Source organism: Arvicola amphibius, chromosome 10 (genome assembly GCF_903992535.2).
Source record: "Arvicola amphibius chromosome 10, mArvAmp1.2, whole genome shotgun sequence".
NCBI classification, from domain to species: domain Eukaryota; kingdom Metazoa; phylum Chordata; class Mammalia; order Rodentia; family Cricetidae; genus Arvicola; species Arvicola amphibius.
Genome location: NC_052056.1, coordinates 207,502 through 495,859, shown reverse-complemented (window position 1 = coordinate 495,859; position 288,358 = coordinate 207,502). Strand labels below are relative to the sequence as shown.

General features: G+C 46.7%; 5 protein-coding genes and 1 non-coding gene across 16 annotated transcripts in view; 2 read left to right on the top strand and 4 right to left on the bottom strand.

Moving 5' to 3' along the window:
- Positions 1 to 84,156: 84,156 nt before the first annotated feature.
- On the bottom strand, positions 84,157 to 107,463 carry Ripk4 (receptor interacting serine/threonine kinase 4). Its single transcript, XM_038346687.1, has 8 exons — positions 107,246 to 107,463; positions 98,705 to 98,996; positions 93,817 to 93,965; positions 91,961 to 92,010; positions 89,711 to 89,869; positions 88,917 to 89,020; positions 87,521 to 87,785; positions 84,157 to 85,893 (listed from the first exon to the last, which is right to left on the bottom strand). Exons 1-8 carry the CDS (start codon positions 107,425 to 107,427, stop codon positions 84,734 to 84,736), a joined length of 2,361 nt encoding a protein of 786 aa, XP_038202615.1. The 5' UTR covers positions 107,428 to 107,463; the 3' UTR covers positions 84,157 to 84,733.
- A 20,652-nt stretch (positions 107,464 to 128,115) lies between these two features.
- Prdm15 (PR/SET domain 15) lies at positions 128,116 to 190,171 on the bottom strand. Of its 6 annotated transcripts, none has more exons than XM_038346152.2 (24): positions 190,075 to 190,171; positions 177,154 to 177,199; positions 176,468 to 176,561; positions 174,774 to 174,927; positions 172,469 to 172,721; positions 167,323 to 167,424; positions 158,340 to 158,582; positions 154,521 to 154,650; positions 153,178 to 153,374; positions 152,864 to 152,958; positions 152,232 to 152,319; positions 148,095 to 148,262; positions 146,781 to 146,875; positions 143,750 to 143,881; positions 142,871 to 143,005; positions 142,245 to 142,408; positions 141,417 to 141,496; positions 141,008 to 141,127; positions 138,791 to 138,922; positions 134,850 to 134,933; positions 134,340 to 134,515; positions 132,650 to 132,730; positions 131,290 to 131,499; positions 128,116 to 130,465 (listed from the first exon to the last, which is right to left on the bottom strand). In XM_038346152.2, exons 2-24 carry the CDS (start codon positions 177,188 to 177,190, stop codon positions 129,989 to 129,991), a joined length of 3,447 nt encoding a protein of 1,148 aa, XP_038202080.1. In that variant the 5' UTR covers positions 177,191 to 177,199; positions 190,075 to 190,171; the 3' UTR covers positions 128,116 to 129,988. The 6 variants fall into 6 exon arrangements, with proteins under 6 accessions (XP_038202080.1, XP_038202085.1, XP_038202086.1 ...); XM_038346157.2 differs by having other exon boundaries at positions 153,193 to 153,374; positions 190,075 to 190,148; XM_038346158.2 differs by having other exon boundaries at positions 153,280 to 153,374; positions 190,075 to 190,148.
- Positions 178,834 to 183,091, top strand: LOC119824971 (phospholipase D2-like). The gene is made up of 3 exons (XM_042055901.1): positions 178,834 to 178,888; positions 179,085 to 179,379; positions 181,908 to 183,091. The coding sequence occupies exons 1-3, from the start codon at positions 178,834 to 178,836 to the stop codon at positions 182,584 to 182,586; spliced, it is 1,029 nt and encodes a 342-aa protein (XP_041911835.1). The 3' UTR covers positions 182,587 to 183,091.
- Positions 181,735 to 181,841, top strand: LOC119825867. Its single transcript, XR_005287324.1, has one exon. It is a non-coding gene; the product is annotated as a U6 spliceosomal RNA (small nuclear RNA).
- Positions 190,172 to 200,504: 10,333 nt separating the features above from the next.
- C2cd2 (C2 calcium dependent domain containing 2) lies at positions 200,505 to 261,612 on the bottom strand. Its single transcript, XM_038345481.1, has 14 exons — positions 261,108 to 261,612; positions 250,537 to 250,635; positions 236,470 to 236,589; positions 233,180 to 233,284; positions 230,466 to 230,588; positions 227,378 to 227,501; positions 225,660 to 225,768; positions 223,682 to 223,746; positions 222,614 to 222,738; positions 221,702 to 221,870; positions 220,536 to 220,649; positions 213,941 to 214,068; positions 211,944 to 212,265; positions 200,505 to 201,758 (listed from the first exon to the last, which is right to left on the bottom strand). Exons 1-14 carry the CDS (start codon positions 261,366 to 261,368, stop codon positions 201,538 to 201,540), a joined length of 2,085 nt encoding a protein of 694 aa, XP_038201409.1. The 5' UTR covers positions 261,369 to 261,612; the 3' UTR covers positions 200,505 to 201,537.
- A 20,374-nt stretch (positions 261,613 to 281,986) lies between these two features.
- The window catches only part of Zbtb21 (zinc finger and BTB domain containing 21), a 14,646-nt gene continuing 8,274 nt past the window's right edge, over positions 281,987 to 288,358 (bottom strand). For 4 of the 6 annotated variants that reach the window (XM_038345758.1, XM_038345756.1, XM_038345757.1 and 1 more), the window contains one exon: positions 281,987 to 287,594. In XM_038345758.1, the coding sequence (XP_038201686.1) occupies positions 284,415 to 287,582 (3,168 nt within the window). In that variant the 5' untranslated portion in view covers positions 287,583 to 287,594 and the 3' untranslated portion in view covers positions 281,987 to 284,414. The remainder of the gene's footprint in view (positions 287,595 to 288,358) is intronic. The other 2 variants (XM_038345759.1, XM_038345760.1) reach the window with 2 other exon arrangements.

Sequence of the window (288,358 nt, the reverse complement as noted above, 5' to 3'; positions counted from 1 at the left end):
TGATAACCATCTCACTCCCAGGGTAACTAACTCATTCTGATGATAACTAATCCATTCCCTCAATAATCAAGTCTAACCCATTATAACTAACCCACTCCCATTATAGCCAACCCATTCCCAAGATTACCAATACCTCCCATGATAACTAACCCAGTGAGAGCATTAATCCATGAAGTCTCTTTAAAGCATCACCTTTAGTACTGTGTGATGCTAATTTAAGTTTCACCCTGAGTTGGGGAGGGACATTCATGAAAACAGCCCTGGTAACAGGATTTCATGGCCTCGAGAGCTGAGAGCAGACACTTGTGCTGTCTTAAGTCTTGCTGGGGTTAGGGTCTGGACTGTACTCTATAGGCTTGCACTCAGATTTGACCTTCATCTTGGAGCGGTCAGGAGGTGGTGGAACCTTCAGAAGGTAGGGTCTCGAGGGAGGGAATTGTGGGACTCCATCCTCTCATTTTGTACGTTCTCGCCATGAGATGAGCAATTTCCTGACGTATGCTTCCATGATGCCCTGCCTCACCCTAGGCCCAAGAACATGAGGGCTTGGTGTTGGCAGCTAGGTCATAGGTTTGGTATTTCGTCTTGTCCAGCTGGTATGAGACCAGGCAAGCATCTGAGGCATCTGAGGAGTAGCTACCTGAATATTTGACAAACAATCAGAAAATAAGCATAAGGAGTGTTTCCTAGTTTGCACCTCAGCTCTGCCTTAGACATTCACTGGACATCTTGTGAAAGTCCCAAAACCTGAGCAGAGTGTAAACCACTGTGCAAAGCAGACCAACAATCGCACTCAGCATCTCTGGTCCTGTGCTGCCTCCTCAAGGTTTAAAATGTCACAAAGATTTCTATCTCACTCTCAGAGACCATGGAATTTGGAGGAATGTTATATATTTGCTTTAAAATAGAAAGAACACTGTGGTCCTTAAAATAGATCCATGTAAGAGGGCTTGTCTTAGGGATACTATTGCTCTGATGAAACACCGTGACCAAAGAAACTCTAGGAGGAAAAGATTTATTCAGTTTACACTTCCCATATCACAGTTCATCATCAAAGAAAGTCAGGAAATGAACACACGCAGGGCAGAAGCCTGGGGGTCGGAGCTGATGCAGAGGCCATGGAGGGGTGCTGTTTTTTGGCTTGCTCCTCATGGCTTGCTCAGCCTGCTTTCCTAGAACCACCAGCCAAAGAATGGCATCAACCATAATGAGCTGGGCCCTCCCCCATCAATCACTAATTACGAAAATACCCTACAGGGTTGCCTACAACCTGATCTTATGGAGGCAATTTTCCAATTGAAGCTTCTTCCTGTGCATGTCAGGTTGGCATAAAAGTAGCCAGTAGAGGACCACTGTTTTCCTCAGCTGGTCTACACTCTAGCCTGGCTCTCCCAAACACTCTCTCTCTCTCTCTCTCTCTCTCTCTCTCTCTCTCTCTCTCTCTCTCTCTCTCTCTCTCTCTCTCAGTATGGGGTGGAAAGAGCAAGCTCCAATCTGAAGCAAATGTTCCACCTTTCCCACTGTAACTTAAGAGTCAGGGGGATGACTCTTTAGGTTCAAATCTCAGCTCTGTCATTGCTGGCTGTGTGGCCTCAAGATGCTCACTTCATGCTTGAGTGCCTTTTCCTCCCAAAAAAGCAGGAATAAGGATAATGTGCAAGCATGAGGTTGTGCCAGGCCAGGAACCAACGTTAAACAGCTAGGCTGCGTATTTCAATCTATCTCCCCTCAACAGTCTATCCCTCCATCCTCAGAATTCCATGATGTTATTATTGTACTTTCTCTGCCTTTCTTCTGTCCTTATTCCCCTACCTGTCTTTTTCATACTAAAATGTCCCCATGCTTGGGACTTGATACATAAAGTATTCAAGTCATGTGGTCATAACCATTGGGCCTCAAGCACAGGCCTGCATCTGTCTTGTGTCCAGAGAACATTGAGCCCTGCCTGGTGTGAGGCACATGGCAGTGAGAGAGGAGAAGACCACACAAAAGCACCATTGGCAGGAGATACAAGTACTCTGCCAGGCTGTGGCACCACGAAGGAGTCACTAACCCTTTCTACATGGCGGTTGCATAATAGCACAGAGGTACACCTCCAATAATAACTCAGAGCCCACAAGATAAAATATTGTGGAAACAGCCCAAGCCAGCACATTGTCGTAGAGGTTTGGGATGGGAGCATTCGCCTTTCCTTAGAGCAGCCGACCAGGGTCCCAGCCCCTGGCACGGAGCTTTCAGACCCTCTATGGGGACTGGAGTGTCGGAGGAGGTGAAAGCCTGGCCAAGAATCCACAGCAGAGGACCTGCTAAAAGGAGCAGCTGTCTCTGGAAGGAGGAACTATGGGTGGGATGAGCCTCCTTCCCTTATACTGTGAGGAATGTTGAAGTAAATGCACATATACTTGTGTCAAAGTCTGGAACCCACAAAGCCCTCACAGCAGTGACTTCAGTAGTTCACATTTCCAAGTTAAATGAGTCTTCATGATGCACCAGCTAGAGAGATGGCTCAGTGGTTAAGAGCACTAACAGCTCTTCCAGAGGTCCTGTGTTCAAGTCCTAGCACCCACATAGCAGCTCACAACTGTCTATAACTCCAGTTCCAGGGGATCTGACACCCTCACATAGATGCACATGCAGGAAAAACACCACTGCACATAAAATAAGTCATAAAAAAGATGCACCTAGCACAGTGAGATTTGACAGCTATCAAAATAGCCATATTTTGCCAATAAGAAGTATATGGACAGTATTACAGAGCAACTTCTGTTGGGACTCTACTCCCTTTCTTGTAAAGTAAAAAAACTATAATATTCTTATTTGTCAAGAGTCTAGCTTTCATCCCTACCTTTGTTACTAGAAATATTTGCTTCATGAAGAAAAGACAATTTTGTTAGTCAGAAACTAATAATAATAACTTGTAAATCTTATTTCTTCTGTAATGTGGCTGTCCATTTACTCTCCTGAACTGCACTGTCATCATAGGACAGATGAAATTATTAGCTTCAAGACTCTTAATAATTTGGATGTTTAAAAAATCTTCTTTAACATTAGAATTTAGATAACTCCATGTGTGGTATGTAATTATAATTCAATTATAATTATAGAATTGAACTGGCCTTTTATTGGCTAGAGTTTAAATAAATTACTTTTAGTATTAAAAAAACCAGGGTATTTCTGTATAAGTACCGCACGCTAACCGATTGCACTACTGGAGCATCCAAAACCAGGGTATTTCTAAGGGTGTAAATTGCTGTAGTCTACAAAGCAAGTTCCAAGACAGCCAGAGCTGCTACACAGAGAAAACTTGTCTTGGAAAAACAAACAAACAACAACAAAAACAATCAAAAAATTATTTTGGGCTATCTCTAGTCCATTCCATAGTCACTTATCACCAACCTCTGTGTCTGATCTTTGAACCATCAGTTAAACCTTTGGGATATATTAAGGACGTCATCAGATAATATCTGAGACCCATAACAGAGATTTCCTTCCTTTCTGTACCCCATTTCCTGATGTCCCCACCAATGCATTTGCTGAATATGCTGATTTATGATTATCTTTTGTTCTGTGACAATGAAAGTCCACTTAACCATGTCATTCAGGGCCTGAACCCAAGGTTACTGGCTTTGGTCACTCACATTTGGCTCTTGTTTTGGAAATAGGGCTGTTTTGTTTCAACAGACCCCATTCAGAAGACTATGAGATGGGTTGTTTGTTTGTTGATAGTAGCATTTGCTGCATAGTCCTGGGTATCTTCAGACTTGTAATCCTCCTGCCTCTGCCTCTTAACCCAAGCTACAGTGGGCAGGACTCCTGGGGTGACAGAATTAGAGGGGGAGAAACTCACCTCCTTTAAGGTCTCAGTAGTGAGGCTGAAGCAGGCACCCCTACAAGCACCGTTCCAGCTCCAGCCTGGGCCTTGTCATGTTTATTCCAATCTCCCTCCAGGCTGTAGGTTCAAATATGGCCTCTCCTCACGCCTCCCATGCAGAATCTGGCAAGGTGGTTCAGGATTTCCACCTTCCCCAAGCTACCTAACCAGACACCCTAGGCCATCTTTCCCCTTACTCTCTTCCTTCCATGATCCTGATGTCTGAAAGGAAAGTTTTAGAATCTTTTGATGGCAATGCAATGACATATCAGTTTTATACTCAAAAATATTGATGACAGTCATCCATTGAACCCAGTAGGGGTGATTGTGCACTGTCCAAACCCTGATTGGAATGCCCACCTTGGAGTTCACCCTGAGCCTTGGGGACTAAGGTGCTCCCCAGGGGTACAGGCAAACTCTATCTCTTGGTTTAGAGAGGCTGCATAAATGTTTGGGCAGGTGACAAATAGCTTCAAAGACCTGAAAGGGATCCCAAAGGTATTGCTTACTCAAGCTGCAAATGAGCAGAGCCAAGCCAAGAACAACACAAAGTTATGTGTTTGTTTTTGAGAACCAGACCATTGTCACTTAACCCTCCACAACCCTTGAGGGGCGTGCCATGTGACCCCTTCTTAGAGATGGGGCTGGCTGCCTGCTGTGGGGTCCCAGAGAGTCATAGTTGAACTGGTGATCCCCTTCAGAGACCACACCTCTCCTTGTGCACCTAGCTCAGCCCCTCCCCAGTGTGGATTGGTGGCCCCAGGCAAGATGGCAGCTGGCTCCTTGGTGAGCTAGCAGTGCTGAGCCAGAGCCTGCAGCCTGGGTCCCACCAGAGTAGGCATCAAGAGACGTGGAGTTTCTTGCTGTCTGCAGTTAAGGTCAACAGAGACTCTGAGGTTTCACAGTTCACCCCCTCACCATCTCAGGGACAGCTTGCCTTTCTCCAAGGAAACTTTCTTGATTCTGAAAATGGCTACACAGGTACAGAGAGGTACGTGCTGCTCCTGCCTCACCATGAAGGTTTGTGTCCTAACCCCTGTGCCTGTGGAGGTGACCTCATTTGGAAATAGGATGGGGTCGATACTAGATGAGGTCAGACAGAAAGCACGCAGAGAAGCTGTGTACAAATGGAAGCAAAGACTAAAGTGATATTGCTCCCAGCCAGGGACACTGAGAGCAACATAGCGGTGAGAGAGGAACAAGAACCAAATCCACCGTGGTCTCAGATTTCCCATATCCACAACTGTATTGGAAGCTGCCTGTCTACAGCCTTATTTGGCTAACATTGGCATTGCAGGCCCCTGCAGAAGCAGAGGAAAGAGGCAAAGTGAACTTGAAGTTACCTTGGGTGGTATATTTAGGAGGGGCTGGCATCAAGGAGTTGGAGGCTGGGAGTAAAGGCCACTCAGCCTCCTGGAAGGGACTCGCAGGCTTTCCACCCACTCCATCAATCCCTGTTCTAGGTCTCACTCCTGAGCCATCTCCCATGTCTACTGAAGACTTCCTGTGAGGGTCCAGGCAGCATCTCACATCGCATAGCAGGAGCTGAGCCCGCCCCCTGTGGCTGCTCCTGGCCCTCTTCTTACTACAGGTGACCATGAAACTCTTGGAATAGGCCTGGCCCCTACCCAGCTATGGTTTCATTCCCAGGCCACCTCCATGGCCAGACAGACAGGAGCTTTGTCAAGTTTCAAAGGCTGCTTCCTTTAGACCCACAGTCCAGTGAAGCCAGGCCTTCCTTGTTACCATTTCAGGATGCTACCTACCTGCCCATATGCCCTGACCATGACTATAGAGAAAGTTCATATTCATATAGGAGTCTAACTCCACCCACTTTGGTTCCAGACAAATCCCCAGTGGGTGTCCATTCTAGCCATACTGAGGGTTCATCTCTCTTTTATCTATTTCCTGTCGCTATCTGGAATACCTGTCCAGATATTCCAGATATCTGGAATATATTCAGATATCTGGTTTGCTGGCAAACCCTCATGAACTCTCCCCCTCTGACCCATATTTTATTCTCTGTCACTGTGGCCTCCTTCAAGAAGTCTCCTGAAGCCTGGGGTATGTGGGAGGTACCCTTCCGCAGGCATTTTCCTGAAGTGCTCATGAGTTGTCCTTGTATAAGTCATTGCCATTGGACTCAGGTTCCCTGCAGGCAAGGACGGCAGCTGTGCATATCCAAACTCATGGAGGGTACTGGGGTGACCCTAAACACCATGAAAGCCGGTGAACAGAGAGACCAGGAAAGGCATGATGTAGCAGGATGAAGACTTTCTCCCAATCTAGCAGCTCATTTCTTCCCCCGATGCTATCAGTGCTGTATGTGGGTGATGGCATGAGGTGACATGATCTCTTGCTCAGATACTGAAGTAGGCTGAGGCAGTCAGCTCTCACCTGCACACTGGAGATGTCTCCATCTGCAGGAGGAGATCCTTGAAGGTAGTGACTGGGGGGGGGGGGGCTTTGGTTTTCTATTGCAAAGTGCAGCTGAGCAGCATCTTGTGGTGCATGCTGGAGCCTGTGGTCTCGGCTACTCAGGAGCTGGAGGCAAGAAGACTGATAGTTTAGATTCTGGGAACCACAGGGTCAGTTCAAGGTTGGGCCTGATGATTTGGAGAGATGCTATCTCAAAAACAGAAAGTAAAAAGGAGAGCCAGGGGTGTGAATCCGTGGTAGAGCAGTTGTCTCCCATGCCAATTGCAGTGCAGAAATAAGAAGCTGACACCTTCTGGCCAGCAGGGAACATGCATGTGTCTCCTTTCCTAGGGGTGTGGCCTGAGTAATGACAAATTGGCAGCTCTCGCTAATCATAGCACCAAGACCAAAGAGCATTGAGGAATCTCTGGTGGTGTTTGGAAGGTAGAAGTTTGTGGCCATTTCTTTGGAGATCATTATAGGTGATGATGGGGCTGCAAGATGCGAGGTGATTTAAATCCCATGTTTCCTAAAGGGGTTGATGCCCTATGTGGAAATGAACAGAGCTGTACCCCTGTGGTAGGTCTGGGGTGTTCCCAGAGGTGGGTACCAGCTTGAATGGTGGAGTCATTGCTGGCAAAAAGAGACAGGGTGTGTCAGGAGCCTCAAGTAAACAGTGGGGCTTGTGCTTAGAGGAGGGATCCACGGTAAAACACACAATGACGGTATGCTGTTCCGAAGCCCTTCTCGAAAAGGACTCTAAGAATAGTCCTATTGGTCAGAATGGGCTTGTGGGAAAGAAATGGCTCACACTTCTTGTGTTGGAATGGATTTCAGCTGGGACTTGTAGAAATATCTCTGAAGTCCAACAATAGACTCTGGATAAACTCTGTAGCTGCACTTGCTTTTATTTCTTAAGTTTTTTTTTTAGTTGCGTATATATCAAGTGTATACATGGGAGTGCAGGTGCCTATGGAGGCCAGAGGGGTTGAGTCCCCTTCAGCTGGAGTTACAGGCAGTTGTGAGTCAACTGGCATGGGTGCTGGGAACTAAACTCAGGCCCTCTGTACTCCTAACCACTGCTCCGTCTCTCCGGCCCCTACACTGGCTTTTAATCACTTGTTTCCATGGTCCTGGGGATTGAACCCACAGCTTCTCACATGCTAGGCAACACTCTCCCACCCAGCTACCACCCCAACCCTTGTTGTTTTTCTTTTGGTTAATCTTAAAAATCCCCAGCTTTGGATGTCGCGTAGGTAGTGGCCTGCCATTAGTCTCCCACAGATCTGCTGTGGGTGACGCCTCTGTCCTACTGATCAAGACAATAAAATGGCTGGGTTACCTGGGTTACTTCTCAATAGTTGAAGGCCACTTTTCTTGAAACCACCAACCCTTTCCTTGGGCCTGGAAGGTGTCTGATGATAGTGACCTCTTCGACATCAAGAGCTGATGTTGTTAAATATATTCCTCCCACTGAGATCACAGTGCCACCGCCCATGTTCTGAGTGTGAATCTTATGAAGAACCATGAGGACAGCTGATTTGCGCTCAGAACACCACAGACATCACTTCCCTATCTTCGGGAACCCACTTCTTTTCTCTATTAATCTTTGGGGCGGGGGGTGGCGTTGAAATGCAGCTCCTGCTTGCATGCTCATCAGCCTTCTGAATAAACACTGAAATGCAATAGCTGTTGTTTGAGCAATTCAAACTCCGCACACAGGTGAAATAGGTCAGCCACGGCAGGAGCATTTCAGCGATATATCTGATTCTACGTTTATCTCATCAGTATTGCAAGTGTGCTTTGAAAATAATGGCTCCCTTCCCTTCCCAGCCTGTCTTTCTGCAGGGTGTGAAGTAGACTCAGGCTCTACCAGCTACAAGAGGAAGCAGCTCCCATTTCCTGAACAGACTGTTCCAAAGCAAGACACACATCAGTTTCACACAGTTTCAAAAATGTAGTCGCTAATTCTTACTCATCCTCAGGTACAAGTCTCTCAAGTGAGATCTCTTATTTTTCCATCACCTGTGGCTGTTTCTCCCAAACAGTAGCACTGGTACTGAAACACAGCGTTGAGCCATCCGGTGATGATACCAGATGGCTTCTTCTTCCTAGGGACGGCCACATTTGTCCCATGTGAGTTAAGCTTTAGTCCTTGGTTTTTATTACATTGTCTTTTATAGCACCTTAATTTTTAAATGACCTCCAGTTTTTGTTAGAAATGAGGGAAGTGCAATAAAACACTTTCCGCTACAGAAGCACAGATACAAAGACGGCACAGACTCGCAGTAAGCTGCTGGCTATGGGAGTGTAGGTACTGGATGGTAGAGATAAGACTGAATTCTGTGTCCAAGAGATATTGTAGGCTTGTGGGCCTTGATCCTAGGCAGGAAGGTCAGCAACACGTGGAGACACAAGCCCTCCCAGGCAGCAAACGTAAGCTCTGGAGACAAACAGATGCAGCCTAGCAACTGGGCTTCATCACATACATGTTATGGGTTAGAAAGATGTAGCAGCAATGCCACACCCCAAGTGGAAGGACAGGGTCACTGTTCTGATTGCTGGGTGGAATCTGGTTGAACTTGAGCAGGAATAGCCACCTTGGTTCAGATCCACAGCTTCCAGCGGAGGGAGCCCTACCCTCATCTTAGCTAGTTAGCCACATCTTCAACATCAGGAAGAGTTGTTAGGAAGACAGCCATATATGGCCACAAGTGTAGCAGGATAGGCAATGGACTTCTCTTGCTCATTTGTAAACATATACATAGAATCCCTGCCCATCCAGAAAGTTGACATCATCATTTCTCATTGTGGGCTTTGCAACAACACAGGGCATTTTCTTTTGCTTTAGCAAAAGCAGTCCTAAAGTACAATTTTGAGTTGTGCTGCTCTAATCTGCTTTCCAGAACTTCCCAAATAGTGACAAAAGTTCAGCCAAACATGTCTTGAAGGTATTCTCTAGAGATGGGTTGAGGAGGGCAGGTGGGAAGTATACACCTCATTGCTCAGAAGTAGTGCCAATAGACACTGACCGCCAAAGCTAGCAGTATCCACAGCCCTGCACACAGGTTCAGAATGCATCTTGCAGCCTTCAGACTCCTCACCTGCACTCTGTAGAACACCTCTCTGCCAAGACCCACAGGAATGTGTGGCCACCTCCAGCAACTTTAGCCCCGGGGGCTAGACAGAGCTTTGATGCAGCTGCCAGGATGGGATCCTGGAGCCAGTGTGGGAAGATTGTTGCCTGGCCTGGAAACAAGCCCAGGCAACCCAGCAGGGCTTCATGCTGCCTAACATCCTGGGATGAGAGGCAGGAGGCCCTGTGAGACATGGGTTCCAGAAAAGGAAGAGGCAGGCCTCTTCTACTGCACACATGCCTGCTTCTGGCACGGGCATGCTGGAAGACTTTATGGGTGTCCATGGTGCTGCAGAATGGATGCTTCCTTGGCTTTCCTTTCACTTGGCATGAATCAACCAGTGGCTTTTATTCGTTCATTCATTTAATCGATCGATCAACAACACATCTTGTATCCATCCTTCATGCCTAGCTCGGGACTAGGTTCTCATGAGACGGATGGATTATTAAGTTCTGTATTGATAGCACTTGAAACCCATGCTCATGTGACAAGATAAATCAACGGTAGGAAGAGATGCATGGAGCTTGTCCAAAGGCATAGCCATCCCACACAGTATGTGATAAGTGTGGGTGGAGCCTCCCGGCCTCTATAATCGGGCATGTGGTCTCTTGATTCCTTATACTGGCAGAGCTAAAATGTGCCATCAAAATGTAGCATGCAGGGCTGGTGATGTAAGCTTAGTTGATAGTATCCTTTGTAGCATATGCAAAGCCCTGGGTTCAACCCACAGCACAGTGTTTAAATGAATACAATTTGTGTGTTGTTATTTTGGGTATAGGCTAGCCAGGCAGGACAGAACAAAGGGGCCCCATGCTCTTTACAGCACCCTTCTGCTCTCTCCCGTGACCCCCATGCTCCCAATTTACTCAGATCTTGTCTTTCTCTCCTTCCTATGTAGATCCATGTATATCTTAGGGTCATCTTTGTTGTCTAGGTTGCCTGGGGCTTGCCCGGGGTTATGGACTAGAAGTTGTTGGGTTTTTTTTTTTTCCTTTGCTTTATGTCTAAAAGCCACTTATGACATATTTGTCTTTCTGGGTCTGGGTTACCTCACTCGATATGGTTTTTTTCTAGATCCATCCATTTGCCTGCAAATTTCAAGATGTCATTATTTTTTCTGCTGTGTAGTACTCCATTATGTAAATGTATCACATTTTCTTTATTCATTCTTTGGTTGAGGGGCAACTAAGCTGTTTCTAGGTTTTGGCTACTACAAATAATACTGCTTTGAACATAGTTAAGCACATGCTCTTGTGGTATAATTGAGCATCCTTTGGGTATATACCCACAGCAATATTGCTGGGTCTTAAAGTAGATTGTTTCCTAATTTTCTGAGAAATCACAAATCCAAATGGGTTGAAGACCTCAACATAAAACCAACCACACTGAACCTCACAGAAGAGAAAGTGGGAAATATACTTGAACACATTGGCACAGGAGACCACTTCCTAAATATAACCCCAGTAGCACAGACACTGAGAGAAACAATTAATAAATGGGACCTCCTGAATCAGAGAGGCTTCTGTTTAGCAAAGGACACAGTCAACAAGACAAAATGACAGCCTACAAAATGGGAAAAGATCTTCACTAACCCCACATCAGACAGAGGATCTCCAAAATATGCAAAGAACTCATGAAGCTTGACATCTAAAGAACTAATAATCCAATTTAAAAAAGAGGTACAGACTTAAACAGAGAATTCTCAACAGACAAATCTCAAATGTTTGAAAGACACTTTAGGAAATGCTCACCATCCTTAGCCATCAGAGAAATACAAATCAAAACAACTCTGAGATTTCATTTCATGCCTCTCAGAATGGCCAAGATCAAAAACATTGATAACAACTTATGCTGGAGAGGATGTGGAGTAAGGGGAACACTGTCTGTTGCTGGTGGGAGTGCAAACTTGCACAGCCACTTTGGAAATCGATATGGAGATTCCAGTGATTTTTAGCCTAAAATAGAATGAGACTTCAGAAACAAGAGCAGAGGACAGCAGCTGGGCTCACCTTTAATCCCAGCACTTGGGAGATAGACATGGACTCTGTGGGTTCGAGGCCAGTGTGGTCTACTGAGTGAGTTCCAGGATAGCCAAGGCTACACAGAGAAATCCTGTCTAAGAAACAAAACAGTACAAAAACAAAAATCCAACCAGGGGACAGCAAGAGCTCAGCAGGTAAAGGCACTTGCGACCAAGCCTAACAACCTGAATTCCATCTCATGACTCAGATGGTAGAATGGGACTCCACGGATTTTCCTCTGGCCTCCACATTTCCCATGGAATGCATGTATCCCCAATGCAATAAACAAACAAGTAAATAAGTGAATGACAAATTAGTAAATGTTTTTGGCTTTTGAATTTGTTTTTTTGTTTGTTTGTTTCTTTCTTTCTTTTTTATTTTTTGAGACAGAATTTCTCTGTTTAACAGCCCTGGCTGTCCTGGAACTCACTCTATAGACCAGGCTGGTCTTGAACCACAGAAATCCACCTGCCTCTGCCCCAAGTGCTGGGATTAAAAGCATGCACCACCATCACCCAAATAAATAAAAAATATAATAACAATTTTTTGCAAGTAAAATGGCAGCAGAAACTATATAGACAACACCAAGTACATAACAGTTATTTCTAATACACTTTAGTGAGAACAAGGAAACATCAGCCACTTAGCTGGAGGCCAGTTTTGCACATGTGTGTCCAGTAAAGAGAATAACACGGGTCAGTGACCAGGTGAGAAGCAGCTGTTGCCATTGTCATGAGCACAGAAGAGCCTGGACAAGCTCACGAGAACTCAGCCTGCCTGTGGCAATGACTGCAGAGTCCTAAGAGGCTTGAATCAGCTTAGGCCCTGGGACACATCCCTCAGGAGCCCATAGTTCTTCCCTCTGCAATGGACATGACCTTCTGAGTCACTGAATCAGATATTTCTTCCTCACTGTGACCAAATATTTGACAAGAGATGACATTAGGAAGGAGAGGCTAATTCTGACTCACAGTTTGAGGGTGTAGTCAGTCACAGCAACAGGAGAGTGAGACATCTAGTCAGAACAGTAAGCAGAACAGGCAGGAAACAGGGCCAGGCTACACATAAATAAGCCTCATCGTCTTTCCCTAAGTGCCTCCTTTCTCCAACTAAGCCCCATAGCCTCCCCAAACAGAATTATCAAATATGCACCCGTGGGGAACACTTCACACTCAAGCTGTAACAACCTAGAGACGGTAAGTGTTGAAACACTACTCTGTGTAGATAAAAACAACCAGTGGCAAAATGACCACATTACCATCCGGCTTCAGGGCTGCTACTTCCGCCAGGAGGGCAGCCATCAGGTTTCCAGGGTGGAGACATCACCCACCCTTTCCTGGGCCATGTTCTATGCTTGAAAACTGTCTATAGCAGCAACACACGGGGACGTCTGAGAAGGCAGAATAGGAAGAGGAAGAGAGCGCCAGGCAGAGAACTCAGGTGATACCAGGGAGGATGAATGGAAGCCACGGAGGACAAAGGGCCGTACACCACATACCACACACATCACACACCATATATACTGTGTGCATGCACACTATGTATATACATATACACATCTCACAGTTCTCACATGTTATGGAGCTATATTCTGCACACTACACGCACTGCACACTACACACACACACTCTGTATACTTCACACCACACGCTTCACATACCTCACACCACATATACCTAACATACCTCATACCACATATACACTACAGCCCTCACAACTCACACATGTGGTGGAGCGATATGCCACGTACTACACATACCCGCAGTCTGTACACTTCACACCACACATGCTTCACACCTCACACCTGACAAACCACACCACACACCTCATTCTTCACACACTCCATACCTCACACCATGTACCTCACATGCCACACACACATTTCACACCTCATGTAACTCATACCTCATACATACCACACAGCTCACACGCACACTACACTCGCACCACACACATACCTCATACATCATATGTACTACACATCTCTCTACATACCACACAGACCACACACACACTTCACACCTCACACTCACACATTGTATGGCACTACACACACTGCATGCACCACACACAATATATATGCTATGTACCATGTATATGTACATAAACATATATACCTTGCCTGCCTCACAAATCAAGCACATGTATCACACATACACACTGCACACTTCATACTTCACAGCCACACCCACTACATACCACATACTACATGTTTCACAAGCCCATACCCTGATGTAGGAGTGTTTCTATCTATCTGATGATTTCATTGGTTAATTAATAAAGAAACTGCTTGGCCTGATAGGTTAGAACATAGGTGGGTGGAGTAGACAGAACAGGATGCTGGGAAGAAGGGAAGTGAGGCAGATGCAATGAAGCTCCGACCCAAAATGGACATAGGCTAGAATCTTCCCAGTAAGCCACCACTTGTGGTGCTACACAGATTATTAGAAATGGGTTAATCAAGATGTGAGAATTAGACAATAAGAGGCTGGAACTAATGGGCCAGGCAGTGTTTAAATGAAAACAATTTGTGTGTTGTTATTTCGGGGCATAAGCTAGCCAGGCAGCCAGGAGCCAGGCGGCAGGAACACAGCCCGTCCGCTCCTCACTACCATACCCTGTGGTTCATCCCCCTACACACAGATACCTGGGACTGGTCAAGACTTCCCAGTGTGGTGGCCCAGCTGTGACATCTAGTTGTGCACACTGGAGTTCTTCAACTTCCTTAGTCCTTGCGACACATGGGCCTGTGGATTCAAGACAGGCAGTGAGTCTCTGTCATGTGAGGTTACCATGGTTTCTTCCATGCCTCCCCCCAACACACACACACACACACACACACACACACACACACACACACACTTGGTCACCTCCTGCAGTTCTGGGCCCTAAGGAAGCCTGAATTCTGTGCTGTGTGACATTACTGTGCTACAAACTGTGAGACTTAAGCCAACAAAGATTTATTTTCTCACAGCTCTTGGAACCGGACTCCAAAATGAAGTTGTCAACAGGGCCTTGCCCCCTCTGAAGGGTTCTTCCTCATCCTTCCAGCAGGTGTCCTTTGCTGCAGTTATAGCCTGACTGCTCTGGTGTGGCTCTTGTGTGTGTGTGTGTGTGCATGTGTATTATGTGTGTGTGCATGTGTGTTATGTATTTGTGTGTGTGCATGTGTGTTATGTATTTGTGTGTGCGCACGTGCATGCGCATGTATGTTATGTGTGTGCTTGCGTGTGCATAACTGTGTGCATGCGTGCGTGTGAGTGTGTGTGCACATGTGTGTTATGTGTGTGCGTGTGCGTGCACGTGTGTGTAGGTGTGCATGCGTGTGTGTGTGTGTGATGTTTTACTATGTAAGGAAGCAGACATTAGATTCGGACATGTCATCCTAATGCATCATGATCTCACTTTAATCATATCTGTAAAGACTCCATTTTCAGTTAAGTTATAGGTAACCCTGAATTTGGGGAGACACTATTGAGCTGATGTGCATACTAGGGAATAAAGACAGGAGGCACACATGTCCCAGAAACGCTGATCTCATTATCAGTGTGTGCTGAGTTCCCACTGTGTAAGAGGCTCTGTGGGGGGGCTGGAGAGATGGCTCCGAGGTTAAGAGCATTGCCTGCTCTTCCAAAGGTCCTGAGTTCAACTCCCAGCAACCACATGGTGGCTCACAACCATCTGTAATGGGGTCTGGTGCCCTCTTCTGGCCTGCAGGCATACACACAGACAGAATATTGTATACATAATAAATAAATAAATAAATAAATAAATAAATAAATAAATATAAATGAATAAATAAATAAATAGGCTCTGTGGGGGCCTCTTGTCCATCCTGGCTTGACAGGATCAGTGGTGCCTCCAAGGCCGAAGTGTTCAGTGTGTAGATTTGCTCTGCCTGGACTCTGAGTCTGTCTGATGTATGATGCCTCTTCCCTTAGCCCATCCCTAGTGTCTCAGCTGACTCAGAATTAGGGAAACTCCCTCTGACATCCGAATGCAGTTCAGCCCAGGGTGTCTCTCTGTGGGGCTGAGTCAGCAGACACACACACATACATTCCCATCAGTGGGTCATGCACAAAGACACAAACATTTGGCAACAACTTTAAAAGCAAAGATAGACCCCACACTGCCCTCACATCGCTCAGTAATCCTAACAAAGCCACCATGCCAGAGCATCACCTGAAACATGACTGGTTCACATTATTGTTCCTGGCCATGGTAAAATGAGAAACCAATGTCCCCATAACAAGGCACATGTGCTGGCTGGTTTCTGCCAACTTGGCACAAGCTAGAGTCACCGAGGGCACCTCAATTGAGGAATCACCTCCATCGTATTGACCTATGGGCATATCTAGTGGGGCATTTTTAAACTGCTAATTAAAGTAGGAGGGATGGCCCACGTGGGCAGCCCCATGCCTAGGCAAGTGAGCTTGGGTTATACAAGAAAGGAAGCTGGGCAAGCCAAAGGGAAGCAGTAAGCAGCATTCCTCCATGATCCCATGCTCCAGGTTCCTGTTCTGACTTTCAGTGGACTGTGCTCTGGAAGTACAGGCCACAGATACTCCTTCCCCCAGCAAGTCGTATGGTCAGTGATGCACACAGTCACAGAATTCACATAGGACAGCATTCCGATAACAGCACATATCTTAGACATAACGGTCAGCGGCTGGGCTGTACAATCCTAACACTATGGATTTTCAGAACACCATACTTGATCTTCATTTTTTTCTGTGAAAAGCTGGGCAATGCCCAAGCACAGCCTGACACGGTGCATGATCCATGAATGAATCTTTACCTCCACAGGCCCTTCCAGTCCCTACCCTCCTGGATCACTCAGAAAAGGAAAGTTCACCGAGGGGCTAACTTTTCTCTTCTCTCCCTCAAGATCTGGCATCTAGTAAATTTCTCCTTTCTGTCCTGGTGGCCTCATGTTCTCTAAGATCATGTCTGCATTGCTTCTTCTGCTCATCTTCCAGGTGAAATGAAAGATGAGGTTTTCCTCAGCTGACCTTCTCAACACCACCATGGGTTCCCCAGACAGAAGACTTACAAGCTACCTGAAGAATTCATAGTGGACAATGCCTGTGTTCTCTACCAGGGAAAGCAGCACAATTTCCCTGGTGATTGGGGCCAGCATATTTCAAAGAAGCTTTTTTTTTTTTGGAGACTGGAGAGATGGTCCAGCCATTAAGAGCACTGACTGCTTTGGCAGATGATCTGGTTCACTTCCCGGTACCTACATGGCAGTTCGCAACTCTCTAGTGCCAGGGTATCCGATGCCTTCTTCTGACCTCTGTAAACACTGTGCTCACACAGTAAGTAGATATGCATGCAGGTAGAACATGCAGACACACAAAAATGTTTTAAAAGTTTTTTTAAAAAAAAAAAACTCCGAGACCCTCTAGCTTATGTATCAGCCCTGATCCGTCTCAATCTTCAGCTGTTGGTGACCCTCAGATGAGAGACTACTGCTGTGTTTCTTCTCTAGCTGATCCGAAAGTCAGCCAGTCCTTCCAACCTTTCACACGAGGGACTAGCAAGTCCTGTCCCCACTGCCTATTCTTATACATAAAGTTTCATTGAAATTTGTTTGCTTGCTACCCATAGTATTCCTGCACAACCATGGTAATATGAGTCACCAGGCAGAGACCCCAGAGAGGGAGGAAAAGAGGCAGGAGTTAGCTTTTGGACAATCCCAGTCAGATAAATACAGCATGCTCATAGCAACTCATTAATAACCACTCAAACCTGCAAATGATCAAGGAATGTGCTAGCAACTGGACAGAGACATCGTATACATTCACACCATAGAGCGAATGCAGGCCTGGTGCACAGACTCCAGGCAGGTATTGAATGCAAGGGGAGGTCTGGGTCCAGCAGGATGCTGGCTGCCTCCAACTCCATCTTTGTTCATATTTTTCAAATAGATGACTTCTTTCCTTCCCATTAGTGCTGCCACCAAAGCATCTCCCTCAGTGGAGGCTGAGTTTTCTTCCCACAGCCCACTGGCTCTTTAGGATATGTGGAAGGAGCCCTCCAAGGAGTGTCTCTGAGGACTCATAAGGCTCCTTTGTGGTTGTTCTGTGCCTGCCTTGTTTTGTGTATTCTCTTCCAAGCCTGTCCCAGTTCACAATATAGAAGGGCTTCCACCTTTAGAGATTTTAAAGATTGTCATGAACAATGTGTTACATGTCCATGACATTAAGTCATTAGAAAGTGGAGACATGAAGCTTGGATTTCAAGGTCATCCTGGGCTGCACAGTGAGTTTGAAACCAACCTGAGTTACATGAGACCCTCCTTTAAAAAAAAAAAAAACTAAAAGAAGAAATGTCTGTTTGGGCTCACTGTTGTGTGATTTAGAAGGCACCATGGCTAAAAAGTGCCTGGTCTTTGGAGGTGGAAGGTTGAAGCGTGACTGTTTCCAATCACAGCTCACACTTCTTAAATTTTACTTACCTGGAAAATCATTACCATGTGGTCAACACCATGTTCTGCCGCCAGCTCGAGATATAGTCTGACAATCCCTGGGCCAAAGTGCAGCAGCCTCTGGATGCCTGGTGCCTGGGCAAATGAAACATGAGAAACATTCCCTAGTCCGTGCCCAGCCATAGGGTGTTGTGTTTGAGCAAGGTGCCCTTTGGGCTCTATCTTCTTAGTAACCTCCCTTTGAACTTATTTTGTGTTTTTATACCCTGGAGTCTTCAGTAAGCGAGATCTTGCTCTAAAGATACCTTTGATACTGTCCTGGTGTGAAGTGAAGACCTCTCTTTGGTGACACTTACCTCTTTTACATTGGCAGTCACCTTGCTTAATCCAAACTTTAAACACTCTTCTGCTCCTTTTTTTGCTAAACTGCACATTCTTCATATCATTCTGTCTTATTTTTGATCAGACTTTTCATTGTAAACTTTGCTGCAGGTAGCTAGCAGTAACCATGCAGTAGCCTGGAGGCTGTGCTGTCTTGAAATGTCTTTCACCAAATAAATTAGCCCATTGTTTTTAAATTCAGCCTCTTTCTGTTTTCAAGGCTCGGACAAAGCATAACCAAGTTCTTTGCCAGCATGTCAAATAGTTGGCTTGCAACCCAATTGGCAGTACAGTCTGTGAAAGTCAATACTGATTGACAACCTGAGAGGATCGAGCATCACTAGGGAGATAAGCCTCCGGGCACATCTGTGAGGGAGTTTCTAGAAAGTGTGATTGGAATGGGAAGAGCCACCTTAACTGTGGGTGACTCCATTCTCTGGGCTTTAGTCCTGGACTGAATAAGAAGGAGAAAGTGAGCTGAGCATCAGGATTGACCTTCTCTGCTTCCCCACCGCGGATGCAATATGAGCTGCTACCTCATACTCCTGCTACTGTGCCTTCCCCGCCTCAGTAGTCTGTGTCCTCTAACTGTGAGCCAGAATAAAACTTTCCTTAGGCTGCTTCTCATTGGATGCTTAGTCACAGAAAAGTCACTAATCAAATCCGAGTTCACCTCTGAAACCTCACAAGCCTGATATCCACGGTCTGTCTCTTTCCCAGCATTCAGATTCCAGGCTTCCCTATCCTAGTTCCTCAGCCTCCTGAAACACATGAATAGTTGGGAATCAGTGTTCAAACAGGAGTTGGTAGCAGGCATTTCATATTCAACCCATAACAGAATGTATCAGATATACTTGTTTATATAACATCTACGCACAACACAAAGAAATAACACGGTGAAGAAACCGTCCAACATGAGTGGCCATGTGTCCGTGGAGGAAGTCACATCTGCAATCCTGTGTCATCTGTGTATCTTGCCACCACACCCTAGCCCACCTGAGTCAGCTTCAGCCAAGCCTGGCAAGTGGGCCGTGACTTGTCTCTAATCTTCCTGAGAAGCAGGCTCACCATTCATTCATCTTTAAAAGCCCTAGGGTGACTCACGAGGCTCTGCACAAGGGAACTGATGAGGCAACATATTTGCCTTCTACAGACTGTTGAAGCAGAGATGAGCAACTCAGGCTGCAATTAAAGGGATAAACCAGGACTCCATAGCACAATGCCAGAGCTGCCACAAGACAACGGGTTTTGGGTCATGTTACACAGATCTCTGCCAGCCCCTTTCTAGAAATTTCAGCCATTGTCCAGTCAGTGACCAGAAGTTATTCTTTCTGATCACAGTTAGTCAGTTCCCACATGTGCGTTGTTGAAGATAGAAATCATTGTCCCCCTCTGTCTCTGTCTCTGTCTCTCTCTCTCTCTGTGTGTGTCTCTTCCTCATGTATATGTGAGTGTGTGTGTGTGAGAGAGAGAGGGGCTGTCAAAGGGCATCTTGTTGGGTTCAGTTCTCTCCTCTATCATGTAGGTCCTGGGGATCAAATTCAGGTTATTGGGCTTGGCGATGCCTTTACCCACTGTGCCACCTTATTGGTTTGTTGTTGCTGTTCTGTTCTGTTTTTGAGATGGGCTCTTTCACTAGGACCCAGGGCTCACGGATTTGATTAGGCTGGCTGGCCAATGACCCATCTGTCTCCTCTCCAGAGTAAAGGTGTTGGGGATAGAACTTAGGTCCTCTTACTTACACGGCAAGCACTCTGCTGAGTGAGCTACCTACCCAGCCCTAAAGTCATTTCTTTATTTCTGCTTGTGGCTCTCTCTCTTGCCATGCCAGGTCATGGCTGTAGTTGAGGTGAGTCTCCCCTTCAGATGGTGAATGCACTTTGGACACCTCCTTCTCTAGGCAGATGGTATGCCCCCACACGGCTTCCCCTCCCCTTCTTCTTATCCCATTTGTAACCCTATCCTCAAAAGAAGCGGCTTATGAGGTAGGAAAGAAAAAAAGAGATAAGGCTTGGCTACCACTGGCTGGTGGGCACTGCTGTTCCTGTCTATCTGGATATATCCCTGATCTTAGCTTGTCAGAGCTCCTGTCTCAACAGACCTCAAACTGGGTGACTTCAGATGGCAGCATTTCATTGACTCACCAAATAATAGAATTTTAGGGACTTCTAGGAGCGCTTTGCTTTTGTTCTTACTCCCAGCTTCTGAAACACCAACACCCCATGGCATTTTGTAGCCCATGGCTATATCATTCCTATCTCCGGCTTATTCTTCACATGGTCTAATCCTCTCTGGACCTCCAGATCTCTATGTGACCTTCTCTGATCTTAAAAGGACATTCTCCTTGAAAGTAAGATTCATCAGGTTCAGAGCAACCTCATCGGACTTTGATTATATCTATAAAGACTTGGCTTGCAGATATCCACTGCCTGGAACTAGGCTTATGACCTGAACATGACTTTGGGGGACACAATTCAACCATTGCACAAAAGGAAGGCAGAGTGGAAACAGGCTGACAGGTCTGCATGGGATCCTGGGGGGGGCAGAGGGAGAACACCCACCCCTGAAACAACTTGCTCACTTTGGGCACAAGCGCTGCACATCAGACCCTGGGATGATGTCTCTGAGAGGGACGGTGTTTGTATTCCTGGCACTCTGCGACCTCTTGAAGGGAATGTGGATTATGTTCTCTCTTGAGAGTAGCTGGGTATGGAGTTGGCATCACCTTGGTGACAGGAGATACAGAAGATGGGTAGCAAGTGGGCTCCTCTCCAGTGTGCCGTGGGGGTCCAGGACTGGTACAATGAGGTGTGATGCTCTGCTCCTGAGCAGGCCTTGCTAGAGAGCGGGTGTGAGTGTGTAGTGTGTTTCTGCTGTGCAGCAAGCCTGTGAACCAGGACACAGAGCAACCACCCCTGAGGATTGGGGCAGGAACTTTTCTAAGCTCACTGGTAGAAGCCTACTGAGGCCACCTAGGCCTGCAGTCCACTTTGGGAATCTGCACAGTCAGAGCCCAGGTGAAAAACCTGACCCTGAGGAGCTCCAGTTATGAAGGGATAGGCCCAAACACTTGGCTGGGTTTTCCTTCCAGTTTGTGTATTTTCTATCCAGGTGTAAGCATACTAGGAATCAAGATTAAAGTCCCAATTAAGGATTCTCTTTTTAAAGGAAAAGGGTTAACTTAAATTAAGACCCAGATGTCAGTTCCCACTTACGCACCTAAGGTAATCAGACATTGGGAATTCAGGTCCTCCCTCTGTGCTGTGGATGGCAATCTGGCCTCCTAATTGTGGCAGAATATCAATGCCCTGTGCACCTGAAACACTCTACAGCTTCCAGAAGCTCCATGGACTTCCAGATTCCAAGCCAATGGGGGCTCCAAGCTTCTGTTCATTCTCTTGTAAGCAGAGGCCTCTCCAACTTCTAACAGGGAGTGTCACTGCAGCCCCTGAGGGTGTCAGAAACCACATGGGAAGACTTGGAGGCCTGGCTGACAGGGTGCACTGAGCGCCTTCTCTTCAGCCTTTACTGGCTGCCCACTCCAGAGAACCAGTGACAGAGCTGGGACCCTTCCAGCCCCTCCTATCCTGGCCCAAAACCTTTCCTGGCAGCTCATGAAGTCAGCGCAGTTTGAAAGGCCCGGTCCTGGAAGCCTTGGTTTTATATCACTTGTAAGATGGGAGTGTAATCATAGCCCTCTGCATTGGATGAAGGGTACCAGGTGTAACTGGGCCACCTGAAACCCCTGTCAACGTAGCAGGGCTGTGGCCCAGGTTAGACTCCAGGAATGCCAGTCTGGCTGGTGATGCTGGCATGAGAAGCAGGCAGAGCCAGGGAGCCAAAGGCCACACTGCCCTGCTTTCAGCCTGCCCATCCTTCTGAGTACCCTTCTTCCCTTGGCCACCTATGTCACCTGCTCTGTTGTCTGCCCTTCCACACCCAGGTGCTGGGTAGACGGCTGAGCAGAAAGAAGAATGTGCTATCCCCTATACATTTCATACTAAAGCTTGACCTTTTTAAACACGTCTTCAAACTACTGCTACAAAGGAGAATTTGGTAAAATCCCAAATCTCGTCTTTATGACCCAGGATCTTGTTACTCTGTACATCCTTTTCTCCGTCTGATCATCAGCTCATCAGCCATCTATCACCCACCCACCCCTCTTCCATGAGTCAGTCTTTAACCTACTCCCTGTAGGTCTCATAGACAAGCACCAAGCCCTGCAGTGCTCACTTCTAGAGCCTGGGGTCTTTCCATGGGGCTCCAGGCGACTGCTGAAGCAAGAAAGAGCAAAGTACCTCATGGGGTCCACACAACACCTCACCCTCTGCTTACAGTTTGCCTGTCAGTAGTCTGTGCTCAGCAGCAGAGCCTGGGAACACTCAGCACGGAGACCTCAGAGACTCCTGCCCGAGGCACAGATGATCAGCTGCCTTGTTCCAGTCTACACAAGACTTCCCTGCAGCCACCGAAGATCAATAACACTCTACATTTTTCTCATTTCAATAAAGATACAAAGAGTGCTTCTGGAGAGGAAGCCAAGAAACAACACCCTTAAGCTGGCCCTTCAGGAACATTCTTGGCTTCCTGGCTCTGGTTGTTTTTCACAGGGAGGGGGAGGGAGCAGGGCAGCCCTGGGTGGTGCTGCCTTGACAGTTTACCTGTGACTCAGGCCCCAGGAATGCCAACCTGCTACCTCTGTCCTCCTGTAGAACCCACAGCCCCTGACCTGGTGACTAGGGGACTGTGGTTAAGAGCTTGCAGAGAAGAGAGATAATGGAGAGCAGACTGGGAAGGGGTGGGTCCTGTGGAAGAGTGGAGCCCACTCATCAGAGGGAGGGACAAGATGAGAAACTGAGATCAGAGGAGCCAAGCTTCTTGAAACAAGCCCCGTGTAACTGCAGGAAATGAAGGGAATCCCGTAGGCTCCTAGGAGCCTTATTAGGCTTCGTGGACACTGGCTACATCCCAAAAATTAACCTTGGCCTCCGAACTCCAAATTCACCCTCAGACTGTTCCAGCCTTGCTGCAACCAATGGCTTGGGAAGAGTCACTTGGCTTGTCCCGTCAAGACGTCTTTGGTGTGAAAAACCCTGTCATATCTGCGAACCCGTCATGGGAATCTGATCCTCTCATAGGCCCTGGGAAAGCTCAGAGAAGGCAAGTAGACAACCCAGAAGGTCTGGCAGTGTTCAGGATGTAGGAAGATGTGCTCTTCCTGCCTAGTCCCTTCCCTGACCCAGAAGCCTGTAACTCTGGGCAAGGCCCTCTACCTCACTGGATCTCATTTATTTAGTATTAAGCAGTGACGATAATAACACACCTTCTCCTCCCTCTCTGAGGAATGTCAGTGAAGGCTTTCGCTCCAGGAGAAAGGCGCCAAGCTGTTGCAAGCTGTTATTAGATGTAATTGGGCTTGCAGCGGGGAAATCTTCAAAGCGACTGGACTCAGTTTACTTCAGCCGCTTTCCTTCTCCCGTGTCTTGTCCCTCTCTACCATGCTTCTTTTGTTCCCTCTTCCCACCCCTCACGTCCACTTTCCCTCACACTAAGTCCTCCCATCTAACACTCTTCTTTAAAACTTATTTATGTATTATGTATACAATATTCTGTCTGTGTGTATGTCCGCAGGCCAGAAGAGGGCATCAGACCTCATTACAGATGGTTGTGAGCCACCATGTGGTTGCTGGGAATTGAACTCAGGACCTTTGGAAGAGCAGGCAATGGTCTTAACCTCTGAGCCATCTCTCCACCCCCCCATCTAACACTCTTCACCAGGCATTCCACCACCATAGTGAGGGACCGGCAGGATGTGAGCATTGAATACAGCCACCCATCCACAACCTACTCCCCATTTTCCATCCGCCTATTCACTCATCAATCCCTCCATGTTCCATTCATCACCCAACTATCCGTCCGTCTGATTAGCATCTGCCCATGTATCTACTCACTCTATCCTCTATCTCCTCTTCCATCCTTCCATTAAACCACTAGCCATCCACCTAGCCACTCATCCATCTACCGGGTCACCCAGGGCGGGCTCTGCCATGCCTCTGTTAGCTCTAGAGACACCTAGAAGCGAATCCTAGCCCTGCCAACAGTTATCAGCCAAGGATTTACCTAGCAGGACAAATGTAGTCTGGCATAAGGCTCTTCACAGGATCCCTTGCCCTGCTCTATGAAACTCTGTGAGTCCTCCTTCACTCTTCTTACCCCAACCCTATACACTGTGCTCCTCTTTGGGGGCAAAGGTAGGAGGCAGGAGCAGGAAGAGACCCTATAGACCCTGCCATGCACTCTGACCTCATGAATCCTGGGCGTCGTTGTCTAGGGGATCATGAAGCACACAATACATGTGGGAAAAGAGACCAAGGAGGGCAGCATCCTGAAAATGAACTCACTGACTGACTCCCAGGGCATCCCCTTTCATCATCTTTGACAAGCACAGAGTCTGAGAACGGACAGGTTCCCGGAAAGCAGAATACACAGGGTGGTCCTGGAACCACCTGTATTAGACTTGAAAGGGCCAGCTGACATACGCATGTTTCCACCGGGTGCTTTGAGTCTGATTAAGACTGGGCCTGAATCTGGGTATGAACCAATTCCCAGTGTTCTCCAGCACCAGCACCTTGTGTGAGAAACTCAGCTAAAAAATAAATAAACAGTGTGATGTGAGTTTCCTCCTAGGATGCTCTCAAGGCCTGAACCCAGCAGTGCCATAGCCTTGATGTAGTATTCTTGCTAGGATGGAGAGAAGCAGGGCTTCTCTTCTTGTTCACATCCTGGACCATGGAAAAACAGAAGAGACTTTGGGATGTCAAAAGGTCATCTTCCCTTTCTCTTGTAAGAACACCTCAGATTAGAGCCAGGCCAGCCCGTGCAAGACAAAATCCCAAGTGGGTGGATCCATCTGCCCCTTCACCTCTTTTTCTCACACACCAGCCTTGCTCACCACAAGGGCATTTATGGAATGTGAACTTTATCTTATGGGTCTTCTGTGATGTGTTGCGCAGCTTGCCAAGTGTTTGGTTGGTTGTTGTTGTCTGTGGTGCTGAAGATAAAACCCAAAGCCTCCTTCAAGCCAGGGAAGTGCTCTGCACTGAGCTCCAGCCCAGCCATTTACAGATGCCTTATATAACAGCCAGCTTCCAGTATCTCTCCCTGACTGTTTTATTCCTCACTCCCTTATCCCTCCTTCCTAAGACCTTTTCCCCAGTGTCTATAGCATTGCCCCTGTCCTCCAGACACTGAGAAAGGTCCCACTTGTGAATCACATACAGTTTGAGCAGCAACGAGAGGCCAGCAGGGCAGAATGAAGGACTACAGAGAACAGTATTTGACAGTACATCAGAGAGAAAGCACAGGTGACAGCCACCCTAAAACCTCACAGGGAAAACAGCCATTACGCATATTTCCTCATGAGCTGCGAGTCTGGGCTGGGCTCGGTCAGGTAACTCTCTGTGGCCATCCTGGTGTCCTTCATATTACGTGTAAACAGCATGGCCACTTGGGGTAGCCTGGTTCTCCCTGTAATTCTCTCTCAGGACCTTGCTCCCCACAGCAGTTTCTCTAGAGTTCTGTTGTGACACTTTTGGAGCGAGCTGGCCCTGTGGAGAACCCCAGAGTTCTCAAGAGTACAAACGTAAATGTTGACCACCTCTGATACTCAATCCTATAAACTGCACAGCAGAGCCCCTGCCACATTCCTGAGATCCAGGATATCTGACATGTGACTCCTATGAAGGGGTCGTTTGATTCCCGATGGAGTCACAACCCACAGTTTGAGAACAGCTGCATTAGGAGGTGGAACTTTGCCGGGAGAAGTTGAATAATGGGGGTGGGGCTTGGAGGAATTTAACTCACCTGTGGCTCTGGTCCTGCTCTCCCTTTTTCCTGAGATTGCCACGCTTTCCCTCCATGGTGGATTGCGTAACAAATTGTGATCCAAAATAAAACTCCCCTCCTTCAAGTCAATAACTTGCTCACAAAGAGGACAGGAAAATAAAAGGGAAGAAGTTCCGTGGGTTCCCCTGATAAGGGAGAGGCTAAGATGAAATGGCCAGGCAGGATTTTCTTGAATCTTCTTTTCAGGAAAGTAATAAAGACACATAAAGAAAATGAAGAGTCCCAGAGGCCCTGTAAGAGTGGGTAGGAGAAGGGCCAGAGACACAGACGAGGACAAGAGGGTCCTACCCTGTCAGTTTCCTGGGAGAGCCAGGGTTTAACACCCCAGGGCTTTAAAAACAAGGAATCCTTTGGTTCAGTCCCCTGGGAATGCTCAGGTGGTACCCATGAGTCACATGCTACTTCTGGCATGGAGGTCACATTTGTTCCACTTTCTTTTTTTACATATTCACATACAGGTCCCAAGTACTAAACATTGCCCATGAGAAGGGGGACACGTTCCGTGAGAAATACTTAAGGTTTAGGGCTAAGCTTCCCTGCTTGCAGATCACTACATGGGCTTCAACATCAACAATGATTATGCAGTCACAAATCCCTTTGGGAGTTGCAGATAAGCTTCAAGAATCCACTCTCCTGACCTGAGATACATGTCAGCACAAAGCAACAGAGCTGCCGGATGCTTCCGCAACTGGCTAGACTTTCTGAAGGAAACATATTTGGTAGATGCAGCTCCACCAAGATGAAAAAGGTTAAGAGCTGCAGAGCTGTCTTACATAGGTGGGCAGCCCCACTGCACAGGGTATCTCTGGTGCAGGGGAATGGGAGGAATGGGAGAATGGGAGACAGCAGAAAGGGCATGATTAGGATGGGTCCTTTTGTGGGTTGAGGCAGGAGAGCAGGAGAGAGTAAACGTGAGATTTTCGGTGGCCTTGAAAGCAGCTTTTATCACACAAAGACTGAAGTTTCTTTGTTGTAGATTATCATGGAGTATATTACATTTCACAGTATAACATCTCATTCCATTTAGGTTCTAAATTTGCTCTACAAATTGAGTCATTCTTTTCAGAATGCTAGGAATTTTTGTATCGTTGCCAGAGGAGCTTTAACTTGATTACTGTTGGAACTAAAGGGTTTGAGCTACTGAATTTTGTAGCAGTCACATTCATAAGCCAGATCCATCAGCTCCCCTCAAAATTCTAGACTGCCTTTGTAAATCAAAGTCATCACCCTTTAAAAAACAGAGCTACTCCCGTACTTAAGTTAGATCACTGACTCTAGCAAATGGAGTATAAACCAGCTGAGTATCTCATGTCCCTGACTGCCCCTCTCTATGCAGTCAGAAACCTACCCCTGCACATTGATGGCAGGAACCAAGGTTTAAAAACAATGTCTTAGTAACAGCACCAGACTGCAGGGCTGACCTGTCAGGCCCTTCCTGTAATGTGCCCTGTTTTCTCTGTAGTTCAAACTCCAAGTACCTCCCAAACCAGGTATATTCAACCTAACTTAATCCCATGATATGAATGCTTGTCAATAGAGTTGCTACAGCATTTGGTATTTAATTCCAAGCTCTCCTAGGTTTGGAAAACTCTGGCCAATGGAAGGAGAGACATCCCTCTGAGTCATGCTCGCTGGGTCCCTAGGGAACAGAGGTATCATATTAGCTGAATGGTTTTAAAGTAGATACCAGACTTGACTCTCTGATGTGCAGGCAGCTGAGATGTGTTACTCTAGGGGTCAGAGTGATCATAGGCCCAGGATCCCCTACATTCCTCTTGTTTCAGGTGTGACATTTTTTTAATTTTTTAAATTCTGTTGCATGTGTGTATAAGTGTTTGCCACATACATGTATGTATGTACACCACATATATTGATGACTAAAGAGATCATAAGAGTATGCTGGATCTCCTGGAAATGAACTACTAGCAAGAATCAAAGAGCAGGCCATCTTCATTCCCTTCTGTCCAACGGGGCCATCATACTGCCCATGCTTGCCTACAGTTCCCCTGCCCTGGGTCCTGCACAACTCAGAGTTATATTAAGCTCCACTCTTCCAAAAACAATGTCAAGATAACAACAAAGGCACAAGTACATGTAACAGGAGTGGGCTGCTTATCATCCCTGCTATCTTACACCTGAAATAACCACATAGAAACTTATTGGCTAACTCTTACATCTTAATTTAACTCATTTCTGTTAATCTGTGTGTCGCCACGTGACTGTGGCTTACTGCCAAGATTCTAACCAGGCAGGAGATCCATGGCGGCTCCCACTCTGCCCTTTTTCCCAGCATTCAGTTCTGTCTACTCTGCCTGCCTAAGTTCTGCCCTATCAACTAGGCCAAGGCAGTTTCTTTATTCATTAACCAATGAAAGCAACACACAAACAGAAGGACCTCCTACACCAGGTACGCTGATTCCAAAGGCAAGGCTGGGACCACTGTGAGTGTGCAGCGCCCTGAGATCAGGAACTTCAGCAATGAAGGCCTAGCAAGAAGACTGCTGAAGTACAGAGAGGAAAAAGCCCCCCATTCCGGAAGGTGAAGGAACTCAGAGGGGAGGCCCAGAACTGAAAAGTAAAGCATCCAGGACTAAGCCTTTTCTGTCCGTCCTGTGACCCAGTGTCCCCAGGTGTGACTGGAAACTCAGAAAAGTCTGCAAGACCAGACCTGCCCTGTAAGCATCAGATGTTAGTCACACAGCCACATGCATGGCTTGGGCACTATTTAATCACATCTCCAGTTCACTGCAAACACAGATGCTTTTCCCCAAAAGTCTTTTTTTTTTTCAAAAGCTCCAAGTTAAAGACCTCATTCAAGAATGGCATAAGTAAGTGATTTCACAACTTTAAAAATTGTATGGAGGAACTGGCAGGCGGTGGCGCATACCTTTAATCCCAGCACTCGGGAGGCAGAGGCAGGTGGATCTCTGTGAGTTCGAAGCCAGCCTGGTCTACAAGAGCTAGCTCCAGGATAGGCTCCAAAACTACAGAGAAACCCTGTCTCAAAAAACTAAAAAAAAAAAAAAAAAAAAAATTACTGTCTAGTTTCTTGAGTTCTTTATATATTTTGGAGATCAGACCTTTGTCTGATGTGGGGTTGATGAAGATTTTCTCCCATTCAGTAGGTTGCCTTTTTGTCTTAATGACAGTGTCCTTTGCTTTACAGAAGCTTCTCAGTTTCAGGAGGTCCCATTTATTCATTGTTGCTCTTATTGTCTGTGCTACTTGGGTTATATGTAGGAAGTGGTCTCCTGAGCAGAAAGAAGGAGAAGATGAACAAGGAAGTCAGGACCGCGAGGGGTTGGTCCACCCACTGAGACAGTGTGCCTGATCTAATGGGAGCTCACCAAATCCAGCTGGACTGGGACTGAATGAGCATGTGATCAAACCGGACTCTCTGAATGTTGCTGACCAATGGGGGCTGACTGAGAAGCCATTAATAATGGCACCGGGACTTGTTCCTACTGTATGTACTGGCTTTTTGTTATCCTAGTCTATTTGGATGTACACCTTCCTAGGTCAGGATGGAGCGGGGAGGGCCTTGGACTTCGCACAGGGCAGGGTACCCTGCCATCTCTTAAGACTGGAGGGGGAGTTAGGAGGAGGAATGGGGGAACAGGAGGGGAATGGAAGGAGGAGAGGAAGTGGAAATTTTTGAATGGAAAAATAAAAATATAAAACAAAACTAAAAAAGTATATGTAGGTTGTAGTGGTGCACCAGTAGGAAATGCTGAAGAGGCGCAGGCAGAAGGATCATGAGTTTAAGACCGTCTGAGTTACATGTTGGACAAGCAAGATGGATCAGCAAGTGAAAGCAGCAGCTGCACAAGCCTGACAGCCTGAGTTGTACCCTAGAACCTGTGTGAAAAGTTGAAGGCAGCCGGGCGGTGGTGGCGCACGCCTTTAATCCCAGCACTCGGGAGGCAGAGGCAGACGGATCTCTGTGAGTTCGAGGCCAGCCTGGTCTACAAGAGCTAGTTCCAGGACAGGCTCCAAAGCCACAGAGAAACTCTGTCTCGAAAAACAAAAACAAAAACAACAACAACAAAAAAAGTTGAAGGCACTGGTGACATCTGTAATCCTGCTCTCCTGAGGAGAAGTGACAGACAGAGACAGAATTGACCAGAAACCCTTTTATGCAACAGAGCAGCAGAAACAAGAGAGATCCTGACTCAAAACAAGGTAGGAGAGAACCAACTCTCAAAAGTTACTCTCTCATCTCCACACCATGGTGTGCATGCTGTTAGGAATTTTTTTTTAACTCGAGCTCTTTGCCAACACAAAATCCCAGTCAAGCCAAATCAAAACAAGCCAAATTAAGAAATATCCAGGTTCAATGGGAGTCCTGCGTTCTTGGGTGGCCCCGAGGAGGAACCAGGAGGCTGCTAAGGAGACCTCCAAGAGGAAGGGAAAGAGACCATGTGATCCTCTTTTGTGAGTTCATTTAAATATTCTGTGGGAGTGATTCTGACGCCCCTCTCCCAGGGAGGGGTCAGGACCTGGCATGCTGGGATTTGGAGTCCAGACCAATATAACTCTCAGGCCTGGGGCTGGGATACATGCAAGGGGCTGGGGTCTACACTCCCAACTTAATAGATGCACCTACATGTATGCAGGCACACACACACACACACACACACACACACACACACACAAATAAACAAACAACTAAAAATACTAACCGGGCAAAGATTAAATAAATTACTATATGCCCATAAAATAGAATATTTCACAGCTACTAAAAACAATTGAGAGGAATATTGAACAAGTGAAAAATGCTGTGGCATACAAGAATGACACAATTTTATATACTATGTAAGAGAATTTGTATAAAATTCACTTGTAATTACTAAAACTTAAACTTAAGAAGTAAAAATGTACTGTTGGAAAATTAGTGTAAGGGGTTGGAGGGATAAAATAACAAAATGGTTCAGCAATTAGGAGCACTTGCTCTTGCAGAGGACAAGGTTTGGTTCCCAGCACCATCATAACAACCATTCATAATTCCAGTTGTAGGGGATCTGACTCCATCTTCTGCTCTGTGCGCACCAGATACATATGAGGCACACATATATTCATGGGGTGACATACTCATACATATTGAATAAAATAAATAAATCCATTCACTCCATGGAGCCCTTGCAGGAAGGTCTTCAGTTCTATTTATTCCTTACTTTGTTTTGTTTTTGTTTATTTATTTGTTTTAAAAAGGAAACAAACTATCTTTTTTCATTTTACATACGAATCCCAGTTCTCACTCCCTCCCCTCCTCCCATTTCCTCCATCCATTCCTCAGAGAGGGTAAGGCACATTGCTTTGGGGAAGGTCCAAGGCTGAGCAAGGTATCCATTCAAAGAGAACAGGTTCCAAAAAAAAGCCAGTACAAAAAGTAGGGATAAATCCTGGTGCCACTGCCAGTGGCCCTGCAGTCTGCCCCAGCCATACAACTGTCACCCACATTCAGAGGGTCTAGTTTGGACGTATGCTGTTTCATTCCCCGTCTGGTTGGAGTTGGTGAGCTCCCATTAGCTCAGGTAAACTGTTTCAGTGGGTGTCCCCATCACGGTCTTTGCTCATATTCTCACTCCTCCCACTCTTCAACTGGACTTTAGGAGCTCAGTCCAGTGCTCCAATGCAGGACTCTGCCTCTGTTCCTATCAGTTGCTGGATGAAGGTACTTTGGTGATATTTAAGATATTCAGCAGTCTGACTACAGGGCAAGACCAGTTCGGGCACCTTCTCCTCTATTGCTTAAGGTCTTAGCTGTCATCAACCTTGTGATTCCTGAGAATTTCTCTAGTACCAGGTCTCTTGCTAACCCCATAATGGCTCCCTCAATCAAAATGTTTCCTTGCTCTCATCGCTGTCCTTCATCCATCTCTACTATTCCGTTCCCTCAATTTCTCCTCCCCATTCCCCTTTTCCCTCATCTTCCCCTTCCTCCCTCCTGACTCCCCTCACCCCCATGCACCCAATCTTGTCAGGCAATCTTGTCTATTTCCCCTTTCCAGGTGAATCTATGTATATTTTTCTTAGGATTCACCTTGTTTTAGTTTCTGTGGGATCGTGGACTATAGGCTCAATATCCTTTGCTTTATAGCTAGTATCCACTTATGAGTGAGTACATACCATGTGTATCTTTCTGGGTCTGGGTTACCTCACTCGGGATGCTCTTCTCTAGTTCCATCCACTTGCATGCAAATTTCAAGATGTCATTGATTTTCCACCACTGAGTAAATGTGTAAATGTGACACCTTTTCTTCATCCATTCTTCAGTTGAGGGGCCTCTAGGTTGTTTCCAGGTTCTGGCTATTACAAATAATGCTGCTATGAATATAGTTGAACAAATGTCCTTGTAGTATGACTGAGCATCTTTTGGGTATATTCCCAAGAGTGGTATTGCTGGGTCCTGAGGTAGGTTGAGTTCCAATTTTCTGAGAAAGCACCACACTGATTTCCAAAGTGGTTGTACAAGTTTGCATTTCCACCAGCAATAGAGGAGTGTTCCCCTTACTCTACAGCCTCTCCAGCATAAACTGTCATTGATGTTTTTGATCTTAGCCATTCTGACTGGTGTAAGAGGTATCACAGAGTTGTTTTGATTAGCATTTCCCTGATGGCTAAGGATGTTGAACATTTCCTTAAGTGTCTTTTGGTTATTTGAGATGCTTCTGTTGAGAATTCTCTGCTTAGTTCTGTACCCCATTTTTTAATTGGGTTATTTAGAATTTTAATGTCTAATTTCTTGAGTTCTTTGTATATTTTGGAGATCAGTCTTCTGTCTGATGTGGGGTTGGTGAAGATCTTTTCCCATTCAGTAGGCTGCCTTTTTGTCTTATTGACTGTGTCCTTTGACTTACAGAAGCCTCTCAGTTTCAGGAGGTCCCATTTATTTATTGTTGCTCTCAGTGTCTGTACTACTGATGCTATACTTAAGAAGTGTTCTCCTGTGCCCATGCACTGAAGGCTACTTCCCACTTTCTCTTCTACCAGGTTAAGTGTGGTCAAATTTATATTGAGGTCTTTAATCCATTTGGACTTGAGTTTTATGCATGAGGATAGATATGGATCTATTTTCATTCTTCTACATGTTGACATCCAGTTATGCCAGCACCATTTCTTGAAGATATTTCCTTTTTTCCATTGTATTTTTTGGCTTCTTTGTCAAAATTCAGGTGTCAAAATTCATAGATGTGTGGATAAATATCTGGGTCTTTGATTCGATTCCATTGGTCAACCTCTCTGTTTTTATGCCAATACCAGACTCTTTTCAGTACTGTAACTCTATAATAGAGCTCGATTTCAAGAACAGTAATACCTCTGGAAGTTCCCTTATTGTACAGGATTGTTTTGTCTATCCTGGGCTTTTTGCTTTTTTATATGAATTTGAGTATTCTTTCAAGGTCTGTGAAGAATTATGCTGGGATTTTGATGGGGACTGCATTGAATCTATAGATTGCTTTTGGTAGGATTGTCATTTTTATTATGTTGATCCTACCTATCCAAGAGCATGGGAGATCTTTCCATTTTCTGGTATCTCCTTCAAGTTCTTTCTTCAAAGACTTAAAGTTCTTGTTGAACAGATCTTTCACTTCTTTGGTTAGCGTTGCCCCCAAGATATTTTACATTATTTGTGGCTATTGTGAAGGGTGATATTTCTCTGATTTATTTCTTCACTTCTTTATCATTTGTATAAAGGAGGGCTACTGATTTTTTTGAGTTGATCTTGTATCCTGCCACATTACTTAAGGTATTTATCAGCTATAGAAGTTCCCTAGTAGAGTTTTTGGGGTCACTTATGTATACTATCATATCATTTGCAAGCAACAAAAGTTTGACTCCTTCCTTTCCAATTTGACTCCCCTTGATCTCCTTTTGTTGTCTTATTGATCTAGCCAGAACTTCAAGAATTAGAATAGATATGGAGAGAGTGGACAGCCTTGTCTTGTTCCTGATTTTAGTTGGATTGCTCTGAGTTTTTCTCCATTTAATTTGATGTTGGTTGTCGGCTTGGTGTATATTGTTTTTTTTATTATGTTTAGATATGCTCCTTGTATCCCTGATCTTTCCAAGATCTTTATCATAAAGGAGTGTTGGATTTTGTTGAATGCTTTTTCATCATCTAATGAGATGACTATATGGTTTTATCTTTCAGTTTATTTTTATGGTGGATTACATTGATAGATTTTCATATGTAGAACCATCCCTGCATCTCTGGGATGAAGCTGATTTGATTATGGTGGATGATTTTTTTGGATGTGTTCTTGGATTCAGTTTGCCAGTATTTTAATGAGTATTTTTGCATCCATGTTCATGACTGAGATTGGTCTGTAATTCTCTTTCTCGGTTGAGTCTTTGTGTGGTTTTGGTATCAGGGTAACTGTAGCCTCATAAAAAGGTTTGGCAATGCTCCTTCTGTTTCTATTATATGGAAAGCTTTGAGGAGTATAAATATTAGCTCTTCTTTGAAGTTCTGGTAGAATTCTGCACTGAAACCAACCAGCCCTGGGCCTTTTTTGGTTGGGGGGGCCTCACTGTTTTTCAGTTCTATCTAACCAATGTCGAGGAGGTGACCTCTGAGCACTGCCAGGTACTGGCACTCATTGGGAGTGCATGTCCAGTGGGTACTATGAGCCTGGTTGGGAAGAGTACATGGATCTAGCCACACCTCTCTGTAATATTTATCTGTGTATGGATACTCACAACATCACCTTGCAGCAGAGCATGTATAAACATGAGATAATAAAATAAAATTTAAGTAGTTGTTCTAAAGGTGAAGAGAAAGAGTTGCTATAATATTCACCTTATTTCCCAACAGACTAATGTTGGAAGTGTTAATCACCAGTCTTAGACCTAGAACTGACTCTTCCCCTCAGTGATGGATGAAGGAAGAGATGACAGGCCAGAGAGCTGGAATGCCTTGCCCAGATCACACAGGCAACAGAGCTGGCTTTTAAACCCAGACAGAGCCCGACTCCCCCCCCCCAGAGCTGGTGATTGGAGGATGAGACTTAGAGTAGATACTATGAGATCCAGGACCCACCAAGACCCCAGAGGCCATGAGGGCAAGACCCCTCATGGTGCACTGTGTCCTGGTCAGTGGAGGTGGGGAAGGGATGAGGCCACCAACAGAACTTGAGCTGAAGAAGGAGAAAGGTCAAGAACAGAAAGTCATCTGATTGGATCTGAGACTCACACTACCAGTCAGGGAGGGGGTCTAAGACATTCCTGGTGTAGAGTTTTTGTATTTATGCTGTACTTCTAGAGCCTCGTGCACACTAAGTGTGCACTCTGTCACTGAGCCACAACCTCAGCACCTTGGTGGCCTTTTGCACCTTAAAAAAAAAAAAAGCTGTATAGGCCGGTGAGAAGGCTCAGTGAGTAAAAGCGATTGCTACCAATCCTGAGGACAACCTGAGTTTGATCCCCGGGTCCCACATGTGAGAAGAGAAGCTGTCTTCTAATTTCCATCCCCACTGTCACACAAATAAAGAAATAAAAATATGTATTAACATAAAAGATGGCATTATATATAAAATATATAAAAGGTTTATATATATATATATGTGTGTGTGTGTGTGTGTGTATGTGTGTGTATGTATACACCCTACAGACTGTATAGTTCATTATCCTCAATGTGCTGGCTGGTTTTGTTTTTTTTATTTTATTTTTATTAGAATTTTTTTTTAAAAAAATGCTCATCCAAATTCCCACTCCTCCTCCTCCCCCCATTCCTTCCATACACCCTCACACCCCACCCCCCTCTAATCTTAAGAGAGGGTAAGGAGCATTGCTTTGTGAAAGGTCCAAGGTCCTCCCTACTACATCTAGGCTGAGCAAGGTATCCATCCAAAGAGAATAGGATCCCCAAAAGCCAGTACATGCAGTAGAGATAATCCCAGTGCCACTGCCAGTGGCCCCTCAGTCTGCTCCACGCTGGCTTGTTTTGTTTCAACTTGGACACAGGCTGTAGTTATCCGAAAAGAGGGAGCCTCACCTGAGAAAATGCCTCCATAAGATCCCACTTGTTTCCAGATTTTCTGAGAAATCGCCACACTGACATCCAAAGGGTTTGTACCAGTTTGCATTCCCACCAGCAATACAGAAGTGTTCCCTTTACCCCACAACCTCTCCAGTTATAAGTTGCCATCAGTGTTTTTGATCTTGGCCATTCTTACAGGTGTAAGATGGAATCTCAGAGTTGTTTTGATTTGCATTTCTCTGATGACTAAGGATGTTGAGCATTTCCTTAAGTATCTTTCAGCCATTTTAGATTCCTCTGTTGAGAGTTCTCTGTTTAGGTCTGTACTCCACTTTTTTATTGGGTTATTTGTTTTTTTGGTGACCAATTTCTTGAGTTCTTTGTATATTTTGGAGATCAGACCTCTGTCTGATGTGGGGTTAGTGAAGATCTTTTCCCATTCTGTAGGCCATCGTTTTGTCTTGTTGACCGTGTCCTTTGCTTTACAGAAGCTTTTCAGTTTTAGGAGCTCCCATTTATTAATTGTTTCAACCTTCCTCAAGACCCATAAATACCACTTTTGGGTATATATCCAAGGATGCTCAATTGTGCCACAAGGACATGTGCTCAACTATGTTCATAGCAGCATTGTTTGTCACAGCCAGAACCTGAAAACAACCTAAATGTCCCTTGACCAAAGAATGGGTAAGGAAAATCTGGTACATTTACACAATGGAGTACTACACAACAAAAAAAATGACATCTTGAAATTTACAGGCAAATGGATGGAACACCATTTTGAGTGAGGTAACCCAGACCCAGAAAGACAATTATCATATGCACTCACTCATAACTGTTTTTTAAACATAAAGCAAAGAAAACCAGACTACAAATCACAATCTCAGAGAACCTAGACAATAATGAGGACCCCCAGAGACACATACATAGATCTAATCAATATGGGAAGTAGAAAAAGACAAGATCTCCTGAGTAAATTGGGAGTATGGGGACCTTGGAGCAGGGTTGAAAGGGAGGGGAGAGACAGGGAAGGGAGCAGAGAAAAATGTAGAGCTAAATAAAATCATTTAAATTTTTTTTTTAAAGATCCCGCTTGTAAGGCATTTCTTAATTAGTGATTGATGGGGGACACTGGATGCTGGTCAGCTGGGGCTGAAGAATCAACTGTGTTTAAGAAGAGACCAGAATCATTTAGGTGGAATCTCCTGGGAAGTGTTTCTTCAGGGTCAGCATTCAGAAACTGTGGTGCAAAAGTGGCCAAGGTTGTACCTCGTACTGACTGCTGAACCTGGTGAGGTAAGAGACACCCAGGTGGTCCCGGTTGTTTGACTCTGTGTGGCAGGCCCAGAGTCCCTGAAAGAGCCTGGGAGAGACTATTGGTGAAAGTGCACCCAATTGCAGCAGGAGGTGTCAGCATTTTGGAGATGCCAGTGTCACCCAGAACAGCAGGGGCTGTGGAGAGGAGCCAACTGGAGCCTAGCCGAGAGCTGTGTGCTGCAGAGGGCGGAGCCAGAGAACAGACTCAAGCCCTTTGGAGGAGCTCAGGAGATTGGGAATCAATTCCAAATAATTTGGCATTAAGTTATTTATACTTCTGGAGTTTGATTTTGCTTTATTGAGATTGTGACTGTGCCCTTTTCTTCCCTCTTGTAGTAAGAAAGTATTTATTCTTTATTTTACAGGAGCCTAGAGTTGAGAGATTTTGGATTTTAAAAGAAGACTAATGTAGTGATGAGCTGCGGGCTGCATTCCTGCTGCCCGGCTCCTGGCCGTCCAGCTAGCTTTACCCGAAATAACAACACACAAATTGTATTCTTTTAAACACTGCCTGGCCCATTATTTTCATCCTCTTACTCACATCTTAATTAACCCATATCTAATAATCTGTGTAACACCACGAGTGGTGTCTTACCCAGAAAGATTCAGCATGTCTGACCTGGTGGCTGGCTTCATGGCATCTGGCTCCCTGGTGGCTGGCTTCATCGCATCTGGCATCTCTCTGAGGAGAGGCACCGCGGTCTGACTAACTTAGGAGATGCGTGGCATCTGACTGAGCCATCTACCTCACTTCCTTCTTCCTGTTCTGTCTACTCCGCCCACCTAAGGGCTGGCCAATCAAATGGGCCAGGCAGTTTCTTTATTAGCCAATGAGAATCCTCCATCAGACTAAATTTTTTCTTTTTTAAAAAATTTATTTTACATATCAACCACAGTTTCCCTTCCCTCCTCTCCTCCCATTTCCCCATCTCACTCCTACCCCTCATCCAGAGAGGGTAAGGCCTCCCATGGGGACTCAACTAAGCCTGGAATATCAAGTTGAGGCAGGACCAAGTCTTCCCTGCTGCATCAAGTCTCAGCAAGGTATCCCAGTATAGGGAATGGGCTCCAAAAAGCCAGCTCATGCACCAGGGATAAATCCTGGTCCCACTGCCAGGGATCCCACAAGCAAACCAAGTCACACACTGTCACCCACATTCAGAGGGCCTAATTTGGTCCCAAGCGGGCTCTCCAGCTGAGAAGACTGATTTTTTTAATTTTTCTGTTCCTCTCCTTTCCTCTCCCCTCCCCTTCTACCGTCTCCCATGGGCCCCATGCTCCCAATTTACTCAGGAGATCTTGTCTTTTTCTACTTCCCATGTCTGTATGGGGAAATGAGAACGACAGAAGAGAGAAGACACTTGTCCTGGTTTCCCTGTGGAGTGCAGACTTCGTGAGCAGGGATCAGTAAAGAGCTTGCAAAGGGACTGTCAGTGAGCATCCTGAGAGTTCTCAATGGAGGGCAGCTATTACTAGGATCCCACCACTCCGATGGGAAAGATGTCATATGCAGACTGGGCAGTAACCAGCCCAGATAACGGGGTTAATCAACTTCCATTGAGAACCTGGTGCAGGTGCTGGGGCAGGATGTGATGGAGAACTTGCCTTGCGGCCAGGGAGCTGAAGTGAATCACCTTGCAATCTGCTCTGCATCTTCAGAGACTGTGCTAAGAAAAGAGAGTGTTGTACTGCTGGGCACAGTTAAACAGCAACTAATCGTCAGCCTGCAGACTCTTGTACAGACACTCAGCCACTGGGACTTCACATCCTAACATTCAGCCAACTGCGTTGATATTCCCCATAAGCACAGCCCTGTCACAGTGGAAGCCCTCATCCCCTGCTCTCCCTTGCCTTTCCCTGGAGGGTTCCACCCCGTCATCCTTTGGAGCTGGGACAGCATAGTACTTACAGACAGCATACTTCCCTCTATATTAGAGAGCTATCCTGTGAGAAACACCATGCCAAGGACTTGTTAGAAGCTGACACATAGACAAAAGCTACCGGGTAGCTGCTGACACGGAACGATTGTCCCTACATGAGGTTAGCCCTGTTCATGAGCAGGCCCACCATGATTTCAGGGCAGAGCTCCCCACAAAGTGTGAGACAGAAGGGTTAATTGTCCCTAACTCTAGGAGTCTCTACCTGAACCCTGATAACCAGTGGTCACAGCCAAAGCTGTCCCCACAGCCAAGCCCCAGAAGGCAGGAAAAGGAGAGCTCAGCCTTATGTTTTCTGGGGCCCTTGGGTGGCAATGTCCCTCTCCACCTTCCTGCCAGGCTCAACTCAGAACTGAGGCAGGCCCATGCTGGGATGAGCATGAAGTGTGTACTCGTAACCCACAGAGCAGGGCCTCAGCCACATATCACGGTAGGGGAAAATGACACCTGAGATGTCAAGAAACGGGCTATTCTGGAGCTGGAGAGTGGAGAGCCACAGACACCAAAGCTTCTCCTGGAAAGACGTCATACCCACCTGTCTGGGAGCAGTAACAGGACACAAGGCACGTGGGGTTCCCCTCTCCCTCACAGATACATTGGGAGTTCTCCTCTAGGACTGGTTCTCAGAGGGAGGTACCCTGGCACTGTCCCCTCCACTGCCCCTAAGGTGGAGCTTTGTGTGGGTTGGGCCTGTGGACTCTGTCCAAATCCTAGGAAAAAGGATCTGATAAGAGAGCCCCTCCTGGAAGCTCCAGGGATGACCTCACCTCAACACCACCTGGGAGCCAAGAAAACAAGGGCCGGCCTCCTAGAAGGACATTTCGAGGAGAGAAATCGCAAACTACAGACCCTCTCAGGAAGCTTGCTTGGTGCAGTGTTCACTGTTGATGGCACTGTTATAGACCCTACACTGCCTGAGACAGACATCAGATCTGTGGGCTCGGGGTGGTCCTTGATTTGAGAGCTAAGGGAATCTTTGTAATGTGCAGGGTTCTGTGTGTGCCTTTGGCCAGTGTTGTGACCGGGTCAGGAAGCAGTGTACTGTCTAAGCTCTGGAGAAGGAGAATCCAGAGAGGACAAAAGGCAGCCACACGAAGGAGCATTCTCTGGGGCAGGAGACTGAGGTTACAGAACTTGTTACAGATCCAGCTTCTGTGCTTAACTTGTGCCACAGTGGGTGCTGCTCAGATTATTTGACAGTAACATAATTAGGATCCTGAAGGAAGGTCAAGGTGAGACATTGCAGAGTCCAGATGGCTCAGCAGAGCTTGTCACACAGTCCTGACCTGAGTTCAATTCCCAGAGACCAGGTAAGGGTGGAAGGAAAGAGCAGATTCCACAAACAGGTCCTCTGACCTTCACACTAGTGGCATGGCACATGGGCACACACACACACACACAATAATTGTTTTTTTTAACGTAATACTGTGATTCATTATAATAATAACAACAATAATAATGATAATGATGATGATAGAGATCTCAGAATGCTAAAAGACAGGTTGAATTTGGCTTCTGTGCATTCTTATTCATGAGAGTCTTCTTTGTTAATATAGGCATGGGGTCTGGTAACAGTCACCTACCCCCTTTAGCGAGCAGGAAGGGACTAAGTGTAGCACAGACAACAACTGGATGGCAGCTCAGACGTGTGTGACTTCATAGGGAGCAGGACTGATTGCTAATGCTGTGGGTGTTCTACATTCCAACAGAAGAAACTTCTAGTCTACCTCTACAAGTCAGAAAAATCAAGCTGTAGCTGCATTGCCCTGATATTTTTCTCACGATTTTATGGAGAGATGAAGTCAGAAGACCTTGAGAAGGCTTAAAGTCTGAGAAGTCGTGAGGGGACCTGGAACCGGGCCTGAGCGCTTTGACATGAAGCACGGTGGCCCTACCGAAACACAGGTGGACTGGGGGGAGGGTGTGCCCACCTATGTCCTCATAACCCCTATCCTTCAACACTGCATGTAGTACCCAAGGACCTCCAAAATATATCAAGGTGGCATGCTGGATCACTGGGACATGAGGGTGGAGAAGTGGGCCCCCGAGGTCCCACCCTCTACCCCCTTCCATCGTATCTGTAGGCCAACCAGACTCTAGGCTACAAAATCCCCTCGCTGCTCCTCTGGGTTTGCCTAAGCAAAGGACCCTGTGGTCTTAATGGCAACATTCCCACCTGTCTAGTCTAGCATTTACCTCACAAGGAAGGTAAGCAGATTAACGACCTCGCACAGCTGAGCTCCCACCAGGTGGGCCTGTGAAGAGCTGGTGGGCCTAGAATCACTCACTTATAGTGTATAACTCCAGTCACCAGCCTCACCTAGGCCTGGCCTGCCCTGATGCTATGTGTCTGTACTGAGGGTCTTCTCATCCAGTTCTGACTTCAAAGGACTTAAGGTGATGTCCTCTCTAGCTCCACAGAGAACAATGCAGTCCAGCCCACAGTGCAGTCCAGCCCAGGAGAAAGATGCTTGTGGCCCTCTGTGACTCCAGGGTCTGGAAGCCCTCTCCCTGGCCTGTCCAAGTGTTTTTCAAGCATTTCTCAGAGGAAAATAGGTGTCCTACGAGGGAAGTTCAAGTTCTTTGGAGGCCTTAAACATCCCCCCTCCCATCTGCCCCTCTGAACATGACCGTCTCCTAAGGCCTGAGACCCCTTCAGAACGAAAAGCCCATTCCTATGTGAGTATTCCTGGGGCAAAACACCACAGGCCAGCAGCTTAAAGGAGATTGGACTCCTCTCATTCTTGAAGGCTGGAAGTGCAAAGTCAAGATGCAGCCAGGCTGGGTCCCCTGGTGTATTTTCTCTTTGTCCTTACCAGGCTGTCTCTGTGTATGTCTATGTCATGATCGCCTTTTCTTACAAGGTGTCATTCACGTTGGATTAAGACTACTCTAGTGACCTGATTTAGCTTTAATTATCTGTATAAGAACCTGTTCCCCAAATCCACTCTTACAAGGATGCAGAGCCCATGTTGGGAGCTAGATCGCCATGGTAAAAAATTAAGGCCTCAGACTATAGGAACCCTCTATTTCCATCATGAAATGTTGTGATCTTGTCTTCCATTTGATTTTCCATTTTTCTCCCACATTTTGAGAGCCCTGAATTGTATTTTGAATGTCTCAGCCCCCATCCCCACCCCCAACCTGGCCAGCCAGCATGACTTTTGTAAGTTGGTTGCCTAGGTATTTCCCAGCACCAAGAAGGTGCAAGCCAAGCTGGTAATCTCCCACACCAAAGAACAACAGATGATAGGAAGGGAGGACAGGTATTGTAGGAGGCCGCTTGTTTGTTCCCAGCTGTTCAGCCTCGAAATAATCACACAAAAACCATATTATTTGCAATACTGTTTGGCCAATAGCTTAAGTGCATTTCTGGATAACTCATACCTTAAGTTAATCCATCTCCGTTAATCTGTGTATCACCACAAGGCTATGGCTTACCAGGTAAAATTCCGGCATCTATCTCCGGCAGGGCTATATGGTTCTCACTGACTCTGCCTTTTTTCTCCCAGCATTCAGTTTAGTTTTACCGCCTAGTTCTATTTCTGCTAAGCCAGTGGTTGAAACAGATTTATTCATTAACCAATAAAAGCAACACATATGTTGTTGTTTTAAAAAAATGCTATAAAGTCCCAGGCGGCAGCTGTAGGCAGGCAGCGGACTCTGGGAGCAGCCAGTCCCAAGGCAGAGAGAGACTCACGGGTCCCGAGCAGGTTGCCCAAGATCCCCAGGCAGGTCCCTGAGCAGCTAGCGGCTGGAAATGCTGGCGAGTCCCCGGTGCGGCTTGCGGCGGGGGCGGGCAGGCAGAAGACAGACATGGACAGACACAACATGTTGAATATTTATTCAGGGGGTTATGGAGGGGAAAGGGATAAGGGGGGCAGAGAGAGAGGGGGGAGGGAGGGAGGGAAGAAGGGAGAAGAGAAAGGAGAGAGACAGAGACAGAGACACACGTGCACACGCCAAGGGACAGGAAGGGAGAGATCCAAGATGGCGGCAAGAGGTCAGAGGTCCCCAGAAATGGGTGTGGCTTGCCCCTTAAAGAGCCAAAAGAATAACAACATAGACAGAAGGACTTCCCACACCAGACAGGAAATAAAAAAGGGAAGTGGCACATCCTTTGCATGTGCAGGTGACCAGGCCCTCTGTGGCATCAGAGCCCAACCTTGCTACAGCCAGTTGCCATGTTGGTAAAAGGATCTTGCACTGATGTCTCTTGAAGTTATATCTTCAAGGTCTGGTATATCTTTCTAGGACATTCATCATCCTTATGGAATGTTCTAACACATCCCAAGATATTCATACAAGGGCTGGTCTCCCTCCCCACTTCTGTTGAATGGGAGCAGAAGAGTCATAGATGAGCTCAATTGGGGATTGCTTTTGCCTCTTAAGGGATATTAGCAATGTCTGGGGACATTCTCAGCTGTCTTGTATAGGTGGTGGCAAGAGAGTTAGCTACTATAGCATGGGAAACTAGCAGACAGACATGGGTATAGACAGGTGTGAGGTGCTCAGTATGGCCTTAGCTATAAATGCCAGCAATATAGAGACTGCTCATCCCTCTCCTGAGGGCTAGTGGACAAGATGGAGCTAGGAGTTAAGAGGTCATGGTTTTTCCAACCTCTCCATCAAAATGGACAGTGAGCACGGTGACTGGAGCAGAACACTGTACCTGTAACTGTTCTTTGCTCTCAGAGTGGCTTCAGAATAGTCTTCAGTCCTCAGCCCAAGGCCAGTGCTGCTCAAATTGAACTAAGCCTGCAACCTAGAGAGGGAAGGAACTGCTGAAATTACAACTTTGTGGCAAGATTGGGACATCCTGGGGGTTGCACAGAGGCTCAGGGCAGTAGCAAGCCTGGAAAGGACCTTCCATCCTGCTGGATGAGGCCCGTGACACAGGGGCTAGGCTGGTTCTCAGATCAGAAGGGACATGTAGATACCTCATATCAGGACCACGAAGAAGAGAGGGAGAAAGAGAAGAAACGGGGCCATCGTCTAAGAACTGGGCCAGGAAACCCTCTGGCTAACCATTTTCCTGCATGGGTTTGGAGAGTCAAATGAGGTGGGTTTTCCTTGTGTTTTTTCCTTGATATGCAAAAAGGCAGTTCCCAGATCATGTGGCGCCTCCGTGTGTGTCTGTGAAGGGAACAGGCATCTATCGTAGTGGGGGTTTTGACTCAAATGTGTAAAAGGTAGCAATGGTGAGAGGTTCAGATGCCGGAGATGCTTGCTGCAGTGGGACAACAGGTTTCCTCAGTTGGGTTCAGGCAGTGTCAACTGGTACATGCTGCAGGGATGAAAGGTTTGGTTAAGCTCTACCATGACTAGATTTTGGGTAGATGGCCTTATTCCTTTTCCTTCCAGAAAAAAAAAAAAAAAAAAAAAAAAAAACTTTTCTTTGGGGTGGGACATTATCAAACCAAACCCCAAAGCAGTGGAGACAAAGGGATTCCACAGGTGCATGGGTATCCAGGCCTGCAGCCCATACACAAAGTGCCTCACAAAGGACTGCAAGCCCCAAGTCAAATCCAGGACCAACCTGGGCCAGGTAAGGAGCCAGCACCCATAGATAGTGACCCCCCTTTCCCAAGGTACACATCCCCTAATTTTTGTGGGGGGCCCTCTTCAACCTTCTGATGGGCCTATAATTAGGTTTATTGTAATGACAGCTTGGATTTATGGGATGTTCAACTCCCAGGAATGCTTAGTTCTCAAGCCAAATCCTGTTGAGGTTTGCAGAGGAGGCCGGAGATTAATTGGCTATTGGTGTTGAGGAAACTGAGGAACAAGTAGATTGCTCAGGGCATGAAGAGGTTAAAGCAGCACAATGCATCTCAGATTTCAGGGTCCCATCCTACATCAGGGTTCCATCATGCCTCCCGGGGCCTGGATATATCATTTACAGGAAAGAATTTGGGCAAAGGACAAGGAATGAGAAGTGTAGGCAGGGGCCCAGACACAGAAGCCTTGGAAACAGCAGCAGCCCATGCTCTATGGATGTCTGACAGCTCTTGGGCCAGCCCCACTCACCAGGAGTGAGGTCATGTGGTGGCTTGTCTGTCAGTCCTCAGCTTGTTCTCCTACTCTCTCCTCTGATCCAGAGCCTGCCATTGTCTAATTATATGGTCTTAAAGGCAGCCAACAGCATAAGGATGTGTAAGAGACTGGAGATGACAGTATACATCAGAGCCAGGCTCCACGAAGACAAAAGATAATGGTGATGAGCATCAGGGAACCATAGATGAAAGCCCCTCTCTACAACAAAAAAGAACAGGGATTTCTGCTATACTGACTCTGGTGTGATATGAGGCCCTGCTGCTCACCCAGGGTCCTGTCACTCTGCAGGGCAGGCAGAATGTGGGTCATGTCCCTGGTAGTGGGGGACACTGTGGGAAGACAGGCCTGGTCCAGATGACCTGAAAAATTGAGACAGTGGTACCCAGAGCAGCAGAAAGAAGGACATGTGCAAAAATCAGAGGCCAGAAAGACGTGTGCAAAGGGTGCAGAGGCCCCAGCATTATGAACTGGGGATAAAATGAGATAAAATGAGCTCTCCATGGGTCACCATCATTTATCCTAGATCAAAAGGACTCCCTGACACATGGGGGAAATGAGGACATCACAGAGCCGGCTATCCAGAAGCACAGAGACACACAAACCACACAAAAACATACACACACACCAGTGTGTTGTGGCCCTGTACCTTTATAAGATAGAGATATGACTAACAGACCTTCTAGGCTCAGCCTGGCAACCACTTCAGCATAGGCCTGTGGACAACCCCAGCCTTCACCCACCATAATTGGTCCTCCTCAGAGTCCTGCACCACAGCCCAATGCCCACAATGAGAACTTTTTATAAAGTCCAGTAGTTTGAAGAACTAATGGCCAGGGTTTCTGTCTTCCCACATTGCCATCATGACTGATGAGAATCAGTCATTCTTACAAGGACATCAAATTGATCAGTGTGGTAGGAATGGAAGAGAGTCCAGAGTGCTAACCACTACACAAAGGAAGTGACCACAAATTCTAACATGCACAAAATACTTGTGGAAATTCAGTTATCCACAGTTTGAGTCAATTTTCTGCTGTGGTGACAAACTACATTAGGCTAAGCATTTGAAAAGAAAATGGATGTATTTAGCTTTGCAGGCTGAATGTTAAGGCAGCATTACTGACCCTTGTGAGGAGCCCCCTAGCCCTGTCATGTCAAGGTGATGGCATCACGGTGAACATGTGTGAGAGAACATGATCACATGATGAGATGGGTCAGGAAGAGAGAGGTCACGCTTGTCCTCCTGAGAACTAACGCAGGGTCCCACAGAACTACATTAGCCCCACCCAAGGACACCCACCATGGTCTCTCAATCTACCTTATCCCTTAAAGGTTCCAGCACCATGGCTACATTGGGACAAGTCCCATCCAAAGCACAGCACATGTGCAATGATGTCATAGAGGCTTCAGAACTGCTGAGCAGCCAGGGGCATCTTCTTCAAAAGGAGCCATTTTGAGGCCAAACCTCACCCCCTCCACACTGGGTGTGGCTTTCTGGGGTGAGGTGCAACTTTGTGGGGTTCAAGAATCACTTCTAATTCAACATGCATTTTCAATTTTATTGTTTATTGTAAATTTGAGTGATGAAATAGCTTTCGGGATGCTCCTCCCAAGAGCCAAACCTTGCAGTTAAGAAAGTATGGCCAGTTTAATATGTCTGTTATCAGATGCTTCAAACAGAAAAGCCAATTAAGGTAATTTAAATAATGGCTTAGTTTTTATTCAAGTCACTAAGTGACAGCAAAGCTTTGAGCGCTCATTCGGTGAACCTCAGGTCATTTGTTGTTTTTGAAAATGCAAGGTGTGAATGTAAATTCAGTTAAATCTTCAGCAAGGCTGATACAATCTTTTGTTTTTCTAATGAGGACACAAAAATAAATGGTGGAGCCACGGGGAATTATGGAAAAATGTCCTATTATTGAGTTGATGCATGGGGCAACGTAACTTTAACTGAGGTAAAAAGCCGCTGATAGCAGAATTTACAAAAATGTTTTACGTCTACAACCCATGCACTTACTTAATGGGGCAGGGTGTGGCCCATCTCGAGTCAGACTTCAGATTTGTATAGTTTTGAGGACAGCAATTTGCTAAGTCCTCTAAATCGCTTGCAGTGATGCTGTGTGTGTGTGTTTGTGTGTGTGTGTGTGTGTACATGTTTGTACATGGGTATGCATGTGTATGTGTGCATCTACACGCACTGCAACTGAGTCCTCCAAATTGGAGTTGTATTTTGTTCCCAAGCAATTAGAAAATTTTCATCAGTCAACAAATAACCAAAACCTCTTCTTTTGAAGCTGTTAGCAAATTATCACAACTATTGAAAATGCAATTGCACACCATTAGATTTGTTGATGCCCAAAGGACAGAAGAGTAGCTCCCATGTCCCCCAGAAAAATGATGGACTTATCCTCTGCCTGGAGCATTACTCTAGGCTCAGCAGAGATGGAGTCTCCGAATCTGTCATCAGTCCTCCACCAGGCTAAGGAGCCTGAAGGCTGGAAGAGTCTCAGACAGCTGTGCTGGTGGGGCTGGACCCCTGTAGGGTGGCATAGAGGACGAGCCCACATGGGAGCGTTATGACTTCCAGTGGCCAGGCTGCCAGTTCATGCCCTTGTTGGCAGCAGAGGGTTGGGGCAGCATCGGGACCGATGACTTTCCTGACCTCATTTGAAGTAGGCCCTGGAGGAGTTAACTTTGGCTGTGCTCCAGCTGGATTGAGCCTTGTGGGCTTCCCTTCTTCCCATTGCGGGGGTGGAGGGGGGGTGGGAGGGTGCTGATGGCCTCAGGGAAGCTGCCCAGGTGTGAGCTTGGAGCATAGCCTTCTGTTGCAGAGGAGTCTGCTGGGAAGACTCAGCTGTCTCCTCTCAAGTTTTTAAAACCTAAAAAAAAAAAAAAAAATCCATGTTTACTAATTCCTGTATGGAGGTTGAGGGAACAGCCTTAGCCTGTTTTGTTTTGTTTCTTCCTTATGTCTGGAAATGACTGTGAAATGAAAGGATACCCAGGACCGTGACTCCAGCTGGGGAGGCTGGATCAAGGGGGTGGAGCCGGGACCGTGACTCCAGCTGGGGAGGCTGGATCAAGGGGTGGAGCCGGGATCGTGACTCCGGCTGGGGAGGCTGGATCAAGGGGGTGGAGCAAGCAGGCAGGATCCCAGCGTGTTAGGGTGGAAGAACAGAAACAAACAGGGAGATAGAAACGGTCGCAGGTGGAGTGGGTGGGCATGGCCAGACCAAACTCAAGGAGAGCCTAACCATTTTTAACACAACACAGACAACAGAGTTAGTGCAAGAGGCTTATTCCAGGATGGGGAGAGTGACAGAATGAAAGTCCGTCTCTGCTGGAAACCTGAGAGAGGCCGGCTGACAGATCAGGGAAGAACCAAGAGATAGAAGAGAGGTGGGGGGTGTCAGAGACTCGGGCAGCCTGACCTGGGTATAGGACTCAGGGTCAGTCCCTGTATAAAAAGACCCCTAGAGCCACCACAACCCCAGCCAAAATCTGGGCCCTTGAGCACTGGCTACAAAGGGAGAGGCAGGAGTGTAGAGCTCAAAAACACTGGATAAGGGAGCTTAAACCGTTTGTCTGCACACCGGCAAATTAGCAAAAGAAAACCAGGTGTTTGGGGCATATGGTGTAAGACAGTCTCAGTTTGGATAAATTTTGCAGCAGACACCCCAGGGGTGACTGAGGATTGGGGTTAGACTCAGCATTGCCCATTCCCAAGCCTGTACTGGAGACCTAAGACTAAGGCGAGGGTCTCCCACAAAAGCCTGGGGTCGAGCCCTGGGGGTGAGAATAGCCTTAGGGAAGGATGTCTCCAAACAAAACAGTCCCTGGGAGCAAAGACTGTCTTTGCTCCAGAAAAGAATGGGTCGGGCTTGCCCTGCAGTGGCCATGGCTTGGCAGAGGATCCTGGGGGACTTCCACCCAGAAGAGGTCTGGACCTGGAAGAGGTGTCAGGTACCTCTGTAAGACTGTGGTTCGGAAATGGGTAACTTACCCCAAGTTGAAAGTATATCACATCTGGTGGAGAGAAAGATAAAGGGAGAGGAGTGGCCCCTAAGTGGCTGGGGGACCTGGTTCACCCAGAGGGAAGGCTCAACTCCTCCTGGGGTTTTTGGCACCAAGATAATAGATTTTCTGTAACTTGATAATAAGTTTTTCCACCAGTGCAGTAAGCCGGAACAAGCCGAACTGAAAAAGCAAAAGAATAGGTTTATTTGAGCAAAGCAACTCCCAGGTGAGTCCTCCAGTCCAGAAATCGTGCCCGAGAAACAACCAAACTAAAGCAGGCCACTTATATACCCTGTAGGTGAGACGTGGTGTGTCCTTCACAATCTGGGTTTGTGCCCAAGGAAGGTCAAATGCTGACCGCTTTAGGTGGCTACTTCAGGGGTGGAACTGTCATAGCCACCAAGAATGCGGAGCAGGGCTTTTGGGCGCCTTTTCTTTTTTGGAGATTCTCTGAGAGAGTAGGGTTTGGAGAGAGAAGAGTGGTGTTTTCTGGATCAAGCAGGAGCGAGCTGGAGGTTCCAGCCCAACACATACACGCAGGCAAACATTCATACACAGAAGTTTTTTAAATTAAAATATAAACCTCAAGGTGGTGTGTCCTTCTGGGGAATACTATCCACATGCCACTACTAGTAAATAAAAGTAAAATATTAAAGAATATAAATACTGAAATTACTATTTAGTTTATACATGCTTCTTAATATCCAGACAATCAATGCAAATGCAGTATATTTGTGTTTCGTTTATTGATAGGAAATGTTATTTTTATTTTTTAGAAGGATTTCTGTTTTCCTGTCAATATATATTTTATTTTAGCTGGGGTTGGTGTCCAGTGAGTAAGAACAATTCTTCCAAAAACATGAAGACCCAAGTTCAAATCCCTCCCAACCACGTAAAGAACTAGGCATGGTTGAGCATACCTGTAACTATAGGGCTTTGAGGGACTGGAGAAAGGACACTGGCTGCTAGATTAGCTCCAGGTCCTATGAGAGACCCTGTCTCAAGGGAATAAGGTAGAAAGTGAGGGCAAAGCACACAAAGTCTTCCTCTGACTTTTGGGAGCATATGAGTGTGCATACCTACACACACACACACGTGTGCATACAAACTGCACAACACACACACACACACACACACACACACACACACACACACCACACCATTTCACTCTAGGGGCTATACAGATGGCTCAATGCTTAAAAGCACTGACTGTTCTTCCATAGGACCCAGGTTCGATTCCCAGCACCGATATGGCAGATCACAATTTTCTGTAACTCCAGTCCGGGGGGGGGGATCTTCTGACTTCTGTGGGCACTGCATGTACATGGTACATAGGACCTGCATAGAGATAAAACATCCATATAAAATGATAAAATTTAATAGCCAGGTAGTGATAGGACATACCTTTAACCCTAGTACTCAAGAGGAAGGGGCAGGCAGATCTCTGTGTTCTAGGACAGCCTGATCAGCCAGGGCTACACAGGGAAACCCCCACCTTGGAAATATAATATAATAATAATATGATAATTATAATAATATAATCATTTAAAAATGACATGCTGTATATCACAGTATGTCCCCTTTACTCCCATATGCCAAGACTTGTTAAAGAAAGTGAATTTTTTTTCTCCAACTTCACTGAATTCTTCATATCCAATAAAATGAATTAACTTCAAGCTCACAGCCTGATGAAAGGAGGGATTGCTCGGTTTTGTGATGGCCACCATCACCAGTTTTATCCCTTGCACAAGACATGCTTTCAGTGCTGCATCTGGGAAACCAGACTTACAGATAATTGTGAACCACCCTGTGGGGGCTGGGAATTGAACCAGGGTTTTTTTTTTTTTTTAAGGAGCAGCTGATGCTGTTAACCACTGAGCCATCTCTCCAGCTCCACTTTCCTGAAGTTTTGTGTTTTAAATATATACAACCCATTTTGAGTTCATGCTGTTCATAGTCCCAGGAGAAATTCTGAAGCAGAACTAAATACTTGTTGCTCTATTTCTGGATCTTTATTCTTTTCTATGCATCTTGTCTTTCTGTCTTCTGTCCAATGGGACTCACAAACAAGAAAAGCATTGAGAGTGGCTGTGGAAAGAGGTAGAAGGAAAATTTCAGTGTATGTCCATCCTGTATGTACATACATATATGTGTACACATAAATTCATTTTAAAGACCTGACCTGCATCCCCTCCCCTTTCACCACCTTTTCCTCCCCCGTCCCGCACCCTCCCTCCGCTCCTGTTCCCACCCCTCACTATCCTCTTGCCCTACAATATCAAGCAGTGTCAGACGAGATCATTGGCTGCACTACCCACTGACAGGCCTGGAGATTCAGTCCACAGCTTCAGCCCCAGGAAGTGGACCAGGCAGCCACCCTGGTGGACGCCAGTTCAGAACTACAATCCTGCTTTGGAGACAGGTGTCAAGGACAACACCCTGAGCCGAGAGACCAGCCACCAACAAGAGCAGCTGAATAGAAACTCGGAGTCTCAACCTTGCAGACATGAGCATGTGGGACCCTCCACAGGGTGATCCTATTGAGCCTCTCAGCCTTCCCTTGGAAGTCATAACATTTTCAGGTGCCATAGCCTGTCTCAGAACAAGAAGTTCAACGCTACAGTATTGTTCTCTCTACAGTATTGACGTTTGGTGCTGACTCGTTCTCTTTTCATCATGTATCCTTGGACAGAAGGCCCAGGACCCACATCACAAATTCTTCTAGAGAGATAAACTCTGAAGTCCTCTGCCTGTGAGAGGGGGTCTGTTATGTGGACTCTGTCACGTCACATGAGGCAGAGGGCCGTAGTGGGAGGGATCTGAGTGGGCTGTGCTCACCAGGTGGAATTTGACTGTGCTGTGGGGCTGCTGTTGGCCTTCAGTCAAGGATGAAGATGGGTCATCCCATATCCCCTGGGGGACAGGAGTCTACAATGAGGGCAGGTGATTTCCTGGCATCCAGAGGGTATTTTGTAGACACAGATATACTAGTGAATAAATGAATGGATGAACAATCAAAAGAGAAAGAGAAGAAGGGATCTGGCTGCCCAAAAAGAATTGTGTGCTGGGCAGGGGACTAAGTGTTGGAAGCTAGGCAAGCAGAAGAGCAAGTACAGGTAAGCTTTACATCAAAGAGGGTACAAGGGAAGACACAGAAGCAGGCTGGGTCACTGGCAAAGGAAATTCTCCAAGCACTTAGTGACACCATGCATGTGCTCCAGGGTCCTCCCAGCAGCCTATCAAGTAAGAACTCTACTCGCCTGCCTCCTCTTACTCGTCATTCCTGTCCACTTGCCTGGATTCACACTACAGTTTCCACACACACCACACACACCCTGAGCTCCTCACGGTGGGACAGTTCCTGGACCAATACACTCAGGCTGGGAGAACTTGTTACCTCTGCAAAGTAGACCCAGGCATCTACTGGAGGAGACAGGCTTTGAATAATACTAACAATTCCAAAAATCTTAACCTAAGTCTCAAAAGACACGGGGTAAGAACTACCAGTGTCTGGTGCAGTTATGGCTTTCAAGGAGATGCATCACTTGGCAGATCTGATTTCTTCATCTTTTCCCACTTTTCTCAAAGGCCATATGGGCCAATTGCAAGGAAATTGCTCTACTTCCAGATGGAAGGTTCTAGTAGCCTAGGAAATAAACTCAACAGAAAGCCATTAAGGCAGTTTCCAGAGGTTCTGGAAGGCAAATGTACATTAACCTAGTGCTTTGCTTTGTTGGAGTGAGGAGAAAAGACAGGTCAGGCTCCTGCCAGGAACTGTTATCTCTTGGGCAGACAAGACTGAAGTGGCTTGCCTCAGACAAGTAGGGACTGCCATTTTTCCTTTGCGAGAAACTCGGTGATGAGTCCCTGCTGGAAGCACTATAGTTATCAGAGCCAGCATCTCAGCAAGACCTGGCTCATTCCTTGAGGTCATGGGTGACTGCCGAGGTCTGACTGAGGTACCTCTCTCATAGCAGTAGAGACCAGGACAGATCTACGAAACTTCTCGCCCTCCAGAATAGGTAAGAACAGAGTGTTGGGATGGTGACCCCAACCGGGTTGGTCTCTGGTTGTCATACTGAGCCCCTCTGGACCAGCCTTGCAGCTTTTGCAAGACGGGTATGGTCGGAGTTCAGCTAGAATGGCAGGGAATAGCAAGAGAGCTGCCTGCAGAGCTGGCACCCTCTCCAAATTCTTGCTTCCTGCCTCTACCTGCAGCATCACTTACCTCCTTGCTCCAGCCTGCCCGGCTGGGAGCTCTGACTCTTAGCTGCCCCCCTGGATCCTTTCCAAGGTGAATTATTCATGAGTCTAACACACATGCTGGTGGAGTTCCCACGAAGGCCACTAAGGGAACAGCCTATATGTAACCTGATACTGGTGTGGGGCTGGGTGGTGGTGGTGGGGGGGGGGTGTTGGGATAAGGCCTCCAACTTCATTTCCAAGTCAAGCAGAAGGAAAAGCATTTTTTTCTCTGGATGGCTGAGGTGGCCAAATTGAATGCAAGTCAAGAGCTTTCCCCATCTGCCACCATTTCCAGGATCTGAGGATAAACATGACTACTGAGAATCGAGCACTGAGCCTGTGACTTAGAATCCCCATCTTGGGCCCTGATGACAGGCAAGGAGATGAGAATCTAGGCCTTGGTGAGAACAAGGATCTTCACCCCCCTGTGCCCAGGGTTCCATGACACTCGGGCTGCTGTGAGGATTAAATGCAACAATCCTCCTGCAATAGATGCAGGAGACTCACCATGCCCCTAGGTACATGGCCTTGCAGCTCTCTCCTCTAGAGGTCGAATCTGAGACATATCTGAAGTCTAGGCAGGCCTGTGGCTTTAGCAGCCAGTAAGAGGCTGTACACATAATGTCACTCAGCTTCTGAGACTTGGCGTGTCCTCCAGAAGAGGGTAAGAGAGCGGAATCTGAAGAATAAAATGTTATGTCCCCAGGGAGAGCTGGGAGCTTAGCCTAAAGGCCTGGTCTTGGCCCAAGGACTCTCATGCCCTTCTCACACAGAAGTTTCTAGAAAAGACCATGATCCTTTGGAGACATTGAGAGTGTCAGGAGCCTGTGTTCTGGGTCCATGGGAGGCCAGTTCTGACAGTGAGGGACACCCTGCTCCACAAGCATTCTGGGGTTACTCAGTATGACCACACAGTCGCTTTTTTTAAGGGGTTAATGACCCACTCCAGTTTGCAGGAACCCAGAACTTAAGAGTATCCAAGGTACACAGTGAGGGGTAAGGTGGTACAGGCAGGCTGGACTTGGTTTAATCTCTTCTGGGCAGCTTGTACATCTGGGAAGCTTGTTTATTTATCCTTAGATAATTTCCATGTGCTTTTTCTTAAGTGGCTCCACCTTCTTTTCTGTTTTATTTTATGTAGACCATAGGTGATGGTCTACATTTTGATTTGGGGCTTGTGTTATTTTGCCTAAGTTGTGAAGGAGAAGTAGCATCAGCCTAAAAATCCTGTGTTATCAACAAGTTATCACACTTGCCATCAGGAGGGCAGTACTGCTTTCCAGCCTCCTGCATATGTTGAAGTTTTCAGTCATTAGAGTTCAAGAACATCCTTCTAAACACCCATTAGTAGTTAGAAGGCTGAAACAAAGGCACAAGGCACAAATCTTTCAAAACTGTCACCATTAATCTCCTGAAACAAAAGCTCAAGGCACAAAATCTTCAAAATTGCCCCTGTTAGTCTCCAGTAGGTTTTTCTTTTGAAGGTAGATCTCACTGTAATATGTGGGCTGGTCTTCAACTCTAGCCTCAAGCAATGTTCCCATATCAACCTCCAGAGAAGAGCTCAGGACCACAGGCGTGTGCCCCTGGGACAACGCCCTGCCAATCTTCAAATCTGAGGAAGGTACTAGAAAACACAAACAAAAGTGTCTGCAGCCTTGCTCAGTTGGTTACAAGATTCCAACTAGAAAGACAACCTGTTTCTGTGAATCTTGTTCACTCCCTTTAACCACTGTTTCTGGAAGCTCTTTGTGGCTCTTTGTGGCTCCTTGGGCTCCACTCGAGAATGGGGATCACAGTTACAGAGTTCTTTCTCTGGAAACAGCCCAGAGACCAAAGGAGGCTTAGCTCCAGGCCCTCTGGAGACTCATTTCATGCTCAAAGAAGGTGGGGATATGACTGTTTTCCTGGTTCCCTGTGTCTGTAGCACCATCTTATATAGTGGCTTACATAGGAGAAAGGGGCCCAGCAAAGGAGGCTACTATTTGAAGGCCCTCCTGGGTCTGGGTTAGAGTCCTGATGTTGGCTCCTTACCATTCAGACAGCTGAGTCCACCCAAATTCCAAGGGTCTGGGAATAGCTTTCCCTCACGCTTCAGCCAAGTCACAGCTTCTTTGGGAAGCACCAACTTGGTGTCCAGTGTCTGATGGCCTTGTGTGGCCACATGCTGAGCATAAGACCATCTCAGCTTCCTCATATGCAAAACAGAATGAGCAAAGGTCATATCGACATTTAATATTGCGACTAAGCCTAGATCAGTTTTGCTTAAACCATAAGGAAGGGCCAGCAAAGAACAGAGTGAACCTCTCCCACTGCTCTGTGCCCCATGCTTCTCTTGTCCCCACCCACCAGGCTAAGTGTAGTTTGGCCTGGACCCTGCTCTAGGATCTCTCTGTGTGTCCCAAGCCCTGGCTCCTCAACACAAATGGATGTCAGGTCAAATTTAGACTCCTTACCTAGCTCAGGGGCCTGGACTCACAGAACCTGAAGAGCCAGTTCCTAGCTCATTTGAAAGGTTAGGAAAGCAGCTTAGGAGGTGCTCTGCTTCCAGAAGAGGCTGACACCCAACTCCTGTACCTTTCTGCATCACGGGTTCAAACCAGAGGCAGCCAGGAAAGGGCTGGACAAATCCTTCCTAGAAGTCTGAGTTCTCAGTTGGAAGTCCCTAGGAAGGACAGGGAAAGACAGAGAGTCCAGACTTTCCCTAGAAATATTTGCATCCTCCTGACATTGTGCATCCTTTGGAGATTCAAGGCCCTTCCTGACCCAGATGTATCTTGCCATCTGGTGCATGAGACTTTCCCATACATCTCCTTCAAAACACACCAGAGCAGCTGAAGAACTCTCTGGAACATGGACCATTCTCTGGGGAATTACCTCAAGGTGGGCTGTCCTCTGGTCTCAGAATGCACACTTATATGCACACAGGAACATGCATGAACATATACATACACATCAAAATAATAATGAATAATAATAATAAAATAAAGAAAATGTTCCTTCAGTAAGGACACTCATCAACAGACAGAAAGAGTGTCCAGGAAAGGTCATTCTAGCTTATTCTCCCTCTGCAAGGGGTGGAGCAATAGGAGAGGGGAGGGGATGTGGGAGAGAAGCCAGTCACAGTGAGTGGAGCCAGAGCCCTGAGTTGAGGAAACTGTAAATTGAGACTGCCCCAGTGTGAGGCTGCCCCAGGGAATCATTCTTTAGGAGACTTCAGAAGTCAGGCTTGAATCGGGATGAGAAGGTGCCCAGTGGCTCCATGTCCAATGGTGTCTACATGTTTCTTCAGACTTTTCTTCTCCCCTATACAATCCTATCCCTAGCTTGTCTCTAGCACCCCTCATTTCCCAGACTGGAACTCCTTGTTACCGGACCCTCTAAGGATGATCAGGGCTTTATAAAAGTTGTAACCTACCTCTGAGTTCCAGGTAGGTGTGTGCTCCCTTTAAGCGTCTCCAAGGCCCTGCTCCTTCAGGAGAGTTTCCTCCTTGCCTCCTATGGAGTCTTGCTTTGGTCTGTTACTAGCCTGGCCACAACACCTCTCTAGAACTGTCCTACTAACAAGGCTGTTCCTAGGCTTTTCTCTTCTGCATCAGGGTCTTTGGCACACACACCTGGCTTCCACAGTCTGACCATTTTCCTGGGAGAGGAGACAGCAATGGGGGCAGAGCTCGGCTCCTGTCCGTAGGGCACCTCTTTCTCTTTCCTCACAGGGGACCACCTTCCCTGTGCCGCACCATTAGCCCATGAAAGGTGCAACAGAGCCTAGGCTTGGCAGGTGTTAACCAGCTTCTCCCTGTCTGCCCATCAGTAATTAGAAGCTGGCAGGTGGGCGGTGAGGCAATGGTTTGGCATTGTTTTCACCAGCATGGAACTACTTTCTCTGGAAGCACAAACCTGTCTGAGCCAGCTGCCATGACTGTGTCCCCAAAGGGGAGGGAAAGAATGTTTGATGCCATCAGTAGAAGACAGGATTATGAGCCTTCAAACATCATCTTAAGGGCCAAGCTACAACCAGCTCTTGGGGCTGCACTGAGTATTCTATGCCCATCAGGGCAGGTTTGCTTATTAGATTTTCTGTATGCAATTTGCTGTGTGTCTGCTATGGGTCAGGTGGGCATGGAGAGGGGCATCAGAAAGGCAGAGAGTTGTCTTCCTGTGTCTGAGTCCCTAGAACTAGGGCCTAGAGCCTCACACAGTACGCAATACATGAGAAGCAAGGCAAGTTATAAGTTCCATATAACTTTAAAGCCCATTGCTGCAGTAGAGTGTCTAGGCCTCTATCTTCAAGGTATGCCTTAAATCCTAACACCTAAGGGGCTGGTGTTAAGGGTAGGGCCTTTTCAGAGGCAGAGGGTAGGATGATCGAGTCTTGAGGGGAGCCCTTAGGAATGGGCCTCATATCCTTGTTGGAACCTAGAGAGTTGAGATTTCTCCCTCTACCATGGTATAACAGAAGGTGCCATCTTTGAACCAGAAGCCCTCCCCAGACCCTGAACCTGCCAGTGCCTGGATCTCAGACTCCAGCCTCCAGAACGATAGAAGTTTCACCCAGATTCTGGTGGTCACCGAGTTTCCCATGGTCCTCCTCTTCTGTGACCTGAGAGTCTCCTGCTGTACATACAGTCACCGGGAGTGGAGAGTGGTTTTTGTTATTGATCAGGATGAACCAAGGTACTCACCAGAACCTTAACGCACACTTACTGCAAGAGTGGAGGAGGGAAAGCCATTCAACTCCACCATCCAATCCAGACGCAAATTAATCATCTTCCTGACTCCTGGAATGCACTGTCCAGGCTCAGCGTGCTCAGAACCCAGAGGGTAAAGCTGTGTCAGTGGTAGAACGATTACCATGTATGCATGCAGCCCTAGATTCGATCCCCAGCACCATCGATAAACACATTAACAGAGCCATGTTCTGCATGTGGACACCACCTTTCAACCTGGACCAGGCTCCAGAGCCCAGCAGTGCCCTGTGGAAGGCCAGACACTGGCAGCAAGCAGGTGCCTTGGGTGTGTGCTCTGAGTCCATGCCTGGCTTTGAGAAGATGGATCTAACGTTCAGAAAAGGTCATAGTTTCTCCAAAAGCAAAAATAGCACAGGAGGAGGACAGGATTAAGCTGAGGAGTGCATAAACAATATCCTTGGCTTTTTGTGTGAGTGGTTACTAAAGGACTTTGTGGTCATTTAACAGAGAGGACTCCGGGAACAGTTTGAACCCAATGACCTGGGGGATCAGATGTAGCCACAAAATCCAAAAGATGAAAATATCTCTCTGATCAGTGCCCTCTAGCTCAATTCTCCTCCTAGTCAACAATACAGGCTTTTACATCTTTTCTAAACTTGCTGGACGGAAAAGGGTGTGGAAGGGAAGGGAGGAGAAAGGAAGTGTGGGAGGTGTCAGATGTGTCTACCATCCTGGTAAGGGAAGGTTCCTGGGTGAAGCAACATTTAGGCTTGTTACTGGATGAGCTGATCCAGGACTGCAAACAGATCCCTTCAGGAAGGGTCAGACAGCACCTAGGCTGGGGCAGTGCCCCAGCTGAGACCAGGTCATGCTGCTTTAAGATCTCTGTCCTCAGGGATACTGTGCTGTGCCAAGCTAATGTCCACTCTTCCCGTGAGAAGCAGATGAGGAAGCTGAGGCTGGATCAAAGGAGTTATCTGCCAGGCTACACATCCCAATCTCCCTATTTGCAGTCACTACACAGTCATAGTACCTGTCTCTGCCCAGGGCACCTCTGAGCACCAAGGTCTGATCAACCTTTCTCTGAGCTCCAGTGACACCCTAAACCTTTCGGACTAGAATTGTAATGTATCTTTATGCTGAGACAGCCTGCACTAGCCTGTTAAGGTACCAGCCATGAAAGATGATGTTTTCAGAATGTAAATGAGAAGGAATGCGGGGAGGCAGGTCAGGCCGGCCCCGGCGTGAAGGTCCTATGACCTGGGGCTCAAAGAGAAGACAGCACCTCCTTAGACAAGGGCAAAGAGAGTGAGAGCTAAGAAACACTTTGTGTTAGCACTGTGGGGACACATTTGCCAAGAAGACCCACAGGAAACTTATTTGGGATAATAGTCACACGACACTTGATCCAATAACAGTGATAATCACTAGATACACGCCTCTCCACCCAAGATGGTGTCACGTTTCATATAAATCCTTGGTAGGTTGAACATAGTGTAGGTAAAAAGTGTTTAACTCACCTGACCCACCTAACACTGTGGCTTAGCCACACAGCACTGCATAGCTTTTCCTCATGATCTGGGACTGACTGGGGCTGCAGTCGCTGGCACTGCCCCATGACTCCAGCAAACCTGGCACCATCATCTATGGCTAGCCCAGGGACTGGGGCTGCAGTCGCTGCCACTGCCCCATGACTCCAGCAAACCTGGCACCATCATCTATGGCTAGCCCAGGGAAGCTGCAGAAGGAAAGTGCTAAGTTCAGTCTCTACCAACTGTGCATTGCTTTTTATCATGTGAGCTTAGGGAATCCCCCTTTGAGCCGTCATAGATCAGGCTACTTCTTTACTCAGGACCCCAGTATGTGTCCCCGAAGGGTCCTGTTGGAGAGAGATGGGAGACCTGCAGTGGTTGTCAAAGTACCACTGAGTTCCCAGGACTCAGTAAGGTCACCAGACCTGATGGGCCAGCCTGGGCTTTACAACTGATTTTTCTGGAGCTCCTCTAACTCTGCCTAGAATATTCCACCTGACCCTCATCTACAGTCCTCTTCCTCCCAGTGTCTTTGTCAGTCTCCAGATCTTCAATATGTATCTCATGGAGTTTGGTCAGAACCTCAGCAGGAGTCATGTGTCGCAAAAGCTTTTACTGCTTGGCTGGAGCCCCTGGAAAGCTGTCTTCAATGTGTAGGCAATGGTTGTCCATGCACCACAGGAGGAAGTGCCCAAGACCTAGCAACTCTTTAACATTGCAAAAACATAAAAGTTCACATTGAAGACCACACAATCAAGTTGCCAGAACAATTGGGCCAGGGGGAACCTCATATTTTAAGATTACAGCTTTGTGTTGAGTCATGTTTGTACCTATCCTGGATCACCCGAGGCCGCATACAGCCTACAGGGCATAGGCCAGACATATCTGTTAGGATCTTTGAGAGCAGGTGGCACAGCGGTGAAGCACAGGTACTCTGAAGTGGGAATGCTCTGTGCCCTGATTTGATTTCTGTTGCTGTGGTAAACACCATCCATGATCAAAAGCAACTTGGGGAGTATGGTGGTGTGAAAAAGAAGTCCCCATAAATTTTGGACATTTGCATACTTGTTCCCCAGTTGTTGGTGTTTTGAGGGAGGCTTAGGAAATATGGTCTTGCTGGAGGAAGTGTGCCACTGGGGACAAGCTTTGTGCCACTTAGGGCACCCTCGGATTCCTGCTTGTGGTTCAAGATGTGAGTGATCAGCTGTTCCTGCCACCACGCATCTGCTTGGTTATTACTGACCCTAGCCCTCTGGAATCTTAAGACTCACACCCTTCTTTCTGTAAGCTGCCTTGGTCATGGTGTTCCATCCAAGCAACAGAAAAGTAACCAAAAGTCACTAAGGGTTTATTTCTGTTCACAGTTTATGGTACATCATTCAGGGAAGCCAAGGCAGGAACCGAAGCAGAACCACAGAGGAACATGGCTTACTGGCTAACTTTCGACGCCTGCTCAGCCTGCTTTCTTATTCAGCCCATGACCACCTACTACAGGTGGCACTGCTCATATGTTCTGTGGCCCTCCCACATCAATCATCCATCAAGAACACACCCCGCGGATGTGTCCCCTCTTCTCCCATTACTTTAAGTGTGTCAAGCTGACAAAACTGTCACACCTAGGACCCACCCTGGCTGTGCCACATGTTGTTAACTTTGAACATCTCAGTGCCCTCCTTTAGCCTTGTGGGGGCAGTTGCTACTCATCTAGGGACCAGGTGAGGACAGAAAGGGCTCTCACCTCTTGGCTGAGATGACCTTTAGACAGTGAGAGCAGAACTCCTCTGTCAGCCTGGAACACATTTGTATTTGATCTTGGTTCATTCAGACCTGGACGATGCCAACATACATGAAGAGGGCATCCCCACCCCCACACACACACGTGTTGCCATGAGGCTGCCTGTTAAACTCTGAGGCTCCGGATCACATCACTCTTTTGTTTTTCCTGCTTGAAATGCTCTATCTGGTGTTATAGTGGAGCTGACCTCTTGTCCCCGGGCCTCTGATAACACGCCAAGGTATTTCAAGGTATTTGAATGTGGAAGGGTCACGGTGAGTTCAGCTCATTACTGCAACCCTGATTGTCACTCTCTTTCCTTTTCACGATTTCTTTCTCTTTCTTTTCTCTTATCTCCTTCCCCCCCCTCTCTCTCTCTTTCTCTCTCTCTCTCAAACAGGGTCTCACTAGATGCTGGGATTAAGACCCTGAGCAGCATTCCCAGGAAGCACCACACCCATAATCCTTTCTGAGAGGAGAGTGCTTGCCCATTATGCTTGATTCCTTGGGTTTGATCCCCAGCACCTAATATACCATGGGTGGTGCCCAGCTATAATCCCAACACTCAGGAGGCGGAAGCAAGAGGATTAGAAGTTTAAAGTTGACTGGGCTTGGTGGTGCACACGTACAATCCTCTCCTGTGACAGGTAAAGATTGCCCATCACTGACCCTTGTGGAGACAAACATCCTTGCTTATTCTCATCCCTGCTTCTGTCTCACTTAGGGTCAACCAGAGAAGGCTAGGTGTTCCCCTAATTAATCACATGGAACACCTACTTCTAGGGACCCTTCCTCCTTCCCTAGGATGACAATCTTCACCAAGACACGCCTGGTGCCTTCTGTCCGTGACAAAATTTTCTCCTCACCTACAAAGACAAGCAAAGGGCCCGATTGCATTGTTCTAGCGAATAAAATAATCTTGTTTTTCTCATTTAGAGGACCTTAACCTATTCCACATGCAGATAGGATGTTGTCCTGTGCATTCCAGGTTCTTCCTATAGGGCTGCCCTGCTTAGGGGCTATGGGACTGATTGGTTAGGTTCCCCTCTTCCCTCCCCTTCCACCCTCACATGAGAAAAAATAACATAGAGAAGAGGCAGACACACTTGGGAGCTAGAAGCAGCAACATCTTGGCAGTGAGGTAGAGTTGCTTTCACAAGCTGGGACACTGGATTCAGACTTAAGTCCAGTCTCTTCCAGGGGCTCCCCTCTTTATCAGAATGGACCTGGTGTTACCATCCCACAGCACTCACATGGGCCTTGAGGAACAACGCAGGTGGTCACTGCTCGCTGAACTGCCACAGCTCCAGGCGAGGGCTGAGTCTTGGGAAAGTCTTTTTGAAAGTGGCTCCCAAGGCACAGTGGGTGCTGGCGAGGGAAGATCAATAGCATTCATCTGCCCACATCAGGAAAAGAAGGCAGGGCAGATAGGCTCTTGCTGCAGGGAAGAGATAAGGGCGGCAGGAATTGATAGCAGAAGGGAGGCTGCAGGTAGCAGAGAAGTACTGTGTCTTTGCAGCATGGCCCAGGAAGTCTGAGGTTCAGACTTGCTTGCACCGATGGCCAGGCTGCATACACAACTGTGACTGATGCTCTCCCTCCCTCCAAAGACTCAGGCAAGCGTGGAGTCACAACATGGGGTGAAAAGTCTTGTCGAAGACTGGGTGGGTTCTTTTCTTTCCAAGCAGTGGGTATGCCTGCCTGAGGAAGGGAGGGAGCAGCATAGTCTCCTGCCGGCTGTGGCCCAGCATTCTGGAAGGGTGTGAGGTGGTAGCAAAGTTGGAACAAGGGGCATTCTCAGAAACTGCTGTGTGTGAGAAGGGTCAAGAGTAAGAGGAAGTTTTACTGGAGAACTTTCAGAAAATGTAGGTAGAACAACAGCGGTGGGAAGAGGGCGTGTCGGGGAAGGCTGAAGTGTGAAGACTTTTCCAGAAGTTTGGTGCCAAGGGAAGAAGACACAACAAGGGGCCTCAGGATTGACTGAAGAGAGGGATTCCATCTGCCACCACACCACCTGAACGTACCCCATCTCATCTGAAAAGAGGGGGGTTCTTCAGGGCAGGAAGCTCTGAACAGCTGTGTGAGGGTTAGATGGTCACTAAGCTGGCAGTTTGCTATTACTCTTTTAAAAACTTCCTTACATTTATCTTTTTTTATGTGTACATGTGTAGGTCCATAAATGACACAGTGCACATGTGGAACTCGGAGAACACTTTGCAAGAATAAGTTCTCTCTGTCCATCATGCAGACTCCAAGGATTGCACGTAGGTTGTCAAACTTGTTGGCGAGCATGTTACCTGGGAGGATCAGGATGTGATTTGGGGCCACGTCTTTGACCAGATTATTTTTCCCTTTGGAAGTGTGATTTTTATGGCACTGTTTAGAAAGTTCAATGGTTCCTGGGTACTCCACTCCCTTCTCACCTCTGGCTCCCTTTCGTGGAGTCACCTGCTATCGACTCTCCAAGCTACTTCTTGATTTTTTGTTTCCACATTGCTATTAGTAATAATATTATTATTTCTTGTTTCTTTTTAGTTTTCCCCTCATGTATACCATATAAATCTCTATATACCCTCACTACATAATACCTTACTCATTATCATGACAATTATCACAACCTGTGACCAAATTAATGTTAGTGTCATTATGACCCATAAATGTTGTCTCAACTAAAACACTTAGGATGCTATGGTTATTTTTGTGCAACATTTTGTTTTTCCTGGAGTCGACTATTGCTTTTTTATTGTTGCTGTTACTTAAGTACTTTCTGATAATTGTTCTTCAATAATTAAAACTCTGTCAAACCCCTAGTTTTAGTTTGCTTTATGTTGTTACAATAAAACATTCTGACAAACGCCATCTTGAAGGAGGATAAGAGCTATCTGGCTTACAGGCTACAGTCCATCATTACCGGACGCTAACACAGGAACTCATGGGGAGAAAGGAATGACTTCCTTCCAGGGGACAACATTCTAGAAAAGGCAAAAGTGTAAAGATGGAAAGGAGTTTTGGGTAGATGGATGATGTGGACAGCCAAGGGAAGTGAGGGCAGTTTGGGGTTCCCTGTGCATCCTGTGTATGCACTATGGTGGTGGCTGCCCAAGTAAGTGTGAGTTCACAGTGTACCCCATTCTATCTCAGAAAGCTTCACCTTTTAAACCTATCTTATTATTATTGTGGCTGCTGCTGTGACGGGGATGCAGCCTAGGAAATCTAGTATCTTGTATAGGCAAATACTCTACCATTGAGCCACATCCCAGTACAAGGAACCTGGCTTTTAAAATAAAGGTTGCAGTTCAATCAGCCCAGGAAATGCTGAACCCCGTGGCCCTGTTCACAGAGTCCCTGAGGATTAAGCTTAATCAGGGAACTTAATCAGGACTGAGAAGTCCTGCTGTTCACTTATCCAATATAATTCTTTCTCTAAAGCTTTCCAAGGAACAGGCTTTGACAGCTATCCAGAGGGGCTATCTTGAACCCCTCTGCGCCGTTTGATCTTGAGGCTGTTTGGTCAATGGCCTCTCTGATGGCTCAGGTGTAGCTTATTTGAATCTGCCTGAGGTTTCTCTGAGGAGGGAGTGGTCTCTTTTCCCTTTGCACACATTGACTACAGTACTTTACCATCCCAGAAAGGTAACTCCCACAGGTCACTTCAGCCTGACTGAAGTCCAAGGACCCTGGGGGCCTGAGAGCAGCTAGAAGGCTAAAGCTCTGATAGCCTCAGTCACCTTCAAAGAGGTTGGTGCTGGGCAATGTGTCCTGGTGGGTTGAGTATGATGCCCATTTCCCCTTTAATTGTACAAGACCCCCTAGGTCACTGTGATGCTACCTTCCACATGACTTGGGGCAGGGGCCCATACCAGGCAGTACAGAACCATCCTTGTCAGGGTTGCCCTTGCAGTCAGACAGGGTAGGGTATGTATATTAGTACATTCAGTTGCTGCCAAGCCCAGCTCCGTGGATGATGGTCCCCAGGAGAGCCATACCTGGAACTCAAGCTGGGAAGAAAGGAGGCCACTGTACAGGGCTGGCATCTCTTGCTCTGCCAGACTGGAATCTCAGGGCCCCACCTCTGCCTCACCTTATACCCAGGCTGCCAGCCTCCTGACAACCAATCAGCTGCTAAAAATAGCCCTAACTTGCAGCCAGAGTCTGATGTCATTCTTTCCGGGCACTAGCCCAGTGACAATGGAGTCTATTATGGCTCCCACTGCCTCCTGAAGCAGAAGTAGACAGCGAAGCTTTGCAAACTCAATTATGGATCATGGGAAATCTGAAAACTGAATGGTGGACGCTGAGAACTTTCTGGGCTCCACACATTTTCTGAGGCTAGGTGTGATGGAACCATGGTAGCAGTATACTCTGAAGAGGAACTGGCCCAACGAGGGCTTTCAGATCCCAAGACAATGAGATCCATGGCCCCTACAACACAGCAATTGAGAGGCATTAGTGTTAATAAAAAGAAGTCCATAAGTATGGGTTGGGAATGTAGATCAGTTGGTAGAGTGCTTCCTTATCGTGCATGATACCTTGGGCTTAGTCCTAGCACCACATAAACCATGTGTAATATGGTGCATGTCTTTAATCCTAGCACTAGAGATGTGGAGATCACTGGAGGATCAGGAGTTCAAGGTCATCCTCTGCTAATAATAAGTTCATAATAAGTTCAAGACCAGCCTGGGCTATATGAAACCCTATCTTTTAAAAAAAATCTATAAATATGGTCTACCATATATTCTTGTTGCTTTGGGTGTTTGGGGGTCTTTCTACATAGCCCTGGCTGTCCTGGAACTCACTATGTAGACTTCAAGCTCACAGAGATCTACCTGTCCCTACCTCCATATTTCCGGGAATTAAAGGTGTATACCAGCAAGCATGGCCCACCCTGTATCCTTCATTTTGCAAAAGAAGCCATGAGCGAGCTCACATTTTACTCACAATGGAAACATCACTTAAGTTCCCACCACTGTGTAGCCACTTCCCACAGGGGACAGGTAGGTAGGTGGTATAATGTGGCCCCTTGCTCTAAACAGAACTTGAAATAATTTTTTCCCCATTTATGGGGACCTTGACTCCCTGTTTTAGTCTACTAGGGCAGTATTGACAAACTGTTACGGACTGGGTTTTCTAAACAACAGAGTGGCCCTGTGACAGTCCCAGAAATTGGACTTCTGAAATCAGGTGTCTCCTGAGGGATGGCAGGGGTAGGAAGAATAAAGGGGGGAGGAAAGAGAGGAGGAATGAGGAAGGAGGGGAAACTGTTTCCAGATAGCTGGATTAGCTTGAGGCAATTTGTACAGGAAACCTACTAGACAGCAGAACACAGGATAGCAAGCTCAGGTCAAGAGCTCTTTATAGTAGCAATGGAGCTACAAGATAGAGAGGCCATCTTTCTGTGGATCTCTGAACGGCTCCTCCTTCTAACTTCAGTCCAGCTGTCTAACTTGGCAAAGATCTAAGTCAGGAGCAGGCCCTTGACCCTGGAGTGGTCATACTGAAACCATTGAAGGCATAATGGAGATTGGCCTCTTGGCAGCAGAACTAGAACTTGCCTTGCCAGCATCCAGGGAGCTGTTCTGAACCATCAGGAACCTCTGAACAGACTGTGGTATCCAATCCAGTCCCACAAGAGTTTTTTAGTTTACTTCTGACCCCAAAGAGCCATGAGGTGTGCTTTTGTGATGGCTTAAAGTCTCCAGAAGACTTTCTGTTTGCTCAGCCTTTAAAACCTTTCAGACCAACAAGGCATTAGTCGTCCTGATAGCAACTAACTCAAACCAAGTGCCTGTCTAGCCCCATCTAGACGACAGCTTACCTGAGTTGCTGGGTTGTGGGTTTGATGCACATACTTGAAAAATCTTGCCTTTACCCAAGTAGAAATGGTCACCACAAATACAGGGTGTGTAATAACTTTTAGGATGCTAGAGAACCTGAGGACCTAGAAGGAGACATTTTTTCTCTTTGGGGTTATTGTCTGAACCTCACTGTACTGCGTTGTGGGATTCATCGGCCAAGGGTCCTGCCCTGCTGAAAGGAAAACTCCCACTCAACGGGACAGCTCAGTGCTTTCTTAAGGATTCTCTTCCATATCAATTTGGAATTTGTGCCAGGCCGGGCCAAGGGAGAGCAATTCCATTGATCCCAGAGTTGGCTCCGCTAGAGCCCACTACTCGCTCACCTGGGGATGCTTTATCATCAGAGCAAGAAACCTACAGGCTGTTTCCTGGACGTTGGCCTAGGAAGTTGGGGATGTTTGTTTTGAGACAAGGTCTCAGGTAGCACAGGCTAACCTTGAGCTCACTATGTAGGCAAGGATGACCTTGAACTTCTGATACTCTTCCTTTAGGCACCAGAATTACAGGCCTGCTCTATCACATTCACTTAGGCATAGCTAGAGATGGAACCCAGAACGTGGTGCATATTAATTAGATAAGCACTCTGCCACCTGAGCCACATTACAGCCCTCCTGGAAGTTTTAACATCTCTGCCACAACTCCCTCTGTTACTTAGGTGAGCTCGCCTAGCACGCATGAAGACCTGGGTCTGATCTCTGGTGTCACATAAACCCAGTGTGGAGTCATCCTGCTTGCAGAAAGAGGGCCAGAAAACCAGCCTTTGTACTCTGTGCTCTGCACTTAGTCAGTGAGTAGACTTTGGCTAGAGACCTTGGCCTGACACCTTCACTTCATAACACTGTAAATGAAAACTCTGCTCCTTGAGATTTCCTCACCTCCCAGTTCCCACGAGGCCTAATCTTCTGTTTGTGAAATGACTCCCAGTTTCCATGGAGACCAGACACCTACAGTAGAGGTAAATTGTCAGGTGGGTCCAGGGCCCAACCCTGGGGCAGGGAGTGGAGAGGGCAGATTGGGCCCTTCCTAATAACCTAATTATTATCGTTCTCACACAATGGTTTACTTATTAATTATTCCCTAAGGACAGGAGACAGACCTGCCCCAGGTCACCTTCCTTGTCTTTACAAGCCTTGCCTTTCCCACCCCTGCACGTGTCTCAGCTCCTAGGAACCTTCAGGCCACTGCCAAGCTGTCCCCAGGGCAGAGGCAGGGCTCTTACTCGGCAAGCCCAGGACTGGCAAGGCAGAGCTCATGGGGAAATGGTCTCGCCCTCTGAAAAGATCAGACCTGGGCAGAAGTTCCAAATGGAACCTGTAGGTTCCCGTTAACACATCAGGCAGCCAGATAGGCAGAAGCACTCGTGAGGCACCTACTACATACACTGTAAATGAAAACTCTTTCTCCTTATTAGCATTCCTGCATTAGCCCCACCTAGTACCCAGCTTCTCTGAAAATGGAAGAGATGCCGACGTCTTTGGAGGGGCCATTATTCTGCCCATCTCAGCAAACTCTGCTGAGAATAGAGTACAAACTTGGCTCAACTGACTATCCAGAAAAGGTAATAGGGGTAGCTGCCCTGGAAGCCTAGGCAAGCCACTTCCACACCAACACAGACTAACAACATGGTTCAGCTGAAACGAGATGGAAGGTTGTCCTCAACCATCTGGGTTGCCCCAAGCACACCTGTGCCCCCTGTCACCCACTGAGAGGATTTGCACTGGGCAGGGAGAAGGATTAGGAGAAGCTTATCTGGAGCTGGTAGAACCTTGCAATGGGAGAGCATATGGTGATGTGTTGAAGGAGATTGTGGCTGGGAAGTTTGCAAAGACTGGATGAAGCAGGTGCACAAGTGGACTCCATGAGAAGATCCTCCTCAGCCACAGGGTCAGACAGAAGGTGGACAGTCAGCCGCCAGGTGTATGTCCTTCTAGACTGTTTTCTGCAGGAGTTACTGTGACACTGGAACAGGACTGGTCCTCATAGTTGTGAGTTGTTCTTGGTATCAGGCACATGTATCTGAGACCCTCTCCTTCACACCCCCTTTGGCTACTTATTTATTTGGTTGAGGCTTGACAGACTGACACCATTAGTCTGTTTTCTTAAAAACCAAACAAACAAAAACAACCTTTAGGCATTTGTGAAAGGTGTGTGTGTGTGTGTGTGTGTGTGTGTGTGTGTGTGCATTCCTGAGTGTGAGCAGGCATGTATGTGCCATGACACGTGTGTGGCAGTTAGAGGACGGCCTTGGGGTTAGTCCCACCTTCCACCCTGTTTGAGACAGGGTCTCCTCTGACTCTTTACCACCTTCTCCATATACCCCAGGCTATCTGGCCTTCGAGATTCCAGGGATTCTCCTGTCTTCAGGCCCCATTTCACCACAAGAATACTAGGACTTCAGATGCTCTTCCACACCTGGCTTTACATAGGTTCTGGGGATCAAAATTCAGGTCCTTACACCTGCTTGGCAAGCACTTTACCCTCTCGGCCATCCCCTCCAACTATTGTGACTGCCTTTGGACTCTGTTCACCTTGCAGCCTGAACTCTCATGCTGAATATCTATCTTCCTCCTCCTCGTGGAAAGAGATCCTGCCCTGCATCAGATCCCTGCTATGATCGCCTCTTTCTCTTTCACCAGGCTGAGACGGAGATCTTTTCAACACTGTGGGTAAACCCAGGCCCTCCAGATAACCAGGACTCCCTGTGTCTGGGGAAAAGAGGCATCTTAAGTTCTGTCACATTGCATAACTCACACATTAACCAAATTCCACTCCCTTACCTAGAGAAAGACTGACCCCTGTCACGTAGCCTAAGTCACGTATGACCCCCCTGCTCTGCCTTAGTCACGTAGAACAGGTCACATATGAACTCACCATGCTTCTTTTAGAAGCAAGACCTCCTTTTACCTCAGAAACTTTTTAAAGATACTTTATTGTGTCATGAGGTGCTGAAACACCCCTCAGACCTCTTATTACAAAGCTGGTGTCATTAATGAAGCTCTTGTCTGAAGGACTGTCAACTTGGTTTCTCTCTGTAGAACCTCCTCTCCTTTCTTACCCTAAAGTCTAGCAGGTACAGCCTGTGGAAGTGGCTCTTGTTTGACCGTCTGGGAGAAGGTTGCATGCACTATGGGGCCAGAAGTCTCATGGGCATCTCAGAAATCTTTGGGCTGCACCTTCACTGGGCCTTGTTTCACAGATCCCAGAGTATGGACCGCAGCCAAGCCTGGCTCCCAGGCTGGACACACAGAGGGAAGAGAGGCAGCATCTACTCTGACTTGCCCAACCTCCAACCTCAGTACAGAAAGACCAGGGTGAGATTTAGACTCCAGATAGATCCAGTTTGCTCTTGACTTTGGGAAGATGGGTTCAGGAACAGAAACATGTACAACACTCTCCACAAACCTTCTCTTTCTCAATGAGTGGACTGAATGCCTGAACCTTAACCCGGTCTTTTCTGTCCAAGTCCTGCTCTCAGCCCCGCACTTCTTCTTCTTCCTCCTTTTTACCAACAGCCCCCCAGTTCTCTAGCCTGTTGTATACCTGGAAAGTTCCCAAGAAAAACAAGACCTTCCCCTATTGAGAGGTGTCAACCATGATGGGACCCTCTTTGGCTGTTGGGCGATGCCTCCCAGAGTCAGTCCTACTGGAAGCTTCAGCCATGTGTTTCAGGGTATTGTCTCATGCATCACAGGCCAGTGTGTTAAAATCTGCATGTGTGCTCAGAGGCTTCCTAGAGAAGCTGATAGTGGCCTGGAGGCAGAGGCAAGGAGGGAGTGAAACCTAGGAACAGAAGGATAGGCAGGCCGAGGTATCAGACAGCCAGGCCCCTGGAGGTCTTGACTGCCTACAGCGCTTGGGACCTGGAAGCCTAGGGGCCACTTGGAGCCTCTGTTTACCATAGAGAAAAGCAAAGAGAGCCAGATACAGGGTCCCAGAGACTCTCACCTACAGAGCATCCCTCAAGATGAGGGAAGCAGGGTCAGGTGCTGGATTTGGAAGAGCTAGAGAGAAAACCCAGGACTTGGTTAGATCTGGAGGGGCTGAGAGGTCGAGGGAAAGGCAGCTGCCCTATCTCCAATCAGATTTATGACAGAGGAAGGGCTGGGAAAATCTGCTAGAGGTGTCAAAGAACAGAGTCCTCCCCATTCTGCTGCTTGATTTAGGGGTCCTGGGGGCCTCTGAGTACCTAGAGTACATGTGGCCTCTGCTCTGCATTTTAGCCTCTTGAAAGAGGGGTCTCTGAGTAAGAACAACAGTCAATCACTACTGGATTCTCTTTCTTTTTAAAATTACATCTATCTATCATCTATCTATATCTATATATTTGTGGCATACACAAAATAATTAAATGTAAAAAAAAACTGAAAGTGACTCGCACAGATCATCTGCTTCTTCTAACAGGGTAAACTCAAATTAGGACCCAAAGTCCATCAGAGCCATTTGCACTGTGTAACCCAAGGAGGGGATTCGGGTCTGGGGAACCAGGCAAGAAGTCAGTCTTCAACTCTGAGGATCATAAATTCAGCTTTGTCCTGGGGCTGGGGAATGACATCCCTACATCCGGCTTTGCTTAACCTTGAGGGTGGCAAAGCCTGCCAGAGCCTGAGGACCAGGCTCAGCTGGTTCAGGTGCCAAAATACCTCCCTCTGCTTCTCAGAACCAAGATGTTTGGCTCCCTGTGGGGCTGCTCAGCACCCAGACCCTCCTCTTCACTGTTGCAGGGGGCTCCACTGCCTGCATTCTGCAAACTATCTGGGACCCAGAGAAAGCAGCAGCTTCCTTCCTGCATTCCTGCCTCCAAGCTCCCTCTGCCTCAGAGGAAAATCCCAGTCCTTACCAAAGGCTGACACCAACCTCACCAGTTAATCCAGATTAATAGGAGGAGGCTGGTGATCCCTCAGGCCAGAAGACACACCCTGGACCAGTGGCTTACCAAGGAGAGTGGTCCGTGTGCCAGATGCTTGTCTTCACATTAGCCATCCAACCTCACCTGATCCTGCCACACCCTCTGTGGTCAGCACTAGCCAGACACCAAGCTTGTGGGATCCACACCACACTGAACTGAACAGTGGGGCTGCATACACTGGATGCCTGCCACAGGCTCCTGGCATTGCTTGACACAGGCTGCTTCATAACCTCGGCCACCTGTCCCTGGGCTCATTGAGGAACTGTAAGCTCTTGAAAGCTGGGAAGGGTCACCACACAACACCCCTTAGCTGGTTCACCAGTGGTTGCTATGACAATTTGAAGCAAGAAATTTGCCATTTTTGGGAACCTCCTGCATGCTCCCAAATGCACCTAGCTTTGCTACTGCCTCTGAAAGGCAAGTAAAAACCTCCCCACTAACAGTTACAGTGTCTGTGGGCACAAAATCCGAGGATATTATTTGTGGAGAACTCCAAATTCAGGAACATTTGAAAATAAAACTGTATGGTCAAGAAAGACTAGAAGCCAAAAGAGCTGCTGGATAAGATACAAGTGCTTTGCTGATACTGAAGATCAAGAAAAAGAGGTAATTCATAGTCAGGCATTGGAACGCATGCCTGAAATCCCAGAATTTAGGAGTTGGAGGCAAAAGATCAGGCACTCTTCAGCCTGGGTTAAATGAACCTGGTCTACAAAGCAAGTTCCAGGACAACCAGGGCTACACAGCAATGCCCTGTCTCAAAAAACCCAACCAAAACAACAACAATAAAATATGGGCTGGGCATGGTGGATTAGCATGAGACAGATTAGGCAGGTGAATTGGTCACAAGTTTGAGGGTAGCCTAGGGTACATAGTAAATCCCAAGCCAGACTGGGCAGTAGAATGAGACCTTGTCTCAAAATTAAATTATATTAAAATATAATAAGATATATGGTGGATAATTCATTCAGTATTTGGGATATGCACTAAAAACTGATTCAATATGTATCTGAAATTCATGGGCCATTCTTGGATTCTATTTACTCTGCAAGTTTAAATGAAACCATGCTCAAAATACAACCCGCCTGTGTTGCAGCCCTGGTCGCATACTCTGCGTGAGAAGCTAGAAGAAGCTTCATCTCTCTCCCATACACAATTTCTCCTTACTCTCCTGCAGAGAAGTTACAGTTTGGGGATTATTTTTGTTGTTGTATGTTTGCTTGTTTGCTTGTTTTGAGACAGATTTCCTAGGTAGTCCTGGCTGGCCTAGAATTTATTATGTAGACCAGGTTAGACTAACACTTGCAGTGATCTGTTTGGCTTCTTTCTCCTGAGTACGGCAATTAAGCTATGCATTACCATGCCTAGCCAGTTAGTTCTTCTTTTTTGTTTTTTTGTTTGTTTGTTTTTAAAACAGGATTTCTCTGTATACCTCTGGCTGTCCTGGAACTTGCTCTGTAGACCAGGCTGGTCTCCACCTCACAGGGATCCACCTGCCTCTGCCTCCCGAGTGCTGGGATTAAAGGTGTGTGCCACCACTGCCCAGCTCAGTTAGTTCTTCTTAAAGGCATCATAAATAAGATGGAAATAGGATAAATTCAGGGTTGTCCTCATAGCCTTTTGCTTCTGGGAAGGGTGTGGCAGAAGTAGGGCATTCTTGTGGAGAGTTCTGTACACTCTGGCAGGGGCTACCTAGCCTGGTGTTTTGCATGTAGCTGGCTGGTTACACTGGCTAGTAATCAGGTGGGGTCATCCTGCACTTTCCTTGGCTGAACCTCCCACACAGCTTTCTCAACCTGGTCGTGCCTGGCTATGGTCCCACCACAGGGTATAAGATGCATGGACAGCTGTTCACAGATGTACTCAGACAGCCAACAACAGATAGTTCAGCTCTACGAGGTCCCAGGAGATGTTCTTTAACAGAAGTGGACTCAGAGATGGTAGGAAGGACAAAGAGTGAAAGTCCTGATCTAGAAGGAGTTGGGGGCAGCAAATTCAGGTATAAGACGACCCTGGAGAGTCCTCGAAGACCCAGGTTTTCTAGCCAGGGGCTGGAGGTTTAGTGCTATGGTCAGAGGCAAGAGAGCCTACGCAGGACTGGGAAGATGGGGTGAGACCATCTTGACATTCACAGTTGACAGTGATTTGGGACCCTAAGCACCTGACCTGCAGACACAAAGTGCCCCCCACAAACCTAGACTCAGATCCAGTCCCTCCCACACCAAGTCCTTGGCAATAGCTCTGCATCCAAGAGCTGAAAGAAGCAAAGGCCAAGGACTCCAGACCTGCTCCCACCTGACCCCGACTGACGCACCGTTGACCAACCCTTCAAAGGATTCTGGACTCTCCATGCTCTTTGGGAACATGTGAGCATTCCCTCTGAGAAGCTGCTCACTCTGGCTGTTATCCTTATTCCCATTGCCAGTTTCCCCTGGCCAGATGGTGGGAGGTTGCAGCCCTCCCCTGTGTCTAAGACAAAGGACAGTCTGCTTCATGGACAATGGGACGGATCCACCCAAAACACAAGGCCCCACCCAGTGCAGATTGGCAGGTAATGATTTCCGGTGGCAGGTCCCAACAAGCTGCTGTTGGCTTTGGGAAACGAAGGAAAAATGTTCCCTGATGAGTAAAAGTGGCTCTTGGTGGCTTGGCAGCCTATGAAGACTGCACAGCCTCTGCACTAACCCCCTTGCCTCCTGAGTATGGCCCAGCCCTATGTGGGGCCACTGAGACTCTTGCATCCTGAGAAGTATGTCACAGCCGGTCCCTCTGGGCTCCCCTGTATGCTAAGTAGTGTCCACAATGCTTGCACAGCTCAAAGTGAGTCCTGAGTGTATTGGGGAGGAAAAGGGGCTATGGCTCTGCCACCCCCTTGCGTCCATGATTTTTGTCAACTTAACACAGTGAGAGTCCTCTAAAAAGAGGGAAACTCAATTGAGAAAATGACCTCTAGGCAAGTCTGTGGGGAATTTTCTTGATTGATGATTCTTATAGAAGGGCCCAGCGCCTAGAAGAGTGGTGTTATCCCCGGGGCATGTGGTCCTGAGCTATATAAGAAAGCAAATTGAGCAATTCAGTAAGCAATGTTCCTGTCTGGTCTCTGCTTCAGTACCTGCCTTGAGTTCCTGGTTTGGTTTCTCCTGGTGATGAACTGTGATCCGTAAGCCAAATAAACTCCTTAACAGCAACAGAACACACACTAGGAGGCCCTGTCATGGTCTACACCCCCCTCTCCCTCAGTTTTCGGCATCAATCTTGACCAAGTACACTCTGGCAGGACAACAGGGTTAGGCCTGACCCACTCCTCTCTTTCTACTGCAGAGGCATCCTGGTGATAGAGGTGCATGAAAGGAGACAGAAGATGAGTTCATTTGCCATTCTAGGTTGGGCAACACCAATCAGGCCAGCCACACATAGTGTTGCTGAAAGCAGGCCTCAGTTACCTTCCAGAACACCACATTCGCCCACACATGAGGCAGCTGCAGGGCACCTGGCTAGGGCCTGGAAGCAAGATCAGGGTGGGAACCACCCAGGGTCAGAGGCCTCGACATCCTCTAGACGCTAAATGTGAGGCTGGGTGGAGGGAGCCAAGCAGGAGAAACAAGCTCCTCATAGTTGTTCTGCCCAGTTACTCAGACAAGGAAACAGAGGAAACATGGAATGTTCTCACTGGGGCCCAAAGCAGTGGGCAGGGAAGATCTCAGAGCACTGTCTCTCCATCCCTGGGAAGCCACTGGTGCCTCTGCGGGCTGGCTGCAAGGGGGGAAAAAAGGGCCCGGTGTGAAGTACTGAGAAGACCAATTGGTGAGTGCTAAGTCCAGGGCAGCTTTGCCTGCCCACCAGGTTCCTTGTCTCACCTCTGTATCTCCCGGCTCTGCTTCAGGAGGCTGTCAAGCCTCCTGGGCCACTCACTGGCACCTGGGGACTGAAAACATGGTGTTGTAGAAGCCGACCTTAGAACTCCAGGCCACTACCATGAGAAGGGAAAGCACTCAGTTCCTGTGATTCCAAGGAAGGCCCATCAGAGTCAGACTCTGTGCCCCTGTGCTGAGCCACCCAAGACCCTCCTGCCTGCGCACACGCATAGGCAGTATCTTCAGTCTCTTCCATGTTAATTTGTCTGTTTTTAAACTAACGCAGTAAAAATGCTGCAACGTAAAAACTGAAAGACTCACGTGGAGAAAACAAACTGTAACGGCTTCTCTGTCCCATCCCCTACCCAGCTAGGGCCCACCAGAGCCTGGCTTCCGGTGTCCGCCTGTCCCATGCTCTCTCTACCTTTTGCTTTTTCTGCTAAAGACTGAGTTTCCAGCTGGGCAGCATCAGAGCTGCCTCTTACACAACAACCCCTCTGACACCCACAGGGCGGTTACGGCTGTGTGCCTGTTGTTCCTGGAATCCAAATTCACTGTTCAGACATCATTATGACCAGGCCACGGTCATTAGGCCCACCCCTCATTGCTGATTTGGTGAGAAATTGACTCCTGGCTTGGAGATATATTCATTTTTGGCAACAGCCTTGTCACATAGCTGGACTGAGGGCCAAAGCACCAGAACCCTTGCAAGTGACTGTAAGTAGACAAGGAGAGGGGACAAAACTCCAGGGCCAGAAGTAAAGGAATGGAGACAACTGTGGCTGACACAAGCTGTCCCCGGACTGAAATGAGGACTGTGCCAAACTCAGCAGCAAGGGGTGTAGGTGAAATCACTCGGAGACCAGAAGGACGCACGGTTGCTCAGAAGGAAACCCTGAAGGACGGCCAGAGGCCCACGTGATGCGGTTGCTCAGAAGGAGACCCTGAAGAGCTGCCTCTGAGGAAAACCTCCCATCTACCTGCAAAGGGGGACAACCTGAAAGTGTACCTCAGCCTGTGCTGAAGGGAGAAATTAAAATGCCCCTGAATAGCTTCGCGTCAAGCCTCTGCATTCTTGTCTCTTGCCGTTTGAAATCATACTAACTGTGTGATCCAGAACCCATAGAACCCTGAAAAGAGCATAATCATAGACTGGCAGCCCAGCTGTGGATCTCACAAATTAAAAAAAAAAATAAAAAAATCCCTCCCAGGCAAAAAAAAAAATTTCCATGGATAGAACAATATTGAAAATGAGTCCATGAAGATAAGACAGGCAGGAAAGCAATCTACCAGCAGACCCAACAAACCAAGGAATCAATTTCCCTGAACACCTGAGGTAATAGGGAAGGGCATACCTGTTTAAATTATTACAGTCATAAAGAAGGAAATAAACTCCAGGCAGCACTATAAAAACAAGACATATTTGGAAAGAATGGATGAGTTTTGAGGGGGAGAAATATAAAAATCCCAGCAGCAGATATGTTTACGGCAGAGTAGACGCAGCCTCGTTTTCACTGGAGCAAGGGCAGCTCGGCAACTAGAATGGACAGTTCCTGTTGAGAGGGAGACCACAGGTTGGCGCACAAGGGACCAGAAAGTGAGACTAGGAACAGCAAGTCCATATTCAAAGGAGTTCTGTGCTGAAAATCATTTTCCTTAGTGTTGAAGGCGATGACCTCTTATCTCCTGGCTTTTGTGTTGTTCTAGAAAACTGATATATTGGATTCCTGTGTTAGCACCCTCCCAAGATCCCCAAGACTGCGTTGAGTGGGTGTTCTCACAACCCGCACTAACCTTCAGCCTGGAGATAAATCTCTTCTTTCCGTAGCTCCGTATTGCAGATGTTTGGATTCTGACAGAACTCCTGTTTTCTCATCTCCCCTCTTCCAAATTCTACCTTTTTTGCTTATATCTACAAGAGCTAGTTCCAGGACAGGCTCCAAAGCTACAGAGAAACCCTGTCTTGAAAAACCTTTTAAAAAGTGTTTATGTTTATTATTATTATTATTATTATTATTTTATTAGCATGGATGGGGACACCGGGCGTACCTCTGTATGCATGTGACTTCAGAAAACAACTGTCAAGAATCTGTTCTCTCCTGTGAGCTCCAGGGATTGGGCCCTGGCTCCAGGCTTGCTCAGCAAACACTTTTACCAACTGAGCCATTTTATCTGTCTCTGTAACGATTTCATGGTAATTTTCAATGCTTATTTTCTTCTTTGGAGAGTTTCATATCTATCATTACATTCATTTCTTTTAATCTCTGTCCTGTTTCTACACAGTCTGTATTGGTCTTCATCTACTTAAAATCCGAGATAACTTTTGAAAGCTTTCTTATTCACACTTTGCTTTCTCTAGGTTTGTTTTATTGATTGATTGATTGATTGATTGATGATTGAGTCAGGGTTTCTGTGTATCCCTGGCTGTTATGGAACTCACTCTGTAGACTAGGCTTTGAACTCATAGAGATCAGCCTGCCTCTGCCTCCGAGTGCTGAGATTAAAGGTACGTACCACCACAGCTGACTGGTTCGTTTTTATTATGTCTACTTATTCATGTGTCTGGAAGCACATACATGTGTGCACTTATGCCACGGTGTGCTATTGGAAGTCAGAGGTTACTTTGCAGAAGTCAATTCTTGCCTTCTCCATTTGGGTCCCAGGGATTCAACTCAGGTCATCAGACTTGGCAGCAGGCATCTTTACCAGCTGGGGCATCTTGCTGACATTCTGTTTCTTCTGCTTTTTAAAATCTGCTTCTTGGCTTGACTGGGGAAACCTTGGGTTTGTCTTCCCAGTGGGAAACACAGACATTCCATCTGGTGGGTTCAGTGCATTCTGCACAGTGAGTTAATGACTATGTTTGAAGATCCATGTGCATGAGTGGGCTTATCCGTGGTTGTCATCATAGGATGATAGATCTAAATGTTAGGTCCACACACGTTTTTGGTGTTGAGAGAAGAGAGAGGCTGGACAAGTGTGGTGGGACAGGCTGCACTTTAAGCAGCTAGTATTCTTTCCCCTAGTTCTTTCTCCCAAGTACATTCCAGGTTGCCTGGGGTACTGAGGTTCAGGCACACGTGGTCCAAACTTTTCCTGTCTACTGATGGAGAGGCAGGGCAGAAGCTCTCAGAGTCCCACTCTGACTGTTCCCCTGTGTCTGGTGCCTTCTTAATTGACATGCCTCATTGTAACCGCTATGGATTTTCTGTGTACAAGGGACAGTTCCCAGAGCCTTAGCCTCAGCCTGACCCACACATGGTCTGTATCAGGCCCATGACAGGTTCAAAGGTAGCCTCTGGATGTTGCCCCTACAGGTTGAAATCTATCTCCTGAGACCATGTGGTTTGTCCAATCATACATCCCTGCCTGGTCATTTATTGGTTAAAGGGAGACAGACACTAGAAACCAGCTGTGATGGCTAGCTCTCACTTTAATTGTCAAATTGACACAATCTAGAATCACCTGGGAAGAGTCTCATCAAGGGATTGTTTGGATCAGGTTGACCTTTGGGCATATTTGTGAGAGACAGTCTTGTTTACATCACTTCATCTGGGAAGACCCAGCCTAAAAGGGAATCACACTATTCCCTGGGTTTTGTCCTTAATTGTATGAGACGGGAGTGGGGAGAGAGTGAGCACTGGCACGCATGTATTCTTACATTTCTCTCTGCTCTTGACTGTGGATGCGCCATGACCCGCTGTTTCAAGTCCTGCTTTGACTTTCCTGCAATGATGGATCTTTTTTTTTTTTTTTTTTTTTTTTTTTTTTTTTTTTTTTTTGGTTTTTTGAGACAGGGTTTCCCTGTAGTTTCTAGAGCCTGTCCTGGAACTAGCTCTTGTAGACCAGGCTGGCCTCGAACTCAGAGATCCGCCTGCCTCTGCCTCCCGAGTGCTGGGATTAAAGGCGTGCACCACCGCTCGGCCTGCAATGATGGATCTTATCCTGCAATTATGAACTAAAATAAATCCTTTCTCCTATAAATTACTTTTATCTGGGTACTTTGTCAATGGAAGGAAGCCATGATAAGCTGGTCTCCTACCATCAGTGAAGGCGTCTCCCATGTCTTCTCCAGATAGAACCCTTTTTCCTCCTCCCAGCTCCCTTCATCACCTGTCTCTCCTCCATCTACCTTCTCCATCTTTTTAGGAAGACAAGCACAAGTTTTTAGGAAGACAAGCGCAAGTTGATCCTTCAGAAAATCTGGACCTGGCTGGGTCTCCAAACTCAGAGATGCTGTGCCTGCATGCGCGGTCAGCACATGGCCACCTTCTGTCACTGATGGCGTCAGCACCACCCCCATTTCCATTTCCCGTTTAATTTGTCCTTTCTTTGAAGCAAAAATGGGGTCCTTGCTTGATCCTCTCAGTGCAGAGAAGGCAGGGGTCCTCTTTCAGCCTCCAGGGAAGATGGTAGAGAAGGAAGTGTGATGAAGGACAGCTCAGCCTGCAGCCGTGGAGGCTTACTGCCCTTTTCCCCAAGGGCCACTTCCCACCAGCCACACCTGTCATACCAGCCACACCTGCAGCCTCAGCTGCCACCTCACTGAACCTTGTTTTTCCAGTGGCTCAGCTGTTCCTGATAGTGACTCCAGGAGGAAGAGGAGCTGAAGCCACAGAAAGAGACCATGACAAGACCTCTCCTTTCTGGGTTGCCATAAAGGACAAGGCTTGCTGAAATCTCCAGGCTCTGTCCCAAAAGGCAACATCATCAGACGTTACAATGTAAAACCTTTGGGGCAGGGACTCTTTTCCTTCACCCAGAATTCTACACTCAGGGTCAGCTCACACTGTGGGGAATCTTCCAAAGAGTTAGCCCCCCAACAACAGGCATATACCATTCATTCATATAAACCCTGTGACAGTAAACAGAGAAAATACCCACCTGCAGCCTTCTCCTTAATCCAGCAACAGAAGGGCCTTTGTTCAAGCAAAACCTTGCTTCAGTGAAGATATTTTTTACCGTGGCAACAATTGCTGTTGACCAGGGAATAATTCACAGCTTACTGCCCAGGACAACTACCGAGCAAGCTCCAGAGTTTTTCACTTCAAGATCCATCTGCAGTGGTCAATTAGAGTGTGAGGTTTGTTCATCACAACAGTTCTGTTTATGCCAGCCAGCCCCCATGTCACCCCATCAGGCAGAATTCAGTGGGTGGAGTCATTTCATGTGTGTACGGGGTAAATGTGATAGGTAGTCTATATCTATTGGTCTGTTTGTGTGTAGGGTACTTTGGGTGATGCATGTATAGTGTGTATATGGTGTGTTGTGGGGTGTATGTGGTATGTATGTGTGGTATATTAAGTATGTGTGTATAGTATGTTGCAAATGTAGTGTGTTGTATGCTGTATATCTGTGCATTACATGTGACCTATGTGGTGCTTGCACATGCACACAGGTGTGCACACATGCAGAAGGTAGAGGCGGTCATCAGGTGGTTTCCTCCACTCTCCACCTTACTGTCTTGAGAACAGATGGCTCCCTGAGCCAGAAGCCCTTTACCTGGCTGGGGACCTGGGAGGATTAGCTGAAGCATCCTGAGGGATATTGCCCAGAGCAACTCAGAGCTCTGAGACATCAGGGGTCACTTCTAAAGCAGAAGGTCCAAGAACAGAGCTAAGTAATGCTTAGACCAGGAAACCATTCCAGAGCAAAGGGCAGGGCCAGAGGGAACATGGAGGAAAAGCAGGAGCAACTATGATCACCCAGCAGCATTATTCCAGCCTACAGACTGGAACAGAACTGTGTAGGTGCCCCAGAGGAAGGGTGGGGTTTCAAGACAAATGGCAGTGTTGAGAAGACAAGTTGACTTGGCCTTCACACCTGAATAAAGACAAAATGAAGGCTCTGGGCTGCTGAGCAGGCTGGGTACAGCAGGCTGAGTGTAGTGGGCTGAGGCAGGAAAGGTTCTCCACTGAACTGAGCAGTAGGCAACCCTGAGGCTGTGAGAGAGGACATGAAAGCTCTAGCAATCAGGAGAACTGGGACTATAGGTGAATGTACTGTTCGCAAAAGCCTGGGTCTAGCAAGATTCAGATGGGAGTCCACAGAATACCCTTCCAGATTTCTCTTCTGAAGGTCTAGCTATGGAGACACTCCAGCAAACAGTAGAAGAAGCACTTAGAGGGTTTTTAACAACATTCTCTACCAAGAATCTTCTTGGGGAAAAAAAAAAGAAAGACTGCTGCTCTCAGCAGGAGGGCTGCACATATGGCAAACCTGTACTGCCTCAGTCAAAGCAGTAAGTCCTCCCTCGTGCAGCCAATGTGCATGGAGGACTTCAAGCTGGCCAACCTGGGGATCACTGAGCATTAAGGAATAATGGAGTTTGACCCATTGGCTATACAGTAATGTGTGACTGTGTACCAACACCAGTGAAAATTAAACAGGGAGATGGGAACACAATAGCGAGTCTGTTGTGTGCTGGTCATAATGGGAGAACCTGAGCCACCATGGGTAGTCAGGCAAACCTACAGTGCTATGCATCACAAAATGTAAAGGTTGTGCAAGACAAGAGAAGCCTGGAATTGGGCACAAAAAACTGGAGATTGACAACTAAATGTAGGGAATTAAGATGGAATCCGGGACCCCAAGGTTAGGAAGAGTGTCTTCTGCTCTCTGAGGTCAGCAGTACAATCGTGAAAGAACTTACAGACCAGATAGCATCATGTCAACGCTAACTTCTGGCTGTTAGGAAATTAAAGTCCTTGGTTTAGGGGAAATACACACTGAATGACTGAGAAGTAACAGGGTATGCAGGAGGTCATCAAAGAGGAAGGCAGACAGGTGCAGGGGTGTGTGGACAGGCAGGGAGGATGAACAGTTGGGTAGACAAGTGGACGGGTTGATGGAAAGGCAGTGGCTGAAAAAGAACCGTCAGGAAAATAGGTCAAATGTAAATGAAAAAGAAGCCCAGAGTCAATGTGAAGTTATCATAACTGAAATTCCTTCAGATGTAAAGTTAACACGAGAATAACAATTTAAAAATGCAAACACTGGTGCTGAAAGCTTCTCCCCACCAGATCTGGCATATGCAAGACAGAAGATGCCCGCGGCCATCCTCTGCTTCCCACATTTCCCAGGCCCTGAGTTGTTTCGGTAAGTTAACATCTCCAAACGCCAAGTTACTGTCTCAGATCTCTGGTTTTCAAGGACCAGATGATTAGAGTTTACCAATTTAAAAAAAACGAACAGTCTCAGTGAATTCCAAAAGTAGGCGAGTCCTTTATTGACATCACACAGGTCACAACAGGGGAGGAAGACAGTGAAGGCAAACGGAGGCATATTAAAACATAGCCAGTTCTACCACTTCCTGTCACAGAAAAGGATCCCGTGAGTCATGTCAAAGTACACAGTACATTAATGACACTTTTTGTGCCACACACCATGCTACAGCATGTGTTTGCACACAGGGCACTTCTGCAACACGTCTGCAGAGACAACGCTCAGAATGCGAATGGGGAAGGTATAACAATGAGGCCATCAAACCTTTTGACCCCTTGGAGTACAACCATCTCCAGCGACCATCTCAGGCCACATTCAACTGCTAAGGCTGGAACCAGCAGGAGTCACCACAGGGCAACACAGCAGAGCCCTTGGCACAAACCACCACCTCACCAAAAGACAAGAGCCTGAAGGAGTGATTTGCTTGATTAAACAATTTTTTTTTTAGTATAAAACCTATTTATAAAGAATTTTCCACTAACTTTTACAGATGTGGCTCTGACATTTTAGGTGAGAACTCAGCAACTGTCAGGAAGAGATGTGGTAACTTAGACATCACCAAAAAAAAAAAAAAAAAAAAAAAAAAAAAAAAAAAAAAAAAAAACAACAAAAAAACAAAAACAAAACTAACGAAACGGGTTCAATGCTGGTAAGGCTGCTTAACGTTAAGACCAGCTTTATGATTTTCATAACCATTCCCTTTCTAGACTCCACAGCCAGTGCCAGTTATAATCTCATAGGTCTCAAGCAAAGCTAGCATGTCACTCATATAAAAATCCACTATGTCTCCAAAGACAAGATGCTCTGCCCACGTAGTGAGAAGCCGAAGGACACTGCCCCTTTCACGCCTCTACCAAAGACACCGTGTTCCAAGCAAGTAGAGGTGACTGGCTCTGAGACAGAACAGCTATCCTTATATAGGCTTTGTCATTAACGACCCGCATCAGCCGCCAATCAAGACCACAATGAAATGACACCAACCTAGTCCCGCCTGACACTAGACACCATGGCCGGCCACAGTGGCCAGTGGCAGCCTCTGCCTCGACCCAGCTACTATTGCCTTGTCCATTAGCCTCTGCTTGGTCAGTGCATAGGCAGGCCACCAACAGAGACCATTGTGTTCCCATGAGGGACACAAGGATGGACCAGAAGCCTACAGGGAGCCCTGGTTCTGCAAGAGGCAAGCTAGGTCTTGCTGCGTCGGAGCAGTGTGGCAGTGGGGCTCTGGCCTCCTTGGAACTTGAGGCTTTGCAAGTTGATGTGGGCTCCATGTTTGAGCAGCGTCTCCACAGTCTGTGAATGCCTGCCCTGGGCAGCCAGGTGCAGTGCACTGAGGCCCTGCTCATCAGACAGGTCAATAAGGTCAGCACTGACAAGCTCCTCCACCACCTCCGAATGCCCATGGGCCGCAGCCAGGTGCAGTGCTGTCTGATTCAGGGGCCCCCGAGCCAGCACGTCAGCCTTCTCCTCTACCAGCAGCTTGACAGTGGCCAGGTGTCCAGTCCGGGCTGCCAGGTGCAAGGCAGTACAGCCCTCTGAGGTCAAAGCCTCCTTGTCAGCACCACGATGCAAGAGCAACCTAGTAGTACTCGTGTGTCCAGTCTCCGCAGCGACATGCAGAGGTGTCTGTGCCTGCAGACTGCAGATGTTGATGTCAGAGCACATGTCAATAAGGATGCGGGCCACACGGTAGTGACCCCTCTGCGCAGCCAGGTGCAGGGGTGTCCTCCCGTCTAGTGTCTGGGCATTCACACTAACCCCAGGCTGCTTGGCTAGCAGCTTGACAATGGGCAGGTGGCCCTGCCAGGCAGCATAGTGCAGAGGCAGCCAGGCATCCTTTCCCTGCAGGCCCACATCCACGCCACGGCGTAGCAGGGTACGTACAATGTTCTCCTGTCCGTGCTGGCAGGCCACATGCATGGGTGTTCGGCCCTCGAAGTCCACCTCATTGACAGACGCGTTCTTCTCCAGTAGCAACCTCATGCTGGCCTCATCTCCATTCTGGGCCGCAAAGTGCAGGGCAGTCCACTGGTCTTCATCCTTGGCATTGACACTGATCTTCCGGGCCAGCAGGAGCTCCACGATTCCCCGTACCCTCCGCTCCACAGCCATATGCAGTGGTGTGGAGCCCTTCCTGTTGGTCAGGTTGGGGTTGGCGTTGTTAAGCAGCAGCCACTTGACGCACTCCTCCTGTCCTGCCTCCACAGCCAGGTGCAGCAGGCTGGCACTGCTATCCAGAACCAGGTCCACATCCTGAGGCTGCAGAATCTTCATCAACTTGCTGGTGTCCCCTGACATGATGGCATCCACTAGCTTCTTCTTCTGGATATCTGTGGGGCCCAGATCTGCAGGGAGAGGGGGTGCAATGTCAGAGGTCAGAGCAAGGCCACTACTGCAGGATGGTCGGGTGGACCACATCTTCAGGGATGCTGAAGGACATCCAGGGTACATCCTTTACTTTCAGGCCTTTACGCATCCACCCCGTGTGCTTATTTCAGATCTAATCTAGGGAGACCTTGGGCAGTGTCAGTTAATGTTTCCAATGTTCCTCTGCCAATCTGCAGAATAAAACCACTGTGGCTTTTCCAGGGTTGGAAAAGGCGAGCAACCACACTTCCTCCCCTAGCAACAGCAGGATTGCTGAAAATCATTTAAAAAGAGGCACAACAAAAAAGGAAAGCCAGACAGGAAAACAATCTGCCTGAAGACTTAGAGAGACTCCAAGACTCTTCCTGGGGCTCTGCTGGTCTGTAGAGCTGGTTTCTCGAATGTGAAGAAGATTCATGGCAACACCACATGGGGTGTTTGGGGAAGGATCCTCAAAACTGGATTTCTCAGGACACTATTCGGTATTCGCAATGGAACTTTCTTTTGAACCTAAAAATCCACTGCCATTACTGAGTCCTGAGTCCCATGAAAAGACTCTCCCTCTGCAGGCAGAACATTCTCCAGTTGTTCTACAGTGTGGGACTGCATTCTTCTGTAGTTTTGAGACAGGGTCTCTCTCTATGTAGCCCTAGCTACCCTGGAACTTGCTTTGTAGACCAAGCTGGTCTCAAACTCACAGAGATCCTTCCAAGTGCTGGAATTAAAGACATGCACCACCATGCCTGGCTTAAACACTAAATTCTCATAGGATGGTACTCATCTCTCAGGCATGAGGACAAGGCCATCACCAGAGATGACTAAATCTGAAGAAAAGATTTAGAAACACACCTCTCTGGGGCAAATAACGATACTTCTGTGGCTGCTGTGAAATTAGTCCTGACTGTCCTTTTTGACTCTGTTGTCCACGACTTGGATTTGTTCTCCCTACCCATCTTTGCAAGGCATTTCCTTAACATTCAATGCTCTGTTACCCAACATCCTACTGGAAAAAAATCCCTGAAGGCTAGTAAGATCCCAGGTCTCTGGCACAGCGACCTGTACTTGACTCCCTCATGCTAGAACCTAGGTTGGAATGGCTGTGCTTCACAAAGGAGCCACAGCATACCAAGTGTCAGCACCTCCCAGAACAGCCAGCCAAGCTTGATGTCAGGCTATGCAAGAGTAACTGAGGGGGCCCATAAACACAAAAGCTTGGGACAGGGGTTACCTGGAAGTGTCTGAGTAAGGAGCACATAGCTGGCACAAGTAAAGTCCCCAGTGTCACTAGGTCCACTGGATGTGACTTGGGCTTTCCAGGTTGCAGGCTCGAGGCTAGCCTCTGTCCCAATGTTGGCTCAGCCAGGTGATGTGACCTGTCTTCCCTGCATGCTACATAATGCCCAACAGAACCACACTACTGATGTGGGAATTTCTGGATTTGTGCTCTGAGCACTAACTATGCTGATGATGCCAAAAACTCATGAGAGAAAACAGAAAGAACACAAGAATCATCAGGGCAAAGAACCGGATGCATCAACTGCTCAGACTCTAACATAACGCACAAGAGAGTCGTGTGCAAGCTCACCAGTGCACACAGTCACTCACCGCCTGTCGAAGGTTCCCGCTCAAATGACAGTGACAGCGATCCTCTGGAGGAGAAGGCTGAGTCCACCGAGGACACCCCAGAGAGCCTCTTGCCACTGCTGGAGGACGGCAGCTTGCACTCAGAGGAACTCCGGCTGAGCTCCTCAGGACCTTCAAGGGTCTGGGAGATCCCAGAATCCAACTGCGACAGCAACTCAGAAAGACTGCAGTCATTATCAAAGGGGGGAGCAGAGGCACGCTTGAGGCGCGAGGACTCGGGCCTGGCCTGCAAGGATGGAGAGGGTTGTGGTGAGGACTCTCCTCCAGCCTTCATGTCAGGGTACAGAGAATAAGAAAAGGAGACAAGAAACTACTGACCACAGAGCAGAGATGGAGGTCCCATAGCTGTACACTACCATAGACAAATAGCATAAGAAACCCTGAAACTCAGGGCTGCAAAGAAACCTCATGGGCTTCCCTGGCATTTTAAGAGCAACGCCTTCACAAAAATAGAAAAGTCTGCACGATATTGCCTCTCACTCAGGGGCACTGTCCATATGTAAGGACCAAAGGCAGTCCAGGGGTAAGCTCCGAGGGCACAGAACAGGCAAGGCCAAGTTCACCCATAACAGACAGCCCAATGAAAAGGAAAGAAGAGTCAGGCTGGGGGTCTCCACAGCTCTAACAAAGCTTCATACTTTTCAAATATGTCAGGCTGGCTTGGGGCTGTGTGAACAAGGAAAACAGGGGGCTTTTATAGGTCTGGCTGCTGCAAGAAAATCAGATTTCTAGAGACAACGAATGGGACTGCTCACAGCTCTTCCTGAGTCCTCCTCCCTTTGGGAACAACTGGCCTTACTATGTTTGTCACCTGTGCACTACGTCATGTCTACTTGATGGCCACCAGATATCAGAGGTAGGTTCTGACCCTTTACTGCTGTCAGGGGCACCTTTGTCCCCAGCTCTCACCTGTCCCATAGCTATTCTCCCGAGGAGAAGCTGTCCAGTGCCAGATAAACCACCACCCTCACTCCCAACCCTCTTAACAGTTCCCTTACCCCCAGGCTTAGCTTCAGCCTTTACCTAATGCATTCAGCTAGCACTGGCCCTAGGAGCATCTCACCACCTCTGAGTAACTGTGTGGTACTTGTAACTCAAATCATTTATGAATAGATGGACTGCTCAGATTCTCAAGCCATACCACCCATCTTTTACCTATCTGGGGACATCTGCCCTTCCATAATCTCCAGTGTGCTGGGCAGGTGGAATATAGAAATATAGGTGTGGGACCTATATTTCTGGAAGGAGGTGTAGGACAGACTCAGAGGGAAATGGGGAGGAATTTTCAGAAAAGAGGTTGGACTGGAAAATTCTACCACAAATTGGAAACCCGAGGATGCCTGCTAGAGATGCTCACCTCACTCTTGGGTTCTGGAGAACTTTTCTCTCCTGGCTCATGGGCCAGGTCTTTCACCTCCTCATAAGGTTTTTCACAAAGGACTTCAGTTTCAGAGGTAATTTCTTTGGGGGAGAAAATAGAGAATTATCACCTAGATATGACCCCTATATAATTCTATGGGGACAGAAGCAGAGATACCCCAGTTTCTAACCAGTGGAGGACATGTCTAGTATCGATGCTGGTTCATAGGAAAAGCCCCAGGCATCACCAGAAGGCAACCCAACCACCATCCTGAGTGAGCAGTCATCTGTAAGATCTCATTTGGATCAAAATGGGTTCTCAGTAACCTACCAGACCCAAAGGGTTAAAACTATCAAGACTGGCAGGTGAGTTCTAGGCCACTCATGTCTCCCTAGGTTCATTGGAAAGCAATTCTATCAGGTTCACTTTCTTATCCCTAAAGAAAGGTTGCAGCCACTAGCCACCCCCAGCTGCCTAAAGCCATACCATTGTACTTGAACTTAAAATCCAGGATTCCAAGCTACCTGGAGGCAAATGGAGCCTGCTGAGAGCAGAGGTGGACATTGGCTCTAACCATCTAGTTCTAACAAGCCATCAAATCCAAACACGGCTAGTGTCGGGCCACCAAAGTAGGGGATGATGGGCTTGCTTCATCTCTGTCTTTACGCACATTTCCCCCCTACCTGAGCTTGGCCCTCAGCCCTGTCATGGTCACCGACTCTACGGCCCGTGTCACTGGAAAACCCATCACGTGGTAATGATGAGACACAGAAACAGGCAGGGGCACTCACCTTGGAAGGTGGGCCGCTCCTGTGGGTCTGCATGCCAGCACCTCTGCATGAGCCCTATCAGGCTGGCACAGGCGCGTGGCCGAGGTCTGCAGACAGGTGGGAGCTCTGGGCGGTGGCCCTTCACCACTTTCACCATGATGTGCAGAATGTTCTTCTCATCTGCAAAGGAGACGTACACGTCAGGACTTTGAGGAGCAGGAGATAGGTACGGACAAGTGCTTGGGACACGCTGTGGCGTGCATGTCACCTGGGACAATACCATTTCCCTTTCTAACCCTGGAGCTTCATTTAACCCATATCCTTGTTTCTCCAAGTTTTAAAAACTATGTCTCATGAGCACAGCACAGGCTCTGCCATTACTTATTATTACCAGCCCTGCACAGGAAGGACTTCAAGGTGACTCTCAGTGGGTTATCTTCTGTTCATCTTATACCATGCGTCCCATCAGCCGCTGGTTCCCATGGGCATTTCCCCACCCCTGCATTCCAAGCACACCCTACGGAGCAGCAGGAGCCGATTGGCAGGTATGGAAAATTGGCCCACAGTCACCACCGGCTGCCAGGGCTCCACACTGACGCTTTGTTCGCTTTCCCGTTAAGTCTTGGGCAATGCCTATCTCTTCAGTATCTGCAGGTTATTTCCACGATAATCCAGCCTTCCAAACCCAGCAAGCTTTCCAAATGCAACAAAAATCAAGAAAACACCTAAAAGGTTTTCGGATGGCAAAGCCAGCCAGATGGAGCCTACAAGACATCTGGGAAGTCCTGCACCTTGATTCTCCTACCTAAGAGACAATGAGTGCCTAGATCTTTTACACACCATACACCCGATTTAAGAGTCACTGCTATCAGACATTTCACATCCAACAGGTAGACTGTTCCACCAAAAATAATTCAGACTGTGGACCTCCATGGTGGGGGGGGGGCACAGTTGGAAGAAAGAGCAGTGGGGGCAGAGGGATGAATGGAGGGACGGCTCAGTGGTTAAGAACACTAGCTGCTCTTTCAGATGACGCTGGTCCAGTTCCCAGAACCCACATGGCAGCTCACAACTGCTTGTGACACTAGCTGCAGAAGATTCAATGACCTCCTCTGACCTCCACAGACGCCTGCACACATGTATCACTCAGGCACACACATATCTACATAAAATATATTTTTTAAAAGAACAAACAACGGAGGACAGAAACACAAGAGAACCACTCTGCTGAGTGTTCAATAAGCTCCCAGCATAGCCAAAGTTTTGCTTGGAGAATCTTGTCTCCACCCTTAACCTTCCCCATGCCTGGCCTGGGTGTGTGATTGAGGCAGCAAGGGTGAGTGAGGCTCTCACTCACTGATATCTGTCTGTTTGGTGCTGGAGACTGAACCCAGAGCCTCATATATACCGAGCGTGATCTATATTTTCAAATATCTTTGGTAACATCCCACAGTGTTATTATCCAGAATCGCCACAAAAGAAAAGAGACTCCTCTTACCAATGCAGCTAAAAGTGACTCAAATTTTATAAACTTTTTAAATAAGTTTTATAAACTTGAGTTGATGTGGTATAAGTTCTAGAGAGAGGACAAACACATGAACGTTTTTACTGCTACTCACAGTGTGTTTAGAATGGTTAGTTTATCACAGTAGGTTCTGTCATGTATGTTTTATATCATTTGTTTTTGAAGGGAGAGAGGAAGGTGGAGGGAGAGCGGAAGAAATTAACTGCTGGATCATAGGAACAAAGACAGAGATCCTCTGGGGTGATAAGGGGAATGCACTGAATTCAAGGAGATAGGTACTTTAAATGTTAAAACCGGTGTCTTGCCTGGGCAGTGGTGGCATGCACCTTAGTCCCAGCACTTGGGAGGCAGAGGCCGGCAGATCTCAGTGAGTTCGAGACCAGCCTGGTCTACAAAGTGATTTCGAGGACAGCCAGGGCTGTTATACAGAGAAACCCTGTCTCGAAAAATAAAACAAAACAAAAACAAAACAAAAAACAGGTGTAGATGTAGACGTAGATTTTTACCAGCACAAAACACTAAGTGGCATCAAAGAACAAGGCACAGTCTGATGGTCCCACAGTTGATCTGTCCTGTATGTAAGCCACCTGCAGGGTAAGCTGGCTGTGGCCTCCAGTGTGTAATGTGTCTACCAGAGGGTTGGCTCTGAAGCCCTGGGAGTCTCAGTGAAGCATGAACCAGAGGCACTATGGAAGGGCTGGGAAGGTTCAAGGACATGCCCATTATTTCCAGGCAGGGCCACTTACCTGCAAAGGGCTTCTTCTGTGTGAGCACGCCCCAGATCACAATTGCAAAACTGAAAGAGAAATGGGGTGTCAGGTTTGCTAGAGTCCTTAAGCGTTCTTGAGCTCTGAGCCGCTGTCTCACAGGGGCGCAGGCCCAGTACTCAGACATCTACGGGCACTTTCAACACTGTTCTTCTCTGCTGTGGCTTCAATCCTTCAAATCCAAGGTCGGGTTCTGACTAAGATGCTCTAAAAGGCCCTTGAAGGTTTCATCAGAGAGTGGCTAAAGAAAATGTATAGGAAGCAGTAAAAAGCAACCAGCTGAGCCCAGAAACCCTCTCTTAGCTTCTGGGGACATATGTTTAGATAAATAAATTATTCTAGATACACTGAAATATCCCACTCTAATTAAAAAAGAAAGAAAAACAGAAAAGAAAAGAAAAAAATAAAGACTAAAAATTGAGCTTAACTCATCAACTGGAAAATGCAGGTTCAAAAGTTAAAGCCAACTTTAAAGTTCTGGAGTCTCCCTAGACTCTACAAGCCCTGACTAGTCCCCAGAGGGCCATTCCCAGCGGGACTCACTGCTTCTGTCAAACCAGTCAGTTGGGCCTGGTGACAAAAGACAGAGCTGGTTGAAATGCGGCCCTCAAAATCTGAGGAGGAAAAGGAGGCAGGTACTCAGATCCTGGAGGATATCAGGTCCAAAGGAAACTCCATTTCCCCAAATTCTGATGGTTAGAAAAGCCAGCATTCCTCAGAAACTTGTGGAATCAGTGCCCCTCTACCAGAAGGGCACTGGAAGAAGGAAGTGGCTATCATGGTGCCTATTAGCATACCAAAGCTCATGCAGGTCTATCATGAGTACCTGCTACATATTCCAAAGTCCATGCTGGCATCCTAGCTCTTCTCAGTTCTTCTTGCCTCCCCCCACCCTAAACGTCTCCAGCTCATGGGCTTCTTTCCCCGCAGCTACCCATTCTCCTTATAACCTTGTTCAATCCTCCCCTTTTGCCTGTACGTCGTCATGCTTCTTCTTCTTCTTCTTCTTCTTCTTCTTCTTCTTCTTCTTCTTCTTCTTCTTCTTCTTCTTCTTCTTCTTCTTCTTCTTCTTCTTCTTCCTCCTCCTCCTCCTCCTCCTCCTCCCCCTTTCTCCTCTCTCTCTCTCTCTCTCTCTCTCTCTCTCTCTCTCTCTCTCTCTCTCTCTCTCTCTCTCTCTCTCTCTCTCTCTCTCCCCCTAACTTTTCCTCTGCTCTGTTCTTGCTTCTTCTCTTTTGGCCAGGTCCACTCTGCTGGCCATGCTCTGGAATCTTCCAGGTGCCTCTGGCTGTTCTCTCTCGTATCTATAATAAAAATCTTCTCCTTAACCAGACCATGGGGCAATCATGTTATCAGCTTATACACTGCGGACTTGGGAAGCGAGCTGATGTCCTCCTTCAGAGGCAAGTAAACCACATGCGTGAGCTGCTCACTTTGGGATTCAGAGGATTGTGTGCTTTGAAGAGCCCAAACTCACCCACCCACCTATGGATCTGTGGACTATTCAAAGCAGGTTCTTCTGTCAGACAAGTAATAAAATCCCATTTTACGGAAGTAACTCATCATGTACAACACTGAGCTGTAAACTGTTTTTTCTAACTGCTTCTGCCTAGCACCAGCCAAGAACAGCCTCTTTCTCAGCCAGCACCACCCACAGGAAAGGAAAGTCTTTCCTGTGCCCGGGGAGCAGGTAGCCACCATCTAAAATCCCCAAGTCCAATGGGCACACACCATTTGCATATGGACTAAACTCCATGGCTGAATGGTACTGGAAACTGCTGTTCAGGGAAGGATAGGGCTCCTTGCCTGCACAGAGGGCATGGTGGCATGTCACACACCTGTATACATCATGTTTGGTGTCAAACAACCGACTCTTCTCACGGATGCGCTCTGGAGGGAGGTAGGCGATTGTGCCAAATAGGCCATCCATGCTGAGGTCATGGGAGTGGGACATACCATTGCACTTGGCCAGCCCAAAGTCAGAAATCTGTAAAAACAATCCAAAGGAAGCATGTGAGCCTTAAATGGAGCCAGAAGAGGTTATGGCATGTCTCCCTCTGCCATAACAGATGGTGATTCCCCAACACATGCTATAGGGGCTCACCCCCAAACAGAGGGGCCAAGCGCCAGGCAGCCCTCTCTCCAGGAAGGTGGGAAGCATAGGTTATAAAAGGTCAAGCCTGGATGCACTATCAGTATAAACTTGATGGACGGGGAAGAAATATGCTTAAATAAAAGAATGGAATTTACTTGGAGACAGAACTCAGAAATGACAGCCGGCCCTATGTCTGTAAGGCTTCATGTCTGCCCTGGTAGCTGATGGTCACAGTCAGCATGAAGGGAAAAACAGTCTTCAGCTTTCAGGCAAAGGGAGCCACGTGACAGGCTGGGGCTGGGGCTGGGGCTGAGGCGTTTATCATCCACAGTCAGTCCGGTTATGCAACCTTCCAGCTGGGGCAGCAGCAAGTGCCAGCAGGTCCTTTAAAGCACAACACACCTTCAGAGGGATTTAAAGTGAGCAAAACACACGCCTCATCACCTTCCGGGCTCACCGGTCTACTCCAGATATGGTGTCCCCTCCCTTGGTGATGATGTCACTGCGAGGAACCCCCACCTCTGTTTCCAGAGTTCACAGGGGAGGCAGGTCCCCCATTGGCGAAGGTGTCCTTGTAGCTCACACCACTACTGTAGACTTGGCAGCCATCTCTGGGAGTCTCCCTTTTCTGCCTATGGCACTACATCCTGTTGCAAACCAGACCCTTTGAAGCACTGTGTACATAAAGTCCCAATTCAGCACTAAACAGTCTCCAGTGTACATAGAAATGGCTCCTTTCTAGTCTCCTCCAAGGCTGATGTGGTTTTAAGCCTTTTAATTCACTCCTGGGCTGGTCTTCAAACACACCCTGGTAGCAACAGGAAATGGGCTGAGTCAGGACTCTTGTTTCCAGACTGGCCATGCCCATGAAGGGAGCCCACAGGCCTGGTGTCATCAATGCCTAATGCCTAACGGCAGAAGGCTGGTAACTAAAAGACGCTGAGGACTGCCAGCTGTGGACGCTTCAGAGCTGGCCTGGCCCTCTGTCTCTGCTCACACTAAGCCAGTGTTCAGGCTCAACAGGCCTCTAGGGCCTTCGGGTCTGCCCACTTTGAAAGACTCCATGGCTTCAGGAGAAACAAGAACTCTGGAAAAGCTGCCAGCAACAACGGTAAAGTCCTGCAGATTGTTCATGCTGCTTAGAGTTGGGGGGCAGGGCTCATTCATTGCACCTCTCAAAAAAAGATCAAGGAGAGCAACCCGGAATGTTCTACATTCAGAAATGCTGACAGATTTGGGGAGCCTTAGCACCGAGCCATTTCTTTTTCTCTCAGTCACTGTCCCTTTGCATGCACCCTGGGCACAGCTTCAAAATTCACTTCAAGAAAAACAGTACTGTAGAAAGCCTGGCAGAGAAAGCACACCAAGGTGAGGAACATGGGAGTTGAGCGAGGAAATTTTCTCTCTTTCCCTCCTGCCCAAGACAGGGTGGCCTCCTCCCCCAGCTTTCAACAGTGGATACCTAAGGTCTCATGATGCCCTGACACCAGCACCTGACTCAGTACCTCAAAGCTCAGAGTTTACAGGAACATAGCCCTTCTAGTTCAGAATAGCTACACCAAGCTACCAAAGGCCTCTTGCTATCTCAAAAAGGCTTCTTTGGACGCAGCAGCAGGAAGAACCTCTCTTGCGATGAATAAGGAGTCTGGGGATATCTGGAGCTGGTTCTAACTTGGATATTTAGCATACCAATAGAGAGTGACACAGGAAATAATTTAACGGACTTGACCCCTGTCATCAGCACAACCAGGCTGTGAAGATCAGTAAAACTCACACTGAGCACAGGCTCAGGCAGCAGTGCCTTTGCAGACACAGGGAATGAGGCTAGCCCTGCCTTGGGGTCCCAACCTAAGTCTGTACTGCAAATGGCCCAGAAACCCAAGTTATCTGCACGGGAGGTGCAGAACCCTCAGCACCACAGGCTCCTCCTGGGAGGCTGTTTGTACAAGATAAAGAAACTGTATTGTATAAGAACATTTCTGTTTGTTTTCAGCTTTTTGTCAGTGGCTAACTTCTGTGATAACAGCCTAGCATCACACAAAAGCAGCTTTTGCAGAGCCTTTCAGGGTGGCACAGGTTAGGGGGAGGCCTCAGCATCCCAGCTTTGGGACAGTGTCCCTTCTTGCTAAATAAACACCTTCTCAGCCAGTCATGATGGCACATGCCTTTAATCCCAGCACTCGGAAGGCAGAGGCAGGTGGATGACTATGAGTTCAAGGTCAGCCTGGTCTACAAAGAGAGTTCCAGGACAGCCAGGGCTGTTATACAGAGAAACTCTGTCTCTGAAAAACAAAACCAACCAAACAAACACCTTCTCATCATGGTTCCACAGCTCCCAGTCGAGACATCCAGCTGACACTGTAAGAACTACAACTGTCATCAGGCTGAGCGGACAATGGCCGATAAGGGAACACTAACAGAATTTGCTAGGGATAATGGGAAAGCATTAAGAGAAGTCAGCACCCAGACCTACAAAGGGCAACCTACTCATGACAACCGGGCATCACTTTGTACTCCCAGAGGTGCACTGTGTGAACACTCACCCTCACTGACCCAGATGACAACCCAGAAGTGAAGTGTCTCTTACCACACCTGTCAGCAAAGTGACAGAGCTGGGGAGCTGTGTCCTTGTCTCAGCTCCCGGCTGACAAGGATGACATTTGGAAAAGAACAGTACTGTGCCCCCCACCCCAGAAGCACACCACAGCTCTCCCCAACACCCACATGCCTGTCAGGAGAGGAGGGCAGCATGTAAGGGAACGAGATGGAAACATTGGCTGTACCTAGGGCACCTGAGGGACTCTGCAGAGACCCTGGGTAGAGCGACTCGGGGCTATACCAGACTTGTGACCTCCCCCTCAAGGGCCTAGGGAGGACTAGGTGTCAGGCAGCTCCCATTCAGCAGTTCTTGAAGACACAGAAGCGTTCATACACCATCCAGCACTGCCTGCTATTTTCCTTACCTCTTCTCAAATGCCCAGAGTTTTATACAATTTCTGAGCTCTTTCTTCCACCTAAAGGCTACCCTCCCTACTGTCTATAAGCAGAGCCTGCCCCTGTGAAGGCCAGTCCCAGGTATCTAAGGGCTGTCTGAACACCTGACCACTCTTCACAAACCACTCTGGCCTCCTATGACAGTAGTATGTCAATAAACAGGCTTCCTGAACACTGTCATGATGTCATGAACAGATGGCAGAGGGTCAAGCCAAGATCTCTGGAGGCCATCACTTCAACCTCTGCTCCCGACGGCAGCTAGAGTAACCTAACCACTCTGTGGCCACCAAGCAACTGTGCTACACCTCTGCTCTGTGGTGAGGTGAGGTCCAAGGTAAGGGGCTTGTTGTTATTGTTTTATTTTTCTGGTATAGGTTAAATATAGGACAGCCACAATCTTAAGAATATGCCTGGGCCCACAGGTCCTGTTCTGCCCAGGAAGAATGGAAGCCAATTCCTGCCAGCCACAAGCAAAGGCCAGGAAACTCAGATGACAAGAAGATGCTGGAAGCCACCTTGGAGTTGGCTCATTCTAAGTTGTGTGATAGCCTGTCTCACTTTTCAGGATGTAAAGGCCATGACTGAGCAATGTCTATCTAAGCCACAACCCATAGCTGTTGCCCAGAGTGGAAATCAGTTTCTCTGCCTGTCTGAGTCTGAGTGCTACAAATACCCTCACGCATGCCACACAGGCCACTGTGTACTGAGAAGCCGAGTGGTACTCTGAGCCTCCTAAAGGACAGGCCAGCAGAGTGGATCTGGAAGTGTCAGGCAATCAGACCCACCACAGTGACATAGGCTGGGGACACTGTTCCTTGTGTGAACACTGCTTGATCCAGGGTGCTTGGTCCCATTCCCTTGCTCACGCCCATCTACTTTCTTGCACCGAGAGAAAAGGCGGTTGTGTCCAATCCTGTGGGTCCATGGTCATGTGCATGTCATATGAGAAAAAGCCCCTGACAGATGTGTTGCCCCTGGTGCTGAGGCAGAGGTACCGAGAGGAAAAAAAAATGTCCACAGCCATACAACCTGGTGCAAACGGACAAAACTTATACCCAGGCACACAGCACCTGTCTCCTGTGTCATTCATTCTTCATACTGTATTTTATCAACTTACAAAGAAATAAAGAAGCAAACCCTATAGGCTTCACATCAATATTAATGCCCACAGCTTCCTAACAGAGGACAAACAGGTAAATGAGTCCTCTTCACAGACTGTCAGGATCACAGCACACCCCACCACCTATCCATAGTCCCACTGAAGAAAGACGCGTTTCTTTATCAAAGGACACAAGGTCTCTCTAGTTCACAGCCCAACTTCTGATTTCACAAGACTATAAGACCTGAGACCTCTAAGTCCCTGGTCTGCTTCAGGGTACTCAGAACCTAGGACATGCCAGGATATGGGGAGAATCCCATGGGCTTACAAGGGTCACCCTTCCAGATCAAGTGTAACCAGCTGGGCACTGTAGCGGGTCTTACAAGTAAGAAAGGCCCTGGCTTCAAGCTTTCTGCTCCAGGGACAATCACTTTGTTTCTCAGACTTTATTCTGGAATCCAAGATCTCAAACACAGAGCTCCCCCTAAAACATCCAGCGTCCCAGCTGCCCACTCCCCAGGGCACGCGCTGCCCTTACCTTGACATGGTAGTGGGCGTCCAGCAGGATGTTTGCTGGCTTTAGGTCTAGATGCAGCAGTGGTGGAGACATGCAGTGCAGGAAGTTCATGCCCACAGCCATCTCATGCACGATGCGGAAGCGCAGGTCCCACGGCAGTGGCTCGGAGGCTAACAGTTTCTCCAGGGAGCCCGTCTCCATGTACTCCATGACCAAACCAACAGGCTCCTGGCATATGCCATACACAGGCAGGATGTAGCGGAATTTGGCCATCTCCATTTTCTTAGCTTCCTCCAGAAGTTCCATGCGTTCCCTGAAAAAATCCACAGGTGTGAGAGCATGTAGCTGTCATCTAGTAGGACACTGAGCCACAGGCCAGGACACAACCAGTGATAAACGCATACGTGTGCAAAGTTCACTGTCACACAATTAAACACTGGGCCTTCCAAAGCCTATAGTCCTGTGCTGTTCACACCTGCCTCTGCACCTGGGGTCACTGTGAGGACAGAGCCCGGCAGTTACCTGGATACCTAGGAGCGACATCACATCCCTTGTCAGGACAGAAAACTGCTAACTATCCAAGGACCTTCACCCTCACCTTATGTTTTAAGTCCAACTCTTTCACTGGCTCAATCACTCCTCAATCTAATCTCACACTTAACAGAATTGAGTCTAGCAGAGATTGGCCAAGGGCACGAACAACTGGTCACACTGGTTGCACAGAGGTTGTCTATATTCCTCTAACTACCCATGAGTGGACAACACAGGACATTCCATATGTAATCATCACCAGGATATTTTTATCATCCCCAACAAACTGCACCCGTCAAACACCCACCAGGCCCCACATCTTTCTGTTTCTGAATCCAGGTGCCCCAAACGGGTGGAATCGTCTCCATCACCCTTCTATGTCTGCCTTCCTTCATGAGGAGTTTCCAAGACTCATTTATATTGTTGCACAGATCCAAGTTGCATTTGTGTGGCCAAGAATGGTGTGGGAATATATGCATTTTGCTAATTCAGCCATATGGCTAAGTACTGCTTGTACTGCTTTTTTTGTTTTTGTTTTTTGTTTGTTTGTTCCTGTTTTGTTAACTTGACATAATCTGGAGTCATCTGAAAAAGAACCTCAATTAGGAAAATGTCCTGTAGGCATATGCCCTGTGTGTACATGTGAGGGTGTTTTCTTAATTTACAGTGGATGTGGAGGGGGGTCAAGGACAGCGTGGCAGGTGGTCCTGGGTTTCCTAAGAAAGCACATTGAATAAAACATAGGGAGCAAGCTTGGAAGCAATATTCCTCTACAGCTTCAGCTTCTGTGTCCTGGTCCTTGTCTTGCCTTGACTTCCCTTTAGGACAAACTGTAACCTGTAAGATGAAATAAACCCTTCCTCTACAAATTACTTTCGGTCAGTGCTTTATCACAGCAACAGAAAGCAAACTAAGACACTGTTCCTACCTGCTGGCTCCTGAAAATAATGCTACACCTTCGGGGAAAAATGTCTAGAGAGCCCTTGTATGAGTTCTTCTAGGTATCTGCCCAGAAGCAGAGTAGCTGGATCATGTGGCAGTGCTATGCCTAATGTCCAGAGACGCTGCGGTGCTGTTTCCTGGTTCCTCACACAGAGACAGCTGAAGCACTCACTGCACTCACCAGCCACAGCCAAAGGTCAACTCTTGATGTTTGTACAGATGTGCATTGCTGTGTAATAGTCTGTGCCAGCAACAAGGGTCAAAAGTCTCAGTGTGCTCAGGGTAAAAAGCCAATCCCAAGAGGGTGTGACCAAGCTACATAGGATCTGGGTCAGTGTCTCTCCAAATACACACAAGAAAGCACCCAGGAAGCCAGGAAATCTGCTTTCTAGAAATAAATAGTTCCTTAAAGGAAACTTCCAGAACCATTTCCAGAGAGACATGCTGGAGCTGGGAACTGAGCAGCTTGGGTGTCCACACATAGGCCTCGAAGGGCTGAGGTGCCCTGGTGCCTCCCCAAAAGGCAGTCTAGCACAAAATTCTACCTGTAACCTGAGACAAGCTGGGTTTTCATTACTCCCCCAAAGGGGCTCTTCTGGGTATAAAGTGCCTGTTGGGAAATCACCAGGAGCAGCTGGAGGACCCAGAATGGTGCTAACAAGTCATTCCTAAGCTGGCCTCCCCCTTGAAACTGTAGGGGGTCTCCCAGGCTTCCCCAGCCCCATGAAGGAAGGACAAAGGCAGGCAGAGCAGTGGGCACCAAAAACCACAGCAAAAAGCAGCTCCTCTGAACATCACACTCTGGCAGGGGAAACTGTCACAAGTTCTAAGGGCTGAAGAGCTCAACCTTTTGCCAACCAGTGTCAATCCTACAGGCAGATCTTAGTCCCCATCAGCACTCACTCTGAGCCTATGCTGGGGTGGCAAGCAGCAGACCTCTGGCTTTAATGAAGCATCTGGAATGAGTCACTAAATGGCTTCGGAACAGAGTCTAACATGGCGTGCTGTCCTGGTCTTCTGGAGACGTTACCTAAAGTAGCTAGTACAGGTGTGCAGGGCCAGCCCGTGAGCCCCCTGGACTGGGTGGGTAAATTGATCTCACACTAGGATCTTGTTCACTCTTCCCTTCTTTGTTGGAAGATTCCAAGGGTCCGACCCCAACAGGAGGCAGATTCCTAACACTAACAGTTTAAAACAGGGTGGGAAACTCCCAGCCCTGTTCCTATACTCCATAAAAATCTGAAAAACTGGCCCCTGAAAAGTTAGATGCCCTGGTCAAGCATTATCAAAATAAAGCTGGGACTTGAAGGAGAAGACAGCTGGGCTCCAAAGGACCGGGCTGGTCAGTCCCACACACAACTGAGACCTGCTATCAGCAGCCACTTCTGCTCTCTTTTGTGCTAAGAAAGAAAGTTATAAACCGGGCAGTGTTGGTGCACACCTTTAATCCCAGCACCAGGGAGGCAGAGACAGGCGGATCTCTGTTGAGTTCAAGGTCAGCATGGTCTACATAAGATGTTCTACGGCAGTCAGGGCTACACACAGAGAAATCCTGTCTCGGTAGGGGGTGATGAAAGTTATAATTTGTAATCCTCCACGCCACCCTGCTACTTTCATTTTATTCTATAAAGTGGCCAGTTTGCACCTTCCGGTGTGTATCCGTCCTGCCCAGACAACGGCACTTCTGAGTATAGGGAACCACCAGCAAGTGATCTGAAGAAGTACACCTGTCCATCCCTAGAATTCATGTCTGCAGGCTGGCTGCAGCATGGGCCACTTTCCCTCCACTGGACAGTCTTACTCAGTCGACCTAACCAACGTCTTTATTTGCCCAAAGGATTTAATACACACAGCAGCTTCTGCTGGTAGCTCTTAGAATCAACTCACAGCAGGCCCACTGGCAGAAAAATAACTAGTTTTACCCTTCCCAGCACTCAAAATCCAACAAGTTCTCCCTCTCTACCCAGGCCCGTTCCAGAACACAAACCTCACTTAAAAAAAGAACAAGGGCCATAGGGCTGCCAGAGAATCAGCTGACCCCTGCTGCATTTACACACTTAGTCTGTACAGAAGGCTGGAAGGAACTCGTGGCATCACCCCCCCCCGCCCCCCCCCCCCCCCCCCCCCCCGCACACACACACACCCTGGACTGGGGCTACATGCTTCAGGGCACTCACTTCACTGGAAAATGGCCACTGTTTGCTGGGACAAAAATCAGAGCCTAGCACTGAGGCAGAGTCCTGGGACATCCAGAAAAACTTTTCAAAGCATTTATTATCTAATGTCTTCTGAACTTAAACACCAACATGTCACCCGGGCCACCACTTGGGACAGGAAGCTCCAGCCTTTAGGTGTTATCCGGAGCACCTGCCACTCCGTAGGTCTAAAGGGGGCCAGCTCCTAGAAACACACCTTTCTCATAAGCAGTATTTCTGATCAGTACTGATAACAACACAGAAGGACTGTACATTTGTAATTGTTACCATTGTTTTAAAACCTGGAGGGATTTTCCGGCTTGTCCCTAGCCTGGATGCCTGGGTGGGGCAGGGATGATGGATGGCAAGTCCAGGGCCTGCTCCTGGTTACCCTTCTGTCCCATTCTCTTCTTTCTGCTCACAGTGAACAAGATGTCTCTGGGCCAAGGAACCCACTAACATCAGGTTCTTTAAAACACAACTTGATCTTTGCTTCTACAGGGTGCAGGAAGGCTGGGGTTACATTCTCATCTATTTTGTCCCTGGGAGAGGGGCGCTAATTCAGTCTCTGAGGAGAAAGAGAAGGGCACCTCTGCCCCACTCTCACCCGTTTTGGGGTTCCACTTAGAAAACTTGGGCACAAACAGGACCAGGTTAGAGTTACAATCTCTAAAGACACTTTTTTGGGGGGGCAGTGCTGGCTCCTAAATCCAGAAGCTCACATGGCCAGGTAAGGACTTAGCCAGAAAGTGGTAGCCCCAGCTTCCCCACAAGTTTCTTTTTTTGCTCAGGCTGACCTTGAACTCATGGCAATCCTCGTATCTCTGTTTCCTGGTTACTGAGATTACAGCCCAAGAAACTTTTAAAAAGCATTTACAATAATTCGCCCACATCCCTTTTACCTAGCATAATGTGGTCTCCCACCGAGAGAGGGAATCAGAGTACAGAAGAAAGCCAATGACAGCAGACACCCATCATTTCTAGGAGTTCTACAGAAGCCATACCTCTGCCTCCCAGCTCAGCAAGAAATTCCAAAGACCCTGGGATGGTAAGAGCGGAGTGTGTTCCATTACTGAAAAAGGGAAAGAGAACCTAAGACCAGCCATGAATGAGCTTGATGCCTTCAGGGAACAGGGGAGTAGAGGGGGATTCAGTAACAGCTGCCAGGGAACCTGGGAAGCTTTACTGGGAGAACAGTATTTCAGTCTCTCCGCTAGGCTCCTGCACACCACTCCAATTACGTTCCCAGGAGCCTCAGAGGGGTTCCCACACTGCTATTTTTAAAACTGACAAGAATCAGGCTTGTCCAATTGTCAGCTCTGTAGTTACAGAGCTGGGGTTTGCTCGGGCTCGCCCTAACTAGCTGAGGCCCAACTCTGCCTTAGCAGCTCCTGGGCCCCTGTGCCAGGGACTTTGTTATTCTGAGCTCCTTAGCTGGGATCAGAGAGATGCATGGGGCCTCTGGATCATTTTGTTCTAAGGGTGCCAGCAGGCCTGCCTCCCGGTACTTGTGACCTCACAAGTGATAGTCAGCAAGTGAAGACAGCCCTCTCCCCAAAGCCAAACAATGGGACTTTCTCCCAAGAGGAGAAATCTGATCAGTGGGAAGTCACTCATGAATTGTGTCAAGGTCCTCTAAATGTCCCTGCCTTGGCAGAAATTTCACAAGAGGCTTCATGAGTGTCCCAGACCTGATTAAGGCCCCACCTTCCCAGAACAGAAATGGAGGGTTACGAACCACAGAATGGGTAAAGGCTGGGGCCCGCCTGGGCAGCTGCTAAGGGCCAAGAAACTCCCAGTCATCCTGGAGGGTGAACGGCCTTGGCCGGTAAAAACGGGACTGGCCCACAGCTGTAGCTAGAGTGACCCCTCACCCCCAAGCAGCAGGTAAAGGACATAAATGACTCCCAGCTATACACTATGCAGCAGAGATAGATGTTAGCTGGTTTGAAGGTGACTGTGGATGGACCCTGCCCCTCAATCAGCTTTGGACACCACCTCTAGTACCCCTGGGGAAGTACAACAGCCACTCCTTAGAAGTAAAGCAAGCAGGGCTTTGTTGAGGCCCATAGAGGGGGGAAAAAAGCTGTTTCCTCTTGGTAGCTATGGCTGGTTTGCATTGTTTTTCTTTAACTTTAAACAACAACAACAACAACATGGTCTTTTTATATCAGTGTTTGTCATCCTGTGGGTCAAGGCCCCTTTGGAGTTGCACATCAGATATCCTGCATATCAGATAGTTATATTACAATTCATAACAGTAGCAAAATTACAATTAAGAAGTAGCAATGGAATAGTTTTATGAGTGGAGGTCACCAACACAAGGAACTGTATTCAAGGGTCACAGAATTAAGAAGATTGAGAACCACTGCTCTACAGAGTCCTGGAACTCACTATGTAGACCAGGCTGGCCTTGAACTTACAGAGATCCTCCTGCCTCTGCCTCTTGAGTGCTAGGATTAAAGGCATGCACCACCACGGCCAGTTTCTTTAATTCTTTTCAGTTTACTCTAGTCAAAAGAACTGTACCTAAGTTCTACCTGTCCGTAGACGCTTGCTAAATGACCAAAAGAATACAAGACTGCAAAGACAAACTATTGTCCTTCCCTTTAGAATTAACCCAAAAGGGCCTGTCAAGCATCTAGACAGAAAAAGATCCCTCAAAAAGCTTTAAGAAACACGAGATACCTAAAAGCATGTTAAGGAGATGAGGGAAATAAATTACCCCCTTAATGCGATGTATATGTGATGCCTGGGAAGCCCCTCCTTTGGGGCAGCTCCCTGTAGGTCCCCACTGGTGCGTCTTCCAGTTTTCCTTTTTTCCCTGGCATCCTTTTAAGGATACTGGCCAATATACTAAGCCTGCTCATGCTGACATGCCGGCCACCTTCCCACTCTCCATCTGAAGTCCTTCCCCTCTCACCCCTGCCCAGGTAGTGGGCCCACTAAGGAGGTCCACTGAGGAGCCTGCCCGCATGACCTCTTAATTCAGAAAGCAGGACTTTCTCTTTGTCTAAGCTGCCAGACAGATGGACTGCTTGTTGGTCCTGTTGTTTTCTTCTCTCAAACCTCAATAAAATTATCCTCCAAGGCCATGTTTAAATCCTCTTATCTCTGAGGTTAAGATCCTGCACAGTAGACGCTGTGTAACGCTTTGTGTGTTATACAACAGCCCAGGAAAAATTAGCCTCTCAACAGCTGTTTCAAGCTTCAGATACAGGCTGGCTAGCTTGCAAGGCAACAGGTCGCTCAGAACCAAGTGAATTCCTTAGCATTTCCCAGCCCGGGAATTGATGTGAGTTCCTAACACCGCAGGAGCTTAAACACCTAAATGTGGCCTGGGTGAGAGAAGTCAACTCCACTTAACAAAAGCGCAAAGGCAGCCAGCCCGACCTGGCGGCCCAGTACTTCCTGCTGGGTGCTGCGACAAGCCACCGCAGGCAGGGAAGAAAGGCCTTTGCAGTTAAAGGACACACACTTCAACACAGGCTCTCTGCAAGTGGAAAAACCTGAGGACTGGAGGACTGCACAGTATATCGATACCTGGGGTGGTTCACGTTTACCCTGCAATATTCAAAATCTGTGCTAAGTTTTTGATGGTGAATAATATTTACTCTGCCTAGAAAACACAATTCCCCACAAGTTCTAAGGGCATAAAAATCATCCCTAAAGAGTTCTTTTATTTCACCTTTGAGAAAGTAACTGTTGGCTGCTATTCAAAATGGTTTGGATTTCACCAAAATAACCACAGGGTCTCTCCTGGCCTGAAGGTCCCAAGGGTTGGGTTGGAGAAAGGTTTACACAGCATGGCAAAGCTCACGGTGAGCTTGTTGTGATTTTAGAGACTAGTCCTCACTGTACCACAGTTTCCAAGAAAAACTGGGCTATAGCAAAAAGCAAACAAGCACACAACAAAACGCCCAAGAGCTTTCTGACAGTCGGGAGAGGGATGAGGTGTAAAAGGGAGTAATATACCGCTAATAAACCATTCTCCTTGGTGTCACTCGGTACTGCCATGGTCACCACTCCACAATAAGGCTGGAGTTCAGAGTTCCTGTGGTTTAAGGCAGGTCCTGCAGACAACCACAGCTCAATGGGGTTTAGGAGGGATCTTAAACTGGTAAATGCAAATACTACGTCCATGTCAGCTTGGTTAAAGAATAAGCCATTTAAATGTGCTGTTTTGCGGCTCATACATAAACTATCACCACCCAACGTAAACAGTGCAATCTGAGGAAAATGCTTTTGAAGAATCTGCTTCGCACCTCATCTCCAAATTCACGCACAGACCACAATAGCCATCGGGTTTACCGGGCTCAACTCTGAGTCCTTTCGAATCGCTTTACAATCCAATCCGCTAGGAGGGACAAAGGTCCAGGGTGCCGGGGGCGGAGGGGGAGCAACTGCCAGTGTCAAAGCAAGACGTCCTCCCTCGGTTTCCACCCAAAGTCCCCTAAAACGAAGGTGTGCGGAGAAAAGCGGTGGGCGGAATCAGATCCCGGACCCAAAATGGACCCCGAGCCCTGGAAGCGGCTGAGCGGCGCGGATGCCTCACGCGAGCCCAGCCGGTGCTTCCGATCGAAATAATTACGGTCTTACATCAATTTGTTCTCCAACGAAAATTAGTAAGTGGAGCTAAATCTAACTCATTCACAAAGCGCGGAGCCCCACACGGCAATTTCTCTAAGCCGGGCGCGGACCGCAGCGCCTAGGTGGGTCCCGGGCGAGCCCGACGCGCCTCGCAGGGCTCAGGGCCACCACGCCGGGCCAGCTCGGGATCGCAGAACTTCCGGAGCTGCGAGGGGCCGGTGGCCTGAGGGCCGCCAACTCTGCTCCCCGGATCCTCGCGTGGCGCGCAGCCCCCCATCCAGCCCGGCCCCACCCGGCCGCTGACCTGTCGTCGACGTGCAGGCTGGGCGAGCACTTGATCGCAAGCCACGTCTTCCAGTGCACGTGGCGCACCTTGTACACCTGCCCGAAGCCGCCTGAGCCCACCTTCTCCCAGCCTGCGAACTCGCCCGCGTCGAAGGTGCGCAGCAGCCCCAGCGCCCACCGGCCCCGGCCCTCGCCCTCCATCGCGCGCGGATCGCCGCTGCCTGGCTCCACCGCGACCGCCCAGGTGCTCAGGTGCGCGCCCCGCCCGTTGACGTCACTTCCGACGCTCGCCCCGTCCCGCCCCGCCGGGTCTGGGTCCACCCCCGACGCCCTCCCGGGACCCGGCGCCGGGTGCTGCGGCTGGCCGGCTTCTCACGGAAAGTGTAGTCCAGTACGTACACAGTTGGCTGTTCACAGTACCGCCTCTCTGTGAAACACGGCGAAGGAGAAAATAGAGTCTCTTAACTGGGACGTGGACTTAGATCCGATCGCCGAGCTTGCTCAGGTTTCCACGGTTGTGTGTGTCTTGGTTTGCGGACGCTGAGTCCTACACAGTGTTACCGTCTGGGTCAGTTCGTGTACCCGACACCAGTCGAGAAACAGGACATTGGGTGCCCTTCTGGGGACCTTTGTAACCGCATTCTTAGGCCCTGATGATCACTAATCTTTTTCCTTTCCTTTTCTCTTCTTTCCCTCTTCTTTTTTTCTTTTTCTTTCTTTCTTTTTTTTAAGAAAGCATTTGTTTATATTAAAGAGTTATATAGACCCAACCTTTTGAATTGGTTTTCCACTCCACTTACGCCTTGCATTTTTCATAGAACTCCGCTTAGGAGGCAACTGGCTCTTTAAGATTCAATCATCCCTGCCCTATAGCTCAAGCTTGTAATCACAGTACTGGGGATGCTGAGGTAGGAAGATCACCTGGAGTTTGAGATCAACCTGGGCTGCAGAGTGAGACCTTGGTTTAAACACACACACACACACACAAATGTACGAAATAATTCTCCATGTCAAATACAGAAAGTTCTTTTTAAAGGTAAACAGATGGTTTGGGAAAGGAAGGATAATAGACTTGTTCACCTTCAGGAACATTCTCAGTTTGGGGAAGACGCTGGGTCAGAGGTGGAAGTGCCCGTGAAGTCTCACCTTCAGCAACACTCACGCTATTCCTCACCAAAGCAGATGAATAATGGCCTCACGGGAAGAGAAGAGGGGGCGTTATGAGGACATGAATGCTGGAGAATCTCTCATCTGAGAGGGAGGCCGCCCCAAGTTATAGCTGATGACTGAGCCTTCTCCCCGGATCCCCATCTCCCATCTGGCTTCCCAGTGGAAGAGCCCACAGCTCTAGCACCACACGCTTGCTTGCAGGTGGGGATGGGTCTCCTGGGAGCTGTAGACACTGCCTTCCTTCTCCACAAATTTCTGAGTCCAAGGCAGCAGATCGCTATTTTAAACTCATTTGTAGCAAATACAAGTATGTTTAAGCTAACTCTTTAAGGATAATTGTTTTTTTTTTCAATAGATTAAAAATAACTTGAAAGTAAACATGGTCATTATTTTCGTGAGAAAAAAAAGAATTGACTAGAAAATGAGTCATGGCACCCATTTCCGGGGTACAACCCTGGGTGCCTTTCTCCCCAAGTTGTTAGTCTCACCCTGTCTTCTCAACACCAGGGAGGGGGTGACTAACAGCCCATAGCAGTCAAGTAATAAAACACTCCAATTTCATTTATTTAATCATCCGTGTGCATCACTCAACAAATATTTATGGAGTGCCTGCTGCAGGCTGCATATGGAAACTGGAACCCAGGGAGACCAAAACAGCCAGCCCCCATCAGGATCACAGCATGGAATTGGCTGCGAATCCTGCCTCTTCCAGATATGTCACATTAGGCTTAGCCCTCCCTTCTGACAGTCTGCTGATTTGTAATAGGGGACTGTCTCTGGAAGGCAGGGCCTGGATCCTGCTGGAGGAACACTCACAAGACGGTGAAGTTGACATCTTCAAGTGGGAAGGTAAAGTTGTGAGTTAAATACACTGTGGGTCTTAAAGACAAATGCACAGATTAGAAGAAAAATACTCAGGGAGCAATAATGCGAGTTCTGTGCCCCAGAACTGGGAGGCGGCTGAAGGATTTCTGAAACATTAATGAATCTGATATAGCCAGCACCATGTTCAGAGGAGGGTTTGCTCATCAATGAGGCACTTGAGGCGGGATGCTGCCCACATTTTGAAGTTCCCCCACCCTCCCAATGCTTATTCTACCTTTTAGCTGCCAAAGTGGGTGTCATGTCTCGATGTGAGCTCTCCTTCATCTAAACCATTTATCACTATGTCCAAACCAATGAGGCAGGCAGAGGATCCTGAAGAGGACAGGGGAGTTGCCTTTAGCATCTTTCCTGGAAGGACACAATTTAGCTTTCCAGGTCCAGGGTACTAGAGCAAAGGACACTGGGCTTGTGGCCATCCTACCTGGAATAGGGTCCCAAGACTGTTACAGCAAGAGAATGAGCACACCCTTCAGATACTCAGATGTGGGAGAATAGCACCCGCTTCAGGATAGTCCTACATGTAGCCCTGAGATGATAGTTTGAACACCAACACAGCCAGATGGCAGCCCAAGAGTGGCAGTCATTTCCTACTCCTGGTGTGTATCTGGGCTAAGGGGCTTTAAACAGTTATTTTCAACTTTGTGAACGTCAGGCTCCCTAGAGTGATCACAGCTCTGGGATGCAGTTAATCTTGAAGACCCAGGAGCCTGGAGCTAAAGAAGCATCCCGAAGCCACCCCATGCCCTAGCTTCCTTCCTGCCACAACTTGCACGGTTGTCTTTGAGACTTCTAGGCTTGCTTTGAGCAGTATGGTATTTCTAAAAGAATCCAGCCTGTTCTTGGCAGGGGTTCTGTCTGCGTTAATTCTAAAGACCTGGGTTGGGAGAGGTCTGGGTAGGTGTCCAGGAGCCCCTCTGGGGCTAAGCGCTGAGACTACCCTCTTTGACGCCCCACTTCTTTATCGAGCAAATACTTTCTGTTTACACAAACACTCCCCTCTCAGAGACTCCACCCTCATTGGCCCCAGATCACCACCACTCCCGTCTGTCTTTCCCACGATCTTCTAGAGAACTTTCATTCATTCCCTGCCCCAGAGCCTTAACCCCGGGAAGACAGCCTGACTGTCCTAGGAGTTTGCAGTCTCCTGCAGGGGGTGGTGTGAAGCTATAACCCCGCTGACAATGTCCCACTCCTCAGCCTCCTTAAAGATGGGTTCCTTAAAGTCCTCATCCCAGGTCTAGGGAAGAAACCCAGCAGGTAGAGTGCTAATGTGTGCATAAAATTCAAGGATGGAGCACCCAGATCCATATAAACCAATCCCTGCACACTGGAGGATCAGAAGTCCATCCTCAACTACATAGCAAACTAGAGGCCAGCCTAGGCTTTGTGAGATAGTTCCCCAAAACAAAAACAAAACAGAGGGTCCAGGAACCCCTCCTACTAGACTGGCTTACCTTCTTAGAGCCAGTGGGAGTTGTGGGATTAGAGCCCCCCCCCCCCAGTACTCTAAGGCCTCTGCATTAACTAGCTCTTCAAGGGAAGCCTGCTTGGGGACCCCATGATGCCTAGGAGCTACTGAATTTACTCCCCCAGATTAGATGCACTTTACCTGAGGTGCCTAAATCCTGGCCATCTCTGTCTAGTGTTCCCAGACCAAAAGCAGTATCTGATGGTCTCATTTGTTAGGTAGTTAGAACTAAACAATTTCTAAGATTTGGGAAAAGAACTTGGCACTTCCTACAAAATTAAACCTCAGTTTACCAGGTAACCCTGAAATTCCATTTTTTTTAAGGTATATACCCCAAAGAACTAAAAAACAAATATTCAAACAAAAATATGAACATAATGTTTACAACAGTATTATCCATAGTAGCATAGAGTAGAAACTACCTCCATGTTCAACAAAGCTTGGGTGAATAAACCAGCTGTGGCATCTCCACACTGAAATAACCACACAGATACTAAAAGTGGTAAATTCTGAGGCTGAGAAGAAGGCTTCCTAAGTAGTGCCTAACAACTTGAGTTAGACCTCAGAACTCACATAAAAGCCGAGATGTGACCTGAGTCTGTGTTCCCAGTAAGTAAATGACAGGAGAATCTCACAGAAGCTTCTGGACTAGTTAGGCCAGAGCACACAGCACAGAAACAAGAGAGACCCTGCCTCAAAAGCAAAATGAAAGGACAGAGCCTATTCCCAACAGTAATCCTGTGACTTCCATGCCAGTGCCACGGCACAAAGATGTACACACACACACACTCACCACACACATGTGTGCATACACATGCACACACATACACACACATTCACGCATGCATGCATACATACACATGCATTAACTAATTTAAAAAGTTTAAAGTTCTGATATATGCCATACAGGTGACCCTAAAAGAAATGAGGTGACAGCTCTCTCTCTTTCTCTCTCTCTCTCTCTCTCTCTCTCTCTCTCTCTCTCTCTCTCTCTCTCTCTCTCTCACACACACACACACACACACACACACACACACACACACACACCATGATTTGCATCACCAATTCAGATAACATGCTCACAGTAGATGAGTTCATAGGGGCAGGAAGTCAGTTCTGTTAGGAGTGGAAAATTACTTCTTAGGAGGAGATTTCCTTTATATCTATAACCGTGTTTTAGAGAGCATAGCTGGGCAGTGGTGGTGCACACCTTTAATCCTAGTACTTAAGAGGCAGAGGCAGAGGCAGAGGCAGATGGATCTCTGAGTTCAAGGCCAGCCTGGTCTATAGGGCAAGTTCCAGGACAGCCAGGGCCACATGGAGAAACCCTACCTTGAAGAGCAACAACAACGAAAAGGAATTAGAGAGTGTGATAGTTGTACATCTCTGAATTAACCAGATGGGTTGCTAGTTTTTGATTAGCTAATTTTGTATTCTGTGAATTTTACCACTACTAAAATAAAATTACACCCTAACCACTTAGTAGGGCATCACAAAATTAATGCATATAACTTAAAGAGCTGTGTGCAACTCAGTGTGAGTGCACTTGACTTGTTTGTGTTCAACTCTGGATTCCATCTCCAACCCTGAAAGGAAGAAAACAATAATTCCGTGTGGGCCAGCTGTAGTGGTGCATACTTATCTCTTAGCCCTAGGAAGATCAGAAGTTCAAGGCCACCTTAGCTATGCTGTGAGTTTAGGCCCAGTCCCAGGCCACATGAGACTTTGTCTAAAAAAAACAAAAAAACTTGGTAATTACTATTTTTTCAGTAGGGCAGATGATACACACCTGGAATCTCAGCATGGAAGAAAAGGCAGGAAGATGACTGCAAGTTCAAAGCCAGCCTGATCTACACAGCGAGCTCTAGTCCAGACAGGGCTTCATAGCGAGAGAGCTGCAGGCATACTTTCTCCCAGCGTGGGAACCACACTGGGCCTGCTCTTACCCCACACTAGTTTGCACTCATTCTGTATCACAGCCATCTCTGAAAACCCAGCTATGCAAAGAGATGACATCATCAAGAGGAATTCGTTAATACTGCCTGACATGGTGGGGCATGCCTGCAATCCTAGCATCCCAGCACTCAGAAGATGGAAGCAGGAAGATCAGACAGGGCAATAGGGCAAGACCTCATCTTCAAAACCAAATAAATATACAAACAAACAAACCCAAGCCAAACAAGGAATTTATCTCAACCTAACATTGAAAGTGCCAAGCTTATACGTTTCTAGCATACATAGCTGACTCTCTCCCAGATCTGTGCTGCTGTTCACGGCGAGTCTGGGCTGTCCTCATCTGCCTGTAAGCCAGTGCTCAAATGTATCCTTAAACACTTTGATTGCATGCCGCAGCTTCTCCTTCCGCTCCTGTCACTGCTTCTTTTCAAGTGATTTTGTAAATACCTGACCGGTTGCTTCCCAAAGACACACACTTCTGGAAGGATGATCGTGTGCCCTGAAGGCTTTCTCATACTCCCAAACACCCACTCTCACTGTGGCAGCAGAGGGCAGGCCATGATACTCAGGGCCCATTCACGGAACAGAGTCTACCGTTTCCAGAACAGGAACACAAACCATGAAGGCTGGAGCGTGGCCCCAGCAGGGGCCACTTGTAGGACATCCGTGAAAATATGGAACCTCAAAGCCTTAGGTGTCATTCCAGTGCGTGTGATACCAAGATGAACAGAGGAGCAATGACACAGGCCTTCAACATCAGCTGCTATTACTTTGAAAGAAGGAGAAAGGGGAACAGGAAGGTTTTAGCAGTGGCAATAGCTAATATGATTGATGGGCCTACTACCTACATGTGAGGGGGATCAAAACAGGGCAAATAAGGGGTATGTGAGACCTTCCCCTCACACACTCACAGGATTACCCTAGAAGCCCCTTTACTTTTCAGGGAACCACCCTGGGTAGTGGGGAACAGGTGTGAGTCAACCATCAAAGGTGTTCTCAGTGGCCGAGAAAGGGTTGCAGTCCAGCACAGGGTCCAGAATCTAGCCCAGTGGGCCAGTACTGCATGGAGACTTCAGGCAGGTACAAAGGGCAGGGTCATTGGGTCCAACCTAGAGTGGTCCAGTGAGTCTGGTTTCTTTTCACTAGTGCAGAGTTCTAAGGTCATGTGTCCTCTAAACATGGCTGACCCCACTCCTTGGAGCTGGCAGCACAGTAGTTAACCATGTGCCTTCCTGGTTGCCTCCTTGGTGTTCTGATGACTGACCAGATGGGAATACAGGAGAGAATTGAGTGGCAAGCTGTTTCTGTAGGCCTTAAATTGGTTTTGATGGGCATGGGATGAGGGACCTGGTAAGATCACAGAACAGAATCAGGCAGACAGCAGTGCACCCGTTTGTCCCTGAGTACAGGGAGAGACGCTGTTCAATAACATGAAATACTGCACACTCACCATCCAGCAGGCTTTTTGTGTTGGATAACTCTACCTGGCTGCAGGCTGATTTAAGTGTTTAAGAAAGTCTGACAAGGCTAAGCTGGGAAGATTGGGAGGGTGTATTCAATACATTTGCAACTTGTATGGTATTTTTCAATTTCCTGTGATTTCACTGGGACATTCTCACAGTAAGTCAGGAGCATGTGTGATATGTACACGCTACATAGGCACATCTCCTATTGGTTCTGTTTCTCTAGAGAGCCCCAGCGAACATGGGATCTTGAGGGGTTCGTTTTGCTTGGACCACAATTTCTAGAACCAAAAGAGCCTTTTATTCCCTGAACTGATTAGACTCATTTGTATCTGGGGTAAGAGGCTGGTTTCCGTGTAGCCAGACTGGCTGGCAACCTCTAAAGAAGTACCAAGGATGACTTGAACTTCTGATTCTGTTGTCTCTACTTCCTGAATGTCCATTTTATAGGGTGCTAGGGATGGAGCCATTACTTTCCTCGAATAGTTAAGTTTACTCCTTTGCAGCCTGTTTTGTGACTGTTTTTCCTTGAATTTGGAAACCCATTTACAAGCCCCAGTAAAAGCCTTGCTGCAGCCGTACAACATGCGCACAAGTACAGAGGTCTTCCGACCTTGGTGATCAGCGGCATCAGAATAGGTAAGCAAGAGGGGAACCGCCTTGCAGGAGCAAGACTAGGTGTGCTGTTCCTCTCCAGAGCCCGCTGCAGTTCCGAGGAAAGAAGGCTGTACGCCTGCCCCAGCGTGAGTCACCCCGCTGAGTCCTCAGCACAGCGGCTCTGCCAGAGGGGTCCTTCATAATATCAATGCTCAATCGCACACCGACGGCCAAGACTTTTCTCCCTCTGTTTGGAAAAGAAGGCTCTCGGGGTTCTGTTTCTCACGCAAAACCCACACAGCTGTGCCAACGTTTCTAGTCCTCCCACTGGGCGCCACCTGCCGGCTGTGCTGAGAACCGCAGACTGGCTGCTTGGCCTTCTGCACAGTGGCCTAAAGAGCCCACCAAACTCCAGCCAGAGTTCTCATTCGCCCTACAAAAGACCCCAGGCTCCTGGTTGCTGTCTCGGGGTCTCTCCTCTGTGCCTCAGTAACAGCGCTGGAAATCAGCTGGAAGCAGGAACAGAGCTGTACTGGCAGTCCTACCTCCACGCATCCCAAGTTTACATGAGTGTTTCTCCCTCCGAAACTTGGAAAGTGAAGCTAAAAACAGCCCTACTTTGCAGAATTCAGTGTTGTGGTATCTGTGGGGGCAGTCTGCCCTGCAGTGTGACAGCCCTGCATTTGGGCTGCTTATGAAATGCATCTTTAACTGTGACTTTGGACTTCTGATCTCTGCCTCTTGAGTGTTGAGTCTGCAGCTGTGCACCACCATGTGTTCATGTGTTTCCGGGAATAGAATTCAGGGCTTTCTGCATGCTAGGCAAACAATCTCCCAGCCTTTCCACATCCTCAGCCCCATGTAGGTCTTTAAAAACAAACTTTTCAGCCAGATGTTGTAGCAAGGTCTTTAAGTCCAGTCCTCAGGAGACAGAGACAGGTGGATCTCTATGAGTTTTAGGCCTGTCATGTCAACTTAGACCCTATTTAAACAAATAAATGAATTTCCCAAGCCTCTTTGGCTTATTGGACATACAATTAGTACTGAAAACCTCACTTTTTTGTTAGTGCTAACATCTTTACAGCTTCTGGGTTGGTTTCAGTCCATTGATTTTTCTTTCTCCTTGTTTTGTGACTCTTTTAGCCTCTCATATGTCTGGTATTCTTTGGTTGAAATCTAGGCATTTTGGGTCCTGGGATTTCCTATTGGCTCCCAAGTCCTTAAAAATACCTTATACTTGTAGAGCTCAATAAAAATCAATTTAAAAAAATCTTTAAAAAATACCTTAAACTTGTACTCCTCCATTCTATCTCCTCCAGCACCTAGCTTGTCCCATGTGCCCATCTGTGTTCCAGATTCTCTCTTCTTATAAGGATATAGCCCCTGACAAGGCCACATTAATCTAGTATGTCACAGCAAGGGTGTGAATGTTCCTTCCAATCTTATATAGAAATCTCTTTGGCTTGGCAATGGTGTTGAGGGGCAGGGCCTTTAAGAGATGATCAGGTCAGGAGAACTCTGCCCTCTGGAACAGATGGATACCATCATAACTGAGTAGATTTGTTTTTCATCCTTTTCTTTAAAATTTATTCATTTTAAATTTTATATGCATTGGTGTTTAACCTGCATGTATGTCTGGTGTTGGATCCCCTGGAACTGGAGCTACAGACAGTTGTGAGGTGCCACGTGGGTGCCGAGAATAGAACCGGGGTCCTCTGGGACCACTGAGTCATCTCTCCAGCCCCGCTCAGTGGATTTGTTACACCAGGGTCTCACCCCATTGTGTGATGCTTTGCTTTTTACTTTGTTAGGAAGCAGCCAGAGGCCCTTAGCAGATGTGACCCTTCCATTCTGGACTGAGGTAAATAGCCTGTTACTTTTGGTTGCTTTTTACTTTTTGTTTTTGATCTATGGTGTGTGTGTGTGTGTGTGTGTGTGTGCGCGCACACACACATACACACAGGTCTACTTATACCATGGTACTTGTGTGAAGGTTAGATGACACTTTTCAGGAGTCAATCTCTGATGTGGGAGGGTCTTCTGTTTTAATAAAGAAACTTCCTTGGCCAGCCCTTAGGTGGGTGGAGTAGACAGAACAGGAAGAAGGAAGTGAGGTAGATGGCTCAGTCAGATGCCACGCCTCTCCTAAGTGAGATAAATCGCCATGCCTTGCCTCTCTGGGCCAGACCGCAGTGCCTCTCCTCAGGGAGACAGATGCGATGAAGCCAGCCACCAGGTCAGACGTGCTGAATCTTTCCCGGTAAGACACCATTCGTGGTGTTACACAGATTATTAGATATGGGTTAGTTAAGATGTAAGAAGCTGAAACTAATGGGCCAGGCAGTATTTAAAAGAATACAATTTGTGCGTTGTTATTTCGGGTTTTAAGCTAGCCGGTGGCCGGGAGCCAGGCAGGATGAAAAGCAGGCCTGCCCGCAGCTCCACACTACAAATCTCGAACTCAAGTTATCTAGCTTATAAGGCAAATGCTTTCACCCTCTGAGCCATCTTGCCAGACTAACTCCTACTGTTTATAAAACACTCAGTCTACAGTGTTATAGCCCCAGGACGAGGATCAACCCAAACAAGATCCTTGCTAACTAACTACAGCTGCAAAAGCCCTGTTTGCAAATAGGATCATACCCAGAGGGATGGGGCTGGGTTGGACACACAGCTTCAGTACTCAGCTTGCTCTCTCCACAGGACTTCATTGGCAGCTCGTTAGGCTTCCCATCAGTGTGGAGCTTAGAAGGCCCAGCTGTTTACTTTGGTGCTGAATTCCCACTTTATCTCATAGGCTTGCCCTTATGTGGAGACCCAAGAAATAAGACAGCTTCATGTCTGAAAAAGTCATGGCTCATTCATTCTGTGTCTTTCCTCAAAAATACAATTTATACATCTGTTGGCACAGCTTTTGTCTCTATTTGTGATCTTCCCAGTTGATTTTTTACTAGTGTGTGTGTGTGTGTGTGTGTGTGTGTGTGTGTTTGATGTGTATATAAGTGAGGGTATCTCTTGTGCCACAGCATGTGGAAGTCAGAGAACAACTTTAGGGATGTAGTTCTTTCCTTTCCTTCCACCATGTTTCTGAGGTAGTCTTTCTGCTGCTATACATATACTCCAGGCTAGCTGGCCTTCGAGCTTCTGGGAGATTCTTCCGTCTCCACTGTTTGAGCTTTTATATATATATAATGTTTATTAAATATATATAATTATGTATATTTGTGTGGGTGTGCTTGAGAATGCATGTGCCTCTGGCCAAAGACATTGGAGCTGGAGTTACACAGAGTTGTGAGCCACCTAATTCTCTGTACTAGGAATTGAACTCAGTCCGTTGAAGGAGGTATGTCACATCTGGTTACTTAGTTCTTTAAAATTAAGCCCATTCCCCACCTCTTCCCCCATGTTGATCACTTATTTCTATCCATAAACATTGTTGCTTTTTTTTTTTAGTTTTTAAAAATCTAGTATACATTCCCTGGATAATCTGTGTAAGATTAAAAATAAGAGTGATATCTACAGACCCAGTGAAGATCCAGAACATGTAAGAAAGAACTGGTTAAAACCTAAGAACAACTCAGCAAACAAAACTTCTGAAAAAAGCTACCCAGTACACTTCAACCTGGGTTAGTTTACCAACACCTGGCACTCACCTGAAAAGGCAATGTCAATATTAAAGATAAAATCTATTCTGAACCCTTAAGCTTGAGATGTACAAGAACACACACACACAACAAGGAGAGGGAAAATAAAACGTATTTACTCCAACCACCCATGAGGGCTTGATAGTTTGTTTGTAAGCACACATTACAGGCTAGGAGTCAGCACACACAGCTCAGTCTTGTGATGTTCTCAAATGTCTGCTTCTCTGCAGAAACAGAACCCAAGGCCACACAGCCTGTGCTAATTCAATACAGAGAGTGACAACCCAGGCCTTAGTTTATGGTGTAAGAATGCTGAACCCCCCACATACTTGCAAAACTCAGGTTCCTAAGAACTGGGGCAAACTGGATGGTTTAGCAGGCCTGAAATTCAGTCCCTGGAATCTACCACAGAAAAGAACCAACTCTTGAAGGTTGTTGTTTGACCCCTCTATGATGCATGGGTTGAATGCTTCTGAAGACAGTGCTGACTTTTTAATATTTCTGTAAAGATTGTATTTTCAGGGGCTGGAGAGATTGCTCAGTGGTGAATGATACTTCCTGCTCTTGTAGAGGACCAGGGTTCGGTTCCTACACCTACATAGTAACTCCAGATTCAGGAAATCCAATTCCATCTTTTGATCTCCAGGGGCAACAGTCACATGTGTGTTACACAGATGTACTTGCAGGCAAAACACCTATTCATATACATAAACAACTCTTTTTAAAAAAAGATTTCATTTTTGTTATTTTTAATTATATGTGTTCATGTATGTCTGTGTTGGGGTATGTCCACAGGAGTGTAGGTGCCTGCAGAGGCCAGAGGCTCCCCTAAAGCTGGAGTTACAGGTGGTTGTAAGCCACTTGACATGTGTGCTTGGGTCCTCTGCAAGAGGATTATGTACTGGTAAACACTGAACTATCTCTCCAGCCCCTGAATTCTTTCCTTGCTGTTATACCTGAACCCAAGTCATCCAACAGGCGTGTGTGTGTGTGTGTGTGTGTGTGTGTGTGTGTGTGTGTGTGTGTACATGTGCCATTTCCTTGCATAACTTGGAACTGCCCCAAACCTGACTGTATTAAAAAAAACCAGCATCTCAGTGAATTTCTGTACATTCTACTGATAAAAATACAAGACAAAACATTCTGGAAGATCCCTGTAAACCTGAGTCATATGCAAATGAAATACAGTGCTCTGGAGTCTTAGGGTCACTAGCCTGTGATCACATACAGTCCTCCCAGAGACTACAACTGAGCATGTGCAGAAGAGCCCTCGCCCTACCGCCCTTCCTGCCAGCGTCTCAGAGGGGAGAAAATGTCTGAGAAGCATTGGTGGCTGCTGAGATAGCCTAGGGGCCTAAGAAGTGAAAGGCTATTAGACAGAAGGCTATAATCAGCTCTTCTTGATCTTGACCATGACCAAGAACAGAACAAGAGTGGGGACCGCCAATTATCCGACACCAGGCTGCTTTGGGGAAGAAATGCCGTGGGAGGATTGGACATTGAGAAATCCATTCTATCTGCTCCCTTCATGATAGAACAAATTATGTCTGGGGTAGTTCAGCCATGTTTTTGTTCTTGGCTTCAAATAATGGCCCTCAAATTACAGCGGAGGGCTGTAAAAAAATGTGATTTGTTTTTAGCTGAAGGCAAAGACGGTAGGCTCAGCCATAAGTCAGTACAGGTGGCATGAGCTGTCCACCCAAGAGACATTCTCACACAGCCTGTATTACAAAACAATATGCTAAGCCTCATAGTAAGAAGCCTGACTTTGTCTGATGAAGCAGTTAAAATATGTGATCTCTGACTCCATCGGAAGGCAGGTGTGGTAGAGGCAGCGGATTGCACCCCATTGGGAATGCTGGATTGTGGTATCATCACCACCAGTGAGGTACAGGAGCCGGAGAAGTTTTTCTTTCTTTCTTTCTTTCTTTCTTTCTTTCTTTCTTTCTTTCTTTCTTTCTTTCTTTCTTTCTTTCCTTCCTTCCTTCCTTCCTTCCTTTCTTTCTTTTTCCTTCTTTCATGTGTCGTCCTATTTGTGTATGTGTGTGTGTTGACAGATGGGGCGTGCGTGTATACAAGTATACATTTTGTTTGGAGACCAGAGATAGACACTGTGCGTGTTTTTCTCAGTTGTTTTCCATCGTATTTGCTAAGACACTGTCCTGGAGCTCATGGATTTGGTTAGCCAGACAGCCAGAGGTCCCCAGGGGCTTCCTGACTGCTTCTCTGACACTGGAATTACAAGCATGCACTCTCATGCTCAGCTTTTTTTTTTTTTTTTTTTCCCGAGACAGGGTTTCTCTGTGGCTTTGGAGCCTGTCCTGGAACTAGCTCTTGTAGACCAGGCTGGTCTCGAACTCTCAGAGATCCGCCTGCCTCTGCCTCCCGAGTGCTGGGATTAAAGGCGTGCACCACCACCGCCCGGCTCATGCTCAGCTTTTTTACATGGATTCTGGCCCTTAAACTCGGGTCTCTATGCTTGCATGACAACCTGTTTATTGACTGAGCTGACTCCTGGTCTGACACCTCTTTGAAATCTGTGTTGGTATCTCTCAAATTAAAAAGGAAGAGTGCAGTTTTTTTTCCCTTTCTTCTTTGCAGGTATATATTATTAGTGCCACATTCACAGGCTGGCTATCCCTGGAAAATTGTGTCTTGTTTTGTTCTGACATAGGGTGTGCTGTGTAGCCCAGGGAGATCTCAAGTTTTCCTGAGTGTTGGGATCACAACTGTGAGTTGCTGCACTGGCTACTCTGGAACATTCTGCCTGGGGCTAGGGAGACTTACTCCATGTGAGCCCTCTACATGGTGTGTAAGAGAAGATCTCTCAGGATTCAGAGGAAGCACTGACAGTGAGTGACCCAGCACCAGGTGTGATGTAGGGATCTGTTGAGACAAGGCCATGTCTGCACAACATTGCAATATACTAATCGGCTGCCCTACCCTCCTCATAGCTGAGTCCGGTGTCCTCTGTCTGGGCTTTCCAGCTCATTACATGGTCAGTTCAGATTCCACTCTACCTCCATCACAGCAAAAGCACTAAGACCAGAGGAGTGGACCTTACCTGGGAGGCCTTCTGTGTCTTTCTTTCCTTCCTACTTCACAACAAGCAATGTGAGGTGGATTTTCTAAGAATGGTTCTGAGGATAACTCCCCATGCATGCGTAGCTTGCGAAAGAAACATTAGCTTTAAACTATAAGGTTTTAGTATTAATGCATCATGAACTAGTTTATTCTGACCAGATGGGTTGTATAAGAAGTAAGTAAGACAGGCTGGAAAGATGGCTCAGCAGTTAAGAGCATTGGCTGTCCTTGCAAAAGACCTAGGTTCAGTTTCCAGAACCCACTTGGTGGCACACAACAACCTGTAACACCAGTTCCAAAGGATCAGAGCCCTCTTCTGGCCTCCATGGGCTCTGCCTGTGCACAGTGCACATGAAGGTGGTGGTGGTTTGAAAGAAAATAGCCCACAAAGTGAGTGGCATAATTAAGAGGTGTGGCCTTATTGAAGGAAGTGTGTCACTGTGGGCATAGGCTTTGAGGTCTTTTTTGCTCAAGCTTCCCTCAGTATGACTGTCAGTCCACTTTCTGTTGCCTGCAAGATGTAGGACTCTCGGTTCCAGCACATCTGCCTGCAGGCTGCCATGTTCCCCATCATGATGATAATGGACTGAACCTCAGAAACTGTAGTAGAGCCACCCCAATTAAATGTTTTCTTTGTAAAAGTTGCTGTGGTCATGGTGTCCCTTCACAGCAATAAAACCCCTAACTAGGGCTGGAGAGATGGCTCAGTGGTTAAGAGCACTGGCTGTTCTTCCACAGGTCCTGAGTTCAAATCCCAGCAACCACATGGTGGTTGACAACCATCTAGAGTGGGAATCTGATGTCCTCTTCTGGCACAAAGTCATACATGCAGATAGAATAAATATAAATATATATGTATATATATATATATATAATATGTTTTTAAGTATCGAGTGCTGTGATGAAAAGACAGGCCACTGTCTGAGTGGGAAATGAGAGCTTCTAGAAGATTACCATAAGAGGTATTTGAGTCATGATCTGGAAAGGAATTATAGAAACAAAAACAAAAACAAAACAAAACAGAGTTAAGTATAGCTTTATGGTAGTAGCATTTTATCAGATGGGTTCTGTTTGCTAGACGCTAGCAGAGACACGATTCTTTTAAGAGAAGACTTCCTAACTCAGCAGTAGCAACAAAAACTACATGGCTCCTTTAAGAAGACTTCCTGGTTTGTGCTTGCTGCACAAACAGCTCTGGCTCTTTCAGGAGGCCAAGCACTTGAATGGGGTTTGTGGGCAGTGTGCTGCAAGTTACTTGGTGGCAGCATGGGCCACCTGCTTTCCAGAGTTGAGGTGCTGAAGATTGCTCCCACCCTGGGGTCCCAGAACTGGTGGTAAAGGTACTTCTGCCATATTGAAAGGCTGAGAGACAAAACCAATATCCAGGGCTGCTGCAAACAACCTGCTTACCATTTTGAAAGCACTCCTAGTCAGAAAATGATTACAGGTAAGCGATAAAGACAGATTCAGACAGAAATGAACCTCTGAACGAGGCATAGTGTTTAAAAATATACATAGGCTTGAGAGAAAGAAGAAAAAGATTATATAGTTATAAAAGGTTTTAAAAAATAAAACAAAGTCTTTAAAAGAGACAGAGTATAGACAGTCATAGATTAAAAGAATAAAGAAAAATAAGCCATGTAAAGATGGAAAATATAGAGAATCTGGAATGAATATATATGTTTTCTTTGAATTTTTTTTTTTACTGTGAATGAGATAAGTATAGAGGGACATTTCCTGTTTAGGCTGGTAAGATTAACCAACATACATATTTTAAAGGTATTTTGACTTCAAAATTTGGGTATAAGAATATGTTGTTTGGGCCGGGCAGTGGTGGCACACACCTTTAATCCCAGCACTCCAGAGGCAGAGGCAGGCAGATCTTTGTGAGTTCAAGGCTGGCCTGGTCTACAAGAGCTTGTTCCAGGACAGGCTCCAAAGCAACAGAGAAACACTGTCTTGAGAAACAAAACAAAAGAAGAATATGTTGTTTGGAAGAGAGTTTCTGCTTTCTTTTCCACAGTGGAAAGAAAGCTGTGGATTTCTTACTGACTAATATGGTTTGATCAAACAAGACTCCCTGAAGCAATGACACAGATGGTCCAAAATCCATGACAGCTTCAGGACTGCTGCTGAGATGGACCTACCACATAGGATACCCCATGACAGACCTGATTAACAGTGCCCCGAATCAGCAGGAAGTAGTCTAAAGAACAACTCCCAAATTCCATAAATGATTGTTTATAAATGTTTGTTTACATTTAAAGGGGGATATGTTAGAGACGAATACTTTGCATTGGTATGGATCTTGGTTTATTGACACAAATTTAAGGTCAATTTTGTTTTATGTATATTTCTGCCCTTGATTAAGGTATTGTTTGTATAGATAATTAAAAATCTAATGTATAATTAAAATTTGCAGATTAATAAGTAGTCATTTATAATAGTCAAACTTGTAGTCATGTTAGTTAGGTTTTTCTAGATATACAGAGATATTTCAGTTAGACCAATAATCTTCAACACTTCAAAGACCTACAGAATATGGCATTTAAAACATTTTAAGAACTTAGACTTTGCATGACAATGAGGCACATCTCCTGGAAGCATCAATCTACTTCAAGAGACAGTGGGCATCAAAGAGGCTCCTTATGGAGTTTGTTAGCCATTTGGGCAAGAAACTGCTCTTGCCTGGACTGCTTGATGCAGGACCCACAGAAAAGTGATTGCTGAACTTGCCTAAAGAAGGTGAGTCAGCCTTTTAGGGTTCCTGCCTCATGAAAGAGTCTACCAGACATTCGTCAGGACACAAAAGAAAGTGACTGACAAACTGCCAATATAGGCAAAACAGTCTTTGAAATTTCCTGCTTCATGAAAAAGTCTGCAAGATACTATGGGCCTGTGGGCTGAAGATGGATGCCCCAGCGTTACAGAAAAACTTTGGATGACTATACAAGTAGCAAGATGTCTCTGTCAATTCTAGAGTTTTGGAAGGTGATTACAATGCACTTCTTGTTTACTTAGATAATATATCCTTCTGGAGTCTTTGAAGAGTTGAAGACAGTTATGTTTCCTTAGTATGAAAAAAGATAAATTAGATATGATGAAACTTTAGACACACAAAGATAGGATAAATGATAAGGTACTTGCCTAATGTAAATGGACTAAATATTGTAATTATAATTCTTGCTTGATACTTGTTTTGTTATATTTATTAACTTTGAACATACTTTATTCATCTATTTTCTTATTAAAACAGCTGTCAAAAGTCTGTGTCTTCATACTTATGGTCTCCTTTAAATGTTGATGTGAGATCTTGAAGAACTCAACTTTTTTATTTTTTTATTCTTATTGAGCTTTACATTTTTCTCTGCTCCCCTCCCTTCTTCTCCCCTCCTCTACAACCCTCTCCCATGGTCCCCATGCTCCCAATTTACTCAGGAGATCTTGTCTTTTTCTACTTTCTATGTAGATTAGATACATGTATGTCTCTCTTAGAGTCCTCATTGTTGTCTAGGTTCTCTGGGATTGTGATTTGTAGGCTGGTTTTCTTTGCTTTATATTTAAAAACCACTTATGAGTGAGTACATATAATTGTCTTTCTGGGTCTGGGTTACCTCACTCAAAATGATGTTTTCTAGCTCCATTTCCCTGCAAATTACAATATGTCATTATTTTTTCTGCTGTGTAGTACTCCATTGTGTAAATGTCTTATTCATTCTTTGGTTTAGGGGAATTTAGGTTTTTCCACGTTCTGGCTATGACAAACAATGCTGCTATGAACATAGTTGAGCACATGTCCTTGTGGCACAGTTGACCATTCTTTGGATATATACCCAAAAGTGGTATTGCTGGGTCTTGAGGAAGGTTGTTTCCTAATTTTCTGAGAAAGCACCATACTGATATACAAAGGGGCTATACCAGCTTGCATTCCCACCAGCAATGCTGAAATTCCCTTTACCCCACAACCTCTCCAGCATAAGTTGTCATCAGTGTTTTTGATCTTGGCCATTCTTACCAGTCTAAGATGGAATCTCAGAGTTGTTTTAATTTGCATTTCTCTGATGACTAAGGATGTTGAGCATTTACTTAAGTGTCTTTCAGCCACTTTAGATTCCTCTGTTGAGAGTTCTCTGTTTATGTCTGTACTTCATTGTTCTATTGGATTATTTGTTCTTTTGATGACCAATTTTTTGAGTTCTTTGTGTATTTTGGAGATCAGACCTCTGTCTGATGTGGGGTTGGCGAAGATCTTTTCCCATTCTGTCGGCTGTCGTTTTGTCTGGTTGACCATGTCTTTTGCTTTACAGAAGCTTTTTAGTTTCAGGAGGTCCCATTTATTAATTGTTTCTCTCAGTGTCTGTACTACTGGAGTTATATTTAGGAAGTGGTCTCCTGTGCCAATTCAGTCAAGTGTACTTCCCACTTTTTTCTTCTGAGGATCAATGTGGCTGGCTTTATGTTTAAGTCTTTGATCCATTTGGATTTGAGTTTGTGCAAGGTGATAAATATGGATCTATTTTCATTCTTCTACATGTTCATATCCAGTTATGCCAGCACCACTTGTTGAGTATGCTTTCTTTTTTCCATTTGATATTGTTTTTTGTTGTTTTTTAAAAGATTTATTTTGTTTACAGTGTTCTGTCTGCATGTGTGCCTGCAGGCCAGAAGAGGGCACCAGATTTCTTTACAGATGGTTGTGAGCTACCATGCGGTTGCTGGGAATTGAACTCAGGACCTCTGGAAGAACAATCAGTGTTCTTACCCTCTGAGCCATCTCTCTAGCCCCATTTGATATTTTTTTTTCTTTTTTTTGTCAAAAATCAGGTGTTCGAAAGTATGTGAATTATTATCTCGGTCTTCAATTCTGTTCCATTGGTCCTCCTGTCTGTTTTTATGTCAATACCAGACTGTTTTCAAGAGGTAGTCAAGAGTGGAAGGGTACCAGGGACACAAATGCTACGGTTCAAATCTGCAGTCTCCCACAGACTCATGGGAAAAACTACTATCGTAAGTTCCTAACACTACACATGGAGCTGCTCCAGCCACCCAACCTTCTCTGACAAGAGGGACTGTGTCATGTGAAACCGGGAGTTCAGGTAAGCCCTCCTTTACGTTCTGTCAGGTATCTTCAGATCATGTGTCTGATAGCAGAGCACCATGTGGTACCTTATGGTGCTAGTGGGTCAGCTGTGGAAATAATAAGGGCTTCCTTATCTCTCCTACTGGTATATCCAAAGTCTGTCCTGAATGTAGAGGGATATACAGGCTTGGATCCACAAGTCTTACCAGCAGGAGAGCTAACTGCTACCAGACGCTAAGATACGTGAAATGTAGTCCTGACGGTTCAGCTCCTTAAAGGACTAAAAATAAAGGCATTTCACGGCTTTAAAAGAACTCGATATGGTGGTACATGCCTATAATTATAGTATATGGAGGTACACACGGGGGGACTGAAGGTTCAGAGTTTAAAGCCAGCCGGGGCAACATGAGACTCTGTCTCAAAACAAACATAAAACTCACAGGGACAAATTAGAACATACCATCTAATATTTGATCAGTATCAGTAAGGGACCATCTGAGACCACAGGCCCATGGAAAAGCTTTGCCAAGTTCTGCCTGGTGCCCATCTTCTGATCTCAGCCTTACAAAGAAGCTTATATGTACTTTCTCTGTTGCCATCTGTAACTCTTGGGGAAGTTTCCAACAGTCAGTATCTCAGAGTATTTCAAATGGTCCAAACATATTCATCAGGCCTGCAGGGAAATGAGAACATCACCTACAACAGGAATTAGAGCCATTCTCAGCGGTCACCAGGTACAGCTTCATCACGGGCAGGAGAGCAGAGCAATTGAAAAACACAGGTCACAGCACCTTTATTCACCATCATACAAGCAGATGTGACAGGAAACACCCATCGAGTTGCAGAATGGTCTTCAAGACCCTCAAAACCTATGGGAGCCACAGGTGCTGCCTCTGACTCTGTATACTGAATGAGGACGTTGTGAAGGACAAAAGATCTGCCTCCATGAGGGGGGCATTCTGCAGAGGGCTTTCATGGTACAGACTCTTTTCCTGAGAACATATCACTTGCTAACACCATCCTAGAGGGTGGAGCCCTGTGCTCCAACGGTGAGTTTTATCCTGTCATGACATGTGACCCTACAGCATTACCATTCACGAGGTATAGACAAATTCCCATTATATATTTATTTATGTGAACCAAGACAGTCACAGGGATTGTTGAACACATAACTATGCACCTGCCTATCTTAGACCAGTTTTTTTTTTTTTAAAAAAAAGAACACTTCTCACCAATCAACAATGCTTATGATGTATGTGGGGCAGCTGGAGTGTGGAGATGCCTTTGTTTTACAGTTCAGTCTGCAGAGTAGCTGTACCCATGCTAAGACAACCTGCTCGCCTCAGTCAGTGACTCTGGTAAGACCATGTGTCGGGAGAAAGGCTGGTTTTATTTGATCTCCTGCTTACAACAGTAGGAAGTAGACACCTCCGTGTGTTTAAACAGTGGCAGCAGGGGAGACTACACAACCTAAGATCTGTCGTTCAACAGGATTTGACAGCCTGACTGGAGGCACAAAAACACATCTTTATAAAATAAAAATGTGATTTCAAAAGTCTTTATTTCTTAGGGAAGGGAATAAAAGCCAAATGTTAGTAAGTGTTTGATTGAGCTCAATGGTCGTTTGGCTCAGCTTGTTCATCTTTGAGAGGCTGTAAAGGCAAAGAGGAATTGTGGCTCAATTTTTAAAAAAATAGTATAGGAACTGTGGACTGCCCACTGCTTCCGTGGTTTCCTAGACTAGTTATATTTATTTGGAAAATGAAGGCAATATTTTAGAAAACAGTTTACCCCTCGCCCAAGTTCATCTGATAAGGGTACTGTATACAAAGCAGTTAATTACACACATAAATAACATAAAAATAACTGTCATAAATTAAGCAGTCCAAGAATTTCCCACCACACCAACAACTGAGAGGTGAGACTGGCCTGTGTGGATTGAGAGGGTGTGGGTTAAGAAATCCCCAGACCAGCAGGACCCGTCTGAGTGCCATCTCTTCCTTAGGCTCCAACTGTATAACAAAGTTCCAACCCTATCCTCAAAGCTTGCTCTCTGGAAGGAGATGCTGAGAAAGTGGCATCTCGTCTGACACCAGGCTGACTGCAGCTTCCTTTGCCCTGCTGGTTAGCTGCCAGGGTCTCTGCAGGGTGGCTGCCCACATCTGGCTATAACCAGGACACACGGGACCAAGGACAAAGTAAGGCAAGTTTGTCTTCAACCTCTTCTTTGTATGATATTAAAAACTGATAAGAAGAGCAAGACCAGACTCCTCTCCTCTCACCTTCTCTCTTTGCGTCCCTGTGCTGGGACTGTGGACACCATGATGACAGCCTGATCTATTGCCACTGGGATGGTACAGGTGCTGCCATGTCTCCCCAGAGCTGGGTGTGGCCAGCTTACCTTCACTGTCATGATAACCTCTTCTGCTCTCACCTGCTCACACCTCTCTGGGTTTCTTAAATCTCTAGCTACACTTCTCTCCTGTAGAGCTGAACTCCTCCATTTCATAGGAAATTGGTCTTCAGACACAAACACCTTTGGAATTAAGGCTTACACAGAAAGAAAACATGAGTTCACTCCCCATCCTCCATTCAGGGGTGTGGCTAAGCTGCAATGTAATACATATGTTTGGATGGCAGAGTCCTGAGATGGCTCTGGAGGAGCATTAGGATTTGAGCATGAGGGTTCTTTTTGCACACAACTGTGTGTGCCCTCACACAAGGCACCTGTGCACAAGACAGGGACCAACACCCTACAGTGCAAACGACTTTATCATATTAAAATAAATCAATATTGGCCACGAGGGCCATAATACATAAAGTGGTTATGAAATAAAATGAACAGACTGTTCCCAAGATGCTTTTTGTGCCTGACCTAAGGGCCTCCCATGAAGGTCATGAAACTTCTCATACAAGGCCTCAGGTCACAGCCCTGTGACAAACAAATTGAGACTTCAGAGAAAGAGCTACTAGACTTCTTTGTCCCTGCTTGTGAATTCAGGAGCAAGGAGAAACCTGGGTTTACTTCTGTGTGTTGCCTGAGAAGGCTAGCCATGTTTCTGTATCATCACTGGAGTGCTAAAGAAAACAGATCAAATCTCCCTGGTCCTTGGGATATCACACCTACTTCTAGGACCCTGCTATCTGTGTCCCTGAGCCCCATGACAATTACAGACCTCTGAGGGAGACACTGTGGTCTGGCCAGACAGCACCACCTTAGGGAAGCACATGGTGGAACTCCAAAGTGCTTTAAGCTCCTGCCGGTCAAAGGCCACGTCACCGGCTAAGGGAGTAACTTTGCAGCGCTAGCCCAACCTCGGAGATCCTGACATGTGCATACTCCTCCTGTCTGGTACCCAGCAAATAACCCTCTAGGCTTCAGAGCCTGAAGCGCAGCCGTGCTGCAGCTGCATGATCAGTAGCTGTACATCTGCTGCTGTTCATTTTGTACCTGGGGTTGCACTGCCTGCGGCGGGGCTGCAGGAGCCTGTGGTGGCTGCAGCACGTCCGTCGGGGGCACGGCCCGCCATGTGAGTGGATGCTGCTCACTAAGTTGGTTCCCCAGGGGGGTGATGGAGTTCACCAGTGTGGTGAGATTGATGAAGTGGGCCACTGACTGAGGGTTGGAGGCTTCTGGCTGTGGGTGGATCTGGACATCATTTTGGCGGTTGTGCAACATGGCGGAGCCACTGACTGTGTCAAAGGTCACAGTCAGGATGGAGTTGTCCAGCTGTAGCTGGCGTTCAGGGTTGGTAAGGTGTCCGACAGCCACTGGCTGTAGATTGGTAAACTGAGTTCCAGCTGTAGTGGTGATGGGGGTCACGGTGATGTTGGTCAGGCCAACAGAGCTTGATGGAGCAGTCACATTGGGGTCCCCTAGGGTCACCACCACCTGCAAGAGTCACATAGAAAAATAGACAATGAACTATTTCTGCAAAAAGGAGAAAGGCAGAACGCCCCACAGTACCTTCCCACTGGAGGCCATGGTCTGTGATGGAATTGCATGCTCAGACAAAAGAACTAGAGCAAGGCCTCCACCTGGAAAAGCAGAACACAGCCTCCTAGGAGATACCAGTGGAAAAGAGAAAGGAAATATGGACAGTTCTCAGAGGCAATGCTGGGATGGGAAAATCAAATGAATGTCACTGGCCAGAAGAAAGAGTGAAGAGTTGAGGAAGACAAGTGCTGGCCGCTGATTCATGAGGACCTGCATGAACGTGGAAGCCGGGTGCAGCAGGAGAGACAAGAGTCAGATCATAATACACACGAGTAAAGCAAGTCTGAAAATCCAGGAAGCCAACACTTTACCCTCTGACCTGTGTGGTAAGGTTTACTGTCTTGTGGCCCGGTAAACCTGTATAGCTATGGAGGCACCGCAGCTGCGGCTTCCTCATACGTAGTGCTGAAAGGCAAGCCGGCTTACTGCAGACTCACCACCCACACATACAAGACACACATGGCAGAAGTGGGGTCTCACAGACAGTGATATAAGATAAGCAACACAGAGACTGCACAGAGAGGCCAGCTCAGTGGCTGTCCAGTTCTTGCCACGTCTCGGTCTCTCACTGCTAGTGTGTCACACTGTTCCTGACACAGCATGTGTGATCGGGAGGCCACAGGTGGCACAGCTTCACGAGACAATGCCTACACGGCTCCACCCAGAGGAGCTGTCCCTGCAGAGGTGGCGTCACCTGGTACACAAAGGCACCAACCGACCTGCTGGATGCTCTGCACAGCAGAATTCGTCTCATCACCCACACTGCCTGTGAACTCTGGTTCCTTTTCGGGGTATTCGCTGAAGGTGGTGTCCTCGGGCACTGGAGCCCCCGCCTCCTCATCTGGTTTCTGCTTTCTCTTGTGGCTGCGCTTGGCAGCCTTCCCATGTTTCCCTTCTGCCAGCTCCTCCTGCTCCAGGCCCAGTGCAGGCTGTAAGGAGATTGGTGTTAGTAACCACCAGGGCAGGGGGCTACATCTGGATGGATCATCCACTCCTTTATAACCCACAGGGCATCAAGCTGTTGCAGGTAATGGCTATTTTGTGTTCAAACAGAAACATTGTTAGAGGAGAAGTATTTCCCTTGTGGAGAGTTCAGCTCAAAGAAAGGGCCTGTGAGCCACTATCCACAGCAGGAACAACTTAACGTAAACGCTTGGTTAAAACTATGCAGGCATTTTCTGCTCCTTTCTGTTCAGGCTTATCCTTTCCCTTACACAGCTCTGAGACTGTCAGCAAGATGGGCTGTGGCCAGCATAGCTGGAGGCCAGGGGCACAGTGGCTGTAGGCTGTGTCCCTGGTACGCAGTGCCCCGTGTGGTCCTGGGGCAGACAGATCTACCAGGAACTGGTCAGAGTGTGGTGATGAAGAGACTTTTTCTCACCCTCACATATGAATTGCCAAGCACATAAATGGCTCACAGAGGGGCTAGATGTGGATTCTAGCCATTCATTCCGTAAGACATGGCCACCTGAACTCACAGGACACTCATCACACAAGTCAAAGCACTTGGGTACAGACGTCTGAAATACAGCGTAACATACTCTGTGACTAAAAATAAAAAAGTGCCATAAAAATACTGAGTACATCCAGACATGACGGTGCATGCCTGGGATTTTATCATTTGAGAGGCAGAGGCAGGAGGGTCAGGAGCTCAAGGCTAGCCTTTGCTACACAGCAGGCTAAAGATTAACCTAGACTGTATGAGATCCTATCTCAAAAAAAAAAAAATTGTGTAAAAGTTTCTTTAAAATCTAGATTTGGCCTGGTATGGTGGTACACATTTTTAATCCCAGCACTGGGGAGGCAAAGGCAGGTGAAGCTCTGTGAGTTCAAGACCAGTGTGGTCTACAAAGAGCTCCAGACTAGCCTGGTAAACATAGCAAGGTCCTGTTTAAAAAGAAAAAAAAATTCTATGTTTGCCTAGTATAGTTAATTTTGCTTAAGATAATTTAATGATAATAAATGTCAACCAAATCGCAACGAGACTGTGCTGGTGTGTAAGGCATGGCCGATGGTGTGTGTCTGGAGTGGTCTGCCCCCCTCACACCCAGCCCCGTGGGTGCGTTCTGTGCTGCTCACCTGGACAATGCCGATGGAGGAGGCATCGACGGTGGTGGTCTCAGGGAGGTGGTCCAGATCGTCAATCCGCACAGCAAGGACCTGAACGGGGCAGAGGGCAGTGCACAGGGTTGCTGTGGCCACCCAATGGCTGCCCTGATCATGCACTAGGAGTCCAAATTCACTGTGCAAGGGCCACTGCTGTCAGAGACTGGAGCTAACTGACTCCTAGGTCAGGTCTGACTTTGAAACTATTTCTAAAATGCTCTCCAGAGCATGCCTGAACCCTGCTTTCTGACCCCCATCTCAAGACTCTGCACTGCTGTCTGGCCTGGTGGGGACACCTGGTACCTGTCTGTCATCTTGTGGCTCCTGTCCTTAGGTGGAGGCTACGTCCTCCTTCTGTGGCTTCCATGACACGGGCTCTCAGTGAGCTATCAGTGCACCCTCTGTCATCACAGGGAGCTGAGGGAGCAATAAGCCTGTCCTACAAGAACCACCGATGGAGGTTTTTGTGGGTCTAACATTGTACCCTTTAGCCTAATGCATGCAGCTATGTGCATGTCCGCTTAGTCCTGCCTTTCCTTTCTCAGTCCCACTCACAAGGGTCCTCAGCACACAACATTTTCACTCCATGACCTGTCCTGTGAGCCCAAACAGCCTCCCACCACGGCAAGCAACACTAGTCAGCCACTTACACTCACTGCTTATCTCATAACTGGTGACTAAGTCCTACGTAAGGCGACAGCCAGGGAGGAAATGAATGCACTGGGAAGGTGTAAGAAAGGTGAGCTGCCAAAGAAACATGGTGTTGAGAAACTGTAAGACTGGGGAAGGCTACACATCTGACCTCGCCCCGATGGCCCTTAGATCTGAAGTGGAAAAATGTACACTATTTGTGTGGGTGTCAGGGAGCTCCATCTTCGGATCTCTAGACAAAAGCCCATTCTGTGCCCTTTTCTGAACCATGCTTAAGCCAACAGAACACGAATGGGCTCTGAGGACTGTGTCTCCTGCTCACATCAGCACTTCTACCCAGAGGAAAGTAGAAGTCTTCCTGGTGTTTCTTATACTTGTATGCATTTCTTCTCCCATGAATTCTCTTTCCCTACACACTGGGTTTTCCCACTGAATGGCTGTCACAGCTGACACTAAGTCTGTATCTGTTAAAGGGAATAAAGCTCACAAAGGTGTTCAGTTTACACCCCCGCCCCCACTCCTTTTATAAACCTACATAAATCCCAAGAGCTTCCCTGCTCAGACCTAGTAATAACTTGAGTCACAACTTCTTTTGTGACCCTTGTGCTCAGAAAGTCTCTCTTCTTAGGGGTAACTTTAACTATTTGTCTAGTTTTGTTGTGGTGAGCAGAAGATGGTTGGGCTGGGGCTCAGTTGACTACCTGCCTCGCATTCATGAAGCCCTGGGTTCAAGGTTCAGCACCACACAAAACTGGATGTGGTGGATCATGTCTGCAGTCCCGGCACTCAGAGAAGTGGTAGAAGGACCCTAGGTCAAAATGTTACTCAGATACACAGTGAGTTCCAGGCCAGTCTGGGCTACACATGATCCTGCCGAGTTTCGACATAAGACCAGGGCTCGACCTTGAACTCACACTGCACCAGGACAAAGGGTCTCAGAGCAGAACAGGGACTCCTGTCCCACGTGGGACCAGGCTATGCTATGGAGAGATGGGAATGAGCCCAGGCTGACCTCAGGGTGCTTGCGCCGCATGTGTCTGCTCATGGAGGCCCGGGTGGACACCTTGGTGCCACACAGCTGGCAGCTCTGTGCTTCCACCTTGTCGTGGGTGAGCTGGACATGTTTCTGCAGCATGTACTCTGTGACGTACTTCTTGTCACACACGGAACAAGTCCACTGCTTGCCCACTTCGCACACACATAAGTGGGGTAGAAAAGAGAAATGCAAGTCAGCAGACAGCCATTAGTGCTTAAGTCATCTCCCAAGCCAAGCATCTGCTATTCCCTCTGCTCCTCTAGAGAGCCGTCACCTGGGCAGCCCAGTTGGACACCAATGCCTAAGACCCGCAGGAACAACTGGCCTTCATCCGTGAAGAATACACACGGGAAAGGAACAGTGGGGTTTAGAGGCCAAGGGGCTGCATTAAACCAAGGAGTCTTATTCTGCAAGTGTTTATGACTGAGCTGGTGCTCTCATCCCTACACACTCGGACAGCCTGAACCATCCTTGGGCCACAGTTACCTGTGTGGATGAGCTTGTGGGTCTCCATGGTGTTCCTCTCGCTGAATGTCTTCCCACACAACTCGCACATGAAGTCTTTAATTCCTGCAGGAAAAGTCAAGTTCAATGTCACATACTTAGTGGGTTTTCAGTTTAAGTATATACAGAGGATGTCTCATGCTTCAGGATTTGTAGCACCTCAGGGGAATGGTAAATAGTCAGAAGATAGTTTGACAAAATTTGTATTTATTCTCAGATTTACCTAGAAAACTGTGGCCTCAAAAATTTAGCCCATTATATAACATTTCATATTTTTAAAAATGAAGGGGTTGGGAAGGCCTGAAAACACAGATGTAGAGAAGAGACCCACGGGTAGAGAAAGCAACAGTTTCTCAAAGCAGGGTAATTCACCTATATCCTGATGGAGGAGGGTCATCTGTCTATGTGTTACTTTCATTGGTTAATAAAGAAACTGCCTTGGCCCTTTGATAGAACAGAAAATTAGGTAGGCAGAGTAGACAGGACAGAATTTTGGGAGAAAGAAAGCAGAGTCAGGCAGATGCCTCAGGCAGTCTCCATGCCTCTCCTCTCCGAGGCAGACACAGGTTAAGATCTCTTCTGGTAAGCTACCACCTCGTGGTGCTACACACATTAATAGAAATGGGTTAAGCAAGATGTGAGAATTAGCCAATAAGAGGCTGAAACTAATGGGCCAGGCAGTGTTTAAATGAATACAATTTGTGTGTTGTTATTTCGGGTGTAAAGCTAGCCATGTGGGAGCCAGGGCGGCAGGAACGCAGCCTGCTGCTCCTGCTCGCCTCATCACTACAATATCCCTTCTCAGCCTCAAAAGGCTAGCTTCCGAGACATGGAGTAAGAGATTAAACAGCAGGAGACAGTCAGGACAAGGAGAGACAGCAGAGCAGCTGTGGTCACACAAACACCAGGGATTTTTTTCCACTATCCACAGGATGAACATGATAAATCAGAATCTATCCCAGGAAGCAAGGATGGTTCAATCTATATAAACTGGCAAATGTGATATGGCACATCAATAGAATAAAGGGCCAAAGTATCAGCAGACACAGAATCTCACAATCATTTCAAAGAGACACAGAAAAAGCATTTGATAAACAAATGTCCCTTCAAAATAAAATGTTAACAAAGCAGGTGCAGAAGGATCATACCTCAGCATGAGGTTATGCATGGCAAACCCAGAGCCAGCAACTGTACCAAAAGGGAGACACTAAAGCAGTCTCTACTACAATCTGAAAGGAGACAAGGTGTCAGTTCCCATGCTGGTAGTCAGATAGCACCTCAAGTTTTAGCATGGCCATTAGGCAAGAGAGAAGCAAAACACAAGCATGCAGGAGAGTGGAAGTCAAATCATCCCTGTTTGTACAAAGCATAACTTCATGTGGGAAAGCAAGAACACGCCACCAAGACCTGAATTGGTAAGAATTAGAATTACGTAACACAAATATACCCAACACACAAAAATGCACAAACAAAGAACTGAAGATGAGGATGTTTCAGTGAGCAGAGTGCTCACCTGGCATGCACAAAGCCCTAGGTATGACCTGTGTACTGCATGAACCAGGTGTGGCAGTGTGGCAGTGCACACCTGTAATCTAGCACTCAGCAGAGAGAGGAGGATCCAAGAGTTCCAGGTCACATTTAGCTACACAACAAGTTCAAGACCAGCCTCTGGAGGAGGAGGGGAGAAACACACACACACACACACACACACACACACACACACACGCACGCACGCACGCACGCACACGCACACGCACACACACACCAATTATATTTATCTGTTGGGCAAGAAATCATAAAAATAACATCACCTACATTTAGGAAAACATTATGAAGACTGTCATTTTGTAAAGTTAAAAAAAAAAATCCTGAGAGTCAGTAGGAAGTTCTGGTCAGACTTTTAGCAGACGCTTCTAAAAATAAGAATTTCCATGCTCAGGACAGGGATTCTGTGCTCAGTAAGTAGTCAGTCTTCAGATATACAACAGATCATGATGAATGGTGTGCAATCTCTCATTGACACACACTGCATTCACCATAAATTTACCAAATTAAGACTTCTAAATCAAGTCTTTCAAGCCTACTACCCCTGAATATCTAAAAAATATGGTGGGGAGCCCTGGTACCCAGATAAGCTACACACTGTTACCAGAATAATTAGTACAAAAAGATACCATAAGATGCTGGGACTAGTAGAAGGACACAGTCCTCAAATTCACAAGAACATCCCTTCAGTTACACTAAATTGAAAGTGGGCAAACACCTGACAGAGCCCCGGCCCTGGAGCTGCGGCAGGGATTTTGAGCAGAGTCATCCATCATGTGCCCCAGGGCACTGCAGTGTTAGAACATTGGCTGCTGAAGCCCGTAGAATACACTGGGAAGGTTGATGACACCACAGCCTCAGATTACAAAATACAAGTCATTTTTATTTTAAAAGGAAGTCTTTAAAGTATATTTCATTTTTTGGTTTTTTGAGACAGGGTTTCTCTGTGTAGCCCTGGATGTCCTAGAACTCACTCTGTAGATGAGGCTGGCCTACACAGAGATCCAACTGCTCTGCCTTCCAAGTGCTGGGATTAAAGGTGAGTGCCACCGCTGACTGGCTTAAAGTATATTTTAATTTAAGAATCATGAAAGCAACTCCAGTCACAATAACTACAAAGAAAAAAATACCTCAAATAGATATAATGAAAGCAGGGAAATGTTCCTACAATGAAAATCATACAGCCACTGAAGACACCAAACAGTGGAGAGATGTTCCACATTCACGGACTTTAAGAATGTTAAAATGGTTTACAGATTCAGTGCAGCACACCAATGACTTCTTCACAGAGCCAGGAAAACAACCCTGAAGGACAGCAGACGTGACCTGGAACAAATGCAGAGCTGCAGGTACCACAGCAGGCGTGACCTGGGACAAATGCAGAGCTGCAGTTACCAGTATCTGGTCTCAAGACATGACCAGAGTCAGGTACAAAGCCACAACGGTACTGGCATGAGAAACAAACTCACACATCCACAGAACAGACCCTAAAATAAAAACATGCATGTACAGTCAACTGAATCTCAACAAAGGTGCAAGGAAAACTGCACGTCTACATTCAGAAGTTTCAAACTTGACCTTTATCTCTACAAAAACCAACTTAGAACGAGTCAAAGATTAAATATAAGACCTTGGTACTAAAAGAAAACTTAGGAGAAACACTACAGCAATGGCTTTGAGATGATCCTTGAAATCCAAGAAAAAAAACCCTACACATCAAAACATGAGACTTCTCCAGAACAAAGGAAACAGCTCACAGAGCAAAGAGACAACAGATACAATGAAAGAGACACCCGTCAGTCATGAGACGGAAGGTTAATACGAACAATGTATAATGAACCAAAACTTTATTTAGACAACACAGCTAAAACCAGAAATGACCAGAACAGACACAAATAAATGAAAAATAGTCACTATCATCAGCCACCATGGACCTGAAAACCAACAGTCCAATAAGGAGACATCTCACCCTAGTTATGACTATTATTAAAAATAAAAAACATACTGGGCAGTGGTAGCTCATGCCTTTAATCCCAGCACTTGAGAAGTAGGTGGATCTCTGTGAGTTTGAGGCCAGCCTGGATAGAGTGACTTCTAGGACAGCAAGGGCTACACAGTGAAATCATGTCTTTAAAACAAAAACCCAACCAAAACAAACCAAAACAAAACACCAGAGAGATATGGAAAAAAAAGATCTCACATCGGTGGTGGGATAGGCTTGTGATCCTTTGCAGACACAGGGTACCCCAGTAAGTGGCTCTGATTTCCAGGGACTTAGTCAAAGACAAACTCATAAGAAGATGCCTGGCACAGATTTTCACCACCCACACTAGGGCCATTTGGTGTCGCAGCCCTGGCAGAACTGCGACAGGACCCACCTGTGTGCCGCTTGTAGTGCTTCAGCATGTTGACCTTCTGGGCGAACTTGCGGTGACATTCTTTGCACTCGTACTCCTTGATACCCTTATGCAGCTTCATGTGGTGGCGCAGTGCATGCTTCGTCTTCATGCCTAGAGGAGGCAGATCCGCATGAGTGCCAGACTCACCAGAACTTGCCCAGGCAACTGTGTCCCATCCGCTCCCCTGAAGCGACCTTCTGAACCCAGTGGGCACAGACACAGAATGTGTTTGGGAGAAAGAGGCTAGGGCCTCACCTCGAGGGTGAAGGGCCCACAAAATTAACACCTCAGGAGGCCACTAGAGATTTATCGTGACATTCAGATGGCGGTGTATCAACAACAGCATCTGAGATGATGCAGTGAGATCTACAGGATGACTAGGGCTTCTTGTCTGTCTTGGTGACAAGATGGTAACTAAGATGAGGACACCAGATCTATGCTTGTTTTTTTAAAAAAGCCATTCTTGCCGGGTGGGGATGGCACACACCTTTAATCCTAGCACTACGAAGGCAGAGGCAGGTGGATTTCTATGAGTCTGAGGCTATCAGGGTCTAAAGAGCTAGTTCCAGGACAGCTAGAGTTACATGAAGAAACCCTGTCTCGAAAAACAAAAATGAAAACAAAAAAACAAAAAAAGCCATTCTTTAAAAAAAATACTTTGTGTGTGTGTGTGTGTGTGTGTGTGAGAGAGAGAGAGAGAGAGAGAGAGAGAGAGAGACAGAGACAGAGACAGAGACAGAGAAAGTGAGTGTAGGAGCAGGCACAGTCAGAAGACAACTCCCCAGAGACAGTTCCTGCCACACTGCAGGATGCAGGGATCACACTCAGGTCATAACAACCCTGTGCAAACACCTCTACTTGCCACGCGATCTTGTCAACCAGTTTTAACTTACTGCTGCCAATCTTAGGCACTGAAATAATCCAAAGCTGAGACTTAGGACTCAAGATGAGGGAAGTGGTGAAGCATCCTCACCAGCCAAGGCCCAGCTGGGTGGGTGGCAACGGCACTGGCAGCAGCATAGTGTACCCACCCAGAGTGCTCACACACCAGTGCAGGCAGACTGCAGTCCTTAGACCACCCCGCCCCTCCCCCTCAGTCCCAGGGGACAAGCCAGCAGTGGTGCCACGCTGCGCGAGTTCAGAGGGCGCAGAGCTCTAACCTCAGCTGGACAGCAGCTCCCCTCACTTCTCATCTTCCCCCATCGCAGCGACAACCCAGCTGGGCCACAGGGCCCATCAAGTCACACAGCAGAGGGCACACAGGTTCCACCCCGAGTCCCTGGCTGAGCAAAGTGCCAGGCCTTTCTGACTATGGAAGAACAATTTTACCTTAATTTCCCTCTCTTCCCAACCCTCCAAATAAAACTGTTGTAACCCCCCCCCCCCCAACCATCCAGGAACAAAAACCACAGGTGATGGGAGATCCAGTCAAAGCTTGGCCACCCAGCAGAGTATTCTTTAGGTAAGTGGCCTGTTCTTGATCCCCCTCTGGCTCATCACATCTAGGCTCTACTCAAAACAGTGTTACCCAGTACTGCTGTCTGCTCCTGCTTGTCTTTCTTGCAAAGGACTGAACCCCCAGTTGGTACAAACCTCACCCCTGCAGTTCCAACACCTATTCATGGTCTCTTTTGTTCACGCTCATAACTGCTATGCTTTGACTATTTAAGTGCCAGGCATTAGAGACCAGGTGGTATGCTAGACAGAGCCCTCGGCTTCATAGGCCTTCTGTTCTAAGTGAGACTGGGGGGGTAAGAGAACCTACATAGTATGTGGAAAGAGAACCTGGCAGGAAGGGGCTTGGGGAGAGAGGTTGTATGTAAAGTCATCCTTGGTTACACACTGAGCAAGAGGCCAGCCTGGGCTACATGGACCCTGTCTCGGCTACATGGACCCTGTCTCAAATAACAGAACTTGAAATGTCCAGCTTTTTTTGTAGGCTATAGAGAATCTTATGGATAATTTTGTGGTTTCCTGTGCCTGGGACCCTTGGCCCCCATTTGTCAAGAAGACTCATGATTCCTAGTAGCCACCCACTGCCATGGGCAGAGACTATGTCTAGGTTCAGGTCTACAATTTTAGTGATCATAGGCAAGCTGGATGCCTGGCTGAACATGCTCGGATGTCCTGGGATGTTCCATGGCTCCAGAACACCCCGTGGTTACAAGACCCACGGGGCTCCAGACACACACTCACCTTTCCCACACTCGGCACACAGGTACTCTCGGATGTTGTCATGCACACGCATGTGCTCCTTCAGCATATCTTTCCTGGCAAAGGACTTTCCACACTGCTCACAAGCATGGCTTTTCACACCTGCAAACAAACACAGTAGTGCTTGAAAGCCTTAGCCAGCAAGGGTCTCAACTAGAAGCTGCTTTTCCAGTATGTTCCATGGGAGTCTTTGGCATGAGAAGGCCCTGAGAACCTGAGGTGGACATAGGTATGGGAAGGGATGTGCGGAGGCAGGGGAGGCCTGGAGGAAAGGTGGAGAAGCAGGGATGCAGTGTGAGGAGCCAAGGCATGGCTGTCTCTACATGGAGCCAGGGAGAGTGATGCAGATTCCCACTGCTGGGTGGGTGAGATGCAAATAGGAGCATGCTACCTGTGTGGATGAGTTTATGGCGCTCCAAGTTCCCGATGCTGTTGAAGATCCGCCCACAGATCTCACAGGGATGAATGTACCTGAAAGTAGAGACAAATCTTCAGGAGCCCCCTCTAGGGGGTTTACCATCCACGGTGAAGGCTTCATCTGCTGTGAGGGTCTGTTCAGCTGTGAAGGGCAGGTGTGAAAGCTCCTTTATCAGCAGAGGTGAGGCAAGAAGATGTTACGTATCTCAGCTTCTGTAATAGATTGAACTGTGTCCCTCAAATTGTTGTTGAAGTCCTACCCAGAATGCAGCTGTATATGAAGACAGGCATTTACAGAGAAGATCAAGGTAAAATGAGGTCACTGTGGTGACCCCAATCCTTAAGAAGAAGAGAGAAGAGTTAAACATGTAGAGAAGGCCAAGCCTATGAGGGCACTGAGGATGCCGTGTGCTAGTCAAGGAGAACTTAAGAGGAACCAACCCCAATCGATACACTTGATATGGGATCCCAGGCTCTAGGAATATGAAGTTGAGGTATTTGGTCACAACAGCTCTGGAAGATGAATTCAGTCATCTAGTTGCTAACTACATAGCTCTGGTTATGGGCTGACCTTTGACATGGGCAGCATTAACAAAACCTAGCTATAGCAGAAAGGTTGTGTTGGCTTGGTAAGTAGGCCAACATACTTTAGAATCCTGTAGAGAAAAAATTACGGTGAGAAATGAGGCTTAGAGGCAAGGTGCCTCAAATATGTGGCAAAAGATGACCCAGTGATTGTGACTTGCTAGAAAAAGCACTGTGGCTTTGCAGAGTCCCCTCTTCCTCAACCCGGGATTCTTACTTCTGCACGTTGGGGTCAGGCAGATTCTCTCGGTGGATGACCATGTGGGCATGGTAGGTGGCTTTGAGTGCAAAGCGTCGGTGACAGATGCTGCAGCCATGGCCTTTCTCCTTGTGGACCTCCATGATGTGCTTTAGGTACTCCTTCCCACGGCCGAAGGTGAGCTATAGGCACACAGGGTGGAAGCTGCTGACTCACTGCCATCTCTGGGATGGTTACACTTCTATCATCAGACGCCATGGGAGGGCCAGTTACCCTTGGGGGAGTGGTGATGAGGACGGGACAGAAGCTTGCCGCTTACAGGAGAGGCTGCGGGAAACTCAGGCCATGAGCTGCATGGAAAGCATGCACCCTGCCTTGTGTAGTATGGACCAGCTTCAGGCTGGCTGGGGCCAAGCAGTTCCCAGGACACAGGCCCCACCGCCATCAGCAGTCCCGCCTGTGTGCACACCAAGTCACGAGTGTGTTCTGATGGGTGAGTCCCACGGCTACCATCCCTAAGCCCAAGTGATACAGGACAAGCTTCCTTAGTGAAGGAGATTGACAACCAACACTGTGCTGTAAGAGCCTCTCAGCCCATGGTCACCAGTTCTACCCGTGGCCATGCTTACGGCAGTGCTGAGTACCTGGCACCTCTTGCAGCTGTATTTGTGCGGCTCGGAGTCCGCGCTCTCATCAGAGTTGTCATCGTTCTCCTCCGAGGAGATCCCGATCTTGCCAATGAACTCCTCCCGCTGGTGGTCGTCCATCAGTGCGATGTCCTGCAGGACAGTCACAAGCCCCGCCTTTACTGCAGTATATTGGGGAATCATTTGTCTGCCTAGAGCTATACCTATGTCCCTTTGGACAATGCTGGGTTTGGCATCCTGTGGTATAGGCAATCCCACCTATGCTCAGGTGGAGTCCTGGAGGACACCCTGCTGCTGCAGCACGCTCTGGGCCACACTCTGCTCTGCTCTGGGTCTCTGACTCGACAGGTGCTTCTCCCACCTGTCCTCATACCCAGTTTTCCCTACCTGGGGCTCCTGCACAGTTCTTCTTTCCCTAAAGGCAGGGAGACAACAGAACGCCACCTTCCTTACACGGGGAGATTTTCTGTCTGGGCCCTGCAGCAGGCGTGTCAGTGGGAGTCAGTATGAAAAGCCTGCCGGTGGCCAAGCTGACAGCTATGGGAAGGACAAGGCAGCAATCTGAATGCCAGTGCCCATGTGTTAGAACTTCACCTAAGGTGACAGCGTGAGGAAGGAGGGCCTCTGGGGAATGACAAGGTCCGATAGTGGGGTGCCATGAGTAGGATTAGAGTCTTTAAAGGACAGACCCCAGAAACTTTCTCATCTTTCCCCCATGTGAGCACACAGCAAGGAGATGTATGAATGAGGAAGCCCTCGACAGACACTGAACTTTCTAGCACCAGAACTGCGAAATCTGGTCTACTGTTGGTGAGTGCCTCATCTATGACACTGGGTGGGCCAGGTCACTAAGTGTCACCCACGTGGGGCCTGCACCTTGAAGTGGACGTGGATGTGGTCCCTGAGTACGTCCACTCGGAAGAACTTGCGCCCGCAGATCTCGCAGGTGTACTTCTTGTCACCATGGGTCAGCAGGTGTTTGTTCATGTTGCTCCGGCAAGAGAACACCTGGGGACAGGCAGCCAGTGCAGTGAGGGCTAGGGCATACAAGGACAAGCTGTGGCCTACAGGACAAGCTACCACCAGGCCTAAACATCTAGCAGTTGTTCTTCTAAACTTATGGTGCTTGCCTACGTCCTCCCTTCCTTGGTGTGGATACCTCCCTATATGCTGTGAATATGCTTTATTACCATTTGATGTGAGATTCCCCTCTGTATGCTGTGAATATGTTTCATTATCCTTAGTTAATAAGAAGCACCTTGGCCTGTGGCACAGCAGAGCAGAGCTAGGCGGAAAAACTAAACTGAATGCTGGGAGAAGGAAGGCGGAGTCAGAGAGACACCATGTAGCTGCCGATGGAGACAGATGACCGGAACCTTACCAGTAAACCATGAGCCTTGAAGTAAAACATAAAAATAATAGGGATGGGCTAATTTAATATGTAAGAGTTAGGTAATAAGAAGCCTAAGCTAACAGGCCAAGCAGTGTTTTAATTAATATAGTTTCTATGTGACTATTTCGAGTTTAGGCGACCAGGAATGAAAGAGAGGTCTCTGTCTACAACCACTGGTAAATAAAGAAGATGATTTGGCCAATAGCCAGGCAGAATACAGCCAGGTAGGAAATCCAAGCAAAGATACAGGAAGAAAGAAGGCAAAGTCTGGGAGATGCCAGGTGTTGCCTTGTAGCCACCCAAGAAGGAAGATGTGAGGTAACAAACCAAAAGCCTCGTGGTAAAATATAAAATAACAGAAATAGGTTATTTTAAGATATAAGAGTTAGCTAGGAATATGCCTGAGCGTTGGCCAAACAATGTTGTAATTTTGTGTGATTATTTGGGTCTTGTAGTGGCATTTCAACTGTATTTTAATAAATAAAGACTGCCTGAAGATCTGAGAGTAAAACAGTTCCACTCATTAGCCTTACAGACCAGATTATGGTAACACACACCTTTAATCTCAGTAGCCATAATAGTTACCTTACTAGATCCAGTCTTTTAAAGTTGTATTTTACATATTTATTTTTGTGTATGTGATGCATGCGTGCATACACATGTGTGCTCTATGTGTGGAAGCTAGACAGAATACTTTTTTGAGACCTGGTCACTATAGCCCTTGGCCAGCCTGGAACTATGTAGATCAGACATCTTTGATCTCAGTAACTATGACACACACCTTTAATCCCAGTAGCCAACCACACTAGCTGCCATAGAAACTAAGCAGGGCATGCCTTTAATGACGGTGGTGCATGCCTTTAATCCCAGCCCTAAACAGGATTATAAAATGGGAGGAAACAACTCTCAGACTCACAGTCTCATTTTGAGATTCCTGGAGGCCGGATTGCCATTTCAGACTGAGGTTGAGGTAAGAGCCAGTGGGGCTGTTTTGCTTTTTGAATCTTCAGGTTGAACCCCAATTTCTGACCCTGAGTTTTTATTAATCATGCTTCAGGGTCTGGATGGCCGGAAAGCAAAGGTGCAGTCTCCACTTTCCCTCCCTCCCCTTTCTTTTCTTTCTTTCTCGCTCCTTCCTTCCTTTCCTCCCTTTCTTCTTCTTCTTCTTTTTTTTTTTTTTGGTTTTTCGAGACAGGGTTTCCCTGTAGTCTCTAGAGCCTGTCCTGGAACTAGCTCTTGTAGACCAGGCTGGCCTCAAACTCAGAGATCCACCTGCCTCTGCCTTCCGAGTGCTGGGATTAAAGGCGTGCGCCACCACTGCCCGGCCCCTTCTCTTTCTTCTTTTTTTTTCTTTTTTGGTTTTTCGAAACAGGGTTTCTCTGTAGCTTTGAAGCCTGTCCTGGAACTAGTTCTTGTAAACCAGGCTGGCTCAAACTCACTGAAATCCAGCTGACTCTGCCTCCCATGTGCTGGGATTAAAGGCTAAGCCACTACTGCCTGGCCTCCTTCTTTAATTTTTGAGACAGGGTTTCTCTTTGTAACTGCAGTGGCTGTCCTGGATCTTGATCTGCAGACCAGGATGGCCTCAAACTCAGAGATCCACCTGTCTCTGCCTTCCAAGTCCCAGGGCATCTTGCCTCTTCAATGTGGCTATGAAGACAAGGTCCAGACACTCAAGAAGACAGCATGTCCCACAGAGTAGAAGGGCCAAAAAATAAAAACAAAAAACTCTCCACAAATTTATTGGAAACCCATCCCAGAGAGCAAAACAAAATGTACAACCTGAGGGACACTTCAGTTAAAGGCAGGCGGTACATACTACACACTGGGAGTCCCTGAACACTGTTGCCCTAGCAGGTGTATCTAACCTTCTGACACAGAAACATGGTTATTGTCTACAAAGTTCACACTTAAGAACTGTACAGAAGACCTGAAAGCCAAAACAAACAAACAAACAAACAAAAAACCCAAAAAACAAAAAACAACAACAACAAAAAACCCAAATCTTTTTGTGCTGGCTAGTTTTTTGGTCAATTTGACATAAGCAAGAGCCAACTCTGAGGAGGGAGCATCGGTTGAGAAATACCTTTATCAGACTGACTTGTAAGCAAGTCTGTGGGGCATTTTCTTCATATTTACTGATGGTTGGTGGTCCTGGGTGCTACAAGAAAGCAAGCTGGGCAAGACATGGAGAGCAAGCCAATAAGCAACACTCATTCGTGGCCTCTGCTTCACCTCCTGCCCTTATCTCCCTTCATGATGGACTCTAAGCAGCTCTTCCCCTTTTAATTGCTTTTGGTCACAGTTTACCACAGCAACAGAAACCTAACTAGGACATGTGTTATGCCTTAAATGTGTAATTTTGTACTGCATTTACAGCTACCTGGGAGTGCAAGGGAACTGCAGGCTGTAGGCTGGACATGCCAACAAGCTCCCCGTCTGTAGCTCTGAGCTTGAGCTTGAGCTTAGAGAGTGGGTACTTGCCATACAACAACAGTAACTGCGGAACATTACCTTGCCACACACTGGGCATCCAGAAGGCTCTTTTTTATAACGAACCAGGCTTTCCCCGCTGGCTTCCAGGTCTTCTCTCTTCACACGCCGCACACCTGAAATCCCAGATCAAACAGGAAGTGTGAGGTCACATGGTACGGGTCAGGTCCTAGAACTGCTTGGAAACTATGCTGAAAGTACTGTGGACCAGATATGCAGGAAGCTGGTGGTGCACTGCTTGAGCTCATGTGCAACATAGCAAGGCTCATTTGGCCAGGTGGTGGTGGTCTAATCCTGAGGCTGGCCTACAAAGTGAGGTTCAGGACAGTCAGAGCTATTACACAGCTTGAAAAACCAAAAACCAAAGTAAAAAAAAAAAAAAACTCCCCAAAACAACAAACAAATAAATAAACAACAAATGTGAAAGGTACACCTAGTCCAGGTAGGTGCATCACAGAAAGCAGTGGCTTGAGCAGAGCCCTGAGCATCCTTGGTTCTGAGCAACTGCTCTGTGTTGAGCCTGAAGGAACCTCATGGCAAGGTCATGACACTGACTTCAGAAGAAACAATTATCACCACCACTATACAAGTAGGAGAACTAAGGTGTAGTGATTTGCCCATGGTTCTCAGAGGCTGGGTGGGGCCCAGAGTACCCTCCTAAGAATCTCATGGGACCATGTTTAGGTCTTTACGAACCAAAGGGCAGGGGGAAGCAAAGTGCAGGAACTTACAAGAGATGTGACAGGTCTTGTTTCCACAAACTCATGTGCATGTATCTAGCAGTTAAGCTTTCCACACAGCCTGAATTCGTTCTGTAAATGGTGTTTTCAAACACTACCAAAGAGTGTTTGCATCAGTGAGTGCTACTGACTCTTAGCAGGGAAAATAAGGACAGCCTCAGTCAGAATGCTGATTTTAACCTCTGTTCCACTTCTTATTCTGCCCTTGCTGCTGTCTCACATGTGTGGAGAGAGCTGACTCTACTGGGTCCTTCTCTGACCTCACAGACTGTGTAGATGGATGGCTCCCACCCACAGTACACACCAGCACACTCCACTCTGTTTACATGACTGAGCCCGCGGCATACATGACAACTCATTGTCTTTCTTACACTCCATCACACTAAAATCATTCTTCACAGGATTCAAAAGTTCTCTAAAGAAATACTTGAAATAACTTCCTAACAGTCAGCACTCAAGAGCAGTCTAGCTGTACTTATTTGTTTCCCACTGTTCCTACCACTTCCCGCTGCGCATGGCGCTGTTAACAGCATCCTAGAACCCCCGGGATTGGGAAGAAGGTCACCAGGTCAGAAGGAAGGCATCTCAGGCTCACCATCCAGGTGTCGCCTCTGGTGGTCCAGCATGACATCCTTGCGGTAGAACATCTTACTGCAGACCTCACAGGCAAACTTCTTGTCCCCGTGTTTCTTCTTGTGCTTGGAGAGGTTGCTGTTGGTGGAGAAGAATCTGAAACACATCTCACATTGGAACGTCTTGTCATCTGTCCAGAGAGTAAACAAACACACAATGTGCGGTAAATCACCCCTGACCAGGCTCCAGCATGTGTGCCTCAGCAGAGTAAAAGTGGAGTCAAGGCAGGAGACCAGCAGGGCACCGTGGCCCAGAGCTCATCAGCTGTGTGTGCTCAGCTAGACATAAATATACACTGGTGTGCCAGTTCCTCACTGGGTAAAACTGCCTGGACAGCTCTCCAGGCTCCTCTCTCTCTCTCTATTTATACAGACTACAAGCTTCCTCCTGGTGTCCTCAGCATGCTCACCTGCTTCTCCAGCACAGTGTCACTGGCTGGCCCGCCTCTTCTCTGCCCAATTACTTCTGATAGCATCCTTTAGAGCAACACTCCCAGCTTCTCTATTCCAGAAGAAGAACTGTCTTCGGCCTAGGCCTCCCTTTAGTGGACACACATTTCATTCTCACTCAACAACACAAGCATATGCTCGCCATTCATTCAACACATACCCCACAAATATACGTGCATATGTATGCACACACATGTACACACACTGCATTCACACCTATTTCCACCCCTATTCAACACACAGCACACAAACACTTCACATTTGAAGAAGTCAGCATCCCTGCACCCTAGCCCCCACTTCAAGTACCTCTAGAAGGCACCAGGCAAGTTGCAGTTCTTGCCTCTGAAAGTCCACTCTACCATCTGCCCCGTCCCCTCTGCATGGTGTCTGCAGCCCCTGCTCCACACCCACTAGGTACCTTGCCTTTTAAAATCACCTGCTCTTTCCTGAATCATGAATGTAGACGTGTATGATAGCAGATGACAAATGTGTCATTACTTCTCTCAGGAGCAAAGGCCCCAGGTCAGAATGCCTCTAGACCCAGCAAATGTTTTCCTATAAAGCCCTTAGTCTACACAGCCACTGCCCACCACACATCCACCACTGGTCCTCCTGTCTGTGGAAAGAAGTCCCTACAGATACCTTGGGACCTCACTTATCAAGTATTTGTTGTTGACATCTGAGCAAGTCACTCTGCTTAGGAGCTGCCTAGACCCAGGGTGTTATATCCCAGGACTCCACACATTGTCCTAGATTATACCCTTGATCACCAAGATGTGGCCGAGAGAAGCCAATGCCCCTTGAAGCTGAGGTCCACTAGTAGGATTACTGAAGTGAGTCTCTACGGCTACAGGAAGTCTCTAGCTCCACTCAGGAGATTCCATGTGTAGCTAGCTAGAGGTCAACCCACCTAAATCTGAAGAAAATAAGCCATCAGGGTAAGAAAGACACAGGGCAGGGCTACGTGCCTGGCCTTTGAGCAGGGAGGGGTGGGAGAAGGAATCAAGGCCTTAGTGGGGACAGGGCAGCACAGCCCAGGAAGCAGTGTCCTAGCTATAGCTTCTTCCACGGCACGTTGGTTCTTCTCGTAAAGGCATGGACCAGAAATCCTATGTCTTAGGAGAACCTGCTTCTGGCAATCCTACTATGCAATTCAATATCCCAAGGTGAAATGTTATTCATAAGATCCAACCCTCTTTCTCATTTGTTTGGCTGAATTGCAGAGTAGTTAGGTCTGCAGCACAGATGAGATGAGCCTCCCTTCCGGGAAGGTGCTCACAGTACAAGTGAGTCTCTGAACATCACAGGTGAGCCTTCTTTCTTATAGGTTCTGAACAACACTTATAACCATGGAAAGCAACATTGCTGGCTTGGGCTCTAATGTTCTCCCTATAAGCCCCTCCACACCCTACTTCCAACTGTTTTCTGTGCTGATCACAGTCAACTAAGATGATCCATCACACACACCTCAATAACATCCTGAGGTGCAAGAACCCAGATATCTAGTCTCAGAATGACTACCCCTCTTCCCCCCAGTAATCCAGTCACTATGGAGGTATGCAGTGACATCAAAGGCCCAAAGGTAGTGCTTCAGAATCTGGTAAAGGACGAGGGACCAATGTTGCGGACTACTTGACCACATTGTGAACCCTGAGATTGTATTATTTACTGGAAAAACCTGTTTCTAGTTGTGGTGTTGCTCAGCCCTAGCACATACCTTTAGTCTAATTGCTTAAAGTTAATTAAAGGTCAAGTGGTGGAGCAACCAGTTGACAGGAAGTCAATGTAAGATTATTAAGAAAAAACAACAAAAAAAAAAAAAAACCAGAGAGAGTAAGAGGGAATCGGGAGAACAGAGAGACCCACAGGAGTAAGGGGAGGGACATTCAGTTTAGGAAGGTTGGTTGGAGATGGAAACAGAGCTTCTGGGATGTGGATGGAGAGGGTCAGGTGGGTGCTTTCTGTCTCTCTGAGCTAGCAAGTTTTCACCCCAGGAAAACTTGTCTCACAAGTCTTTATTGGTAAAACTGAACAATTGAGATTTTGTTAAAGGAAACAACGGGCTCATGTACTGAGAAGACAAGAGTGGACTGTTAGGGAGCCAAGCTGCTGGGATCCTCTTTAGGTTCAATGGTAGCACAGCAAACATGTGAATGAGAGGGATACCAATGCACTGGGGGCACAGAAACAGGCTTGACAGAGTGGGCTGGAGAAATATCTGCCCACTACACACTTGAAGCACCCAGCCCCGGCAGTATAAATCCTTCGAGGATGAATGTTCTACTAACTTCATACCACAAAAGGCATAAGCGTATGTAAATGGGCCACCATGGGGTCTCTCAGCCCTGAAATCAGTCTCAGGAGAGAAGCTGCTTGAGGTTCATCACTGCCACGACCACCTAGCAGAGACAAGTGTCTGATGTGACGGTTCTAACCAATACACAGCAAGTGCTTCTTCATTTTCTGTTCTACTCGTTTAGAAAAAAAAAAAAATTAACTTAAACAAAACAAGTGCTTTTCGGTTTCTAATGCAACCCCTAATATCAAGCTGGTCTAACTCTCACCCGACTCTGCATCTCCTTAAGGAACACTGGGAAGGTGGCGCTAATCCTAGTTAACAAAGAGTATGCCTGAGGCTGCACCAAATGGAATAGCTAGGAGTATGCCCAGATTCTCATAGGCACACCACCGATGTTGCTTAGGTGCTGCATGTCACTGCCAAGTGTCCTCCAGAAACCAGCCTGGCCTGACTTTCACAACAGCCTTGTCATAGTAAGCAAGGCATCACGCTGAAGACCGAAAAAAACAGCCAGACACAGAACCAATTTTGATAGAGACTCTGATATCTACAAGTGAGCAAAAGCATGGACAGACACACGACCACAGGAGTGAAGAGTGTCACAGGCTGACTTTGTAGGTCTCTACTGCTTGATTTACTAAGTCCTAGAAAGAGGGAGATCACGAAGGCGCTGGCGATCTTCCCTCTACCCTCCTCTGGTGATTTGGCTGCATGGGAACTAGTAGACCTAGTACTCCCTCTCTGGAGCACAGGGCATCCAGGCCTCAGGGAGCTTCTACCCCTTGGCCGACTTGCTGCTTGCTCACTTACACTTGCCAACTATAAACTGGCACAAGAGACAGTGTCTGAGAGCACCCTGGGCTCTACAACCACAGCTGTCTCGTCAACATGGACAGCTCAAAACAAAGCAGCTTCTGGCCTCGTACAAAGATGGTTTCCACTTTCCTTTTGGAGAGTGGCAGATGGAAGCAGGCTGTAATAACCTGTCTGGGTGCCCACAGGGGACACACTTGCAGGATGCTGATGGTGGGAGGAAAGGCTTTCCCATCTTAAGCCATGCTGTTGCATTTTTCTCTCACACGCTTTGAGAACAAACCCAACACTGTTGCTCACCCTGTCAGCAAGGATGAAGGTCCTGCATCAAGGTGACCTCAGGCAGGGTCTGAGAATGCACAACCCATCCCTTCCTGACTAAAGAAAAGTTACTTAAGTCTTCTCTAAAGGCTGAACAATTTTATTCTTCACAGTCCTGAAGGCAAGAGGATCAGGGAGATGCCAGCCAAGGCAGCTGTCTGCTCAATGGGTCCCTTCAGCCCAATATGCAGGGCAAGTGGCTGGGGTGGGGCCTCACCTGTCCTACAGTTGTGGAACTCCAAGGCACTCTCCATGCGGAAGGTCTTCCCACAGCTGCCACAGCGATAGCGGTACTCACCATCCACCTGCTCAAAGGGGCACACTGTCAGCAAGGAAGACTGTGTGAGTCCATTATAGGGGCCCTGGTGTGTGAGTTCATCATAGGGCCCCTGGTGTGTGAGTCCATCATAGGGGCCCCTGGTGTGTGAGTCCATCATAGGGCCCCTGGTGTGTGAGTCCATCATGGGGCCCCTGGTGTGTGAGTCCATCATAGGGCCCCTGGTGTGTGAGTCCATCATAGGGCCCCTGGTGTGTGAGTCCATCATAGGGCCCCTGGTGTGTGAGTCCATCATGGGGCCCCTGGTGTGTGTACTCTAGTAACTTCTAGAGGTAGATGCACCACAGTTTTCCTCCGGTTCTACTAGGAAAATCCTTGCTGTCCAACTGCCTGAGAACCCCACACTCAGGTAAGTGCACCCCAAATGCCAGTCACCTGTGTTCTCCCAACTGCTTCTGTAAGCATTGGCCTAAGCTGGGCTCAGAATGCACTGGGGGGGCACAACAGGACGTCCCCCATGGCACCTCCTCTAGGAAACAGCTGTTCAGCCAGCTGTTTAGGTGCCCACTTACCTCATTCCGGCTGTGCTTGTAGGAGACATGTTGCTTTAGACTTTCCTTACGGCTGAACAGCTTTGAACATTCCTCACATTTAAACAGCTTGTCACCTAAGGAATCAGCCAACAGAAGGCAGATTCACTGCTTTGGCCTTTCTCAGAAAGCTGCACCCACCTTTGAAACATAAGACCTCTGCCTGGGCTGGGTGCCCCCAATGCTGAAGAGCACCGGCAGCCACAGGGCTACCCCTTGCAGCAGCTCTGCAGCAAGGACCCAGCAGTGGCCACGCGCTCTCCTGGCCCTGCCCTGTGGGCTGGGCAGGCACTCACCGTGCACGCACTCACCGTGCGAGCGCACGTGCCGGCTCAGGTTGCTGCTATTCTGGAAGACCTTGCTGCAGGTGCCACACTGATGGATTCGTTTATGCTCACCCAGCTGCCGTACGAGCTTCCGCCTGACGCCATGTCTGCTGGACAGAACCAAGCCCCTCTTGAGGGCAATGGTGCTGCTTGGATGATGTGTGAACCTGTCCAGGAGACGAACAGACGGTCAAGGAGAGGTGGTGGCTTAGTCCTCAGAGTGAAAGTTTCTGGTCATAGTCACCTGGGCAGTTCCTTGGCCATTTCCCAGCTACACTTGGTCCATGAGGAAAAGGAGGAGGCAGAACCTGATGTCACCCGCTCCCAGGTAGCACAGACACTCTGAGCACATGAATGGTGGTTTCAGTGCCATCTGACAGCTGTGCAGCTCATCTGCTTCAGCCAGGAAGCCTGAGCTCCACTTGACCCAAACAAGGCAGCCCTGACTGTGGCTCTCGCCCTCACTTGGTCTCAACTCTACTCTGTTTTACGCTGACTCTGAACCTGACTTCTAATCATTTATTCTTCTGTTAAGTGCTTGAAATCCTCTGGGCAGTAACACAGAAATGAAATAAACATGTCCACATTTTCACAGGTTCATCAGGTGAATTCTGCCAGCTCCAAAGGGCATAGAAAACACCAGCAGCTGAGTCAACTTCAGGGTAAAAACTCACCAGGGAATCATAACTGCCGCATAAACATTTCTTTCCCTTGCTCAGGAAAAAGAAAGTAGAGCAAGGTGTGAAACTGACTAAAATTCAAACACAAGCAACTGCTGAGCCATAGGAGCACCGCTCACACCGCTGGGGCAAAGCCCCCAGGACCCCCCATGGGGGAACAGACAAAGCAGGTGCATGCAACAGTATAGCATCAGTCAGCCTCACAGAGGAGATCTGGATACAACTGACACAGAAGGGCATGTGCTGAATAAAATATGCCATTCACAGAAGGCAAGCACTGTGTGCCCTACTGACATGGGGGACACAGACTAGGAATGAATGCAGGCAGAATGGTGGGCACTGAGGGCAGCTCCAGTTTGGGCAGATAAGGGCTTGGGGGATGTCTCTGTACCATGCCCTTAAAAAGAGTTGTGATGGCAAATTTTCTGTCATGTGTGTTTTAAGACAAAAAAAAGTTTTCACAGTGAATGAACTATGACACCCTTGGGCTCCAGCACATACACTGCTGGCCTGAAAAGACGAAGCTCGGCTCTGCTGTGGGGATTAGAGGTGGGAGGCGCTCTCCCTGCAGTACCAATTAGTTGTTCTCTGTGCTCCCTCCCTAAGCACCAGCCGCACACAAGCAGGACTTACTTTGGCACTGAGCTGACTTCATTTGTGGGGGTGGCCAGCTTCCCCAAGACTAACTCCATTATCCGTTCGTCTGGCGGTGCACTCACAGGCTCATCTGGGGGTATTTCGGTAATGATCTCTGCCACGTGCTCTGTGCAAAGGGGTATGACAAAAGGGTCACCACCAGCATAGGGACAGACGGTGACAAATCCAGGAGAAACACTGCCCCTGGCCGCACCTCCTGAGTGTGGGTGCAACAGGGACAAAGCAGAACATTTCAGAATTTAAGTGTTTATCTATATGTAAAGAAAGTATGTTTTTAATGGAAACCAAAGTTACAGGCCACGCCCTGTAAAGCCCGAGCATCACATTACTTCAATCTCCCGACCCTGCCTGAGACACCACTGACATACAGCAGATGGGTATGCAGCCAGACCGTGAAGCTTACTAAATAAGCTCTGACAGAGATTTACAAGTAATACAAGTCATCTTGAGGATATTCAAAGGTGAGTAAATATTCTATTCAGGGCCATGCCGGAAATGGGATAAAAATACACACACAGGAAGATCACATAGAAAAAAATTTCAGCCACTGTGAGTTTTGTTGTTGTTGTTTGAAATATGGTCTCATGTAGCCAGGCCTGCCCTTGAATTTACTATGTAAGATATTTAATCCTTCTATCTCCCAAGAGCTATAATTCTAGCCATGATTCTGTGGGCTGTATTTTCCTGATATCCTCGACCTCTCTGGCTCCTACAATTTTTCCTCTTCCCCTTCCTCGGGGTTCCCCTCGTGCCAAGGGGAGGGACCCAATGGAGCTCTCCAATTCGGGCTCTCTCTCCACCCACTATAATGTTCAGCTTGCGGGTCTCTGCATCTGCTCCCATTGTTGCTGGCAGGAGCCTCTCTGTGATAATTGGAGCCACTGGTTTCTATTGTTTCACCTACAATCATCAATTGCAAGTGACAGCCAGGAAGTAGTTCCTCCTGTTCCTTCTGTCTGCAGATGCAGGGAAGTCCCAGAGAGAGCGCAAACCACTCCTGCTGGTGTGTAAATATTTCCCACATGGCTTAGAGAACAGGCACTGGCGAGAGAGTAGGAAACAGGAAAAGTGGGGAATGTTCCATGGAAGCTGATCTTCCACTCCCTTTCATTTCAAGCTTGCTTCTCATTTCCACAATGGCAAGACCAAAGAGCATCTGGTGCCAGTGACGCAGGCAGGAGGGGGAAGACATCTGAGCACTACACCTTATCCTGAATGTGAGGTGGACCTAGCAGCAGAGGGGCAGGCAGCTGGGACAGGGAGTTACATGAGGACCACAGAGATGACGGGTGTAGTCGACCGGTAAGCTAGGATTAATCAGACAAGCTCAATATAAGAGATCCAGTTTAATAATTGGAAAAACGGGGAGTCCAGCGAGTACCATGCACTGCCAAATGAATACAAAACAAGGGGTGGGCACCTGGATGCCCAGGTCCTTCTTCCGTCGCCCCAAGCGGCCACACCCTAGCCAAATGTGATTGGCTGAGCTTCCCCATCACAGAGATGTGTACATGCTACAGAGAGGATACCTTCAACCTCAGCTGAGGGCTCTGCACAGTCAAAGAACAAGTTCAGGCCTATGAAGTGGTTCAAAGCGGCACGTTAGCTAGTTTCATGTCAACTTGACACAAGCCAGAGTAGTCTGAAAGGAGGAAACCCTCATTTGAGAAAATGCCTCCATAAGATCCTGCTGTAGAGTACTTTCTTAAGTCGTGATTGACGAGGGAGTGCCCAGCCCCCAGCCCACTGCAGGTGGTGCTATTCCTGGGCTGGTGGTCCTGGGTTCTATAAGAAAGCTGGCTGAGCAAGCCATAGGGAGCAAGCCAATAAGCAGCACTCCTCTGTGGCCTCTGCATCAGTTCCTGCCTCTAGGTTCCTGCCCTGTTTGACTTCCTGTCCTGACTTCTTTCAGTGATTGACAGTGACATGGAAGTGTGAGCCAAATAACTCCCCCCCAAACACACAGATTGCTTTGGTCATGGCGTTTCATCACAGCAGTAATAACCCTAACTAGGACAGACACTGATACCAGGATCATGGAGTATTACTGTGACAGACCTGACCATGTTGTCTGCGGGAGGATTGTGGAAGGACCTTGGAACGTTGGGCTAGAAAAGTCATCGAGTGTTCAGAGATTGGTGAGCTTGGAAGAATGTTGAGAGAGAAGCCGAGGATGGATGACTGGCTTGAGGGTTCCTGGAGGAAGTTTCAAAGTCCCTTAAAAATTCTATCAGGGATCAGAGTCACTGAAGTAAAATCTTTCTTTGCCTTTACTGGGAAAACTGATGGTAGTCAGCTGGAGAAAGGAAATAGGGACGAGAAGGAAGAAACGGGCATCACTGAGGGGAAATCTGGGAAGTGTCCCTCAGAGTCAGGACACAGAAGCTGTGTTTCAGAGATAGGCAAGGTTGTATTTCCTGTTATCAGCCAAACTTGGGTAGTGTAAGACACTGGTTTTGAGGATATGAAGGAGTCATGGAGAACAGTTGAGGCCTGGCACTGTAAGAGACCAGGAACACCATTGGTGAAGGTGCAGCCTCAGGAGTGGCTGAAGCCCCAGGACTGAAGTGGCCATGAAGAGAAGATGAGGCTTGCCACCATGAAGAGAGCTTGGGAGAGATTACTGGCGAAAGTGTGGCCCAGCTGCAGCAAGAGACCCAGCAAACGGGAGATGCAAGAACAACAGCAGCCATAGAGTGGAGCCTGCTAGAAGCAGGAAGACAGGCTGTGTGTGCTGCAGAGGGTAGAGCCAGAAAAATTACTCAAGCCCTTTGGAGGAGACCAAAAGATTGTGAGTGAACCCCAGATATTGGACACTGAACTATTTATACTGTTGGAGTTTAGTTTTGCTTTGTTCAGATTATGATTGTGCCCTGGCTCTTCCCTTTCAAAGTAAGGAAGTATTTAACTTAATTTTGACTTTATAGGCTCCCACAGTTCAGAGAATTTTTAAAGAGATTTTGGAATTTTACAGACACTTTGGATTTAAAAGAGACTGAATTTTTAGTGGTAAAGATACCTACTATGCAAGCCAGAAATCTAAGTTCCATCCCTGGAGCCCTTACAGAGGTGAAAGAGAACTACAAAATTATCCTCTGGCTTTTGTATATGACACACACACACACACACACACGCACACGCACACGCACACGCGCACACGCACACACACACGCGCACACACGGACACACACATACGCACACAACAGGAATAGCCAGGGCCATGACCAGAAACATGTCCACCCATAAGCAGTGGGCAACAAATACTGGGAACTCACATGAAGGACTAAGTCCTGCTGGACAAACAGAAGAGCTGGGCCCGACAAGCATGGCATGGACAAGGCATACACCTGAGATAGTGAAGCACACAGACACAAGCCATGTATGGTAGCATAGGCATGTCATCCCAGCTGAAGAGGCTGAGCGGGCAGGATCAAGTTCAAAGTCAGCCTGGGTTACATACCGAGCTTGAAGTCAGCCATAGCAAGACTGTCAGGAAACAAAGCTTTCCCCCTCTCCCCCAAAAAATAACAAAAGAAAGAAAAGCAAAACAAAACAAACAAAAGCAGACTGATGTGACAAAGCCTAGTCAGACGTCTATTTTTAAAATCTGTGTTCTGAACAGTCTAGTGTGGAATATTCTGCAAGATAATCACACTCTTAACAGCTGGCTGAGGGACTGTGGAGAAGATGAGACCTTACCTCATGAGCCCTCCCTGCCAACATGGCCACCCAGAGAACTAAGAGATAATGAGGTACATACCTCCCACCCTGGCACACAGCCCATCAGCTTCTCACCTGCAGGCTCCTTGTCTTTGATAACGACCAGAGGCTGCTCAACCTTGGATGCTTTTGGTTTCCTCCCTCTTCGAGGCTTTTTCTTTGGCTCTTTGGTGGCCACGACACTCTGGATGCTCTTGCTCTCAGCCGCGGTGGGAGGCTCCCTTCTGGGTGCATCAGGCTCCTTCTCAGAAGCTGCCTCATGCTGCTGGCCTCCTGCAGGAAGGCTTTTGGTTTGCTCCAGGTGGCCCAGGAGATGCTCTGCAAGAGGAGAAGGGCTGCTGATGACAGAGCAGGAGTCGCGCACCTTCCTGCTCACCACCTTCCCCAGTGTTAGCTTTTTTGTTGTATTTGCTGAGTGTGGCCTCTGCACAGGTAAATAACTCTATCTTCACTGTTTTAAAAGAGAAATGGCTCTACCACATGCATAGAGCTTTAGAACGAGTTTCTCTCATTTGACATGTTTAAGACTAGATGGTTCTGGATTATGGGTGGACTCTGATTTTAGAAAATTTTAGTGCTTCAGATTTTAAACTCTCTCTCTGTCTCTCTCTCTCTGAGACAAGGTTTCTCTGTGTATCTCCGGATGTCCTGGAACTCACCCTGTAGATCGGGCTGGCCTTGAACTCACAGAGATTCGCCTGCCTCTGCATCCTGAGGGCTGGGATTACGGTTGTGTGCCACCATCGCCTGGCCAGATTTTGAACTTTCGAATTGGGCTGTCAGCTTAAATCGTGTTGGCAGACTGTCCTCAATTTCTGATCCTTCTGCTTCCACCTTCAAGTGTTCAAACTAAGCAAAGCCACCATGCCCAGTTTTATGCAGTGCTACAGCTCAAACCCAGGGCTTCCTGCATACCAGCCTTCCTCTTGCCTGGGCCACATCCCCCATCCTGGAACTCTGCTTAGAAGTAAATGAGACACAGACAGGATATGGTGTTACTATGAGGCAGTCTGTAAATCCGGAAGTGCATGAGGCAATGTCCACACCCTGGTGCAGTGCTTGATGAAATTGTGGGCAACACTGACTTGCTTCCTTGATAGTTTGTATTTTCTAACTTTCCCATAGAATGTGACACACTAAGACAGAAGCACTTCCAGAGCGCTTACAGTAAACTAACTTCCTTCCTTTAGACAGGGTTTCTCTGTGTAACCCTGGCTGTCTTAGAACTCTCTCTGTAGACCAGACTGGTCTTGATCCACCTGCTTCTGCCTTCCAAGTATTGTGATTAAAGGTGTACACCACCACTGCACAGCTAAACATTTCTTTATAAACCCTACAATACAACAAAATGCTTTGCTTATTTATAGCGGACAGAAAGTCCCCAAGACCACCCAGGAAAAGGTAATGGAGACAGATGTTGGGAACAGACAGGCAGATACCACATGGAATGGCAAGTTTGGGAGATAGTGGACAAATATGGCTAGGACCAGATGACAGGAAGAGGAAGTGGCAGGGAAAGTGGGTAACTGAGCAGACACACGGCAAAAGTACCACTGTGCCTGAAGTTGGTGGTTCCTTCCTCTGCAAATGTAAGTTGATTCAGCACCAGTATCAAGCCAAGGAGCCATTATTCCTGACTTGTCCTTCATCAGAGACTCTATGCTAGGTGGGTGGCCCCAAGGCTAACATGATCTGGTACCTAGCAGAACAAGCTTACATCAAGCCCACTGACTGAAAAGGAATGGGGGAAGGTGAGACAAAACAGAACACACACCCGGAAAATACAAGCTGAGCAGTATTAAAAGAAAGCAAACAAGACTCTGCCAACTATACAGAGGGAACTTAAAACAGAAGGGAAGGACATACAAGAGGGAAAGTTGAGGCCCTGGGGTCTCTCAGGTTATTGGTTGTAAAGACAGGTTCACAAGTGTCATCACAGGGTCTGGGGACTGAGAGATAGACTTGGGTCTACTCTAAATCCAAGAGAGCAACATAGAATTTACATGGAGTCTGGATAGGAGACATGGATTCATTCTACACTAGGCTCATGTACTGGCACAACAGAGATTGAATTTTACATATGGCTTAGGCTCTGAGACAGTCAATAAAACCTGGTTTTCATCAAGATTCCTCTGGGCTTAAGTGACCCAGGGAAACAGAAAGAAAGCTGTTCTCTGCAATGGTCTCATCATTCATTTATTTACTTTCATGCTTATCTATTTATTGTGTGTGCAGGTGTGCTTGGTCATGGCATGTAAGCAGAGATCAGAGGACAACTGTGGGAGTTGGTTCTCTCCTTCCACCACATGGGTCCCAGGGATTGAACTCAGGTGGTCAGGCTTGGAAGCAAGCAACTTTACCTGCTAAGCCAACTATTGTCACCTTAAGGTCTTAGAGAGGAAGGGCAGGTGGTATAAAATGACTCCCATAAGGAAGCAAAGCCCCAGTAGGGGTATATAACACAAATATATACCAGTTAAGCTAAACAAGGTAAAACAAACCAAACCCCTTGAAGCCAAAGCCATACCCCTTCACGTCCTAGTAAGAAATAAAACCTCAACTATGAAGTTCAATAAACAAACAAACAAACAAACAAATAAATAAAAGTGCCCTGTACTCTGTACTAACGCTTTCCCAGGCAACGGGGAAAGCACACGATGGAGAGGAAAAAGGGAAGAATTCTTGCTAAGCACATCATCAAAGCAACAGAACCCAAAGTAGTGACCCACCAACCCCCAGAAAGCTTAGCAACAAAACAACTGTTAGGGTATCATGTTAGTGTATCAGCTGACATACAAACCAGACGACTGGAATTCCAAGATCACAGCACAAGCTAAGGACAAACTGGAGTGAAGGGGGCAGATATAACCAAGTAAAGAATAGAAAGCTTGGGGGAAAGACTAAGATGATTGAAAATAGCAAACAAGTAAGAAAAGTAAGCAAAAACTCTTTTATAAGACTAAGACTCATAGATACAAATTAAAAACATGACTTAGGCACTATTGAAAAAGGAATCTTTTAAGCAGAAACCCCAAAATGGACAAGTGACAAGGACCTAAAAACAGGAGAGGGAGGGCAGGAGATGTGGGCACAACACTAGAAAATGGTCTAAAGGAGGTTTTCAGAGTTCTCAGGGAGAACAGAAAGCAGAGGGAAGCAACGGTTGGACAAGTCACAGAGCCACCCACAGTAGATGGGAGCCGTGACTCCTCAGGTCCAGAGTCCAAAGGAAGGAGAGTAAATAAAAGGAGAGCAAGGGCTACAAGTAAGTGCCACCGCTGAGAGTTTGCCTGGGTCACAGGAAGCCCAGCATAAACAATGCGATGTCACGTGTGTAATCCTAAAACTCAGAAGGGTAAAGCAGACGGACAAGAGTTCAGGTTCAAGGTGAGACCCTGTCTCAGAAATCAGTAAATCAATGCCCGGCAGTTAAGAGCACTGGCTGCTCTTCTAGAGGACCAGAGTTTAATTCCCAATATTCACATGACAGATGACAAACTAATTCCAGTTCATGATATCGTCACATAGAAATACATGTAGGCAAAACACCAATGAACATAAACTAAAAATAAATACATCATTTAGAAACTGCATGAGAGAAGCACACCAACTCTGATGCTGCATTCACACAGGCCACGAAGTCTGCCCAGCACGCTCCTCAAATCTGTTCTTGATTTATTAACTAACTGCTTATGGTAGAAGTCTTCTACCATAAGAGGGGGGTGGTACGATTTCTCCTCATACAGCTGTCAGTCTTTGCTTTATGAACTTCTAGACTATGTTATGGTGTGCAAATGAATTTAGATGTAATGTAGAATAAAACACGGAAGGAAGCTAGCACAGCTCTTCAGGAAAAAGTCAATGCTTCCATTAAAAAAAAAAAAAACTTAATAATGACTGAGTGAAGCTTCTACTCAAGCTGAGAAGAGAACAAAACAAAGCATAAAAAGGGGCCAGGCATGGAGACACCACTTAGGAAGAGAAGCAGAAGTCAAGGTCGTCCTCAGCTACAGAGCAAGTGCAGAACCAGCCTGGGCTACATGAAACCCTGTTCCAAAGCCCAAAAAGAAATGATAAATAAGCAGAAGTTTATTTCTCAAAATAAAAATGCAGTACGAAATAAGTGAAACCCAAAGTTTCTGTCTTGAAAAGACTCACAATATTGTTTAAAAAAAAGTCCAATGAGAAAGGTGCAAATAACTTTGTGACTGGCTCATAACAGAAAACAGCAGTCCCCTGCCCCACTCTGCTTATCCATTCCTCTGTATTCTCCAGTCACCCATCCACAACTACAGAGGAGAATTCCAGGAAGCCAAAGCTATCAATACCTACAGACACCCAAGCCCCTTACAAAAAAATGGCACAGTATTTGCAAAAACCAACACACATACCATTCATATTATCACTCAAAATATAAAAATGCAGTAAAAATGCAAAAGGTTACTGCTCTATATTCAGGGAATAATAGCAAGAAAAAAATACTGTACATATTCAATAAAGACTCATGATTTCTAAATCATTTTTGGTACGTAGCTGTTTAAAAGCTGGCATGAGGGTGCCATGGTAAAAAGGTCTGACTATATTAGACAGTGCCTACTAACTACTTAAAATGAAACAAAGGGGTTCTACTTTCTTATACATGCTGCTTCCTTTCTAGACCTCACACTCCTCTCAATCCCACCAACAGACTCAGATCACATTTTGGTGTAAGCCAACTGATATTTACAAGATCTTGGCCATAAAGATCTATCCACACACAGCTGTGCCACACAGCAGTTGTGGCTAGCATTTTTTCTCTTGGAGCTAATTACAGCCTTTCCTTCCATTAATCGCTGTCCCATGTCTACTATTAGTTTGTACACTCCTGCCTCGCTCCTCTCTCAGTTACTTTTTTCTCTCCTTTGGCACCTGCTCTTCCCAGTGCTCTCTGCTCTCAACTACTTTGGGCTGGTGACCTGCGTAATCTTCTTTCATTCCCCACAAAGGACCCGCTTCCCGTTCCCTATGTGTAGAGAACATGCACATTGCTTCGGGCAGGGCAACACTCTATAAAAACTCAATAGAGGTGCTGGGATCTCAGAAGCCACACATGTGAGCTCTGGAGTCCAGTGTTGTGTGGTTGGCAATGTCTTCGTCAAGTGGCCTGATGGGGACAGCTTGCAAACTCCAGGGTTCTCCTCACTAGATTTTTTTTGGTCCTGCTTAGAAATTTCTGGATTTGTTAAATATCTTCACCAGGTTACTGATAGTGAAAGATCTGGCGGCTAAGTCTGCCTTCCTGTCTTATATGCCCTATGGCTTGTCCTCCAACAGTTTTTTCTTTCTTGTGATTCTTGTGATTAGGTCTCATAACGGTACAGGTGCATCTGTGGATTTGTCATACTGGTGGCCTGTTGGGCTCTTCTTGGTTGTAAACCTGCATCCTTTAGTACTTCCTTGCTACTTATCTACCTGGTTTGTTTTTGAGATAGGATCTTGTGTTACCCAAGGTACACTCAAACTTGCTATGTAGCTGAGGATAACTCTGAACTCTTGGTCCTCCTGCCTCTCCTCTTGAAGACTGGGATGACAGGCATGCGCTGCCCTGTCTGTTTTGGGGATGATGGGAATTGACCTCAGAGCTTGTGACGCTAGGCAATCATCCTATCAGCTGAGCTACATGCCCAATCCTCCCTTTCCCCTACAGAATACTCCTCGACACCATCCTCCAGTTCCCGTATCTCTTCTGTTTGTGTCCTCCACAAGCTCCCTGTCTGGAAAACTCTCCCACTAACTTTACATCCGCTACCACAGCTTTCATTTTTAGTAACTACTGTCCTGATATCTTCAACAATGACCTGTCCTTACTGAAGGGTGCAGTGCCGTGCTGCCATCTCTCACCTGAGTGAGACTTCCTCAGACAAGTTGTTTGGTCTCTTGCTCAAATTCAGTTTCCTTCCAGCATCTAGAGCCTCACTCTACAGGATGGTAAGGGCTGAGCAGTCCCACTGGGGGGGTGGGGGTTGCTCTCCCTGGTTAGATTCTACAGAGAAATCCTCCCTATCTGGGGCCTGAGCCAGTTCCACCACTCTAAAAGAAATGAAGAAGTCTGAAGTTGCCCAGATTCTAACACCTGACTCTTGAGTCCCTGTCCTCAGTCTCAAGTCTCTCCCAAGGGACCCAACATTCAGCTGATGGAGCAGAAATGTAGGTGAGTGGGACAGAGCAGGAGACCAGTTTGTGCGCCCCTGTCCTCTCCTCTCAGGTTCTGGACACCTTCTAAGCTCTGCAGGAGCAGACATGTTTCCTGGGTATCCCACTGCTGGCTTCAGCTTCTCTGGCATGCTTGGTGGTTAATGCTGCTGCAAACACATCCTGGCATCTTTTTAACCTTGCTCAGTGCTCCCCACTTTTCCCTTTGTCTTTGCATGTAAGTGGAGTAGAATTCCAGGAGGGCACAAAGGCCAGGACATTCACTGTTGCCTCATGTTTAATCAGACACTCCTAAGTGGCCTCCTGAGACAGAAGCAGGTTTCTCTAAGGGGACACAGGAAATGACAGCATCAGGTCAAAGGTCAAGAACAACAACCTGTTCTTCCCATGCTATCTAACAACCTCAGCTGCCTCCTGGTGCTCTGAGTGGTCAGCCTGACTTTAAAATGCACATGCTGACTCTTACCTGGCCACAGTTTATATATGTTCTGTGCTCAGTCACAAAAAAATGCATGAAGTAAGTTCAAGTTCAAAGGACTCACCTGGTTGGAAGTCAGTCAACAACAGTCAGGCCAGACACTCTCTCAATCATGTTACTGCCAATGGAAGGCAATGAAAGTAACACACAGAATGCTATCCTTGGTCATTTTATTACTAGTATCTGCTAGGGGCATTCGGTACACCACACACCAGCAAATAGCAGAAACAAAACGACCGAGTATAGTATTCTGTGCATTACTTCCAATGGTAGTAACATGGTTGAGAGAGCAGAGCCTAAACAACAAAGCCATGCCTTTCGGTTTGAGGCAAGACTGTCAGACAAAGCTCTACAGAAGGCAGCTTCAGGCACAGTGTGATCATAATTAAGACGAGGGATCATCGATTAACATTCTCCTACTGGACAAAGTATTACCCAATGAAGCCTGCTCTCCATAGATTTGTGTATCACAGCCATGTCATGTGGCCCTGAGATGGTCCTTAAAGCCAGTCCGGGGGGGGGGGCACAACAAAAGGCACCCCTGCCCTGTAGCCTGCTTTCACAGAGACCCAGCTCGCTCGCGCTCTCTCTCTCTCTCTCTCTCTCTCTCTCTCTCTCTCTCTCTCTCTCTCTCTCTCTCTCTCTCTCTCTCTCTCATCAGTTTTGTACCTAGGGTAACTATCAGGTTACCCACCAGACACCCACACAAGGATTGCCCCAGAAAGAAGAGTTGCTTGACCCCCTGGGAACACTGGCCTAGCTCTACTACCAAAGTGAGGGGAAGCTTTTCCCTCAACTAAAACTAGTCACCACAGAAAATGACCCAGCAAACCAAACAGCAATCAAGCCTTTCTTGATTGGGGCTGAATGACCCTATCTAGTGTGATGTCCCCACCCCCTGGTTTCCACAGATGGGCCTTGCCCTCATCTAGGGAGCATGTTTTTCACAAACCTGGCACTCTAAGAAACCTGGCAGCGGCAGCAGATGGGGCTGGAGAGATGCCTCACTGGCTAGGAGTTCTTGCTGCTCTTCCAGGGACCAAGATTCATGTCTCAGCACCTACGTGATCGTTCACAACCCTCTGCATCTCCAGTTCCAGGGGCTCTAATGCCCTCTTCTGGTCTCTATGGGCACTGCACACATGTGGTGCACAGACATGCATGCAACCAAAACAGTAATAATACACATAAAAATAAATACAAAGAAGAAGAGGAGGAGAAGGAGGAAGAAGAGACTGGCAGGTGCTCTCTGTTCCTATCTGTGATGAACACAGGTGACTGTCCCCAGGCGGAGGGTGAAAGTGTTAAGGGTAAGATAAGGAGGATGGCCCAGGAACACAGAACAGACAGCCACAATCCTTAGAAGACACGGACTGCCCAAGATATTTTCCAGAAATGCTTCCATTAGCCTTTCTGTTGCTAAAATCTGCCTAGAAAGAACGTTCTCATAGATTCCAGAACATTCCAATCACAGACTTGTTCAGAACTTGCAAAGCAGTGTCCCCTTGAGGTTTGGCTTTCAAGCATGTTCTGTATGTGATAAAAGTCACAGCATTCATACCTAGCTTCCTTGCAGTTTACGTGACTGGCATCTTTCTCTACTGCCCACCAGACAGGCTCCCAGGATAGAGTATAACTAGGTAACTAGGGGATAGAGTCAGTTTTTCCCTGGTCACCTTCAATTAGTAAGGGAGCCTGAGGTAATAGGATGCCCTGAAAATGTCCTCAGTTTCACACACACTGACCAAGTTCATCCCCATTTTACAGATGAGGAAGCTGAGCAGATGTGGTATCCCTGCTACTACTACAGGGTCAGCCCTGTCACCAGACGGGGAAGAACCATCAGATAAAGAAACTAGGCAGGACAAGAGGCAAGTCATCACGGTTTCTGGCCCTTGCTTGTGTTCACCATATCCAGAGCTTGGTCAGCAGGACAGTAGGGAGGGTCAGGCCAAGGGGAGGAGCTCTGAGTAACAGCTCACTGTGGGCCATAGGGACAGACAATACAAAGCCTGGGACATCCTGACAGCCATGGGCATGAGCCAACATGAATGAAAAAGCTCAGCACATGGGCTGGAGAGATAGCTCAGCAATTAAGAGCATTGGCTTTCCCAGCCAGGTTCAATTCCCAGCATCCACATTACAGCTCACAACTGTCTGTAACTCTTGTTCCAGGGGATCTGACACTCTCATACACATAGGCAAAAATCCCAATGTATATATAATAAAAACAATTAAAAAAACCAAAACAAAAAAGAGAAACCAAAAAATGAACAAACAACAACGAAAATAGAAAGAAAGAAAAAGAAGGAAAGAAAGAAAAAAGAGCGAGCTCAACACAACAGTCTGCCCACCTTGGGTAACCCCTATTTGCCACTTTCTCCTTACCATTCAGGAGCTGAAGCTCCAGGAAGGTGCTGGAACACACCTTACACACCCACTGGCCACGCTCAGGTTCTGCGGGGACACTGGGCTCAGGGGTGCCTGTAGCTGCAAGACACAAGACAGAAGGGTTAGCTACTGCAGCTGAGTAAGGCCTGACCCCTAGGTGATGACGTCAGGACAGATGTGCCCAGACCCATGAGCCCGTGTATTCTAGGCACTGTCCTCAGTTTCACACACACTGACCAAGTTCATCCCCATTTTACAGATGAGGAAGCGGAGCAGATGTGGTATCCCTGCTGCTACCACAGGGTCAGCCCTGTCACCAGATGTGTAATGTGCCCCACCCCCATCACCAATCACTAGCCTTGAGGGAGCAGAGTCCTTCAGATTCTCTGAGAGAAAAATAAGCCTTCAGGACCCACACTTGAGTTGGGCCTCACTGTGCTGACCTGTAATACCAGCTACTTAGTAGGCTGAACAAGATGACCAGAAGACCAAGGCCCCCACTCTGGTCACAGAACAAACTCAAAGATAACTTGGCCATTTCGTGAGACCCTGTCTCAAAGTTTCGTTTTGCTTTAAAGGGGGGCTGGGTGTGTAGCTCAGAAGTAGAATACTTTACCTGTGTTCTTTCTATAGCAACACACACACGCATACACAATTCATGTTTAAATCTTCAGTGGCTCACATAGGGTATGGTGGGACCTAAAACAGCCACCTCACAGTGCTCGAGACTGAAATGGCTGCAGCCCTGGCCCAACATATCCCATGGAGATTTTTGTAATAAGGGGTGTGATAACTGTTGTCTGGGAGGGGAGCCCAGTACCTGGGCAGGAGTAAGCTTTAAAGTTGTTCAATTAAAAATAATCCCCACCGGGGGCAGGCGAATGCCACCTGGACAGTGTCTCTAGTCCTACAGTGAACCCGAGGAGGACCCGAGGAGGGACTAGGACAGAGGCTCCAGGAACACAGACTGACCTTGGCAATGCAGATGGGGAGGGGACTGAAGGCTCCTTTCCAAGTCACAGGCCTTCTCCTGGGACCTGCACTGAGCATGCCTCAAGATCTGGTCTAGCCAGTTTGTCTGCGGGGCCAGCTTACAGCTACCCTTCTTGCCTGTTGTATCCAGACCCATCACCACGTAGCTTAACGTTCCAGAGGCCACTCAGAGGAAGTCCCTGAGTCTAGACAGTCTCCCAGATCTGCAGCTATATACCCACCATGCACCAGAAAAGAGCACAGCCTGCCTCTCTGCATCCTAAGCTAGTGCCAAGAATAGAGATGAGGATGCAGACCATCACGGCTAGGGAAGAAGCATATGCAATGTGGAACCTGTCAGACTGAAATCAGAGATAGAAAAAGGTAACAAAGAGGTGGCAGATAGGAACTGCATCCTGAATATCTCCGCCACCAACCCCAATGACCTGAGTTCAATGGGACCCATATGATGAGGCAAAGAACCAAATCCCACAAGCTAACCTCTGGCCCCATGGTGTACACACACACACACACACACACACACACACAAATCGTTTTTAAAAAGGGGCCCTTGGGACACTGGGCTGGGATTCCTTTCATCTAAAAGCCACACCATCTCCTACAATAATCACACAAGAGAATTTATGCTGCCCCAAACAGGCCCCTAATCTTGGCTACCTGGTGTCTGGTACTGAATGAAGACTTCTCATTGGAAGAACCAGGTAGTCATGATACAAGATTTGCCCAAAGGTAACTTTACAACATAAAAAAAAAATTCTAAGGAAAAAACCAAGAGCCAATAGCCAGCAGATGAGTCCCTAAGTACCACCTGACATTTCCTAACATAGGGAAATTGCTCAGCCAAACACCGTGACATAGTCACAAAGGTTACAGCAGCACTGTCAGCATAAGAAGAGAAGTTTCAGGTGTGAGCACAGTCAAAACCAAGTAACAGAAGGGCAGGCACAGGCCAACTGTGAAAAGTCCAGCAGGACACACAGCAGCTCAGCTTGGGGCAGAGGGTCACTGAGAGTGAAATCAGGAGGGAAGATGGGCTAATATACAGGAGACTGTGGTAGAGTCACACACTTGCACACACCTACTGAAAGCCCCTGAAGTGGGTACTCAACACGTTGAGTTCAACTGAATACATTGAAACTGGTTTGAAAATTAGAAAACACTAGTCACAAAGCCAGAGGCAAAGAGAGAGGGGGAGAGAGGGAGGGAGACAGACAGACAAGCAGGCCAGACTGCGGGCATAACATGGCTTCCCAGGGACTAGAAGATGTTACCCTCTGTCTTTCTCAACAATAGGGTGATTCTGAGCCTATGCTCCCCACTACATCCACCCTTTGGAGGAAAGCAAGCCTCTCTTAATGTGGGCTCAGGGAAACATCAACCCAGAATAGCAGTCCATAGCCAGAACAAAGAATCCAAGTCCATTTTCAGGGGCATCATAGCTGAAGCAGGATGAAACCTGTCTCTGTCTGTCTCTCTCTGTGTCTCTGTCTCTGTCTCTCTCTCTCCTCTTTTTCTTTTTTTCTGAGACAGGGTTTCTCTACGGCTGTCCTGGAACTCACTCTGTAGACCACGCGGTCATGGAACACAAAGAGATCTGCTTGTTTCTGCTTTCCGGGTGCTGGGATTAAAGGTGCGATCCTCCACATCGGGGTTGAAACCTGTGCTCTTTAAGCAGATGTTCCTAAACTCACAGTGCTGCCTGGTGAAGCCGCTGTTAAGTGCAAATACCAAGCCTACTGCACCCCCGCTGTGACAGTGAATAGTGTGGCTGTTCTCCTGGTGGTCATGTGGCCACTGACAGCTGCAGTTGCCCAGCCTAGAGAGAATCCTACCACCTACCCATCACAGGCCGAGGGAAGACCAAAGCTTACAGTAGAGATTTTCTAGTCAATGTTCTCCACCCATGTCATCTACCATAAAAAAAAAAAAATCATTAAACTGGCCCATCAGAATTTGGAGACCATCCATATTTAGGACCTGATTTTAGAGATCTATAAACTGATTTGTGCAACAAAGACACCCATCCAGGGGGAAATGTGAAAGGGGCAGGAAGAGAATTAGCCTTCCAGGCCAAAGCCTGGCCCACAGTACAGCTCCTGAGATCTCACCCTCCTAGGGAGAGGACAAAGTGATGTCCACAAGACTTACTCGCTCCACCTTGGGGTGACAAACTCTCTGGTACACACACAAGGACTAGCACTAAGAATGAAAAGTCCATCCCTCTCAGGTCCAACCAGGGAACTAATTAATCAGTACTGCTTTCTAGATGCTTCACTCCTCTCTTCAGAGGCCTTGCTCTCTGTGGGCTTTTGAGATGTGGGCAAGGAGGGCTGCAATGCATGGTCTCTGCAGGGGGGATGCATTCGGTGTAGCCCAAGCTCTGTGAGGGGACTGCGGAGAGGGACTTAGGGAAAGGACGGGGGTGGGGTGGGGGCAGAGAGGTAGGTGGCAAGGTGTGATGGAAGTTGCCACTTAAACTGTCAGTGGGGAAGCCCAGGGGAGCATATGCCAGCAGCAGCCAGCCTGAGACAGCCAGATAAGGGCTCCAAAGATAGAAAGACACAAAGATTCTAGCTGCCATCTGGATGACAGCAGCCAGTGACCTGCACCACTTACAAGTTGTCCCAACACACAGTGAAGTGTCTCTAGGTTCCAGAGCTGGGAGAAGCCATATCTGTGCTTGGCTCCTTTTGTGCTGCTTTATGAGGCTGGGCCCAAGACATGAACCTAGGCTCTTCCATTCATCTAAACCACAACTGACTAGAAACACAGGACAGGACAGAGCCCTCTGATTTATGAACCTCCACCTGTAAGATCTTTGCAAGATGTTAAGAACAGCCCCGTGAAGCCTTTCTATCCCACCACAGGAAGAAACCATTTTCATGAGAGGTCACTGTATCTGGTTCAGAAGCAGAGTTACTAACCCAACTGGATGTTAAAAGCCCTTAGTAACAACAATGAGCAATGCTGCTGCCCTGGGAGATGCCCAGGACCCAAGTTAATAGGGCAAGCACTCTGAGTACAGTGACTGGCTTCTCCCTCAGGAGATCCTGAACCTAGTGGCTCACCGAAATGATTCCTCCATGTGAAACTACATTTCTTGACTGCATATGGACACGACACGCACAAACACATACGTATACCTCTGCATATGTATATATATATATATATATATATATATATATATATATATATATATATACAATCCTGTATAGCTGTACTTACATACAAGCATATGCATACATCTGTACATCTGAGCATATACAGGCACAGACCTATAAATCTACACACATGCTAATATAGGTACATACCTGTGTATCTGCATCTATATATGTACTTCTAAATGACTACATATATTAACACATGTATGTAGTCCCATTGATCCATACACTCTAACACATATACAAACCTATACATCTATAAGAATACAAAATATGTACACTGTATACTGCATACATGCTGAAAAATGCACAGATTGGTGCATCTGCACACACACGTCTGTAAACACACAAAGGCACCGTGCATCTGTTACTACACAAGAGCATGTGCTCTGCAGGTTAAAACAATCACATGCACACACCAAGGCATCTGTCTAGACATCCCACACTTTTGCCTGGGCACACGCATACACACATGTGCGTGAACCAGACTTGGGGAGGAGCGGCTATCCAGTACACAGTGGCAGTACCAGCACACTGACAGTATAGCAGCCAGATCTGTTGTTCGAGTCCCGGTTCCCTCACCTTCTACATTGTGATGTGGCTGCTTTCTGGGCCTCACCTTCTATACTGACACTCGGCCTGCCTGTAGACCTTACCTTCTATACTATCACTCAGCCTGTCCTGGGCCTCACCTTCATTTGGCCGTCCCTGGGCCTCTGTGCTCACAAGAATAAACTGCTTCCTCACAGCACCAGGAGGGTGGGCCACTGTGGGAGCCCTGAGACCAAAGCAAGTGCCAACCTGTTTTATGCCCAAGTGCCTCAAATCACCTAAAGACAGAGAGGCACTGTCTCTCTGTCACCCCATAGGCCCAGGCATGGGGGCCAAGCACTGCACGGATTCCATCCCACTGCCCCCATCTCAGCTGCTGGCACCTTCATTAGCATCTCTGGCAAGGGGCCCAACCACAGTGAAGAAATAAGATGTACCCTGGATGCTAGAGCAGGCCTGCTTCAGCATGGGCTTGTCCATCTTCTTGGCATAAAAGGCAGCATACCACACACGGAGTTCAGTGCCTGCAGGAATATCCCTCGAGGTGGTGAAATACACATCACTGCCGTGCTGGTAGGCTGTCAGGTTCTGGTGCCCAGGCTCTAGTGCTGGTCGCACCAGCATCATCCAATTGCAATCATCTTCGTTGGAAGTGTCAAAGCACACAGGATGTCCGTCCTTCTGGAATACCTGAGAGGAGGGTCACAGACTGGTTACTGACCAGTCTATCAGTGTGGCATGGGACCATGGGGAGACAACACTGCTTCTGATAGGACCTGTTGACAAGCTGTTTGCCACAGCCAGGGGGTCAGAGAAAGATTTTGTGGCTTAGATGGCTCAGGTGGTAGGCACAGCAAAGAAGTTGAAGACATGCAGCAGGTCCCTCCTCGTTGGAGTATCTGAGTACTTTTGTGATCCAGATGGGGAGTAAGACACCTGAGCTCTCTCCTGTGCAGACATCGAAGGGACCCTGAGCTCCCCTACTGTGCAGACATCGAGGGGACCCTGAGCTCCCCTCCTGTGCAGACATCAAGGGGACCCTGAGTTCTCCTCCTGTGTAGATATAAAGGGGACCCTGAGTTCTCCTCCTGTGCAGACATCAAGGGGACCCTGAGTTCTCCTCCTGTGTAGATATAAAGGGGACCCTGAGTTCTCCTCCTGTGCAGACATCAAGGGGACCCTGAGCTCTCCTCCTGTGCAGACATCAAGGGGACCCTGAGTTCTCCTCCTGTGGAGATGTTGAGGGGACCCTGAGTTCTCCTCCTGTGCAGATGTTGAGGGGACCCTGAGCTCTCCTCCAGTCCAGCATAACAATGAACTTTTCTCCCAGCCTCATTGGGAATGGGACACCTGAGTTCTCCCCATAGCTCAGGTAGATATCCAGAAATTGGAATTTTCCTCCTGGTTCTGCTCTAAGCACGGCATCAGTCGAGTTCTTCAGTTCAGGTAAGCTGTCCCTGGGCTGCAGCATCAGAACAGCTTCAGTGTTAATTGAGAGCAGGCAGGGAGAGCCTTTAGTGACTTTAAGTTTGAGTTAACACAAGTATAGGGTCTGTTCTCTACCTGTGGAATGATGATTGCTTCCTCAGGGACCCTGTCCCATTGCCAAGCTTTTCTTGAACAGACCCTCAGAGACTCTCGGAAATGCAGGGAAAAACTTGGAGGCCACCAGCTGCTCAGTGACCCCTAGTGGGTGTGGAAGGCACATTTCCACCCTCTTCTCAGGGACACAGGGCTTCTCTTGGGACACAAAGGTGCTCAGAGCTAAGAACAAGTTGATACCTGAAAATAACCTTTAGAATTGAGGAGGTGAAAAGAAGTCAAACAGGCATGAAAGAGTTTCTCCAGCCATGTGATGACACCAGCGTGTACCCATAACCTGGGCCCACAGAGGGCACTAGGCTACCTGCCTTTCCAGGCTGAGATTTAGGCCTTTCCCATCATTCTTTAGCACAGAACCTTATGCTTTCCTTACACATTATTTATTTATTTACTTATTTTTAGTATCTTTCATCAGGTATTTGTCTTTCCTCTTTGGCTGAAGTCTGTCCCATAAGCTCAAAATCCCAGGAGTGCCAGACTCTGAGGCTACAACACCTAAGGTTGGTGGCTGCTTCTCTTGGGTCTCAGAAGAAGCTCACTGTCTTTAGGGCTGCTGAGGAGCAACTCAACCCTCATTTGTTTATGTCCTAACCATTTCCAAAGGATTGCCCTATGTGTGGGCCTCCTCAGTCTCAGAAGGCTTCCTGGGGTTCACTTTAGAGCCTCAGTCATCCCTGTAACTGACATCCACTTTGTTTCTCTTGGTGTTATATCCAAGTTGGAGACACCCATTGTCCCTCAGCTAGATATGCTCTGTGCAGCTACCTAGCCCCATGCAGTCACTCAAGTCTCGGAGAGCTTCCTGCAACTCATACATGAGTGAGATTGCCACACTGGTATAGGAAGCTACAGAGATCATTGCTGTGCTGCAGCCACAGCACCTGCTGGGGGAGGACAAGGGTCACACCAGCATGGGGTCTCTCCTGTGTGCTCTTAAATGTACTCCCGAAAGACCTACAAGTTAGTAGGCATTGTCTTAACCCTCACACTCTGAGGAATAACGCAAACTGAAGTGAAGGAAAGACTTCTCCAGCATTTACAAATCATCACCCCTCAGATGTCCTCATTCCATTCCCATCAGGAGTCATGCAGCCCCAGGTTCTGAGGGAGCCACAAAGTCCCTGCCCATGCAACTTTTACCTTCAGGGGAAACGCAGACTCTTTCTCCCACTTCGCGACCCTCCTGGACTCAAATGGACCAAACTGTGTGCGCTTGACTAGCTGGGTCACCGCAAACACACCTTCAGCCCCGTCATCCAGGCGTCTGATCTCCAGGTTAGAGGGGAGGGAGGACCTGGAAGCAGAAGAAGTTTCAAAGAGGTCCTGCCACCTTACCCACTGATCAGAGCAGTGAAGTGCCTACAACCCCCCCCCCCCAGCCCCGCATGCTCCAAAGATGCTCTCTGACAGGGAGCAGAATCTCTTCCTATAAATGGGAACAGAAATGGGGCTAGACTTGTGAGGACCCAGAGCCCATATACTAATGGAAACATTTAGAGCCCCACAAGACAATGCTGACCCCACATTCTTAGTGTGGGGGGCTGGTATATAAGAACTAAATCAGACAAGGTTATGACCTTCCAGGTTGTAGAGAATGGTGGAGGAAGGGAGAAAGAGGGGCACAGAGCATATCAGGTTGAAGAGCAACAAAGGGGCTCCGGTCTGGGAGGGTTGGATCAGCTTCACTGAGCATGTGCCTCTATTAGCCAGACTATAAGGTCAAAGAAAATGATGGAAAAGGAAGTCATGGAGCTGGGACCTCAGGTTGGGCTAGTGGAAGACATGTCGAGAAGCAGACAGAGGTAGGCCATCCTTCCTGGGGATGAGCAGATGCTGCAAGAGTCAATGGCCTAGGGCTGGCTCTGCACTCAATGTCTTCAGCTGGATTTTGATGGGCATCTGGCACCTCACCCCCACAGAAGAGCTGCCATCAGCTCTCTACTTTGGGCAAAAGTGTTTTGAAAACGTAAGTCACAAATAAAGATGAATAAATGGGGGTACACACCAGTTGGGAGATTTCTAGAAACAGTGGTAAGATACTGAGTATTTTAGTCCAGCATCAGACCAAGTCAGGCACCATCGGGGCCGCAGAGGGGTAACTTAGGCTCTCCAAGTCCCAAGCTACTGGTAGTTTATGGGCCCTTCCCCTAGATCTCTGAAGGCACAGACCTCACAGGAAAACATGGGCCTGCAGAGCAATGTCTGGCTACTAAGCTGTCTCGGTACATCTGCAAGGTTCGTTTTTCCTGGTAGCTACAGCAGCTTGACCTGTTCCCCAGAACCTACCCAGAACCCTTACCCGACTGAGCTTATTCTGTCCACAGTGCATAACTGTCCACAGAGGCCTAGATTCAGAACACAGATGAAAACCAATAGGCAATAATTTGTCCATCCCCCGCCTCAGACAGGGTTTCTCTGTGTAGCCCTGGCTGTCCTGGAACTCATTCTGTAGGCCAGACTGGCCTCAAACTCACAGAGATCACCCTGCCTGTACTTCCTGAGTGCTGAGATCAAAAATATGCATCACCACTACCTGGTGAGTTTAGCTGCTTTTGCTCAACGCATAAACTGACGAAGTCCAGGCTGACACAGCCCAGATGCCAAGGTTCCTGACTATACCAAGGAAACACAGCCTCATGCTCTGAAACTCTTAGGACTCATCCCAGCAGGAAGTGTCCACACCCCGCCCCTCAACACACACAGTCTTTCACTTTGACTCTCAAGCTTCCTTCTATCTGTAGACACTTGAGGCCTCTGCACTGTGGCCACAGCAGACACATAAAGAGCCCTTCTTCATAGACAGAACAGCTGTGGAAGCTTAGGCACTCACTCACCTTGCCCTGCTCAGTACAAAGGAGTCCTTGACCATGACCACAGGACCCAGTTCAGGACACTCTGAGTCGTGGTACTGGCTACAGTCTTCACACCCTGTAAAACAGACACTGAATGTCAGAGGGGACAATGTTCAGTGAGAGAGAAACCCAAAGATCACAAACCTGGGAAAGGGGACTCTAATGCAATGAAGTTCATGAGACATGTGCTAACACAAAGACAAGCAAGGGTACAATAGATACAGGAGGCCTGGCCACAGAAGTCACCTCTTAGTGCTCCTGAAAGCACAGAATGCCAATCGAGAGCCCTTCTCAAGAGCACCAGTCTACGGCACTTTCAAGCCCCACATATCATCTCCATGGTTAGGAAAATCAGGATCTAGGATAGTACTAACCCATTACCCTAAATCTCATACTCTTCGCTCTTTCTAAACCTTGGTGACTTTCTGAGTTAAAGGTCAGCCAGTCATGTGCCCCTAACGGAGCACTGAAGAGAAGTGATCTGTGGCCACAGCACTGTAGCAGACAGGTAATACCCAGGCTCTCAAAGCAACTGCGCAAATTACAGAAGTGCATGTCTGTGCTATACAAACAAAATGCGGATGTAGCTTTCCCTAGACAGGAAGAGTCAATCCCATCTGCGTTCTATAACATCATACTAGCCACAGAGAGGTCTATGGGTCACTTACAGATAAACATGATCTCCTCATTGCCATCTTCAGCCATTGTTAACACCTGTCAAGATACAAGAGAGATCCATTAACAGTGAGCTTTTACATAGTTTATGTGTGGGCTTTCCTATGTGTAGAGGTGCACATAACACCTATGTGTGCAGGTCAAATCACTGTTAGATGTCACTCTTCTGAAGTCATCCACCTACTTCTCCAAGATATGGACTTTTCCCTGGGGCCTGGGGTCTGCCAATGAGGCTAAGCTGGATGGCCAAGGAACAGCAGGGATTCTGTCGCTGCCTCCCCAGTGCAGGAATTACAAGTACACGTCACAAGCACAGCTTTTAAAATGTGGGTACTGGGGATCAACCTCAGGTCCTCATGCTTGCCTGGAAAGCACTTAATTGAGGGAGCCATCTCTTCAGCTCACTAACAGTTTTTAGATAATCTCTTCTAAGGCTCCTTGATCCTGCTCAGGGATATAACACGATGCTTTTAAGAGAACAAACACTGGAATCCATTCTGCTAACTTTTCTCACCTTCAGTAATACTGTTTCTTAGGAAAAGCAATGGATTTGAATGCCTTCATGACAAGGCGGCCGTAATGAACTCAGATCTCCATTGTTTTACAGCAGCTGTCATTTATGAAAGATACACTATTTTAGAAGCCACTTTTCTTGCTGCCGCTGATTCTCTGCCCTCTCACGGCTGTGAATTCTGCACAGAGGCATTTCCACTGCAATCTGTCCTTCAGTGTCTAGTTCATGCCAATGATCTCATCATCCCGAGTGGGTAAAAAGTAGTGTCTGACACACAGCACGGTGGGTTCTCCTGCTCCCACAGAGACCTTTGTCAAGCTATTTCTATTTCCCAGGCATCCTTTGAAGGTTGCCTCAAAAGCCATCTCCATAGTGGGCAGTTAAGCACAGACCGTGTTTCAGACAGAGTGATGCAGGTGTTGTTCATTCTGGGATATCAGATGCCTAAGCTCTAAGATAGATATAAAAACATCGACTTCATGCAGTGTGGGGAGAAACACAGTGAGGGGTACTCAGCATGTCCCACCCAATATCCTCCCCACTTCACATCCTTCCTCTGATCACTCTGCCTCTCTGGTGTGCACTGCTGACCATCATCTCAGAAAAGGATGCAAGCTGATACACACCTCCTAAATGTTAGTCTCTCTTGCTCTCCAAACCCATCCCAACCCCCAGCAACCTGAAGAATAGAACACGGGTAGCTTAACACCCCAGTGAAAAATCAGACCAGCTGTGCAAGCTATTACTGAGCAAAGAAGGGAAGGGTTGAGAGCATCAGGACGGGAGAAGAAAGGTGCTATACACAATCAAGACAGATGAATTCCCGGTTTTCAAGTTTTCCACATTGCCTTAAAATGCTAAAAGCAACTAGGCACATTATTCCCCAAACTCAGCATAACACTTTCCTTTTCTTGAACCAGCATCTAAGCTGGCTCAAGGGCCTACTAACTCTAACCCAGTTCCATGCCTCCATCTGGCCTCTCAGAACTCCTGGCAGGTGGGTACCATGTGGAGTGGGTACCAACCCAGGATGGGGATAGTGGCTGGTCACTGAGCAGAAGGCAAGGAGGGACTAGCTTAGTTCCAGGGAATCATTCTGTGGTTAGTGCTGCTGGCTGGAGGCCTATGGGAAACAGAGCATCACGGTGGGGCATGCAGGATGAGCAAAGCTACCCTCTTCATGGCAGCTGAGAAGCAAATGTCTCCAGGGAGGGGTATTTCCCTAATGACCTAACTTTCTTCCACTACGTTTCTCCTCCTACAGGTTATGCCATCACCCACTAGTACCATCAGCTGGAGCCCGAGCTTCTAAACTACAAACTTCAGGTGGGCGGGCAAGAGTCACAACCGTACCAAGCAGCATCAGGGTCACACTCCTGTCATAAGAGCTTGAGGATCTGTGCACTACAGCAGAAACCAGCTCTACACACCAGTTACACACAGATCAGAGGGCTCTGCAACCAGAACAGGTAACAGGAGGCTATCCCAAGCCATGGCTAGATCCCAGCGGGACACAGAACACAGCCCACAAAGCTCATCAGAGCAGAGCAGAGGAAGAAGAATCTACTGTTCTGCTTGTTTTGGAACTAGAACCTGTACACAGAGGTGTGGTAGGGTGCTTCTCCCTAGGAAAGCAGCCTAGGCTCCAGTTCCACCCCTCTCAGCAGTACAAGGACAGAAATCCTAAGCCAGGAGGCTTTAGAAAGTGAGAGCACAGGAAATGCTATAAAGCTGGTCCTTACATGGGGCTCAACATGAGAATCCTGGGCATTCTGTATTAGTAGTATCTGGGCCCCAAAGCACATTTCTAGAATCTTCTTCTAAGCAGGGGTCACGAGAACTGATGATGTACATTTTCAAAGTTTGTTCACATCCATTAATGTGCTAGGCTGTAGAAGCCAAGTTCAGTCCTCAGATTTCTATGACCCTCCCATATTAACAGAACAGTGTTGGTGTAGTTAACACACACCTATGACCATTCCCTGCCCCATCCACACACACAAAGCAGGCGAAAACAGAAAAACTGTGAATTCAAGGCAAGTCTGGGATGTACAGGGATAGCTTGTCTAAAAACCAAAAATGGGAAGGAAATCCCCAAAGAAAAAATTATAAAGTACTATCTAGTGCAAAAGAGGAGAAAAGGTTGCCTCTTTCCAGTGTTTCAAAGTATGTTCCATGGACCAGGAGGCAGCAGCAGTACTGAATGCTTACTGGATGCTCAAAGACCTGCCCAGCAGTTGGCTAGGGCCCAGCAGGTTTTCTGTGCCCTTCAGCTGACTCAGCTGTAGCCCAAACCTGGTCCATGCCTACAGCACACCAACTAAACATGGCTACAGTGGCAAAGGGCCACTGTGGCATTATCAGGAAACCAAATGCATTTTCAGTGTCTAGGAGATTCTGTCAAGGACCTCTTGAATCTAACTGGTTGGTGATACAAGTGAGGGTGGACTCCGGGCATACGTTCCCTAGCAGACACAGCCTGCGCCAGGTGACAAGTGTAACGGTAATATTCACTTTCAAAGGGACAGGATCTACAATCATCAAGGGGACTGTGTAGATCAGGCTAACCTCTGGGCATGTCCATGATTATCTAGATTGGGATAACTGAAGGGAGAAAACCCACCTTAACTGTGGGCAGCACCATTCCATGGGCTGGGGTCCTGGACTGAGTAAAAATGAGAAAGCAAGCTGAGCATCCGCATTCTCTGCTTCTGAAATGAGGATACAATGTGTCCATCTCCCTCTTGCTCCTGCAGCTACACTTTCCCCACTGAGGGACTGTATCCCGTCAAAATAAGCTTTTTTTCCTTTAAGTTACTTTTGTGTGGTATTTTATTGCAGCAATAGGAAAAATTAAATAAGACAGGCATGTTAATGGGAGCACTCAGTCTACCGACCCCAAGCTTAACCATGAAGCTATGACGGAGACCTAGGCAGGAAGGCACTCAACAGACAGACACAGACCCACACACACCTGGTCCAGTTTCCACAATGACAGAGCAGTTCAGAGGAGGAAGGACCTTCTTCCCTCGAATGGTGCTAGGGTGACTGGACATCCACATGCAAAAAATTAACTCTGACCTCACATCTTATTTAAAAAAAAAATAGCACAACTCTGGGTGTGGTGAGCAGATAATCCCAGGATAACACGGCTGAGGCAGGAGAATCACATGCTTCAGGTCAGCTGTGGCTTTATAGAGGACCCTGTTTCAACATAAACCATTACATCTGTTGATGAGTCCACGTGGCTATCTCAGGATTCTGTTCTGATGGCTGCTGCCACCACACAAGAGAAGGACAATCAACAGCCTGCCACTCCAGCCTTACTGTGCGGCTTCATGGCTTCCTGCCTTAGTCTTTCTGGTTCCTTTGCCTCTCCACAGAATTTCTCTTCTTCTTCTTCCTCCTTTTGTTTTGTATTGTTTTGTTGTGACAGGGTCTGACTATGTGTCCCTGAAACTTGCTGTGTAAACCAAGCTGGTCTTGGACTCAAGACATCTGCCTGAGTGTTGGATTCAAGGCATGCATTCCCATGCTGGGCTTCTCCATAGAAACTTTAGGACAACCCTGTTCACAGCTGTGAAAGTTCTTGGAAGAATCAAACACAGAGACTTAGCTGCCCTTTGCTTACTTTCATACCCCAAGGATCCTCATGTATGCAATTCACGTTTAAGGAACTTTCTCACATTAAGTCTTGGAGATCTAGTTATGTTCTTCATTTACAATGGACCTTAGCTTGAATAGTTATAGCTCAAGGATTTGAAAGTCATCTCTGGTTTAGAGGCCCTGGGGATTTCTGTTTAAACAAAAGGACCATCCGTCCCATTGGCACAAGCTTTCAGGGCTACATTAATAGCAATAGGGGAGAAATCTCAATAGGGAAAAAGCAAATGAACAGTTTCTCAAACTCTGTACTGGGATCTAGGTTTGATAGGTGATAAAGGAGCCCGGGAATAAGCAGAGAGAATCTTGAGCCAACACTCGAGAGCACTACAAACTCCACTCGAGATACACATCAGGCATTGGAGGTCTAGGGAATCTCTCAAAAAAGATCAGCTGGGTGCTCGCTTCGGCAGCACATATACTAAAATTGGAACGATACAGAGAAGATTAGCATGGCCCCTGCGCAAGGATGACACGCAAATTCGTGAAGCGTTCCATATTTTTGCCTCTCTCAGCTCTTCCCTTCCTCCTCCTCAGCCTCTGCCTCCCTCACCCTTTCTTTCCTCTCAGGACCCTGTGTCGTGGGGAATATTCAATCTTACACCGTCTCAAAGCAGCCATGGGGACAGCGTGGCGGGATTACATGTCCATCTGTGGGCTTCGCACACATGGAGAGCTGGGCGGACACCCAGTCTCTGAGCTCATCTATATCCACAGCAAGCTGCTCATCGCAGATGACAGGACAGTCATCATTGGTTTTGCGAACATCAATGACAGGAGCTTGCTGGGGAAACGGGACAGTGAGCTAGCCATACTGATTGAGGATACAGAAATGGAGGCGTCCCTCATGGACGGGGTGGAGTACCAGGCAGGCAGGTTTGCCTTGAGTTTGCGGAAGCACTGTTTCAGTGTGATTCTTGGGGCAAATACCCGGCCAGACCTGGATCTCCGAGACCCCGTCTGTGACGACTTCTTCCAGATGTGGCAAGAAACAGCCGAGAACAATGCCAACATCTATGAGCAGATCTTCCGCTGCCTGCCGTCCAATGCCACTCGTTCCCTACGGTCTCTCCGGGAGTATGTGGCTGTGGAGCCCTTGGCCATGGTCAGCCCTTCTTTGGCCCAGTCTGAACTCAGCCACATCCAGGGCCACCTAGTTCACTTCCCCCTCAAGTTTCTGGAGGATGAGTCCCTATTGCCCCCGCTGGGGAGCAAGGAGGGCATGATCCCGTTAGAAGTATGGACGTAGCTGAGGCTTCAGCCTGGCAGCAGCCACAGCCGCCGGGCTCCATGGTGCCTGATCCTTGCCACAAACCCTGAGTTCCAAGGGTAGTGCCCTCTGATCCCTAGGGAGGGCATCTCTAAGGAATACTAGAGAATCACAGAGGACCTTTACTTGAGAAGTAACTCAAGGGAGCACTCCCAAGCCTGGCCTGGGGAGGCAGGAGAGCATTCTGGAGAGGTTTGTCCTCCCACCACCTAGTTCAAACCACTGCTCATAGAAGCCTAACTCTTACTAGGAGGCCTGAGGTCAGGCCTTTTATTCCAGGAAAAGGGACTCCTGTCCTGGGTCTTCCTCATCTCACTCTTCCTCCTGCCCTTGAACCCCCTATGTGCCCCAGGGCCTCTCTCCCTGTCCATCGCTGCCAAGATGGAGGGAGAGCGGAGCCACTTTTGACTGCAGTCCCCACCAACAGTGGTGGGGAAGACACTGTAACTGCCTCCACCAGCCTGCTGACAGACACTAACTTTGTATTGGTTCAAACATTTCATAAATAAAAGTGTAGAAAGGAAAAAAAAAAAAAAAGATCAGCTGGCCAGCAGCTCATCAGCCTAGCTAGGTAGAGGGAACTTCCCTCTGTGATGGAGAGGCTGAAGGGTCACAGGATTATAATCAGCCCTGCACTAGTACAGGAGGGCTAGATGCCAGATTCCAGCGTATTTGCTGGAGGGTGATCATCACCCTTTCCTGGACCTTGGTTTCCTCAAAGGACTATATACTCTGAGCTCCTTTCTGGTCTGCTCCAAACAACTGCGGGCAGAGTCTTCCCATCCTTAGTCCTCCTATGCCTATTCCTGTGCAGACAGACACCCGAGGGCAGGTGTATACCTAGATGCAGATGCAGAATGGTTCCAGCATGCCGTCCATGCCAGAAGATCAGCACAACCACCAACCCAGAAGGGACCCCTTATTTAGACCTCTTGGTCACCTGAGCTCTGGCTCCCATATTTGGACTTTTGGTCTGTGAGCTATTCCTAAGCTTGTTTCCTATGGAGTGCGATGCTTTCTACCATTAAATGATGGTTCCTTTCTGGACTACCTGCTTATTTAATGTTTTTTCCTGCTGCTGGGATAAAATACTCTGACAAAAGTAACTTAAGGGTTTATTTTGGCACATAGTTCAGTCTTGGTAGGAAGTCAAAGCAGCAGGAGCTTGAGGGGGCCAGCCCGGAAGCAGATTGTGATAAATACTTCCCAATGTTCAGCTGACTTCTTCCATTTTACACAGTCAAGATAGGTCTGCCCACATTAATAAGTATAATCAAGACGAGCCCCCACAGGCTTGCCCAGAGGCCCCTCCCAGGTGCTTCTTCATTCCATCAGGCTGACAGTTAATATTAACCAGCACACTGTGCCTGCCTTCTACACTCAGCACAGCTTTGCTCTCAGCCCGGGCTCACCACCCTCTGTTAATCCCACTCTCTCTACCCATCTTTAAAATTCAGACTGTTCTCCTGTACCACAGAGCGGAGGACAGCAGGACCCCCGAGTTGAACACAGTGTCAGCAACCCGACCCTTTACAGGAGAAAATGGTCCATGCAAACAGATGACCACAGTAGCCAAGCTATAGCTTTCTCCCTGCTGAACGACTGCTCTGCAGAAGGTCCTGCGTTTACCACCACAAACACCCAGGCCTGATTCCAAGGCACAGGGCTGTCTTGCTGGGCCTCTGTCCTCTGAGCCTCATGGACCCCACACAGCCCTTTCTGTTCACCAGCTCCACTCCCACATCAGCTCCTGCAGCCCTCACCTGGCCTAACTTCACAACCTGCAAAACAGGGCTTGTGATTGGATACTGCTCCTCCACTTGATCCTGCTGCTGGAGGAGGGGAGTCTGAGCACTACCACATTCTCCACGGCTTCAGCTAGCTGTTTAGAAAGGCAAATGAATGAGTTGGGCCCCACATCCACCCATTTCATTGACCCCCTTCTCAGATGCCTGCATGTTCCAAATCTTCCCAGCACTGACATCTTGCTTTGCTCCTAAGTGCATTGTTTCCTGTGTTTCTACTCACTTCCTGCCCCACCCCCCACCGCAGCTTCCCTGGAAAGCCTGGATCTGGTTCTGGTCTGAGTGTGCCTACTGGAACCTTGAAGCACAGCAAGCTGCCAGGGCACGGCAGTCTCACTCAGAATGCGAGACAGAGCCCTTCTGGCCCACAGCTTCCAGCACCACACCACCATGTCTGATTTCTTTCCAGTCATCAATGTACTTGTACACAACTTCCATCTTCAGAACCCTCCAAGTCCGGTTTAGCCCCTGTATCTGAGTTCTTAGGGTTGGGCCTGCCACTCTGGCAGCTTGGAGTCCTTGGCTCTGAAGCTGCTCAGATTTTTTTTCTTTCCTAACTTCTACATCCTTTCTGATTTTCCTAGCTCATCTGCAGTTAGGTTTTATTTCCAGTGTTCACTTTTGGTTCTTGCAAAGGGGTTTCTGGGCAAAAGAGGTGTACAGCCTAGTCCATAAAAATAGAAACTGAGGCAGTGTGTTTAACTTGAAGATCCTAGCTTAGCCAATCATGACAGCAGAAATGTGGCAGCCTATGAGGGAGGAGTTCTAAAAGTATCTTGCCCATCGCTGCGCTAAGCTAAGCAGCACTGTGAACCATCTCGGTAAAAGGCAAACTTGCCATAACTAACTAGCATGTGTTCATCAAACTTAGAAAATGTCAAAGACCTGCAGAGAGAACTGGATACAGGGATGTTTCTCAAAGGCAGCCACTCAACTGTATGTGGTGGCTCTGCACACAACTGTGGACCCAGCATTCATGTTTCAAACAACAGAACAATCAAAGGCAATCTCTTGACACAGTAGGTATGATCCCTTCTTCCCAGTCAGAAGGCCATGAAAGTCAACCCCTGCACACCCCTGGCACTGTGAAGAACTCAGGACACACTTGGCTTCAGGACTATCCCCCAGGCCACGCCATTCATCCAAGGGATCCTGTGATACTGACACATCCTGCCAAACAGAGCCTGGACCAGCGGATATCTCAGCAGAGGGCAGCAGAGGTCTAATTTACACAATAAAGCTCATTAGATCCCACAGGCTCAGTGCCTGCCCCCACCCCATGTGACGGAGGTTGGAAGACGAGGGACTTCAGCAAGGCATTCACCTGCACGGTTTCCTAAGGATTTATCCAGGTCCCCTTCCCAGCCTCCGTGCCACCAGTTGCTTTTTCCTCTCCCCAAACTGCTATGTGGTCTCAAAACCCTGGCTGTGACACGGCTGTCACTGTGATGCTATCAGGTGAGTGGGTGGGTCACAAGATGCTATCCCTTCTCATGGACCCATACATGGTCCTCCCCACTTCTTCATTAGTGATGCTCTCCCACATGATACTGCAAGATGGCCGATAGCTGACCCAGAAAAGTAACCTGAGGATAATACCCTGTCTACGGGGTCCTGGTGCCCTCTAACCCAGCTGGGGACAGCCTCCATATGGTCTCGCTCTTTATAAATTACATTGTCTGGGGAATTCTGTCATCTTACCAGCAAACAGACTAAGTCAGAAACCTTCGCCCCAATGTCAAATTCCTACCTACTGTTTAAGGTCTGTCCTAACACGGCTCTCCTTGCAAGTTCACAACAGAAAGTACCACACTGAAAGGATGCCTCCCCACTTTTCCCCCGGAAACTTTTCCTATTGCACCTCTTCTGGCAGCATCTCTGGACACCCAGAGCTCACACACTGAAACAAAAGGACTTTGCCTGGAGGTCACCCATGTGACCTTCTCTTTCCTTCTACTGTGTAAGTCCTGGGAAAACTGCTAGCTTCCTCACCTCCTAGGGCAGTGGTTCTCAATCTTTCTAATGCTGAGACCTTTAATACAGTTGCTCATGTTGTGGTGACCCCCAACCATAAAATTACTATGTTGCTACTTCATAACTGTAATTTTGCTACTGTTATGAATCATAATATAAATATCTTATGCAGGAAAAAAGGTTTGAAACCCACCGGTTGAAAACTACTTCTATGGGCTCTGGAATGGGCGAACCAGCTGCACAGCACACAGCTCCACAGGTCTCTCTCTGTTGCCTACATCCCCCTCCATCAGTACCTCGAGTCCCCCCTCCATCCCAGATCCTGCTTTGCTTCCCTCACTGGATACCCCGTGCCATCTGTATGTCACACCTCTGTCCACATGCAGCGACCTTGCAGTGTCTCCTTGGCCATCCCCCTCCCCCAGATTTGGCACAAAGTCGAAAGCCACCTCTAAGCCAGGATCCCGGTGCAGCTCTTTCACCTCCCTAGATCTGGACCCACCTCTGAAGCTACCTAATGCCAGGCACCAGGCCCAGCACTCTCTCTGCCAACATCCCCACAAAAGTGTGTTTCTACCATTCTCCATTCCCCGTACTTCAGTACCAGCTTACCTGACCAGGCCTGATTTAAAGAACAGCAAGAGATGAAAGTACCACTGACCTCTAAAACAGATCCTGATGTCACTCTTGTAAATACAGCTATTAAAATTTAAGTCCCATGATGGGAAGGCCTCAGTCACCTCCAACTCACAGTAATCAGCTTCTCTTTAAGCATCAGCAAGCTGACCCCGCCTCTTCTCTGTACCCTCCTGCCTCCTTCCCTGGAGATCCTAAACCGTCCATTACACACTGCTGCCTGCAATTGCTCTCCTGACGCCCCTGTCGTAACTTCTCGCAACACAAGTATGTCTATCCATTGAATCAGACATGATTTCACAGGACCACAGGCTGCGTTCATTTCTTCTGAGTGAGCTGTGGCAGCCTTCACTGAACTGTCACTGAGCACCAAAAAAGGTCTAGTTTTGAGAAGCTGGTTGAAGGAAGTACACAGGGCATTTACCCTGCTGAGGATAAATGACCACTATGGCTTCTTCTGGGAGACAAGAGCAGAGTTACATGGTGAGGAGATGGAGTAGGAGGCTGGAAACAGCAGGGCGTCGTGCCTACCCTTCTGAGTTAAGAGGTGAAATTGCCAGTTAGGGAGGGCTTCAAGTTGCTAGAGAGTGGCCACCCACAGTGACTTTGTATCTCCCATACCTGTAGAAGAAAACACCCATTCTCTAGAGCCATAACTATACTAAGTCAGAGGACAAATGGATCAATGTGGTCTCCTGCCCTGGGCAAGGGAAGACCTGCCCTAGTCAAGCAGGTCCCACTCATGCCCATGGCCTCTCTGAAGGGCAGCTGAGGATGCCTAGATAGTAGGCCAGCTGGTGCCTCCAGGACAGCAGCCATGTGCCTTTTAGTGACATCCTTCGTGGCTGGATCACCTTCTCAGTGTTTCCGTCTATTCTGGGTGTAGTCTACTGGTCTGTACTCTTGTGATGTCCTGGCTCTCCAAGGCGGCAGCCACAGGTTCAGCTCTAAGGACAGGGACCTTGTGCCATCCCTGATCAAAGCTCTCTGTATCTTCCTGCTGCTTTCCCACCCTGATCCAGCTTGAGATCCCAACTACGTGCCCACCCAGGCCTCTGTACACTAGCTGCATGTCTACCGGAGCCTACTCTGCTCTTCAGAGGCTAGACTCCCTCACAGCACTGGTCTCTCAGTCAACCACCGCTTCCTAAGATGGTTCTTGTCCCGGTTCTGAGTGTGCCAACCTCTGCACACCCAGCCGCCTTCCTCCTTCATGTCCTTACCACTCCTAACCAGTGTTACCTATGATCTACACGGCCTCCTAAACCTCCTCCATTGCTCCCTGGGTGCATGAAACATTTACCACAAAATGGCCTGGTAAATGAACCTGGGTAAGGTACCCCGAACAAGTATCAGCCTACAGATGATAAACTGAGTCTGGACAGCCTTGTAAGCCACTGCTGGTGACCAGTTTTAAGCTCCATAACACCTGTAAAACGCAGCAGTGTCTTCCCTGCCTTCTGCATAGATAACCATGGGGGGGGGGGGAATGACAGGAGGACATGGGAACAAAGGTAATTCTCAAAGGTAATCACACTAAGATAGCTTTGCAACAGGATCTCACTATGAGGCCCAGGCTCCCCTGCACCTCAAGATCCTCCTGTCTCAGCCTGCTGGGTGCTGGGATCATAGCACTTGCCATCAGCCTCGCTGTGGTTATGTTTAATTTACTCATTTGTCTCCCGAAGAAATAAACCACCCTGTCTGCTCCCCAAAGAGAACAATTAGTATATTCTTTGCTGACATTTGTGTAAAATCATGAATCACAGACAGAAGTAAAAGAAAAAAAAAAGGAGAAAACTTAACAGTTTTCCTTTGAATAATCTGATCTATAGGTTTTATTTCAGAATAAGACGGTGATTTCAGGGGAAGTCTGAGAAAGAGGTTGCAGCAAGTAAGATGTGGAAAGCCTATAGGTTTGAAGCAAAATATATATGGCCAGGGTGTGTAGGGGATCATATCTCAGCAACTGCATCACTGCAGTGACCAGGGAGTACTGTCCCTGCCACCTCTGAGAGGTTCCCAGAGCCAGAGACTTCTTCGGGTTTTACCCTTAAAATCGCCTTCAGGCCAGTGGGGTTCTGCACTAGCACCTCCATTTGAGGGTTCTGACTGGCTCTTAGCATATGTTTTTGAAAGAAGCGTTGGCAGCTTTAAATTCAGACACCGGTCCACGTGTCTTCAGTTCACACACTTGCTTCTACCATTTTAATCCACCTCAGAGGAGGGGGACGCTTGTGAGCCTGTGTGAAGAGGCTCTCCATCTACTGCAAGAAGGGCTCGGCTGGACAAGTGCGCACGAGCTACCCACCACGAGCTGATGTTCTAACTCTGACCTCTCAAAACTCACCTCTGGAGCACTCAGGCTCCACCTGACCCTGGGCCCCTCCTGTCCACCCTCTCCCCAAATAGGAGGCGGGCACGTCTCCAGCCTTTCTTTCCACTGTGGTTCCTAGGCCACCAAAAGGTAGCGACAAGTAAATCGCCTGGGCCTCGGAGCCGTGGCGCAGCCTCGGACTTTCTTAAACGCCAAAGGGGCTGGAGACCAAGGCCCCTCCCTGGGCTGCGCCCGAAAACCGGGTAAGGCGGCCGGGTGGCTGGGAAGGGACTGTAGGGACCTGAGCCCGCAGCCACGCCGGGCCTGACTTTGGGCGCAACGGGGGCGCATCGCCCAAGCCTGGGCCGGGCGGGGGGCGCCGAGCCAGCGAGTGGGCGGCCGGGCGCGGGCTGGCGTGGGCCGGGCTCGTGGCGGGCAGTTGGCGCGGGCCGTGCGCGCGGGACCGAGGTCGGGGACCCAGGGCGGAGGCCGAGCCCGCGGCGGCGGAACCCGGCGGGCGCAGGGCGATCCCGGAGCGGCTCCGGAATCCAGCCGGGTTTTGACTCCGATCGCCCACGGCGCCCGCGACTGTAACAAAGAACAGGCGGCGCGGCGGCCGGACCGGGGCGGGCGCGGGGGGCGCGGGTGAAGGCCGAGCCGGGGCCGGGCGTGGGGCGCGGGGCGCGGCGGGAGGCACGCGGTGGGGCCGCGGCGGACACGGGCCTGGGGCTTTACCTGCCTGTGGAATGTGCAGAGCTGGGTCGGATCCGGACTCCGGGTTGCGATCCGCTCCGGAAACTGCGCAGCACCGGAAGCCGGGGGGGCGGTGGCGCGGCATCGTGGGAGTTGTAGTGCGCAGCGCGGGCAGACGGGGCGGGCCTAGGGCTCTGGCTGCTGGGACCCGGAGCTGGAGACTACCGGCTTCGCGGACAGAGAATCAGGGATAACTAGCGGCTTAGTAGGGGAACCTGGGACGGACTGTGCGGAGTGGTAGCTGGCAGGGGTTCTGTGGACAGTGAGACTAGGGAAACGACTGCGTGTATTGAAGCACCCGCGGACAGAGATGCGTGCTTGCAGAGATGGAGGATGATTGCCTTCCTGCATGGGGAGCGGGTAACTAACTGGCTGTGTGGATGGGGAACAGGAGAGGCAATAATGTCTGGAGAGTTCGTGGAGCAGGCTATGAGGATCCAGGGGAAGGGACTGAGTAGACGGGGAAAGCTGGGGAGAGGGGCTTGTGTGATCTGAGAGTTGGCCAGGCAGTGTATGGACTGAGGAGCTAGGCAGACAGGCTGTGTGTGAGTAAGGGAGTGGTAGACAGAGCATCTTTGACCTTCAAGACACCTTTAAAACACAACCCCACCATCCCATGCACCACTTTCATTGATTTTACTCATTCTAAAGTGCCCAGAGGGTCAGTTCTCTGGGCCTCTACACAGGAATAGGACTAAATAAAACCAGCCTGTTTACAGGAGGAAAAAGTGACAGGTCACAGCGAGAAAAACCAGTGCAAATTTGGGGCTAAGGAAGACATGGAAGTGGAATGGATTATTGACTACTAAGCTATGAACTTTGCCTTGGTGCAAAGTTATGAAAGCAAAATTACTTGAAAGACTTTACACTGACAAGAGAGCTCTCACTGCCAGGGTGTCCCCTGCTCCTACCCTCCACCTCCATCCACTCTCAGGAAGTTGTGACCTCATGATTGTTATTTAGCTGCCTAGGCACTCAGGCCACTGTCAGTGGTGACCCAAGAGCTGGAAAGAGCCCTTGGTGGTGTCCACATGATACTGGTTTTGCATACATGCAAGATAAAAAAGTTACGGGGTCACCCATATTTCAGAGGAATATCTTGGAGGCCAAGTGATATGTCACAGCATCAAAATAATTGTGGGGAACCCCTGAGTGGATGATTAATGTTTGAAGCCAGCGGAGTAAAAGCTGAAGGGGCTGGGAAGTTAAGAGATACCCAGAGTGAGGGAATACCTCCTAAAATAGCTACATTCAGCATGCTAAGCCCAGACAGCAACATATGGGATGTAGAAACATGGATCTACAGAACTTCATGTCTGCTCTGCTAAGTTTTGGTCTTGGTTTGATCCCATCCCTGCTTTCTTTTCATCCATTCCTCTGGAATGGGATTACAGCTAAGACTTTGCATTTGAGTCTTAGAAGAAACTTTAAACCTAAACTAAGATATCTGGGACTCCCGAGGTTGACTAAATATATTTTCCATTAATAAGATGCCCAATACCCTTTGGGGTTCAGAGATAAGACATTAAGGATTAAATACTGTATTAGCTACTTTTCTATTGTTTGATAAAACACCATGGCCAAAACCAACTTAGGGAGGAAAGGATATACTCCAGTTTATAACTCTCAGATCACACTGGATCACTGAGGAAGTCAGGGTTGGAACCTGAAGACAGAAACTAAAGCAGAAGCTATGGAGAAATGCTGCTTAGTGGCTTGCTCCTCATGGCTTATACCAGTCAGCACCATCTATCTACCCAGGGATGGCCTGGCCCACAATAGCCTAAGGCAACAGTTCTCAACCTATGGGTCACAAACCCTTTGTGGTCAAGCAACCCTTTCACAGAGGTTGCCTAAAACTATCAAAAAAACCAGATATTTACATTACGATTCATAATAGTAGCAATATTACAGTTAGGAAGTAGCAATGAAAATAATTTTATGGTCGGGGAGTCAGCACAAATGAATTGTATTAAAGGGTCACAGCATTAGGAAGGTTGAGAACCACTGGGCCAAAGCCTTCCACATCAATCAAGAAAATCTCCACAAGCTTATCTACAGGTAAATCTTATGAAGACATTTTCTCAATTGTGGTTTCCTCTTCTCAGATAACTCTAGTTTGTGTCAAGTGAACAAAAATACCAACCAAGAAAAACATGAGTTGCCCTCCCAGGTTCCTGTGCCAAATACCTGTTGCCAAGTTGACAATGCCATTTTTGGGAGATAGTGGGAACTTCGGGATGTGGGGCCTAACTGGAGGTGTGCATCTGAAGGTTATACCTGGTCCCAGGTTTCTTCCTATGTTTCATGTTGAACATGAGGTGACCTCACCCATAAGCTCCCATGATATACTACCCTCAACACTGGCCCAGAAACAAGTGACCATGAATGGAACCTGTATGAGTAAGCCCAAAACATCACTCACCAGTTTCCTTGTCCCCCACCCCCCACAGTGTCTTTGTTAGGCATTTTGTCAGAGTAACAAAGAAAGGCTAACACAAAACCTGAGATGTGTGTTTTCCCAGAAACGTACCTCCTCAGTTCTGGTTTTTGTGTTAATATAAATGTAAAACTCTTAGTTGGACATGGTGGCATGAGCCTTTAATCTCAGCGCTTGAGAGGCAGAGGCAGAGGCAGATAGATCTCTGTGAGTTCAAAGTCAGCCTGGTCTACAGAGTGAGTTCCAGGACAGCCAGGGTTGTTACACAGAGAAACTTTATCTCAAAAAATCAAACATGCATATGTGTGTGTGTGTGTGTGTGTGTGTGTGTGTGTGTGTGTGTGTGTGTGTGTTGCGAGGCATTGCAATCATCCCAGCCACCTCTCTGCCTACCTCTAATGTTAGTCTGACTAGGGGCTGTGGAGGTGACTCAATGGGGAGGAGTGTTTGCTCTGCAAACATGGGGCAGAAGTTTGAATCCCAGCACCCACGTAAAAACACACACACAAACAAACAGGGCTGTGCTTTCCGCAGCCCCAACACTAGAGCCATGTATGGGGCAGGGTGGAGACAGGAGCACTGGGGCTTGTTGTCCATCCCAGGACTAGGTTCAGTAAGACCCTGTCTCAAGGGAATAAAGTAGAAAGTGATAGAGGACATCGGCATGCTCTTTTGGCCTCCATGAACACAAGCAAGAAGAACACGTGTGTAGACACACACAGACATCAGGATACTTCTATACAGATAGAGAGGGAAATCTAATCAAGAAGTAAGGTAATTCCAACTATGTACACAACACTGAATTCCACTTGATAGCATCCATAGCTAAAAGGCAAGATTAGAATAAGAAAAGCCAGATTAAACTACAGTCCTTAATCTCTGCATTTAACACAGGCAGAGTTGGGGACTGGAGGCCATATTATGTCAATGGCACCAATATAGAGAGGCCACACTTTTGAATCTGTTGCATGCAGGATGACTTGGAAATGTTCATTGTGGGCAGCCATAGCACAGAGCTGTGCTGTGCTGTGATCAGAGGATAAACCTGTAAGAGTCTGGCCTGGTGCCTTCTCTTCAAGGAGGTTACTATGTGGTTATTCACCTTGGTGTCGAGCCTATCTGAGTCACCCTGCATGCTCCTTTTTTATGAAGCACTGGTTGACACATACCTAGGGCACCCCGTACTGGTTTGAGCATCAGATAAACCTACAAGCATCTAACTCAGTCTTGACACAAGGTGAATGGGACAGGATGGGTGGAAGTCGCCAGCTGATGCCCCTCTCATGCCAGTGATACTTTTGATGGGAAGAAAGATGAGTCACAGCAGGAGAGCCTGATAGATGGGGGACCAGCCATGGCAGGCAGCTGCCCTTGTGGGCCCTTGATGAAAAGTCAGGGCCTGAAGGTGTGCATTCTAGAGTGGCCAAGGGTAGCTGATATGGGTCAACCCAGGCAGGGAAGATTGACTGTCAGGAACCCAGAATTCCTCTGGGGGTGCCAGCAGAGATCAACCCGGACACCTGGTAAATTTAACAAGTCTGTTCCTCTAGTCCTCTCTTGGAATGTAATCACAAAACAGACCTTAGTTTGAAAACCTAACTCCTGTAGACTCTGGAGTATTTGAATTTGAACAGTTGATCTCCAGTTGATGCTGCTGTTTGGGAAGGCCATGGAACCTTTAAGACTGAGGATCTCAGCCTTCCTAATGCTGCAACCCTTTAATACAGTTCCTCATGTTGTGGCCCCAGACATAAAAATATATGTAGGCTAAAGGTTAAAGTTCTTAAAAAGGAAAGAAAGAGAATAGTTGGGTGTGGTGGTACACACCTTTAATCCCAACACTTGGGAGGCAGAGGTAGATTGACCTCTGTGACTTCAAGGTGTGGCAGGACATACCTTTAATCCCAACAGTTGGGAGGCAGAGACAGACAGATCTCTCTGAGTTCAAGGATAGCCTGGTCTACAGAGTTATTCCAGGACAAAGATATACAGAGAACCTGTCTCAAAAAGTAAAAGGCGGATCTCTGTGAGTTCGAGACCAGCCTGGTCTACAAGAGCTAGTTCCAGGACAGGCTCCAAAGCCGCAGAGAAACCCTGTCTCGAAAAACCAAAAAAAAAAAAAAAAAGTAAAAATAAAAGAAATAGAGGTTAAAGTAAAGCCACATAAAGATGGAAAATACACAGAGAATCTTGACACTGTATGTTATGCTCTCTTTGAGTTGCTTGAATGCTGAGGAAGGAGCAACAGCTGCTAAAAGATATTAATAAATGCTGCTGAACTAATCCAAGATAGATATTTTGAAAATACCTTGACTTCAAAATTTGGATCTAAGGTTATGATGCTTTGGAAAAGTACTTCTTTTGTTTTCACAGAGGATGAGACCCTGTGGATTGCTTCTATCCCAATATGGTATGATAGACCATGCCCTCCTGAAAGGTCACCTTGAACACCTTCAGAAAATTACTTCATTCAACTGCCAACTGAAATGAACCTAGCAGACAGGATACACTATGAAAGACCTAAATAACAGTGCCCCCATACAGCAGGAAGCAGTTTGAAGAGAAAAAACTGCGCACATATTCCCAAATATTGTTTATAAATGTTCTTTTATATTTAAAGGGGGATAATAGATATGAATAATTTGCATTGGTATGGATTTTAAGGTCAATTTTGTTATATGTATATGTATTTCTGATATTGATTAAGGTATTGTGATTTTGCAGTTCATTTAAAAATGTAATGTATAATTAGAAAATATAGGTTGTTAATGGATAATCATTGATAATAGTCAAGCTTGTAGTCATGTTAGATTTTCTAGATGTGCATAGATATATTTCAAATAGGCATTCTTCATATCTTTCAAAGACTACAGAATATGGCATTTTTAACTTTTTAATAACTTAGGGTTTTTCATGACGAGACACATCTGCTCCTGGCAGCACCAGCTACTTCAAGAGGAGGATGGGCATCGGATAGGCTCCTTATGGAGTTTGATAGCCATTTGGGCAAGAAACTGCTCTTGCCTGGACTGTTGGCATAAACTGGACACAAAGAATGTGCAGAAATAGGACTGGTGAACTTGCCTAAAGGTGAGATGATCCTTTGGGGTTCCTAATTCATGAAAAAGTCTGCGAGACATTCTGCAGGACACAGCAGAAAGTGACTGAACTGTCTTTCAAATTTCCTGCTTCATAGAAGAGTCTGCTGGATACTATGGGCCTGTAGGCCGAAGATGGATGCCCCAACGGTACAGAGGAACTTTGGGTGACTGTCCAGGCAATGAGATGTCTCTATCATTTCTAGTTTTGGAAGTTGCTTATTTCTTGGTTACTTAGGTAGTATTATATCCTTCTGGAGTCTTTGATGGAGTTGAAGAATATAGTTTTCCTTAGTTATGATAAAAGATAAAGTAGATATAAATATTGTAACTATAATTCTTGCTTGATAACTGTTTTGTTATATGTAATTTTACTATGTTAAAGTGAAAGCTTTTCTTTTTTGTTTAAACAGAAAATGGGGAAATGATGTAGGTGGGTCTTCTGTTTATGTGTTACTTTCATTGGTTAATAAAGAAAACTGCTTGGCCTGATAGGTCAGAACATAGGTAGGCGGGGAAGACAGAACAGAATGCTGGGAAGAAGGCAATGAGTCAGACGCCATAGCTCTCCTCTCTGAGATGGATGCAGGTTAGACTCTTCCCGGTAAGCTACCACCTCGTGGTGCTACACACATTAATAGAAATGGGTTAATCAAGATGTGAGAGTTAGCCAGTAAGAGGCTAGAGCTAATGGGCCAAGCAGTGTTTAAATGAATACAATTTATGTGTTGTTATTTCGGGGCATAAGCTAGCCAGGCAGCCAGGAGCCAGGTGGGACGAAAAGCAGGCCTGCTCGCCTCATCACTACAGGAAAGCAGGCTGAAAGTAGAGCTGAAGAGTGAGGGCTTCTGAGAGTGGGACCTGTGGTTTCCCTGGTGGTTCCTCAGTGCAGCACAGCTCCAAATACAATGCTTTTGTTTGTGCATGTGGCAGGGCAAAGTGAAGGAGATCACAGAAACTGAAGAACACAAAAGGGCGTGAGATGCTTGCAGCAGGGGACAAGGCTGCCTCAATCCTACCCCAGAGAAGGTGACTGAGCCCCACATTGGAGCACTGGACTGAGCTCCCAAGGTCCCGACGAGGAGCAGAAGGAGCGAGAACATGAGGGAGAAAGTCAGGAACGAGAGGGGTGCGTTCACTCATGGAAACGGTGGGACAGAACTAATGGGAGATCACCAACTCCAGTTGGAATGGGACTGATGGATCATGCGACCAAACCCGTCTCTCTGAGTGTGGCCAACAGCGGGGGCTGACTGAGAAGCAAAGGACAATGGCTCTGGGCTCTGATTGTTCTTCATGGACGGGCTCTGTGGGAGCCTTCTCAGCTTAGTCGATCACCTTCCTGGACCTGGGGGGAGTTGGGAGGACCTTGGTCTTAGCATAGAGTGGGGAACCCTGATGGCTCCTTGGCCTTGAGAGGGAGGGAGGGGAGGTATGGGTGGAGGGGAGGGGAGGGAAGGGGAAGAAGGAGGGGAGGGAAGGGGGAGAAGGAGGGGAGGGAGGGGGGAGAAGGAGGGAAGGAGATGGAAATTTTTAAATATAAAAATAAATAAACCATGAGAAAAAAAAAAAATCCTACCCCAGAAACCACTGCCAGATCCTGTGCATGCATAAACACTGTCACATACCCATGGCTAAACTGTTACCTGTTTCCTCTGCTCTCATCCGGGATACCGATAGCAGGGACCCAGACTGATGAACGCTCCCCAGCCTTCACTCCCCAAACAGGTGTCTCACAGGCCATGTCAGGCACTGCTTTGGGGCACCTGGCCCAAAACAGATTCTGGCTTGCAGTACCCCCCACAATTCGTCACTCCCAGAAGGTTTCTGAAGCTGCTAAAATCCTACAGTAAATTTTACCCCCAGCCTTGGTGGAACTCAATAGCACACAAAATACAGGAACACGAGGATGAAAAGTCCGTTGACAGGAATGAGGGTGAAAGAAGGTGTCCGTGTGTATTTTCAGTCAGTTGCAATTGCCAGTCATACAAAGGGACAACAGACGGCAGCAATTCAAATATCAGAGAAGCCCCTGGTACTCTCAGGACAACCCAGGACTTGGAAGCCACTCAGCTCAGTGTTTTCCATGAGCACATTTATTTCTTGAGAGGTCAGTAGAGCTGCAGCCATGTCTCGCTGCCTAGGGTGGTGCAGGGTGACACCCACATCCAAAGTGCTGCAACAAATACAATCATTGTCACAGATGCCAGTTGGTACTCACCAGCATCAGCCTCACCACACACCTGGGAAACCTTTACTTTTATTCTCTTTGCAGTAGAGGTTTGACACGACAGTGGGCAGAAAACCACGGCTTACAGCCCGGGAATAATCACATCTCCACTCCACCATCAGTAAAGTGAACCAGGCAGCTTGGTGATTCCAATTCTTATTTATACACAGAACAGGGACATTTTACATAAATAGCCAGAGGTGATGGGAGCTTGCACTACTGGTTTGAACAGTGCCTTTGTCTCCATGCAGGTGCTTTGGTCCTCAGGTCTTGGCCTGTTGAGATAGTGGGGACAGTGCCTGTCATCAGGGTCAGTACCCCACCTGTTTCTGTGTGACAGAGACACGTTTTCCTTCCACCGTCTGTCAACTTGTACTTTGAAAGTTGAAGATTGACAGCCCTGAGCTTATTAACCAAAAAAACCCACCACTTTGGGTGGCAGCAATATGAATTAATCTTTCCCTTTCTGCTTAAGAAGAACATTTGCAACACTTTTCTGTAAATGTGGCCAGGGAAAACCCAAGCAAAAATCTGATTTGGAACTGGTTAGCAGTAAATAGCCTGCTTCCTTCCATAGCCAGGAAGAAGGGCTGCTTTTGAACTTAAACTAAAATTTAAAATAAAGTGCTTTGTCTAAATCCTCTTGCTCATAGTAGGTTTTCAAACAGAGCAAGAGAGCCCTAGTTTTGTTACTGCTACACCAACACCACACACAAACAGCTCTATTTAGTCCCTGCATGAAGGACAGGAAATGTGGCTAGCTTACTCCAGCCAACCTGAGATCTGCTTCTAGATTCACAGACACCTGAATTAGTGTTCATGAGAAATTTCTTTAAAACTAGCACTCTGCCAAAAATCAAGACAGAAACTGAAGCCACAAAAGAATGCAGTGGAGATAGTAGGACAGAGGTGACTTACACATGTGTGCTGTGGGCAACTGGTACATAATCTTATGACGTTCAACTCAGCCCTATACCATGAAGAAACAAGAGGATAAACAGCTTGGAGATGAGACTTCACAATACAAGGAAGGTCCTGAAGCCACCTGTGTCCCCCATCTCTGCACCCTCTGCTGTGATGGTGTTCTCAATTGGCAAAGGCTGCTCAATGGAGACCCTACAGGACAGGTCTTAGCTGTGGGTAGGACGCTGGGAGCAGGATGCTCACAGGGTTATTTGGAGGCTAGGATGGCTAAAAACCATTTGTTCTTTTTTTGTTGTCATTGCTGACAGAGGAAGTATAACCTAAAATTCTGATGCCTTCACACCTGAAAAAACTGAACATAAATATCAAAACCAATCAAACCAACAAAATCTGCATAAGCTGAGCATCCCTAACACAAAAGTCTAAATCTCAAAACTCTGTGTGTACCATAGTGTCCAAAGAGTTTCATATTTCTGAAAATTTTATATGTGGGATTCAGGGATGCTCAGATGGTAAAGACTTATCAAGATATTCCCAGATCCAAAAGGTATCTCAAATTCTTCTGGCCCCACACATGTTAGATGAGGGCTACAACCCCACACTGAAAATACAGCTTCAAAATCAGAATCCCTGACACACCAGTCTCTGGGAATGGACAGCTATGTGTCACAGTTCTGTACACTGTATGGAATATCAACACTTCAAGTAAAGCACAGCATGTAAATCACATCCATTCCCAAAAAGAGTACTAGGGGTGACTGGCTTTAGGAACCAATTTGGTACTGATGGCTCCATTCTGAAAATTTGCAGTGACTTAACATAAGGTGAAAATATACTAAAATGTCTCTTCAAAGTCACCTGAAAACCACCTGAGATTCTTCCAGGTTCTTTTTCTTCTATTTTTGTTGCTGTTTTTAGAAGGGGGTCTCATGTAGCCCAGGCTGACTTAGAAGCTAACATCCTCCTTTTTCCACCTTCTAAATGCTGGGATTACAGGCCTATACAACCATACCCATCAATAATTTTCAAATTTATTTTAATTCTATATTTATTTGGAAGTAAAATTCACTGGGCCTAGTGGCTTAGGCCTGTACTTCCAGCTACTTGAGAGACGAAGGCAGGAGGATCAGAGTTTCAAGGTATGATTGGGCTACAGAACGGATTACAAGGCAGCCCAGTAAAATTCACAATAATAATACTAATAATAATGATGAAGTAAAAAGAGGGCAGGGAAATAGTTCAGTAGAGAAGGGCTTGTCCAGTGTGCAAAAAGCCACAGGTTTAATCTCCAGAACGGAGTAAATGAAGAGAAAGAAAAAGGATTTCTAATACGGGTTTCTAATCTATCTTGCTAAAACAGGGAGAAAAAAAAAAAGAACATATTCCTATAATTTTGGCTTTCATCTTTGGTCAACAACAGTGACTTTGCCCCTGATATTTCTAATGAACAGAAAAGGCCAGAAGGAGCTTCCTGACTTCATATCAGTGACAGAACTCAGGTCTTCCTGTCAGCCCTTCCATTGTTATAGGAAGAAAATGGATGTTATTAACAGGTCAAAACACCCCAAGAACAGTGGCTCTGGAGGGCTGTGAGACCCAAGGAATCTACAGCGCCAGGCACACAGATGGAGACAGTACCTCATGGATACAGGGGGATACTGAACCCAGGTGCCAACTTTATCATTTTCCCACAGTAAAGAAAAACCAGGATACCTCAAAATATGACCAGAAGTCCCTGTTCACAGTAGAATTCTGAAGAGCCCATAAATTCCTGCAAGTTTGGCCCATTGTTATAAAACTTCTCTGCCTAACACTAACTGGAACCCAAGATACAGAATAATTTCTTCAGTTGCCCTAAAAGTTCGTTGTTTTGGTTGTTGGCTATATTTGGCAAGAACCATATATGTGTGATCATGTCCTACAAGCTATCAGTCATTGCTCCCTAGTCAGCCTCAGCATATTTGAGCTTAGTGTGCTGCCTATGCCATGGGAAAAAACAGAACCCTAGCATAAGAAATAAACATATCTGAATTTCTACACCTCTACCTGCAAGAAGGCTCAAGTAAATCTGGAAGTGTCTGGCATAATCTGCATAGGACACATTTAGTGTTTGCATAAGTTTTTAACTTCTATGGCTAATATCAAAAGCGAACACCTTCTAATACTTGTCAAAGCTTATCTTTTTCCTATTATAATTTCTTCATGGCTCAAAAATCCTGCCTATATCTATACCACTGTCCCCCCAGGCCAGATGCACTATTTAATTCTAAATAGCAGGATATGTGAAGTGGCCCATTCTGCTCATAGCAACAGCCCACAGCCCACCTTTTCCTCATGCCATGGTCCAGACATGAACCCTAATAGTCCCTGAAGGAGAGAGGAAGAAGTAGGTGGACTGGGATCCATCCTACCTACTATCAATAGTCCATCAGAGCACACATGCTTTACTGATGTAAATATCTTATAGTCCACCTTAACACTTGGATTACGTGGTAACAGCTGGAGCCAGGTGTTCTCCCTGAATATCTGCTGGCAAACTGGATGGCATTATCAGCCATCTTCGGGGAAGCGTCCTGAACAAATAGGCAGATTTTTTTCCCTTTAAAAACCAAGATTATTGAGAAAAAAAAAAAAAAAAAAAAAAAAAAAAAAAAAAAACTAGACAATGCACGCATCCGATGGGACTGGCTCCTGCTCTCTGGTGGGGGTCTTTGTGGTCCCATTCTCCAGCTCTGATGATGGGGTAACCTGAGCTATGTGCAGGGCTCACTGGTCGCTCCATTCACGATGTGTTTGCCTCTGTGCCTGGTAAGCAGCTTCTTGTTCAGGAGCCGGCTAAGGGTTGCCGCCTTCTTCTGCCTCCCCTCTGGCTGCTGCAGGAATACCAAGTCATTATGTGACTGGCTCATGCCTGGGTCTTTCTGCTGGTGTCGCCGGCGGAAGAAGAGCTTGGCACTTTTCCTTAGAATTCCTCCTGCAAGAGGGGAGCACAGGAGTGGTCAGGGCTGTGGGAGAATGAACCAGGCCAAGGGGGAAGCAAAGTTCCCAGACACCTGTACAACCTGTGACAAAGCCAGGTATTCCCCGAGGAATGGCCACTGCCCACAGAGGCAGAGGCAGACACTGTAGCCAAGCTGGTGGGAAGCCGCTTTTCAGAGTTAAGGTAAGCACTTTCCAACAGCAAGACTGGCAATCCTGCACTGTCAAGTAGGTGGGCTGGGGGGTCCCTTATGACCTCTCCCCTTTACTAGAAACTCTGTGATAAGCATGGCCATGATGTATGCCCAGGAATGAAGGATATGCTCCTAAAAGCAAGCTTAGAGCCCTGTAAATCATGGAGCTTGTGTTCTTAATACAGTATTGTTCTTTGAGGAATAAGGTTTATTTTTTAAAATTAACTCTAGATCATTCTTTAGACTTGCACTAGGATATTATATCTATTTTATCTACCAGTCTGTTCATACGCTCACCCACTCACCCACACTAGACTAAGTCATATGAAACTTGTTAGTGGACCATTTTCAACCTAGAAAGTCTCATGCTAAGCTGAGAATGTAACTTAGTAGTAAAGTACTTGCCTAGTGTGCATAAGGTCCTAGGTTCAATTCCCAGCACACATTCACCCAACAATGAAAATAATAAAAACAAACAAAGAAAAAGAAGTGGGCAAGACAAAATGAAAAGAAGCCCTTGATTTTGTATGGTTCAACTCCTTGGCACAGATGCCGAGTATGGTGTATGGAACAGAAAACAGAAAACAAAGAGTGGTAGCACTTGTGGGGTTAAAACAGTCCCTGAAAGTCAAGTGCAGGCGCAGCGCAGAAGAGAGGAAGCTCAACATCACCTTTTCACCAATTAGTTTAGCATCCTATTAACACAGGCCCAGCAAGGCCAGGGGCAGTGCCATGCTAGCCCATGAAGTTCATTATTGTTTGCTTCAAGGAGTTGTGTTCAAAAGAGAAGCCTGGCCATGGAGTCAGGGAGATCTGTCCTATGTTTGGCATATGAGCCGCATTCAACAATCCTGATACACATACATGGCCTCCTGTGTTGCTCATGGATGGGGAGAAAGCATGGATGTGTTTCTGTACACAAAACACATGCCAACATGTTAGCATCTGAGGGTGGGAAGGAGACCTGGTAGGGATCTCCTTATCATCCGTATTCACAATGAAGAAAGAAGCTGGTTGCTTTAAAAAGCCACCTTGGGTGGGTGGGGTGGTATACATCTTTAATCCCAGTACTAGGGAGACAGGGGCAGGCAGACCTCTGAGTTAGAGTCTAGCCTAGTCTACAGAGCAAGTTCTAGGACAGCCAGGGCTACAAAGAGAAACCCCGAATCAAAAACAAATCAACAAACCCCCCACAAAAATGAAACAAAAAGAACCCCCAAAACAGTCACCTTGGCAGCCTGACCTTAGTGATGAGTTTGCTTTGTCCTGTTGGCAGAAGCAGAAAAGCTGGACTGCCTCAGAGGAGTAAGCTAATTTAATCTTCACAAATTTGCCAGAAAATGTTTAACCTCCCCCCGCCCCCCTTAACAAACAAATTGCTTGTCATGAAGTGCAGTTAGGACAGAGTTTCACATTTATCCCAGAGCAATTGCTAGGGTCTGGGGATACTGGAAAGAGAATGAAAAGGAGGTAAATATGGTAAAGCAAACGACTCTGCTCCAAGCTGCAGTCTGGTGTTGCCACAGGTGAGGGGGCTGTTCCTAGAGTGAGAGTCTTGTCTCTGAGCAAGAGGCCAATCACCAGTTAGTGTTCGGATGGCTGGGTACTAACCTCCAGCTGGACATGACTGGAGCTGGTTCATGCGTGAATACAAAGACACTCGTGTGGGTAATTCTGTCATATCAAAAGCATCCGGCAGGCAGAGAACAGAGTTCTAGGCATGGGCCCTCCTGGCTTTGAGTGGTTTCCAAGCCCTAGGTTATCTGGGCTAGAGGTGGGGAAGGAGGGTCTGTGAGGATTTCAGAATTACAAGCACCTCCAGATTTTGCTCTAGGTTAGCGTTGGAGTTCCCAAAGAGCACAAACAGCTGGGGGACTCACACTTGAAATAGAGGAGGTTGGAGGGTAAGGGAAGCCTGAGAAAAAGAACATAACAATCCATGCCCTGGGCCAACTGTAGACCCCAGAACCGTGTGGTAGGGCGGACCCTGCATGTCCTTGAACTGAAGCCAGCCTGGGGTGGGGACTGTATTTTGGATCAGTATAGTGCTATGAGCTGAACTGTGTTGTTCTCAAGTTCCTGTGTTGAACTCTTAGCCCCCAGAATCTCAGAATGTACCCTTATTTGGAGATGGAGTCATTCCAGAGGTGATCAAATTAAAAGGTGATAATGAAGATGGGCCTAATAAAACATTCCTGATGCCTGGTGCCTTATGAGAAAGGGAAATCTGAAGAGACAGAGAGGGAAAATGATGTGGAGGACAGGAGGTAAGGATAGAGATATCTATAAGGCAAGGAAGGCCACGGATTATTGCAAAGCCCTGAAGCTAGGAAAGGTCAGGGCAGTTTCTCCCTCCTGTCCTCAGAAGAAGCCAGTTCACTGGACACTCCAATCTCAGGTTTGCATTTAGAAATAAAAGATCATAAAGCTACCATTTAAGACAACACAGGTACCTCACTCACAAGGGACAAACATGGATTAGTCCAGGTTAAGGCAGGAAGTCAGACCATGAAGACAGGCACAGGATGACTATATTCAAACAGCTTTTTAAAATTATCTTTTTTTCCAAACAGTTTTAAAAGGTAATCTTCACACTTCCTGGCCATCACTACAATTTCCTCAAGAGAAATTGTAGCATGAATACCTAAAGTCATATTCTGGCCCTGAAGTGTCAAAGACTTTCAACAAGATTGTAAGACTGATTGACTTGAGGGTCTTAAGTTTTATTGTTTCTCAGCTGTTTGGCTAAGATCAACTGCAGAAAGATTTAGAAGGAAGAAAAGAAAGAAAAAGGAAGGCTTTAAGTGTTTAAGTGTTTGTTGTGATCTCTACAAACGTCCAAGGTTTAAATTGCACTATGCATTCAGCAGACGCGCACCTGTTCTCGGGTCCCACACCATGATGCGGCCTATAGCAAGGTTGTTCTCTGTTCTTCCAGCCTCCCTCATGATCGCTGCAGTCCCTCTGCTGGTGTGCTAAGCTTCACTTTCCAGCATCCGTCAGAAATAGATGCTGTCCTATGCTATACACTGACATGACAATCCTCCTGCACTGGTTTGTAAGACCTTGGAAATTATGACTTCTATGAGGATGGCATGGTCTTCCAGACTGAAGGGAATTCCTTTGATATGGGTGCTGATACTGTCTCAGCAGGCTTGCACTCTCGAGTCTGGGGGAACCTTCACTGACAATGAGGACATCAACGTTGGAGAAGTGACTACTCAGGTCCCACGATGACATATGTGTGGGCCTAAGGTGACTGGCTCCTGAAACCAGTGTTCTCAGGTCTAGCTTTTCTGTGCTGCTAGTGGGAGGGTCTGGCCTTGAATGTCAACGGGACCCACCCTTGAGAAATGGCTGTCAAGTGTCTGGCCTTTGGCAGGATTCCAGAAGAATTCTGTCTCCAAAGAAGGATACCAGGATGTGGGGAGGATGGGATATACCTCTCTCTCTCTCTCTCTCTCTCTCTCTCTCTCTCTCTCTCTCTCTCTCTCTGTGTGTGTGTGTGTGTGTGTGTGTGTGTGTATGAGAGAGAGAGACACACACAGAGAGAGAGAGAGACAGAGAGAAAGAGAGAGGGAGAGATATCTTTGTCTTTTGTGGTGCTGGATATCAAACTCACATCTAACGGGTACCAGATAAACTCTACCACAGAACCACAGAACCGTACTCCCAGTTATGAACTAACTAATACATTTACTATGTGTTTAAACCTCATCACCACAATTACCATTAGAGACAAATTGTCTGGAAGAACCATGGCCACATATAGACATATCAGTCAGGATGAGAGGCTCAAAGACATTGGTGAGGGAAGTGGGCTCAGAAGACAGGGTAGAGTCTGCTAGGAGCTGAGGAATGGATAAAGGGAAGTCATTCACAGAGATAAGCTTTTCAGCTCTCTAGCACATCAGATGACCACGGTTCACAGGAAGTCATATGAAAACACAGGAGCAGGAAGGCTCCATGCACAAAGTCTTAAGAAGGAAACTCTCCTGACTCGTCATTATGTGAGTGTCCACATGCTAAAATATCACACTGGCCTTCCTGGGGGTGTTGCTGAGCATAAGTCTGTGATACGTTAAAAAGCCTCCAGTGTTTAAGGAGACATGAGCCCTGGCTGTACTGGTTTGACTTTCACACACTGGGTTCATTTGAAGTTACATAAAATCTGAGGCAAATTACACAGTTTTTAAATGGGGAGCTGGCACTGGGGAAAATTCTCTTCCTGGTGTTAGTCTCCCCTTTAAAAACACCCCCAAGAAGACTGAAGCATGAATAGACACAGAAAGGAATTTGAAAATTATTCTAAATTCTAGCCCTGCTGCTGTCACATTTCTAAATTTATCCTATTTATTTCTGTGGAGGGGCAGATATAAATAGCCAATGGAAGAATCTGTATTAAAATCTGCATGTAGGAAGACAATGGCCCTAGCAACCTGAAAGCGTGTTCTCTGATGTCCAAAAGCAACCTCAGATCTCAAAAGAAGTCTCAGACAGACCATGCACAGAAGAGACAACTCAAGAGACAAGAAACCAGTAAAGCCCTGCCAGGCTCCCTCATCCCAGCCAGGCTGCCCAGCCGATACCTTGCTGAAGCCATCACAGCAAGGTGGCTTTGCACCATCAGAGGACAGAGGAAGTGTCCTGTCTGATGGTTGATGAAGGTGACAATCTACTTAGAAGTCAAAAACACAGAAAACCAGCCACAGGAAAGGTCAGGCCAGCAAGCAAGGAGAAAGGCAGTGGGAAACCTTCACTCTGCTGGTACTCTCTACATAGTCATTTACACAGAATTTTTTTTAAAAAATGCAAGATGAAAAATAACTTACTGTGTAGATAATTAATTCTGGTTGGCATAGTGATCCTCTTAAGTTAAAGGGAACGAGCACGAGATGCAGAGATGTTGAGAGGCAAAAAGAAAAGCACGCAAGAACAGAGTCAGAATGAAAGTTAGAGCTTGGAGTCATTATATCACAGTGCACACACATGCTCACACATGCATTTACATGCACACCTGAGTACACTGATGCACACACATGCTCACACTTGTATACATGCACACAATGCACACATAAGCACAGACTCATACACACATGCACATACATTACATGCGTACATACACACATATGTGAACGTGGGCAGTCATGCTCATATCTGTACCTGCATGTACATGTATATGCATTTTTGAGCACACACATATGTATACATGCAAGATTGCAATCAAGAGATTTGACAACGTTTCTTTCCAGTTTTTTCCTCAAATCTTTCTAAGGGTCTTTGTGATGAACACAGGGCAAAATTTACCACCCAGACCCATGTGCACAGTTCCCGTGGGCTTATTATCACACACCTGCAGCAGTATTTCCTTTTCAAGTGCTGGGAACAAACCCAGGACCTCATGCATGCTATACAAAGCACTCTGCCACTGAGCTACATCTCCAGTCCTGCCAACGCTTTTAGAACTTAAAATAAATTGAATTTGGGAAATCAATTTTCTGTTTTGGCTGAAATATCATAATATATAAATTCCCATTCAGCAAGAGTCCAGGAGAATTCCAGTTCCATGGAACTCCAAAGCCTCCAACACTCTCCTGACTATACTAAAAGACGCAGATGGTTTGCAAGTCATATGTAAATCTTGGTTTAAAACCAATCCCTGGGGGCTGTAGAGATGGCTAAGAGGTTAAGAGCTCAGGTAAACTGTTCCAGTGGGTGTCCCCATCACGGTCATGACCTCCTTGCTCATATTCTCACTCCTCCCACTCTTCAACTGGACTTTGGGAGCTCAGTCCAGTGCTGTGATGCAGGTCTCTGCCTCTGTTCCCATCAGTTGCTGGATGAAGGTTCTATGGTGATATTTAAGATAGTCATCAGTCTGACTACAGGGCAAGGCCATTTCAGGTACCCTTCTCCTCTATTGCTTAGAGTCTTAGCTGGGATCATCCTTATGGATTCCTGGGAATTTCTCTAGTGCCAGGTCTCTTGCTAGCCCAATAATGGCTCCTTCATCAAGGTATCTCTTTCCTTGCTCTCATGTCTGCTCTTCCTCCATCTAAACCATCCTGTTCCCTCAAGTTCTCCTCCCCACTTCTCCCCTCATCTTCCCCTTCCACCCTCCCTACGCCCCCCCCTTATATCCCAATTTTGTTGGGCCTTCTTGTCTATTTCCCCTTTCCAGGTGGATCTATGTATGTTTTTCTTAGGGTTCACCTTGTTACTCAGCTCTCAGATCATGAACTATAGGCTCAATATCCTCTGCTTTACAGCTAGTCTCCACTTATGAGTGAGTACACTCACTAACTCCAGCCGGACAGGGAAGGAAACAGCATACTCCAAACTAGTCCCTCTGAATGTGGGTGACAGTTGTGTGGGGGGCAGACTGTGGGCCCATTGGCAGTGGCACCAGGATTTATCCCTACTGCTCGTACTGGCTTTTTGGAACCTGTTCTCTTTGAATGGATACCTTGCTCAGCCCAGATATAGTAGGGAGAGCCTTGGACCTTCCCCAAAGTAATGTGCCTTACCCTCTCTGAGGAGTGGATGGGGGTGGGGTGGGGTGGGGTGGGGGACAGGTAGAAGGTATGGAGGAGGGGAAGGAGTGGGAACTGGGATTGGTATGTAAAATTTAAAAATTTTTAAATTTTTTTTAAAGATTTATTTATTATGTATACATGTATACATAATAAATATGCCTTCATGTATGCCCACATGGAGGAGGGAGCCAGATCTCATTACAGATGGTTGTGAGCCACCATGTGGTTGCTGGGAATTGAACTCAGGACCTCTGGAAGAGCAGTCAGTTGTCTTAACCTCTGAGCCATCTCTCCAGCCCAAATTTTTTAATTTTTAAGGTTAAGAGCACTGGCTGCCCTTCTAGAGGACCCAGGTTCCATTCCTAGCACCCACATGGTAGTCTACAACCACATATAATTCCAGTTCCAGGGAATGGGACACTCCCTTCTGGCCTCTGAAGGCACTAGGCATGCAAGTGGTACCCAGATATACATTCCGGCAAAATACCCATATACATAAAATAAATTAAAACAAAACAAAACAAAACAAAAAAACAACTAAACCCCACCAAGCCATTTACTGTAGAACCAGTTTTGAAAAAAAAAATTGCATGAAATGAAATAGTTTGACAACCCAGCTTAGACCTATTTAACATTCTGCCAACATCTCAGGCTAAGTACAAAGCTTCTAGAAACTACAGGATAAAAACTAAGTGTATGTGTGTGTGTTGGGGGGGGCATATTGCAGGTGTACTCACCTATACATCTGTATGGGGGTTAGAGGTTAATATGAGGTGTCTTCCTCTATTATTCTCCACCACAGTTTTTGACAGAGTACCCCACTAAACCTGCAGCTCACTGGCTGGCTAGTCTGGCTAGAGAGAGCTCCCAGGATCCTTATGTCTTTGTCTCTCGTTAGCACTGGGATTACAGATGTCTATTTTTTGCATGGGTCCTGGGAATCTGAACATGGTTCTTCTTGCTTGCATAGTAAACACTGTGCCCACTGAGCATCTCCCTAGTCCCCCCACCACACTCAAAACAAGGTTCCACCATTTGGTTCTGGTTGACCTGAAATTCACCATGTATACCAGGCTAGCCTTAAATTCAGAGATCCCCCTGCCTCTGTCTCCCAAGTGCTGGTATTAAAGGTGCGTGCTACCATGCCTGAGCTCTACAAAATAATTTTTTAATACGTTGCCAAATACTCTTTTTCAAAAAACTTTAGGTCAAGGCATTCCAAGTACCCTAGGGCAGGTTCAACCTCAGCTCCCAGATCAGTCAAACATGCTTGGACCCCCAATGCCCAGCCTCTGGGGAAGCTCTCATGCAAAGAGGCTTTTCCATCCCCCCGAAGATGTGACAGACATCCAGACTCCTAAGAGGCATTCATCCGTCTGGCCAGTGAAGGGAGAAGGATGTTGGGTGCAAAGCAAGGAGGGTACCCCAAGGGAGACCAAAGCTAGCAGGAGCAGGAAAGGCTGGAAGAAAGAAAAGGAGCGGTGGGTGGATGCACAGGGGTTGTAGGCTTGGCATCTCTTAGAAAGCTGGAGGGCATAGAGGGAGGTTTGGGTTCTGCAGGGACATGAATATATAGACTATTAACTCAAAGAACTGGAGCACAGGTTATACCCTAGTATTCCTTGTTCTCCCCTGCTCACTGACTTTCCCAGCAACCTCCCAGAGGCTTCTGTGATCCCAGGACAAAGACCAGATCAGAGTGTGCACATGGGTGTAGATGGATGGCGGGCTGCATCCCGCCACCCGGCTAGCTTTATCCAAAATAATTACATGGAAACTGTATTTATTTAAACATTGTCTGACCCATTTGTTTTAGCCTCTTATTATCTAATTTTCATATCTTGTTTTAACCCAAATTTACTAATCTGTGTAGCACCACGAGGTGGTCGCTTACCAGGAGAGATCTTAACCTGCATCCATCTCAGAGAGAAGCATGGCGACTGCCTATAGCGACTGCCTGAAGCGTCTGCCTCATTGCCTTTTACTCAGCATTTGTTTTGTTTACTCCACCTACCTAATTTTCTGTCCTATTAAAGGGCCAAGGCAGTTTCTTTATTAACCAATGAAATTAACACATAGACACTCCTCCATTGCATGGGTTAGTCAGTAGACAGTCCACCTGATACCCTGGGACACAGCTCACCCAAGGAGGATAGAGTGTTCAACCGAGGGTCCCCAAGGCCAAGCTGTAGGAAACAGAGGCTAGGGTAATATGATATCTTCCCCAGGAACACCGTCTTTCTCTCTTTCCTCTTTTAATGTGCAATTCCTCCCCCTATCCATTTGGCAAAGGGCACAAGTCACAGGCAAGAAGCTAAACAACAATAGCTTAGGGATGGGCAGAGGAAGGATGTAGTACCCAGGGTAGGTTCTCAACCTCAGCATCTGGGACTTGTGTTCCACTGTGTGGTGGTGTCTGTGCCATGCTCCCTAAAGAGTGTGGTACCTGTGGCTTCTATTCCCTAGGGGCCGATAGTACTACTTTTCCTGGCTGTGACACCACAGCTGTCTGCAAACATCACCTATGTCCTCCATGAGGCAAAACTGAGCAGCAGGAGACCCTACCTGTCTCTAGCAGAAGTAGTTGGCCAGGATTCTTAACACCTGGAATGGCTAAGTTTTTTGCCCAGTGCACTCCAAGAGGGTCCTGAAATCTGCTGGAGGTAAGTGGGCCTTGGAGCCCCAGATACAAGGCAGAGTTAGGAGTGGATACTGAGTTCCACCACAGCTCCTGGGTTGACTCAGGTGCCTCCTTCAGCACTCATTTTTTTGAGGACGTGGATATTAGGGATGGTCTCTAGGTCTCAGAGGTGAATCTCAGTGAGTCTGAAATCTCCAAATCCTGGAACTGTTCCCAAAGGTGAGACCAAGGTCTAGGTCCAAGTGTCCACCCCCAAGAAATGCCAGGCTCTGAAATAAGGGCTCATTGCTCATGGGGAAAGAAAACTGATTGTGCTAACAAATGACTTCATTACTATGTGTGTATCAAGTCAGTGAGAAGTTATTCTGGGGGGGATTCTTGCCTTGTAGATCTTGCTGATTCCAGGTGGTGAGGTCTGGTTTGGTTCTAATTGGAAGAAGGGACTGAGAGGAGCAAGTAAGGTTAGATGCCAATCTCTGCTCACTTTGCTCTATCCCTGGACACTATGGCACCTAACTACTGGTGGTACTCTGAAGCCTTGGATAGCTCTGTTTTCAGATGGAGAGAGACAGACAGGGAGGGTGCTTGGAGACATGAAAACACAGTGGCCCCAGATGAGAAGATGAAGCCCCAGCTGCTCACATGCAGGCTTCCTACCTGCCTTCCAGCTCTCAGTGTCTGAGCATACTGGGAGGGAGGGGATGAAGCCAGGACAGCCTCAGAGAGGACAAAAGGAAGGGAGGCCAGCATGGGAGCAACGGCAGAGAGGGAAGCCCAAGCGAGAAGCTGGGGGGCTTGGGAATGGGTACCTTTATGCTTCTTGATGGCTCCAAGCTCCGAAGCACTCAAAGAGCTCTCTGACAGTTCGTCCCCATCTGGTTCCTGTAAGGCTGGACCGCTCCATGCTGCTGCTGGGGGTTCCTTCTCCAGGTCCCAGGAGTCTAGATCATCCTCTCTAGGCTTGAGGGCAGGTAGGGCCTGGGCTGGCTCCTCTTCAGGTGGGGAGGTGGAAGAGGCTGCAGCTGCCTCTTGAGGGCACAGGGAGGATGGGGCATCCCCTTGGTTGGTGCTGTCCATAGAAGCTGCATAGTCCAGCATGAGGGCAGCATTGTGGTCCTGAGACAGTGAGGTCTGTCAGGGGAGATGTACAACAGGGCTGAGGGCAAATGAAAAACCAGCCCATGGATGTAACAAGAACACATGGAAGACAGAGAGGGTTTGACACAACCTGAATATCACCTCCCAAGGCATTGTGACTAGAAATATCAAGTAGCCTCCAAAGGCTCCTGTGCTACATGACAAATGCTTATAAAATACGTTTCCATCTTAGCCAAGACTGAGCCACAAGGCATCCAGAGGTGGTCTGGAGGGCACAGGTTGAGGGTGCTGGAGAAGAGTTAACACACTTCCTACTGCACACCTATCTATCAGTAAGGAAACCCCAGAAAGTGAGTGGCAAGGGCTATCACTTTCTTCAAAGTAGATAAAGTATAGCTCAGCAAAGAGCATAAACTCGGGCAGATTTAGTCTTTTACACTTTTGTTACTAAGCATCTTTCTATCTCAAAGTAGAGATTAACCAGAAGATGATGGGTCCTCTTAAGGACTGTATTTGTTTGTACAGTTATAGGCACTAAACTAATAGGTAATGTGGAAAGCTGGGACAGTGGCTCAACAGGAATGACTGAAAGGTGCAGCACTCATGCTGTTCTCAACCTGGGTGGCAGTCACACAAGTAGCTTTGCTAAGTGACAGCTGACAGATGAACCAGCTTACATGCATGGTATGATACCAATACAACAGTCTGTATGCCAATAAAATTAATAATCAAAGTGGCCTACAGGTATTAAATATGAAGATTATCTGATGATTCTGAGGCAAAGCCAGAAAGCAGAGAGAAGATCACGAGTTATCTTCACCTTGTTTACTAACCCAGACTGAATAAAAGCTTCCACTATTTGGCCTTCTTGGCCCCAGAGATCTGCCCCTCATACTCTGTTGACTGAAGAAGCCAAGAAAAGACACCTCCCCCGCCTTGGTTTTCAAGGCCACTCGTGAGCTTTCTTTTGAAGTCCTGGATCCGGGATACTCACAATACTGTGTATATCACTACCTATGGTGACTCATCATTGGCATCTGCCAGCAACTAAGAGAGTGATTTCCAGCATGCTCTCCTGCCTGCCTTGTAAGACCCAACCGTCCTTAGTCATGGCTACAACTACCAAATCTGTCACTTACTGCAGTGCTCTCTCCATCTACATTTGGAAACGTCTAGAAAGAACCAGAGTTTCTCCCATGGCTCCTGGCACTGAAGATCTAGCCTGCTCTGCACTCCAGGGTCATGGCTGCAAACAGAGGCAGTTCACACCCTCCTTCTGCTCCCCAAAACTTACCAAAGAGTGGAAGAGCAGGGGAACTGAACTAGAACATTCTGTAGAACAATATTTCTATCAGTAATGAAAAGGAATACACATATTTATTATAAAATATTTAAATGTTTTGGAAATGAATAATATGGAAAAAATGAACTTGGGAGGCAGCGAGGTAGAGCCTGTACCATGTGCTTTTCTTTCTCTCTTAGTTATTGCAGAAATGACCTAGCAAGCTCCCAAGCCTCAGAGCATCACTAAGTAGATGGCTGCTACTTTCCTGCATCAACAGGACAAATCACTACTGTGGTCCCAAAGTACCTACCTCTCTGGTGGGAAGGGACTATATTGGACTCTGTAGAGGGGACCTTCTGGGTGGATGAGGGACTGGGGCACTGTGCTGATACACTCCCACCTCCCACTGCTGCCTTCACCTACCTTGGAGACCCCTGAAATGATGATGGTACTTTTCTTCCGTGGGGACTTCAGCTTCAGCTTTGAGGATTCACTGAGCTGCCGGATGGCAACTTCAGCCACAGGATCTGAGCCGTTCAGCACCAGTAGCTCTGCGAGGAGGAAGGTAGCAAGATTAAAAGGCTCCGCGGGAATTCCCAGAGGAGGGGGCAGGAATGGTCTATAAGCAGTGGATGGCAAACATAGAGTAGAAGCAGCCAGGAGACAAACGTAAATGAACAGGCAAGGTCTGGTTCCTGTAAAACTTTATCTTTAGAAACAAGGGAGGGTCATCATCATCTACTCCCCGTAGTTATGAGCTACTCATTGATGTGTCTGCGTAAAACTCATGTGTTTTACTGTTTACAAGTTGATTGCTTTTTGTCAAGAAGACTATGCCAAGGGGCAAAAGCCAGCAGACAAAAACAAACAAACTGTAGGTGGATGGGATGGTAGCATGAGAAAAGGCACCATGCCGGATGCTCTAACTTGAATTTGATCCCTGGGACCCAGTAGGGGAAGGAGAGAACAGATGCCTGCAGGTTGTCCTCTTGACCTCCAATGCATGCAGTAACACACACACACACACACACACACACACACACACACACATCAAAAAGAAAGTAAAAGAAAGAAAAAAGAAGAAATTCTTTAAACACTGGGAAAAATTTGACCTCACAAAGGCACATAACTCTCCCTCCCAAAAGTGGCTGACACACAACACTAATTACAGGCAGCTAATAAAAGCAATTAAGAGCTGGCCCTTCCTGTGTCATAAATACACCAAGTACCGCTGACGGAGCCTGCATGCTCCGTGAGGCGAGTTCTTCTCTCTTTTTTGTTTTCTTTATTTTTAAAAAATAATCTCCACTTGACAAGAAAAATGATGTCAGGCCATGAGGCAGGTGGCGGAGTGGAGGTGTTTAATGGAGTCTCTCCCTCAGAGAATGTGTACTTATAGTTTACACTGTTCTGATAAGGCAAAATTAAACATAACAAAGAGGGATGGTGGTGTAGCTCAATGATAGATACTTACAGAGTATGCACAAGGCCCTGGGGTTTGATTTCCAGGACTAGATAAGCAAATGAAAAAACAAATACAACAAAAATGCTTTAAGAATGGCCATGGCAGCAGGTCACAGGGGCTGGTTTCCACACACTTAGTCTTGCCTAGTGCCTGGCACAAAATTCCTAAAACCTTGACACTTTCTGTGATGGGGTGAAGGGATTTTTTTGTTGTTGTTTATAAGCCTCATTTGTGTGTATGAGTGTGTGTGCATGTTGTATGTGTGTATGCATGTGTCTCTGTGTGCATATGTATGTATTCATTCAATTCTGTGCACATGGGTAGGGGCCAGAAGTTGACAATGGGTCTCTTCTTAACAGATCTCATCTTGTTTTTTGAGACACAGTTTTTCATTGAATTTGGAGCTTATCAATTGGTTCAGATTGGCTGCCAGCAAGCCCCAGGGATCTTTTTTTTTCTACATCCCCAGAGCTGGGCTTATAGACTTGTTTGGCCACTCCTGATTTTTAAGAAGTGGATGCTGGAGATCAAACTTAGGTCCCCACACTGACTTATAGAAAGGAAAATGTATCTTCAAGATGAGGATTACATGAAAACAATCCTAAAATTGGAGAAATGATACTGATACAGCTTGAATGTGAAATGTCCCCCACAGTGTTTTAAAGGATCTGCTTCCCAGATGAGAGTGCTACTCTGGAGGTTATAATACCTTTAGGGATGGAACCACTGCTATTGAAGGTCAAGGTCCAGGCCTTGGTTCCAGAGCTCCCTCTCTGCTTCCTGGCCATGGTGTGAGTAGGCTCTATTATACACTCTGGTTAACATGAATTTACTCTTGAAACAGTGAGCCAAAACAGTCTTTCCTCCATTACACTGTTTCTTCCAGCTCCCTTGGTACCAGTGATACAAAATATACAAAATAACTGATCCAGAAAATTGGTAGAGAAGTGAGGTTGTTGCTTCTGCTAAACCTGGATATGTGGTTCTTAGGCCTTTGGAAATAGCTTGTGGGAAAAACATGGGAGAATTTGGAAACATGGACTAGAAAAACCCTTCCAGAAGCTCTAGAGGCCCCCAAATGACACAGGCTACTGCCATTGCTCTTGCTGCCCACCATAACTAGAAGGTAAGACCTACTGCTGAAGACACCACACACTTCGTTTAGAACACAGAGAAATCTGGAACTGACCTGAAAACTTCCTCCCTGCTGGAAGGTGCTATGCAGGCTGCTGGGGAAGAAAAAGAATCAATGGGCTTACCCAGCAGTAGACCCTGCATCCTATGATACTGACCTATCAGGCAAGATGTATCTACTAGCACAATAGTGGCATTGCTGTTATGAAATAACCCAACCACTTTTGATTGGATTTGAAGTCTGTTGCATAGGAAGGAATTCACTCCTGATCCTATAAACTTGGTAAAGGAAAAACAAAACAAAACAAAACAAAAAATGGGAAGAAGCCCTCTATTGTTATTTTGCTAAATGGACATGGTGTCAAAATTTTGTTTATATCCACAGACTAGTGTTAATCTCAACTGCTTTTCAGAGAAGCCCACCCCCTTTATGCAGAGACTCAAAACTAATAAAAATGCTGAGAAATAAGTAACATCCCCAAGGCTGAGGGAACATTCTGGAAGAAGGGGAGGAAAGAGAGTGCTATAAAATGCTGTCCTCTGGATATGAAGTGGCCATCACACTCATTAAGTCATAGCAGCAGTGATTACTTACACAAGATCAAGCTACTATATTCAACATGGATGAGAGGGTTTCTATCCGAAGGGCTACTAGAAGTTGATGGCTGCTGGGGGAGGCGAAGTCATTTTTCTTCAGGGGTTGTAGTGACTAGTAGGTTACCCATGCTTCAGTAGATGCCCCCGTATATATGCAGGGACCCAGTAGGTTATAAACAGAGTAAGACATGGGGGTGGGAGGTGTTTGTGTTAGGGAAGAACTGAGAAGAGGGGGAGTGGGGAGCTATGATCAAGATACAATGTATCTTGTACATAAGTATGACATTAACAAAAATAAATAAAAATATAATTTTTAAAAAGGAAGAAAAGCCCTAGAACACTGTAAGTAAGCCTCAGGTTCATTCCTGTGGGTGTGTGATCTGAGAGCTGAGAGAAATGTAGTCAGTGAGACTGAGCTTCTGCTGTTTGGGATGGGAACAAGGACTCCACTGAGAACAGGACTCGAGACCATTTGTGCCACAGTTTTGTGGTGGGAACTCTTTCAGCCAATAGCCTTTAAGACATCAGCCTGATGGAGGAGTGTCTATGTGTTACTTTTATTATTAATAAAGAAAACTGCCTTGGCCCTTTAAGAGACAGAAAATTAGGTAGGTGGAGTAGACAAAACAGAATTGTGGGAACAAGGAAGTAGAGTTGGGGAGACGCTTCAGGCAGTCGCCATAGTGAGTCTCCATGCTTCTCCTCTCCGAGATGGACACAGGTTAAGATCTCTCCTGGTAAGCCACACCTCGTGGTGCTACACAGATTACTAAATATGGGTTAAAGAAAGATGTAAAAATTAACCAATAAGAGGCTACAGATAATGGGCCAGACAGTGTTTTAAAAGAATACAGTTTCCGTGTAATTATTTCGGGTGTAAAGCTAGCCTTTCAAAGACCTATAGAATATGGTATTTAAATGTTAACCTAGGACTTTTCATGACAATGAGACACACCTGCTCCTGGTAGCACCAATCTACTTCAAGAGGATGATGGGCATCAAAGAGGCTCCTTATGGAGTTTGCTAGCCATTTGGACAAGAAACTGCTCTTGCCTGGACTGTTTGATAGTATGCTATATGAACTGGACATGCAGGACCTACAGAAAAATGACTGCTAAATTTTCCAAAAGACAAGATGGTCCTTCGGGGTTCCTGTTTCACAGAGGAAACTGCCAGGCATTCTACAGGACACAGAAGAAAGTGACTGACAAACTGCCAATATAGGCAAGCAGTCTTTCAAATTTCCTGCTTCATGAAAAAGTCTGCCAGATACTATGGGCCTGTAGGCTGAAGATGGATGCTCCAACATTACAGAAGAACTTTGGGTGACTGTCCAGGCAGCAAGATGTCTCTTGTCAATTCTAGAGTTTTGGAAGTTGCTTACAATGCACTTCCTGTTAATTTAGATAATATATCCTTCTGGGGTCTTTGCTGGAGTTGAATACAGTTATATAGTTTTCCTTAGTTATGATAAAAGATAAATTAGATATGAAAATTTAGACTCAAAGAAATACTGTAATTGTATTTCTTACTTGATACCTGTTTTGTTATATGTAATTCTACTATGTTAAAGTTTAAACCTTCCTTTTTAATTATACAGAAATGGGGAGATGATATGCTTCTCTATATGTGTTGCTTTATTGGTTGATGAATAAAGATGTTACGGCCAATGGCTTAGCAGAGTACAGTCAGGCGGGAAATCAGAACAGAGATATATCGAGAGTAGGTGGAGTAAGAGAGATGCCATGTAGCTGTCAAAGGAGAAAGACACTGGAACACAGAATCTTACTGGTAGATCACAGTCTTGTAGTGATACACAGATTAATAGAATGGGTTAATTTAAGATGTAAGAGCTAGCTAGAAATATACATGAACCATATAGTTTCTGTGTGATTATTTGGGTCTGGGTGGCCAGAACACAAATGAACAGTCTCCGTTTACACATTCTGGTACAGGATTTGCCTATATTTTAACTATGTTCTGGAAATTATAAAGAGGCTGAATTCCAAAGTAATTCAAGGCAGCACAGCATTCAGGCTATGGTATGGTTATGGCTGACTGCTTTAGTCAGGCTTACTGTGGAGTTGAAATAAAAATTAGAGCAGGGAGATAGGGAAAATAAACTATTTGGCCGATAAAGAAAAACATCTCAACCTGCCAAAGCAAGTGTACAGGTTGCCATAGTTATTTGAGATAAGCACCATAAGGAAGAAGTCAAATAGTTTGCACTGGGATGTAGAGGATGCTTTTAGTGCATTTCAGGATTTGGTGAGACCCCAGACATCACAGGCTTCAGCACATAAAACTGCTTGCTCATTGGAAAGAGTTCTCTTTAAAAGACATAGCTGCAGGGGTACCCTGCTTGAATGGGGCTGCTTAGAAGTGTTGTCACGGGTTCACCCACACAGACACTCAGAAGTCACTGCAGTCATGATACATAAGAAGTGATCGGTGAAACTCAGCGTTGACCACATGGTGCTAGATTTTCATACATGCAGTTTACAAGAATTACGGCATTATGAAAGGATATATGCCTAGATTAAGGAAAGCTTGTGAGGCCATGTAATTCAGGGTTGCATTTCCTGTAAGGAGCATGTCATAGGGCAGAATCTCCGGGGATGAAGCCTAAGCTGCAGTAGAGACCCCTGGACCATGGGGCATCTCCCAAGGAAAGCTGTATGTGGAGCTAGCCCCAGAGAGAGGCCACATGGGCAGCCAATGGCAAAGCCACAGGAGTGGAACTCTGTGTCTGTTGGTACTCAGATCATTCCATCACGAGCATTACATGCCACACAGGGATAGGGCACCCAGTGCCTTGCTGAGGTTCAGTCTCTCTCTTGTCTAATCTTTCCTTCCATCCTCCCATTTCTCCCTTCTAGAATGGGCACATTTACTCTGTACCTTTGCAGTCTAGAAATGCATGACTTTCCTTTTGATTTTACAGGGGCTCACAGCTAAAGGACTGTCCTGAGTTTCAAAAACAAAACTCTAGACTTAGATCCTTGAACAATGTTGGAACTATTGATCTTATGAGTATTCTTGAAGTTGGACCAAATGCATTTTGCATTATAAGACAACTATGAACCTTTGGAATCAGGGTGCAATACTACAGCTTAGATATCAAATGTCTCCCACAGGCTCATGTTCTAAACACTTGTTCCCCAGCCAGTGGCACTATTCTGGGAGGCTGTGGAACCTTTAGAAAGTGGAGGCTCACTGGCAGACATCTGACACTAGGGACAGGCGTTTGAAGGGTATAGCCTGACCCCTGATTTTAGAATCTCTTTACTTCCTGGGCTAATGTAATACTGACTCCATTACATGTTTAAAATGCCATGTTCCCCCTTCCCCCACAATGACGGATTGAAACTGGAGTCGAAACAATCTTTCCCACCATGAGGCTGTGTCTCTCAGCTGTTTCACTGCAGCTATACAAAAATAACTAAAAGAAACACCCAGAGAGCTCAGAAGATTGTTCTTAAGTTCTTGAGAACACAGTATAAACCAAGCACAGCATCCAGCCCGTGTTATTCCCTGCGTTGCTTATCCAACGGCACTGACATCACCCATGTGCCAAATGACAGGAATGACAGCTTTCAGAAAGTTACAAAGTGGGGCCCCGCTACCTGCTTGTTTTGTTTAAGTGCTCCACAGACCTAGCAGGGACCCTGCTCTGTCTTCCATCTTCCTCCATCTGACATTCCCAGCTCCTTTTTAATTTTATATTTACAACTAAAACAAAGAATCCCCAAAGATAAAGTAAAGGAAACCTTCACTCCTAACGCTCAGAAGTGCAGAGATGGAGAACAGATCACATCTTACCTGTGTCTGAAGAGGAGAATGTCTTGCTGACAGGAGCGCTGTGGCACGAAATAGCCTGGATAGAGATGTCCTTCTCAATGACCTTCACCTTGATGGGTGTCCTCACGGGGGACTCTGTAAGAACAAGACTCTATCACCAAGGGCATGCAAACACCCAACAGAAGATTCTAGAAGGTGCTGTACCTTGAGGCCCTGCAGTTGTTACTGGCCAGGACTGGGTTTTAAGATTTATACCCTCTCAATTTTTTTACCATGTTGGCAAAAGTGGGGCTGGGAGTCTAAACTGGAGTAAAAATTCAGAGCCATATTAATGAAACTGGAGTTCTCATGTGAATTGTGGGTCCCTGATCTGTGCTAAGGGAGCTATTTTGGGAAGATAATTCCTTTACACAAACAAACAATATACCAATAAAATGTGTTTTTCATTCTCCCTGTTTCCCGACAACGCCCAGCTACATTGCAATAGAAAGGTCAGTGCTGTCCCCATTAAAACAAAACTACCTTTTTTTTTTTTTTGAGACATGGCATATATCCTAGGCTGGCCTTAAATTTCATATTAGGCAAGAATGACCTTGAATTCCTGATCCTCCTACCTCCACTTCCCCTGTGCTGCGATTACAAATGTGTGCCATTACGCCTACTTGACACCGTTAATGCTGGGGACGCATCCACGTTAGGCCAACGCTGTCCCACAACTGAGCCACAACTGAGCCACATCCTCAGTCCTACATCTTGTCCCTTTATCAGCGGTGTTTTACATTCAACTAACTAGACTCTTAACCATCATAAGTGCCATGTGGCTGGAGTCTGAGAACCAGACTGCAGCTTTAGTGAACCTCGTCTCTGCCCCTTGACCACTTTCTCTTTTGACACAGGGTCTTGTAGCTCTGGCTATCTTGGAACTCACAGAGAGCCACCTGCCTCTGCTTCCCAACTGCTGGAATTAAAGGCGTTTGTCATCATGCCTGGCTCATGGCCAACTGTTTTTCATTAAGTATAAAAATAACTGCACAAAGCCAATGTCTTTTCTTTCCATGCCACCAGACTTCTTTTGCCAACGCTTGGTGCTGCAGCTTACAATGCTCAGTGCTGCGGGATGAGACCCACCCCACAGGGGATGAGGACCTATGCATCTCCTGCAATGAGACGGCACTCTGGGGTCTCACCTGAGCTCAGAGGGGATGCCCTCCCAGCGTCAAAGCGAGGCTTGGTCTTCACAGCAGTGACAGTGGTGACCACGGTCCCACATGGCATCACCGTACGGTCCTCTTCTATCTTTGCAGCAGAAACAGGAGTGGGCCAGGACTTCAGCTCACCAGGTTCTATGTAAGAAAACTGTGGCAAAGATAGACATTGATTTTGAGTCATAGGAGAGCCAAGGCTTCCGTGGACAGTTGCTTCCCACACTCACCAGATCCACACCCACAAAGGAGCCCCTCACAGAATATGGTGTCATGAGAGCACAGAATAGCCATTTCCTTTCCTGGTGTATTAATGATTTCTATAGGACTTCTCATACCAAATATGATACAGATGCAAGGGACTGGCTATTTTTCTGTACTGCCCATGGAATTGTGATAAGAAAAAATGTCTGTCCATATTCAGTATGATGCAGTTTGAGTGGTTTTTTTTTTGTTGTTGTTGAATGTTTTCAGGTTGGCTGGCGCAAGCTGCAACTGGGAACCTGCAGATATGGATAGATTCTAAAGATAACAGCAACAAGTTGACTTAACAGTGGGATACTGGTTTCTGCTAATTCACCTATGTTCCTTAGGGTTTTTTGGTTTATTTGTTTTATCAACCCAGACTGACAAAGACTCAGGAGAGCAAAACTCAAACTTATCACAGTCTAAGCACGACTCAAAAGAGGAATTTTAAAAGGCAGCTGGGCCAGATGAAAAGACACCGGGAAAGGTCATCTCCTACGTAGCCAGCTTACGCCAGCTGTGGCAAGGTGTGTCCACCTGAGCCTGATGAGAAAAGGGCTTTCTGGGTGAGCTTAGCATGTCATATGGAAGTAACAGCAAGCTGAGGCAGGCTCTTAAGAGATAGGACTGTAGCACAACATGTTATCATACCTCTGCAGTGACTGAACCTAACACCAAGCTGTCAGGCTCTGTCCCGCTGACCAGTCTGAAGGTCTGTGGGCCATTAGGCTGCTTCCTAAATAAGTCTAGGTGAATGGTTGCTGTCCCCATCACACCTAGAGCGGAAGACAAGAAGGAGCAATGGTGACGTTTCCACAGTCATACACCCTAAGGGATGTCCCGTTAAGCTCCACTACACAGTGTCAATCAAGTGTTACCAAATAAAAAGAGGTTGCAGGAATTCTAGGGCAACTTCTGCCATGTTTGGCAGAGCAATATCTAAACCACACAGAGTGTGGAACTGCATCAACCATCCTTGAACTACTGACAGGAACAAGAAAACAGATAGGGGGACAGTGGGGGATGGGAGGAGGAATGGCATCAACAAAAATGAAGAAGATACTGAATGTCCTGGGCAAAACACATATGGGAGGATGGAGGAGTCAAGGTCATAGCGACAGTGTAGCCCTGGCTGTTCTGGACTAGATCTGTAGACCAGGCTAGCCTCAAAGTCACAGTGATCTGCCTGCCTCTGCCTCCTGATTATAGGTGTGTGCCACCACTGCCTAGCTTGTTACTATCTTTTTATTTAAAATTGAAGAAAGTCCATTAAGTATAAAGTGGTTCAAAATTGCTCCTCTGATCTAAAAATTATTGAAGAAAGATTCTAAATTTGAAGAAACAGGGACACAAGAAATGACTCAGTACTAAGAGCACTGGCTGCTCTTCTAGAAGACCTAAATTCAGTTCCTATGCACCATGTGGCAGCTCACAACCATCTGAAACTCTGGTCTTGGAGGATCTGACACCTCCTTATGACCTCTGAAGGCACTACATGCACACAGTGCACAGACATACACACAGGCAAAACACTCTTATACACAAAAACAAAGAAAAAAATTTAAAAACCAGAAAGCCATTATTGACGTTTGACTGTGTACCAAACATTTCATTGGGAGACCTGTGATTCAGCACAGGGGCCACCTCCTTTGCAGAGTTTCTCCCTTCCCCATTCCAGAGTCCAGGTCAGGGCACTAGTCTGGAGCATCCTCCACCCACCTTCTGGAGAGCATCCATTCTCTGAGATCTGCAAGAGCAGCTCCTTAGATTTGGCGTTCAGTTCACTGTGGAAAGAACAAAGACCTGTGAACACTTCAAAGCTCAATGCTACCAGGTTGGGCCCCTCCAATGTATATTTTTAATTATGCAAAGGAACACAAAGTTATCAGTCATAAAAGGCAGACTGCCTGCAGCCTGACAGTACAGAAATAGCCACTGATGCATCCAGGGATTGGCCTTTCAGAAGGGATCCATGGAAGACCCTTTGATGACAAGACGTATATGAGACAGAGCTAATATATCAGCCATGGAGACCTTGATTTCATTAGGTTAATTTTTATTAAATTAAATTAAAAGTCAGACATCATTGTTAGCATTTAAAAACAATGACTATGTATAATTAACTGAGTACAGAACACAGAATATCCAATAAGCCTTCCTCCTCCTTTCTAAGGTGTCTTTTACTTGAGATACATGGAGTAATCCTGTTCCCATGCTATTTCTACCATCACCTTTAATAGCTTTAGGTGATTTTCACAGACTGCAGAACAACTTCATTTTTGACAGATGGTTGTGCTCAGTTGCCTTGGCCTTAAGGAATTCTATTCAGCCAAGTCCTTACAGATTGAGGACTATAAGAATAGAACTTAAAACTAGAGTTGTTTCTAGAAAACAAACTGAGATTAACATCCTCACACAGTTGGAGGTCAGAGCACAGCTAGTTAGAGTTGGTTCTCTCCACCAAGTGGGTCAGGCTAAGCAGCAAGTGTCTTTACTCACTGACCCCCTCTCCAAGATCTGCCATCACTTCTGCCATTTCCTTCTCTTAAGTGCATTAACCAGTTCTTTTAGATCATCCCTGTCCTGCTGCCAGTGGTCTGCTGCTGGGACTGATCATTCACAGTGAGATTTTAAACTCCTATTACAGAAGAGTCCATGAATCTGCCCTAATTAAGTGTTTCAAAACTGGGAACCAGTATTAAACTCTACTAACTCGCTTTGGGGACAATGTGAAGGCAGGAAGTTTACTTCTTCCTATGATTTACTGACAAAGTGGAAGTTATTGACAGATTTTCTTATCAAGCCACCTTTATATTTCTGGTACAAACTCAAGTAGATTTATTTATTTATTTATTTGTTTGTTCGTTCGTTCGTTCGTTCATTCATTCATTCATTCATTTATTTTTTGAGGCAGGCTCTCTACAAAGCTCTGGCTGTCCTGAAACTCATTATGTAAGCCAAGCTGACCTTGAACTCAAGAGACCTGCCTACCTCTACTTCCCAGGTACTAGGGTTAAAAACATGTACTACCAAATCTGGCTTGGACTTATTAATTTATTTATGCTAAAACGGCTAGTCAAACTTTTTTTAAGATTTATTTATGTATTCAAATGTTTTCCCTGCATGTATGTATACCACATGCATGCTTGGTTCCTGCAGAGACCAGAAGAGGGCATCCATCACCTGGAATGGTTATGAGCTGCCATATGGTTACTATGAACCAAACCCAAACCCTTTGCAAGAGCAGTCGATGCCCTTGACCAGAGCCACAGCTTCCAAACATATGTATTTTAATATTTAATGTATTCTGGATCCTATGTGATGGCATATATTAGTTAGGATCTTTACATTGTGATTTATAAGTGGTTTGCATGTCCTTTTTCTATTTTTCCCACCAGAGGTTGGCATTAATTGGCGATTTCCTTCCACTCTGTGTGACTGACTGCTAAGGGAAGCAGGGATTCCCTTAATAGGCCCTTCATCATAACAGGGAATGAGGAGAAAGGTGATGTCCAGAACTGCCTTTAAAAAGGAGTTCGTGTTGGACACAGGGCTGGCTGTCTTTCAAACACACAGGCTTGCTTTCATTTAATTAATCTTTAGGATAAATAGTACTATGCAATGACTCCAGGATTTGTCCATCTTGAGCAGACCTAGCTGTTGCCACCAGGCCCCTGAGGATGCAGGCTGTACTCACAAGGTCAATTCCTCCTCCCAAGAGAGGTCTGTAGTGTTTCTCACTAGGGTGCTGATGAACTGCTGTGTAGGATCATTCAGCTGGGCCACACACACGTGGCTAATGCTGCCTGTGATGAGATGAAGCAAGGCTGTATCAGCTTTTATTTTTTAATGCATTAAATCTTTGCTTACCCACACAAGGAATGGTAAATTAACTGACAAGGATCTCAGTTTACCAACAACTACGAGACCTTTCTTTCACTTGCCATTTATACACTCTCAAAGCTTGGGCAATACCTTGGTGGTAACAGCCCTGGACTGACTCCAATGCACTGCTTCCTTCCAACAGTTGATCAAATCTGACAGCATGGAGGACTCTCAGGTATGGAGTCTCACCCAGAAGCAGCATGCCAATGTGCTGAGACTAACAACCTGCCTAAAGGATAGCCGGTCCTAAGCTTAAGCTGTGGCCACATCTCACAGACAACCCATGTCTCACTTACAACAAGCAGGTGTTTTCATTCCTCATCTAACCCAGAGCCCTTCTGAGGTACTTGGTACAGGCACTGTGACATCTCACAGCTGTTCCTGCTCTGAGAAAATGTTTCCTTTGCAGTATCGGTCCTGAAGTCTTCGGTGGTTAGTAAATACTACAGTGCATCGGTCTCCTGCGAAAGGGAAGACTCAGATCCATTTCCATATGTGGGCATGACAGTGTGGATAGGGAATGGGATCTGGTTTCATAGCATGTGCACCCCGAAGCTGGGACTCCCACCCCTGGCTGGTAGTGCAGGGGATCCACTTGCCCACTACTTGATACAGGTGTGAAAGGCAACATGCAAGTACCTGCACCAAAAACCACCACCTATAGCCAGCTCTGTAGAGACAACTCAAATGAAGTCTCTTTGTGCCTTGTAAACTGAGAAGGAGAACCTTTGCAAATAGTAACCAGAATTCCTAACATTCTTAGACAATGACCGGAACTGTACTTCTGTTCTCATCAACATCAAGCTGCAACTGGACAGTCATATCCTGCTTCAGACTGCTAAGCTTGGGGAGGGGGGCTCAGTGATCACTGTGAAGGGCCAGGGCTCACAGCTGCCTTCTTCAATCAGCAGCACCAGGGGCATCAGTGAGCCTAAGTCCTCTGATCTCCCATCAGCCACCCCCATACTCCACTTTTTAGGACAACAGAAGATGCACTGCTCAGAGGCTCAGAGGTATTCAACATGAATTTATTGGCTCACTTTAAAAAAGAAAGCCAAGACCAGCAACAGTTGCTGAGAGCAGCGCAACCACGACACTGCTCTCCCTTGGCATTCATGTGCATGAGATGAGTTTTGATTCTAACATTTGCCTATTTATGGGATGCGGTATGACACTTTGTGGCACGTATAGCCTGTATAATGGTCAGATTCTGTTACTAGCCTTGCCACTGTTTCAAACATCTGCCCTTTCTCTGCATCTGGAACATCTAGAATTTTTTCCACAAACTCTTTGGGTATGCGTAGAAATACACAGTTGCTTACCATGTTAAGGGGTTACAGTTTGTGGCACCTGGACCCCAAGTCCATTAGCCAAAGACCAAGGGTTTCACTGTATTTCTGCCAAGGAAGGCAGAGATCATACTGCAGATCCAACCAGGTTGCCATACAAGGATTCACCAGCCCAAGCCAAGGAAGGTCCCTCCCACAACAGTGGGAAGCCCCAAGAGGCCCTGGTGGCATCAGCACCCACCTGAAGCACCAGGGTGGGTTAGCAGGGAGACTCGGATATTCTTCACCTGCAGTTTTAGTTCATGAGCCCTTGGAGGTTTGGGAGGGCAGGGTTCCTGAGCAGTGGAGGAAGTGCACTGTAGAGTCTGTAGGAAGAAAGCAGGGTAACAGTTGTGAAGATATGAGGGGATCAGGCTCCATAATGTAGGCACAATTAAGGAAGTCCACGAGAGCCCGGAATAAAGGACAACAAATATTTATTTGAGGAAAAACTCACAACAAGGGTAGAGAGCCGTCGTCCTCTGCACTGGAAGCTGTGAACAGAACTCCAACCACCACCCAAGAAAGCAACAAGCATGCTTCCTGTCTGTGTTTATCAGTCCATACACAGTACCTCAGATCACGCCCTAATGGGCCAGTACCCTAAAGGCTATTGGCTAAATGAATTCCCATGACAGGCACTGGCTTTTATAAGGAAATAGGACAGCCAGGGGCACGAGCTTCTATGTGGGTGATATTGTTGACACCAGTGTCTTCAGGGATACTGACTGCCAGGATCAACTTAGAATTGACAGTCCTATCTCATGAGAAGGTTCTGTTGCTTCTGAAGTGAGCCTTTTCTTCCTTCCGTTCTTCCTTCTGTCCATCCCTCCTTTCTTCCTAAGAGGTTGATTTATTCGTGTATATGTGTGCTTTGTTTTTATGCACATCAAAAAAGTGGGTTATATCCCATTATAGATGGTTGTTAGCCACCATGTTGCTGGGAATTGAACTCAGGACCTCTGAAAGAGCAGTCAAGAGCTCTTAACCGCTGAGCCATCTCTCCAGCCCCATGGTGAGCCTTTTCTATCCCTACTGAAGAACCCTTCAGAAAGTGATGTCCCTGTTCAAATTCTGCTTTGTTATCTACTTCCAAGGACAGTGAAGACTGGCCAGCACATGGTTCCATGCTCAGACCCAGGTGAGGTTCTTTAGATAGTGAATTGGTCTCCACGCTGCGGTGCTTGACAGGACAATATCTAGATATAAATGGCCATCAGTCTGTGATCACTTCCTGCCTTCAGGCAGAGCCCACCATTCCAGGAAGAACACCTATGAATCTCTGACACTGCACAAGTGAGGGTACAGAGGCAGGTGCAGTCTTATTGCATTCTCAGAAGGGCACAAGGCACTAGCGCCATGATGGTGCTCACAGGGGCTCTTAAATTTAGCACAAGAAACTTAAAGTTCTCTGAGAGGTACTGGATAGTTAAAGCCATCCTGGTTGCTGACTGGACTTGAGCTACTTCTTGGGGGATGCTTCCTAACATCTCCAGAGACACTCATGGTAACACCCAACAAACACTGTTCTGAACCAGGTTCTCCCTGCTGTGAGTGAAGAATGCCAGAGGCCAGGAAGGACTGTAAACTTCCTTAAGGCACTGGGATGGGATGGAGATTTGATACTTTGTCAGTTGTATATGTGTGGCTACATTTTTCTTTCATTACTGTGTATGTGTACATGTATACATGAGTTTTGACATGCGTGGGGGTTCACATGTGTATGTGAACATGGACATGTCTGTGCATATGGAAGGCTGTGGTTGTCAGCAGGTGTAATCCTTAACCACTCTCCACCTTATTCATTGAGGCAGGGTCTCTTTGTTGAACACAAAGCTTACCAATACAGATAGTCCAGTCAGCCAGCTTGCTCCAGGATCCTCTGATCTCTGCCTTCTGAGGCTGGAACTACAGGCAGACTACCAAGTCCACCTGGCATTTACTTTGGGTTCTAGGGATCCAAATTTCAGTCTCCATACTGGCACAAAAGTGTGTTAATCCCTAAGCTATGAGGGTTCCACTTCTGGGCCATAAATACCCAGCAACTCAGTTACACACTATTCTGGGTGTTTCTATGATGATGGTTTGAGATGAGTTTAATGTTTAGGACAGATTTTTATTTTCCTGAGACAGGGTATTGTGGCACCCAGATTGGCCGAGGATAACCTTGAACTTCTGATCCTCTGGCCTCTGGTATTATAGGTATTTGCCACCTTGCCCAATGTATATGGTCTTAGAAATCAAATCCAGGACTCCATGCATGCTGCATGCTAGGCAAGCACTCTTCAAAGTAAGCTGTAGCCTGAGAGATCAACATTTATTGGACAGATGGAGTAAAGTGGATGGCTATCCCTAATAGGATGGGCTTCATCCCATCAGGTGAAGGGCTGAGTAGAAAAATGAGCAACTCTCAAATGAAAAGGAATTCCTCCTTCCAAACACCTCAGCCAGGCCATGGTCTTTTGCTGTTCTTAGAATCAAACAGAAACACTGGTCTTCCTGTGGTCAGTCTGGACTGAGGCCAAATCACCAGCTCTCCTGGTGTTCAAGGCTTCAGTATGGGCTGGAATCACACCGTGTACGAATCAGTCACAACACCATAATATATCTTGTGAGTCTCTCTCACCACCATGCCCAAGTGCTTAATTTCTCTGGAAAGGTTTGTCATGGGTGTGGTACTTAATTAAATTGGACAACTTCATCTTGGAATGTGATTGGATTTAATAGCATAGGTCCTTTTTTTTTCAATCTGTAGATTATGAAAATACAATACTGTTTTGTGAACTGTCTCCAATTTATATAAATTTATGGTCACCAATCACCTCTGCTTTTCAAGAATCTACCGTTAACAGGATTACTGAGAGATGCAGTAGCTGGGGCTTGCTCCAACCTCTGTGGATTTATTTGGGAGTCACCTTATATCTTATCCCTCTGAGAGGCCCTGAGGGAAGTTTATAACCCCCGTGTTTTCATCTGCTAGCTGAGATGTACCTGCTACCCTGCAAGCAAAGGAAAGTAAAGATGACTTCTCATATCCCTGTGACCCCAGTCACCTAGAATTTAGTACCAAATGCTATCATCAGCTGACAGTGCCTGATGAATGGTGCAAAGTAGGGGACCATGGCCTCATGAGAAGAACACCAATGAGTGGCCTGGCGACCTCTCTCATCATGGGGCTCTGATCTAATACCAAGGACAGTATCTGCCTGTGCAGTGTCAGCCCCACCGTGAGAAGGGAAAGCACTGGAAACACAAGTAAGAATCACCCGCGGCCTGGGAACTGGGCTTACCTGAGCTTCTTTTGCCCGCGAAGGCTTGGTGCTCAGAAACACAGATGGAGAGGCAACACCAACTAGGTACTTCAGAAGATCCGCAAGGGCTTCAGAAAGCATGTTTACCTCAAGCACCTGCTTCTGGAGAGGGAAAGGTCGTCAGATCATTGCACGCCAGATGCAGGTACCTGACAGGCATGCCAGATGTTACAACATCAGACTACATTAAGCAACCTTGGTGTGAGGGCTATGCTGGCTCTTATCACTAGGTCAGGCTAGGAACAGCAGCAGCCTCCAGGAGCACAGCCAGTGAGGAAATGGGGACCTCGGATCATAATGAACCAATTGTGCTAACAACTATGTGAGGCTGAAGAAGCCCCTGAGCTGCAGAGAAGCACAGTCCAGCCAAGAACTTGATGGAAAGCAGAGAGTCAGGGCTTAGGACCTGGTGTGCAAAGACTCCAGATCTCAGACACTGCATAGCAATAAGCACGCGGCTTCCAACTGTTGGATCTATTGATTGTACCTGTCTTGGTTATCTGGTTTGTTGCTTTGACAAAAGCAGCTTAAGAAAGAAAAGGTTCATTTTGGCTCACAGATTTAAGGTACCTGTCTTTCATGACAGGGAAGGTGAGGTGGCAGGAATGTGAAGCAGTTGATCATAGTGAATATCAGGAACTTTGGCCTGATGGCAGGTGTTATCTAACAGGCTCAAGAACAGTGGCCAGGGCAACCTCCTTTTACAGCCTCTCCCCATCCATCAGGAAACTGCGGGCCTGCTACTGAGCCACAAACTAGTCCCCAGAATGCTCCACAGGGGAATATATAGGTGCCTAGAGAATGAGGAACAGGAAGTATATACTGTAGGCAGCATGCTGCTGGTTGACTTCAGGAGGAGGAATGAATGAGATCATCTTTATAAAATGACACAAGTCACTTTTGTGCAGGTTATCAGTAAGGCCAAATGGAAGGGAGCAGAGCTTTTTCCCAGTCTGTCAGTGGTGCTGACTTTAGATCAAATTTTCTTTATTTTTTAAATTTAATTTATTTACATTTTATGCGGGACTGCTCTGCATGTACACCTGCAGGCCAGAACAGGGCAACAGATTCTATTATAGGTGGTTGTGAGCCACCATGTGGTGCTGGGAATTGAACTCAGGACCTCTGGGAAGAGCAGCTAGTGCTCTTAACTGCAGAACCATCAGATTTTCAATAGTCAAAATTATATACAAGGAGTTGAAGAGAAGGCTCAGTAGTTAAGAGCACACTGGCTGTTCTTCCAGAGGACCTGAGTTTGATTCCCAGCATCTGCAAGATAGCTTACAACCTTGTCGAAACTTCACTCCCTGGAGATTCAGTGCCCTCTTCTGGCCTCTGTAAGCACTGCACAGACATCATACACATGCAGGCAAACCCCACACACATAAAAATAAATTATATACAAAACAAATAAAATAAATATATAAATCAACAGAAATAGGGAACTCCTACACCTGAACATTGAGACAAATAAGTCAATATCAGATTGGTAACACAGCTACCCATGGGGAAAAATGACTCAAGGAATCACACAGAATTGTGCCCTTCTTTGCATTGAGAAATTCAACGTGGCTGAGCTTCCCTGTGTGTACTGCAAGCCTGCATAAATGATGGCATCATCAGAAAGAAGCAAGGAGCCGAAGGAAAGAGAAGCAAGGGCTGCCCCACCCCAATTCATTCTCTCTTTCTCCTTCCTTTTTTTTTTTAAGATTTATTTATTTATTATGTATACAGTGTTTTGCCTGCATATCTGCACCAAATCTCATTACAGATGGTTGTGAGCCACCATATGGGTGCTGGGAATTGAACTCAGGACCTTTGGAAAAGCAGTCAGTGCGCTTAACCACTGAGCCATCTCTCCAGCCCTCTCCTTCCTTCTGCTCTTTGCTTCTTTCAGACAATGACATCATTTGTCCAGACTGTCATTCCACACAGACAAGCCCTGACATGTTCAGTCTCTTCTGCTGAGAAAGAGACCATTCTGTATTCAAGATTCCTTGAGTCATTCCCCCGAAACCCGTGGCTGTGTTACCAATCTGATATTAGTTAATTTGCCTTGGTCAGAATTTGTGTATGTGTGTGGGTGGGTGGGTGTGTGGGTGTGAAACTTACCAGCTAAAACCAAACCAAAGCCAAACCAGCCAAATCTTAACCCTCACACTGCACACATCTGTCAAAATATGAAGGCTAAAATATTGGCAGGACTGGGGTAGGAACACTAACAATCATGATCAGGGCCCTGGGTTCCATTCCCAGCACCAGAGAAAAAATGGAGGGGAAAAGACAAAAGAGAGTTGAAGGGAGGAAAAGACAAGTCTCTTACTGGAGACACACTACAAAGCCCACAGATCTCAACTGTGGTGAGGCCTCAGTAGCTGATCTAGTTGAAATAGAGCAGAACTACAAGGGAATTTTGTGAAAGCCACAGGAAGAACTCCCTGTCTAGAAAAGAAAAGTGGTTTTTTTTTTGCACACACTCAAAGCAGCTCGCACGCTGAGGCCCCAGAAAGTGGAAAGGAAAGTGTCCTCTCCATCAAAGCCGTCCCCTACAGCGCCCTGTCTCTTGTGACCTACGTCAGCACGAGCAGAATGACTAGCAGGGGCTACCCACCTTAGAGCTGCCCAATTTGAGACATGCCCTAGCCAAGCATCCGTAAACCAGTGAGAAAAATGACAAAAACTTACGGACTGACCTCCCCTGGGGTTTGGGGCTGGATCTTGATGGCTGTTTCTGGTACATGGGTGAATGACCACCTGATCTGAATGTCTTCTCTCTTCTCTTCCATGTGGAATTCTATCTATGAGAAAAAACCATCAAGAAACAGTTATTGGGTAGCTGAGCTCATCACCTGAGCCTTAATAAGCTCATACGTGCATGCATCTGTGCCATGTACATGCATATTTTATGTATATGTGCTATATGTGTGTGCATGTTGCATGTGTGCACTGTGTTGTGTCTTACAAGGCATGCATGCATATTCTATGTATATGCTGTGTGCTGTGTACATATATACTGATGCTCCCTGTGTATTCATTTTTTTAAATTTATTTTTATTCTATGTTTGTGCAGGTTGATTTTTTGTCAACTTGACCCAAACCTAGACATACTTTGAAATGCCTCCATCAGATTAGCCTACAATCTGTGGGGGTTTTGATTAATGATTGATGTGGGAGAGCAAAGTTCATTATGGGCAGTGCTATACCACCCCCACCTGCCCCCATAGGTAGCCCTAGGCTGTATGAGAAAGCAGGCCAAGAAAGCCATGGGGAGCAAGTCAGTAAGCAGGTCTCCTCCATGGCCTCCGCATCAGCTCCTGCCCTGACTTCCTTCAGTGATTGAGTGTGATAGTTAGATGCCTTTATTTTCTGGAAAGACAAAAAACAAAACCTCACCCTAACCCTAACTTGGGGGAATTTCCTTTTTGCAGCTTATATTGATCAAATGAAAGTCATTTGTTAGTCTTATACATTAGTTTAGATAAGATCTTTATAAATTTTGATGATATCCATAGCTTTTCTTTTCCTGTGGAAACAAAAGCAAAACCCATTCCCCAATATAGCACATATCCTGGTTTCCATTCTGAAGTCAACACATCTTTGAAGTATACAGACTGATTTAATTTAGCATTTTTTCCCATTATTTAATGTCTCTTCTCCTCAGCCGTCGTTCCTTTTTTCTTTCTTTTCTTTTCCTTTCCTCCCTCCCCCCTCTCTCTCTCTCTTTTTTTTTTTTTTTTTTTTTTTTTTGAGACAGAGTATCTCTGTTGCTTTGGATCCTGTCCTGAAACTAGCTCTTGTAGACCAGGCTGGCCTTGAACTGAGATCTGTCTGCCTCTGCCTCTTGAGTGCTGGAATTAAAGGCATGTGCCACCACGGGCCCAGCTTGTCGTTCCTTTCTTAGTAGCATTAAAAAATTTAAAGTCAATAAATCATTGTGTAATCTATCAGTGTGGGTCTTTATTAGTCCTTTCTGTTTATTAAGCATATCTTTTAGAGTGCAATTAGACCTTTCTATAACTGCTTGTCCTGTAGGGTTGTGTGATATACCTGTAATATGCTTTATTTATTTTGTCATATGCAAAAAAATGTTTCATTTTACTAGGGACATACATTGGAGCATTGTTCAGTCTTAATTTGTCCAGGTATTTGTTATCCTTGAATTGTTTGGCTGCTGAGGAACAACAGCAGATAAAAGACATTTGATTATAAATGATTGGCCATAACTTCTCATAAATGTATAATAAAGAACCAGCTGCTTCAGAACTCAAAGCAGTTTCCCATTGAAACCCTGAATATGTACCTATGGTATGGTATACATATTTTAATTTTCCAAACTCTACAAAATGAAATGCATCCATTTTCCAAATTTCATTTCTTTGAGTATCCTTTGGGTTACTTCCTGCAGAAAGAGGAGTTTGGTTATACAAAGAACAAGTAGGACATCTTCTTATAACTTCCTTGGCTTGTTGCCACGAGATGGAAAAATCTTTTCTCAGACCTGAGAATTGTAAGCTAGAATGAACCCTCACCTCCCCAAGCTGCTTCTAGTCATGGTTATTACAGCAATAAAAAAAGTAATTCAGATAATGTGTATGAGTTGCCTGTGTGTATGTAAGTGTACTGTGTGCATGTCTGGAGCCCCTGGAGGCTACAAGAGGTGACATGCCCCTGGACCTGGAGTTATGAAAGACTGTAAGCTACCATGAGGATGCTGGAAATCAAACCCAGGTCATCTGCCAAGAACAGCATGTGATTTTAACTACTGAGCCTACTCCAGTCCCTGTGTATGTTTCTTTAGTCACGTTCTTACAGACAATGGCTCGGCTTCTGCCTTAGTTCTTTCAGAATGGATGTGAAGACCTTCCCAACCCCCAAACTCCTTTCCAGCCTCTCCTCTGCCCAGGCAGGTCCTCAGGCCAAGTGTCACTGGCACTGTGCAGCCTTATTTAAATAAGGAACTCACTGTGCTCTGTGCTTCTCTGTCTGTTATCAAGGGAAACAAGAGTGGAGAGAGCGAAGAGACCTAGGGCACCCTGTTTTTAGTGCTAGCCATGGGCGGTACCCATGTTCACATGTCCCTGGGATTATATATGGAGTACCATATATAATGGTACCCCTCTCACCTGAGCCATTCCAGAAGCCTCACCTGGTCTGCTATTCTGAATAATCCTACTCATGTAGATGGGGCAGAATCATGGAAAGATGGGTAAGACTTTCATCCTGGACAGCCTCAGATATAGGTCCAGGCGTAGTAAAGGGGACTTGGTAGATGTGATTAGGGCTGGACCTTAAGATGGTGAGGACAGCTTATGTCTCCAGGTGGCTGGCAGGAGAACGGGACAATTGGTATGGTTTGGGAACTACACCCATGGTATAAGGCACAATGACCATGCAGAGTGAGGTGGCATATGAGCTCTTAACAAGTAATGTATAGCCAACAAGAGCATGACGCCACAGTCCTATAACCCTCAAGGACCCTACTGAAGAAGGCTATCTTCAGAGTCAAACTGCCACCATTTTCATCAGATCATCTGTATCTGCTTACAAAGGACCATCAAAGCTGGGCTTGCAGAATAATGACATTTCCTCACTGGAGAGGCAGGGTGGGTCACAGGACTCTCACCCGGAATCTAGTTACTTCTCCAAACCAGTTTTACACAATTCTGTCCTAATTCCACATGGCCTCAGCGAGTGTATAGGCTGAGAGGAACTATAGAAGGGGACTCTCCATCTATATAGCTTGGGGAGTCATGATCCATGCTGGGTACAGACCTTACAGCGTGTTGTGCTGTTCTGAGTCATGTTCACCGTGGCTCACAGTTTAAAGATAATGGGTGACCTAATTCATAATTAATAACACCATGAGATTCCAAACTCTGTAACTCAGCATGGATGAGTTCTCCCTGTGTCCCTCCTATGGCAGGGAACACAAGGTTATATCTACCAGGATTTCCTATGACCAATGGCATCTACACAGCCTTACCTTTAAATGAAATGGGGAAAGCCGGACGTCATACAGCTGGCATTCCGAACTGGTGGTGGAGGCAGGCCCTGCACTGACCAGGAACTGAAGGGTCTCGCCCACCACATGACAGATCACCATCTAGAGAGACAAGGGACAAGGGGTCTTCAGAAGACAGCAAGGACAATGCTTACCGTGGACACCTTCATTTCACTGAATAATCTAGACTTTCTATGTGATTAAGGAAATAATTTTGAGTCTCAACCTCGGATAAATATTCAGATTCACATCTTTTATACCATGAAAAAACAAACAGATACTGTCTCAGATGCTCGATTCCTGATGGATTCTCAAGAGCCAAATTCTTTCCTGTATGGTGTGTGTGGTGTATGTGGGGTGTGTGTGTGATGTGTGTGTGTGTTGTGTATGGTGTGTGTGGTGTGTGTGTGGTGTGTGTGGTGTATGTGGTGTGTGTGTGTGGTGTGGTGTGTATGTGTGTGGTGTGTGTGTGGTGTGTGTGTGGTGTGTATGGTGTGTGTGTGTGGTGTATGTGGTATATGTGGTGTGTGTGTGGTGTGTGTGGTGTGTATGGTGTGTGTGTGCTGTGTGTGCTGTGTGTGGTGTGTGTGGTGTGTGTGTATGTGGTGTGTGTGTGTGGTGTGTGTGTATGGTGTGTATGTGGTGTGTATGGTGTGTGTGTGTATGTGGTATGTGTGGTGTGGTGTATGCGTATGTTGTGTGTATGCGTATGTGGTGTGTATGGTGTGTGTGCGTGTTGTGGGGGGGTGTTGTGTATGGTGTGTGTGTGTGTGCATGTGTGTGTGTGTGTGTGTGTGTGTGTGGTGTATATGATGAGTTGTCCGAGAACATGAGCATGAGAGATCCGGACCTGCCCCTCATCTGTCATGTCCTCCCTCTGCCCTTCTATGCCTGGGTGGGTGGAGGAGCTGTCTCTGAGGTCATAAGAGTGCAGAGCTGACCTTGCTGCTCACCAGCTGCAGCACTCAGGAGAGTGGCCGCGCACCTCACCTGGACATTACAATTGGCCCTGATGGTGTAAGTGAGGGAGTCGATCCTGAGAGCATGAAGGCAGAAGAATTGGCTCTTCCCCTTGCTCAACACTGCAAGGACAATGCTGCAGAGCTCACCTCGGCAGTGCGATGGCAGGCTGACTAATCCTGCAACCCCCCCAGGCCCAGAACGAGGATTATGAGTTGGCCTACCCCAACACCCAAACCATCTATGATTTATTGGAGTACATGAAGGGGCCAGTCCTGCAGACCCAAAGCTGCAGGATTTCCATGACACAGGGCAGCAACAGGATATCCAAGAAGAGTGCTAGTCAGGGTCCAGCATCGACAGTGTAGTAGAAACCAGAAGCCTTGAACCTGACCAATGACTCTTTGTAATACACACTTGCAAGTAAAGATATATGGATATTTACTGTGTAACTCACTGTGTCACACTACAGCTTCCATGATGAGATTTATTTTCCCTTTTATTCTCTTAAATTTTATTTTATTGTATTATAGCTGGGGGTTCCAAGGGTAGAGGGTGGATACAAAGGGACAGAGAAATGAAAGGGATCAAGATGCATGATGTGAAAGACACAAAGAATAAACAAAAAGTTAAAAAAATAAGTCATAGGTTATTAAAAGTAAAAAAATGTAAAAATTAGCTGGGTGTGGTGACACGCACCTTTAAAACCAGCACTCGGGAGGCAGCAGATCTCTGTTCAAGGCCACCCTGGTCTACAGACTGAGTTCCAGGACAACCAGGGCTACACAGAGAAACTCAGTCTCAAAAAGCAAAAAAAAAAGTAACATGAATTGATAAGGAAAAATATTACAGATTTATCCAGAACATAAAAATTATCCCAACACGAACAATTAAGCATATTATTATTTTTAATGTTAGAATAATTTTTAAAACATACATATTAATTAATTGTAAAATTAAATTAGTCTAATGAGAATAGAATTATAACATGAGTTCAAATATAAAATGAACTTGCATTTTAGAACAAAGTTCTAGAAGAGAAAGACAGGTAATTACATCAACAATAAACCAAACCCCAATCTAATATGTTATAAGTCACCTCAGAGGGGTGATTTTATGACCAAAATCACAGTGGTTTTTTGGGGAAGTAGATCTTCTAAGTCAGACTCCAGCCATGCATGCCCAGGTCACACCAAGGCTAGATGCCAGGTATATAGGGCCTGCAGCAACAGGGCACGTTAGGTACTGCACCATAGCGTGGCTAGGCAGCCCAGAATCTAGTCCCTGGACGTCTGAAGAGGACACAGCATAGACCTCTGCCTTCCCCCAGGGAATGGCTGACCCTAACCCTGAGGTTCACTTTAGGAGACAGAAAATTCTTCAATTCTCTGGTGTATTTCACAGAATCTAAAACACATAGCAGAAAGATTATGAAAATAAATACTTTGCTCGGCCTGATGCCCAAAGTTCAGAGCTAGGCCATCCACCCCCTTTCTTTTCTCATCCCTGGCCTCCCAAACACAGACCTCCTCTGCTGCCACTACCCCACAACACACACTCTAACATATCCTTGGTGTGCTTTGAGCCCCACTAAGGCAACTTCCGGAATCTAGGAATAGAGTCCTGAGTCCACAGCTCTAGCACTAGTTCACCTAAAATATAAAAAAATCACCTTGCTTCTCAATTCTGCAAGAAACCGATTCCACCTTTCATTCACCCATTCCCGTGACACTGCTGGCAAAGGACGGATGGCAGGGTCTAGTTATGTCTTCCCCATTCCCAGAGTTCAGATGGTTGGAACGAAAACAAAACAAAACAAAACAAAAAACGTTTGGATAAGAAATGTTGCTGATTCATGTTAAAAATAAATGTTCTATAAACAATCCTTTCTGGAAATTTTGATAGCAGAGAAACTCCACGGACCAATGACCGATGCAGGGAAATGTCACTGTTCCCAGGGCCTGTGCCTTTTACTGCTTGAAATAAAACAATAAAACAGAAAAGGGCTTGCTGCCCCACTATCAAGGGGCTCTAGAACATTCTACGCTGAGCCCATGAGCACTGTACTAAGAACACTGTGCCTTGGGGAGGGGGAGGGGAGGTGTGCTTTAAACCTAAGCTTTGGTTTCCAAGGACACATAAAGCTACCCAACAGCCATCCCTTGAGAGACACAGGGCATCTATGCACTTGGGTAAAGCTAGGAAGCAATCAGGCCAATAACTAAATTCAAGGGAGCTGAGGACTTCTAGAACACACGACTCCAAAGCTTATGATTAGCCACTTGTAATGGTTAACGTCAGATGTAAACTTGACAGGATCAAGAACCACCACGGTTGACAAGCTTCTTCCACCCCCTCCCACACACACTTGTGAGGGATTGTTTAAATTAGGTTAGCCCTAGGCATGCCCATGGGGATATCGTGCTTAAATTAATTGAGGCGGGAAGACCCATTATAGGAGACCAGGAGGGACCCCTGGCTTGAGTCTTGAACAACATGAAAAGAGGATTTGCCACTCTGCTTTCTGAATGCAGATGCCAAACAACCACACACAAACCCTCTTTCCCTTAAGTTGTTTTTGTCAGAGGAAGAGGGGCTGAGATGCCACTCACCTCCTCTAACCCCAGAGCTAGCAAACTGCTAATGGCGCTTCTTCAGGCTGGAAGAACTTTGACTGGCATCCCAGACCTTCCCCAGCCATTCTGTGGCCCATCAGCCATGTACACTAGCCTTCAGTGTATATACCCAAAGCTCATAAACAAACCATCTGAGCCCAGCATCGGTTGTGTGGGAGTAGAATACTAACTTTGTCCTCCCCCCCTTTTTTTTGAGACGGCCCCACTCTGTAGTCCAGGCTAACCTAAACTCTCTACACAGCTGAGGCAGGCAACGGAACTCTCCATCCCTCTGCCTCAGCCTAAAATGCCGGGATTACAGGTTCATGTCACAACACCTCTCTTTTTAATCATGACCTTTAAAAAAATTTAAGAGTACTTTGTAGCTCTGCATGGCTTGTAGCTCACTGTAATTCAGGCTCCTCTCAAACCCAGGACACTCCTCTTGCCTTGGTCACCTGAGTAGCTAACAGGCATGGGTTACCACACCTGGCTTATCTCAACATTCTGAGGCGCTAGCCAGGTGGTGGTGGCGCATGCCTTTAATCCCAGCACTCGGGAGACAGAGGCAGGCGGATCTCTGAGTTCGAGGCCAGCCTGGTCTACAAGAGCTAGCTCCAGGACACGCTCTAGAAACTACAGGGAAACCCTGTCTCGAAAACAAACAAACAAACAAACAAACAAAAGAGTGCTGGGATTAAAAGATTAAGCCACCACACCCAGCTTTTCCACTTCCTGTTTTGAAACAAGGTCTCTTACTGAGCCTTAGGGCTCAACCATTAGGCAAGGCTGTACAGAAAGTGGTTCCAGTGGCCTGCCTGTCTCCACCTCCCAGCTCTGGAATTACAAGCACATGCCACCATGTCTAACATTTAAAGCAAAACAAAAAACAATATGAATTCTGGGGATGGAACTCGAATCCTCATGCTTAAAAGGCAAACATTTTACCAAGAACCACATCCCCCAAGCAAAGCAGTGGCTTTTGAAAGGTTAAATGTCATTAGTATTTATTTTCAAGCTGGCACTTGCCTCCCAGGAATGGCTTCCTAGATAAAAATAAAATAAGCCACAGATCTGCCTGAGTCCTGAGATCTTTTCTCCCCAAAGCGCCCACAGAAGCCTCAATGACACCATCATTTCAGAAGAGAAGGCTAACTATACTTCCCACTAAATACTGTTCTTTTCAAGGACAAGAATGGCCAAGGCTGCTACAGTAGGCAGGTGACAGCTTGGGGAAGAATCTGTCAAGAATACTCCTGGATGAAAGAGTGTAGGGTGAAGAAGGGAGACATAGGTTACTGGCCCCATCCTGTCACGCAGTCTGTCGGGGGGGGGGGGGGGGGGAAGCAGCCAAAGCCTATCCTTCCTTCCTTCCTTCCTTCCTCCCTCCCTCCCTCCCTCCCTCCCTTCTTTCTGTCTGGCTTTGAGACCTTACACCCCACACGCACTGCTGGGAGATGTGCCTTGTGTATAACAGGAACCCCAGACTCCTGCCAAAGGTACTCCCAAATTACTGCTGTTGCTTGCCAACAAGGAAGTCCCAAATCCTTTAAAATCTCACCACCGTTTCCCTTTCCTTTCCAACTCACCTGCGGTGTACCTCCTCTCAAAACATTCTAGAACTCAAAATCATTTATTATTACTTTTGCCTCTAAAGGAACTAGGGCACAGCTGAGAAAATACATCTAAAGAGTTACTAGGGGGCATTTTTCACTTGGATCACATGTTGTAAGGAAGGAGCCACCAAATAAAAAGGAATTACCAGGGCTGTCAGGTCAGAGAGCAGGGTCTGGCAGCCCTAAGACCATGCATCTTCAGTAAGTCAAACAAACGGCAGAAGAGCATAGAAGGACGATTTATTCGTGTGGCCATATTTTGAAGAGGAAAATAAAGAGGTTCAGCTACCCCCCAAGTCTGTCTTGCACCTGGAGTGGGGGCTAAAAGGAGGCTTAGGTTCAAGTGGAGGACAAAAACCATGCACAGCTACACATGATGGAGGTGGCGTCTCGCCCATCACTGCCCTAGAACGTCTTGGCTGTCGTTTCTCCTGCAGTATTATCTGACAATTGTGTGAAATCCTTTTCAGGAGGCAAGTTCCTCCTCTAGCTGGTATCAGAATTTTAGTCTTTTCTTTCCTCGGCATGAGATCCTCAGGAAATTGCAATTACTTGGGGGTACAGGAGTTTCATGGCTATCTCTCTCTCATTAAAGTCTATTTCCTACAAGATTACAGACTGGTTAGCACCAGTTCCCAAATCAGGTATCTTTCCCAATTCTGCAATCTATTCTCACCTCTGTAAACATTCTTAACAATGGGAGGAGGATGTCAAACCCAACATCTAATCTGAAACAGAGGGTCCTCAGTTTAAAACGCAAAACAAGCTCGAGTTAAGCACCATCATATCTACACAATTCGCCCTGTATAATGGTCAACACAAACTGTCAACTTGACAGGACCTAGAATCACTTAGGAGACAAGCCACTGGGTATGTCTGGGAAGGAGTTTCTAGACTGGGTTTATTGAGGTGAGAAGACCTATCCCATGGGCTGGGCACCTGGACCTAAAACAGGAGAAAGCCAGCTGAGATTCAGCATTCTTCTCTACCTACTTCCTGAGGGCAGATATAGTGTGACCAACTGCCCCAATCTCCTGCTACCATGCCTTCCCAACATGAAGAACTATATCCTGTCAAACTGTAAGTAGAATAAGCCTTTCCTCCCTTAAGGTGCCTTTGTCACACTGATGGGCAAGTAACTAATGCATCCTACTTGCCCACTGAATTGCAGTATATAGATCTGAAGGCTTATTTCATAAGGAACTTTCCCAGGGTGATAAAATGAAAAATTCTGGAAACAAGATGGCAGCCAAGTCCAATGCATGCTGGGTAGATGGAGTGTGCCTGAAGCACACTGGTTCTCTGTTCTGGATGCCAACTCCCACTCCAGCACGCTTTTGATCATATCAGAATAGTATATAACAAAAGGAGGCAGGCTTACGGGGAATTGTGACTACGTAATATGGTTTGACACAGAAGCATCTGTGTATAAGCTTTCTCCCTCAAGGACTCTACATAAAAAGACATGGAAAAGATGTTTCCTTTAATAAAAAAAGAAAAAGAAAGAAAGAAAGAAAGAAAGAAAGAAAGAAAGAAAGAAAGAAAGAAAGGAACTCTGAAAGGAACGGGGTCTTTTCCTCGCTGGCACTTAGTACTTCTTATTAAGGGCCAGGTCATTCTATCATCTATTCATGATATTCTATATTCCAATAAACCAACTTATCTAGCAGCTCCCAAGGGTCACTTCGCCACACATCAACACCCAACAAGCACATTCCTTCAGGCGCAGTGTTTACAGCGGCACTCAGAGGGTGGGGCGTCCCAGCTGGAGCTTTCTCCTGCCGTGGGAAGGATCCCACCTCAAAACAATTACACAACCTATTAGCATTTTTGCATACATACCAGGTTAATGGCACGACTGGAATTTCAAGTCATACAAAGTAAACAAAAAGATCAATGGAGATTTCTGTTAGGAGAAATAAAGACAAATTCACGGTCCTTCAAACTAGAGAGGAATGGACAGAGCAGGAACCACATCTTCCCGGGGTAGATGTCAGCACACAAAGGACAACAGCCATGCAGGTAAAAATAAGTGCACAGCACTGGCTGCACACCCTGGGTAGCTGTGCCCTTCCCACTTTCTACACTGTTACTATGGTTTCACAGTCTCATGGAATGCCTCATTCTTTGTCGTATCTCCCTTTCTCAAATCTATTGATGGATGTGGGTGGGTACAGGAGCCACAGAGAATATTGTGCACAGCGGCCAGGGTGCTACCAGTAGGAAACTTCTTTGGTCCAGTGACTTACCTTGTCTCAGCTTCCTTTCCAACCAATGGCACTGTGCCTGTCTTCTAACAGAGAAGTATCATGAGGCCAAATGAAAAGAAGCACATCCTGGGCTCACCACACCTAAGGCAACCAACCACAGGCATAGATGTTGTGGGGCCCTATTTGCAAATGACAAACACAGACCCTGTGGCCTGGAGTGAGGAGCAAGCACCTCCCCACCCCAACCCAGCTGCCTGGCTGGGCCTTTCCTGAATGCTGAGCAAACACAAACTTTTATTTAAAACTTTAGCCTAGGTGGTTCTTATACCATCAGGAACCTTGGCTTGAGTCAATTAAAGTTTATCACAGGGCAGCAGGCCCTTCATCCAGAAAGATGACATCATCTGCAATCCTCAAGGTTGGTTCTAAGAGTGACCACTGCCAGCACTCGTAAGTTTCCCAAACACAAGGTAAGGCAGAGTTCTCAGGGTACAAACTGGGGCTGGCAGACCTAATATCCTGGCTCAGCAGCATGTCCCAATATACCTATTAAAGTGATAAATACTGATAAAAGCAGAGAAAGAAGTATCCACTGTAGCTATATTGGGAAGAGGAATCAATAAACAGCTCAGTGGTCCTCAATCTATCTGCAGGGTCCTGACATGAGGGTGATGTTTAAATAGAGGGTAAAGGGTGTGTTATAGCTAAGCAACTGTCGGGTGCTGTCTCACCCATCACTGACGTCTTAGCTTCAGTCTCTCCTGGCAGAAAGTCCGATAACCTGTCAGCACGGTGTGACATCTCTTCCTGAGAGCCAAGTTCCTTTAACTGGCACCAGGCTTCAGCCTTTCTCTTCCCTGAGCATTGGATTCCTGGAGAAGTCTTAATTCTTTGGGCTTCATTGTTTCACTAGGCTGACAGTAGACAAGAGGCCCACAAGTGTCTTTTTAGAATTTCTCCTCTTCTGCCAGAGGTTGCATAGCACTGAAAACAACACCCATCCCACCTGTTAAAGGAATGTGACTAAGTAAGTGGGTGGCCGAAGCATGGTTTTGCACCTAGATTGTCAAGACACCACATAGGGAAGCCTCTGTTCCAGCTGAGAGACATAGGAGGACCACGTTGCACTGTGGAGGATGGACTGGATCTAGGCCACTCTTGCATGGAGATAGAGCCTTGCGTCTCCTGGGTGGAACACTCTCGAGCAGACCTCTCCCAGGATGTGAGGAAAGAGACTGTAGGTAGGAACTAGTTCCTCTGTAAGTATGTAATTAAGTCTAGGAGAAATCACCAGTGGGTGCATGCTGAGACTAGCCAAGGAGGGAGGAAGGCCTGCAGAGATCAGAGCCCAGGCCCATGAGGCATTTCTGTACGGCAGGCCGTCTATGCCAGTGCCTGACAGCAGGGCCAGGCTTACGCCTAAAGGAGGTTTCACCTAACAGGATGAAAGAGAGTTACCACAGGAAAATGCTACCACTCCTCAGAGCTTGCTGTGGGCGATAAGCAAGTGTCTCTTGTGGCTAATGAGACAAGTGGTGGCTGGGAGTCCCTAGAGAGCTTCCAGATGGGACTCGTCAGAAAGACTAAGAGGTCAGGGAAGTCAGGGAACTGGAGGTTCACATCAATGAGCAGCTAAACAATAATCAGTCATTTAGAGTGCTGAAGCCTCCATCCAAGTTCAGGCAAAGAAGGGGGTTCCCGGGAGGAGCCATGTTCTAAGGGTCCTGGGGACTACGCCTACTCCACACGCATCATGTGCACATTTTCCACTTGTCTACAGCTTTAAAAACCAGAAACAGCACAAACTGTGCTCCTGTGTTGTGTGCCATTCCAATTATCTGTTGAACTAAAGGGGTACTGGAAAGTCCCAATTTGTCCCCTGCCAATCAGAAATGGGGTGTACAGCAGGGTCAGGCTTGTGAGCCTCAGCCTGGAATCCAGCCAGTTACATTACTTCTAGCTGTGAGGGTCAGAACTGAATGGGAAGATACCCAGTCTGTGACACAAAGATAAAAGTGCCTTACATGAACCAGACTGCACCAAGCTCAGTGGGCTGGGCATGGCCTGAATCTTACCCCTGTCCTTGGTACTCTTCTCTGTTGCAGCCATGAGAGATTTCACTGTGGGTTGCAGAACCCGTGTTTGCAAAGACAACAACCGTGACACATAGGTGTCTTAAAAAGACTGCAGGAGAAAGTCCAAGCTCAAAGCCCTTTGTATACGTTCACAAGTACACAGTCCTTACTTTAATTCAGCTGGGAGAAGATATTAAACCATGGCACAAGCTGGGCTTGGGAGGACCTGTCCTCTTCTCAGCACAAGATAACATTTAAGATTTAACATTTAACATTTAGGCCATGTTAAGATTTAGCATGGCTAAAGTCATGTAAAAATGTTGAAAGCAAACAACAACAAAAATGCCCGACGTCATGGAGGAAGCTGGCAGGGAAAGGCTTTTAAACACTCTTGGAATCAAATATTTTCAATTCTATACGCCATGCACTTGGGGTCCTCAAGTTCTCAAGAATTCTGCACAGCAGGGAGACTGTGGGAAAACTGACAAAGACTTCACTGGAAACTTGCACCCTACAGGGAATGGTCAAGAAGAATAAGCAAAGCTACACTCAATCCCAGGACAATATTAAAAAGAGATCTCCATGCCTCTGGTCTTCATCTACTGGGGGAGTTAAGTAATGTCCAAACTGACACATGTTATTAGAAAAGCTTATTTTCTGGCCCCAGCCCTTTCTAAAGGTGGGTTTGTTATAGCTGGGCACGGCATCTGTCCAAAATGAAAATGCCACATTCAGAAATCAAGCACATGAAGGGTCTTACCCGCCCAGAAGCTCAGGAAGACACACACACACACACACACACACACACACACAGAGAGAGAGAGAGAGAGAGAGAGAGAGAGAGAGAGAGAGAGAGAGAGAGAGAGAGAGAGCATCCCAGCCACCTCTCCCACATACACATAATACACATAAATGTACACACACTCTTCCAGCCCTCCATTCCCTCCTACACACACACACACACACACACACACACACACACTCCCATAGGTGAGCACAGGTTAAGGGTAGCTAAGAGTCACTAAGGGGCTCCAAAGACAAAGTCCCACCCTTTCTACACCCATAGCCAGTAATCAACGGAGGGCATCACTCTGTGAGTGAAGAGCAGGTCTGCCTACCTGCCTGGCCAGCCCACTTGACCTCAGAGAACAGCACTTGGACACATCACTGTCAACCACTTCTTTAGAACGTCTGTCACACAAAATACGAACTCTGTGCTCCTACCCCCTCCCACCCCATCTCATTTTCTGCTTGTGCCCTTGACTCTACGGACCACATCCAGAACCTCACCTAATATCTCTATAGTATTTGTTCTTTTACAGCTCAACTTAGCAAAAGGTCCTCACACATCTTGAAGGATATGTCAGTATTTCCTTCATTTATGAGGTCAAGTAATAGTCTATGTCCATACTGACGTATTCACGCAGCTTGGACCACTTTTCCCTTTTGTCTATGGTGAATGACATGATGCTGAGCAGGATGTACAAGCACTAGTAACATTCACCCCAGTGACTAATAGGACTGCATTTCACCTGCCCACTTCCTAAAGCTGCTCTTTTGGCAATATGAAGACCTTAGAAGCTGGACTCCTTTCCTTCTCAGCTGTCAGGACAGCGCCTAGCACTACTCCGCTGCCCCTCAGACTTGGCAGCTTCAGAAAAAAAAAAAAAACACAAGCTGCCCACCTCCCCAGAAGTACACTCCTCATCTGTCACGGACAGAGGCAGTGCTCGCTGTTGGAGCAGGCACTTCCCAAGGAAGTGTCAGGAAAGTTGGGCCCTCTGCTCTATAGGTCTCAGTTTCTACCCTGTGAAAGTGGCTACAGAGTCATCTACCTCTGTCCTTACCAACTGCACGGGCTGCGTCCGCTTCTATATTCCAATGTCTGCCACAGGTTTCAGTTCCTTCTGCTACTGTAGTGTCTTCCAGAGAGTTCTCTGAATTCACCAAGTGGGTAGCATGGACACATGACTTCTGTATTAGCAAGGGTTGTAAGGATAAGACCTTCCTTGGGTTGACGGCATAACACGACAGTAATCAATGTGGATGCATCTGGCCAATTTTAAACAGAATACCTTGGACCCACCTAGTCCACCCCAACCTGTCAACTTGAATGTGCACCTGGGAAGTTGGAAAAACAACCAGGCCCCTAAGGCATCTGTCACTCATGCCTGTGGGAAAAGAAAGCAAGCTATTTATCTAGCCAAGAAAGAAAAATAAATAAATCTGATTCTACAAGATCCTAACCCTAATGACAGTCAAGCAAGAGGGATATACAAGCCTGGCTTGTTCAGAGCCTGACCCATGATAGCTATGGAAACAAAGCTGTAACCAACCAGATGAATTTCAAGTTCCATGAAGAGAAATATTGGCACTAAAGTATGCATAGTAAGTTTATAGAAGTATATAAATACAAGCTATCCTTGCTGTGAAGGTGACAAAGATAAATGAGGCTGAGGGATGGTAGCACTCTCCTCTTACCTGAGATTCCCTCCAGACTGTCTGCTAAACATGCCCTGTACATCAAACTTGAAAATAAAAGAAGTATAGATCTGCAAATTCTAGTCTTTCACATGCAGGGGTGAGGAATACACAGAGACTGGGAAGGAAGAAACTAGCCTAAATTCAGGATGGTCACCACTGTGGGCGGGAAGCAAGGACAAAGGACAGGACCATTGTCTATGTCACAGCCTAAAAAAATATGTTCTTGTCACAAAGACACTTGCATACCAAAGTTTCTACGGCAGTATTCACTATAGCTAAGTCATGAAACCAACCTAGATGTCCAACAACAGAGGGATGCATAAAAAAAATGTGGTTTAGATATACATGGAATTACTTTCAGCCATTAAGAAAAATGAAGCCATATCAATTATGGGGAAATGAACACAAATAGACAGAATCTCATTAAGCCAGACTCAGAAGAATAAATATTTCCTATTTCTCTAATTTGTGGTTCCTAGATTTTTATATAGATACAGAATCACATATGTATAATATGACATACAAGCATAAGCTAAACTGTTAGAATAGTTTAGGGGTCCAAGGTAACAGGAGGGAGGAGATTCTTATTTTTTAAAGTTTTTCTTTTTTTTGTTTTACTTTTGCTTTATTTATGTGTGTGCAGCTATCCTTGGGGCCATATGAGGGTGTCAGATCCCCTGGAGCTATGGTTACAGGAAGTTGTGAGCTGTTCAGTTTGAGTGCTAGGGATCAAACTTTGGTCCTCTGCCAACAGCAAGCACTCTCAACTGCTGAGCCAGCTCTCTAGCCCAAATCCATATTCTTTTTATGTATACAGAAGTACACTTTGAAGACTTGTAACGAAAGGCACTGATAGGGTCCCTTTTCTTCTCATAAGAAGACTTTCCCATCTGATGGCCATGGGAACCACAGTGGCAAGGATGTCCCACTACCCTTATGGGGAAGGTTTCTGAGTTTGGAAGATAAGCTGACATTAGGCAGATAAGTCATTTTTATTATGGGGCACATTTAGGGTCCAAGGATATAAAATGGATAGTATTAATGATAATAATCATTAGTAATAAAGTAGTAAATACAAGACAGTAATGTGAATACAACAGACTAAAGTTAATCTTTGATATTTCTTGGACTCAGTATTCAGGTTTCCTTAGACTTTCTGGTCAGTCTCATGTGTGCTTCTGGCTTATAAACTCTGAGCAATAGGACTAATTTTATTCCACATTACTGGCTCAAAAAACTGCCTTGCATGGCTGACTACACACACACACCACACACACGCACACACACACATGCATGTACACACACATGCACAAACACACACATATAAACACATGCACACGCGCACACACACATGCACAAACTCACACACATGCATGTACACACACACGCACACACACAAGCTTTAGAATTCGGCCTTTTAGAGTAAACACTCAAATGCTTTCAACACATTTGTAGCTGGGCAGCAATCACCACCGACAAACCCTCTGCTTCTTGGGAACCACTCCAGTGCCCACCAGGTCATTCCACACCCACGTCATGGCATCTCTTATCTGTTGTGGGCATTTCAGATAAATGGAATCAAACAACACGGGGATGCATGTGACGGCATGACATTTGTTTTCTTTTGAGGCAAGGTCTTTCAGAGCCCAGTTTAGCTTGGAATTTACTATGTAGGTGAGGATGACCTTGAACTTCTGATCTTCCTGTTCCTACTTTCTGAGTATTAGGATTACAGGTATGCACTACCATACCTAATTTATATGCTAGGGATCAAACGCAGGGCTTCATGCATGCTAGGCAAACATGTTCCCTATTGAACTATATCTGCAGCCCCCAGTAACATGTTTTCCAGGCTCACTGATGCTATGCACATATGTTTGTGCTTCTGTCCGTCTCACTGCTGAATGATATTCTCTTATGTGCAGACTTTAAAAAAAAATCCATTTATCCAATGATAGGCTGACCATTTCTCCCCAGAATAATGGTTCTGTATTTTTAGTAATTCTGAAGCAAAGCACTCAGCTCACCTCCAGCTTGGCATTCACTCAGCATGCAGGGAAAGATGGCATAGTTCAAACACCCAGCTCACCTTCTCCTGGTTTGACTTGACCACACTGGAGACTTCTCTAACTGTCAGCTGCAAGGACTGGGGCTGTGGGTTCGGCTGGAAAGAGAGATGCAGTGGGCCCTGGAAGAGAGAAGCTATGTGAGGAGAAATGCATAAATGAACCCTGGGTTTTATTTATTTTCAAATATACACTTGCTACAAAATTAAAAAAAAAAAAACAACAACCTGTAACAGAGCATCCTAGCGATGGTTAAATATCAGTAGGTTTACACCCTTGAGAACCAGCCAATGTTGGACTTGCCCAGCACTTGCGCAAGCAGGACCCTGTGATGAGGGAGGGAAGGATGGAGAGGACAAGTGACTCAAAGACACCACAATGAAGCATCATGCTGAGTCCTAAGACTCAGGATGGGGGAAAAGTGCAGCCCCAGGGGAGGCTGTGAGTCAGCTGTCTCCTCCTTACTAAGGAAGAGCTCTTCTCCTGCGTTATGAGGTCGTAGAGGCACTGCCTGCCGCTTGAGGTGCCATCTCCCTTCTCCTCTTGCACTGCTGGGCAGAAACCCCGGGCCTGGTATCTCTCTGGGATGTGAAATAACACAGAATACTGCTGGCTGTGTCCCCAGCCCCTGCAGCGCCATGCATTCTCCATTTCTTTTTGGGTATGTATGTTTATTATGTGTGTATGTAAACATCTGTGTATGTGAATGCACGCACATTCCGGTCACAGTCCGAATCGTCAGTCCTAACCTTTGCCCATCCTTGTTTGAGACGGTCTACATGCACCAGGCTGACTGCTAATAAACTTCCGGATATTCTCCTGCCTCTTATCTGCCTCTTATCTCACTCCAAGATTATAAAGGCACATACTACCGCACGTGATTTTTTTTTTTTTTTTTTTTTTTTTTTGGTTTTTCGAGACAGGGTTTCTCTGTGGCTTTGGAGCCTGTCCTGGAACTAGCTCTTGTAGACCAGCCTGGTCTGGTCTCGAACTCACAGAGATCCGCCTGCCTCTGCCTCCCGAATGCTGGGATTAAAGGCGTGCGCCACCACCGCCCGGCTGCACGTGATTTTTATATGGGTTTTGGGGACTCAAACTCAGATCCTTATGCTTGTACAGCAAGCGGTTTATTCACTGAGCCAACTGTCCTTTTCTCTGGGGTGGAGGAGTCTTGCAAGTTAAAAATTTCCAAGTGAGGGCTGGGGTTATAGCTCAGCTGGCAAAGTTCTTATCCAGCAGACATGAAGCTTTAGATTCTACTGTCACAGTGCTACATCTCTGAAATCCTAGCACAAAAGAGCTGGAGGCAGAAAGACCCAAAGTTCAAGGACATTCTTGGCTATATATTCAGTTTAATGGCAGCCTGAGCTACATGAGACCCTGTTTTGTTTTTGTTTTAAAGATTTATTTATTAATCATATATACAGCATTTTCCCTACATATATGCTGTAGACCAGAAGAGGGCACCAGATCTCATTACAGATGGTTGTGAGCCACCATGTGAGTTGCTGGGAATTGAACTCAGGACCTCTGGAAGAGCAGGGAGTGCTCTTAACCACTGAGCCATCTCTTCAAATCCTTTTCAAATGTTTTTTCAAATCCCCAAAACACACAGCTTATCATCCCCTGGTTTGACTGTATGTATGTATGTATGTATGTATGTATGTATATAGTGTGTGTATATGTGTGTATGTGTATATATATATAGTCAATGTGAGTATAAGGCAGTAAAATCAATACTTTATAAAAATAAATATGGGTTTGGACAGCAAGCCAAGGACTATCCTCTTTAAAATGAGATTTCTGGAAAGTCCCAGCTTACATACCAAGATACTCTTAGATTGAAACCTTCTTTACCTTCTCCTGTTAGATAGCCTTTCCTGTTTAAAGTTCTGACTGAGGGGCAAGAAGCTGCTGCCCTATGTGTGTCCTGTAAGTCAGGACTCCACGGCAGTGAGCTAGTTATCTATATGGGTATGAGGAAAGACAGGAGACAGAACTGTTTTGTAAGGGGATCAAAGGTGCTCGGGCAGGCCAGGTGCAGAAGAGCAGTGGCATAACTCTCTCTCTATTTCTTAAGAATTCCCAGAGATCGGGGGCTGGAGAGATGGCTCAGTGGTTAAGAGCACTGACTGCTCTTCCAGAGGACCCAGGTTCAATTCCCAGCACCCACATGGCAGCTCACAACTGTCTAAAGATGGGTTGCAGGGGATCTGACACCTTCACACCAATGCACATAAAATAAAAGGAAAAAAAAAAGAATTCCCAGAGATCAAAGTCAAGCATAAAATACATAGTTCATTTTTATTTAGGATTTGGAACCCTACCCTGTGCTAACAGCACCTACCTCACTCCTTAAGCATCATGAGAAGTGGTAAAATCTACATTGGAGGAGGGACGAAGTGACCATCTCCATCCAGGCTGTGCTGGCTGAGTCTGGGGTTTGAACTGGCTTTGGTGGGAGCAGGTGGCTAAGGACCCTATGAGCTTGCTGAAACCACTGCACTATGAGCTGACCTTGTGGCACAGAGGCCAGTGCCAAGCAGGTGCCATTAGCAGGGTGCTGAGATGCTGAGGTAAGCCAGCAGAACAGAGCATCCCAGAGAAGCTGAGAAACATAGGGATGCCTTCCTTCCACCTGGACACAGACGCTGCCCCAGAGCCACAGCAGGGCAGGTAGAGTGGATACTCCTTCTTGTGGTGCCTTCTGGGCAAAACCTTGAAAAATATCTTTAATGTCAAGGTATGCCCTTATAAAGGACATACACTGTAAGCTAAAACAAGGATGGGGAAGACTATCTTTCTACCTATAATCCACCCAACTCCTGTGGACTCTGTAGTAGAGTGAGCCCACAGCTTTCAACCAATTCCTGCACTGCTGACGTTCTGCCCAAGACTAGCAACACTAGTCCACAGTCATCTGCCCTGACGAAAGACTCTGAACACACATGAGAAAAACCTCATGTAGAAACTACCAGAAAACACACATTCACACACATACTCTTACAAACACATATATTGACACAACAAACAAAACAATTGAGAAGTGAGGCGGGTGACCCTGGACCCTGACCCATGCTACAGAGCCTCTTTGATTAAAACTGTGGCTCTGGGCAATGAGGGGAAAATCCAGAACAGACTGATTGAAGTCACGGGGCCACAAGTGGAAAACGCCACACCATAAAGCTTTGTTTCAAGTACAGGACTGTTTAAAATCTGTGTCAAATTACCTTCAGTATTTGCTGGCCCGGACACCATGCACACTCTTTAAAGTACATATGAAACAGAAGAGAAGTTCATATTTAGGCTCAGATCCCATCCCCAAGTTATCTAAGTATGCATATGAAAATATTTCAGAATCAGACATCGGGAACACGTCTAGTCCAAGAAATTCAAATAGGAATACTGCATGTGGCAACAGTAACATCCCAAGGCCCTGGGAAGAGGGGTGGTTAATTTTAATATTTAGCGCATTTGGAGAAGTCCTCCATGTGAGTTCCAGGGGTTGAACTCTGGGCATCATGCTTGGTGGTAAGCATCTTCACCCTTGAGTCTTCTCTCCAGTTTGATTTTTTTCCTCAGTATTTTATTTTCATATATATAGTGTGGGAGGGTATTGCATGCCTCAGAATGCATGTGGAGGTCAGAGGACAACCTGAAAGGGTTAATTCTCTACCACAAAGTGGGTTCCAGTGACTGAACTCAAGTCAGCAGGCTTAGCTACAAGCACATTTAAACCAAGAAGTGGAAGAAACTAGATAGAAAAACAAACACTCACAAGGAAGCCTAACATGACACACGAACCACATAACCACTCAAAGTGAGTAGGAGGATGGATATTAAGAACATTCAGAAGACCATCCTGACTGTGTACAGAGCCTGTAATCCAGCACAGGTGTTTCTACAGGGGTAGCAATGGGTGGGTGACCAATATGATCACATAACTGACCAAGCAAAACAAAAAACAAAACAAAACAAAAAACCCTAAAAGTGAAGAAGGGACTGATATCTCAGAGAGGAAAGCACCTGCTGTGCAAACAGTACTGGGATTGCATCCCTAGTGCCTAAGCGGTCAGGTGTATTAACGCTTGCTCGCAATCCTAGTAGGAGAGGTTGGGCTAGCAGATACAGAAAGATACTGAAGGCTGACAATCCGTTCTAGGCCAATGATAGATTCTGTCTCAAAAAACAAGGTAGATGGCATCTGAAGAGTGACAGCTGAGATTCTCCATTGGCACACACAAACATACACATGAGGGACTCATACATCCACACAACAAAAGAGAGGAGACTAAGATGAACCCTGCTGCTGAACTAAAAAGAAGAGTACTGATATGCACTCAAGACTTAGAAGTCAAATACTGATAGACATAAAAAAAACACACGTTTTTATGCCCACAGCTCTGCTGAAGCTCTGTCCACTGGAAAGGTCTAAAATACTCAGAGCTGAGCAGTGGTATGCATACCCAAACTCTACATCCTCAACTCTAAATCCTTTTCCAATAAATGGAACTGAAATTTCCAGGGTCAGAGGAAGAGAAAATACAAGATGAGCAAAACACACACACACACACACACACACACACACACACACACACACACACACATGGCCTTGTGAAACCATAAAGCAAGAAAAGAAACACAAGTGTGGACTGATGAAGAACACAGCTGTCTAGAAAAAAAAAACACAGCAGCAATTTAGGCAGCAGAGTAACAGTAATGGTACAGGGTTAGGACCCATAGAACAATATAAAGAACAAACAGAATACAAGTCCACAGTAATGTATACAAACAGTTAAATATACATGGAGGAGTGGCCATTGCCTCTCTCAGTAGAGGTTCAGTTAATAACATAAAGGAAGAAATAGCAAATCACTATTAAGGAAACACCATAGAGGCAATTGTTGCTGGTAAGCCACACTAAGAACACTAAATTGAGAGCAGAAACATCCATCTCCCAAGTCATGGTAACTACAACCACATGTGGAGACATAAGGCACAAAAGCATCTCACAGGACCCACCTTCCCAGTGAAAGTTACACCAATACCATGAACTCCTCAGTACTAAACAGTCATCGGGTACTGTTTCTGTATGTACAGCCTCAACACAACAGCAGGGAAAAGCAGACAAATACTCAGCAAAATAACAGTCAACAATACTCCATTTTATCAAGTTCATAAATAACAAGATAGAATGAGAAACCATTACAGACTGTGGGAGACTAAGAAGTACCAATTAATGGTCATAGGAGACCCACAGCGACCTTGAGCAATAAGATGATGCACAGAGGAAGCTGCTGAGATTAAGGAATACTATGTTTTCTTATTAAAGGGATTGTGATAATGTTAATGTCTTGTACTGTTACAATGTTAAGTTCACTTTGTTTTTCGTTGCAGCTACAGTAGTTCCAGTTGGTAACCAGGTTAACACCTTGTTCTATACAAAGTTAATTTTATTGCATGTTTGGTTGTAGTTATACTGTTAACCCCTTATTCTAACTAAATTTCTCCAGTTTTAAGTTATAACAACCCTGTACCAACAGTAATTCTGCTCTAATCATTGACTGATAGTTATGGGAGGCTGGGTGAGAAACACATAGAATCTCAATTATTTTTCCAACTTTTCTACAAATCCAAAAGCAAGTCAAACAGCTCTCAAGTGAGAGCTTACAAAAGAGCAGCCCTGACCCTCGATACACCAGGCATTGTTCATACAAGCTCACGGATCTCTATGCCACTCCCTTGTGCAGAAATAAAGAGAAACCAGACTTGTCCAAGATCACATAGCTAGTGAGTACAGAGTTGGGGCTCAAACTCCAACAGTGGCTCACACCTATCTTCCATATGGCTGAGGAGTCCTCTTCCCTCCTCAGCCACCAGAAGGGGGTTGGAGTTAGCTTTGGCTGATTTTGGTTGGTGTGGATAAGACACCCACTCTTTCCTGAACTCCTGTCTTTTGGGAGCACAGCCGAGTACAAAGAGCAGCTCCACTGGCACTTGTCCTGGGCTTCACACGGGAGATCTGCACAGTCACGGGCTAGCTTCCTTTCCATTTCTGTTCTTCAGAATGCTACAACAGAGCACATTAAACAGCCTGTTGTTCTTCTTGGGGCCTTTTGGCTCCCAAGTCTGAGGTCTGCATCCAGACATCATGGTGACTGTCTTCTCCTTCTACCATGCCTGCTATTACACCATTTGTGCACAGGGCTTGCCCCCAGATACTTCTGAGCTAGGCATGAAGTCCACCTCTGTGTGGACAAACCCAAGCTCTGCCTAGGCTCACAATGCAGAGAGCAGTTGGAGGCACAAGTGACCAAGGGAGAATAAGTGCAGACTGCGGAGTGTGTGGGGTGGGGCAGCATCCTTACAGAAGAGGACTCAGGCACTTCTGCGATTTCAAGAAGTTAAGTAAGGAGAAAAGAGATGCACACATAAGGAACTCTGGGATGCCCTGTGAGAAGGCCCTTGAACTGGGAAGAAGTCTGATTGTCTGAGTTTAAAAAAAGAGAGTGTACACTGGGGTGCAGGGGCAAGGCAGAGTTCACAGAGTTGCCCCAAGCCCATTTTTCTTCTCAGTGGAAAGAACAAGATAACTCAGGGCCCTTACTTGGAGTGACTGTCAGAGTCTCAGTATCAGCCTTGCTTTGCACAGCTTCTGCCATCGGTTTTTGTAAGTACAACTTGAAAGTCCTTAGGGGATGGGAAGACTGCAGTTACTGGCTATTATTTACATGCAAGTGACAGAATCTCAGAGAAGTCAGTGCTATTCAGAACATGTTCTAAGTTCATACTGACTGCCCATCCTCTAAAGACTAAACTGACATCTTACTCACTTGTGTTAGAGCATTCCTTGGAAGAAATCATGGATTGAAGGATTACAGAAATGAACATATCTGAGGATCTTTCTAATCTAGAGTCACTGCCAGTTGAGGGCAGGAAGGAAACACTGGAGAAGCCCAAAACACCAGCAGCAGAGCATGGGCTCTGAGACCAGCATGTGCTACACAGAGCATCAGGGTAGAAGGGAAGCACCGCAGCCACCTGCCACCAGCACGATAGCATCGCAAGCCAGGGCTGTGAAACAGCAACCGTAGGTAATCTTGTGTGGTGTAGGGGAATGGGTCATCACTGGTGTAACTGATTATTACCACACGCCAAAGTGTTCATGTGACTGAAGGTCAGCCACTGCGTTACCCTGAGCAGCTACCTTCAGATAATACAAGACTTCCTGGGTCCTCTGGCTCCATCATCCCTATCAACAGTGTGGGTTTTTGTAATATCAGACTTGGTGGAGAAGCGAGACTTAACATTAAAACCACCAACTGGACGTGTTGCTGGGCACAGCAAAACTCTGGCTGACAGATGGCTTAGAGACAGGTGTGCACAGTGGCTTCTCACCCAAGGGGAGGAAATTACTTCCTATTCTCTACACTTCAGCTAACCCAAGTCCTTCTTGTGAATGTGGCACTGTGATACAGAACAGGCAAGGGTATTTCCAATGACTCCCATAATCCCTACACACTGGAAAACTGCTGACCAGCTTCTGGGACATGATAGCTTCCCCTCTTTCCCCACCCAACTAATCACCCTATAAACTATTTCTGGGTTGGAACTCACCCAGCTACACTTATAAGAGCACAAAGAAGCCACCACGAGTCACGGCTTAGTCCTTGTATCACAGAAATTCAGCTCTGTCACTCAGGTCCTCCTCACTGCACCTCATTCAGAAGAAACAGTTGGGGCTCAGGGATGAGTTCGTTTCCCACAAGGCATGGCAGTAGGTGAGACAGGACCATGAAGAAGCCAGACCAGGGTCCAGGCTGACCTTGAGCTAGCCTGGCTTCAGCTCCTTACTTCTGGGGGCGGGAGGGGAGGGGCAGAAAAGTTTAGAGTTCCTCTCCATTTTAAAACAATTATGACGAGGTTAGGATGATAGCTTAGTAAGAAAATGCTTGCTCTGTAAGCACGTGGATCTGAGTTCGGTTCCTAGAACCCAGGGAACTAGTTAGGTGTGGAGGACGGGGGTGGCTGTGATCCCAGCACTGTAGAGATGGAGACAGGTGGATTCTTGGGGCTTGCTGGCCAGCCAGCCTAACTAAATCAGTGATCTCCAAGCCAATCAGAGACTCTGTCTCAAAAAAAAAAAAAAACAAAGTAAATAGTGTTTTTGAGGTGATCTTCTGGTCACCACATAACACATGCAAGTGCATGTGTAACTGCACACACATGACACACACACATACAAATCTAGGGTAAAACCTAGAATGGGACAGGTTACTGTTCCTTCCCACTTGGTAGAAAGTTTCCCTTGTCATAGAAGATGCTGGACATGATCAAATATTAGTAGTGTCTCTCCATTCCACTCCACCAATGACAGATCAAGTATTGGTTGACGTCCAAATATGAATTGTCACTCTGGCTAGGGCAAAGAGATTTCAGGACAGAGTAGGGGTAGGGGACCTCTAAACTGTGGCTGCCTAAAGCAGTCTGGGAATGTCAGCCCTAATCAGGGATTAGTGGCATTCAAAGGCAGGGGAGAGCAGGGAGAAACTCCAGCAGGGCTGGCCGCTGGGGTCAGGCTCTTACCAGTATAAATGCCAGCATCTGTTCCCTGCGTAATGTAACTGTAACAACAGCAAAAGCCCAAGACACTGGGGTGTGGTAGAGAGGTAAATGACTGGGTTCCTATCTGCCACAAAACCCTCCATTTGAATTCAATCAAGCAGCATTCCCCAGCAACTGCCAATCAGCTAGAACAAAGACTGTGCCAAAAGATACTCCAATACCAATTCCTGTGCAAAAGTGCACACAAAACCCCAGCAGGAGCCACCAGTTACTTTAAGCTTGAACCTAATACAGAACTGGCACTTTTAGGCAGGGGCTCTCTTTGGATAAATGGCTAAATTTGGCAAAGAGTAGAGAGGAGACAGGACCATGCAAACAAGCCAGTGTCTTTCAAGCCCTCACCACCAATGTCCTCCCCAACCACAAAGGCCAGGGTTACAGGTGAGAGGCTTTCACCTGCCATTAATTCCACGGGAGTTCACTTGCCCAACCAAGCCCTGTGCTAAGGAGAGGCTTCCTCTCCTTTCTAGTCAGTCCTCCAGGCACAAAGAACCCTGAGAACATGATCATATCTTACGAAGCCAACCAAGAAATGACAGGAAATGAAACATCCAAAATTCACAGAGGGGAGGGTCACTGACTCTGGGCCACTAGTGCCCGCCTCCATTAACCAGAACACCCAATAGCACCCTACAGAGAAAGAGGACAAGACTGGCATCAGCTCAGGCAACTCAGTGTTCTTGCTGAAGCTAGGCTTCTGACACCAAATCAAATGGGGGTCAGTGACAGCAGCTTCACGGTAGGATGGTGTTTACGCACAGCTTGCATGCTGACCCTGGGTAAAGGTCCAGCTCCGATGACTGGGCACCTGTTCTAGGTATCAAGAAGATGTCAACTAAGTTTGTAGCCTTTGTATCCAAAAATCTTTTTCCAAGAGTCTAGAGCAAAGTCTCTTGTACTGTTGAATTTGTGCTAATTTATACTTAAAACTTTTTCCCTTTTTCTTCCTTTTTTCCTTCTTTTTTTGTTTTTTGGGTTTTTTTTGTTTGTTTGTTTTTTGTTCCATGGCCACATGCACCAAGGCCATGACACAAAATCTTGGCTCAGGGCCCACTGTGAAATATTCTGAAAGTGGACAGGCTCAGCCACGACAGTGACTAAACACTATAGTATTCACTGTGTCTAAGTATCCACTGGACTGCACAGCAGGTGTGGGTGCCTGTGTACCTAAAGTCGAGGGACAGATGCAGTGCTGACAAGTGCCAGCTCTGTCCCACCAAACTCCTAATTTCCTTGTGGAATGCCTCCAAATTGTAGACGCCAGGAACTTGACACTAACATCTCTTAAAAGTAAAAATAAGTCAGCAAGCAATTAATAACGAAAGAAACAACCACAAGAGTGTGAGGCACAGAGCTAGGTAATAAGCCCACGGTGAGAGGTCAGCACATTTTGGGTCCACGTCCTGGGTCCAACAACCAGAGACTATGCAACTCTAACCTTCCAGACATCAGTTTCCCCAGTTGTATGATGGTGAAGATGCCATGCTGATTTGGGAGTGGAATAAGCACTTACAGTCCCCAGGGCCACAAATGGCAAGCAGTGAGCTCTCAACAAATGGTCACTATTCTGTGATATGCTCAGAAATACAAGCCCTTTAGAATCGAGAAGCTCTAGGCATAGTACAACAAATTCAACATGGAAGCATATTTGGATCACAGTTATTCATTTATCAGGTTCAAAATCAATAAATGACCACCCAGAATCCACTAGGGACCAGCTGGGTGGGCTCAGGTCCTCTGGGCAATTCTCCCACAAACTGCCCACACTAGGGAGCCACTGATGTTCAGTGTATCAAACAGTCACGTTGTTGAGTCCCCTTTGCTGGTGTTGCACTCTCCCTGGTCCTAACTTCAGGGATGGAATGCCTTTCCTTGGGTGCCGGGTCAGGAGCTGTGCCGGCCTCCAATCGACTGGGCTCTTTCTGATGCCCCCCTCAAACTTAAACACCACGCCCTCCTAGGAACTCACCCCTCTCCTTTGGGCCTCGTAGTTCAGGGCGGTCACCCAGGCCGTTTGCCACTGGCTCTCCCAGCTATCCAGTGTCAGTATCCAGGACAGGAGCGTGTCTGACTCCCGGCGCCGTCGCTCGTCCGGCTCCGCCCGCCGCCGGGGCGGGGGTCGCGCCCTGGCCAGCGTCCATTGCGCCAAGTACAGGCCCACCGTGCCCAGGGCCGCGACGAAGAGGGACACCAGGATGAGCCACTGTACCTCGCCGAGCCACGAGCCCATGCTGACGGCGCATACCCGGCGCGCGCGCCCCGACTTCCCCGAGCAGCCGTGGCCCCGGGGCGCGAAGGGAACGAGTGGCGACTCAGGACATCCGCCGGGGCGCAGGGGCGTGGGGTTCGGGGGCTGAGAGGCAGAGACCGCGAGGAGGGCGGCAGGAACTGGTCTGGGTGCCGAATAGAGCACTGCGCACCTGGAACTGGAATGCAGGACAGAGGCGGCCTCTCCCAAAGCGCGGCTGGGAAGTGCTGGGAAGTGCCGGACCAGGCGCTTCCTCTTTGCTCCCAGCCCCGGGCGCCGGGCCCGCTGCCTGCAGTAGCCGCAGGAGGTCGGGCCTGGGGGCGGGCAGAAGCAGAGTCTCCCTTCACAGCTCCGCCCCTTAAAGGTCCCGTGCGCCTGCTCAGGCTAAGCGCTCAGGGCCTCTCCCACCACAACCCTGAGTGGTAGCAAGATGGTGATCTCCTGGGGAGCTGCGTTTGGCGCCTTCAACCGCAAGGGCTACTGCCAAGCGCTCTGGCTGGGGTCTGTGCGCGCGTGCGCGTTGGTAAGCGATGCCCCAATGAAGTGAGAATTCCAAGAATTTCGCGACCACCGGGACTGGGTTTTTGTAAGGCCAGCCAGCAAAGGCAGCATGTAGCTGTCACCCTAAAGTAGGCTTATGGGCTGCCATATGGGGCCAACGCCTGTGCTAAATCAAGATCCTGGAATGTGCTTGTCAAACCCAGGTCCTAGTTCAGGATGTGGATGGATCACTGTGTCTGTTTTGTGCATTTGTGACACACTTCTTCATGCTCAGCTTGAGAGAGGAATGTCAAGAAAGTTGTCAGAAACAGAGTGGTCAGGTTCTCTAAGATCTGACACAGCCTTATCTCTTAACATGGTTCAGCTGTGTTGTTTGCAGCTGTGTCAATGGAACTAGATTTCAAGTTGGGCAAGGTGGACCTAACATTCAGTCTTCTCTTACTATGTAGGAGTCTGCTAGCCAAAATGACTGGCTACACGGGGGTGGGGGGTGGGCGTGGAGAATTGAACCTAGAATCAGTGTCCCCTCCACCTCTATCTTTGAGGAGAAAGACCGGGTGGCAGTTGGACAGAGGGAACTTGTGGAACAGAATGGAATCCTCTGAAGGGCTGCTGGTGTTGAACGTGAGCCTTTCCTAGTTAGGATATGGGATTAAAAACTATGTAAGTTACCATAGGCTGATGCGCACTGGTGTAGTCGAAAGACTAGAGGCTCTGAACTACTCCCATTTCCCCTCTTTACACCTGGTATTTTAAGCAAAAGTAAATGAAATCTATTCTCATTTGAAGAAAGGGTCAATTATTTTCTGACCTATAGCTAGATCTACGCAATTGAGTGGTGCAGGTCTTACCAGGCACCTGAACGTCTAGACGATTTCACCCGAGCCCAAGTCCTCCTGTGTGTGTTCATGTGAGTTCACGTGCATGCTGGCTGCTGCTGTGTGGGTGGTGATGAGGAGGAGCACACATTCATCCTGTGTGACTGGTGCAACCAGTCTCATTCCTCCATTGACATGTCTCAGGGGCTACTCACCCTACTGACACAGCTACAGGCTTGTAACAAACTGCAAATTAACCACCACCTCTAGTCTGGGATGTGTCATATTTCCATATGTGTCTACAAAGAGACTTTTGATATACAGATATACAGGGTGTCAATATTTGCTTCTAGAAACAAACTGTGGGGAAATAATTTCATGGGCTTATGGGACAATGCAGGTAGTCAAAACATGCTTGCAACTAGAGCAGAAACACCTTGTAAGTTCATAAAAAGATCAGGCCCTTCTAGTTTCTGCTCTCAGTGGATCTGGGCTACTCAGTTTTCTGGCAAAAGTAATACACACCTTCCTTATCATGTCATTCCTTGCTCCCGATGAGGCCGCTGTTCTTTCCCACACCCATCTTTGACCTGGGGAGCAGAATACAGTTCTTTGTGGAGCACCTGGCCTCACTTCAGTGGTCTAGTTTTCAGTCACATTTGGCTGTGACTGTTGTTGAGTTTAACCACTGTGTGTGTGTGTGTGTGTGTGTGTGTGTACACTATGCCTATGTGTGTTTCAGGTACATGCACCCATAGACAGCAGCAAAGGATGGAGAAGGACATCAGGTGTCCCACTCCACTTTCAACCTTACTCCCTTGAGACAGGATCTCTGTACTGACTCTGGAGGTAGGTGGTTGACCAGTAAACCCCAGCACTCTTCTCTGTCCCCTTCCCCCAGCTCTGGTGTTACAGTGTTACAGGCAGGCTTCACCCAAATCTTGCTTTTTACATGTGTTCAAGGGATTTAAACGCAGGCCCTATCCATCTCCCTAGTTCAGATGGAAATACTCTTCAATGCAGCTCTTCTTCTGAGTTGCTATGAGTAGGTGGGGTAGGGTTTGTGCGTGGAGGAGGACCCTAGGTGTGCTGGCTGCTGCCCCCAGGTCAACTCTCCCATGTGGTAGTTAGTGGATGGTGAAAGATTTCCCAGCTGCTTAGCTTAGGCTTCTGGCATTTTACATCAAACCACAGGAGCCACCAGAATCAGCTGCCTACCTGGAGGACTTCCAAAGGCTTCACTCTGAACTTAAACAAGATCTCCCTTCATTAGTGTGCTGGATATAGTGGCAGAGAGGAGGAAAGCAGAGGACCCATGTTCTGAATTCCTCTCCAACAGGTTTCCAAGAGCTAGCCCCCCAGAGCCTAGAACAAAAGGCCCCACTGTTCCAGTTTTCATTCCAGACATTTCTGAGATGCTCATCACCCAGTCAAGAGTTACCTGCTGAATGTTTTATGCTGACTCACCCTGTTTTGTTGGAGGAGGTCGCTAGTTTGTTCCCAGCTGCTCAGCAGCTCAGACCCAAAATAATCAAACAGAAACTGTATTAATTAAATCACTGCTTGACCTATTTGCTCTAACTTCTTATTGACTAGCTCTTACATTTTAATTTAACCCATTTCTAGTAATCTGTGTATCACCACGTGGCTGTGGCTTACTGGCTAAAGTTCTGCCTGGCTCCTGTGGGGCTACAGGGCTTCTTTCTGACTCTGCCTTCTTTCTCCTAGCATTCAGTTCAGTTTTTCCTGCCTATCTAAGTTTTACCCTATCAACAGGCAAAGTGTTACCTTATTAACCAATGGTATTCACAGCATACAGAGGGGAATCCCACATCACTGTTTCAAGGCAATTTCCTCATCTATATGTCAAGGTTGGGCATATTTTGCCATCTTCAAATTCAGAAGATATGAGGATTTCTGTGTTTTCAGAAATAAACATATCTAGTGTTATAAGTTTTGTGTCTGTATATAGTTATCCTCATTCATATGAGAAATTATTCATTATTGTTAAAGTTATTTTGTGGGGATTTTTTTTTTCTTAGACAGTCTTAATCAGCCTTAGAAAGGCTGACCTTTAACTAGCCATGTAGCCATGTAGATAATTCTGAACTCCAGATCCTCTTGCCTCTGCCCCCTGAGTGCTGGGATTATAGATGTATACCACCATGCCCAGCTTTATGTGATACTAAGGGATGGAACCTTGGTCCTCTACCAACTGTGCTACATCCCCAGCTCACTTAAAGACTTATAAACATACTTCCAAAGGAGTGGAACTTTTGTTAAATTTCCAATGTAATTATCTTAAATGTCTGAACAAAAGGGAAAGGGGGTTCCAGGTACTCTCCAGTTTGTCTCTTCTCCTAGAAATAGCTATTGGAATTATCAAGTTGTGCCCAGCACCCTGTCAGATAGCAGTTGTTGGGGCAGCTATCATGGTTGCCTCCCAGGCCAGTTAAACCAGCAGGGCCTCTACTCTGATGCCCCTGTCATCCCAAGAATTTCCTTTCAGCTGACTTTGTGGTGCAATACCCAGGGCTATGCTGGGGGAGTAACCAGAGTGTGGGAAGACATTTGGCTCAGCATCCTGTCTCCAAATGACTTTAGGCCAGTTTCCTGTCATGCCTATAGAGCCCAAGCAAGGAGACAATGAAATAAGCAAGGTACACACACACACACACACACACACACACACACACACCCCTCCTATCAGAACTAGTCCCAATCGAAACATCCCTTTCTTTTACCATGTCACTTTCTGAGCTTGTGGCTGGGTCCTTTTTCCTGTGGCCTTTCTTGGGGGTAGTGACTCTCCCCAGAACTTTCAGTAAGAAAAAGTGCAGCCTCTATGGGTGGAGAACAGTCAGCTATCTCCCTTGAATGTGCTCAACAGAAATAGCAGTATTATGAAGCAGGACCCCTCTGACAGCGATGGTACTCCAAGTCACAAAGATATACCAGCTAGGTGAGACACCTGGTAGGCACTCATGAAGGTCACCTCAGCTGCCATCAGATCCTGCCCAAGACACTGGGATTTTATAGACTCACTTTCTACTCACAGAAACACTAGAAGGAAAACATTGTCCCACTTTAGAAAAGAAACTTTGTTCAGAGTGGAGGAGAAATTTGTCCAAGGTAACAACAAGAAAATGACTGAACTAAGGTTTAACCCTTTGGGTTCTTTGTGACCAAAGCCAATGTCCTGTCCTACTTTATAAAGACAGAGGCAAGCAAATTTTATACTTCAAGTTTCAAAAGCTGGAAGTAAAGGAGTCCCCTTTCTCTTGATCACAGGTAGAAACTTATCTAAATGAAACATGGGGACTCTTAAACCTGAGGGATCAGTGAATCGGGAACCCAATTAATGAACAGCAGAGAGTATTTGTATGCCTTCAAGCCAGATCTGGGAAATACCTAGATGAATCCAGTCCCAGCACCTCTGTGGAGATGGTCAGGCAATCACATGATCATCTTGATGGGTCGGCATCCTAGTGCAAATACCCATCAAACAACAGGACATGCCCCCAGATTCCACCCAAGTGACATCTACTGATGAGCCTAAGTCACAGAAACATTAAGGTGTTATCAGGATCTGAGCAGGGCCACCTGCCCTGGGCAGACTGAGGAAATGTCCATGATTCTGTTGAAGCTGAACTTACAAAGGAATATGGCTGAGTGACAGCCTGCCTCTGGCAGGTAGCTTGAATAAGCTTCCCACCAGGAGTTCTCAGGAGCAATTGCTTGTTTGATTGGGTGGGAACACCCTTAAGAGCAAAAAGAAGGAAGCCAACATGTTGAGATTATTCTCTAAAACTTTCCCTTTATTCTGGGTTTTCCCAACTCCAAGGAGTACTGGCCCCTCCTGTGTATGCACACCTGAAGCTGGCCTGAGAACTGACACAAAGCTGGGTTTACCATTAAAAGCAGAGTTTGTAGGAACTTAACTACAAACTAGAGCCAGTGAGACCCATGGCAAGACAGTAAATTACTGTGGAAGAGAGATATGAATAAATGGCTCACAGATATCCCTCCCTTCATGGACCCTGTTGGGTTTCATGTAAAGGCTCCATTAGATGTAGTCCAAGGTCTGTGCTTGTTGGGGAAGGTCTTGAGGGCCAGCTTCCCAGTGCCCACTAGATCTGCTTCTGTGGCCCTGCTGCCATGGCTGTTCCAGGGTTGATGCTGTGATCATACTATGCTAGGACTATAGATGGGCATGGTTATATTTTCCATAATATCAGACTTTACTTAATACAATTATTTCAATTACATTAATTATTCATTAATAATAAATTTAATATTTAATAACCAAGTTTAGTGGTTTCAATTCTGACACAGACAGATACAAGTTCTTTTTACCTAATATTAATTACTAATATTAAGTCATATCATAAGTCTACAATAAACATACCATCAATCTCCATATATGTGGTTTATATAATGTATACAAGTTTAAAAGGCTGCAGTAGAGTTCAAAAGGTCCAAGAAGTAGGCTTATAGAAATGCTAATAAAATTTGTTATAGATAAGGTAATGGGCATGAACCCAGACAAGCTGTGATGGAGGAGGGACATCTGTCTATGTGTTACTTTCATTGGTTAATAAAGAAACTGCCTTGGCCCTTTAATAGGACAGAAAATTAGTTAGGCGGAGTAGACAGAACAGAATTGTGGGAGAAAGAAAGCAGAGTCTGGCAGACACCTCAGGCAGTCACCACGAGTCTCCTCTCCGAGACAGACACAGGCTAAGATCCTTCCTGGTAAGCCACCACCTCATGGTGCTACACAGATTAATAGAAATTTGTTAATCAAGATGTGAGGATTAGCCAATAAGAGGCTGAAACTAATAGGCCAGGCAGTGTTTAAAAGAATACAGTTTCCTTGTAATTATTTTGGGTAAAGCTAGCTGGGTGGCGGGACGCAGCCCGCCATTCTTACTACAAAGCTGCAATGAAGCTCTTAGTTTAAAGAGGTCTGTTAGTTCCAAGAGTCAGGTTTGAGAGCAAGGCTCAGGGTGGAATTCAGCTATCTGCAAGGTGAAAGAGCAGAGCAGACCAGAGCAGTAAAACAGTGGGTTCAGATCCAAATTAGGTGAACCAATGGGAGGGGAGGTAGTCAAGCTATATCAGCAGCTGGAGCCAGATGTGAGCTGAAGTTCCAAGGAGAGTCAGAATTTTCCTCTGTCAATGTAGTGATATTTTATTTGTATTTTAATAAATAAAGCTTGCCTGAAGATCAGAGAGTAAAACAGCTACAGTGGTCAGCCTTAGAGACTAGGTAGTAGTGCACGTCTTTAATCCCAGCACTAGAGACAAATATAAGATGGGAAGAGACAGCTTTCATACACAGTCTTATTCTAACGGTTCCTGGAGTCAGGATCGCCATTTTGGACTGAGGTAGAGGTAAGAGTCAGTGGCTAGCTGTTTTGCTTTTCTGACCTTCAGGTTGAACCCCAATATCTGTCTCTGGGTTTTTATTAATCGTGCTACATCTGTCTGTCCCTGACACACACTGGGTGTCAGGTAGGTGGGGGTATGCCATCCTTCTGCTAGCTGTCCATCTTTGTATGGGGTCCAGTCAAGAGAGATGTACTCTTTTTTTCCTGTCTGGCATGTCTAATAAGTTCTTGGGCCTGGTTTTCTTGATATGATTTTGATATTACCCACACACAGTCTTACCTCACCCAATATACCCAACAGAAAGCTGACTCCCTTTCTGGTCTCAGGAATACGTCATTTATCCGTCCATGATATACAGGTAGTGCCTTGCAGATGGTGCAGTTTGTGGTCCAGGAGCTGCAGTCATCATCCTCCTCAAAATGGAGTCAGTGCTGCTTGTGAAATGCAGTCTCTCAGGGCAGCCTGAAAAACACTGCTTTATACAATCTGGACTCGCTTCCCTAATCTCAGCAGTTGACCTTAGAATAAAACCTTGGCTGGATTTATTAGGCAAGCCTAATGGCTTTATCAGAAAGGAGTCAATTCCTAAAGCCTGGACAGGACAGATTTGGCCATTCAACTTGGGGCATGGGACAGCATTTCTTGCCAGGGAACAATGTACATTCCTTATAATTGATGTTTTTCCTGAGTTCTGGACCCAATGTTTTCCTCTGTGCATTAAAAAAAAATCCTATTTGAATATAGAAACAATCCAGAGCGAAAGTAGTCTCTTTTTGTTTATTTTTTATTTTACATACCAATCCCAGTTCCCTGTCCTCTTGGTATGAAAGTACTCTCTTTAAGAGTTAAAGGATACTAGATGTACTGGTGAACATCTTTCTTCCCAGCACTGGGGAGCCAGAGGCAGGAAGATAGTTGCAAGTTCAAGGCCAGCCAGAGCTCTCTAGTGAGACTGTCAAACAACAACAAACAAGAACAGCATCAGAATGAGCTGTGGTGGTATACACCTGCAATTCCAGAACTTAATTAAGAGACTGATGCAGGATCTTGAGTCCATGACTAGCCTAGGCTATACAGCAAGATTCTGTCTAAATAAATAAATAAATGGCTAAAGGAACTGACTATTAAAGGTACACACTAATCACAAATTTATGTTATGTTGTAAATGATGGCACTTTGCAATTACCCTACTCCCAGTCAGAAGCATGAAGTACCATTGCACTAGGGAGAAGCTGGAGGCTTAGGACACTAAAACAAAGCAAGAGTCTGGAGAAGGCTCATGCTTGAAGTCAGTCTGTGTCACCTTGTGCAGCAGAGACGGCAGCCCCTGAGGCACAGACATACAGGTGGCCCATGACACTCATCTTCCTGGAGGTTGATGGGCATCTCCAGAGTGGAGTGTGACCACACAAGTGAGTTCTGGAGTCAAAGGACATCTCTGGAGCATCATTCTGCACAGACGCATGTGCCCTCTGGAATGCGCCCAGGGGAGGGAAGAGCCTTACTGATCAGTCACCCTCCAGGTCCTTGGGTCTTCAAGCCACCCCACGTTTCTGTTGCTGAGTTTGCTGAACTCTCCACGCCACAGATCCAGGAAGACAGTGTCAGGAGGAAAGTGGTCCAGTCTTCGATCTCCAGGCTCTTGCTCTAGGCTGCAGAATCGTCAGGCATCAGGAAAGAGGTAACTGAGGGTCACAAGGGACATAAGGTTATCCTCTGTCCTCCTACCACTAAAGCCCACTTCTAAACAGAATTAAGGGCTGCATTTCTTTTGATTCTCCCCTCCATTGTTTGTACTCTAGATCTGTATGTTCAGAAGGATAAGCCAGTGTAACCTGGGGTGAGCTGTACTCCCACCCACCTGCCCAGCTGCTTGGAATTCAGCCAGTATCCTCTGGCTAAGTCCCAGAGCTTACCAAGGAACAGGAAACAAGCAAGCAGTGGTCACTTGTGACTAAGGAGCAAGTGTGTAAGACCACAGAGGGGCAGATAGACCTGAGACCCTACCCCAACAGAACCTTCCCAGAGAAGCAAGAGAAAGAATGCTGTGGGGACTTAGGTCACAGTCAAGAGTACTGCTCTGGTGTCACACCCACACCAACTCACAACCTCAAAACTCTGTCAGACATTCTTATGAAAGGAAGTGTCTTGGGTAGGAGTATCATAACAGAGACCTGTGGCTGATTAATGAAATGTCTGTAGTTTGGAGCCTGAGGCCCAAGGGTGGGGTGCAGCATGATGTAGTACTGGTTGTAAATGATCATCTTCTCAGATGTCCTCATGTGGTAAAGAGAGCTCTTAAGATCCCCTGTACATTTAATAATTTGTTTATTACATTTTTGTGGTGCTGGGAATATAAACTGGGACCTAGAGCATGCTAGGCATAGCTCTACATCTGAGTTATATATCTCCAGTTCTCTGGGGTCCTTTTTATAAGGGCACTAATTATCAGACCCCCATCACTACCACACCTAGTTAACTCCCAAAGGTCCCCCTTCTCAACTTATCACATCAGGTTGGAATTTTAATGGATGTATTTGGGTGGGGGAGAGAGGCATGCAGGGGTGTCAGACTGAGAGTCCTTGGTATCCCTGTCAGAAGCCTCTCTGGAAGTCAATTTTGTGGGTATCCCCGGAGACTCCTTAGCTAAACTATCCCATAGAACCATGTTCAGATATAGAATCCCAGGAAAAGCCAGCAGGCACAGCAAAGACTGGCACTGAGGTCTTTGGCCAACATAATCGATTTTGGACTAGCCCATAAGTAAACTGACCAAAGATACTATAAAAGGAATTAGAAACACTAAAGGAATCAGACGCTGCAGACTCTGAGTTTAGCTCTTAGGAACACAAGGTGGTATGGAAAAAAAACAGATGTTACTATCTTTCATTTGTAAGTAAGGAACATGAAGTCCAGAGATCCGGCTGAAGCAGGGATCCTGTGGTTCTCAACAGACAGGTGAGGCTCTCTGCCTTCTCACAAACAGCCCTTCACCTTCACTGGCTGCAAATTCACCTTTAAAAGAGCAGCTGCAATGACAAAGCCACTATTCTGAGGACAGTGTCTTAGGGTTTACCTCGCTGTGATAAAAACACCACAAAGAAAAGCAACATGGGGAGGAAAGGGCTTCTTTTACTTACAGTTCCACACCACAGTCCGTTTACCAAAGGAAGTCAGGGCAATACTAGAAAAAGGATAGGAAGGAGTGTGGAGGCAAGAGCTAATGCAGAGGTCATGGAGGAGTGCATATTACTGGCGTGCTCCTCATGGCTTGCTCAGCCTTAAAGCACCCAGGACTACCTGCCCAGGGGTGTAACCACCCCATATCAATTGTCAGTCAAGAAAACGGCCCATAGGCTTGCTTGCCCACAGGCCAGTCTGGTGGACGCATGTTCTCAGTTGAGGTTCCCTCTTCCCATGTGACTCTAGCTAATGTCAAAGTAATAAATAACAGCACAGACGGTGTCCTAGGTGCTATGCTTTTGGGAATCAGTGGCCCCTCAACTGCTACCGAGGAGGGATATCCGCACTGATGTCAACCACGATGCTCTGTAATGAACCATGGAAATGTTTATCTGCAGAGTCACAGTCCCACTTCATATTGAGAGAAACTCAGGGAGGCTGCCTTCTGTTCCATTCTGGGTGGAAAGAGAGAGAACCTGGACAGGTTCCATAGGTGGCTGTCTGTAGGCCCATATTTCATACGAGATATTTACAGCCAAGTTCTCTGGCCATGCTTGGCTTCCAAGGCAGTCAAGATCCTGTCAGACGAGCTGTGGCGACCTAACAAACACCTCAGGATGTATTGCTCCTTCTCTTTTGTTATTATGTAGATCGCCTGGGGAGAGGTGTGGATTCCAAGCTGGTGACTGAGTTGCAGGGGTGATGGTACTCCCTACTCCCGCATCCCCGGAAAGAGAATATTAGTGAGTTTCCACCTTGGTTTACAGGGGAAAAGAAAAGGTGTTTGAATAATAAACGCTGGTGATCTTCAGGAATGGATGAAGCCTGAAACTCCCTTCCAATACTGCTGTGTGAACTGTGTCTCATTATTTCCCACTCTTCCGAACCAGTCCAGTTAGGGAAAAGTCGTTTTATGTTGGGGCATTGGACCCCGACAGCTGTCAGGAGAACAAAAAAGTGAGAAAAGCCTTGGCCTAGGAGTGCCAAACCCTGGCACTGATGTTACGGGAATCCTTTGTTGGAATTCCCCTGCCTTCTTAGTCCAAGGCACCATGGGAAGGAGCAAGAGCCTAGGAAGAAATGCCCTTGGTCCCCCAGCTCACTGGCATTCACTGCAGGAGCATGGTTGTGGCTGTGGCAGGAGCATGGTTGTGGCTGTGGCAGGAGCATGGTTGTGGCTGTGGCAGGAGCATGGTTGTGGCTGTGGCAGGAGCATGGTTGTGGCTGTGGCAGTGCCAGTTTTCAGGCACCTGCTGAGCACAGGGCACCTGTGTGCTGACAGCTCCCTTGCAGACCAAGAGTCCTAGGGACCAAGTACCTTTAACCAGCCCCTTGAAATATTGGTAGGAAATGCTACATTAAATGTGGCCTACAGTGACTTCTACAGGACTGTCATAAGACCGTGTGTGTGTGTGTGTGTGTGTGTGTGTGTGTGTGTGTGTGAACTTCAGGTGTTGTCTCTTTCACCCTCTACTTTGTTTTGAGACAGGAGCTATCAATGGTCTTGAGTTCACAAAGTAGGCAAGACTGGCTGGTCAGTGAGCACTAGAGATCCATCAGTCTCCCCCTCCACCCGGCTGGGATTACAAGCACTGGCTACTCTGCCTGGCTTTTATATGGATTTTGGAATCAAATTCAGGCCCTTAGCAAACATTTTACCAGTTCCACCCTCTCCCCAAGCTCCACCTTTAGCTTTGAATAGTCTGCTTTGTCTTTATCTGACATACTGCCACAGCTGGGGTGAGTGAGTAGAGACATTTGGCGCTTAGGGTTCCGAATGCTGAGAATCCAAGGACATAACTCCAGTATCTGGGAAGGCCTCATACTTCACCATGTGAGACAATAGACAGTAAGAACCAGCAAGAGGACTGAGCCTATGGCATGACCTACCTCAGCACACTTGAGCCAGCTCTATCCATGACTCACCTCTCTCAGGACAGCTAGCCACTCCCTGAGCCTCAGCATAAATCCTCTTTGCTTCAGCCCCCCTAAGGCCCATTGCCAATACTGTTACATTAAGGATTGTTTGCAGCATGAGAATTTGAGGGGACATGGTCCTATTGAAGCCATGGTATCTGAGTTGAAGATGCCTTCCATATCAGTCCAAATAAGATGTCACTGTACTTGGCTGTTTCCCAGATGCCTCTGATCTCAGCAGGTATCCCCTAACAAGGTCTGCCCTTGACTGGCTTTGATGCTAATTGATCTGGTCTGTATTCTGTTTAGTACATATCCTTATATAAAGAGAATCACACTAAGGAACGCAGATGAAAGAGGAAACCTGTGAATTAAAGTATGAGGATTGGTATGAACAGAAAAATCCAGAGCTAGGTGTGTTGGCTTGTGCCAACATCTGAGAGGCTGAGGAAGGAGGATTACGGTAAGTGTAAGAGAAGCTAGGGCTACAGTCTAAGAGCCTGTCTCCAAAAAAAAACCTGAGTCTATTAGTTCTTTATTGTTACTGTGACAAAATACTTGACACAAGCAGCTTCAGGAAGAAATGGTTCCAGAGGGTAGAGCTCATCAGACTGTGGAAACCAGGGCAGCAGGAACATGAGGCAGAGGGTCATTCTGTATCCATGCTCATGGAGCAGACAGGGCTAAGTGCTGGTGCTCAGCCTTCCGTCTTCTTCAGTCTGGGACCCAAGCCCACCAGATGGTACTATATTAATTAACTCTATCATAGGCATGCCTAGAAGTTTGTTGCCATGGGTGTTCTAAATCCCATCAAGTTGACAATTGAGATGCCATTAAGTACCAGGCTGGATATGTGCTGATAAAGACAGCATCAGGGCTTTCTGGCGCTTTCTCACTTGCTTTGGATCCTCAGGCATCACATGCCCATGGTAGAGATTGGACATTGGGTACTGAGCCTCTGCTTGTTACCTGAAAGAGTAAGGAGACTATGAGTTCTGGTAAGAGGGTCAGAGGACATCATAGCAGTGTTCTGCAAAATAAGATGTCTTTGCAAAACAAAATGTGTGTGGAGTCAATTTTTAACTTTCGTCTTCACATGTTCTTATTTCCATCTTTTGTTATAGAGTCAACATTTGTTTCCTTCTGTTTTTTTACAGTCTGAGTTTTTTTACCAAACACCTATAGCATCCCTGTCCTACGTGCTTTTAGGCCAGCTTTCCCTTGCTGTACCCCAATACTGCTTCTCACTCACTTTGGAGAGAGCATTATTACCTGACTCAGGGTCAGGTAAGGATTCTGGGGTCCCTGCTAACTTCCCACTTCCCAGCAATGTATGTTCCAAAGTCTTCTCTTTCCTGTCTCTCTACCATTCTTTAATTGTCTGTGTTCTCTTTAAAGGTTTTTTTTTTCCATTCCTCCATCCTTGATTTTATCTACGAATGTGATAGGAATCAGAGTGACTTCACAGTCTTCATCATCTTGATGGGTACTGGTGGTAGAGGATGTGTCAAAAATGTGGAAGAATTAGTGAGAGAGACCGGCCCTGGACCTGCACTCTGAAGGCTGGCTCCCCACGGATGGTCCTATGCTTGGCGCACACAGTTTCATCCTGCCCACAAGTATGCCTGATTCTGAATACTCAGCTGTGGTTCCTTCCTTGGATACCAAGAAGGTCATCAAATGCATGAAGAAAAGAAAGGTCGCTTGCTCCTGTTCATTCTTCATTCAGTATTCTAGAGGCCAGGAAGCTGGAGAGATGGCTCAGTGGTTAAGAGCATTGCCTGCTCTTCTGAAGGTCCTGAGTTCAATTCCCAGCAACCACATGGTGGCTCACAACCATCTGTGATGAAGTCTGGTGCCCTCTTCTGGCCTTCAGGCATAGACACAGACAGAATATTGTATACATAATAAATAAATATTAAAAATAAATAGATATAAAACTTTTGTCCTCACTGGGCAGTGGTGACACACGCCTTTAATCCCAGTACTTGGGAGGCAGAAGCAGGCAGACCTCTGTGTGTTCAAGGCCAGCCTGGTCTACAGAGCTAGTTTCAGGTCAGCTAGGTCTGTTACACAGAGAAACTCTCTTAAAAAACAAAAATAAACAAACAAAAAAGTCACAAAAAACAAAACCCAAACCAAAAAACTTCTGTCCTCATAGCCTAGGCTCTCGTTCTGACATCTGTCAACAGAACAACTTTCTATTTCTATATCTGGCAATCTAGTTCTCCTGGCTACCTGAGCAATCTCCTCCTTCAATCCTGCTTGCCTCATCTTCCCCTTGGAACAGGACCAACCTGACACTTATAGGAGCACAGAATGTCCTTCCTTTCTGTTAGGTGTGTCCTGGAAAAATGCTGACCTCCAAGACTAGAGTTTCTAAATTATGTGCATTGTGAGACTGAGTGGAATTCTATTACCTCTTTCTACCAACACTCTGGCCAATCTAAGTGTGTCCAGAAGAGTTCCTTGCACCACAAACTTCCCCTTGGTGGTAAGCACCACCATGCCTAAATTCTCACACAACAAGGCAGGGACCACCCCCCACTAGACAGTTCTATAGCAATGCACATGGTGGTGGTGATGGGGTTGTAGAAAAGAGCCCAGTTCTTCTGAGACACAACAGCCCTAAGGCAAGTGCTTTTGTGCTCAATGAAAGAGCTAACAGGGTGTTTTACACTACATGTTTTTGGACCTTACAAAGAAAACAGACATGAATAGCACCTGACTTTACATATAGCTCAATAATCTGTGATCTTTGATCTGGTGGACACCTTTTTTTCTTTTTTGAAAAGATACTACATTTGTTTGTGTGTGTGTGTGTGTGTGTGTGTGTGTGTGTGTGTGTGTGCATAAGAATAGGAACACATGTGGAAGTCAGAGCACAAGTTGTCTCCATACTCTTGGAGATCAACTGAACTCTGGGTGTCAAGATTGGTGGCCTTTACCAAGTTATCTTTTTTTTTAAGTCATATTTCATGTAGTCTATGCTGACCTTAACTAGGTATATAGCAAAGGGAGACCTTGAACTTTATTTTGATCTTCTTGCCTCTACCTCCCTGAGTGCTTGAGCTACAAGTGTGTGCCATTGTGCTAAGACTGTGATGTTAAGGAGCAAAACAAGGGTTTCCTCATGCTAGGCAAGCACTTTACCTACTGAGTCCCTTTGATGAACTCTACAGAATTAACTTGTAGACCCATCTCAATGATCATGGAGTCTCACAGAATAAAACCTCTGTCTCCTTACGTGCCAAATGTCCTTTCTCGGGCACAGACAAAAGATGCCTATCCTGACTTCCTGATGTTCCCATTACATCAGGCAGGTCAGTGTGCTTGCTGTTTTAACTATAGACCACCTCTGTTTCCAAAGGTAGAGAGAAGCCACAGGGACTTTCTTCCCAGACGAACCATTCTATCCTCCCCTCTAGGGTGTAGCCTTGCACCTGAGGAGCTGGGCACAACAAAAGTTGTACTCTGACCCCCACTTGTGTGCTGTGCTATGTGTGCATCTCTCTCTCTCTCTCTCTCTCTCTCTCTCTCTCTCTCTCTCTCTCTCTCTCTCTCTCTCACACACACACACACACACACACACACAAACGCAGCATTTTTTTTTAAAGGTAAGTAAAAGCTGCCTAAAGGTAAGGTGGCATCCATTGTCAAGTTATCAATTTCAAGTTCTAGGCTGTGGCTTAGAGGGCCCCTGGAAGTGAAAAGCAAGGTCACTCAGGTTTCCTATGAAGATAAGGAAGTGTCAAGCCCCTATACACATGAGTCACTTCCAAGCTAGAAGTATCTTATCTTGGCAAGCAAGTTCTATAAAACTGTGACCACACACATAACCAAGCATTATTTTCCCTTCACCCTAATTAGCTCTCCTATTCTTCTTTGTTTACAAATATTTATTCTAAGTAAATATATGTGCCAGTGTGAGTTGTTTATGTGTGAGTATATGCGCTGAGTACAAGTGCCCTTGGAGGCCAGAAAAGGGCATCACCCTGCGGATGAAAGCACAGGCAGTTTGGAGCTGCTCAGTGTGGGTGCTGGGGACTAAACTTAGGTTCTGTGAAATAGCAGTCAGTATGCCATGTTTCAGCCCCATCCTCCTCCTCATGTGTGTCTGCGTCTGTGTGGGACAGCCCCAGGTGGTATTTCAAAGTTGCCATCTATTTTGTTTGTAGAGATAAGAGTCTCTTGCTGACCTGGAGCTCACCAAGTACACTGGCTGGCTGGCAAGACCCAAGTATCTGCCTGTCTGCCTCCCTGGTGTTGAAATTACCACTGTAAGCCCACCATCTGAGTTCTTCCACCCTTGGCTTTTAGGTACTTATTTATTCAATTATCTTTGACACAGGGCTTCACTATGTATCCCTGGCTGGTCTGAAACTTACTATGTAGACCAGAATGGCTGCAAACTCACAGAGATCTGTTTTCCTATCTCTGACCTCCAAGTGCTGGAATTAAAGGTGAGTACCACCATGCCTGGCAATACGAAGCTTGTTTCCTTCCTTCCTTCCTTCCTTCCTTCCTTCCTTCCTTCCTTCCTTCCTTCCTTCCTTCCTTCCTCCCTCCCTCCCTCCCTCCCTCTCTCCCTCCCTCCCTCCCTCTCTCCCTCCCTCCCTCCCTCTCTCCCTCCCTCCCTCCTTCCTTCCTTTATTGATTTTTCTAGACAAGGTTCTCTGTAGCTTTGGAGCCTATCCTGGAACTAGCTCTTGTACATCAGGCTGGCCTCGAACTCACAGAGATCTGCCTGCCTCTGCCTCCGAGTGCTGGGATTAAAGGCGTGTGCCACCACCGCTGGGCTTTTTTTTTTTTTAAAAAAACAAGTCTTAAGAATAAAACTCATGTTCTTATATTTCAAAGATAACTGAGCTATCTTCCCAGTTACATGTATGTGTTTGTTCCCCTTTAAGTCTGGTTGCTGAAGAATTTGCAAATGAGTATCCATGCTTCTGCTTTCTGACCCTAACCCAAAGTAACTGAACTTACTAAGGAAATGGCTGGTTTCAGAGATGTGGGAGGAAAAGAATGCAATAAGGTTATATAACATCTTATGCCCTGAAGCAAAGTACACGAAGGGATATTTAGATTAATTTAAGCATTAAATAAAGACTGAAGGCAACAGGCTATAGCCAGTTGGACAGAATGGGCTCAGTGACTCCACAGCACACACGATTAGATAGGTAGGTCAAAATAAGAGGGTGGGGCTGTGTGGTTTTTTTTTTTTTCTTCAGGAAAGAAAATCCATAAATACATGAAGCAAAGGGGAGATGAGGCAATCCCTATTTGGTAGCGACTACAAAATAAATAAATAAATAAATGAATAAATGAATAAATAAATAAATAACTTAGGCAATGGGTATTAGCCAAAACTACAGGGTAAGGTTGAGAAAAGGAATAGGATTTTAAAGTCTTGAAACATCTCCCATAAATTATGTTCTGGCTGCAAAGGGGGAAAAGTACAGAGAAGATGGGCAGCATTTGCATCAGGCATAAGAATGAAAGGAACCACTAGGACAGGACAACTACACTGCAGTTGTGTGTGCTTGTGACCCCTGGCGGGATGTGAAGAGGATACAGTTTCTGTGTTATTCTGGCTCCAAACATATGCATGGCAGGGGCCAATCAAATCAAGGGACACTTTACCAAAGGAGCAGCTCATAATTGTCAAATGACCAATGCTAGAAGCATCATAGGTTAAGAAATATCCACATGGAAGAAGACCAGCTATGACTAGACTGTCCAAGATTGGAAACGAGAATAAAGTGAGAAAGCCCTGCTCTGGTGTCTTACAAACACTGGTGTCAGCTGTTAACATCTCTTCTTAAGGATACTGATGATCTCATTTGAGTTGCACCCTGAGAAGCACCAAAAGACTTGCACCTAGCTTGTCACATACCTGTGACTGTGTTGTTAGCATCTAGTGGTACTTAAGTATGAGGAGCTCGCCTGTCTAAATCTGGCAATTCCTTTTGGGGCTGCAATTCATCTAGAAACGAAAATACACCCTGGATCTCACTGAATACCTGGATGTAGAAACTCAAGATAAGTTGACATGGCTGTCCCTTGCCTGTGGCCAGATTTGTTGCTTATTTGTCAGATATCTAGTAGGCATCGCTCTATGCCAGGCATGGGAATACTAAAGATGCAATACCATATCCTAGGCCTTCTTCATCTAGTAAGGTAGACCAGAAATGGACAGGACAGAAGGTAGTAGGAGGTGAGTAGCTGTCAGGGCTTTATGGGGTCATTTAAGAGAAGAGCCACTTTGGGTGGGGAAAAAAAAAAGAATGGGAAGAGGCCAAGACATTCATCCTGGAGGACACAATGCCACCCACAGCAAGTAGGGTTTAGGGAACTCAAGTGGGCAAAATATAGGCTTGGGATCCCCTAGAGTGGATGGACTAAGGGATCTGTTGTTTCCATCTAAAATGTCCTCCAAAGGCTGTGGCCTGTAGCCTTGGTGACCAGAGTCCCATTAGAGGTAGTATAGTCTTTGGGAGGGAAATCTAGTTGAAATAAGTCAACTTCAAGTACCTCAAAGTGGACCGAGTGCCTAGTTGTAAGGCAAGCAGCTCTGCTCTACAATGTGCTCCAACCACAACCTTTTGCTTTGCCACAGGCCCAAAGCAATGGAGCAGCTCACCACAGACTGCAATCTCTGACACCACGGAACAAGTCAGCCTCAGGGCTTTGTCATGACATGGAGCTAACCCAGTCCCACTGTGGAAGACATGGCAGGCAACCAGTTAAACCATCTCCAAACCAAAGCTATAGCTGGGACTTAGGTGGCTAGTCTGTAAAGCACTATGCATCACAGGGATGTACTCTCCAATGCCCTGCATGAGTAGTACCTGCCTCCTGGCCCTCCTGACCCCTATAGCCCATGTCCATAAGATAACCACTGGCTATAAGACTTCCTACAGCAAAAGTGTTATAGTCAGGAAATGTGACTAGCTTATCAACTGCTCTGCTCAAACATGACGGGTGCTCAGGTGCTGTCATGTAACACCCTCCTTGCTAACACAAGATCACCCTTGTGAAAGTAAAGAAAACCATGGTTTCAGACTGAATCTGAGCAGGAATAACACGAAGCAGACAGGCACAGGTGCCCATGCATCTAGTCTTAATGTTTACATACTGTGGTACCCCACACAACTGAGAGCTCTAGCAACTTAACATCACAGGTAACTTGTAATAGGGGTGGGTGTGGGGTAAGGAAATCAAGTATTCCCAAACTCTCCAGTGCTGCTCCCATCATACCGACAGAAGAATCTCCCTTCACTATCACCAACACCACTGGTGATTTTCAAAGTCCAGAGGATACCAGTGTCACAACTCAGAACAGAGCACAGCATAGATTTTACTGACCCATCCATTGTTGATACCATTAAACAAAGGAAAGATTACAGAATTGGATAGTATAAGCAATGGAGTATTGTTACATCCCTATCTGACTATGCATTTTCAGTTCCCAAAAGATTATTCCAAAAACACCCCAAAAAAGAAAAACAAAAAACAAAACAAACAAAACCCAAGCAGTCTATTCTGTAAAGGCATGTAACAACAAAATTTGTACAGAATTATAAAACCTGCTTACTTTCAGTTAAATAGAATTTCATGAAAAACTGCTCTTAGGGCAGTTTGGATTAAAGTCAGCTATAAATGGCCACCTTCTGAGACTCAATATTAATCAAGAATGTGGAGACTCAGGCAGCATACACAAATGATCTGAGAATGTGAAATCCAATTATTTTAAAGATTTATAGGAAAATACTTTGGATCCCCCAAAGTCTGTCTCTAAAAGGAATCTTTAAAACATCAGACACTAACTTTCCTTTCTTTTCTAGAATCTGAACCCCAGTTTAGCTCCCTGCCCTGGAGAAAAGTCCCCAGTGGTCTTCTTCCCAACTGGAGTCCTCAGAGGGTTCTGAAGAGCATGCTAAAAAAAAAAAATGTCATGAAAATATCCAGTTTCTTAACATGCTAAAGCTACAGCAAGGGAAACCTACTTGAAGACTTTGACTAGTTTTTTGGAGACAGTCTCTCTACACTACTCCTGGGCTCAGCTTCCCAAACAGAATGCAGTGATGATGGGTACGTACCACCACACCTGAACTGAAATCTATTTTTAAAGAACACTTTAAGCCATTAATGCATTTCACAACTACCCCCAAACCACCAATCAGATATTAGAAATTAACAAACTGACTTTGAATTTCTAAGCAAAGGTTAATATATAAGATTTATAAAGAAATCTGAAGGAATGAAAGCTACTCATTTTGTACTACGAAAATGCACCGACTTCACACACACACACACACACACACACACACACACACACACACACACGTCCATGAGAGTCCAACTACTGGAAACACGGTCCAGCTTCAGGCCTGCCTTCTGGCCACCAGGCCTGGGAAGGCGGTGTTCAGGCCTCTGTCAAAGGAAAGGGCCCATCTCAGTCACCACTATCATTAGCGCCAGCACAGACTACATGTAGGTTCAGGTGGTAAACGACTTGAGTACCAGGTAATCTTTTCAAATAGAAGAACACATTGTGAAACAGAAAAGCAGAACACACACACACAGTCCTGGTCAGCTATACATCTGGCAGAATCGCAGATGTAGGAACTAGTTTTAAAGGTAGAATTTGCTCAGCAGCCTGGAAATACTAACCCTGAGATGTAAGGATCTGTTAGCTTAATTTCTTACTCTTGAATGGGAAAAACATGTTTTCAATGTACTCAATCCTCCCCACATAAAGAAAAACAATTCAATAACAAGTTCTCAGGTTAACAAAGAATATATTAAAACAGTTTACATTCTTTCCACAACTGCATAAAAAGCAGGCATCTTAAATAATTACAAGAAACAATGTGCTTTCCATACTTGCAAAAATTAATTACAATCAGAGAAACATTTACAAGAATATCTTTACTATCTAAAGATTTACAATGGTGAAAGACCTATTTATTGAACACCAAATATCTGCCTGCTGGCTGAGATAAACATCCTCTAAAAAACTGTTTACTGAATACAGTGATTAATGTCTTTCATTATTTTGTTTCTTAGCATTTAAAATAGTTACATGAGTGGAAGGATAGCTTTTGACACCAAAATAAACTCTTTCAGTCTGACGTCCTTTAAGATACAGTATAAAAAGCAATAGAAAAACCACAACTGCATTATAAATGTTTTTGGTTCAAAATTTTATTTGAAATCTTATGTTTTACTCTAAACAAAAAAGGTGACAAACACTGGTAATTTGTAAAACCTAACAGATGTGCAGACCCTACATTTAGATCAAAAATACTTCTTTTATTTATTTTTTTACAACAATGTTATTTTATAAATTTTCAAAAATGTAGCATAGGTTCAAGTCCTGGAGCACTGTACTAGCAATGCCAGGTTTGGAGATTATCGCTCTGTAGCTACACAGGAGATGACCATGCAGGGAGATGGCCTTAGGAAGAGAAAAGTGACACTCCAAGGTGCTTAGAGGGAGAGGACCAGACACTCACCACACGGAATGAGTTCAATGGACAGCTACCTAGCCTGGCACTAGCTTCATTCATTAAAGGTGGACACTTTTAGTTCATCTTTAAAATGCATAGTTCAAAAGAGCAGATGGCAAGAATCAGTAACTGCAATCTAATTTTATTTCCCTTTTCTGAAAATTTAAGGAATGAAATAGGAAATGCAGACATATTTACGGATTTTCAATAGCCTTTTCAAGTGAAAAGATAAAGGTCAAAATTCTACATATAGCTTCTAGAGTATATAGAGTCAATGACTATTTTATAAAAATGTTTGCTCCCACGGGTGTAGGATGCTGGTGAGCAGACGGGTGGTGTCTCTGCTAGAGCACACCTTGAAAATGTGAAGACACAGCATACAGCAAAAGGGAATAGGGAATTTCTCCTCCCCTAATTTTCTTTCCAGGTGTGTTCCTCCCTCGAGAGAGTGAAATCAAAAGTTTGCCTTTTGAAATACTCCACTGAACTTTAGATATCGCCTATGTAGAGGGTTTTAATTACAACCTACATGGAACAGAAAAAAAGAAGCTCAAACCCTAAGTACCAAATCAAGTCGCAAAAGCTAATTTTGGGCCTTTGCTAGTGTTTCAGTACACATCTGCACGTCGGAGAGTGACTTCTCAGTACTATCCACGTCAATACTACCACAGAAGTCCTCACATCAGATAGGCAGAAATGTGTATGTTGTGCATACAGTTCTTGGAGAGCACATGGAAGCTGCAACGCGGCACTTCCTCTAATCTCCGAAGGCCCTAGAAGGAATGGTGGTCTAGGATGTGGTGAGGCTGTGCTGTGCTAACCTCATGCTAGCACTGCTTATCCCAGCGACACCCAAGTTTCAAGCTGGCAGAGACCAAACACTGTCAGTTCCAGAGCGCCAACTGTAAGCCACTGTGGTGCAGACGGCATACCACAGTTCAGTGGTTTTCACACTAATCTGTTGCTACTGACTGCTGAGCACTCCACAAACAGATTTCCATTTCTTTGCCTTCCTTAGTATGTGACCATCTCTGATTATACGAAGTGACTGACAGCTTATTTTATTTAAAAAAAAAACTAAGTGTGACTATTGCTGATTTAAATTCTCACAATTTTCATTAAAAAAGTTTCATAGGACCACAAAATACCAAATTTTTGTCTTATCAAGTGTCAGGATAATTTATTAAAGTTGGGATTTGTTTTTTCTTATTGCTAAGGTATTCTAAAATCTGACTCAATACTGCAAACAACTCCCTTTCTTCCTTGTATGTTTTTGGCCTTACAAACATGGCTAAGGGTTACCTCAAACTTAGGTGTCCAAAATAATAAATTAAAAAACCCAAACCAAAAACCCAACAATACCCTAGTGTCCCACTACCCAGAAAACAAAACCCAAAAACCTCAGTCAAGTGATTATAGCGACGCCTTGGAATGAGGAACCATGCAGTTCAGCAACATTAACTCAACTTCAACAGTAACAGAATCAAAGCCCTGCTGGCTGAGGTCCAGAAGCACAATATTTCAGAGTTTGTTTCTGAAGTTGTTAGAACATTCCTAGCCAACATCAATTTATCCCAAATCTAAATTCAAACATAACAGTTTCCAACCTTTATTATTTTTTTTTTTTAAAAAAGTTGTCTTAGGACACAGTTCACAAGCCAGGGGCTGCTGTTCTGTGACAGGTGAGAGGGGTAGGTCATTTAATTGTGTGTCTGCTCATGACTCCAAAGACTGAAAGCGGTCTTGAATGTCCTATGGCAGAGCTTGCACATGAACTGTCTTTTAAAGGTGATTGCTGAAAGGGGAGGGGCATGGTAGAAGAGGGTGTCTGACTCCTGGGGTGCAAACAGTTTCTCTGTGGCAGGGGTTGGAGTCTCAGGAAGGCCTGTGGGGCTGTCGGGCTCCAGGGGCTGGATCTTAGGCAAGGGCGGTGGAGGTGGCAGAGGTGGTGGTGAGGGGGAATTTGTGGGCACAGGACACACCTCAGCCTCTTTCTGTGCAGGCTCCTCTGTGGCCTGAGACATGTGGGACTGGAAGTGACTCCAGAGCCGGAAGTTGGTACGGAAAGCTTTGTGGCACACATGGCAGATGAAGGGCTTCACGGAACACAGCAGCTCCTGGTGTCGTTCCAGCTGCTTGTGTGCCGTGAACATCTTCCCACATTTCTCGCAGGGCCACAGACCAGCCTCCTTGCTGGGACCAGCCTCCCTGGGAGCTGTACTGGCCTCAGGAGTCTCCTCCTCAGCCTCCTCCACAGGCTCCTCTTTGACTTGGACTTTCAGTTGCTTTGAAAGACTCAAGTCTTCAGGGAGGCAGGAGGAATCCTCAGAATCGAAGTTCACTTGCTCTGAAGAGTCACTAAACACTGTGTCCTCTTTTGGAGCAGTCACATGGTTTACCTTGCTAGGCTCAGACTGAGGCCTGGAAGCAGCTGCCACTTCACCATTGTGGTCCAGGGTAGGCAGGGAAATGTTTTCTGCTAAAGCCATGTTGTTCTGGTTGTGCACTTCCACCTGGTGCCGCCAGATGCTGAAGGAAGACTTGAAGGTGCGCATGCACTCCAGGCAGGTCAGCTTTTTGTACTCACACCTGTCTTCATGCTCCTGCTTCAGCGCTGGGGAGAAGAACCTGAGGCTGCAGTAAGGGCAAACGGTGGCATTCCGGCACAAGCGCTCGTGGCTGCCTTGCTCTAGAAGAGAAGAGAGCTTAGCATTACAGAGGCGGCACGGGTAAACCTCCTTGCTCTCTACCGCGCGTGCCAGAGCCTGCTCTTTCGGCTTAGCAGCTCTGCTCACTCCGAGGGGCCTCTCTCCCGGGTGCATCTTTATGTGCTGCTTATACTGAGAGAGAAAGCGGTATGCCTTGCCACAGTAGGCACAAATGTAGGCCCCTTTGCCTCGGGAGCGCAAGTTCCTCTTGATGACTTGCTGTGCTGGGGAGCTACTCTGTCCCTGGAAGCCAGGCTTGCTGCGCCTTAGCTTAATGACCAGGGCCTTCTTAATCTCCCTCTCTCTCACTATGTCAATCAGTTTTCTTTGGAATTTCTCATCCAAAACTGCATGGGAACTAGAGGCTGGCGATGGGTTCTTCACTATGCCGTGTTGGGTCTGACAGTGTGTCCACACTTTGAAGTTGGTATGAAACCTCTTGTGACAGATATCACAAGCGTAAGGCTTCTCTGGGTTATGGTACATGTTAACATGGCGGTGAAGACCCGCGGTTGATCTAAAAATCTTAAGGCAATGTTTGCATTTAAATTTTTTGTTTGGTCTCGTCCCCTCCAACTCACCAAACTCCTCTCTGTTTAATTCAGAATCTGGGAAGTTGCTGTCAAGGGAAGGAGGGCTCCTGCCCTCCTCACAGTTCTCTTCTGAGACAGAAGGCCCATGCTCATTTGCCCTTGCTTTCTTCAAGGGTGACCTTCTGTCTGTCTGGAACCTTCTTTTTGCTGGGAGTCTGCTAATGTCCCTCTGGTCTTCCTCTGTTTTGAGGGGCAGGTCTCTCGTAGTTGTTGCTGCATCTCCCACGGTGACCCGGATGATGTCTGAGGGGTCCGACAGAGGGCTGCTAGGCTCAGTCTTAATGCGCACCTCAGTCACAGGGGAGGTCCCCTCTCTGTCTGTTGACTGAGACGCACTGAAGGACCTTAGGCGGTGAGGCTGGAGTACTTGAGGCCTGTCATCCAGGGTTTTTTTGTCACTGCCATCTTTTAAAGAGGACTTTTGAGACACTGCACAAAACACACTGCCTGATGCCTCATTTGCTGTTGTGGATGAGCCCTGGGATGACTTCAAATCTATGGAGGGGGAGTAGACAGGAACCTGGCTGTCCATAGACAGTGACCGCCTGAGGAGGCTTTTCACTAGGGGGCCACTTCTGTCAATGCTCTGGTTTGCAGAGGCAGGCCCACTGGATGGAACCACCAGGCCTAGCTTAGAGTAGTAGAGCAAGTTCCTATCCTCCCCCTGACTGCCCCCTTTGCTAGTCTCTTTTAAGAGATATGGAGTCTCTGATGAGCTACGAAGAGACAGAACAGGTGGCCGTGGTCTCTTCAGAGCCAGCTCTATAGCTTTCCCCTTGGGAAGCTGGCTGCTCACTCCTGGTTTATCGTCCATGGCCTCCCTATCTTGTGAAGGCTTTGAGGGTAGGACTGCATTTCTCTTAACCAAACTACCCTTGTTAGGATCATCCACAGCCCCAGGCTGTTCCACAGACTTTGCATACACTGCAGCACTATCCTTCGGCCAACTCTTTTCAGTTAAGGACAGGCTGTGAAGATGCTCTGGCGGCTTGGCCACAGGTGGCTTATTGGTGCTGGTCTTGACCGCACCACTTGGGGAGGCCCGGGCAGCATGGCTGAGGTCCTGCACAGCTGGACCACTGGCTTTCCCTGGCACTTCGCTTCTGCCCTGACACACGATGACACTTCGCTTTTGAGAGCTGGTCTCATCATCTTCCACCGGAACTCTTTTCCTGTTGGGACAGGCTGGAAAAGGAGCCTGAGGGGCTTTGGCAACGATGTTGGTCAGGAAGGAGATACCAAGGCTATACCCCAGTTCCTGCACAGCAGCAAGGCTGCCCTTCTCCACAAAAAGGGAGGAAGAGTAAATGTAGTTCAGAACGTTGTCAAAAGCATCAGGCTCACAGAAGTCCAGCTGAAAGACAGTCTGTGCCTCGTTCTCCTTATTCGTGAATAAACTCTGGAAGTACTCACTGCTGGCAGCCAAGACGTTCTTATGAGCTCGGAACTTCTGGTCCCCAACAATCAGGAGTACATCACATAGCTGTCCCTTAAGGCGCTCCTCATTGAGGGCGCTGAGCAGAGAGATGGCATGTGCTGGGTTGATGTAATGGAGCAGCCCCTCCATCCTGCAATTGATCTGGAAGACAGAAGGTGAGACCATCAGCATCTGTATTCCATAAAAAAGCCTGCTCGAACTTAATAGGTATACACACAGGTGACACTTGAAAATGAGGTTTCACATTTAGGGTCCTTACCCATCTGATGCTTGGTTACATTTAGTTTATTTAGAAAATAAACTAAATTTGAATTGTCAAAATTCCTCAAGTCTATAATTCTACTTCAGTTTTTATTATTATCTTATATTTTGTTTTATAAGATATATACTTAAATGCAACATGACTGCCAAAAATTAACAATAGATTGTGGACTTTTTAAAATGAACTTGGAAAGGGAATTACTTGCTTATTACTAGGTAAGACTGTTCAATAAAGGTTAGAAACATTAGAAAAAGGTTGTTTTCCTTCTTACACTAATTGCTTGCGATTTTTTAAAATGCTATTTTCTCACTAGTCATTTTCAACAGCATAGAGAACTTTAGCCTGACTGTAAAGTTGATTAGGGAGTTTGAACTGAAGGGTCACTGATATTCTTCTCAAACCTAAAGGTAAGAGAAGGCAACTTGGTGAGTGTGAGTTTTGGGGCCAGACACTTGGCTAAGGTGCTAGCTCTACCCTGTGAGCTGATGCCCTCTGTACACAGGGCTGTGTGTGAAGTAAGGTAACAACTGTGCCTTCTTGCAAGTGTGTGGCAAAGATTAGATGTGCAAGCTTCTACAGCAAACAATAAATGTGCAGCTAACTGTCAGGACTGCAAGAATAGGCCTAACAGTATCAAAGGAGA

Bases quoted from the DNA above. Each gene is read 5' to 3' on its own strand.
- Ripk4 (XM_038346687.1), bottom strand. From the start codon at position 107,427: ATGGAGGGCGAGGGCCGGGGCCGGTGGGCGCTGGGGCTGCTGCGCACC. The intron at 89,870-91,960 runs GTAAGTGGCCCT...TCTCCTTTGCAG, and splicing joins ACAGAAGAAGCCCTTTGCAG to ATGAGAAGAACATTCTGCAC. The intron at 89,021-89,710 runs GTGAGTGCCCCT...TCTCCCCCAAAG, and splicing joins GGAGCGGCCCACCTTCCAAG to AAATTACCTCTGAAACTGAA.
- Prdm15 (XM_038346152.2), bottom strand. From the start codon at position 177,190: ATGGCTGAAGATGGCAATGAGGAGATCATGTTTATCT. The intron at 174,928-176,467 runs GTGAGTGAGTGC...TTCTGCTTCCAG, and splicing joins TTTGTACTGAGCAGGGCAAG to GTCCTCCCTCCCCTCTAACC. The intron at 152,959-153,177 runs GTGAGTGCCTGC...CTGATTCCTTAG, and splicing joins GCACGGTGAGTGCGTGCACG to GTGACAAGCTGTTTAAATGT.
- LOC119824971 (XM_042055901.1), top strand. From the start codon at position 178,834: ATGAGCAAAGCTACCCTCTTCATGGCAGCTGAGAAGCAAATGTCTCCA. The intron at 178,889-179,084 runs GTATTTCCCTAA...TGTGCACTACAG, and splicing joins GCAAATGTCTCCAGGGAGGG to CAGAAACCAGCTCTACACAC. The intron at 179,380-181,907 runs GTGAGAGCACAG...CTTTCCTCTCAG, and splicing joins AAGCCAGGAGGCTTTAGAAA to GACCCTGTGTCGTGGGGAAT.
- C2cd2 (XM_038345481.1), bottom strand. From the start codon at position 261,368: ATGGGCTCGTGGCTCGGCGAGGTACAGTGGCTCATCCTGGTGTCCCTC. The intron at 227,502-230,465 runs GTAAGCCCAGTT...TTCTTCCTACAG, and splicing joins CGCGGGCAAAAGAAGCTCAG to ACTCTACAGTGCACTTCCTC. The intron at 222,739-223,681 runs GTGGGTGGAGGA...CTTCCGCTCTAG, and splicing joins GAATGGATGCTCTCCAGAAG to GTGTGATGGGGACAGCAACC.